This window comes from Chiloscyllium punctatum, chromosome 16 (genome assembly GCF_047496795.1).
Source record: "Chiloscyllium punctatum isolate Juve2018m chromosome 16, sChiPun1.3, whole genome shotgun sequence".
Lineage (NCBI taxonomy): Eukaryota > Metazoa > Chordata > Chondrichthyes > Orectolobiformes > Hemiscylliidae > Chiloscyllium > Chiloscyllium punctatum.
The window spans coordinates 26,315,235-26,603,592 of NC_092754.1; the positions used below are offsets into that span (position 1 = coordinate 26,315,235).

Sequence of the window (288,358 nt, forward strand, 5' to 3'; positions counted from 1 at the left end):
AACAGAACTGTCAAGGTAGATCCATTGTATGCTCATGCCTCTCAGAATTGATCTTTTCCCCCTAATCTTCTGGTTTCCCTCCTTTGTCCAGCTTTTTCTCATTTACATCTGCAATTTCTGATGCTTGGTTAATTCGACAGTTTGCTGTTTTCTATCCCTAACCATTTTTTTTACACCGTTGATGGTCCCTCCTTTGTCCACCAGACCAATGAGATTTTTCTGTTTCTTCATTGAATTTCTTCGTTCACCACCTTTCTCCATCTGGCTGAGTTACTACTTACATTAAACAACTTTTCCTTGATTCCGGTCATTTCCTCTAAGTAGAATGTGGTGTTATTGCTTTCAGTATCTGTCTGGGATCTAACTGTGACTGTTTTTGTGGGAAACATACAATATTTGCTCCAGTTTTATTTGGACCTGAACTCTCTCCTTTCTGGGTCACTGATGAATACAGCCTTTCCACCGACATGCTCTTATCAGTACAATCGGAGGACCTTCTGTCAGACTGATCAAAAACCGCACGGTGGCACAGTGGTTAGCACTGTTGCCTCACAGCGCCAGAGATCCGGGTTCAATTCCCGCCTCGGGCGACTAACTGTGTGGAGTTTGCACGTTCTCCCCGTGTCTGCGTGGGTTTCCTCTGGGTGCTCCGGTTTCCTCCCACAGTCCAAAGATGTGCAGGTCAGGTGAATTGGCCATGCTAAGTTGCCCGTAGTGTTAGCTAAGGGGTAAATGTAGGGGTATGGGTGGGTTGCGCTTCGGCGGGGTGGTGTGGACTTGTTGGGCCGAAGGGCTTGTTTCCACACTGTAAGTAATCTAATCTAATCTAATCTAATCACAAAATTGTTACAGTGCAGGATAATGCCATCCAACCTGTTTTTCTGAGCATTTTAACTCTGTGCCATCTCCTGCCATTTCCCTGTAACCCCACAGATTGTTTCTGTTCAAATAATCATCCAATGCTCTCTCAAGCTACACTTCCATGTAGTTCATTCCCGATGCTAACTACTTGCTGTGCATTTTCTCTTGCATTTTTTTTTGTAAAACATTTTAAAACTGTACACTGTTGCTTTAGGTCTATTTACAAATGTAAACAGTTTCTCCCTTTCTATTCTGTCCAAGCCCCTCATGATTTTGAAAATGTCCTCGCCAGGAAAACAGCCCCAACGTCTTGACACCTTATTCATAGCTGAAGTGCCTCACCTCTGAGCCATTCTCATATAAACCTCTTTTGCAACCTCTCCAATGAATTTATAATGTTTCTATGATGTGACATGCAGTACTGTACACAATACTCTAGCTGAGGTCTAATCAATGTCTTATAAGTTCTTCATAACTTGTACACTGGAATATTAATGAAACCTAGAATACTGTATCAAAAACAGAAGTTGCTGGAAAAGCTCAGCAGGTCTGGCAGCATCTGTGAAGAGAAATCTGACTTAACATTTTGGGTGCAGTGACCCTTCCTCAGAATGTTAACTCTGATTTCTCTTCACAGATGCTGCCAGACCTCCTGTGTTTTTCCAGCAACTTCAGTTTTGATGCAATATTCTGGGTTTCATTAATACATCAGTGTACAAGACAAGGGAAGTTGCTTTTCCTGCAATTTCTGTTTTTGTTTCTGATTTACAGCATCTGCAGTTCTTTTGGTTTTTATGCAGAATACTGCATGTTTTATTAACATCTCTTACCTATTTAATTATATACATATACATCAAAGTCTCTTTGTTCTTGCACACCCTTTACAATAGTACTCTGTTGTATATTGTCTTTTTAACTTACTTGTACCAAAATGTACCACCTCTCACCTCTCCACATCAAACTTCATCTGCCACCTATCCGCCCACTCCACCATTTGTCAATGTCCTTTTAAAGTTCTACACAATCTTCACAGTTTACAGGTCTCCCAAGTTTAGTGTTGTCTACTGATTTTGAAATTTTCCCCTGCACACAAAGGTCTAGATCATATATATAAGAAAAAGCAAAGGTCCTAATACTGTCCCCTGGGCAGCTCCACTACGAACCTTCCAACCTGAAAAATACCCATTAGCCACAATTCTGTTTTTTATCCCTCAGCCAATTTTGTACTAATATTCTAAATTAGTTGTCAGTGTAATTTTATACACACTGGATTATCCAGAAAATGTTGTCCAGCTGCAGAATCACAGCTATTATTGGACACTATGTTGCAAGTTTTGCAAGCACAGGCTAGTTGAGTAATGTATTTGTTGCAACCAGTCAAAGGGATATGCTGTTCAATACAATCTTTCCATCTTTGGAATGTACAACATAACATCAACACTGAAACATTACACATTTGTGAGATGGACAGAATGTCTTTTGGCTTGAATGGTAGCATCCTGTTGTTGGGAGGCATCACTCATGGCTACTGCACAGAAGCAGTATGCAACAACTAATTTTACCTGTTGTTCAAACGCTTTCAGGGTAATTTGAGATGGACTGGGCACTTTTCAGGATCAAGAGTGACCGTATTAAGGCCTTTCCTGAGTTTGCATGATATTGAGTGAGAAATTATCTAATCAGTGTATTCATTATTTAAAAGGATGACTTTGCACCCTGTTTCAGCATCAAATGTGAACAAATGGTTGGGGGCCTATTTCCAAGGATGCTGGTGGTGCAAGTGACTATAGGAAATCTAGCATATATACTGACCAGGGAAGGCGGGTTTGTGGTGGTTAGCAGTAAAGAACCCTATTGCCAATTTCACAACTAGGACATCAAGGAAAGGAAACTCATTTAATTATTCCATTTCAAATATGAATTTGAGCAGAGGATGGAGCCTATTAAGACATGTAAGGGCATTGTTATGTATAGCTATAGATCAAATATAGCAAATGTATCTTCTACATCACAGTCCAAAAGCCAACCAATCAGTACTCCTGTTTCTTGCAGTATAACTGTTGGTTTTCCCCTTGAATTGGTATTCTTGTAAATTGTCCTGATGACTACAAGATGAAAAGCTTTGTCAAAATGTGTTTTTTTTAAGCAATATCACAAACTTTATTTCTGGCAGTTACATCGCAAATGTTAGCTATTCTATTTGGTGTAGTTCTTCCATCTCGATAAGATACTTACATTTTAACTTTTCGTTAATGTTGGATCTCAAAACTATAAACCAACTTGATTTGTGTTTCTATCATTTGCACTGTCTGATTTAAGATTTTCAATGTCATGCGATAGACCCTGTCGATGTGTTACAGCCTTTTGCATCTTGTCTCTTGAGATCAATCTGTAATGGTTAAATAGTACTCCAGCAGGGATCTGTGCTCCCACTCTATGTAACAGGGAACAATTCAATAACACTGGACAGTTCCAGATAGTAAAAGGTTGATGAAAATCATCCATTTGTTCTTAATTTACATTTAGCATCATATCCCTATTTTCTTTTGTACCAGGTACCTTTGTCTAAAAGATGAATGTCTTCTGAATGAGGATAATCAATATTTTGAGAGTTGTTCAGTTTATCTCTGATCGTGTTCAATACAATTGGGTCTGGGTTGCCACTGATCAGTGAAGCACACTCCTTTGTATGAAAGGTAGAATGTAATATGCCTATACCCTTTAGTTCTATTTATGCTGACAGAAGACAGACAAGTGATGCACAGTGACTACAAAGCAGCAGGCTAAAGGAAGACGGCAACTGCATATTTTTGTGAAAGTATTAGTCACTCAAGGCTCATCAGTGAACAAAGTCTTATTAAGTAGCTGCAGTGGGTGTTAAGACTTTGCTGTTCTCCTGTTCCGTATGTAAGATATTGGGAGCAAATGATGAAAGATTTCTGAAAGGCTGCTTGTAATGGAGATGTATGAACACCGTGCTCAAACTATGCTTTGCATTCCTCTTAACAAATGAGCCTTTTACCTGCACCCTCACTGACTCAACCACGCAGACACACACCATATCAGTAGCACCCATTCAGATAGTGTGCACTCCAGTCTTGTTAAGTGCCTCTGAGCATTTGCTACAAGATTGAATTCAATTATCAGAAAATGTCTCTTCGTGTCTCAGTATTAATGTTTTATAATCAACTGAAATCCATGCTGTTGGAGCAAGATTCATATCTCTTTAACATTAGGTACAAAACTGATAGCTACAGTATGGTTTCTAGCCAGGTACGAAGTTGTTTACACTGTGCTGCTCTAACTTGTAATTCTGGCCAGAAAAAAAAGCTTTACATAGTTGTATCTATATTCTTGCAAGTCAGCCTTGTTTTCTATATGATTCAAAGTGCACTTTTCACTGCTGAACATCCGCTTACATGATTGTAACTGAAAAGAATGACTGCTGTAATATCCAGGCTACAATCTACATGCTCTTTATGATAAAGGTTTTTATTTGGAACAGCACAGTTTTAAATAGATGGGTGGCACAGTGGCTAGAATGCCAGTGCCTGGGACCCAGGATTGATTCCACTCTCAGGCAGCTGTTTGTGTGGAGTTTGCACATTCTGCCCGTGTCTGTGTGAGTTTCCTTGGGGTGCTCGAGTTTCCTCCCACAGTCCAAAGATGTGCAGGTAAGGTGGATTGCTCGTGCTAAATTGCCCATAGTGTCCAGGGATGTGCAGGTTAGGTGGGTTAGCCATGGGAAATGTGACATTTACAGGGGTGAATGGGATGCTCTTCGGAGCGTCGCTGGGAACTCAATGGGCCGAAAGGCCTGCTTTCACAATATAGGGATTCTATGAGACCACCAGTTTACAGAAAATAATGTGAAATCCCCCCTGACACATCTTAGCCCACTCTTTGGTTCAATCATTCTGCTTGCAACCCTGCAGGGGTGGCAATGGCCTAATGGTATTATTGCTCGACTATTAATCCAGAAACTCAGCCAATTTTCTGGGGACTCAGATTCAATTCCCACCATGTCAGTTGGTGGAATTTGAATTCAGTAAAGAATCTTGAATTATGAATGTAATGATGACCATGAAACCATGTTGGTTGTTGGGGAAAAACCCATCTGGTTCACTAATGTCTGTTAGCAAAGGAAATCTGTCATTCTTACCTGGTCTGGCCTATATGTGATTCTAGACCCACAGCAATGTGGTTGGCTCTAAGCTCCTACCCTCTGGACAATTCAGGATTGGCAATAAGTACTGGCCTAGCCAGAAATGCCCACATCCTGTGAGTGAATTAAAAGAAATGTTATTTAAGCAGTGTCACATCATATATTCTCTCCATCATAATATCACCCATCACCACTCTTGCATTGGCCTATCTGCTGCAAAAACTCTCATCTTTGTTTTTGTACCTCTTGACAATGCTCGAACATAAGTAAAATACAGCATGTACTAAAATTTGAAATAAGTATGAAAATGCTGACCAAAATCTCAGGTCAAGCAGTATCTTCACTAAAAAAGTTCAACATTATTCCAAAATAAAACCTTCAAAAAAGTTGAACTTATCGAATATCTCCTGCCCATTTGAAGCACTGTTCACTCTTCACCAGTGGGCTCATTGACCAACATTAGCTCACAATTCACAAACAGCTCCATTTTAGAACTTTCTGTAACATGACCAAATTGAATTTTGAAGATTGAGAGATGATCTCATTGAAACATCTGGATTCTTAAGGAGCTTGACAGGGTAAATGCTGAGAGGATAGTTCCCCTCCTGAGATAGTCTAGGACCAGAGGGTACAGTCCCAGAATAAAGGGGCACCAAATTAAGACTGAGATGAGGAGGAATTGCCTGTCTCTGAAGGTCATGAGTCTTTGGAACTCCTTGCCACTGACAGCTGTGGAGACAGAGTCCTTGTGTATATTTAAGACTGAGACAGATAGATTCTTGATCAGTCAGGGAGTTAAAGTGGACATGAGGAATGTCAGATCAACTATGAATGGAGGAGTGCACTCAAGAGGCTGAATGGTGTACACCTCTTTCTATTCCATGTGGTCTTTGCTGGGTCCATTGCTTGTCATCATTTATATAAATGATTTGGATGTGAAAGTTGGAGATGACACCAAAATTGGAGGTGCTTTGGAAAGCGAAGGTTACCTCAGACTACAATGGGATCTTGAGCAGATGGGCCAATTGGCCAAGGAATGCCAGATGGAGTTTAATTTAGATAAATATGAGGTGCTGCATTTTGGAAAAGCAAATCAGGGCAGGACTTATGCACTTAATGGTAAGACCCTGGGGAATGTTGCTGAACAAAGAGACCTTGGGGTGCAGGTTCATAGCTCCTTGAAAGTGGAGTCATGAATAGACAGTATAGTGAAGGCAGCATTTGGTATGTTTGCCTTTATTGGTCAGTGCATTGAGTATAGGAGTTGGGAGGTCATGTTGCCATTGTACAGGACATTGGTTAGGCCACATTTGGAATACTGCATGCACTTCTGGTCTGCCTGCTATAGGAAGGATGTTGTGAAACTTGAAAGAGTTCAGAACAGATTTACAAGCATGTTACCAGGGTTGAAGGGTTTGAGCTATAGGCAGAGGCTGAATAGGCTGGGGCTGTTTTCCCTGACGCATTGGAGGCTAAGGTATATAAAATTATGAGGGGCATGGTTAGGGTGAATAGACAAGGTCTTTTCCCTCGTGTGGGGGAGTCCAAAGCCAGAGGGCATAGGTTTAAGGTGAGAGGGGAGATTTAATTATTTCATGCATGGAATGAGCTGCCAGAGGAAGTAATGAAGGCCGGTACAATTAAAACATTTAAAATTACAACATTTACAGCATCAGAATGGGTATATAAATAAGAAAGGTTTAGGGAGATATGGGCCAAATGCTGACAAATGGGAATTAGGATAACTGGTTGTTCTGAGTGAGTTGGACCGAAGGGTCTGTTTCCATGCTGTACAGCTCTAAGACCCTTATGATCCATGGCTTCACCGCTCTCTTCTATCTCATATTCCTCTCAGAATTCTATGTTCTCCAAACTCTGTGCATCCCCTACTTCCCTCGCCCCAGCATTTGTGGTTATGCCTTCAGCCAGTTAGCTCTAAGTTTTGGAATTCTCTTCCTAATCCTCTTTGTCACTGTTCCAATGTCTTTAAAAAAGCTTCTAAAAACCTATCTCCCTGACCAAGTTCCTAATCTCCTGCTTAATGTCTGTCTCGTGTAAATGTGTGTCTGATTGTACTCCTATGCTATGCCTTGGGACATTTTCCTATAATAAGGATACAATATAAAAGCAAGTTGTTGGCAAATGCAATAATAGATGTAACTACATAAATATATGCTTCCCTCAAGCTAAACAAGCTGATTCAGGCCATTTTTAAAAAACTATCGAAGCAACTCAATTTTTTTGCCAGTTAGAAAACACATTTTGTCTCTGGAGAGGGGAAAGAGAGACATCTCTGGGGTGTGTGTGTGTGTGTGTGTGTGTGTGTGTGAGAATGACACTTCCAGCACACTGTGAGAATCGGGTGGGTGTGGGCAGGCTGTTGTGCGACAGTTACCAGACATTTATGGCTGACCAGGAAACTCTCCCTGTTTTACCACCATCATAGGCATAATGGAAGGATTTACAGATTGACAATCGACCTGTTTAGCTATGTTATGACAGCATTCTGCAGCCATGAGGTCAGCCTTGAACACAGAGCTTCTGGCCCCCAGAGATGGAGATGCTACACTCTGTGGCTTAAAACTTCCTTTTACCATTCATCTTGCTGCCGTAAGATGGGACAGGTGTACAGCTCAGTGAGCAGTCACTGAAACTCACCAACCTGACTGATCACAATTCCTTTGATGTGTGAATGTGAGGCATCCAAACACAGACAGGCCCCCACCAACTCCGTTACGTCAATGGAATAAAATTACACCTGCCTTGATCAAGTTTCATTTCTAAAAAAGCTATTCACAATAGCCTGTGACTTTAGGGATTGTGCACAATGGTCTCCTCATTGAGTAGCTAATCAACACCTTAAATCCCCATGAACCAGTTTGGGTTTCAGGCTATTAGCTTATTGTTGAAAAAGTGTTGAATTTAACAATAGAGAAATATTCCACCCTCTGTCAGACCAGCACAGGTCTAATCCCCAAATTGCTGAAGTTTTCTTTTTTATTCCTTTTATATCCTTTTCTAGTTTTTGACTTTATGAAGTTGTTTCATTTTGAATCTTATTTTTGCACTAACCCTTCTAATCATCTCAAAAAACCTGACCTATGACATCCCCTTCACTTCTACACATTTAACCTGCACCTTATCCAACCCAAATTTAATTACTTCCCACTGCTGCAGCTGAAATCAGTATAATTCCAGTCACACAGTTGCATTTTTAACATTACATTAATTTGTCTATTTCAAGATGTTGTGAAACTTGAAAGGGTTCAGAAAAGATTTACAAGGATGTTGCCAGGGTTGGAGGATTTGAGCTACAGAGAGAGGCTGAACAGGCTGGGGCTGTTTTCCTTGGAGCGTCAGAGGCTGAGGGGTGACCTTGTGGAGGTTTACAAAATTATGAGGGGCATGGATAGGATAAATAGACAAAGTCTTTTCCCTGGGGTTGGGGAGTCCAGAACTAGAGGGCATAGGTTTAGGGTGAGAGGGGAAAGATATAAAAGAGACCTAAGGGGCAACTTTTTCACGCAGAGGGTGGTATGTATATGGAATGAGTAGCCAGAGGAAGTGATGGAGGCTGGTGCAATTGCAACATTTAAGAGGCATTTGGATGGGTATATGAATAGGAAGGGTTTGGAGGGATATGGGCCGGGTGCTGGCAGGTGGGACTAGATTGGGTTGGGATATCTGGTCGCCATGGACGGGTTGGACCGAAGGGTCTGTTTCCATGCTGTACATCTCTATGATTGTATGACTCCAAATGGAACTCTTGTCTATAGGTACAAATTGGTTCCTGTGTTTACAGACTTAAAAGGAAACACTGGCACAATGATATTATCAGTGCACAAGTATCCAGAGGTCCAGGGTAATGCTCTGAGGGCACAGATTCAAATCCCAAATTGGTACCTTGATTTAAGTTCAATTAATAAAAAAGTTGGAATCTAAAAAGCTAGTCTCAGGAATGGTGGACCCACCTGGATCCTTTAAGGAAGGCCATATAGGTTAGGCTGTGTGTTGTGACCCCCAACAAGGTGGTTTACGCTTAACTACCTTAAGAAATGGCCTCACATGCCAAGTCAGGACGGACAACAAATGCTGACCTTGGCGGTGACACCCATAAAAGCATAAAGGAATACGAAAGGTTCCACAAACAATGTGAACAAATGAGCAAGTTGGTTGGGTGAAGGAAGAATGTCAAACTCCTGTGAACGTGGAGGATGGGGTGAGAGTTCTGTCAGGCAGATGATGGTGAGGAGATGATGGCCTAGTATTATTGCTAGACGATTAATCCAGAGATCCAGGTAATGCTCTGGGAACCCAGGTTTAAATCCTACCATGGCAGATGGTGGAATTTGAATTGGTGAGTGGTTCCAGTTTAAATGTCAACTTGCTTTTTGTGGTTCATTTTCTTCTCTAACGATGAGTATGAATCAATTTTGGAAAAACGCGTCTGGTTCAGCAATGCCCTTCAAGGAAGAGATTTATCCGAGAATTCTCTGGTAAGTTAGGAAGGAGGTGTTGGAGCCTTTGGCTTTGATCTTTGAGTCGTTATTATCTACAGGTTTAGTACCAGAGGACTGAAAATGTTGTGCCCTTGTTCAAGAAGGACAATAGAGATGACCCAGGTAATGATAGACCAGTGAGCCTTACATCTATTGTAGGAAAAGTTTTGGAAAAGATTATAAGAGATAAGATTTATAATCATCTAGCAAACAACAATTTGATTGCAGAAAGTCAACATGGTTTCGTCAAGGGCAGGTCATGTCTCACAAACCTCATTGAGTTTTTTGAGAAGGTGACCAAGCATGTGGATGAGGGTAGGGCAATTGACATGGTATACATGGATTCAATAAAGCCTTTGATAAGGTTCCACATGGTAGGCTGTTGGAGAAAATACAGAGGCATGGGATTGAGGGTGCTTTTGCAGTTTGGATTAGAAACTGGCTTTCTGTAAGAAGGCAGCAACTGGTGGTTGATGGAAAATATTCAGCCTGGAGTCTGGTTACTACTGGTGTGTCACAAGGATCTGTTTTGGGACCACTGCTGTTTGTCATTTTTATAAATGACTTAGTGCAGCCATAGGTGGATGGGTTAGTAAATTTGCAGATGACACTAAAGCCCGTGGAGTAGTGGACAGTGTGGAAGTGTGTTACTTGCAGGGGGACTTGGACAAACTGAGGAATTGAGATGAGAGGTAGCAAATGGAATTCAATGCAGATAAATGTGAGGTGATTCACTTTGGGAAGAATAACAGGAAGGCAGAATACTGAGTCAATGGAAAGATTCTTGGTAGTTGGATGTGCAAAGGGATCTTGCAGTCCATCTATATAGATCCCTGAAGGTTGCCACCCAGGTTCAGAGTGCTGTTAAGAAGGCATATATGGTGTGTTAAGTTTTATTGGTGGAGGGATTGAGTTCCTGAGCCATAATGTCATGCTGCAACTATACAAAATGCTAGTGTGGCCGTACTTGGAATGTTGTGTACAGTTCTGGTCAACCCATTACAGGAAGGATGTGGAAGCATTAGAAAAGGTGCAGAGGAGATTTACCAGAATGTTGCCTGATCTGGAGGGAAGGTCTTATGAGGAAAGGCTGAGAGACTTGGATCTATTCTCATTGTCAAATCCCCTCTTAGCCTTTTTCTTTCCATAGACATACAAAGATGATCAGAGGATTAGCTAGGGTAGACAGTGAAAGTCTTTTCCTAGGATCATGACATCAGTTTGTACAAGGGGGCATAGCTACAACTTGAGAGGTGATAGATTTAAGACAGATGTCAGAGGCAGGTTCTTTACTCAGAGAGTGGTAAGGGCGTGAAATACCATGCCTGCCAATTCAGCCACATTAGGGACATTTAAACAATCCTTGGATAAGCTTATGGATGATGATGGGATAGTGTAGGGGGATGGGCTTAGATTAGTTCACAGGTTGGTGCAACATCAAGGGCAGAAGGGCTTGTTCTGTGCTGTATTGTTCTATGAAGGAAACAGCTATTCTTACCTGGTCTGGCCTATGTATGACTCCAGACCCACAGCAATGTGGTTGACCTTTAACAATTGGGGGTGGGTATGAAATGTTGGCCCAGCCAGTGACACCCAAAATCCACAAATGATTTTTTAAAAAAAGATTAAAAAAACTTAAACACACAAACCAACAGATTCAAGAACAGATTCTTCCCCATTGTTATTAGACTTCTAAATGGACCTATCAAATCTTAAATTTAATGCTGAGCTCGCTCTTTGTGCATCCTCTCTGCAGTTGTAATATTGTATTCCTCATTCTGTTGTACTGTGCACTTTGTATGGTATGATCTGCCTGGAGTGCACACAAAACAAGACTTTTAGAACAGAGAATGTTACAGCGCAGTACAGGCCCTTCGGCCATCGATGTTGCGCTGACCTGTGAAATTAATCTGATGCCCATCTAACCTACACCATTCCATTATTATCCATTTGTATGTCCAATGCCCATTTAAATGCCCTTAACATTATCAAGTCTACTACTGTTGCAGGCCATTCCACTACTCTCTGAGTAAAGATACTACCCAGATATCCGTCCTAAATCTATCACCCCTCAATTTAAAGCCATGTCCCCTTGTGTTAGCCTTCACCATCTGAGGAAAAGGCTTTCATTGTCCACCCGATCTAACCCTCTGATTATGTTACTTGTCTCAATTAAAGTCACCTCTCAATCTTCTTCTCTCCAATGAAAACAGCCTCAGTTCCCTCAGCCTTTCCTCATAAGACCTTTCTTCCATACCAGGCAACATCTTAGTAAATCTCCCCTGAACCCTTTCCAAAGCTTCCACATCCTTCCTATAATGCCATGACCAGAACTGTACACAATACTCCAGTTCCGGCCTTACCAGTGTTTTGTACAGCTGCAGCATGACCTTGTGGCTCTGAAACTCAATCCCCCTACCAATAAACGCCAACATACTGTATGTCTTCTTAACAACCCTATCAACCTAAGTGGCAACTTTCAGGGATTTATGTACCTGGATGCAGATCTTTCTGTTCATCTAAACTGCCAAGAGTTTTACCATTAGCCTAGCAGTCTGCATTTCTCTTACTTCTTCCTAAGTGAACAACCTCACACTCTCCGCATTAAACTCCATTTGCCACTTCTCAACCCAGCTCTGCATCTTATCTATGTCCCACTAATCGACATCATCTTTTGGCACTATCCACAACTCTGCCTATCTTCGTGTCATCCACAAATTTACTAACCCATCCTTCTACGCCCACATCCAGATCATTTATAAAAATGACAAACAGCAGCGGCCCCAAAATAGATCCTTGTGGCATACCAGTGGTAACTGAGCTCCAGGATGAACATTTCCCATCAACCACCACCCTGTCCTCTTTCAGCTCGCCAATTTCTGATCCAAACCGCCAATTCACCTTCAATCCCGAAACTCCATATTTTGTGTAATAGCCTACCGTGTGAAACCTTATCAAATGCCTTACTGAAGTCTATATACACCACATCAACCGCTTTACCCTCATCCACCTGTTTTGTCACCTTCTTGAAGAACTCATTAAGGTTAGTGAGGCACCCTTCACAAAACCACATTCTGTACCCCTAATCAAATTATTCCTTTCCAGATGATAATCCTATTTCTTATAACCTTACCCACAATCAAAATAAGGCTCACTGACTATAATTACCAGGGCTGTCCCAACTCCCCTTCTTAAACAAGGTACATGTAACAATAATAAAATCAAATCAAAAGTTAGTAATACTATACTGAGCTGTTGGAGCTGCCATTCTCATTTTGGGTCTAACAAGGAAGGGTGGGGGAGGGGAAAGAACAGGATGCTGATGTGGAGTAATGATTGTGTTTAATTTCTTTCATTTTGCAGATAGAATCATTGTGGGTGAGGTTTCAAGGGTAGTGGCTAAAAATAAACCTTGCACTCTCATAAGTACCGTCTTATCTCTCAATCCTGTCTATCTTTCTCTGATTACCTTTGAACCCCATTCGACTGCCTGTTGCGATGACCTGGTTGGTGAATTTAAATGTCAACTTGCTTTTTGTGGTTTATTCTCTTCTCAAGACTGTAATCAGTTAACAGGGTGTAACCAAGTATAGTCCACAGACAAATCCCCAAGAATGAAAGCTGCTCAACAATAACATGCCTTTGAAATAATATCGGGATGGACAGAAATTTATTCAGCTACAAACTAACTATGACGGCAAAGTCGGAGACACATGGGGCCAGGTGACCGAGTGTTGGTGATGTTCGAGTTTAAAGGAACCACTTAAAAAAAAAGGGATGGGTTATGGGCAGTGCTTTAGGTTCCATGGTTGAATGTATAATGTTTTACAACTCACAATACCAGAGAAAATATCAGAGAAACTCTCATGGAAACAATGACCTTGATAACCATCCATTAGAACTGTCCTAAGAAAACAGCTGAATTCCCCTTCACAGAAAGTCTGTCACAAAGAGGGATATTGTAACGTAAGTGAAATATTCAACCTATTTTCTTATCCTGGTTCCTCTACTTGAACCGGGGGAGGTTCTTTCACTAACAGAGATCCTGTTTTGTCCCATTGAACGAGACGCATTGTATCAACGTTCCAATTTGCAAACCCAACCAGTGGAACCATTGCTGTAAGAACTTTCTTTATTGTTTAAAACCTATTACATTCCTTGATCGCTCTCCTAGAAAATTAAATTCAGCCTGGGCATGTCCCAGCCGCTCTTTAAACAAATGTTCTTAGTTTCCTTAAATTTCACAAACGAGAAACTCAAGCCTCTTTGCAGCAGCCGTGAGCAGAAAGTGCTTCAAATGGCCTATGTTCATACCCGCATTAAGTAACCTGGCTCCCAGAGAGAAACTTCTCATGTCGATAAAATGGATTGGTATGTTTTCAGATGGTTAGAGATTAAAAACTAACAACCTCCAAGAACAGACCGCACAAGAGTTGATCTCAGTTTACATTTAGAATGAATCTGGCAACTTTCCAGACTACTTTTGGAAACCTCAGCAGACTCTCTCTAACACTGTAGACCAGCCCTTTGTGGGAGTGTTGTTCTGACCTGACCAGCCATAATCTCTGAAGCAATCCTGGAGCTCATTTTCACCTTCATTTCATACAGATTGTCTGCACTTACACAGCAACATTCAGGTGTTCCATAAGGGATTACAGCTAAACAAGCCCCAGCAATTCATATCCACTTCTTGTTTTTAAATCTCAATGGATTGATGGGGTCAAATAAACAGATGAATTTAACAAACACTAGATCTCTTGTTCAGGGTGGACCCCCTCTGTTTTCCCCTCAGTCTCCTGAAATTTTGATAGTTAATCTGACTATCACACAGAATCAGTCTCTGAACCAATTACTAACATACAAAATAAAAAGGAAAAATAGACCATTCAGCCCCTTTTATTCCACCATTCAATAAGAATACGGCTGATTTGTTTAGAATTCCACATTGTCATCTCTTTCTAATAGCCCTTCACCACCACCCTGTTGTCTTTAAAGCATTCAATGGTCCCACCTCTTTCGCTTTCTGGCGTAGACAGTTCCAAAGTTGTACAATTCTCAGAGGAAAAAAAATCTTCTCTCTCCCCCACCTGTCCTAAAAAGCCAGCTCCTAATTTTGAAACAGTGCCCCTATACTTTGGCCTCATCTACCTTATCCTTTCACTGTGGAGTTTGGGATTTGCACCAAGTGTCCCCAATCCAACATAGCCATATATTCTATCACCATTCCCCCCAAAATACATTCATAGCCCATACCAAAACTCTGTATGTATGGCTCAGTACTTCATATAGTTAATTTCCTTAACTATAAGTGGTTAACTAACAGTTAATCCTTTCAGAAATAATTCCTGATTAACCAACTGCTCAGTCTTCATCAAGATACATAGGACTTACAGCCATTGCACTAAAAGTAATGCACAATGGGGGGAACAGGTCGCTGTTGTAATGACAGAAGGTAGCATAAGGAGCTCTTGTAGAGGTAGTGTCCCTACCTCTGGAGTCAGGGCACCTGGGTTCAAGCACTTTCTTCAGAACCGTTCTGAATAATCACTCGACTCAAAAACATTAACTCTGTTTCTCTCTTTCTGCACAGATGCAGTCAGAAGTATTGAGCTTCTCCAGCACCCACAGTTCTTTGTTTTGTATTATCTGGGTGAGCTCAGAGCAGCTCCATAATGGGATTTTGGTGATTTCCATTAGGCTCTGGGATTGTGGGAAGGTTTCCAGTTCTAGCAGCAGAACAGTTCATGTGGAGTACAAAAGAAAGTGGTTCCCAGGATGGAATGCAAATTGGAAGAAGGCCCAAAATTTTCAGCTAGTTTCCTATAAAATTATTATAGGCTATAAGTGTAATATATACAGGACAGTGAGAATGACAAAACAAACTTAATTCAGGAATGAAAGATATCCTGCTTATTACTGGGTTACAAGGATTAGTCTTTATAAATTTTTTTGCCTCTTCTACTCAAATAAATCATTTTGTGTTTGATTCTTTAACTATGTCTTTTTTCCTCACTGACAATTTGTTGCTGGATTGGGGTGAGATTGAACCCACATCGTGTCTTCATCGAATGAACCACAGCCACAGGCAGTAAAGCCAATTAAACTGGTTGCGGAGCTTCTGAATTAGTTTCATTGCCTTTAACTCTGCACTTCAGGAAGATAAAGAGATTTGTGAATACTTACTAAAGTGGTCATGTGGGAGCTGTCTGCTGCATCAATTGGAGCTTTATGCTAATTCTTTCCGTGACTAACATCCCAGTTTTGAGAGTAGCCTACTCTGAAAGATGATCTGAAATTGCCAGAAGGCATGTGTTCTGTCATCCTCATTAGTCCACCACAACTTTTATCACACATCTTAATCCTGGGAGACCAGTGTTTTCATAACTTTGAGATGATCAAATTTTGAGCCAGGCTATCTTCTACCTCCTGGATTATAAAACCAAGTTGAAGGTTTTGAATCATCAGATAAAAGAACTAAAACTTCTTTTTAAAAAGTGTGTGTCAGGTGTTAATGAACTCAAACTCCAGCAATTTATTGATACTAACATCCCCAGGTCCTTCCACCATCCTGTCTTCCAATCTCACCGCTCACCTGATCAGTGACAATGAACAATTTCTGCTCAGCAAAGAATTCAGATTTATCCTTGTAACCCCACCTCAATGGATTTCAGGCGCAACGCAGTACTCCTGAATTTGAGTACACGTGATATTAAAACCTAATTCTAAACATAAGAATTATAAAAATAGTAGAAAAATAAGAATTCTAAACATCAAAATTCTCTTTTGTCACCTTCACCTCAACACCCACCTTTTTGAACTGCAATCCCTCTCCCCACTCAATGAACCCTTTCTCGTGTCTCCTATATTGTCCCCCCACATAGATGCCTCTGACATCTTACCTACTTATAAATCTTTACACCAAGAACTGTCCCCATAGTATCAGCCACCTCAATTTCCCTCAGCCACTCTAACCCATCTTCCTTGGAAGATGCCACACTGTTCTCTCAGGTTTCATTCTGTCCTTGTTATCAAGCCCATCAGTGGTGATGCTGACATCTGGCATGCTAACCTCTACCAAAGAAATTAAACACCAACTCACAAAATCTTCTTTCTGGGCATATCCCCATTACTGAACATTAAGTCATTCTGTCTAGGACTGTCTCCTCGTCCCTCAACCTCACACGGGTTCCATCTAATTTCTGCCAAAAATCCACAAACAGAACTGTCCTAGCAGACTCATTATTTCAGCCTGTTCCTACAAGAGATTTCTTTTCCTTCCTATCTGGATTTCTTTTGCTATTTAGCTTTTACCCAGTCTCTTCCCACTTACACCTGTGATCCTTCAGAGGTCCTATGTCATTTCAACAATTTTTAATTTCCTAGCCACCTCCACATAATGGAGTCTAATCCCTCTCTACACCTCAGTTCCAGATGGATATCGTCCAAGGGCTCTCCACTACTTTGAACAGATACCCAAACAGTTTCCATGTCTGATCATCCTCCCCTGTCCCTGCTGGGGATCTTTCATCCCTCCCCACCCACTCATTGAACAATTTCTCCTTTATACTTGTCTCACTTTCCCAAATACAAGGCATTACGAAGAGTTCCCAATTTTGCCTGCCTGTTCAAAGAGGTTGTGGAACATTGACTAAAACAATCAATCAGAGCTACTCCTGCCTCAACTTTTCCTCCAATACATTGCTGAGTGGATAACTGCATCAATTTTACATCCAATTTCTACCCTTCTCTCACTTATGTTGTCCATTTCAAATTCTTTTCTTCCTTTTCTTGACACCTGTCTCCATTTCCAGGGATAAGCCACCCACTGAGCGATAAGCAGTTCACGATCACACACCCTACTTCCTAGATAGACAAAAACTGGGAGAGTGGAATGGAGTCCATCACATCTGGTCTGATGATGTCACCTTCTACAGGTCTTCTTCCAATGCTTTCCTTTTGCCTGAGGATTTCCACCCTCCATCTGGGACCAAACCCATTCCGGTCACTTCTGCCCTCCCCCTTTCCCCAAACCACAAGAGGTATCCCACATCCTCACTTACCACTCAGCAGCCGCCACATTCAAAGAATAATTTCCTGTCATTTCTAGCTGGATGTCACCACAAAAGTCAGTGCCTCAAACAAAAAATCCTTTCCGTGATAGGGAGACTTCACAAGTATTTATCTCACTGTAAAAGTGTAGTCTCACCAAGGTTCAATACACTGCTAACAAACTTCTCCACTTTTCAATTCTATTCTTTCAAAGATAACCTCATTGCTTTGTTTACATCTTTAAAAATGATCTTGTTATCATCATCTTAATGATGTGAATCTGTACAGAGGATAAATTTAGTTGTGAGGAATTAATTTTCCAAAAATGCAATTTCATCATTCCTTTCATTATAGATAAGTGATTCTAATCAAATGTTTTATTTATATGACCCTTCTGCCAGGTTTTTGACAGTAGTTGCTCAATGAAATAATTCACTCGCACTCCACCCTGACCACATCCTTCAATCATCAACTCTAATTGACTAGAGATCAATTCTGGGTTTGTTTCCAGAACCAGGGGTCATAAGCCAAGGATACAGGGAAGGCCATTTCAGACTAAGAGGAGGAAAAATGTCTTCACCCAAAGAGTGGTGAGCCTATGGAATTCTCTGCCACAGAAAGCAGTTGAGGCCAAAACACGGAATGCTTTTGAGGAGTTAGATATAGTTCTAAAGCAAAAAGGACAACGGATGTGGGGGCAAAAGCAGCAACAGGGATGATCAGCCATGATCATGGAGACTGGCAGAGCAGGTGTGAATGGCCTAAATCTTGCTCCTATTTTCAATGTTTGTCCTTTCCTGTTCAGTTCAGCTCAGCACAGTATTACACTGCCAGGTGGAGAACCACCAGGAGTTCAAAATGTGAGATCAAGAGAAAAAAGGAATACAACAGCTTCCATTTTTACAATGCCCTTGACACAAGGCCACAGCACAAGTCATTCAGTCCCATTTAATGCATCACTGCACAAAAATTACTTCACTTGAACAGCTAAAGCAAAACAAAATTTGAAAATGAAAACAATCCAGTACACAAATGTCAACATAATTTGTTTAATAAATTTAAAATTTGTATAGATTACACCAGTAATAAGAAATTAAATTTCATTTTAAAAATTGGAAACACTGATTTCTGCTAAGAATGGCTAAACCGCCTGAATGCAGGCTAATCCTGACGAGCACTGCAGGGGTCAGTGCAGTCAAATCACCCATAATATGTAGAAAATAGTCCCTTCTCTGTACTGAGGGGCAACAATAGATTTAGTCTACATCATTCTCAAAGCAATGTATGGAATCACTGATTTTGAAAGAAAAAGTGTACATAAACAGCAAGAAAGTTAGCATATACTGGAATAACCTGTTAAGTTTATAATTAAACATCTAAAAAGCTAGAGTAGTCACCGTACTTAATCCTCCGACTGAAATTGTTATTTTATAACTAACTGGTGTAAGAAACAAACTTGCAATTTGGACACAACCCATCAATGTGACCACAGTGGCACCTACTGGGCAACAGCAGAAATTTAGCCTCATATCAGAAATAAAGTTTCCTGATTAGGTAGGTCTTTGCTGGAATCGTACATCCAGTTGAGTACACCAGACTTTAAAAGGAGGTCAAGGTCTTCGTCAAGTTGCTGAAGTAGTGGGCAGGGTGATTTGGACAGACTGGAGAAGCATGGACTGTTCTTAGAGCAGAAAGGTTAAGGGGGAAGATTGGATAATGCTCAAAAATCACCCCATCCACATAGGAGGGGCAATCTCCACAAGCACACGGGTTTGAAAGAATTTGCAAATGAAGCAGACAGAAATTCCCTTCTTGTACTAATACCTGGGAAGAAATTATCTAGAATGCCTTGAAAGTTAGCAAAGACAGATTAAGTTGGAATTTTCAAAACAGAATTAGAAATTGGAAACATGGCAGTTATTGAGTGGGGGGGCAAAAATCTGGATGACATCCTCAAAGCACCGGCACTTCATGATGGGCTGAAAAACCTCCTGCTTTTGCTGCACGATTCTATGAAGAGCTCCCTCTATCACTGACATGGCCAGCTGCTTTTCCTTTCCCTTTTAAAAAAGCATTTCACAATTGGAAGTATAAATGTTATTTGCTTTATCAAAAATGGTTTCCAGTTTGCAAACAATGTGTTTTATCTTGAGTCGCTCAATAACATTCACTCCTATTTAAAACAAAAACATATTCAGGAAGAAACAAAACCCAAATATAAAAAGGCTGAACAAAAAAATGTATACCCAGAAACTGTTTTAGTATACATCAGATAAAACAGCATTCATATTATAGTAATCTTGAATTCTGAAGAAAAACAGTTCAATATGCAAAGACTCAAAACATTGTGAAACTGAAAATCTAACTAAATCATAAATTAGCAGTTTTTAGTCAGATTTTAAAATGTAATAAATTAATAATTCATGAAACAGTTATCCTAAAATTTGGTGATTTACAATAGCAAATTTACAATAGCACCATTTATTTGAAAAATGAAGTTCCCTCCAAATCAGATGTCCAAGACATATCAGTTAATTTGAACAAGCAAAGACTAGCTGCTAAAGTGAGAAGGGCTCATTCCTACAACTGATGTATCCCAGATATCTCTCAACATTGTTCTGGCAACAAAGTCATGATCAAAACGAGGTTAATACCTAAAGTAGGAACTCCCAGTGGGTCTCCTGGGTAACATTAAGCTGCCTTCCCCATTTCAGACACTGAAAGATCTGCTGTACATTGCCACAAAATTCTGTTCTTCCTTTGAATTGTGTAAATGTCAATAATCCTTCTGGCCAGAATCTACACATTACTCAACCATTTATAGTCCTAGTGACTCCCATGCTTTAAAGGCCAGCAATTGAGACACAGATTTCAGCTTAAATCCCTAACTACAAGATAATGCTTTTTGGCTGTAATACTTCATAGAATTTACGATGTTGTTTATAATAGTCCATTTTAGGCCTAACTTCTAGTCTCTAGCAACCTTCTCAAGTGGTTGGATTGTTTCCCTTCATGGTTTGCAAAACACTTAGAGTTCTTACCTCGTAGCCATTAGTGTAAACCTGGAACTTACTTTCCATTATCAACGACCAACATTTCTACCCCCACCCCAAAAAAAGCTGGTAAGCTGCTTTGAATAAATGATATCTACTTCCAAATCAAATCCAAAATTGACAAGGTTTTGTTATGCAAGGAATTAAAGAATATGGAACCAACTCAGGACTGATATTCAGTCGTTAACTATGAAGCAAAACATTTAAAACTGCTGTTCAGGTGGGTCAATCAGATCCCAATTTCAAATTATTTAACAACTGGTGGTCATAAATTTCTCTCAATTTGTGCAGAGTCAGGAGAGAGGTAGTGAGTGCAGCTGGCTACACAACTCAACCAGGTAGAAAACTGGATATGCTTTGTTATACAGCATATACAAGTCATTCTCAAAACAGCAAACAGTTATAAAGAGAGGATAAAAACCAGAGGCCCTTCTTTTAAAAAAAAGCAACAAAAATAAAAATGTTTAGTTGTACGTTTGGATAGAATGAGAAACTTAGTAAACTTTGACACAATTTGTTTATATAAAGTGCAAAGTGATCAACTGTGATACCATGTAAAATCGTTTTTAATTTTGTAAACAATGACAAGGTGGAAGAGAATATTGTAAAAGGGTAAGAGAGAAAAGTTCAAGAAACCATATTGGATTTCTGTTTCTCTGTTCAAGTTTGCCCAAATGTAGGAGGAAAGGAAAACTAAAGGAAGTCACAGATCTGACTGAAAACTAGGTTAAAAATAGATAATTATTTGAATCTTGATTTCAATATAGGGAGGATACAGCAAGCATGCTTAAGACAGGGAATTCAGAACCGTTGGATTCTATCAATGGAATACTGTTCAAATCAGTAACACATTAAAATTCAACCTTTTGGCATAACTAAGCCTTGCTGCTCCCTAAACCTTCAGGAGACAAAAATCTTTCACATTCTGAAATGGACCCTGATGGTTGAAAATCAAAATTTCAGAATCCTGGTAATTTAAAAAAAAATTACAACCACATCCCTCAAACCTAAGAATAAAATCTCAATGACTCAGTTACGAATGCCCTACATACACAGTCGTGTATTTTGGTTCCAATTCACGCCATCAATTTCAAACTGCAGCTGTACTTACAAGCAGCCCACAGCAGAGATGGTGAAAGCTTCTGAATCCTACCGTTTGATTCAACAGCAGATTTGAAGTTGGCGCCATGAGGAAATACACGGATTTTCTCCAGCGTGACAGTGATGAGTGGATGAGATTGGAGCTAATGTTTAGTTTAGAAATAGCTTTTGCGCCAGGCCACCTCTATAGGGTGATCTGTGGCCATTCCCACCTATGCATGTTGAAACTGTAAAACCTGTCTGGAGTGTTGCTCACCCAGTCTGTGACCAGCAACTATAATAGCACCTGACACCTGAAGGTAGGCTGAAAAACTCTGGTTGGCCTCCTTTAATTGGGCAAATATGAACAAGCTAGATCAGTCCCCATGCTGCTTAGGTGTGAGACAGAGCCTGAAGAACAGCATATAAGCTACACCCTAGCATTTAGTGCCTGATTTCCTCTGATCTGGACTCCACTGAGGTTGGGGGGAAAAAAAACCCAAGCCGCAAAAACATGGGATCCCATTTCTCCCTCCCCCTCCTGGACATCAAATCCCTGCTGGGATACAGATCTGCACTTGTTGCTGCCTTGCTCAACTGGTCTTTTCCATTTGGGATCCTGGGCAGCAAGCACCAGCAGATTTTTCACCAACCATCGTACTCATGCTCAAGGTCTACAGACACTCAGCCGTTGGAGTCATTGGATAGCAATCAGAGACATGGTCCATTTCCTCCCCATCCTGGGAATGAGGTAGTGAAATCCATACAGGATGGGAATCAAAATCAAAGGTTGAATATAATATCAGAGAGCAATACACTTTCAGATTGAAACCACTTCTTGTATGTTGTGGCCCTTTATATTTAGTGTTCTGGATTTGATAAAATTCTAAAATGTAAACTGTATCAAGCAGTGATGTCCATTGTTAAGACAGCTCTTTTTGCTATCCAGAGTTGCTATGGCTTTTCTGGATTGCAACAGATAATAATTAGAGCCATTTTGGATGCAACATTGTTCAAAGTGGGATGTGAGATTTCCAGTTACTCCTAAGAGACACACACATATTCACATCACTGATTGGATTAGTTTAGAAGCAGCTTGTTCCGAGTGGACCAATAATGGCCTTCCTCACACATGGAAGGAATGAGGAATGACCTGATCCAGTTGCACAAAGCCAATTCAAAACCACTGATCCCGAGTAAGGATTGAAATGGTTTGATCAGATGCATTTGGCACCTGCTTCACCCTCACATTTCTGGCAATGGCTTTTGTGTGTTGATTGATTTCCAAGGTCAAAGTATCTGGCACTAAACATTTATCTTCAGTCACAGTTGCAAACGTAATGATGCACAAAAAGGATTGTTCTTACAGTTGAGTTCTCTCTGGTGATTTTTAGTTGGAGAATTTTTCTAATAGTTTCTTTACAATAACAGCTTGAAATTCGGCAAAGGCTTGGGTAGGTCTAGCTTCAAAAATGCTTTTAAAAAATAAACCAGGTTTTCCTGTAGAGCGGTTACAGTTACTGGAAAGTACTGCCTCACTGCTAAAGAGCTCGATGTCCACTTGAATTAATCAATGGTCTACTTTCATCAGATTTTTGCTCTTGATAGATGAAGAACTGAAACAAAATCTGCAGATTTTTTTAAAAATTAAGGACAAACAAATGGTTTATCTTAAACGTATGCTCAAATTGAGTCACATTCTTGGATAAAAGAACACAAATCAGGCAGCCCCAGTTAGGTATAACCAGACCACAATTCACAGCAAACTTCCCTCTAGCCTGATTCAATATATCTCAAAACAAACTCCACCTCCTGCTCCTCCATTTTGCCCAGAAGATGATTCCTTCCAGACTAGCCATGCAGATAACTCATTAATTAGCTAGTTTATGGTCAACCATTCCTCTCTCAAACAGCACCTCTCTCTCTCCTTGTTGTTCCCTCGACACAGTTACCCACTAATACAAAATGACTCATGATGGTTTTTTTAAAGTCAGGGCTCACTGTTTGTTGAGTCTCCTTCACAAAATGTCTGCTGTGGTTTCCAACTAAATTCTCCTCTGCATTTCAAGGTATTTCACTGTATGTGATACACACTTGAGAGATTCCCCAGAAGTATGGCAGTAATAAAATATCAGAATGGACAAGTTAGACCAAAGGATGTTTCCTTGCTGTGTGACTCTATAAAACATTACTCTTTAACAATTTTGATGGCACAGTAGTAACCACTCACACATATTTGGATCTTTGAAACATTGTGACAGTGATGTACACTTCAAGCATACTTCTGTGGGTGAAAGGCTTTACAAAGACAAGTTTCTCTGTTTGAACCTAGCTAGCAAGGCAGCATTCAAGTACATATCCAGTTCTCACTGCTCCTGAACAGTCCAACAGCTTGTGCAGTAGGTACCAAAGGAAATGTCAGAATGGACGACTTGGACCAAAGGATCTGTTTCCTTACTGTGTGACTCTAAAATATTACTCTTTAACAATTAACCTCAAAATAAATAGCCCCGTCCCTTCACCATCACACTACATTGCAGCTCACTAGTGCACAAGACTGCTCCACCGATCCTTGTGGCACTCCACTGGTCACAGGCCTCCAGTCTGAAAAACAACCCTCCACCACCACCCTCGGTCTTCTCCCTTTGAGCCAATTCTGTATCTAAATGGCTAGTTCTCCCTGTATTCCATGAAGTCTAACCTTGCTAACCAGTCTCCCATGGGGAACCTTGTCTGTGGACTTCAGTAAGGCATATAGTTCACATCCATCATTCTGCCCTCATCAATCCTCTTTGTTACTTCTTCAAAAAGCTCAATCAAGTTTATGAGACATGATTTCCCATGCACAAAGCCATGTTGACTATCTCCAATCAGTCCTTGCCTTTCCAAATACATGTACATCCTGTCCCTCAGGATTCCCGCCAACAATATGCCCACCACTGACGTCAGGCTCACTGGTTTATAGTTCCCTGGCTTGTCCTTACCACCCTTCTTAAACAGTGGTACCACATTAGCCAGTCTTCCAGCACCTCACCTGTTTGTATCAAGTATACAAATTTACTACGATACACCTCTGGAACTGGAGGGACTTGAACCTGACCTGGTCCAGAGGTAGAGACATGATAGTTGTGTGTCAAGCTTCCTGTTCTGGGCATTATATTTGTGTAAACGAAAGAAGGATGGGATTTTTTTTCTCTTTGCAATAGGGGTGTCACTGACAAGGCCAGCATTTGTTGCCTGTCCCAAATTGCCATTTTACTGAATGGCTTGTTGGACTATTCACGGATAGTTCAGAGTCCATCACGTTGCTGTGAATAGGTCAGGAGTCAAAATGAGCTAAGGGTGGCAGCTTTCTGTCCCTTAAAGATATTAATAAACCCGATGGGTTTTTATACCAGTCAAAAATGTCATTATTAGCATTACTGAGATGAGCTTCTGGTCTGGGTTAACTAACAGAATTTGATCGCCCCACCAGCTGCAATGTAGGGTTTGAACCCATGTCTCCGAGGCACTAACCTAGGATCTGGATTACTTGCTCAGTGACATGACCTCTACATCATCATGTAGCTTATAAAAGTTAAATCACCTGACACAATCTTTAATTCAGATGTGAAGAATGGGCATGAGTGTGGAACATTTAGCTGAGGGGAGCACAAGACAGTGAAATGTTCTACACTGATATCATTGGACTTTTACTGTATTTGCTTTACAAAAAAAAACTCCATCTGATCAATTTTACTGTCAAGAGCAGGGATTATCGCTTCTGCAGCTCATTGTATTCTATTCCTTTCCTGGTGCTGAGTTCTCTATTGATTGTCATGAAGAGGGAGGATTGGCGTTTCATCTTCCATTAAAGGATGTCTCTGGGCAACATGGAGGCAGCATTAAGAGCCTCGCAGTTAATATCAGTTGAGTGGGTCAGAGTCTGACCCAAATAGTGTTCATCCCCTCTGCATCTGTCCATTTGAGTTCATGTAACTGAGTTATCACACTTAGAACAGTAATCCCTTGGAAGGGAGAGACAGCATCTTCCTCTAATAGATATTTTAATTAAGTTTTAAATGTACCTAACTGATCTTTGGGGGCTTCTATTCCCTATCGGTTGGTGAATGCCCTGATATTACCAGAACAACCAGTCTCTTGCTATTATTCTGTTGGATTTGTTGCAGTTGGTGTGCTTTTCCTCAAGGGAAAAATCTCTAACTGAACACCTCTGGATAAAGGGGATATTTTCCTTGTGAGAATTTACTACTTTAGTCAACAGTAACGCAATTCAAGGAAAAGAGGCAGTGATGGATATTTTGGAGCAGTCTTGTGCACTAGTGAGCTGCAATGTAGTGTGGTGGTGAAGGGCCGGGGCTATTTATTTACAATTTCACCATTTATATAAATGATTTGGATGTGAGCATAAGAGGTACAGTTAGTAAGTTTGCAGATTATACTAAAATTGGAGGTGTAGTGGACAGCAAAGGTTACTTCAGATTACAACAGGATCTTGATCAGATAGGCCAGTGGGCTGAGAAATGGCAGATGGAGTTTAATTTAGATAAATGTGAGGTGCTGCATTTTGGGAAAGCAAACCTTAACAGGACTTGTACACTTAATGGTAAGGTCCTAGGGAGTGTTGCTGAACAAAGAGACCTTGGAGTGCAGGTTCATAGCTCCTTGAAATTGGAGTCACAGGTACTTAGAATTATGAAGTTGGCATTTGGTATGATTTCCTTTATTGGTCAGAATATTGAGTACAGGACATTGGTTAGGCCACTGTTGGAATATTGTATGCAATTCTGATCTCCTTCCTATCAGAAAGATGTTGTGAAACTTGAAAGGGTTCAGAAAAAGATTCACAAGAATGTTTACAGGGTTGGATGATTTCAGCTATAGGGAGAGATTGAACAGGCTGGGGCTGTTTTTCCTGGAGCATCAGAGGCTGAGGGGTGACCTTATAGAGGTTTACAAAATCATGAGGGGCATGGCTAGGATATATAGACAAAGTCTTTTCCCTGGGGGTTGGGGGGGGGGCAGGGGGCGGGGGCGGGGGGCGGGTAATTCCAGAACTAGAGGGCATAGGTTTAGGGTGAGAGGGCAGAGATATAAAAGGCACCTAAGGGGCAACTTTTTTTCCCACACATAGGGTGGCACGTTTATGGAATGAGCTGCCAGAGGAAGTGGTGGAGGCTTGTACAATTGCAACATTTAAAAGGCATCTGGATGGGTATATGAATAGGAAAGGTTTGGAGGGATATGGGCCGGGTGCTGGCAGGTGGGACGAGATTGGGTTGGAATATCTGGTCAGCATGGACGGGTTGGACTGAAGAGTCTGTGTTTCTGTGATGTACATCTCTATGATTCTATGTCGGGACTGTGATGTCTGCAGCGTCCAGAGGACTAACTGGATTGTCATGAATATGATTACCAGTCTAGCACGCACTCAGGACAACTACAGCAAAGTTTGCAATCTGACCGATGCCAGCAACTCAAACTATACATCAAGCGAGAGCCTTTCTGAACCATACAACACTATTCTGAGCTGGGTAGCACACTTATCTGCTGTCAATGGAACTGCCTGAAATTACCTTCATAACCCGCCATTCCAATGGGAACAGCCAGAAGTGTTGTAAAGGATACTGCCACGTCAAGTCCCATGGTTCCCAAACTACCGATCAACCAAGGAAGATGGTGCACAACGTAGTTGCCCTCGCTTTGCCCTTGCCTTGGCTCTTTCAGCAGTACACTCAGACCATATGTTAGATTCCCCACAATCATCAGGGTGAAGAGGAAAGGGGAGATGCCTTCTGTAGATTTCCTTTTCCACTGGGAAGAAAAAAAGTACAAGAGAGAAAATACAACACATCAAGTATCCGCTACCCTCTTTCATGTGTGGCATGGTGACTCAGTGGTCAGCACTGCTGCCTCCCAGCACCAGGAACGCAGGTTTGATCTCAGCCTCAGGTGACTGCTTGTGTGGAGTTTACACATTCTCCCCATGTCTGCATCCTCCAGATGCTCCACAGTCCAAAGATGCGCAGGTTAGATGGATTGGCCTTGGGAAATGCAAAGTTACAGGGATATGGTGGGTCTGGGTAGGATGTTGTTCGGAGGGTTGTTGGGGATTTGAATGGCCAAAAGGCCTGCTCCCATACTGATGGGATCTAAGTCTCATTGGGTTTTGGGTGCATCACACGATTTCAGTACTGCATTATGGAACCGTCTGCTTGAAAGCCACAAACACTCACATTTCTGCATAGCTGTGGTAACCTAGATGTCAAGTAAAACACAGATGAGAAGGAGCCAATTGTAAATCCGATGATTTCTTGAGTAGTAAATTCCTGCATTTGGAAACATTACAGATGAAATATTAAGAGTTTAATACAAATAAAAAAAGGGAATCAACATTACAAATGCTTGCTGAATGGCATCAGAACTTTTTTGCTTTCTGTAACTGGAAGCTTGTGAATTTGATTGAACTGTATTAATTCTGCTGAAATGGGAGGAAATGTTATGATCGAGCCTCCAAACCTATTATTCAAAGGGCTACTTTTGTACTAAAAAATAAAAGAGAGGTGGAAAGATAAAACAGCAGTTACTTGAATGAGTTTACGATAAAATCATGAACAGCGGAAGATACACAATATATTTAAGAATTAACAAAAGGAACTGAGAATAGGAGTTTTTCCAGATAAAAATTTAGAACAAGACTGAAAAGGTCAACTTTATATAGCTGGCCTGGACCAACACACACACAGTCACTACAGATGATAAAATTATTGGCATTTCTGTCTTAAAAGATGGGAGTTGACATCAAAAAAGCTGCAGGGATTCAGTTTCTTTTGCACAGAAGATGACAGTGAAGTAAGAACTGACCTGGTTAGCAAAGAAGTGTGGAAAAGCCAAAAGAGAACGCCTGGTAAACTTTGGTGCGTCCTGAACTGGAGACCCCAAGTGGTTTCCTGGGAACAAGGAGACCGTCGCTCCAAACATCACAAATACAACAATGGCATTGATTACAGTTCCATCTGAAAGAAACCACAGCTTTGAATTCTCTCACATCTGAAAGATTTATTTTTAAGACATTTGAAGCCTTTGTTCTGTGACAGTGGTTGATTAATAAAAAACTGAATTTTATGGAGAAAGAAAAGCAGTTTCAAGTTGATCATTTGTTTTTCCAGAACTGAAAGAATGTTAAGAGACTTAGTATTAAACAATAAGCAGGGAAAAAGTGAGGAAGAAAGAACCAGAGGGAATAGGGTCAGTCGGTGAAAGGTAGGAGAAATTAACTGAAAAGGGATGATGATGCATGGAGACAGAAACAAAGCGGTTATTACCAGCACTAGATGTCATTTCAAACAATATAAATTTAGTGGGTGAGATCTGATATCGTCGACCTTAAGATTGATTGTAAGGTTACAAAATACCCAAAAGTGAAATGAAGTCCTTTTCCTTGAGTTTCATTAAAACAGTGTAGGATTAGAGGGGGAGAGGGGAGCAGATTTAAGTGGAAAGCAACTGTTAGCACAGCAAAGGGCTCACCCATTCTACTTTTGGTCACCCAGTCTCAAAAAAAAAGCCTCCCTTATTGCATTGTCGAAGCTCAACAGGAGCACAATGAACCACTCTTTTCGATCACTGGACAGATTGTCATTTGGAGGTGGTGGGGAGTGGGAATGCAGGCAATTGGAAACCAACTTGGATCCAGCATTCTAGCTTCCCTTTAGTTGGTGAAGCTTCCCCAAGTCCCAGACCAGCCAGGGTGAAATTGAGAATGGAGATTAAGCCAGAGGCATGCAGCCACATTGTGAGCCTGCCTCCTGGCAGTTGGCTGAAGAGACGTGGGACAGGCAATCTAAAACCATAAGTGGAATTGGACAAAAGGTTATTATATCCCACCAGACAAAATTTGGGGGAAATGTTCTGATCCTCCTCACTTCAACAGAGCCAAATTTGGCCAACAAATTTAACATTTTAGATACGTCTCCCAATCAACACTGAACCCTTGGATAGTGAGAGACAGCACATAGACATTTTAATCCTTCAAAAGTTGATAAGGAAAACTCAAAAATAAAAATTACATTTGGATTCATCCATTTTCAGGCGATTAGGGTATCACTTACCTCAAATTATTCTTCTCTCCCCTCTTTACAAAATCAAACTACTCACTTTCCATCCAGGCATCACACCGCCTCTCCAACCATATTTAGATAGGAATTTTCACGTTTGCCTACAGCCATACTAGTCTGAAAACAGCCAATCCCGTCTGATCTCGGAAGCTAAGCAGACTCATGCCTGGTTAGTACTTGGATGAGAGACGGCCTAGGAATAAACAGTTGCAGTAGGCTTGGGACGGCATGGTGGCTCAGTGGTTAACACTGCTACCTCACAACACCAGGGACCCGGGTTCAATCGCCACCTCGGGCGACTGTCCGTGTGGAATTTGCACATTCTCCCCAGGTCTACATAGGTTTCCTGTGGGTGTTCTGGTTTCCTCCCACAATCCAAAGATGTGCAGGTTAGGCGAACTGGCCATGCTAAACTGCCCATCGTGTCAAGTACATTAGTCAGGGTTAAATGTAGAGAAATAGGTCTGGGTGGGTTGCTCTCAGAGGGTCGGTGTGAACTTGTTGGGCCGAAGGGCCTGTTTCCATACTGTAGGAAATCTAATCTAATCTAAAAGCACAACCTTGAGAAAGCTTCACTGACTAAAGAGAGATTAGGTTGCTGGATCCAGCAGGTGAAGAGAATATCTGACTGCCTACATTCCCAACACACCACTTCCAAAGAGATAGTCTCATGTCATTGAGAGGTATGATCACTCAATCTCCTGAGCTTCAGAGCAATATGTGAGGCCAAAATTAGAGTGGGAGCACAGATCACAGTGAAGTCTCCTGTACTCAGAGACCAAAGCTGGTTTTGGTGAGTTTTTTTTAAAAATAAAAAACTGTGCTGCCAGTTGTTCTCCATTTACATGCCACTCCCCCTTTCTTCTCTGCATTTTAGATTTTAATGGAACTCAAGGAGCAGCACTGCATCTTTTCAACTGAATAGTTTGCAGCAAAAATAAAAACAACAACAAAGCTGGTTAATTAAATTGTAATCTTGTCAACTGAAATAAAGATCCAAATTTACATCCAAAAAGGGTTGCAATAAACAAAGTGTCATATAACAATAACTATTTATTTTGTGAAAACCAAAATGATTTAGTACTATATCTAGTGAGAGGGTGACGAAATACAGCCACTGAGCTGAACAGCTGAGTGGTCTCCTTTGGTTTTGTATGATGCGCTAATTCCAAGTAATGCACACACCTGACTATGAAGACAAGCATGAGGTAAAAAAGGACAATCTGGCAGCGAACTACAAAACAGCAAGGTAGGTTATTAAACAGTAGCTAAACAAAGAGTCACTCACCTGGTCTGGACCTGTTCTTTACTGCATAATAAATATATAGTGAGACCATTATCACATCCACCACAACATAATACACAGCAGTGTAAATCTGGAAAAAGCAAACAACAGTAGAGATAGTTCAGATATTAATCATTAAGAATCCACTTCACATACAGGAACATCAGCAAACATTCTTTAAATCAAGTTTGTACATGACCAAAGGCAGTGCTGGTATCTGGTTAAAATGGAACAACTCCATGCATAAAATAATGGTAAAGAATTATTGAGCCACAGTGGCCAGGTTCCAGGGCTGGTTCTTGACGAGATAACTGATCTCAGTTTGCCATGCAGCATGGGTGGATGGGATTTGCAGTCAGGCTTCGACAGGGTTATGAAACAGGGAAGTAAGTTTTAATTTTTAAAATGATCTAGCTGGTTATCTTCCACGAGAGAGACTCAAAGACTCACCATTGGATCCCACAAATGGCACCCTTTGCAATTATATTCTATTTTGCCCCTCTCCATGATGGGAGATTTTAATTTTCCCAAAATTGACTGGGATACACTCAGCGTCAGAGGTCAGGATGGAGTAGAATTTGTAAGAAGCATCCAGGAGAGTTTTCTAGAGCAGTATGTCAACAGTCCGGCGAGGGAAGGGGCCATTTTGGACCTGGTATTGGGGAATGAGCCAGGCCAGGTGGTAGAAGTTGCGATGGGAGATTTATTTGACAACAGTGACCACAATTCCGTAAATTTTAGAATACTCGTAAACAAAGAGGAGAGTGGTCATAAGGGAAGAGTATTAAACTGGGCCAAGGCCAATTATATTAAAATTAGGCAGGAGTTGGGAAATGTGGATTGGACATAGCTATTTAAAGGGAAGTCCACATTTGAGATGTAGGAGGCTTTCAAAGATAGGTTAAAAATAGTGCAGGATAGGCTTGTCCCACTGAAGGCAAAAGGATAGGAAGGGCAAGATCCGTGAACCGTGGATGACAGGAGAAATTGTACGACTAGCCAAGAGGAAAAGGGAAACGTACATAAAGTCTAAGCAGCTAAGAACAGAGTGGGCCCTGGAGGAATATCGGAAGAGTAAGACCAGTCTTAAACGAGGAATCAAGCGGGCTAAAAGGGGTCACGACATAGCTTTAGCGAGCAGAATTAAGGAGAACCCCAAAGCATTTTATTCTTATATAAGCAGCAAGCGGGTAACTAGAGAAAGGATTGGTCCACTAAAGGATAATGAAGGAAGGCTGTGTGTTGAACCAGAGAGAATGGATGAGATTCTGAATGATTACTTTACATCAGTGTTCACGGAGGAGAGGAACATGATGAATGTTGAGATTAGAGAGAGAGTTTTGATTCGGCTGGATCACATTGACGCAAGTAGGAAAGGTGTGTTGGGTATGCTAGAGGTTAAAGGTGGACAAATCCTCAGGACTGGATGGGATCTATCCCAGGTTGCTGAGGGAGGCGAGAGAGGAAATATCTGGGGCCCTGACAGATATCTTCCTTGCATCCTTAAACACAGGTGCTGTCGGAGGACTGGAAGGTTGCTGTACAAGGGTAGTAGGGATATTCCGGGTAACTATGGACCAGTGAGCCTGATGTTGGTGGTGGGAAAGTTGCTGGAGAAGGTACTGAGAGATAGGATCTATTTATATTTAGAAAAGAATGGGCTTATCAGTGATAGGTAACATGGTTTTGTGCGGGGGAAGATCGTGCCTTACCAATTAATAGAGTTCTTTGAGGAAGTGATCAAGTTGACAGATGAAGGAAGGACTGTTGATGTCATGTACATGGACTTTAGTAAGGCGTTTGATAAAGTTCCCCATGGTAGACTAATAGAGAAAGTGAAGTCACATGGTGTGCAGGGTGTTCGAGCTAGGTGTATAAGGAACTGGTTGAGCAATAGGAGACAGAGTAGTAGTTGAAAGGAGTTTCTCGAAATGGAGAAAGGTGACTAGTGGTGTTCCACAGGGATCAGTGCTGGGGCCACTGTTGTTTGTGATATACATAAATGATCTGGAAGAGGGCACTGTTGGTATGATCAGCAAGTTTGCAGTGGCATGAAGATTGGAGTAGCAGAAAGCATAAGAAACTGTCAAAGAAAACAGGAGAGTATAGATAGACTGGAGAGATGGGTGGAGAAGTGGCAGATGGCTTTCAATTCAGACAAATGGGAGGTGATGCATTTTGGCACGTCTAATTCTAGAGTGAATTATCCAGTGAACGGAAGAGCCTTGGGAAAAGTTGATGAGCAGAGAGATCTGGGAGTGCAGGTCCACTGTACCCTGAAGGTTGCTGCACAGGTGGACAGAGTGGTCAAGAAGGCATATGATATGTTTGCCTTCATTGGACGGGGTATTGAATATAAGAGCTGGCAGGTCATGTTAAAATTGTACAAGACATTGGTTTGGCTGCATTTAGAATACTGTGTACAGTTCTGGTCGCCACATTACCAAAAGGATGTGGATGCTTTGGAGACGGTGCAGAGAAGGTTTACGAGGATGTTGCCTGGTATGGAAGGTGCTAGTTATGAAGAGAGATTGAGTAGGTTAAGTTTGTTTTCATTAGAAAAAAAAGGAGATTGAGGGGGGACCTGATTGAGGTTTTCAAAATCATGAAGGGTATAGACAGGGTAGATAACGATAAGCATTTCCCCCAGGGCGAAGAATCCATAACGAGAGGTCACCCTTTCAAGGTGAGGGGTGAAACGTTTAAGGGGGAAACACAGGGCATGTACTTCACACAGAGGGTGGTGGGTGTCTGAAACACACTGCTAGCAGAGGCAGACACAGTAGATTCATTTAAGATGCATCCGGACAGATGCCTGAGTAGGTGGGAAGCAGAGGGATGCAGACACTGAGGAACTGGGCGACAGGTTTAGCCAGTAGATTTGGATCAGCTCAGGCTTGGAGGGCCGATATGCCTGTTCCTGGGCTGTAAATGTTTTGTTCTTTATACCCATATCAAGCAGGAATGCATTGTCTTATAAAATTGTAATCTTTCAGGATCTAGGGAAAATCCCAGGCCAATATGAGAGGGAGATTTAATTGCACAAGGTAATTGCATATGATACAGATTCACAATGCCTAATAACAACTTGAGTCAGGTAATTTAATGGAGTTCCACTCTAGGCACCCAGTACAAATTAATCCAGAATGTAAAATTAAAATGTGGCAGGTCTTGTAATTCAAAAGATTTGCAGTCATATTCAAAATTATTCTAATCTTCAACTGATTATTTAACTGGGCTATTAAAGTATTCATGCAGACATCATCTTATGATGTGAAAACTATTCACCTGTATTGGCAATTGCTGAGCTAGGAAAGCACCAAGAGCATTGCACGAGTCACCAGCGAGCCAACCCATCAGGAACCAGATTGACACAGCTTGGTCCATATTTCCTTTCAGATAAGAACTATAACATTGCCTAAAGTAAAATTGGTGAGTTATAAACCATTTTGCAAAATCTTAATAAAAAGACAGTTATAGAAATCTGTACACATCTTAACACTGGTGTACTCCTTTCTAGGAATAGAGGAGGATGCTTGTAAACATGCTCCCCAAATCATTTTAACACAGAGATAATCCATTCAGGTTCACTTTTAACATGCCACCCTCCACTCAGATACAACATTTCCTCTATGGCTACTTCAAAAGGCTCTTTGCTTCACACGTCACAGACAGACAATCATCTTTCCCAAACTTACTGATAAAGGACAGTCTACACCTTCGGAATCTGACAATGCCTGATCTCAGAAGCGAGGCAGGCTCAGGCTTGGTTAGTGCTTGGATTTTACATCAACTACAAAGATGATTAAAGATTGATTAAATATATTAACAAGGGCAACCTCTAATCTCCTTTGATACTACTTCTAGGTACAGCTAATTTAAAAATGCAGAAACTAAGTAGATCAGCATCTGTAAAACAATAGATGTAGGAGAAGGTGGGTTAATGGTTTCTTTCTTATTCGTAGAAAACATAAAATATTTTTATTTGTCAGGTTTTCGGATAATTTCTTCCCTTAGCTCTATTTCAAAAAGCAGCAGTGTCAGTAACAATGGAGCACAAGTTTGAGGTAAGTTGCCAAAAGGACCAGAGTGAAACGGGATACTTCCTAAGCAACGATTTTACAGTGTGAAGAGATGGGGGAAGCAGATTCAATGGTCAACTTTCAAAAGAGAATTGGTTGGATATGTTCTTGAAAAGAAAAAAAAAGAGCATGACAACACAAACAGGAGAGTGAGACCTCTTGCATTGATAAAGATCTTCAACCAGTCAACATTGCAGTGATACAGTGTGTCAATTATTTTTTTTTAGATTAGATTACTTACAGTGTGGAAACAGGCCCTTCGGCCCAACAAGTCCACACCGCCCCGCCGAAGCGCAACCCACCCATACCCCTACATCTACCCCTTACCTAACACTACGGGCAATTTTAGCATAGCCAATTCACCTGACCTGCACATCTTTGGACTGTGGGAGGAAACCGGAGCACCCGGAGGAAACCCATGCAGACACGGGGAGAATGTGCAAACTCCACACAGTCAGTCGCCTGAGGCGGGAAATGAACCCAGGTCTCTGGCGCTGTGAGGCAGCAGTGCTAACCACTGTGCCACCGTGCCACCCATGTTACAAATGGCAAGCTCAAAACTAGAGTTTGAGCAGAAATTGGGCACATTTTGCAAAGATATTCCAGCTTTAGTGGGTGACAATACTGGCTGCATTAAGAATTTGAAATGTTTTTGGTATCTGTGTCTGACACTGATCCCAGTATGTATTTTTAAAATAAATTCCTGGAATTTGTTCATCACTAACAAGGATGGCATTTATTAACCATCTTTGATTGTTCTGAGAACATGGGTCACTTTTGTGAACCACTGCACCATTCAGATACAAAGTGTTTTTTTTTTAAATCACTGCTGGGCAGGTAAAGGTCTGGTGCCATACAGGTTAGACCACATAGCAAGGGCAAATTGTAATGGCAAATGTCAAACCTCCATCAAGGAGGCTCAGAGAACCAGAGTCCTTAACAATTTAACCAGTTTCACGGCCACTGTTAGAGACAGAAACTGTTCATTTTGCAGTCCTTTAAAATGGTGTACATAACTTCATGGCTGTTCAGAGTCCTGTAAATTTGAAGAAAGAGCAAGGATTCATGCTTGTTTACTATGCAGTCCATCCAAGCGATGGAGAGTGAATATCGAGCACAATGGTAATGAGGTTGAGTACACGATCTGGGACATACATTTTTATTCTTATATCCTCAATTACCCTAGAGCTAATTGAAATTTTGCCTAGAGAGCTAGAGGAAAATAACAGAGACATTTACAAAATGAGGTTGCGTGCTAGAACTAAATGGTGAAAGTCAGCAATCTCCAAGTGAACTGAAACTTAACACTGCTGCAAGTTAAAATGCATTTTAGTTCCATATTTGGATTAGTCACTACCCTTTGTTAAACTAGACACCCAAAAATGCTGAGGCAATGATTTAGATTTCTCCATTTTAAGAAGGTTCAAAGTAATTCTTGAGAATTATGAGACTGATCTACAAAGAAAGATTCAATAGATCAGATATTATCCAAGTTTGGAAGATTGGGAGGTGATCTCATTCAAAACAAAGTCTTTACAGGGATTGGTTAGATAAATGTGAGGTGCTACATTTGGTAGAGGCAAATCAAGGCAGGGCTTATACACTTAATGGTAAGGTCCTGCTGAACGAAGAGACCATGGCAGGGTAGATGCAGGTTCCCGGATTGTCTCAGAATAAGGGGTGGTCATTTAGCACTGGGAGGAGGATGATTTTCTGGGGAGAAGGGTGATTGTTTAGAAGTATTTACAAGACAAATGGCAAGTGAAATAACTCCATATAAACAGGTATCCTGCCACTAAGTCATCCTTTATTTACACGTACATAGTACATGACATTGACCCAGCGAGTTCAGAGCAGACTGAGATTGAACAGAACTCGACACTCCTGTCTATCTTTTTTTTCAACACTCCTGTTTATATTGATCAGCCGGGACTCCCTGATTAGACCATGTTAACAGCCCCAATCAGGGGACTCATTCTGAGATCCAACTAACTGACCTCATTCTAAATCACTACATTAAAGGTTTCTTCTCAAGTAAAAGTTTTATGCAGTACAGGAAAAGTAAAATGGTGTTGAACCATGTGCCACGCTGTCATAGAATGGGACTCGAAGGGGTGACCAGTCCTGTTCAGAGTTATGCAGTACAAAATCAGCAGCTTTTGGTGGTGGTGGTGGAGGAAGCACGCATATGTGTAAGTCACTGAAAACGTTCACGCATATACACATTTTCAGACGCTCCTCGCCAATTGTGCGTTTCAGCTGACAGACTGAATTATGAACAGCAAATTGTACTTACGGGAAAGCAGCCATCATGAAACACAAGACGGAGAACAAGCCCAAAACAACACTCGCCAAATCTCTGCCATCTTCGGTGCACTCTTTCAGTACATTCCAGATAAAGAGAGATCCGTTCGGGCAATCGGTGGTGAAATTTCCCATTACTCACACCACACTGTTCGGAGGAGTTTTGCGTCAAAGACAACTTCCCTTAATAAGAGCCTAGGTGAAGCACAGAAACAAGAAACTGACCATGAAGCAGAGCAGAAACAGCCCAATACATTAACAACAAGACGGCAGCAGTTTCTGTAGGTGAGCGGTTGTGTAACGAGTCAGTTCTCAAATTCAGTGGGGAATCAATAATCCCCAGAGATAAGGCAATCTGCTCCCAATTTACCTTCAGAATCTTGAAAAAGCAAGAACTTCATTGCACAGCAGAGATACCAAGCGGATAGATCACATGATGAGTCATGTGATAAATTGGTCACATGATACTGACATCAGATGTTACAGTGGACTTCCAGCGGCGTTCATTCAGGTGCTCTTTCCTCTGTGTGTTTCAATGAGCTTGTACATTCCCTTTCCAAAGTACAGCCCCACTCAATTTCCTCACCTTCCCCCGTAAAATGTACCGCTTCAACAAAGTCTGGTTGCAAATCATTTACTAAACAGTCGTGGTCACCATTTATGCGAACGTTGTGCTGCTGTTTCTCAATCATGATGAAACTTGTGTCCTATTGCTTTCAGTACAGAAATCACATCAAAAGTACTCTCCGCGATTTTTATTACTCGTAGTGCATTTGGTCCTTTTGCAAATCACTTTAAATCTATGCCCTCTGATTTAAAACAAAACTTGATTCTTACGAGAATCTTACAGATTCTCCTTATCGACTCACGAGTCATCGAGATGTGTAGCACGGAAACAGACGTCCATGCCGACCAGATATCCCAATCCAATCTGATCCCATCTGCCAGCACCCGACCCATATCCCTCCAAACCCTTCCTATCATTATACCCATCCAACTGCCTTTTAAATGTTGCAACTGTACCAACCTCCACCACCTCCTCTGGCAGCTCACTCAATTACACGTACCACCCTCTGTGTGAAAAAGTTGCCCCTTAGGTCTCTTTTATATCTTTCCCCTCTCATCCTAAACCGATGACCTCTAGTTCTGGACTCCCCCACCCCAGGGAAAAGACTTTATCTATTTATCCTATCCATGTCCCTCATAAATTTGTAAAACCTCTATAAGGTCACCCTCAGCTTCCGACACTTCAGGGAAAACAACCACAGTCTGTTCAGCCTCTCCCTATAGCTCAAATCCTCCAACGCTGGCAACATCCTTGGAAATCTTTTTTGAACCTTTCAAGTTTCACAACATCTTTCTGATAGGAAGGAGACCAGAATTACACGCAATATTCCAACATTGACCTAACCAATGTCCTGTATGTCCGCAACATGACCTCCCAACTCCTGTATTCAATACTCTGACCAATAAAGGAAAGCATACCAAACGCCTTCTTCACTATCCTATCTACCTGCGACTCAACTTTCAAAGAGCTATGAACCTGCACTCCAAGGTCTCTTTGTTCAGCAACACTCCCTAGGACCTTACCATTAAGTGTATACGTCCTGCTAAGATTTGTTTTCCCAAAATGCAGCACCTCACATTGATCTAAATTAAACTCCATCTGCCACTTCTCAGCTCATTGGCCCATCTGGTCAAGATCCTGTTGTAATTTGAGGTAATCTACTTCGCTGTCCACTACACCTCCAATTTTGGTGTCATCTGCAAACTTCCTAACTATACCTCTAATGGTCACATCCAAATCATTTATATTAATAATGAAAAGTAGTTTGCAAAATCAAGGACAATTCACCAAGTGAGTAGTTACAGTGTGGAAATGCATTGCCTGGAAGCAAAATTATTGAGTCATCGAAGAGGGCATTCAATAGAAATGATATGAAAGGGCATGAGGGAAAAAGCAGGAAACTGGCAGTAGATAATGATGTCCATTTGAATTGCCGGTGCAGACGCAATGGGTTGAATGGTCTCCTTTTGGACAGTAACACGTCTGTGGTTTCTGTGCTTTCCCTGCTGGCACACCAGCCCCCTCACCTCCATCCACAGCCCCAAACAGTCCTTCCAGGTGAGAGAGAGGTTCACGTGCCTCTCCTCCAACCTAGTTTACTGTATCTGGTGCTCCCAATGTGGTCTTTTCTCCATTGGGAGACCAAAAGTAAACTTAGGGAATGTTTTGCCAAGCATTTCAGCCAGGCCCAACCAGATCTCCCAGTCACCATCCATTTCAATTCCCCTTGCCACTTCCTTTCCGACATGACCATCCTTGGTGTCGTCCATTGCCACAACAAATCAGACCGCAAATTGGAAGAACACCTCATCTTCCATCTGGGCAGTCTACAGACTGGAGAACTCAACATTGAGTTCTCCAATTTCAAATAACCTTCCTTCCCAGCCCCTCCTCCTCCCTTCCATTCCTCTCATCACCCCTTCCTTCAAGCGACCAACCAGATTCATTCCTCCCATCAACCAACCAGATCTATCTGTCTTCATCTACCTCCACCTCACCATTCTACTCCCCCCAAACCCCTTTATCTGCAGCTCCTGTTACACCTATCCCCAGTCCTGAAGAAGGATTATACCCAAAATGTTGACTTCTCCACCTCCTGATGCTGCCTGGCTTGCTATGTTCTTCTAGTCTCCTGCTTGTCTACCTTGGATGCCAGCATCTACAGTTTTTTTGGCTCTAACCAAGGCAAGTCTTGAGCATGAGTTATCTTATAGAGTCATAGAGATATACAGTACAGAAACAGACCCTTCAGTCCAACTCGTCCATGCCAACCAGATATTCTAAATTAATCTAGTCCCATTTGCCACCACTTGCCCCAAGTCCTCTAAACCCTTCCTTTTCATGTATGCATCCCTATACCTTTTAAATGTTGTAATTGTCTCAGCCTCCACCATTTCCTCTGGCAGCTCATTCCATACATGTAAAACCCCCTGCATGAAAAAGTTGCCCCTTAGGTACCTTTTAAATCTTTCCCCTCTCACTCTAAACCTATGCCCCCCTAGTTCTGGACTCCCCCATCCCAGGGAAAACACCTTGTCTATTTACTCTATTCATGTCCCTCATGATTTTAAAAACCTCCATAAGGTCACCCATCAGCATCTGTTGCTCAAGGGAAAACACTCCCAGCCTATTCAGCCTTTCCCTATAGCTCATGATTGAGAAAAAGAAGCATACTGTACACGTATATGTTTACTCATGCTTTTACATTTTAGAAGACTCGAAATCAGGTTTTGCTGTAGACCATAAGACATAGGAGCAGAAATTAAGTCATTCGGCCATTTGAGTCTGCTCTGCTATCCAATCGTGGCTGATAAGTTTCTCAACCCATTCTCCCTGTAATCCTTGATCCCCTTGAAAATCATGAACCTATCTATCCCAGTATTAAATTCACCACCCTTTGGCAGAAGAGGTTTCTCCTTGTTTACTTTCTAAAAGGTCGTCCCTTTACTCTAAGGCTATGCCCTTGGGTCCTAGTCTCTCCTATCAATGGAAATGTCTACTCAGTTCAGGCCATTCAGTATTCTGTATGTTTCAATTTGTTCCCCCCCCCCCAACTAATGCCTCTACTATCTCTTCAGCTATCTCCCTTATATCTCTGCGGTGTAGTCCATCTGGTCCAGGTCATTTATCCACCTTCAGGCCATTCAGTATTTCCAGCATTTTTTCCTTGGTGATGGTCACCATACTCAGCTCTGCTCCCTCACTCTCTTGAATTTTTGGGATATTACTCATGTCTTCCACCATGAAAAGTGACATGAAGTAATTATTCAGTTTCTCAGCCATTTCCTTGTTTCCTACTATTATCTCTCCAGCATCATTTTCCAGCAGCCCAATGTCCACTTTTGCCTCTCCTCTGCCCTTATATATCTAAATAAACTCTTACAGTCTTCCTTTATATTACTGGCTAGCTTACACTCATATTTAATCTTCTCCCTCCTTATTTCTCTTTTTTTGTTGCCCTCTGTTGGTCTTTGTAATTTTCCCAATTCTCTGGTTTCCCACTGCCCTTCACCACATTATATGCTTTCTCTTTTGCTTTTATGTTATCCCTGACTTGCCATAGTTGCCTCATCCTCCTAGCATGCTTCAGTTTCCTCAGGATGAATCTTTGCTGTGTCTCCTTAATTACTCCCAGAAACTCCTGCCATTGCTGTTCCACTGTCTTTCCTGTTAAGTTCCTCTCCCAGAAAATTATGTGCAGGTCCTCCTTCATGCCTCTGTATTGCCTTCATTCAGCTGTAATACTGTCACCTCTGATTCTATCTTCTCCCTCTCAAATTGCTGTCTTTTACATGGGATGCTAAACTAATGGAATCATTTACCTGCTCTTATTTAGACTTAGTTCCAGTTCAGGGCAATATGGAGTGAGACTCTGCCAACTTCCCTGTTCTATATGCAGTTTCTTCAACCCAGCCAGGGTCTCCCTCTTATTTAAATCCCTCTTTAAATCCATTTTGTCAGGTTTGGCCACTCTTTTTTTTCCCCTTCCATCTGCTGGTGTCCATTTTCCACCTCCTGCCCATTGAGCATGTAAAAGATCCTCTGATATTATTTTGAGGAAAACAGGAGAGATATCCATGTTGTCCCAGCCAATATTATCCTTCAATCAACATCACAAAAAGTGTGGTAATTATCATGTGTCTGTTTGTGGGAATTTGCTATGCATAGGTTGGCTGCCATGTTTCCTACATCACAACAGTGACAATATTTCAAAGGTTTAGAAATTAGACTTAATGCAAGGTCAACAACTATGAATTAATCTTTTGACTCAATATTTAATTCAACTATTTTAAATCATTCTGTCTCCATTGTGTTTATTGTTTTCTCTAGAACTAAGAGGGGTCACTGTTTAGAAATCAGGATTCACCCATTTAAACCATCTCTTCGAGGGTCACAAGTCTTTAGAATTCTTTTTCTAAAAAAGTCATAGAAGCAAAATCCTTGAATATTTTTTAGGCAGAGGTAAAAAGATTCTAGTTAAGCAAGAGGGTTGAAAGGTTGTCAGGGATTAGGTTGGAATATAGATTTAAGGTTACAGATCAACCATATTGATCGGCAGATAGATTTGAGGTGCTGCATGACCTACTTCTGCCCCTTTTTTGACTTCGCAGTTGTATGGCTGCTGTTCAGTCAATTACACTTCATCTGGGCACATCTTTATTTTCTTGATCTCCATCTTTTTGACATATATTTGTTTATGAGATATGGGTGTCACTAGCAGGGGAGCATTTATTACTCATCTCTAATTGCCCTAGCAAAAGTAGTAGTAGACTGCCTTACAGATATTGAGATGTACAACATGGAAACAGTCCCTTTGATCCAACTTGTCCATGCTGATCAGATATCCTAAATTAATTTTGTCTGATTTGCTGGCATTTGGCCTATACCCCTCTAAACCCTTCCTATTCATATACCCGTTTAAATGTTGTAACTGTTCCTGCTTCCAACACTTATTCTGGCAACTCAATCGATACACACACCACCTTCTGTGTGAAAAATTTGCCCCTTAGGTCCCTTTTAAATCTCTCCCTTCTCACTTTAAACCTGTACCCTCTAATTTGGTCTCTTCTACACTGGGGAAAACACCTTGACTACTTACCCTATCCATGCCCCTCATGATTTTATAAACTTCTACAAGGTCACCCCCCAGCCTCCAACACTCCAGGGAAAATAGTCCCTGCCTATTCAGCCTCTGCCTATAGCTCAAACCCTCTAACCCTTGCAACATCCTTGTAAATCCTTTTGAGCCCTTTCAAGTTTTGCAACATCAGTCCTAGAACAAGAGGATAGAACTGAACACTATATTCCAAACGTGACCTAACCAATGTTCTGTACAGCAGCAAAATGATTTCCCAACTCCTATATTCAATGCGCTGACCAATAAAGGCAAGTGTACCAAACACCTTCACTACCTTGTCTACCCGCAACTCCACTTTCAATGAACTATGAACCTGCACTCCAAGGTGTCTTTGTTCAGCAACATTCCCCAGCACCTTACCAGTAAGGATATAAGTTCTACCCTGATTTGTCCTATCAAAATGTAGCACATTATATTTATCTAGATTAAACTCTGTCTGATACTCCTTGGCCTATCTGGTCAAAGTCCCATTGTACTCTGAACTAATCTTCTTTGCTGTTCATTACACCACCAATTTTGGTGTCATCTGCAAACTTACTAACCTATATTCACATCCAAATCATTTATATAAATGACAAAAAACAGTAGTCCCTGCAGTGATCCTCGTGGCACACTGCTGGTCACAGGCCTCCAGTTCAAAAAGCAACTCATTCACCACCACCCTCTGTCTCCTACCTTCAAGCCAATACTATGTCCAATTTTGTAGCCTTCTTGAGAACTACTGTAGTCCTTGGGTGTACTTGCCATCATTTTCTCCAGGACACCTTTAGCCATTTAATTTCTCTTGCCCTCCTCAAGACCATTTCCTTGCTCAAAATTTATTATTTTTTCTCTCTTTCATCAGGGTTTGATTAAAGGACACACATCTGAACAATAAACCTTTCTCTCTCCATGGATGCTTGCCTGACCTGCTGAATATTTTCAGCATTTTCTGTTTGTATTTCAAAAGTCATCTTTTGTTTGTAACTTTAAGATAGCTTTAAGCATACATTCAATATTCACTTGTTTTGCAGGTGATTTTTGCAGCATAAATTTATGAAAGCCTACAGGACAGAGTTCATATAACTAAATGATAATCTCAGTGCATACACCCACAGTTTTCAACCGGACATTCAAATTTTGGATTGGGTTGTCCATTATTCTGAAAACAATGAATAATATTGGTTTTTCAAAGCTATGAGGTGGGGTTTAAGAGAACAAAAACTCAAATACACACTCAGTACCCAAAAGACAAAATAAATGTTCAATTCTCTCATGCTACTGCAAATAGATTGAAATTACTTTGCATTCAATTTTTGACAATTATAAAACAGAAAATGTTGAAAGCACAGAGCAAGTTACACAGCATCGATGTACAGATAAGTACAGTTAACCTATCAGATCAATGATCACTTATTAGAATGAGAACAAGAGATCTAACAATTTATAAGCAAGTACAAGGCTGGATAAAAAGGAGAGAGGCCCATGAGACAGATAAGAAGAAAGTGAACAGTGAAACTGGGCTAAACAAAATATGGCATCAAAACAAATGATGGAGAGTGTTAACAGGATTATTAAGAATTAAATATGGATCTAGAGGAAGTGTTCAGCAATATTGGGTAGAGACACCAACTTTGTATGACCACATTATTATCACTAATATAACGGATATTACTGAATTGTGTGCTTCTATAGAAATTATGTCACTGTTTTTCACGTTGTTGATCATCTATTCTCACAATTTCCATTCTGTCCAACTTTTTTTGTCACTGCTATTTCGTTGAATGCGCTCTGGTACACTATTTTTGTCAAATCGTGGGTCGCTTTTCCCCAAATTTCAAGATTGGCTCTTTTCTTCAATTTTACGTCAGGGCTAATTTCATTTCCTGCGGACTTGAAATGGTCTTGAAGATAATATTCTCTCGTTTTCTAGGCTGGGCCTTCAAGTGAAAACAATAAAAATCTGAAATACCTTGGAACAGGACGACGCTGTTCTCATGTTTTTGTGTTTATTGATCTTTGAGGGGCGGATCGTCAGCTGAGAATGAAGCTGGTGTTTGTTTGGTTTGACACTGTCAGGTTCTCAGGCGGTTTATGATGACCGTTGCTATGGTTACAGCGCTTGCTTTGAGGTGACATTCCCCGATCGGCAGCTTTGAACACGACCTCTCGGTTCAAATCACAACCGTTCCCCCCCCTCCCAAACGATGTTGAAAGACAAATCGGAGATTTAAACCTTTAAAATGTCGGTGCGACGATTCCTGGCCCACGGCCTGGAGCTCAGCCGCAAGGCTCTGCGCCTCGTCAGCCCCGCGGCCCGGGCCCGGACTCAGGCAGGCGCGGCCTTCGTGCGACCTTGGGCCCAGCAACCGCTCCAAGCCGGCCTACCCGCCCGTTACCGCTATTTCCGCCTGTCTTTGGGCGGCCTAGCGACTCAGCTTCAGCGCCGGGCGTCTCGGCAGCTCCACGGGCCAGGCGGAGCTTTGCTGGCCTTCGGCCTGGGCCTGGGCTTCATCGAGCAGCAGGTGGAGGAGGTGAGGACGAGCATCGCTGCCTGCGAGGAGATCCAGGTACAGCCAGAAAATAAAGACATTGTCTGAAAAGATAGATTAACGCCCCTGCGATATGCTGCTTTCCCGTTTTGCTCTTCCAACTTAAATTGTTGTCTCATGGCCACCTGATTTTCACCTACTTCATTACAGAAGATGGTATTGAAAACCAATCCGGGGGAGAAAGTGAGGACTGCAGATGCTGGAGATCAGTCAAAAAGAGTGGTGCTTGAACCACACCTGCATCCACTCTTCCCTCCTCCCCCACCCCCCATTCAAGGCCCCAAAGGATCCTTCCACATCTGGCAGAGATTTTCCTGCACCTCCACACATGTCACCTATTGTATCCGTTGCTCTCGATGTGTTCTCCTCTACATTGGGAAGACAGGATGCCAACCTGCGCGATGTTTCAGAGAACATTTCTGGGAGAGTTACTAAACAACCACCTGTGGCCAAACACTTCAACTCCCCCTCCCACTCCACCAAGGACATGCAAGTTTTGGGACTCCTCCACGGCCAGATTCCAGCCACCCAACGTCTGGTGAAAGAATGCCCCATCTTCCGCCTTGGCACCATCCAACCATACAGGATCAATGTTAATTTTACCAGTTTCCTCATCTCCCATCTCCCCTCTCCCCTCTTCCCCCACCCCCCCCCCCGCCCCATTATCCCAAATCTAATCCTCCAACTTGGCACCGGCCTCTTGAACTGTCCTACCTGTCCATCATCTTTCCCGCCCATCCACTCTACCCTCCACTCTGACCTAACACCACTACCCCCACCTTCATCTACCTATTGCATTTCCGCTACCTTTCCCTCCGGCCCCACCACCCTCCCATTTATCTGTCAACCCCCTTGGGCTTCCCTCACATTCCTGATGAAGAGCTTATTGCTCGAAACGACGACTCTCCTGCTCCTCAGATACTGCCTGACCGGCTGTGCTTTTCCACCACCACACTATTTGACTTGAAAGCCTATCTCTCAATTTTAGACTCAAAGCACCAATGAGTCACAGAGATGTACAGCACTGAAACAGACCTTTCGGTCCATGCTGACCAGATATCCTACTCTAGTCTAGTTCCATTTGCCAGCACCTGGCCCATATCCCTTTAAACCCTACCAATTCATATACCCATCCAGATGCCTTTTAAATGCTGTAATTGTACCAGCCTCTGGCACTTCCTCTGGCAGCTCATTCCATACATGCACCACTCTGTGTGTGAAAAAGTTTCCCCTTGGGTCCCTTTTATATAGAATCATAGAGATATTCAGCATGGAAACAGACCTTTTGGTCCAACCCGTTCATGCCGACCAGATACCCCAACCCAATCTAGTCCCACCTGCCAGCACCCGGCCCATATGCCTCCAAACCCTTCCTTATTCATATACCCATCCAGATGCCTTTTAAATGTTGCAATTGTACCAGCCTCCACCACTTCCTCTGGCAGCTCATTCCATAAACGTACCACCCTCTGCGTGAAAAGGTGACCTTTAGGTCTCTTTTATATTTTTTCCCCTCTCACCCTAAAGCCATATCCTTTAGTTCTGGGCTCCCCAACCCCGGGAAAAAACTTTGTCTATATATCCTAGGCATGCCCCTCGTGATTTTGTAAACCTCTATAAGGTCACGCCTCAGCCTCCAATGCTCCAGAGAAAACAGCCCCAGCCTGTTCAGCCTCTCCCTCCAGCTCAAATTCTCCAACCCTGGTAACATCCTCGTAAATCTTTTTTGAACCCTTTCAAGTTTCCCAACGTCTTTCCAATAGGAAGGAGACCAGAATTGCACGCAATATTCCAACAGTAGCCTAACCAATGCCCTGTACAGCCGCAATATGACCTCCCAACTCCAGTACTCAATACTCTGACCAATAAAGGAAAGCATACCAAATTACTTCTTCACTATCCTATCTACCTGTGACTTCACTTTCAAGGAGCCATATCCCTTGCACTCCAAGGTCTCTTTGTTCAGCAACACTCCCTAGGACCTTACCATAAGTGTATAAGTCCTGCTAAGATTTGCTTTCCCAAAATGCAGCACCTCACATATATCTAAATTAAAGTCCATCTGCCACTTCTCAGCCCATTGGCCCATCTGATCAAGATCCCATTGTAATCTGAGGTAACCTTCTTCGTTGTCCACTACACCTCCAATTTTGGTGTCATCTGCAAACTTACTAACTCTACCTCTTATGCTCGCATCCAAATCATTTACATAAATGATGAAAGTAGGGGACCCAGCACCGATCCTTGTGGCACTGCACTGGTCACAGGCCTCCAGTCTGAAAAACAACCCTCCACCACCCTCTGTCTTCTACCTTTGAGCCCATTCTGTATCCAAATGGTAGTTCTCCCTGTATTCCATGAGATCTAACCTTGCTAACCAGTCTCCCATGGGGAACCTTGTCAAATGCCTTACTGAATTTGACAATTCACATCTACCGCTCTGCCCTCATCAGTCCTCTTTGTTATTTCTTCAAAAAACTCAGTCAAGTTTGTGAGACATGATTTCCCATGCACAAAGCCATGTTGACTATCCCTAATCAGTCCTTGCCTTTCCAAATACATGTACATCCTGTCCCTCAGGATTCCCTCCAACAATATGTCCACCACTGACGTCAGGCTCACTGGTCGATAGTTCCCTGGCTTGTCCTTACCACCCTTCTTAAACAGTGGCACCACGTTAGCCAACCTCCAGTCTTCCGGCACCTCACCTGTGACTATTGATGATACAAATATCTCAGTAAGAAGCCCAGCTATCACTTCTCTAGCTTCCCACACAGTTCTAGGGTACACCTGATCAGGTCCTGGGGATTTATCCACTTTTATGCGTTTCAAGATATCCAGCATTTCCTCCTCTGTAATCTGGACATTTTGCAAGATGTCACCATCTATTTCCCTACAGTCGATATATTCCATATCCTTTTCCACATTAAATATTGATGCAAAATACTCATTTAGTATCTCTCCCATTTTCTGTGGCTCCACACATAGGCCACCTTGCTGATCTTTGAGGGGCCCTATTCTCTCCCTAGTTACCCTTTTGTCCTTAATGTATTTGTAAAAACCCTTTGGATTCTCCTTAATTCTATTTGCCAAAGCTATCTCATGTCCCCTTTTTGCCCTACTGATTTCTGTCTTAAGTATATTCCTACTCTCTTTATACTGTTGAAAGGATTCACTCAATCTATCCTGGCTATACTTGACATATGCTTCCTTCCTCTTCTTAACTAAACCCTCAATTTCTTTAGTTATCCAGCATTCCCTATACCTACCAGCCTTTCCTTTCACCCTAACAGGAATATACTCTCTCTGGACCTTTGTTATCTCATTTCTGAAGGCTCCCCATTTTCCAACCGTCTCTTTACCTGCGAACATCTGTGCCTCTCTCACCCTAAAGCGATGCCCTCTAGTTCTGGACTCACCCATTGCAGGGAAAAGACCTTGTCTATTTATCCTATCCATGGCCTTCATGATTTTATAAACCTCTGTAAGGTCACCCCTCAGCCTCTGATGGTCCAAGGAAAACAGTCCCAGCCTATTCAGCCTTTCCCTATAGCTCAAATCCTCCAACCCTAGCAACTTCGTTGTAAATCTTTTCTGAACCCTTACCAGTTTCACAACATCCTTCCGATAGGAAGGAGATCAGAATTGCATGCAATATTCCAAAAGTCACCTAACTGCAACATGACCTCCCCTACCCTTTTTTGACAAAACTTATTATGAACTCTAACAAACACCTGATGTAGTTTACCTGATTAAACTCCCTGTCAGTCTGGAAGTCACTAAATCTTGACATTGTCAGTTTTCATTTAAATTTTGATGGTCTAAGCTCTTTAGTCCATTATTAAATAGATGCTTGTACAACCATATCCCAATAATGACCCAGAAAAAATAAAGTGTTAGAAGATAAGGACATAGGAATACATAGGAGCAGGGATAGGTAATTCAATCCTTGAGCCTGTTCCACCATTTGATATGTTCATGGCTGATCTAATTTTGGCCTCAACTCTACTTTCCTGTCCCCTCTCCACAACCATATAAATGATTACTATTTCCTACTTAAATTTACTCGATGTCCCAGCATCCGTTGGACACTGGGATAGTGACTTCCACAGATTCACAATCCTTTGAAAGAAGTAATTTCCCCAAATCTTTGTTTAAATCTGCTACCTCTTATGCAACAGCTGTGATCCCTTGTTCTCGCCATACATTAGACATAAAATAGCTTACAGACCTTCTGTGAGCTTTAGTAATGAAAGTTTTGTGATGAGAAATGGACAACACAATCTCCTACAGAGAATTTGAGAACTGAAAGAACAGGAGAAGCACACAAAAGTTGACTTTTGTCAGGTTGAAGAATGAAACTTGCAAAGTTTGAATCAGGAAGTATAAGTTTTAATATTGAATTCACTGATTAGTTATATACAGAAAGTGAAAGATGACATTAAGATGCAGAGAGATAGCAAATACATGCGTTTTTTTAAAAATTCAGCAAAACGTTTCCTTATTTTAATATCAGATCTGATCTGTCATTATTTCTGATAGCCAATTGTAAATATGAACCGGTAGCTCAGCAGTGGACACACCTTTTGTAGAATTAAAGAACTGGGACGAAGTAAGATGCAATTGAGCAACAAAATCCACAAATAGCAAAGGTTCTGCTACATCAGTGAACATTGATTTGATTTGCTTGCTATAATTAACTTTCTACCCTGGGGGAAGTCATACTAATAACATTACAGGATATGGGGATATGGTATTTGTAGTAGATGATCAGCCATAATCTAGAATGGGCGCACAGATTTGAGGGACCTTATGTTTCCAAACATTGTACATTGTTATGAAATATAGGAATTTACTGCAATGTCAGTGTTTCTTCCTTCATTAGCTGACAACGAAGCCATGGTATCATAGTTTCCTACGCAAGTCCTGGTGAATAGCATTGTTCACTAGTGGTCAAGAATTTGGTGGATTTGTGCTAATGGCAGAGCTTTGTTTTTTGAACTAGTTCTACTCATTAAACTTAATGGAGGTTTGGTTCATTCATTATAAATACATTTTTAAAAAGTTCCAATTTTCATAAATGTGCACCTATTGGCATATATTTGGTTAGTTAATAAGAATTATTGTTGTATTATTTCCCTTTGCCAGACATTGTTTAAAAGGAAGAAAATTAAGTATGAAAATGCCATACCTTCATGCACCAGCGGCTATCGATTTGAAGATTACATGGTTGGATACAATATTGGAAAGGGGTGTAATGCAGCTGTGTACAAGGCCTTTATTCCTGAAGTGTCCACACCAAAAGCAAGTGATACAATCACAACAGAGGAGAAAACTGAAGAAGTTAACAGGCAGGAGAAGAGTGCAGCCATAGTTCAGTATGATTCTGGTGAGGATCCCGAATTAAGAAAGAACATGCTGATTGCACAGGAAAACCCAAGTTTGAGTTTTGTGATTTTGAAGAAAGAAACATTATTTGACTCACTGAGTGCTTGTGAAGGAGACACCAGCAACCCCCTGACAGCTTCTGTGGAAGACAGCAGCTACCCGCTGCCGGCTTTCGAGAAAGACACCAACTACCACCTGAGGGCACCTGCAGGAGATACCAGCTATCCACTTGCTTTAAAAATGCTTTGGAACATAAATGTAAGTCAGACATTAAAATGCACAGTGAAACTTTGTTGTGTGAGCCAGATGAAAGCTAACTAGGGTATGTGGCACAGGACTTACAGTTTGAATTTCTTCTGCTTTCATTAAGTTATGTGCAGGACTCTCAATTTAAAATACTTCTTGCTTCTCCTTACTGTAAAAAGAACATGCATTCTTTAACAATAAGTGTGTAACATCAGGATGAAACCAAAGCAAAACTATGTATCAAAATATTTACAGTAGATGAATGGAATCCCTATATAGACCCTAAATAATAATACATAAAACAAGTGACCATCAGAACTAACTATGTCTGATGTGCAGTAAGTGGAGGACTTAAAGTTTGCCAGTGCTATAGTGGTAACACTTCCCAAAATCATAGTCACATGGGTCATCGAGGGGTAATGGACTGTAGATGGTTGTGAAGATGTGTGTAATTGTATTTCTCTATCGTGTTTAAGCCTCTCCATGCCTTAAACTGGTGAAGACCTTTGCAATTTCCTTTTACATCAAAGTGTTGCTCAGCAGGAGAGGAGTACTAGAGATTAGTTTAGGAATTAGCATCTTGAATTTATTTGAATTTTGATCCAAAGGTTTTCTCGCCTAGAAAAGTTAGTACTGGCCGTTTTCTGAACTACCACCAGGTAGCTATCAGTGCCAAATTTGAGACATTTCTATACTTCTTGTTGATAGGTTTGACTCAATCACATTAGTTAACATTCAACACAGTTGTGAATGTGCTTTTGTCAGGTAAAATTACATGAACCAATCTGATATTATAGGAATGAATTGAAGAGAATTTTAAGGCTAACGTTTTGAGGATCCCTGAGTCGGCCATCGCTTGTCTCCTCAAGTTTTAAGCTTAGCAGTTCTGCAATAAAGTGAAATATTAAAATACTTAAAATGGAAAACATTTGAAAGCTGGCACTAGTGTTTTGCATGTTAACTTTTGCTGAATTCATTGCTTTGGAGCTTGAACTTTCTGTTGCAGGCAGGATCCTCCAGTGATGCAATACTAGCATCGATGGTTAAAGAGCTGGTTCCAACCATCCCGAATGCATTAACCGGAGAGTTTGGTGGAATAAAAGGGTTAGTCATGTATTCTGCACTTATTTGCTTAAATAGTTTGAATATCATAGGATAAGTGATTTGCAGATATAGTACAATTGATTTCAATACATTTGCTTGTCAGTTTTGCTTAATTCTTGTCTATTGCGTCATCGTGTATTGTGCTGTGTTCTAAAGGGAAGATAGTTATTGTCCACATCAAGCTAAATGAAAAGGTTAATTCAATTGAAAGAAAAATAGAAACACTGCTGATAACAAAACCACACCAAGCAACAATAGGTTACTGAAAAACAGTTGGAGCTACGAAAGGAAGCTTGCAAGGGATCTTTATAACTAACAATATGTTTCTAATAAACATGCTGAAAAAGTATGGCTAAAGGGAATCTGAGTCTGTTAATTAAAGATGGCGAATACATTATATTGGATAACAAAGAAATACATGTTAAATTACTACTTTGTATTGTTTTACTGTGACGATAGTATGGCTTTATGAGATGTATTTTGATGAGTGGTCTACTTCAAGTTAATAAAGTAAATAGTTTGTGAGGCTTTGTTTTTTTTAAGTTAGAACAATAGAATAAGCCTGAATGGGTGGGGTCAGGCTCCCACAGAACCAGGATTTCTAGTTTTCAGCAGTTGCTCAGGTTTTGAAGCTGGGTGTTTTTCTTCTCCCTATTACAGCTAAAAGCTTGGCTTCTCTTCCTGCTGCTAGAATTGTATGTAAGACAATATAATTTATTGACTTTGCCTTTGCCAAAGGTGTGCTTATGGGATGTTACAATATTGGATCAGTTATGAGTAGTTTATTATTTTAAACATTTTGACAGAGTGCCAATTCTTTTATTTTATTTTTATTTTGTCTGTATTTTAACTATAAGATATAAATAAAGCCTGGTAATTTGACCAATCGAATTGCATCCGGAATGCAATGCCTGGCACTTGACTTTAAAAAAGGAAAAGTTCAGGTCTAGGCTATCTCCTTAAGATGTTTCGAGGAGGTTTAGTCTGGTCCATAACATTAAATGAAGGAAGCAAACAAAATATACAGAGTAGAAGGAAACATAGTATTAATAGATTTGGCATATTTTTTAAAATAGCAGTGGAGAAAATAATGGGATTCAAGTTAGGCAGGTCCCAGAATCTGGTTTCCACAGCAGCATTTTGGCAGGAATAGTGCAGAAAACTGTATGCTCATCAATTTAACACCAATAGTAGCAAGGTTACTGGTTATATTGTCAGAAACAGGAGTGAGTAAGCATTTTTAATTAAAATAATTTAAGGGAGTTATAGAATCGTAGAATATGGGAGGCCATTCAGACCATCGATTGTGACCCTGCTAGTTGAAGAGTAATCCAAATAGTTCAACTCTTCTGATCATTCCCCATTTAGATAACCACATTCTCACACCACTGAAAGCTAACATAGAGAACAAAATAGTAATCAATAACACCAATGGAATGTTGTTTGTTCCCTCCAGGGGCTTTAAATTTTAAAAATTGGAAATTGACTATAAAGATATTTGATCAAACCCAGTGAAGTGTACTGATTCGGTTTTGGGTACAGACCTTCAAAAATGATATGCTGAGATAATAGTACCAGGGCTTGACAGATTAGAGTGAGAACAAAGTTATATAAATATTGTTTGTATTCCCTTGAGTTTAGAAGGCTGATGGATGATTTAAGCAAGGCCTTTCAATTATCATTGAATTGCTGCAAACAATACAGCGCAGAATGAGGGCTTTGGGCCATTGCACCTGTGCTTTTAATGAGGTATTAACATAGTCCCAGTTTCATTCCCATCTCCAAAGCCCTACGAAACTTTCCCCTTCAAGTAATTGTTCAATTCTCCTTTGAAAATTACTACTGTATCTTCCTACATCACCGTAAGTGTCCAAAAAGTCGATGTGATGCATCTAGTGAGTGGGGGAAGAGAGTTAGCATGCTTTGAGCTTTGTGTTGGTTTGATTCTCATTTTCAGTCTCCAAGCAGATTAGCAGCAATATAAAATAACGAGCTAAATGAAGAAGCCTCTCCATCAGCAAGCTCTCAGCTATGTCACCTCATGGCGAGACATGGAAGCTGGCTCCCTTATGTGTCCAGGCTGGTGTCTGGGGCAAACCTACTCCAGGTTTGTCTGGCATGTATTGTGTGCAGACCCAGCAGCGTGTGGATGTGCCCAGGTCTTCATATACCAGACTCCCAACTAAAGTTAAATAGCTCAACTGCCTTGTGTATACCTCAAAATATGAAGTGGAGCCTAAGGTAGACCTGGTGTCTAAACATTTTAGCAATTCCTGTAAATAAGCTTGTGCTAAAAGTAATGGTTTGCATTGCTTTGAAGGCAAGTGGAGAGTTCAAGAGAGGGATCCTTAAAATTTGGGCAGCTCAGGATGATATTCCAGTTTCACTGCGTGGTTTTGACCCTTTTATGCGATGAATTCCACATCTCCATTACAAGGGGTGGTGGAAATTTAAACACCCTTCCCCAAAATGATATAGGGTAAATTGTCATTTTCAAGACAATTGATAGATTTGTGTTGATCAAGTATCCCACGGAATATGGAACAACATGGATAATTGGAGATGAGAAACAGATCGACCACGATTCAGTGAAATGATTAAACTGCTTAATGGGTTGAAATATCTGCACCAGTTCCTCTGTTTCCTATAATATGAAAGAGTGGCCTCTTATCTCATGTTTACAGCTCTGATAGAAATTCTGCACTGTCACAGTGAATCTGCTTCTTAATGCTGTAACATAGCATGCTGACATACCATGCTATACCAGTGTTGGAGCTGCACCACCGTATTGGAGTGTAGCAACAATTTCAATTGAAATCATGTGATGTTTTCTTATAAACTGCATATAGTGAGGAAGACTATCAAATTGCATGAATTTTCCACTGAAGTGTTCTTTGCTTCATAATTTTTCCCCCACTACTTTTGACTGGATCCTATATTCTTAACAGAAAAAAGATAAAACCACATCCAAACATCATTCAGATTGTCCGGGCTTTTGTAGACAATGTTCCACTCTTGCCTGGAGCTTGGTTGGAGTATCCTGATGTGCTACCAACTAGACTGAATCCTCATGGCTTGGGACACAGCTGCACTCTCTTTCTGGTAATGAAGAGGTAAGCAGTTCAGGCACTGAAAGGTATGAAGAGCCAGGGCCGAATGGCTTACTCCTGCACCTATTATCTATCTGTCGTGCTTGTGGGGGGGGGGGGGGGGGGGCTTGTGAGAGAAGTGTGAATTGAGAGGGGCACAGCCATGAGCTACAGATGGTACCGTATATGCTCATTTAGATACTTTTAAAGGTTCAATTTGTAGGGTCGACTGACACTAGTTTTGAGGGGCTGACATTCATGCTGCTGTTCCAAAAACTGCAAAATCACACCGTTCAACCTAGTCATGGCCATATAATGGCACACTTAAAATGAAACATTTATTACATTTTGAATGTATAAGTGTCTTGAACTTTCCCACCAAATTCTTCTGTTTCCCTCCCATTTAATCTTGTATGTAATGAACCTCGGCAATATTAACAAATCTGTCAAAGAATTAAAAATATATGTAGCTGATATATCTCATTTTTATTCAGATATAATGGCACAATTAAAATTATTAACTTTTTTAATGATATTAACTTTTAGATGTATAGTGAACAAATTGCGATAAGTACCGATCGACTTAGTAGCGGTCTGAATGAATGAATGTGCTGTAGTAAACCAATTGGGCCAAGTAGAGTTATGAATAAATGAATGAATAGAGACGCAATACGGTAAACAAAAAGCAATGAGTAGCCTTACTGGTATGAATGAAGGAATGCTATTTTGTTTAAGTGGCTTAATGGGAACATGTAGTTTACCTTGTACAAGGTTTACAATGCAATATAATAGGGTTGACCTTCACATGAGAAATGTGGAAAAATACAAGATTTTTTGGTCAAAAATAAGGGGTCGACTTTTAGTCATAGAGATGTACAGCATGGAAACAGACCCTTCAGTCCAACTTGTCCATGCCGACCAGATATCTCAACTCAATCTAGTTCCACCTGCCAGCACCTGATCCATATCCCTCAAAACCTTTCCTATTCATGTACCCATCCAGATACATTTTAAATGTTGCAATTGTACCCACCTCCACCACTTCCTCGGGCAGCTCATACACGTACCACCCTCTGTGTGAAAAAGTTGCCCCTTTTACATCTTTCCTCTCTCACCCAAACCTCTGCCCTCTAGTTCTGGACTCCCCCATCCCAGGGAAAATACTTTGTCTATTTATCCTATCCATGCCCCTCATGATTTTATAAACCTCTATAAGGTCACCCCTCAGCCTCCAACGCTCCAGGGAAGATAACCCCAGCCTGTTCAACCTCTCCCTATAGCTCAAATCCTCCAACCCTGGCAACATCCTACATGAGATTGACTTTTACACGAGTGTATACGGTAAATTAAAAGCATTACTGAATTATGAATATTTGATTTTTAAAAAATCTTGGGGCCAATTAATGCTACAAATTTTGTTATTGTGTGGAAATAAAGACCCCTCATGATCTTAAACATCTATGAAATCTCCTTTTAGCCACCTTCTGTCTAAGGAAGACAGTCCTAACCTCTCCAACTTTGCATCATAACTGATGTGTATTATCCCTGGAACCATTCTGCTAAACCTTTTCTGCGCTGTTTACAATGTTTCACATGCGTCCTACAGGCTACCCAGGACTGTACACTAGTGGAGCTGAGATCTAACCAGTCTCTTATTTAAGTTCATCGTTGTACCCTGTGCGCCTATTTGTGAAGCCTGTAACATTTTACACTTTATTAATAGCTGTGTCTACCTGCCTGCCATCTTTAATTACATACACACACACCCAGGTCTCTCTGTTTCTGCACATCTTTTAGTATAGCACCGTTTAGTTTATACTGTCTGTACATGTTGTTTGTACCAAAGGGTATTAACTCATGCTTCTCCATGTTAAACTTCATATGCTAATTATCTGCCCACTCAAAGAACAGTTCTAGACTACCCTCCCTTCAGGTTATAATTCTCCCAAGATTTGTGTTTGTAAACTTCAAATTATCCCCTAGATAATTTTTATATGGGGAACTCTACTACAAACCTTCTTCCACCCTAAAACATTACACATCAATCAATACTGTCTGTTCTGTATCCCTCAGGCAATTTTATATTCCTGTTACCACTGTTCCTTTTATTTCATAATCTATAAATTGCCTCACCGGCTTGGAGTGTGGTACTGTTTTGAATGCCTTTTAGAATCTAATGTGGAAAGGGTAGGGATGAGAAAAGACACCATTCCAGACAATGGCATTTGACCATGTGAGCCTTAGAATCACTTTTGCAAGTGTTGTTGCTTTTTTTTAAAAAAGTGATGCATTGCATTTGAATATCTTTTTTGTCAGCTATTTAACCTCCCCTTTTTGGCAGGACAAAATGCAGGGCTAACAGTTGTGTGTTTTCTGCCTTAGCTATCCATGCACCTTGCAGCAGTACCTACAGGTCTGTATCCCTAATAAACAATGTGCTACTGTGATGATTCTTCAGTTGCTGGAGGGAGTGGATCATTTGGTTCAACATGGGATTGCACACAGAGATCTGAAGTCTGATAATATTCTGGTGGAATTTGACTCAGGTGATTGTACAGATTGGGGGATGGGGTGGCAAGGAAGAGCTTGCAAGCTGTAATTAATATTTAGATTTTTAAAAGTGGATTGAACTGCATGCATAAATCACTTATTCAGATAGAAGTATTAGACATAATCCAGCAGAATTAAGTAAGTGAGGATTTGTGCAGAATTCCAGTTTTAAGCTCCAGGATTCTTTGCAGAACAAAGTCCCAGGTCAGCATTTACACAATATATCATGTCTTTGCTTTTTCTAAAAATGTGCAATGGAATGGCTTGCAGACATAATTTCATGTAGGTCATGTTTTGCAATACTCAGTACTATCTTTCTAATTTATTTGGTATTTATTTTTAACAAATTTAATTGTATGAAAAATACCTAATTTTCACTTTGTTGCATTGCTAGCCTCAATTGTAGAATTAAGACCTAATGATGAAACAAGTATAAATGTAATTTTATTTTTCTGCACTGTTTAGGTGGCTGCCCCCGTTTGGTGATCACTGATTTTGGTTGCTGTCTGGCCGAAGAATCTCTGGGGTTGAAGCTTCCCTTTACCAGTAATGAGGTCAACCGGGGAGGAAATATCTGCCTAATGGCTCCTGAGGTAAGTGAACTTCAAAGAAAGGAAAGGCATGTGAAGCGATTACTTGTACACAGTTATATAAAACAAAGAACTGCAGATGCTGGAGATCTGAAACAATAATAGAAATTGTGGACAAATCTCAGCAGATCTGGCAGCATCTGTGGAAAGAAAGCAGAGTCAACGTTTCAGGTCCAGTGTCTCTTCATTAGAACTTGTACACAGTTAATGTTTGCATGGGACATATTTGTTTGTAATTGCAATCAGAAGACTGGCTTGTTAGCGTACCATATCTTAAGCTTAATCGTTATTCCTGCACTTTCCAGATTTCTGCAGCAATCCCTGGACCCAGAGTCACAATTGATTACAGCAAATCAGATGCCTGGTCAGTGGGTACATTGGCCTATGAGATCCTGGGTCTTCGTAATCCATTTTATGGATGTGGAGTGGATTACCTGGAGAGCAGGAACTATCAAGAGGATAAGCTGCCACCTCTGCCAGGCTCCATTCACAGAGATGTGAGGCTGGTGGTGAAACTTCTGTTATGCAGAGATCCTAAGAGGGTGAGTGCAGCAGCAATAATTGAAACTGCTCATTGGCTTGAAATTAAAAGATTCTTTTGTAAACACCCTTGGAACATCACATGCGTCTTGTTTTTTGTATGTACAAAATTGTTAGGCAGGTGGTTCATCAAGCCCAACCCACGCTATTGTTGTGCAGAATTACTAATACCAGATATGTGCTCTCCATAACCCCCTTCCCCACAACCTTCCAGGTGTGTAATCTCCTGGGAGAAAAATAATCCAGAGTAAATGAGAAAACAAAATTCTGAGAAATAACTCCCACTAGATTCCAGATCTGTAGCATGTTTAACCTTATAGCACATTATTTGCATAGCTGCTAAAGAGAGCATAAGTATTTACTTGAATTTGCTAATTTAAAATGAAGCAAAGGATGTGCCTTTATTCCTGCACCAATGCTAGTCACACATTTGGTTAGTTAATATCCCTTTGCACCTTGTAGCAACCTGCAACTCTCCTATTTTGAAAGTTTTTCCATCTCCGTTGCTGAAAAATAAATGACTTCCTGAAGCACAGGTTTAGAAACAGGTTACCTGTCTATTCATCACTTGTGAGCCCTAAGCAGTGAATGATAACAAACCTATTTGAATAAACAATGTCATAGCCACCCCAAACCTGATCCTCTTGTTGCCTAATGTCTATACAGCAGGGGATACTGATCTTGAGGCCAATTGTGGTGCCCAAATTCCTACTCGGACTGAGGTAGCTGCTTTGGCATCAATAGGCAAGCTTTCTTCCAATATGGAAGATTGAATCTGGTGATTAGATCAAAATTAATATGTTTGGCACATGTATTATACTGAAAGATTCTCGGGGATTTGAGGGAGAGTGGGTGGAAAAGAGGAGTTGCAGCTCAGGATCAACTAATTATATTGACAGGTGGAGCAGGCTATATAGTGTTGACCTCTTATTTCTTGAGTTCTTGTTCTTGCCCATTGTTTCAAAACTTAATGTTGTGTAGGTGTCTTCCACCCAGCAGGGCCTCACTCAATTATCGCTGAAAATGAAGATGAGAATCTTGAAATAAAAACAGAAAATATTGGAAACATTTAGCAGGTCAGGCAGTAACTGTGGATAGAGGTACATAGCTAGCATTTCAAGTTGTGATGATATTTTAATTTCTGACTCTCTGCAGCAGACGGAATCGACACACCTTGTAGTAAAGATTTTCTTCTCCTATGCTACATCTTATAAGAACTGTTGAAGACTTTTTCCTGTTTTTAGCATCTGATACTAAGGCTGAATATACTGTCCCATTCCCAACACAGCTAATATCAGCTAAAAGTGCAGATTTTATCAACTGTGAATCTGTACAAGATAGAAATAAGCATTCTTTTTTCTTTCTACTCACAGCGTCTGTCAGCGAGAGTTGCTGCAGACATGCTTCATCTACACCTGTGGGGGCCAGAACTCCTTGCCTCATCGCAGATTACTGTGGAGAATGTTTTCAGTTGGCTTCGGTACCAGACTCTGCTAACCCTCCTGCAGGTTTCAATGAGTCAGAAATTACCTGTGGAGACCGAACTAAAGAGAAGCTTCTTGGCAAATCTTAACTTTGAAGAACTAAAGCTGGGACTGGATCTGCTGCTCCATGGGAAGACCTGAATGAGTTCACATCAATCAATAAAACACTCAGTTTGAAAACAGAATTTGGTGAAATCACTGCTACTAATTAGGGACTAGGAATAAAACTATGCACTTAGTTTGTAATTTAAGTAGATGAGTAAAATTCAAGGTGTTTGGGACATATCCTGACACAGCAGTTAATAAACTAATACGTGATACCATACTTCGCCACACAGTACTTCACTGATAGTGAGGAGAAAGAAACAATTAGCTTTTCTGGATCTGAAACAGCTGATAAATAAATACAAGAATATTGTGATTAATCTTGTATTTAACCTATAACTTTACTGACCATGCCAATTTGAAATGAAGGTCACTGGCCTATGACTTGTGTTTCTTGCATAATTCCGTACTTTGACATTTAACGCTGGAACTCAGCACTTATAGTGAACAGTAGAAACCTGGATGATAATCTGAGGTCCACAGTGCATGGCACCGAAGGTTGTAAAATGTATGAGGAGAATTAAAACAAATTATGTAGTGATAGGTTACACAAAGTGTAGGTTTTCAACACATGTAGATTGTCAGAGCAATGGGAGAAAGAGAGGGTGCAAAGACTTCTAGATTTGAGATTTTTTTGGGGGGAGAAATAAATTTGTGGATTTAGGAAGTATTAATCCTGTGGGCAGGTTTTGTTTGTCATTGCAGGTTCCATTTTGGGAAGAAGTCTTGGAAATAATTGGAACGTTTTTCTGTAGTTTGTGGTTACCTTGCAGTTATATTAGGTACTGAGCTAATTAACTAGCCATTCACATTGATGCACAGTTATGTTTTCAGTCTGCGTTTACAATATGGGCCTGTTTAAAGTTACTTAAATAAACAGTACCACTTGAAATTTGAACCTTTGATCTTTCTTCATTGACATCAACTCTTTCTTCTTGCTCTTCTATAAATCATTAATATCCAGCACTCTGATCTCTCATGAATCAACATCAGCAATTTAAAGTTTGAAAGAATCATATTGGATTCAAAATGTTAATTCTGTTTCTCTCTCCATAGATGTTAACAGACCTCCTGAGGTTCTCCAGCACTTTGGTTTTTTTCAGCAATTCAAATATGTTTTCGGATGTGAAGTAAACTTCAAAAATACTGTCAGGATTGATTCTTCACAACATTGGAAGTTTGATATCATCAGATGTTCCAACAATAAGCTGAAACACACAAGATTCTGAAGGGACATTGTAGATACTGAGAAGCTGTTATCTCTGGCTGGGGAATCTAGAACATGGGTACAATCTCAGGATGAGGAATTGATCACTTAGAACTGTGATGAGAAATTTCTTCATTCAATGGGTTGAGGATATCTGGAATTTTCAGCCTCCGAGAGTTGTGGATGCACCATCATTGTCTTTCTCAACTTTCATTAAGTTAAGATTTTTGGTCTCAGAATCAAGGGATTTAGGAAATAAGAGGGAAAGTAAGAGTTGCAGCTGGAAGTGAACTACAACCATATTGAATGATGAAATGGACTTAAGCGCTTTAACGGTCTTCTGCTCTTACTTTCTGATGAATCCACTATTTATTTAGCATTTATACTAACCACCCATCATTCAATTCCCTTTCAGACATTTCTCATTGTTTTAATGCTTAGGTGGGCTTCTTTGACAACTGTTATATTTTCACCTTTCAAACTTCATACCCTATAATCTTATAACCTTCTTGTGTTCCATAGGTCTGAGTTCAAAATTTTGAAGATTAGATTCCCTACAGTGTGGAAACAGGCCCTTCAACCCAATAAGTCCACACCAACCTTCTACAGAGTAACCCACCCAGACCCATTTCTCCTCCGACGAATGCACCTAAATCTATGGTGTGTGTTATACCAAATGGGCAGTTTAAGCATGGCCAGTTCACCTGGCCTGCATGAGGACCCATACAGGTACCAGGACAATGTGCAAACTCCACACAGACAATTGGCTGAGGCTAGAAGTGAACCTGGGACCCTGGTGCTGTGAGGCAGCAGTGCTAACCACTGAGCCACCATGAAATTTTAAAATGTTCCTGTGATTTTCATATCTCCACAATGTCACTTCCCACGTTGCATTCATTTTCAAGATCCATCTCTTTAACCAGGTTTTTGATTCATCCTTGTAAAGTGGTGTGAGATATCAATGCAAAACAACTGTTTTTTCCCCTGTCTGCATACAGATAGTGGTTAATAGGATGTGAGATTCCTAAGTCACTGATAGCCCTGATTCATCCATTTTCCCAATCAAATTCTCCATGGAGACCTCCAACTCAGCACCGCCCTCTTGAACTGTCCTACATGTCCATTTTCCTTCCTACCTACCCACTCCACCCTCCTCTCCGACCTATCACCATCACCCCCAACCTTCATCTACCTATTACATTCCTAGCTACCTTCCCCCAGCCCCATCCCCCTCCCCCTCCCATTTGTCTCTCTGCTCTCTTGCCGGCCCTTCCTCACATTCCTGATGAAGAGCTTATGCTCGAAACAACGACTCTCCTGCTCCTCGGAGGCAGCCTTGGAGGTTGTGCTTTTCCAGCGTCACATGTTTAGATCCATATGGAATGAGGTTTGGAAAATAATCATGGGGAAGCAGGATATGGTAAAGGAGATAAAATAAATACTTTGCACCAATCTTCAGAATAGAAAACATTACAGTCCGTTCTTGGGTTGCCGATGGGTTTCATCTGGAACCATTCACAAGTCGATCAATAAGCAGAACACAATGAAGGACGATGTAAAGTAGCTGTTCAAAAGTACGAGAAACAATGTTGGGTTGTTAAAATTATACCCCTGTATGGGATTGCGATCATAAGTATCAATATTCATTAAGTATTGGACACCCTGTAATTGCACTCCAAGAATATTAAATACTCAAGAAAAAATAAATACAATAAGTGTCACTAGAGAAAAGGTGCTAGATAAACTAATAGGCTTAAAGACTGATAAATCCTTTGAATTTGATAGGATGCATCCTGGGATATTAAAGTAAATAGCTACAGAGGTATTGGATGCATTGGTAATAATCTTCCAAGAATTCTTAGATTCTTGAAAAATTCCAGAGAATTTGAAAACTGCCAATATAGCAACTTTATATGTAAAGGGAAGGTGACAACAAAAGGTATTTATGGACCAGTTAGCTTAATGTCTGCTATTGAGCAAATGTTAACAGTTTCTTGTAAAGGATGTAATAGCAGAGCATTTAAAAGTATGTGACATGATCAAGTAAAGTCAGAGTCATACAGCACAAATACAAACCCTTTTGACCAAATCATCTGTGCTGACCCGACATCCCAATCTGACCCAATCACATTTGCCAACATTTGGACCATATCTCTTTAAACCCTTCTTACTTATATACCCATCCAGATGCCTTTTAAATGTTGTAAATGTTCTCACCTCCACCACTTCCTCCGGTGCTTATTCCATAGATGCACCACCCTCGTTGTGAAAAAGTTACCCCTCAGATCCTTTTGAAATATTTCCCCTCTCATGGTAAACCTATGCCCTCTAGTTTTAGACTCCCCTGACCTTGGCTATTCACCCTATCCATGCCCCTCATGATTTAATAAACCTCTATAAGGTCACCCCTCAGCCTCTGACTCCCTGGGGAAAAAAGCCCCAGTTTGTTCGGCCTGTCCCTGTAACATAATCTAGTACCAGCAATATCATTGTAAGTCTTTTCTGCACCCTCTTAACTTTAACAACATTCTTCCTATGGAGGGTCAGCATAGGGGAATAATGCCAAACAAATTTACTAGGATTCTTTGAGGAAATACTAGGTAGGATAAATAAAAGCGAAGCTGTTGCTGTTATATACTCGTGTAAAAGTTGAATTTTTTGACTTTCAAGGTTAATTTTATGGGGTCAACTATTACATGGATACTACTTTTGAGGGGTTGAAAGTCATACTACAGTTCAAAATACCGTATAATTTCACTGTTCGATTCTCCAGCATGTTGAGAATAATAGACACTGCATACATGTTTGCCATGCATGATAACTTGCAGCCTTCCTTCTGCCAATTTCTGATTACAAACTGGTGAAACTGTAATGTCTTATCTCCGAGTTCAGCAGTCTTTTGTGCAGTCTTAGTTGTCTGCCAAAGTGCTAAGTCATGCCTTCACATGAACCTTGTGTGCCTTAAAATCTGAAATTCCATCCTTCTTTGATTTGTTTTGTGCATGGATTCGGATGGCTTCATGACTAACACATTTTCATTTTGATGATTTTCAAGTACCCACTCAGCAACTTTTTCCCTCCAATTGCAGCCACTTGCTAGGTTTATCTCTGTTGGCACACTTGCATTTTGGCATTGTCTGAAGTTGGTTCCAGACCTTTCTCCAGTTTATCACCAGTTTCTCCGAAACACAAAATTCTCTTGCTGCTCCACAGTTATTTGTCTTCTCTGCAATTTCAATAACTCTCAGTTTAAATACTGCTGCGTATGTTTTTGTTTTTTCTGGAGGGAATTTTTACACAAAATGATGAAGAACTTTCAAAACCTGAACTGGGTACACACCTGTATTCCATGAGTGCAACAGGGGAACTTATCTCAGCTGAGCTGCACACAAAGGGAAGTCATCACCTGACTGTGACCTGATGCATCTTAAACTTTTGCACCAAGTTGGTGTCAACTGTACATAAAAACACATAATAGCATGCAAAAAAGTTCATTTCCTCATCATAACATTTATGTACAGAATAATAATAACAATAATAAGGGGCGGCACAGTGGTTAGCACTGCTGCCTCACAGCGCCAGGGACCCGGGTTCAATTCCCGCCTCAGGTGACTGACTGTGTAGAGTTTGCACATTCTTCCCGTGTCTGTGTGGGTTTCCTCCGGGTGCTCCGGTTTCCTCCCACAGTCCAAAAATGGGCAAGTTAGGTGAATTGGCTGAGCTAAATTGCCCGTAGTGTTAGGTGAAGGGGTAAATGTAGGAGAATAGGGTCTGGGTGGGTTGCTCTGCGGAGGGTTGGTGTGGAGTTGTTGGGCCGAAGGGCCTGTTTCCACACTGTATCTAATCTAAATACCTTGACTCACAAATGTTGATCTGGTTCACTTTTATATGAGATCGACTTTTACTTGAGTATATACAGTATTTGGAATTTCATCAAGGTGTTTGATATCTCATACTAGGCTACTTAATAAGGTAAGGGCCCGTGATGTTAGAGGTAGTTTATTATCATGGAAAGAGGATTGGCTAGCTAGTAAATGTCAGAGTTGGGATAAGGGGGGATTTTCGGGATAATACCATATCAAGGATCAGTGTTGCAGCCACAATTATTTGCAAAACACATTTTAATTACTTGGACGAAAAAGTGAATGTCCTCTAGGCAGCTTTGCGGATGACACAAAAATAAGTGGGAAGGCAAGTGGTGAAAATGACACAAGTAGTCTGCAGACAGATATAAACAAGTTAAGCTAGTGGGCAAAAATAAAAGAAAGAACTGTGGATGTTGAAGATCTGAAACAAGAACACAGGTTGCTTGGGAAGCTCAGCAGATCAGACAACAGCTGTAGGGGGAAAGCAGAATTAACTTTTCATATCTAGTGAGCCTTCTTCAGATTCTTAATCAGTAAGGAATCAAAGGTTATGGGGAAGAAAAGGCAGGAAAGTGGAGTTGAAGAGTATCAGATCAGCAATGATCTTATTGAACAGCAGAACAGATACAATGGGCTGACTGGCCAATTTCTGCTTCTTTGGCTTATGGTTTATAACTTGTGTATGCTGGATATTTGGCTGTGGTTTCTTTGGTCATCAAGTCCTGGAGAGAGATTTGAGGCTGGAACTTCTGGCTGAGAGGCAGGAATGCAATCGTTTGCATCGTCAGACCTTCTTTGAGAGATTAGATTAGATTACTTACAGTGTGGAAACGGGCCCTTCGGCCCAACAAGTCCACACCGCCCCGCTGAAGCGCAACCCACCCATACCCCTACATCTACTCCTTACCTAACACTACGGGCAATTTAGCATGGCCAATTCACCTGACCTGCACATCTTTGGATTGTGGGAGGAAACCGGAGCACCCGGAGGAAACCCACGCAAAACTAGCAGTAAACAACAAAATAATTAAATAACTAGATACATGCTCAAAATAGATTTACATCAAGACATAATAGAATCTGTATTTATACGGGATTCCTCCTCCACGGGGCCCCCGAACCGGCCAAAACCATTACCACAGATAAACAAAAGCCCTGGACAGTATGGCCGAAATATCTGTGTCAATATAGTTCAAAAAGGGTTGCCATGTTTTATAAAATAATTCTGTTTTTTGGTGCACCATATTTGTGAGGTAGTCAAGGGGGATATATTCCATGACTATCCTGTGCCAGTTCGAAAGCCCTGGGGGGGCCTTCAGCTACCCAATTTACTAAAATATTTTTCCTTGCACAAAAGGAGAGAATGGCAAACAATTTCCTCACATACACATCCAGGGAGGGAAAATCTGAACAGCCCAAAAGTAGGGACACTGGATCCAATCTAATCTCTGTACCCAAGATCTCTGTCAAGGTATTCGCTACTCTATCCCAATACCTGTGGATCTTATGGCATGTCCATAGACAATGCGTGAGAGTACCAACTTCTATTTTACATTTAGCACACATTGGGGATGCTCCTGCCTTGAATTTTGCAAGTCGTTCAGGCACCATATGAGCCCTCTGGAGTATCTTTAATTAAATAGCCTGAGTTCTATTGTAAATAGAGATCTTTCTGGCATTTTCCTAGGTGTGCTCCCACATTTCTAAAGAGATTTCCAACCCTAATTCTTGATTCCAGGTTTTAAATAATCATTCCACGTCCTTCGATATCTTATTTTTTATGAGTGATAAAGAGTTCTGACCGAGGGCGGACCCATCGGCCATAGCACTCTCCTTTCCCTATCCAATTTGTAGGGATTAACTATCAATATGGTCTTCTTTTGTATAAGGTCTCGTATTTGGAAATACCGAAAGAGGTCCGTGTTAGGCAATCCAAACTTCTGCTGCAACTGCTCAAAGGGCATCTTAACCTCCTTATCGAGCAGGTGTCCCAAGCAGGAGATACCTCTGGACTTCCAAGTTTTAAATGTAGCATCTGTCAGCCCTGACTGAAATCCCGATGCTCCCACTATATGGGTATAAGGGGAGGTTTTTTGCAAATTACCCTAATCCTGGTGCATTATCCTCCAGGCTTTATTTGTATTTAATACAATAGGGTTTTTACAATAGTTCATAATAGCTCTTATCTTGCCCATAAATAAAAGATTGATGACGGAACATTTTGCTTGGGATTGACTGTGGGTCACAAGAGACCCACTCAGCTACATAAGATAATAAGGAGCTCAATTGGTACCTCCTGAAATCTGGCAAGTCCAGTCCTCCCCTTGCTTGTGGAAACTGCAGCTTTTCTAATTTGATAAGGAGCCGTCTGTGATTCCAAATAAAAGAGCTGAGCCAGCCGTAGAGTCTCGGCAGCATCAGGGGGAGCATTCTCATAGGATATAGAAGACGAGGTAGAATATTCCTCTTAACTAAGGTCACTCTGCCTAACCAGGATATTCGAAGATCTCCCCAGCGTTGAAGGTCCTGCCTTATTTTCTCTAATAAGTGCCCGAAATTGGCTTTATATAGCTGACCAAATACTGGAATTATAAAAATACATAAATATAGAAAACCTCCTAGTGACCACCGAAAGGGAAAGCAAGATCCGACCGGTAAATTGGATATACTGGCAAGACCACCCAACAGCATAGCCTCCGATTTCATAAAATTGATTTTATATGTTGAGAACATACCAAATAGATTGACCACTTGAGTTAGGCGGGGCATAGATATCAAAGAATCACTTAAGAAGAGGAGGACATCATCTGCGTAGAGAGTAGTGATTTTGTGCGTGCCCGATCCAACCCTTGGAGCCGTTTTTTAGGGTCAGTTCGTATAGCTTCCGCCAGTAGTTCAATCACTAGCGTAAATAGTAATGGTGAAAGAGGACATCCCTGACGACAGCCCCTACCAACACTAAAACTATCTGAACCTAAACCATTGGTGATCACTGCTGCTTTGGGATCATTATATAATACTGAAACCCATTTAGTAAATACCTCTCTGATACCGAACCTTTCCAATGTATAAAAAGATATGGCAATTCTACCCGATCAAATGCCTTCTCTGAGTCTAAGCAGACAACTAAACCCAATATTGTTCCCTGTTGACAGGCTTGTGTCATATTTAAGACCCTTATAATATTATTAGTTGACCTGCGACCCTTTATAAACCCCATCTGGTCCTCTTTTATAATGTATGGTAAGACCCCCTCCAGTCTTAATGCTAACAGTTTGGAAAGAATTTTGAAATCCACATTTAACAAGGATATGGGTCTATATCATGAGCAATCATCTGGGGCCTTTCTCTTTTTAAGAATGAGAGAGATATTTGCTTCTCTCAACGAAGGCGGGAGGCAGCCCTGTCTATGTGAGTAATTATACACATTTATGAGTGGCCTGGCCAGTTCCCCTATAAATTCTTTATAGACCTCAACCTGGAATCCGTCTGGTCCAGGTGTTTTGCCACTCTGAGGCTGCCTAACAGTGTCCAGTACTTCCTGGGTTGTCGGGGGGCATTCAAGATCGACACCTGCTCTGAGATTAAGCCTGGGAGGGCCAAATTTTTAAAGAAGGATTCCATCTTCTTAGTTCTATCCTCACAGTCCTGCGATTTATACAGTTCAAAATAGAACTTTCTAAAGGCTGTATTGATCCTTTTACGATCACAAGGCAAGGTACCAGCACTTTCTCTAATGGACGTAATGGCTTGGGGAGGCCTTTTTCTTTCTAGCAAGGTATGCTAGATATCTGCCAGGCTTGTCGCTGTATTCAAATAATCTCTGCTTTGCGAATAATATTTCCCTCTTTGCTGTTTGTGTAAGTATAGTATTCAAGGCTGCCCTAAGGGCTGTGATGCTTTGTAGCTTAGTAATGGAGGGCCTGTCAACGTATGCTGTCTCAGCTGCCTTCAAGCGAGCCTCGAGCAGGCGCTGTTGCTCTCCCTTTTGGATTTTACGGGTCGCAGAATATGAGATGATCAAACCTCACGCATGTGCCTTAGTGGTCTCCCACATCATCGGTGGGTTACTGGCCGTACCTGAATTAATTTCACAGAAGGTTTTGAATTCCTGCAAAATATACTTTATAAATTTGCTATCCTTCAATAAGAAGGGATCCATACGCCAATGTTTGGGGCCTATCTCATCATCCCTAGTCTTGACTTCCATATTTACTGTGGCATGATCAGAAATAGCTATATTACCTATTTTACAAGACAGTATGGAATTCAAAAGGGTTGAGGGGGCAAAAATATATCAATTCTGGTATGGCACTTGTGTGGGTTAGAGTAGAAAGTAAAGTCTCTACCCTGAGGGTGATGACACTTCCACACATCTCCTAGCCCTAGCTCCTTATTCAGATCCGCCAGTTGTCTAGATCTCAGGTCTATACCCACAATGCTTCTAGGACAAAAAAAAGTTACAAATTGGGATTACTTTTTTAAAATTTCGTTTAAGGTATGGGGGTATGGTTAGCTAGGCTAGCAATTATTGCTCTGTAGAAGCAAGTGGGTTTGTGAGTGTACACGTGCTGTTGGGAGTGTGTACCTATGTGAGTGAGTGTGTGAGTGTACATATGCTGTTGGGTGTGTGTACCTATGTGAGTGAGTGTGTGTGTGCATGTGCTGGTGGGTGTGTCTTCCTGTAAGAGTGAGTGTGTGTCTGTGTGCACGTGTTGGTTGATTAGTGTACCTGTGCAGCCTTCTTGGACTGCTTCAAGAGATGTTGGTGCACCACAGTGCTTTTGGGGGGGGGGGGGGCTTGCAGAATTTATGACCCAATGACAGCAAAGGAAGGTTGACCTAGTTCCAAATCGAGATGGTGCGAGGACTGCAGTTCCAGAGGCAATTTTAGACAAAGTGTAATAAGGCACCTGTTGGAACATATTTGAACAGATTCCAGAAGTCATACTGTGAAAGCCTTTGGACTAGGGTGTTACACAGTGAGGGATATGATCAGTTAACATTGTTAATAATGATTGTTGTAGGTACAGAGAAAAAAATATTTTCAGTTAAGTTTTACACAAACAGATGTATTTATTTGAGAGAGTGGGACAAGTAGCAATTTTAGGGCGAGTTTGTAATTATTTCACCTATATGTAAGTCTGTTTTCCTGGGTCCTTTGGGCAGAGTGTAGCGGGGTCAAGAAGAACGGGAGGGAGATAATTCAGACAGAACTGGGCTGCAAAAAGCTTCAGAGTGATGTTGGCAGGTGCATTGGGGGGTTGGTCACTTGTTTCAGATTAGAAATGGGAAGTTTGTTGCTCCAAATTAAAAGAAACTCACTTTAAATAAACTCCGATGCCCAAGTGGAGTTGCTACAGAGACAAAACTGACCTATCTTAATGGTATCCGGTTGCTATAGTTTCTCTGCAGCTGTCCCTCTTCCAAGGCACTGAGGGAGGCGTCAGTGTGACTGGCTAATTCATCCGTGAAACTTTGCCCTGGGCAGAGTTCGCCTGTCCTTTTTTAAACCTCCCGAGGGATTTCCAACTTCATTGTCGAGAATGGAGCGGCTTCTCCTGCGCTGTTTGCCCTCTTTGCTGAGGCCAGCCTATCGCCACGTCCAGCTTTTGCAGACTGTGTCTCGCTGCAGCTCCTCCTCGTCTCGGTTTAACGTGCCGCCAAGCGCCGCCGAGATCGCTCGGCCGGTGGGAATTTGCTCCATGATGCGCCTCCCCGTGCAGGACTCCTCGGAGGGCCTGGATGCTGCTTTTGTTGGGGTTCCTCTAGACATCGGCACCTCGAACCGGCCCGGTGCCAGGTAGGTCACAAGCTATTAATAAACAGATAATCAGTCGTTGTCACTAATCGGGGGTATGCCAAACGAAATAAATATGCTCAGGTTTAACGAACAGGTTATAGTGACAATGTGCATTTGTTGTCTGAACAGCACAACCCAATTTGCGAGAGCAGTATTTATTTTTCTTCCACTGTCCTCACCTTTGACCTCCCTTGGAAGGTTGTGAAGTTGCTGTATCTATTGTGGGAGATATGAACTTAAAGCTTGGGAAAAGCAAGTTATATCACTTCATGAAAAATTACACAACTTATATTTGCAAGGGAGAGTTTTATCTAATGGCATAAAGAGACGTTTGACTGACCTATAAGGACAGAAATGACCATGTTAGGCTTCTTTTCGTTGGAGTTCAGACGAATGAGGGAGGGTCTCATAGAGAATAAGATAATTCTAACTGGACTAGATAGGGTAGATGCAGGACGTTCCCGACGGTGAGTGTGTGCAGAACCACGGTCACAGTCTGAGGATTTGGGCTGGACCATTTAGGATGAAGATGAGGTGATATTTCTTCACCCATAGAGTGGTGAGCCTGTGGAATTCATTACCACTGGAAATAGTTGATACCAAAACATTGAATGTATTCCAGAGGCGGCTAGATATAGCACTTGTGTGAATGGGATCAAAGGTTATGAGGAGAAAGCAGGATTAGGCTATTGAGTTGGACTATCAGCCATGATCGTGATGAATGGCAGAGCAGGCTTGAAGGGCCAAATGTCCTCCTCCTGCTCTTATCTTCCAGTTTTCTCTGTTAAATGTTTGTAGAATTCAACAGTTCTCTCAGCTGCCTTTAGATACTGTCCTACAGCAAATTAAAAAGAAAAACAGAATTGCCAATTGATAATATAGCTCATCTCCTGCCTACTTTTCAGATGAGGGATAGATGTAAATCAAATTCCAAGGCTTAAGCACTTAAGAATGACTCTTATCTGGAAGTCTTTGATGGTGATCAAGAGCTGCTGAGCAATATAATCTCAGGGTTTAAAGATCAAATCGGCAAAATCAAGTTCCAAGTTTTTACATTGTCTGAGGGATTCTGTTTTACTGCATCATTATATGACAATGAGGGAAGGAAATCTTTCATTTCAGCTTTTACATTTAGGTTTGGACCCCGACATATCCGAGCTGAGTCGGCCATGGTCAGAGCCTACAATGGTGGCACCAGGGCAGCTCCTTTTGAATCTCTGATGGTGGCTGATATCGGAGACGTCAACGTGAATCTTTATGACCTGAAGGACAGCTGCAAGATGATCAGGAAAGCTTTCAAGAAGATCGTGTCCACAGGCTGTATACCTTTGACATTGGGTATGATCTTACATATTGGCATTGGTCAACAGCTGTTGGGGAGGAATAGGAGACACAATGGAATAATATTCAGAAGAAAAGAGAATTTTAAATCTTTTTGTACTGCAGGTCAAATTGCTAATTATGTCTGTTTTGCCTAGGTGGTGATCACACGATAGCATACCCCATATTGCAGTCAGTGGCAGAAAAGTAAGTCTTATTTCATGTTGTTATTGAACATTTTGATAATAATTGCTGAATTCTATTCAAGGTGTGAGGCTCTTTATCCAAACTGTCTTGCTCCTGTTCTGGAGAGCATCATGGGACAGGGTGGACATCTGATTGCCTGAAACTCTACCACTTGATCACTTGAATGGGCTAGGCTGTAAACATGTCCCACAAGGTGCTGGTGTGCCAAATCAAAATTGATATCAAAACTGTTGCCAAATTTGATTACTAGCAAAGTGTACATTTTAAAACAAATTCTGACAGAAAATGGGAAGAATTAGTTGAATTTTCAATATTATTTTGCCCTTCAATTTTCTCCCCTCCTTTCCTGAATGTTGTAAGTTATAGAGGTCTACAGTGCAGAAAAAGACCCTTTGGCTCATCATATCCACGCTGGTCAAAAACAACCACCTACTTACTATCCTAATCCCATTTTCCAGCACTTAGCCCATAGCCATGTGTGCCTTGGCACCACAACTACACATCTAAATACTTATTGAATATTATGTGGCTTTTTGCTTCTGTCACCCTTGCATGCAGTGAGTTCCAGATGTCCATCACCCTATGGTTGAAAAACAAAAACCTCTCTCCCTCTCTCAGCCTTCTGCCTCTTATCTTAAATCTATGCCCCTGGTAATTGAACCCTGCACTAAAGGGACATGTTCCTTCCTATCTACCCTGCCTATGCCCCTCATAATTTTATACATCTCAATCATATTCACCCCCCTCAGTCTCCTGTGCTCCAAGGAAAACAACCCTAGCCTGTCCAATTTCTCTTCATAACTAAAACACTCCAGCCAGACAATGTCTTGGTAAATCTCCTGTGCACTCTCTCCAATGCAATCACATCCTTCCGATAATCTAGATTCTAGAACTGCACACAATGTTTCATACAGTTCCAGTAATAACCTCCCTCCCTTTAAACTCTATGTCTTGGCCAATAAAGACAAGTATCCCATATGCTTTCTTAAACCACTTTATCCACCTCTCCCACTACCTTAAGGGAACAACAGAGATGCACATCAAGGTCCCTCTTTTCCTCAGTGCTTCCCAGTGTCCTACCTTCCATCACATATTCTCTTGTCTTGTTTGTCCTGCCCAAACTTGCCTACCTCACACTTATCCAGATTGAATTCCATTTGCCACTGATCAACCCATCTAAGGCTTTCCTCCTCACTATTTACCACTAAATTTCATATAATCTGCAAACTACTGAACAATCCTCTTACATTCAAAATCATTTACATATACCACAGGCAGCATGTGCCCCCAATACTGATCCTTGTTGAACACCACTGGACACAGGCCTCCAGTTACAGAAACATCCCCTAACCGTCATACTCTGTTTTCTGCCAAGCAGCCAATTCTGGATCTAATTAGCTGTGTTAGGGCTCATTTTGATAGCTATTGGCTTTTTACTATTTGATTTGTAGCCATTATTATGAGCCTAGAATGGATGTTCTACCAGGAGGAGCATCACAGTTGACCTGATCCCCTGCGACATGTGCTTTCAACAATGGATAATAATGAAGATCATAAACCTTGCTAATTATGTGACCTTAGGGCACTGAAGCCAATTGCATCACTATCACTGCTTTCCAAGTTGAATTCAGTTAGCTCAACACAGAGCTGAGATTGAAATGGAGACATTCTTGGATTTAGCTACTCACTAGGGCAGGTCACTGAACTGTTTTAAGAACTGGCCTGAAGTTAATGTTACCTTTCCAGGCATTTTCTTTAAGAAACAGATCAAAGAATAGAAGATTTGTTTGGGAAAGTAAATACTAAGGAAACAACTGGCAGAGGAGGAGCTAGAATGAAGGCTTGTCAAAACATCAAAATCTCATTGCTTGCTCTTTGCTCCATTTGGTTGCAAGCTGTGTCTCATCACGATTTCTTGTTGTTCTGTTTTGATCAGATACGGTCCAGTAGGTTTGGTTCACGTTGATGCACACGCTGACACAAGTGATATTGTCCTAGGGGAGAAGATCTGTCATGGAACTCCCTTCAGGCGCTGTGTGGATGAGGGACTGCTCGATTGTAAGCGTGTGGTACAGATTGGGCTCCGCGGTTCTACTTACGAACCAGATGGTTACCTTTGGAGCAAAGAACAAGTAATCAGATTTTTTATTCCTAAACTGAGGAGACTCTGAATCTCCTGAATTTTTTTTTTCTTTTTTACTGAGGACACTCTGAGTCTCCTTATATATGTATATAAAATGCTTTTTTTCTTTTTTTATTACCCCCACACTACCGCCTAACTGCAGTAGTGCTTATTTAGTAATGAGATGTACTTGTTGTTATATTTTATGTTCTCCCCTCTAAATGTTCTTTCCGCAGCTGGAGGGTTGGACAGGGTGAACTGGTTACTGGATTTTGCCAATCATGATTTTCCTATGTCCCTTCTCTCTTTTCTTCATCTTCTGGGTTGTGTTTATGTAGATACCATGGTCCTTTTGTGTACCTATACAGTGCAAGCTGGGAGGCCGTTTGACTACAGCTGAACTTTATCCTGTGCTTACCCAACTCCATGAACAAGAGCCTCTTGAAAACCATTTGGGACGCAGGCTAACTATCCCTCCCACCCCAGAGCCAGAGGGTCTCAGCTAAGATCAACCAAACTCTGAATAAGTATTAAACCCAAGACTCCCCTTGTCTGTACAACATGCGGTTCACTGACATAGATAATTATATATTTCAAAAGATTAATATTGATCTGTAACTACTGACATGTGCACTTATCTAGTATCCTTAACATCGTAAACCAGTCTATGGCACTTCAGAGGAATGTATTCAAATGAGCTAGACTCCATGCTACATGAGAAACTACTAAGACAGGTAACTAAGAGCTTGATCAAAGTGATAGAGTCATAGAGATGTACAGCATTGAAACAGACCCTTCAGTCCAACCCGGACATGCCGACCAGATATCCCAACTCCATCTAGTCCCATCTGCCAGCACCCAGCCCACATCCCTCCAAACCCTTCCTATTCGTATACCCATCCAACTGCCTCTTAAATGTTGCAGCTGTCCCACCCTGCACCACTTCCTCAAGCTGGTCATTCCATACACGTACCACCTTCACTGCGAGAAAGTTGCCTGTTAGGTCTCTTTTATATCTTTCCCCTCTCACTCTAAACCTATGCCCTCTAGTTCTGGGCTCCCTAACCCCAAGGAAAAGACTTTACCTATTTACCCTATCTCGGCCCCTCATAATTTTGTAAACCTCTATAAGGTCACCCCTCAGCCTCCAAAACTCCAGGGAAAACATCCCCAGCCTGTTCAGCCTCTCCTTATAGCTCAAATCCTCCAACCCTGGCAACATCCTTGTAAATCTTTTTTGAACCCTTTCAAGTTTCACAACATCTTTCCGACAGGAAGGAGACCAGAATTGCACGCAACATTCCAACAGTGGCCTAACCAATGTCCTGTACAGCCGCAATATGACCTCCCAACTCCTGTACTCAGTACTCTGACCAAACGAAAGCATACCAAACACCTTCTTCACTATCCTATTTACCTGCGACTCTACTTTCAAGAAGCTATGAACCTACACTCCAAGGTCTCTTTGTTCAGCAACACTCCCTAGGACCTTTCCATTAAGTGTATACATCCTGCTAAGATTTGCTTTGCCAAAATGCAGCACCTCGCATTTATTTGAATTAAACTCCATCTGCCACTTCTCAGCCCATTGGCCCATCTGGTCCAGATCCTGTTGTAATCTGAGGTAACCGACTTCACTGTCCACTACACCTCCAATTTTGGTGTCATCTGCAAACTTCCTAACTGTACCTTTTATGCTCACATCCAATTCATTTATGTAAATGACAAAAAGTAGAGGACCCAGCACCGATCCTTGTGGCACTCCACTGGTCACAGGCCTCTAGTCTGAAAAACTACCCTCCACCACCACCCTCTGTCTTCTACCTTTGAGCCAGTTCTGTATCCAAATGGCTAGTTCTCCCAGTATTCCATGAGATCTAACCTTAGGTTTTAAAGAGCATCTTAAAAGAGAGAGATTAAGGGAAGAACTTTCTATTCACTCGTGGGATGTGGGCATTGCTGACTGGGTCATATTCCCTATCCCTCATTGTCACTGAGCGGCTGACTTGAACCTCCACAACTGATGTGGTGTACCTACAAGTGTGACGGAGATAAATATACAGTGCCATTCGGAAGGGAGTTCCAGGATTTTAACAGTGACCCTGAAGGACCGTCAACATATTTCCATGTCAGAATGCTGAGTGCTCATGAGCTCAGGATTTTAGGCATCTGAAAACCATTCCCAATGCAAATGGGAATAGCTGAGGGTGAACCTCCCTTTTAGTCAGAAAGCAAAAGAATTCAATTCACCTGACAACATTCCATCAAATTGTTTGAGAAGATTTGTAGCTCAGGCTGAGATTCTGGGTGTAGGTTTGCTCAGTGAGGTGGAAGGTTTGTTTTCAGACATTTCATCACCATACTAGGTAACATCATCAATGAGCCTCCAGATGAAGCACTGGTAGTATGGCCTGCTTTTTATTTATGTGTTTAGGTTTGATTGGTCATAAAGTGAGCATTCCATCAAATGGTTGTCCCCTCATTGACAGGGAATATAGACTATCGACAAAGTTTGAGCATGAACTCTCAACTAAGAACCATGTTATAGGGGTAACTCAGCTCCAGCTCAATACACAAGTAAAACTGAATGCCATTTGCTTGAAAAATAGTCAACCTCTGCTGTTAATTCGGGGTGTTTATTTCCACGGGAGGGCTTTCTCATTGCTGTGCACAAACACTAAACCCAAGAGACAGCTGACCAAATTGAGAAGGTGGAGAACTAAGAATCCTGATTTTCATCTTAGATCTTCATCTTGCATTGGAACAGTCAGTAGAGAAGTTATTTTGATTTTTTATTACTCAAGCAAAAACCTTCTTCATCAACACTTTTCATTTTAGTTTTTAATATTTCTAGGGTTTTCGGGTGGTTACTGGAGAGGATTGCTGGTTACGATCCCTTGCTCCCCTTATGAAGGAGGTGAGGCAGCAGATGGGGAATGGCCCTGTGTACATTAGTTTTGATATTGATGCCCTGGATCCCGCCTTTGCTCCTGGTACTGGAACTCCAGAGATTGCAGGTCTTCAACCTAGTCAGGTAAGTGAACAGAACAAGAGTATCCCACTATAGAGAAACACAACAACAGAGAGAAGCTGCGATACTATGCTTTATCACTTATTCAAGTGCATCTGTAAATTCTACAGTCACAGGGTGTTCGAAGTTTTTTTCCTCTGCTTACATGGAATGTAGGTTTAACTGGAAAAGCCAGCATTTGTTACCTATCCTGAATTGCTTTTGGGGCAGTCAAGTGTCACTCACTTTATTGTGGGTCTGGTGTCACATGTAGGCTAGGCTAAGTAAGAATGGCAGATTTCCTTCCCTAAAGGATATTAGTGAACCAGATGGGTTTTTGCAACAATCAATTGTGGTTTCATGATTCCATTACCGAGACTAACTTTTAGATCTAAGCTTTATTAATTTATTTTTAAATCTCACCGTGCCGCTGGTAGAATTTAACTGTTACACCAAAGCACTTGCCTTACTTTTGTATTACTACAAAAGTGGCATTACTACTATCTTATTGGCTGCTTATGTTCACATAACTGCTAAAATAAGATGAGCATATTAGCTGATTTTGAAATTCTATGTTTTAGAGGTGCAAGTAGAGCCTCAGTTTAGACAGCGCACGGTTTATCTGTTCAGGAACAAATTAATACAAAACAGATAATAACAAATAGACAGAAAGCGGGAAGCAGAGGCACCCCAAGAAAGGAGAGTAACAAGCCCAGGGACCATCAGTGCAAACAGAGAGGGAAGTATAATGGAGATATGCCCAGCAGGTAACCAAGGCATTGAGTAACAGAGTAAAATGAGAAAGTAATAGAGAAAAACAGTGAAAAGATAAGCAACAGTCAGAGAGAAAAATAGAGACACAGGCAAAAACAACAGAGAAACAAAAAAAAAGTTTGAGGTAAGGACCACAGGAAGAGACAATTTTGTTGACATCATACACAACATGATTGAAGTTATGTCTTACTTTGAGACTGTTAAAATATACAAATTTTATAAATTAATTTTGTTTAAATATAAATGGAATTCCTGAGTGGTACTTCCAACTGTAAATCTATAATTAGAATTGAGAATGCACAAACACACTTCAAGATATTCTGACAATTTTTCTGCAGAAAGAATTTAACGTGTTAAATCTCTCAATGAGCCTAATTTCTCACCTTGCATATGACTTACATGAAGATGTTCCCATCTGCTGATCTACCACAAAGCTAGTCATTCAATTATCTAAGGTTCACAGAATTGCAAAACTGTTGTGAGAACGGACTTTTAAAATTTAATAATGTGCGGTATTAAATAAAAGCAAGTTCTGCTTTTTCACAAAAAAAACACTTAACATAAGAAAGAATTGAAAAATGATTGTCTTAACAGGCTTTGGAAATCATCCGGGGTTGTCGGGGAATGAAAGTAGTCGGTTGTGACTTGGTTGAGGTTTCACCAATATACAATACTTCTGGTAAGAAAATAAAGCTAAAATGTTGTATTGTTGTTACTGTGGGTTACTATCAACTGCCACAAAAAAGTAGGTGTCGATGATAGCTTGATTAATTTGGTTGTATTGTCAGCACTAAATCAAAACATTGTAGTCTCAAACACCACTTTGGGATTTTAGTGAATGATCATGACTGGCATTCCATTGTGGAATGGAGGGAATGCAGCATTTTTTGGAGGAGCTGCCCTCTGAGTGAGGCACTGTCAGGCAGTTTTGGTGAATATGTAAATTTAGGTAACGTGGCATACAAGTGTTCTGTGAATTAAAAGTAATAATTGTGAGTGGCATCCCTGATGTTAGCATATTGGCAAGTTTGCCCAATAATACTAACCATGAAAACTATCTTGCATATATAACTTTGAGAAATAAGAAAGAACACTTTAGTGCAACCATTAACGGAGGTTATACTGATAAATATTAACATCGTATAAAAAGGGAAGTCTTAGGGAGAAGGGTATATAGTAATTTATTTCAACACGTTCACAAGTCTGTATCTTTCAGGTAACACGGCTTTGACAGCTGCCAATCTGCTCTTTGAGATGCTCTGTGTTCTACCCAACGTTAAGTATCACTAAGATTTGTATGGTGTTTAGGTTACATTGCTAATGTTAACTCACATTGATTATCACTTGTTCTAATAATTTGATAACTAACTGCTTTCTCACCCAGTGCAACTATTATTGAAAAAGTCTTAAATGTCTTCTATTAATTCAAACTTTGAAGGATTTGGAACGTGCAGTCTTTTACATGCAAAAACCTCAGTTACTACTGGATATGCTGTGTGAGATAATTTGCAGACATCTATACATTGCAAGACATTTCTTGATTACAATGATACTGTCTTACTTGTTTTTATTAAAATTTGAAAAACCCATCTTAAATCAGCCTATTAAGCTACAGCTGTTTCACAGCATTCATTGAGAAATATTTTGGGATCTACACTACCAATTCCCTTCTTATTGTAACTTTTGACTTTCATAATACGAATAAACAGTGATGATTTGTTACTGGGATAGCTTGTAATCAAGTGACTCTGAAAATAAATTAATCTTTTTGGTCTTCACAGATCTCAAATGATTTCACTTTATTTATTAAAAGCTGGGATTCACCCTATTAAGACCCCAGGTGTGATCATAGCTTACAGTTCATAGTAACAAAGGTTGCGATTTTGAACAATGCCTTTAGAGGGGGATAGAATGGACAAGGATTCTTGCTGCATCAAATCACATCAGTGTCTCAGAGGAAAAGGGAGTGGAAAGAAGTGAGAAACAAGTGAATTTCAACCTGAAATTATGGAATCAACAAAAGACTAGGGATATGTCTGAAAAGAGGGAATTGTGTAAAGATAGGTGGATCTTTCTGTGGTTTGGGTCGTCACTCATTGCAGCATGGGATAGGTAGATTTGATACTTGGCATTTAGATTTAGATTTTTTAGATTTAGATTACTTAGTGTAGAAACAGGCCCTTCGGCCCAATAAGTCCACACCGACCCTCCGAAGAGTAACCCACCCAGACCCATTCCCCTAACACTACTGGCAATTTAGCATGGCCAGTTCACCTAACCTGCACATTTTTGGACTCTTGGAGGAAACCGGAGCACCCGGAGAATGTGCAAACTCCACACAGACAGTTGCCTGAGGCGGGAATTGAACCCGGGTCTCTGGCGCTGTGAGGCAGCAGTGCTAACCACATTAGTAAACACATCGATCCTGGCTTCTTCACTGGGTATTGTTAGCTTAGCTGTAATTATTTGCAATTCAAATCTGTACCTAGCAGGAAGTTATGGACCACGAAGACACTAATATAGCTCATTTGCCCCCAGAAGATGCAATTACCCAGCACAAGTTATAAACAATTTCTAAACTTTTATCAAATTTCTCTCATGTTTGAATATTACAAACACAACCCTCAATGTGGCTGTGACAAATACAATTAGCTAAAGCACACATTAAATCCTCACAGGTGTATAATGTACAGCTGTAAGGCATCAGCTTTGCAACTTCTTGCTTTATGTTAATGCTGAATGCAACTAAACATGTCTATGAATATAAATTTTATTCTAATTTAAAAATGCCTACAGGTTGCATGTTTAAAGTGACATTTAGTATCAGAAACATTCAGCAGTGCATACAATAAACTGACAGAGGTGGAAATCCCAATTTAACAGCATGTTGCAAAATTAATCAGCTTTTTCAAACTCATTTTGTACAGATTCAATCATTGGGCGAACAAGTAAACATACCAGCCAGCTTTTTCTCACCGACACACCAGATGGTCCTAGGTTACTACCCCTGTTCGTTGCTGAGTAGGCAGATATTAGTAAGGGAAAAATGAGGGTCGTAACAACTGACTCAAGTCCTGAGGTATAACATAGTCAGAGTTCCTATTCTTGGTCACCTATGAGTGACCATTGTTTAAGATGTTGAACAAGGACAGGATCAAATTTGTTCTTGCACAGAATGGTGCCAAAGTATTGGAAGGCTTACAGAGCCTGGGGAAGCCTGACCCTAAGAAAAATGGAAGATAAGAAAATTGGAAATAACTTTTCCAAATGGCAAGTTCCGTGGCTTGACAAACACCATCTTGGTTAATGCCAATGCAATTAAATCTCCAATGAAAAGGTAATATTACACACAATCACACCCTAGTTTCACAGATGCATCTATCAGACATACATATAGCACACAATCCAGATCTGCACTGTACACAACTTCCTGTCATTAAAGGCAAAAAGAACCTTACAAACATGGTCTGTGACCTGATTAGCTGATGCTTAACTTCAGGATTTTGATTTCATAAAATTACTCCAATTGAGTAAAATAATGTTTCCAGCAGCATTTACTTTAAGAGATATCACAAATATTGAGGATCATTTTGAAGAAATCTGGTTAGTATGAGTAACTGCACAGAGAATGGGTTAAATTGGGGATTTTTAAAAAAACCTGCAAATCTTGGACATTTGAAGTAAATAAGATGCTCAAACTACACTTACAGCTGAACAAAAGAACATGTTGATTTAGAAATAGGGGGCACAATCATCTCTGTGCAGACAACAGCACTGTATATTTTCCCAGGCAATGTGGGACTGGAGTTACTTACTTTCTTGGTTGGGCCTAGACATCTATGCCCTTGGTTTGGGTTTCCCAAACAGAGTTGGTTGGTTATGAGCTGCCTCAGGCCAAACCATTCTTGGTTGGATGATCTTAAACAGGTTATAGATTTCTTATTGCACAAAGTAAAGTCCTATCTGAGTACAGGGCAGCTCTCTCATTAGAGAGACAACTGGTGGTGGCTTAACCTGAGGGTCACTGTGCAGCTGGTGAGCAGAGAGGTTGAGAAGGACAGCCCTTCGTGTAACCTCAGGCAGTGTGGGAATTGAACCAACACACTATAGACCAGCTGTCCAACCAATTGAGCTAACTGACACCCTGAACAGATAAAAATCTGTTGGGGGTGGGGATGGCTTAAACATATTTGCTGTTTGTGCCCAACATGGCTGGCAGTGCACTTATAGCCACAATTGTGTATGCCTTCCAAACAACATAATGAAATCTTAACAGTACACCAGCATCCAAAAAGGGGAGTTGAGCATACTGACTTGTGGTCACTCTTACTTTCCCTTCCTTATCAGATGTTTATCAATATGCCATGCAATTTCAGTATTTTCTTCCTTTATTTCAGATTCCACTCTCTTGCTGTGACAGATTATACAGACAGCAAGTGAAGCCAACTATGTACAAGTCTAAACTTCTAACATTTAATAAATACATTAAATAGTTTATATTAGTTGCATTAGGTACTTGTATAAGCAACCAAACACAGTTGTTTCAGAAAGGTGCAGAGTTCGTTATTTCGTCCACTGGTTAATATTTATGGTTCAAGTTTGCTGGCACCTCATCTGATCTAGGAGTCATTAACTGTGTCTGAACCCTGCTTTGTAGATACTCTTCAGCAATTTGTAACCCAGTGTCCTGCCATTCAGATTAGAAAAACAAAGATTTTTAAAAAAAATTGCTGGCAAAGTGCTTCTCAGTACCTCAAATTACGTCACCATAGTGTTGCACTAAGCCATGTGGATCAGAAAATTCAAACCCTGGTCTATCCTAATCTTATGTCAGACATTTCTGGTCGGGGGGGGGGGTTTCAAGACAGCCTCACAAATGGCATCATTGCAAATGCTGTGAAGCATGAGAAAAAAGTTAAAATCCTTCCAGGCTTCCACTTTTGATCACTATCTATTCACTGCTCCTGGAAAGTAAGTGCACGTGCCTCTGGACATCAGATAAGGATAGCAGCTGTGATATCCCAATAATAACATCTCAAATGTAAGTGATAACTCTGAGTACTGGAGCAAATGTCATCATTCTGAGGAATTGACAGAGTAAACCAGAGCCAGATTACAGCTGAGAAATGCAACAGTCAGCAAAGTAAAATTTAGAATAAACTGTTGCGCATAACTTTGCAAAGATCAATTCCCAGTACTCAATTTTAACACGGAGGTCAGGTTTTCATTGCTGAGAAGGCAGAATGCTTGTGGTAGGAGAAGTCCAAAATCTATGTTTCTTCCCTTCCCCAAGGTATTGTGATAAAATATACATGCACAAGCAAATGAAGGAGTTCTGTACTGGAGGAAGGCAGGGCAAGGAAGGCCAGAGAAACAAAATCTGGAGCTACAATAATTCAAGTAGTATGCAATTTTGTGTGAAGTCAGTGACTCAAGTTCCCTTGTTTCACTGCTAATATCCCATCTGAATTTAAATTTCACTTGTCTACCAACTCCTCACTTGTTAATGTGCAAATTAAGAGAGATTTAACTCTTTTTATCCAGGCAATTGAGATTTGTGTATACACAGTTTTCTAACTTGTTGATTCACCTGGTCCTTTTGTTTCATTTTACATCGGCTCTTTGAGATCTAATCAACAAAACTGAGAAAATATTCTGGAAAAATAACAGAGCTGTAAATTCCTGCTGTATCCACATTTGGCTCGGGTACATTTCAGCAGAAAATTCTACCAGTGAAACTATAGAACATCAGTGAAGCTCAGGCCAACAGGGTACATAGTATCGTTGCAGAATCCCTTCAAGCAGTCTGTCCATCCAGAGGTTAAGTCCATTGAGTAGTTGCTTGGTCCGTTTCACAGATAAATTGGAGCTGGGTTTCGACTGATGTGGGCTGTCTGTTTCCATTGCGTCATCTGGCCCTTTCCTGCCTGGTGTTGGTTCCAAGCCATTTAGGACGCTCCTATTCTCAGTTCCATTACAGAGTTCAGGTTTGAATAAGCAGAAGTACTTCCTGTGTCCATTTAATGCCAACACAAAGCCAATGTAGTTCTGGGTATGGTAACTTTCATCTTGTGGACTGGAAATCGGAGCAGGATCCTGGGCAAACTCTAACAAATCCACCAGCCACCCACGATGTTTTGATAAGTTTAAAAAGGAGAAGTGTAGTGATTTATTCCTACAGCAAAAATGTTTTTAAAATGTAGATTTTAATAAGTGCACAGAACTTATGTACAGTCTATTTCATTAATACAAACATTACTTTCAAAACAAAGATAAAATCCAAAGTAAAAATATTAGAAATTTAAATTAGAAGCTATTGCATTTTGAACAAGGGTGTGCTACCATCTGTGTTTCTTCTATCACTTACTAAAATAGATCTTCCATCTTGCTGCATATTTCCATTATTTTATTATAGATTTATATATGAATACACTTCACTTTTTCAATCAATAGTACTAAACAGAATCATTGCAGCTAAATAGTTAATTATTACTAAAATTATGATTTTGTTTGTTTAAACAGATAGAAAACTGACTTAGGATCCTTGATGAGGACCCAGAGATGCTTTCTGTGAAGTGTAAATGGGATACCTTCAGTATCACCTGCATCATGCTTAGTTTCCCTCTATCTGTAAATATCGAATGTAGCATAGAGTAAGAACTGCACTGGGATCTTCTAATTCACAATATACAACGTATGTCAGTTTTTCACAGCAGAGTCTCCATGTGATATCCTTCTACCCCATACGGTACTCACCAGGTAACAGGATATACTTCATGTGCAAACTTCTGAATTAAAGCATCCTTTGTAGTATCAGTGACCACAACCAGTACATTGATGTTTCCAGGCATTAACCGCACAAGATTACTGTTATAGTTGATATAGGTCAATTCAGTCACTTCCACAAAATTCTGCTCTGGGGACCTACTGCATAAAGAAAGGATTCATTATCTATCTATCCAGTGAAATCTTCATTTTTTACATCTGACACATCCTTCTCATTCAGCTTAAATAATCCCTGCCTGTCAGGTAGGTTTCTAGAATAAACGCCATGAATAATGGTGTCCCTTTATGACTTCTGATATTCAATGTTACTAGGTCAAAATGTTTGCTCTCTCTCCCTAACACCTGAAAGGGAATAACTTCACCAGACAGACTACAGTACTTCAATTTAGGAAGTAGCAATAAATGCTAGCCATCTATAAAGGAATAAACTTACTAAATTGCCTTCCATACCATATATAAATTCATCTAGCAATTTTTGAGAAGATATGTAGCTCAGGTTGATGATATGTAAGTTAGATCGCTAAGCTGGAAGGCTTGTTTTCAGACATTTCGTCACCATGACTAGGTAACATCATCAGTGAGAATCTGGACAAGGGATGTCAATACGTTAAACAGCTTGGGGAACGTTGAACACAAAAAACCTGGTTCTCTCCTTTTCCTGCATGAACCAATGAACTGCACTGCACATACATAGTATGTATATCACCTTTCTTGTGAATACATAGGTAAACTTCAGGGCTTTGAAACAGACAGTCAGAGCACCTAACAGTGTGTGACTATAGATTGTGACTTATATTAAATTAATGTTGGGTATAATGCAGGCCAATAGCCCCAGGGCTACATGTCAACAACAGACAGAAAAACATGCAAGTGAATTGTGGAGGTTGACAGCTGAAAGAGCCATACCTTAAGTTCCTGCTGGTGTTGATTTGTTGCTTTTTTGTTTCTTGAATCTTATCTGTTGCTGGTTCCTGTTCTTTCTCAGATTCAGACCTGCTCTCCAGGTCACTTGGTTCCCTGAAATTGTTGAAGGAAATTAAATTGATCTGCAGAAAACTTGCTCCTCCCTATCAGCAGGACACTTCATCACTTCCCAGGTTATACGATGTTCTGCTATTTATTCCCATCATCATTGGAGATCAATTACTTACTATATCCTGCATCAAGCACACTTGTCAAAACTCAATACGTCACATATTCATGTCACAATTTCAGCAGGTTGATTCAAAAATCATATTTAGCAATGAAATACACCTGAATAATCATAAAAAGATCAGCTTAATTTATATAGTACCTTTAAAATATGCAATGATTCATAAATGATTCTAATGGCAGAGGTGTGATCAGCCCTCAATAGGTGCTAAGCAAATTTTGGAGATAACTGAAGGGGAGACCAAAAGCTTCTTCAAAATAGGTGAGTTTAAAGAAATTTTACAGAAGGAGGAGAAACAGGTACAAAATTTCCAAAAGTAAAATGCTACAATATGGGGGGCTAGACAAGTCATGAACAGAAGACATGGTGCATAAGAGACTTTACTCCGAGAACAAGAACAGTAAAAGACAAACTGATCAATCAATGCTGCCCCACCAACAGAATTTAGTCAAGTAAGCAGGATTAAAAGGTTATAGAACTTGGGAGCTCACAGCCACAAAGGATGGAACTTTAAATTGACAGAGTTGGGTGTACAGGATCCAATACATTCAATGAAGACTGGGTTGATGGGTAAAAAAAACAGTGTGGGTTAAGAGGCCTACCAGGAGAGCAAATCTATAGTAGAAATAGTTAAGTCTGGTAAAGAGAGAATCCAGGATATAGATGGTCAAAAACACAAATGCAGACAGGTGATATTGGTAGCTTTTGTGATACAAAGGAATATTTGTCATGACAAAGATAGCTGAACCAAATAAACCTTTCCACCTCTGTATTTGCAAAACAGTAAGATTAAAACTGAAGACCCCCAATAATTACTCAAATAGTTCTGAACCAGACGTTTGAATAGTCAATCCCAGACTTTGCAAATAATTAATTCCATCCACCAGTTTTACACCTGAAACAAAAGACTTAACAATTTATTAAATATACATAGCTTTAGCAGCAAATATTAAACAAGGTAATCTGACTAACGTCTATATGCTTTCAACTCAAAAAGTTTGTTTTCAGCCCTCATTCACACAAAAATAGACAAACAAACAAACACAGTTAAGACATACATTAAACAAACAGAATTGGCCACATGATTTAAATGATTTTGACCAGGTGTTGTTTCACATGCATAGATGCTGGTTGCTTTTTTAGAAACATTGATCTGGATCACTGTTTCAGTTCACTCAGGTAAAGTTGTAATACTTCTAAGTCTACTCTACGGGCTTCTGGAAGCTGATGTGGGTGATAAGGCAGAGAGTTTTCAAATCTTCATGCTGTTTTGTCCTCCAGTAAACACAGTTCAAACACAACTCCAACTCAGGTTGTATTCTGATAAACTGAAGGTCTTTTCCAAACGCCTCAATTACCATTCAAAATCTGCCATCTGATTGAATATTAGATTAGATTAGTTTACTTACTTCAGCCCAAATAGTCCACACCAATCCTCCGAAGAGCAACCCACCCTGACCCATTTCCCTACATTTACCCCTTCACCTAACACTACGGACAATTTAGCATGGCCAATTCACTTAACCTGCACATTTTTTGGACTGTGGGAGGAAACCGGAGAACCCAGAGGAAACCACACAGACAGTCGCCTGAGGCAGGAATTGAACCCGGGTCTCTGGTGCTGTGAGGCAGCAGTGCTAACCACTGTGCCGCCATAAAGATATGGTCACATCCAGATGTGCTGGAACCAATTCTCAGGTATGACCTTGTTAATAGCAAACTTCTACTATTTGATTAAACACAATGCTCTTCCTAGAGTTGTTTTGTCTGTGGGAACCCTTTTGATCAAGGATCAAGCTGCAATTAGCCTCCAGGTCTGCCCTCAGAAACAGTTTGGTTTGTTCTTTTTCTTTTACCGTAAGCTGTTTCAAGAAGTCTAACTGACAGCAAATCCTATGCAGCAATCACTCCTGTGCTCACTCATTTACAAAGTAAGGACCAGAAACATCGGGACCCTTGGAATTAACCCTAACAGTAACAAACTGAGCGCTCCACTGCCATCAGAGGTCGGGAATTCAAGCATTTTGACTCTATAGCTCTGCCCTGCAATTAAACTCAACCTTTCTTCAAGTACCCCTCCCCTCACATGCGGCAGAGTCTGCAGAATGTGCACTGGATTTATTAGTCATCTCTCAGCCTATCAAAGCAAGTCATCCTCCCCAAAAGATCATCTTCTTTTGTTCTCTCACTTCCCTTCTTGCACTCTGCTTCCCCAATTCACTTAAAGGCCGAGGACAAAAATGAATAGAACAATGGGCATCTTTTGGATATTTACCCACCATATATTTAACATACAGCTTTGCATGAAGCTCCAATCCTATCTGAAAAAAGAACAGACAATAGCAGCAAGTCCATCAGCATCATAAACAGAAAAGACAGGTTTGTGTTACAGGCGAGTTTCCTCAAAACTCCCATTCTTCATTCAAAACATGAAACATTTATTTTCTTTCAAATACTAATAGACCAGCCCTGATCCTTTTTTTCTTAAATCTATAAATCTCCACATTTCTTACCCAAAAGCTTGAATGATGAATGCTCCAAACAGAATGAAAACCACAGAGAAAAGCAGAGAAATCAAAGGCATCATTTCCTTCCTGAGGCAGAAAATGGAAGTTAGTACAATGTAGTTATTTTCTGAGTCATAACAAATATTCTTAACAGTAATGATCAGCTGGTGCAGAGAAATTTTAAAACAAATGATCACTAAGCACTTTGGGAGAAATACAAAAATCCAAAACCACAACATTCAACTTGATATGGACCAAACAATTTACAAGGATGTTGCCAGGGTTGGAACGTTTGAGGTATAGGGAGAGGCTGAATAGGCTGGGGCTGTTTTCCCTGGAGCAGAGGCTGAGGGGTGACTGTATAGAGGTTTATAATATCATGAGGGGTATAGATAAGGTGAATAGTCAAGGTCTTTTCCCCAGGATAGGGGGAGTCCAAAACTAGAGGGCATAGGTTTAAGGTGAGAGGGGAAAGATTTAAAAGGGACCTAAGGGGCAACTTTTTCCATGCAGAGGGTGGTGTGTATATGGAATGGACTGCCACAGGAAGTGGTGGAGTCTGGTACAATTATAACAGTTAAAATGGGTGAAGGAATAGGAAGGGTTTAGGAGATGGGCAAAATGTTGGCAAAGGGACTAGATTAATTTAGGATATCTGGTTGGCATGGACAAATTGGATCGAAGGGTCTGTTTCCATGCTGTACATCTCTATGACTCTAAGTCCTTGGTGTGTGACAGCAGTGAATATTTTGAGCAAGGCCAAAGGCAAGTTTCAACTCAAAAGAAACAACAAATTCAAATCCACAACTTTGAATAATAGCAGCACCCAGCACTAAGGCAATGCAACAATGGACAACAGCACTGATCCCAGCATAAAATTCTCAGCGAAAGAATGTCAACTTTAACCTTAAATCCATTTTCTTCCTTTAAAATGAAGCCAATAACTTTTTTTCTATTACCAAGGTTAAAAGTGGATAGTGTATTTGAAAAGAATATAGAAAAAGAATAAAAGAAGTCGTGATCAATTCGGGAATAACAGTCATGTTGAACCAAGCTCGGAATTTTAAACTGAAGAGAGCAATCTGGATGATGAATTATGAAAGAGAGGAAGTTCAATTTGACTCCCAAGAACATCTACCAATCAATCATTCTGTCCATTTCAGACAAAGAAGTGATGGCGTGACGAGCGTATATACAGGGCCAATTCGACAGGTTGTATTTTTGGTCTCAGCCATGATCCCTTTGAAGACTTTGATCTTTGGCGTGGTACAATTCACACAGTCTGAATGCTGGGCCTAATTGTTTGCCTAATTCACGTGTGAACCTCCACAGTGAATATCATCAAATTGCTCTCAATGCTTTTTTCAGACTTCAAGTAGCAACAACAAATTGTAATTAAATAGCATTTTGAATGTATTAGAAGTTCCAAGGTGAGTCACTGGAGTATATAAAAGGTAAATGAGGCACACAAGGAATATTAAGACAGAAAACCAGAAGCTCTCTCAAAAAGCAGGGTGACCAATTCCTGAGAAATCAAGAGGCACTTTTGCTTCCCTTTGGTGATCTCTATTTGTGTGTGGGTATGCCGGCTGTCAACATTAAAGGTCATTATGGTTGTTGGGGTGATTTGAGAGAGTGGGCCATTGTGAAGACAACACAACGTGCACATATGCGAGTCTGTATTACAAAATATGAAGTCTGGACACAGACATCGTGGGACATGCATCTCCAATACAGGACAGTCCTAGTAAATAGAGGATGGTTGGTTCTCCTGACAAAGAAATAGGCTTTGAGAAACATATTAGAAGGAGAAGAGGTAGAGTAGTTGTAGGGTTTTTAGGTAGAAAAATCCTGAGATTAGGGATTGGCACCAACTGTGAAGCGATGGAATTAGAGGAACACAGGTTTCTCAGAGGTATTGGAGGCAGGAGGCTCTTGAGGGATATGAAAATATGGATGTAAATTTTAAAATAACAAAAAGGTACCAGACTGTGAATGTAGATCAGCAAGCACAGGCTGGAGACATACATAACTTGGTGTAAATTATTGTATGGGAGGAGGGGGAGGACAAATTTTCCATCATCTCAGGTTCATGGAGAGTAGAACGTAGGAGGCCAGCTAGGACTCTAATGGAATAGTGAATTCTAGACACAACAATACCTCTAACAAAGACCTGCTGTGAACTTCCAGCAATTTCTGTATTTCAGATAGCTAGAATGTGAGGATTTGCATCTTAGTTCTGCAATACTTTTATCACAGCTCAGTGGCATGTATTCAATTTCTGACAACTTGGGTTTTCTACATGTCAGGATACAAGATATATTACTGATGAATGATATTGTCACCAGCTACAAACCAGTTCTGAGTGAACCCAGATGCCCAGATTTGAGATGCATAATCTATTATGGCATTCATCCAACGAAGGAGGAACATCTGCAGAGAAAAAGCAATGAGTTCAAATTTTAGATGGCATCTCAAAATGAACTAACACTGCAACTTCTTGCTGCACAGGCATTGCAAAAGTCATCCTGAAACTGCAACAGCAAGTTATATTTAAAGATTTGTCAAACCTGAACATGCACACCAACTAAGTGAATTACAGGACAGTCAATTTATTGAGAAATCAGATTGAAAGAAGTCACAAACTGAACTTTGAGACACTATACAAGACACTAGACAAACCATGCATACAAAATTGTGAATAGTTTTCATCCCTCAGGAAAGATGTACTGGCACTGCAAGTGGTTGGAGTAGATATTCTGGCACTGCAAGTGGTTGGAGTAGATTCACTAGGTTGATTGGAGGGATTTTCTTGTCAGGAGAGATTGAGTAGATTGGGCCTGTACTCTGAGTTTAGAACAATGAGAGGAAAACTTAATGAAACATGCAAGATTCTCAGAGGGTTTGATAGGGTAGATACAGAAACATTGTTTCCTCTTGTGGGAAAGTCCAGGACTAGAGGGCATAATCTAAGAGTAAGAGGTCACCTATTTAAAACAGAGATGGAGGAATTTCTTCTCTGATTGTCATAAATCTGTGAAATTATTTACTGCAGAGAAATGTCAAGGCAGGATCATTAAGAATTTTTAAGGGCGAGATGGACAGATTTTTAATCAGCCAGGGAAATCAAAGAGTATTCAGAAAAGGTAGAACAGTAGATTTGAGGATCATCAAATCAGTCATGATCTTATTTAATGGCAGAGCAGTCTAAATTAGCTGAATGGCCTTCTTCTGTTCCTATGACCATGAGACATAGATATTCTTAGGCTTGTTTTCGAACATTTATACATGTTTACATATTATTTAAGAAAATATATTATTCCACAGAGGCAGTTCAGAGACGGTTCATTATGATGATTCCTAATATGGAGGGATTGTCCTAATTGGAATTTAGAAGAAGGAGATGTAATCTAATTGAAACATATAGGGCTTTACAAAGTAAATGCTAGAGAATGTTTCCTCCCACGGGAGTCTAGAACCAGAGAGTATAAGCTCAGAATTAAGGGGCAACAATTTAAGAGTCAAATGAGGAGGAATCTTTTCTCTCAGAGGGTTAAGTGTCTTTTTGGAAATCCTTGCAACAGACAGAATCTTTGTGCATATTTAAGGTTGAGAAAGATAGGTTCTTGATCAGTTGGGGAATCAAGGGTTATGGGAAAAAGGGCAGGAAAGTAGACAGATCAGTTATGTCCTATTGAATGGTGGAGCAGGCTTTGGGGCCGAATGACCTACTCCTGCTCCTATTTCTTATAAGTGCTATGTCAGGGCAACAGAAGTACAAATCCAAAAACTTGTATCATACAGAATGATGATTCTTCAAACAATATGATTCAAGATAAACCTAAACTTCTCAAACTATAGTTCAATAAACAAATGTTAATAAATTAAGTAAAACTATGTCATGATTAGGTTGTATAGTTTGAGGTTTCATGTCTGCCTCCTCCCCCTCTTTCGACTGGTTTCTGTTTACAAGTCATCAGACACTGACACTTCAAAATTTGCAGCATTATTTTCTGTGTACATTTAATATTCCTGTTGCACAATTTTAAACCCGACAGCTGCACATAACTAATTAGGATTACAATTGACAAAAAATAATAATGCACCTTTACAACTTAGCAGGAACCAAAGAGAAATAGAGTGAAGAACAGCTACTTATAAATTCTTTGAATTAACTGTAAACATCATCTGTTTTTATAAATTATGATTTAACCACTCAGATGACAAAAGTCATCCCATCACATTTTCCTGAGGGACTCTAAAAAACTGTCTGGGCTAGAAAACTGCAACAATGGAGGAAAGATTGGGTAGAACATAGAACATTACAGCGCAGGACAGGCCCTTCGGCCCTCAATGCTGAACCTACCTGTGAAACCAATCTGAAGCCCATCTAACCTACACTACTCCATTTTCATCCAGATGCCTATCTCAATGGCCATTTAAATGGCATTAAAGTTGGCGAGTCTACTACTGTTGCAGACAAGCTGTTCCATGCCCCTACTACTCTCTGAGTAAAGAAACTACCTCTGAAATGTCCTATATCTATCACCCCTCAATTTAAAGCTATGTCCCCTCATGTTAGCCATCACCATCCGAGGAAAAAGGCTCTCACTGTCCACCCGATCTAACCCTCTGATTATTTTATATGCCCCAATTAAGTCACCTCTCAACCTTCTTCTCTCTAACGAAAACAGACTCAAGTTCCTCAGCCTTTCCTTGTAAGACCTTCCCTCCATACCAGGCAACATCCTAGTAAATCTCCTCTGAACTATTTCCAAAGTTGGACTTGTTTACCTTAGATCAGAGAAGGCTGAGGGATGACTTAATTGACACATACAAAATAATGAGGGGCTTGGACAGTGTAGACAGGGAAGGTCTGTCTCTATTAATGTAGATTTTGCAGTTATTGTTAGAAAGATTAGAAGAGAAATAAGGAAACAACTTTTAAACCCAGAGGGTGCAGTAACTGGAATTCACTGTCCAGTTTGGTGGTTAGAAAAGAAGTCCTCAACCTGTTTAAAAGGAACCTGGATCTGTACCTGAAGTGCTGTAACCTGCAAGGTTACGGAACAGCTGCTGATAAAAGGAATGACAATGGATGGCTAGTTCACTGAAGAGATTGTGAGCTGAATGGCCTCTTCCTATGCCATAACTTTTCTGTGGATCTAACTGAACACCTCCTCAGAACTCCATTTAAAGGCTCCCTAGATTCAGTGCTATAGTTAGAATACTCCCAATTTGCCTGGATGTCACTTGGATTAATATTGGATTGTCTGGACACCATGGCTGACAAGCTTGGAGAAAAGCATTCCAGTTCATGACAGTGAATCCTCAACAACCCAAACTTGGAATATATGTAAAATGTATCGCATGGTTATGTGACCACACTTTCAACAGGTAAGACAAAGGAAATCAGGGCTTGATGGGATCTATCCCAGGATATTAAAAGGAGGCAAAGGGAGGAGATTGCTGAAGGCTTGACAGAGACCTTTGCATCCTGTTTAACCACAGACAAGGTCTCAGAAGGTTGGAAATAGCCAATGTTGTTCCTTTGTTTAAGGAGAGCAATACAGATAATGCAGAAAATTATACTTGGATACACGGTAGGGAAAATATTCTTAGGGATAGAATTTAATTGCATTTGGAAAAGAATAGAGACTTATTAGGAATGGTCTGCATGGCTTTATGTAAAGAAAGTCCTGTCTCTCAAACTTGATTGAGTTTTCTGAGGAAGTAACAGAGATGATTGATGAAGGTAAGGTGGTGGATGTTGGACTTTACTACAGCATTTAGGAAGGGTGTTGTTAAACTAGAAAGGGTGCAGAAAAAAACTTATAAGCCTTTTACCAGGACTGGAAGATTTGTGTTATAATTGTGAGAAAGGTTGTCAAAGGATACAGTGTGATATAGATAAGTTGGAAAGCGGGCAGAAAATGGTAGAGGGAGTTTAAATCAAGACAAGTGAGAGATGATGCATTTTGGGAAGTCAAATGCAAAAGAAATTTACATTAAATGGCAGGACCCTTAGGAGCATCGTTACACAGAGGACCCCCCAGGGGATCAAGTCCATAGCTCCCTGAAAGTGGCAATACATGGATGTGGTGGTAAAGAAGGCATATGGCAAGCTTGTCTTCATTGGTTGGGGCACTGGGTATAAAAGTTGGCAAGTCATGGTGCAGCTGTGGAAGAATACGTAATGCCACATTGCAGTATCATGTGCAGTGCTGGTCGCCACTCGAGATGAAAGGACGTGGAAGCTTTGGAGAGGGTACAAAAAACCAGGATGTTGATTGAATTGGAGTGTATTAGCTAAAAGGAGGTTGGACAAACTTGGACTGTCTTCACCAGAATATCAGAGGCTGAGGGGCAACCTGATAGAAATATATAAAATTACGACAAGCATGATTTCCAAAAAGATGGAAATGTCAAACATTAGGAAGCATAGATTAATGTGAGGGGCAAAAAATTTTAAAAGATGTGCGAGGAAAGATTTAGTTTTTTGCACAAAGGGTGGCAGGTGCTTGGGATGCACTGCCAGAGTAGGTGATAAAAGCAGATACGATAGCATACTTTAACAGGCTTTTAGACTGACAATGAACTGACAGAGAATAGAGGGATACAGACCACATGCAGGCAAATGGGATTAATTTAGAATGGCATCACGGTCAATACAGGCATGGTGGGCCGAAGATCCTGTTCCTATCCTGTTCTATTTGCAAACTGCACTGATTATCATGTGCCCAATTTGTCAACTGACAGAGCTTCAGGATTAGGTCCAACTACGTTGGCAATCCTAGCTATAGTAGTTACCCAACATTATGGAATATTTAGTCATCACCAATTTCACCTGGCAGTAGATTCTGGCTGATTACCTCGACATTAATTAAGCTTAAAAATTGATGACGCAAAGGTAATACATAAAACATAAGAACTAGGAACAGGATTAGGCCATCTGGCCCTTCAAGTCCATTCTGCCATTCAATATGATCATGACTGATCTTTTCGTGGCCTCAGTTCCACTTATCCATCCTCTCACCCTTAAATCCTTCATTGTTCATTATCTTAGTTTTAAAAACATTGACTGAACTAGTGTCAACTATTTCACTGGGCAGGGAATTCCACAGATTTATAACCCTCTGGGTGAAGAAGTTCCTTCTCAATTCAGATCTAAATCTTCTCCCCCTAATCTTGAGGCGATGCCCTCTTGTTCCAGTTTTACCTGCCAGTGGAAACTACCTATTCCCTTCATAATTTTACATGTTTCTATAAGATCTCCCATCATTCTTCTAAATTCCAATGAATATAATCCCAGTCTACTCAGTGTCTCCTCATAAGCAAACACCCTCAACTCCAGAATCAACCTAGTGAACCTCCTCTACACCCCCTCCAGTGCTGATACATCCTTTCTCAAGTAAGGAGACCAAAATCGCACACAGTACCCCAGGTGTGGCCTCACCAGTACCCTATGCAGCTGCAACATAATCTCCCCTCTTTTAAACTCAATCCCTTTAGCAATGAAGGATAAAATTCCATTTGATGTCCTAATTTCCTGTTGTACCTGCAGACCAACCTTTTGTGATTTATGCACAAGGACACCCAGAGCCCTCTGCATAGCAGCATGCTGCAACCTCTTAACCATTCAAGTAATAGTCCTTTTTACCGTTACTCTTACCAAAATGGATGACGTCACATTTATTAAGATTGTATTCCACCTGCCAAACCTTTGCCCACTCACTTAAAGTATCTCTGTTCCTCTGCAAAGTTTCACATTCCTCTGCACACTTTGCCCTGCCACTCATCATAATGTCCCCTGCAAATTTTGACACACTACATGTGGTCCCCAATTCCAAATCATCCATGTTAATTGTGAATAATTGCGGTCCCAATACTGCTCCCTGAGGCACACCACTAGTTACTGATTGCCAACCAGAACAGCACTCATTTATCCCCACTGTTGCTTCCTGTTAGTCAACCAATCCTCAATCATGTTAATACTTTACCCGTACTGCCATGCATCTTTATCTTATGCAGCATCCTCTTGTGCGGCACCTTGTCAAAAGCCTTTTGGAAATCTCGATATGCCACATCCACTGGGTCCCTGTTGTCCACCATGTTCATAATGTCCTCACAGAATTCCAAAAGATTAGTCAGCACGACCTGCCCTTCATGAACCAGGCTGTATCTGCCAATGAGATAATTTCTCTCTACATGCTTTGCTATTTCTTCCTTGATAATAGACTCAAGCATCTTCCTCACGACAGATACTGTTTCCTCATTTTGCTCAGATTATTATTCCAACAACTAATGATAAATACAAATAATGCAACAAAAATTAATCCAATCATTTGTGCAGGTAAAATACTTACTGGTGCAAATTCATCATTTAGCTGAGGTAACACAACATCATGAGGGAATATTGTGTGGCCTTCCATTCCAACTAATTGAGTCAGCTCATTAAATAATAGCATTTTGTCCTCTTCATTTCCATTCCACCCATTTTCAAGTAGTTTATAGAACACTTTACCATGAGTGCTACTTCGCTGTAGGATCACAACCTGTTAAACAGAGTTTTGTTAAAAAAATGTGAGCTCTTGGAAAAAACACATGATCTGTAAAACCGAGAAAGCGAAATGCACAGAGTTCAATTAAAATTAGAGGTCCTTGATCAATGCTATTTTTAGAGCAAGCAGTTCTGTGACTGATCCATGGTAAAGTGATAAAAGATGTTTTCCTGTCCCTGTAATGTCTTCTATAATTTAATTTGATTGTGATCAGTTTTACTTAGAAGATATAAACTAGCAAACTTCATATTTGGCAAAAGTTTTGACAGGAGCAATTACATAATACTACAGAACTTGTACTGGTAAAGAGGTCAAGCTTAGAAACTTCAGAAACCTCATTAGAAAATGGTGGCATAATTTCAGATACTTAAAAAGGGAAGTATTTTCTTGGAAACTAGAAAGACTTCTAGACTTGATTAGAAGATCATTTCAAACCCAAGAAACAGGTGGCCAAGTAGCTTCTCATATAGAAGCTGTGAACTGACGAGCAAAAATGCATAATACAAGTTATTTCAACAGTTTTCTTGCATGATTCCAAGATTGGAATAATTTACTTTGATACATTATAACAATGATAACATTTCAAAAGTGCTTCACAAACTGTGAAACACTTCAGTTGCGAACAAGATATAAGTTCACTCATTCCTCGTCTGGGATAAAAAGAGTTTTGATTTTGCATAACATTATCAGAGATGAAATGCCTGAAAAAAAATGCTTAAGAAATTAGCTTGGTGTAGATTAAGCTATATAGTTTGAATGCTCTCTAGTAATTCTTCGGAGATAATTTCTCCTGTTTGAATACTAATTTGTTTCATTCAATAAACAATCTTCATATGCACTCATGAAATAGTTCAACCTCTAGCAAACATGAACAAACATTTTAGCAATATGTGTCCAAACAAAAACCTGTCCAACTCGAAAAGAACCTTTATTTTCTGTAGTAAATATTCATCTTCAAATGCATGCTCAAGCAAAGTAATATCTTTCAATATGCCCACATCTCAATGCCCTTAGAGATGTGGGCATCTCTATGTAGGCCAGCATTTATCCCTGAATGCTCTCAAGAAATTAGTGGTAGCTGCCTTATTGAACCACTGTGGTCTATGTGGAGTAGGTATACCTACGGTGCTGTTTGCTAGAAAATTTCAGGACTGTGACACAACAAGAATGAATGAATGGAATATTGTTCCAATTTATGGACATACGTTTTGGATGTAAAGTTTGCTTGCTGAGCTAGAAGGTTCGTTTTCAGATGTTTCGTCACCATACTAGGTAACATCATCAGTGAGCCTCCAGTAAATGACATATGTGACTAAATATACTGATGGTGACAGTTTTGGACAAACATTTTAATATTTCTATGACAGTGTGTCATTCATTATTTTCATAACAGCTTATTTATTTTAAGCAAATCACATCTTTGTTCAAATAGCTAGCTGAGAAATCTCAGCCAAATGAATTATGTCCATTTATCATATCACAAATGATTGTTCAATTAATATCAAACATAGAAATGCGAATAGCTCTCCCAACACTGGATAGTTGGTTTTGTGACTGGAGTTGTGTATTCTGTTAAGGCTAGAGGCTCATGCAGAAGGAAATGACAAATAGAGGCATGCATCAAGATATCCAGTTTAAAATTGGACACAGTTGTTCTACTCACATTTGGTACTGGACTGTTTTGCAGTGCTGGTGGGAGCAAGGCATTAACAAATGCTTGCTGAAGTTCGGGATAAATGTAAACAAATTTCATAGACTCTTTCATATTTACAGATGCGAATGACACAAAGGAGTGATACGGAGCCTGCAATTCATCTTTCTTTTGAATGATTAGCATGACGCAATATCTGGAGAAAAAATTCAAGTCAAATCATGCATATATACCATACATTACAAGGCCAAAATAACATTGCCAAATAAAAATTTAACCAAAGTGGTAAATAAACTAAGTGCACAAAGAAGAATATATTTACTGAAACTTTCAAACAGATATGGCAAATCATACAGTTATTTGCATCAATAAATCGATTAAAGGAAAATACCGCTGATACTGAAAATCTGAAATAAAAACCAAAATCCTGGAGAAACTCAGCAAGTCTGGCAGCATCTGTGAAGACAGAAATGGAGTTAAGGTTTTTCATCCAGAGGTTGTTCAGAAGTCATTTATCAATTTGAGATCCAATAACACCAGAACAACAGAAAGATTCTCAAAATAGTCGCACTTAGACAAAAAATTGAAGATACCTGATACCAGATGCCTTTGCCAAAAACATTAATCAATGCCACCATTGAATGCACTTTTCCACTGCAAGTGGAGAGGATGATTTTTTTTGGTCAAAAAGTCAAACCTCGTATCCATGCTGCAGTGGCACAGTAAGTATATGATACTGATTTACATGCAGCGTTCTAATCTCTCAATAGCATCTGTGGGGTCCCTGGATTCCTGGTTGTTCTTAATTTACTTGTGGGAATAGAAAATCAGTGCCTTGAACACAAAATCTAGGCTGACACTCAGTTCATTAATGAAAGAGTGCTGCACTGAGATGTCATCTTTCAGAGGAAATGTTAAGTGCAGCTATACTTTCCCTTTCAACTTAACAAATCACATGGAACTATTTCAAAAGAAAAGCAGGTATTTTCTTCCAAAGTGCCCTGCTCAATACTTGTCTCTCAATCAATATCATAAAAGCAAACTATCCAAACACGATCACATTGTTGCTTGAGGGGTTTTGTTGTAGTTTCCACATTTTGAAGTGCTTAGTTGGCTGTATAGGATATCCTGAAGCCTGCAAAATTTTTTTGTACAAGTCTTTCCTTCTTCTTTATCAAGTAGCATCAGGCAAATTTATTCAACTTACTCAATGGCCAGCATTGAAAGAAAGTTGACCAATCATTGCTGCAAGACTGGTCACTTACCTTCTCTGACGACGGTACTGTTTCAGAGGACACAGCTCCTCAAAGAGTTTCTGGCTTGTAAGACGAGGAATCAGTAGGAATTTGTTACCAGAAATGAAATCATCTATTATTTGTTTCTTCATTCCTTTAGGCTGTAAGAAATCATTCAAAACCATGAGTTTTTAATCCAGGCACAGGAACACAAATCCATTTAGAGTTTATTTTGAATGATTTCTCTTTATATTTCATAGTCACTTTGTGTTATGAGCCATTATCCCTCTTTGAACTTGCACAATAACAGAGAGTGTCAAAAGCTTACTCAACCAGAGAAGAAATGGATAGGGATTTCTTATAGAAAAAGGATGGTCACATGGGTGTGATAGCAGTGGCAGCCAAGACTCATGGGGTTATATTTTGGTTTTTGTCAATATTTCAGGAAAGACAAATAATGAAACAAAATGAGGGATTTGATTTGTGGCTATAATGTATTTTATAGAAGTGAAAGGCAACTCTTTAAAGACTAATTTCAAGGTAACGTTTTGGATTATTCTTAACCTTTGCTCTGTAATCTCAGGAGGTTGCACCATTTCTCCGTCAACATCATTCCTCACCTTGAAAAGAAATTCAGAAATAAACAAAAAATACAGTACATACCTGGATGCTATCAACTGCCTTGTCGACATTCTCCTTAAAAATCATTATGGTAGAGGTGTAACCGCTTATGCTGTAATGAGTCAGGATTTCATCAGTCAGTTCTATCCCAGTCTGCACAGCGCCAAATTTTACATAATCTTTGAACTGGAAGGCAATCAGCTTTGGAAAGAAAAACATATGTCAAGAACAGCAACTTAATACTTTCCCATGTTTGTCTGCATTAACCAAAAACAATTAATTGCAGTAAAAACAAAAATACATTTTGCCAACAATGTATGATCTAAGTGTTGAACAAAGGCAATTAAAATCCAGAGCCTTCAACAGTAATTACAATAATTCTTCTTGAATATTGAATAACTACAACATAACTAATTTCAAAAAGCACTGCTCAGACAAATTTAGAGAAAAGAAGTGTATTTTAAAATTAAAATATGAAATGCTTTTTTATTTAAAAATGTGCTTTTAGGTTTACAGGGAGAATTTTCAAAGTCTAAAATCAGTTGTTAAAGTTGTAAATGGGTCATTAACAATTCTTGTGATTTGCATTTACTAAAGTGGCTTGGATAACATTAGCAGTGGCTCAGTGGTTAGCACTATTGCCTCACAGCACCAGGGACCCGTGAGGGCGACTGTCTATGTGGGTTTCCTCCGGGTGCTCCAGTTTCCACCCACAATCCAAAGATGTGCAGGTTAGGTGAATTGGCCATGCTAAATTGCCCATAGTGTTCAGAGATGTGTAGGTTACGTGCATTAGTCTGGGGTAAATGTAAAGTCGCAGGGGTAGGGTCCGTGTGGGTTGGTCTTCAGAGGGTCAGTGTGGACTTGTTGGGCCAAAGGACTGTTTCCACACTGTATGGATTCTATTATTGCAACTTAATGTCACCTCCATCAAAAGTGCAAAGGCAATTCAGTGTGGTTGTGGTCTGTAATTAAAAATGAACATAAAGGAAAGCTGATCCCATTAGGTTAGGTGACAGCGAAAAGAGTAGAGAGACAAACAGATTTTAGGTTTTAAGCCAAAGTTGCAAAGATGGAATAGGAGGAAGAACCTTTGTATGTAATGATCTAGAACTCACTGTTTATGAGGTGATGGAAACAAAGACGATCAATGATTTTGAAAAGGAAATTGGAGGGCACGCAAGGGAAATAAACTTACAGGCATTTGAAAACAGGACTGCTCTCTGGAGAGCCAACATGACCTCAAAGAATGAATGGTCTCCTTCTATGCCTTAATGAATATATTTTGAGATTTAATTTAAAAAATAACAACAGTAAGACCATAAGGAAAAAAAAAGGATTTATCAAAACATTTCAGCATAATGCAGATTCTGGTAGACTGTCAGTAGAAAATAAAGCTATATACAACTTCAATTTCACCATCAGACCCTGCAATTCACAATATAGGGCCCGAGATGCATTACCTTGTACAATAATGGCACCATAGACTTCTGGTGAAACATTAGTGCACGTGGCTTGTTGTCTTGCTCCCATGAAGACAGGAAATGTACATAATTATTGTTAGTTACCTTAAAAAAAAGTGACAATTATTTTGTTAAATGATTAAATTCCAAGATATTGGATCCCTATTCTCCATTTCCATTATTTCATTCTAGTTTGACAATTGTAAGCTAACATACCATCCATAACTAAAGTGCAAAAGGCGAAAATTCAAACCTTTAGGTTTGGGTGCAACACTCTTGCCTCAGAGTTGCAAAGTTGTGAGTTAAAGCCCCATTCAGACAGCCAAGTTGTAACACAGTCTCAGTTTCTGTGAGTACTATTCAAGGTGCTTTGTTACAGATGAGAGGCCAAACCAAAACCCTGTCTCTCAGAGATAGATGTAGAAGCTCCCATGGCACAATGCAAAGAAAAGTAATCCTGAAAGAACTATAACAGACAACAGGCCTCACCATGAATACCATGCTGTTAAAGGACATTGCTGTGCCATGTGTCCTATAACAGACACTATAACTTATTGTTTGCAAATAAAATCCTTGGGATATAAAAGATGTTATATAAATGCAAGTCAATCTTTTTTTCATTTTCAAACACTACAAAGCTGATCGGAATAACTTTGGCACCTGCACCAACTGAACAAATCCCCGCCGTATTTCAATTGGTTTTGTATCAGAGTAACTTTTTCAGTCGGGATTTTTTAAATCAGTTGGAGAGAATGTGCAAAGTCTTATATAGTTTGTGTAATTCTAACTATCTCTTAATGATTCGTCAGAATTTATTGACTGCTTCAGTACATTTTGTAACACGTAGGCAGATAGCCGATATTTCACTTTATTTGGTGGTATTTGTAATGAGATCAACCAGCTGGACCTCAGAGAATAGGAGTTTCTGATTGGACCAGGTTAATAGACCAATCAGGGAGCCATGGCTAACAGGTATAGGCAAGAGTGTCAGAAGTTCTGCTTGCTCGGAAAGCTGGCTCTGAGGGAGCCAGACCAGTATCAAGTACTACGCATGTGTAAATAAAGGGTGACTTGCTGACGGGTTACCAGCCTCTGTGGAGTTATTTCAATATTGCTTTTCTAGATCAGCTCTCCAATGACTCATTATACGTCCCTTATTTTTATAAATCAAAAGGTAGGTGATTGAGAGATGAGAAGATAAGAGAATTTTGTTTCTTAATGCCACACTAGTACAGGGTACTGCACAAAGATAAAATATTGCATATATAATTGGCCAAAGCATAATACCACACTGTCTTGAGTTAAAGCTACAACACATATCAAAACAATTATTGCATTAGCCATAAGAAAAAAAACTACACATGCTCCGAGTCACACGGTTGAGAAGCAATTTGACCATTTTGAACAGTACAATAAAAGCCGTACATTAATAGGCACAAGAAATCAGTGAGCCCTTGCTTTATCTAAACTTGCATGATTATTTGACCACATACCTGTTCCAAAAGCTTGCTTGGCAGAAGGTTGTCCACAAACCGCCTTAAGTTTTCTCGAACCACAGTGGTTTTAAAGAATGTTACTCGCCCATTGATGACTCCCACAATTGCTGGATGCTGATATACGCCAATGTGGTTTAACAAACGACGCTCGTACCCTGAGTCTATGACTCCAATCCCAAGCCCTGAAAATAAACAAACAATTAGTTATTCATTCTCCACCACCCAGTGAACACTGCCATGCTTCATTAGTTTGCATTTCGTTTCCATGCCATGCTCCTACCCTCCCACTGGCTCCAAATTCTGTTTTCCCTCCAGCAAACTTCATTCATTACTTGGGCACAGTTCCGCAAGCTCTGGTAACCCTCTAGCACTTTGTACAAGTACTTAGGCAAACTTAACTTGATCCTGGACAGTGATCATTATTTATGATGGGGTCATTAGAGCAGTCTGTTCTGCCCCATTCAATGTCAACACAAACACTGATTCAAGTCCTCTATAGCCAAGAATCATGGAGGCTAACTTCAGTATTTAGCTGACACAAGTTAATTCAATAGCGACTGCAAATTTGGATTGGCTACAATTGCTGATCACATGCCATTAAAGAAAAAGATGCATCAGAATTCTCTCTCATTTATACATGAGAACACATCAGTCAACACAATTGCATGCTGAACTCCTCTTTGGCTTTGAACAGATTTCCCCTCCAAACAGAAGCTTAGTAATAATTCATTATTCAGAGAGTAACGTACCCAGAGGTTCAAGCTCCTGTACCATTTCCTTCCAGATTGGTTCAATTTGAACACAGTTGAAACACCAGTCAGAGGTGACTTTGATGAGATACGGCTTGTTGTAACTGTCTGGCACAACCTCATTCACGTACTGTGAGAAATGTAGTAGATACTTATCATCGAAGGAGTCTCTGGCAGAATTAAACTGAAATTGAAAGAAAGAGTCATCGAAGAAGAAGCTGTCGTATTTATGGAAACTCCGGAAGTGCTGCTGTGGATGATGGAGATTCCCTGGTTGTCCATCAGGATTTCCGTACCTATCAAAATTTGACCTCTTTTCTTCATTTGAAAGAATCTAAAGCAAAAAGAAAGGTAATCAGTAAGTACAGTGAGCTGAGCTTTCACTGCAACTTCTTATGACAGATTGGTGTCATAGCCATAACCAAAACACAGATGACGGACTTTTTGTGCCATCATCTTCCCATTAAGTTGCTCAAAAAGCTTGTGGTTTCATCTAGCTGAACTCAAGTTCTAGAAAGTTACATAAAGATTGCAATGAAAATAAATTTTCTGTTAAAAATGTGTATTGATGAATTGGCTACCAGGCACGGGACATAATTTCAAAGTTTGTCAATGACTGGGAATGCAGAAATGTAGCTAACAATGACGAGGATAGCAGCAGTCTTCAGGAGGGCACAAATAAATTGCTGAAATTGGTAGAAACTTGATAAATTAAATTTGATGAAGAAGCCTGAAGGGGAGCAGGATTAAAGACAAAGCTAGGAGAAATTTCACAGAAATTGACATCGGATCGGCAGGCTAACATGTTCCTGCCTCCAGTGACTTTCCTGCATGAAGCGTCATCATCTGCAAATGTGGGTAGCCAATCGGTATAATTAATTCCCTATCTGTGGGCAGATTGTGTACATTGTCACAGGTCCCACTGAGTACACCAGCCAATGCCCTGAGGCAGCTTGCTGGCAGTTAGATGGAGACTCCCCCAAGACCTCCTACAATCACTGCCACACTGTCAGCTGATTTAACCTTTAAATTCTAACCTCTTCAGAGGCATCATAACGAAAGAACCATTTGGTTTTGACAATGGTAGCACCCACCTCCAACAGTGTGAGATGCTCTTTATAAAGTTGCAGTCCTTTGATACTACAGCCTCAAGGACCCATCCATTGTTCTTAGTTGGATGGCAGATTAGGGGAGATCTCTTAAATTGTTAACTCCAGAACAATCTTCCAGGCAGGTGCACTGACAAAGTGTGATAAGGGCCATGGGATTATCAATGCATGCTCACATTCTAAGAAAAGAAGTTTCCTTTTTATGATAGAAAATGTTGGTGTGAAGATAGAGGATGAAGGGGAAATCAATTAAGAACTTACACGAAACAAGTTACTGGCACATATACCTCCAAGCCAAAATGCAGTGGATTTAAATGTCACAGCAGACACACAAAAAGCAAGGCTTACATTCCAGCGCAGTACTGAAAGAGCACTGCACCATCAGAAATGCCATCTCTAGGGTGAGATGTTAAATCCTGGCCCTGCCTGCCTTGTTAGGTGGGTACGGAGATTATTTCAAACAGCAGGAAGTTATCCCCAGTGTCCTGGTCAATACCTTTCATTCAATCAACAATACAAAAACAGATTATCTGGTCGTTGTCATATTGCTGTCTAGGGAGGTGGCTGCTGTTGACAGCAGTGGTCATACTTCAAAAAAAGTACTTAGTTGGCTACAAAGTACTGTGGCATTTTTGATTATCCTAAAAGGCGCTATATAAATGCCAGTCTTTCTTGTTAACCTTCAAATACAGGGAAGTACCATATCCCTGTAGTACATATATGAATATTATCCTGAATTATTTACACAGGCAGAAATTAAATAAATATCCAATATCTTAGAACATATAGCGGCTCAACAGTTGTCAATAATGATTTTTGAGAAGTTTTGTAGCTCAGGTTGATGATAAGTATGTAAGTTAACTCGCTGAGCTGGAAGGTTCGTTTTCAGACATTTCGTCATCACGACTAGGTAACATCTTCAGAATATCTGGTGAAGTGCTGGTGGTATGTCCCGCATCTCTATTTATAGGTCTTGGTTTCTTAAGGTGGGTAATATCATTTCCATTTTTTTTTCCAAGGGAATGTGCAAATTGATGCGTTTATTGATGGAGTTCTGGTTAGAATGCCATGCCTCTAGGAATTCTTATGTGTGTCTTTGTTTCATATGTCCTAGGATGTGTCTGTTGTCCCAGTCAAAGTGGTAAATAGAAAGGCGGGACATACCACCAGTGCTTCACTGGAGACTCTCACTGATGATGTTACCTAGTCATGGTGATGAAACATCTGAAAACAAACCTTCCAGCTCAGCCAGCTAATTTACATACTTAGTTGTCAATAATGGTCAGTAATAACATGTTAATCAATTTAGTTGCCTTGTAGGCTATAAGAAAAAGGTATCTACTGCGTATAGATCCCTGAATGTGACCACAGTTGGAGCAAATCGAACTGCAACTTCTCCCAAGAGCAGCAAGGAAATATGATGAAAAATATAACATATAACCCACCTGATCAGACTTTTTTTTTGATTTTTGGTTACCAACTGTTCAATGAACTGCTATATTTGGAAAAATATTCTAGGTTCCATCTATATAAGCAATATATAGTGAATTACATTTTCTTAAAGGAAATATCAAAGCAACAATGAGGAAAAAATATCCAGGTTTCAGAAAGACTTCACAAAACTCCAAACTGCAATGGGCTTCAGTTGTTGTCCTTTGCAAGGGAAATCCATGAATAAATTATCACATAATTTCAACTCAACGTTTTGATTACCTCATATGCTTTGCTAATCTGAATGAACTGTTCTTCAGCCTTTGGGTCCTTATTCTTGTCAGGATGCCTGAAAAATAAACCAAACCCTAACATGACTTTTCCCATAAGAATGCAAAATTTAAATATAGTCTCAACATATTCTGTAGTAAGAAAGTCACTGGAGTCAGGGAAAGTCCCGGATGATTGGAAGATCGCTGTTGTAACCCCCTTTTTCAAGAAAGGATCAAGACAAAAGATGGAAAATTATAGGCCAATTAGCCTAACTTCAGTTGTTGGTAAAATTCTAGAATCCATCATTAAGGATGAGGTTTCTAAATTCTTGGAAGAGCAGGGTTGGATTAGAACAAATCAACATGGATTTAGTAAGGGGAGGTCTTAGATTAGATTAGATTACAGTGTGGAAACAGGCCCTTCAGCCCAACAAGTCCACACCGACCCGCCGAAGCGCAACCCACCCATACCCCTACATTTACCCCTTACCTAACACTACGGGAAATTTAGCAAGGCCAATTCACCTACCCGGCACATCTTTGGACTGTGGGAGGAAACCGGAGCACCCGGAGGAAACCCACGCAGACACGGGGAGAACGTGCAAACTCCACACAGTCAGTCGCCTGAGGCGGGAATTGAACCCAGGTCTCTGGCGCTGTGAGGCAGCAGTGCTAACCACTGTGCCACCGTGCCGCCCAGCAGGTCGTGCCTAACAAACCTGTTGGGAGTTCTTTGAAGAGGTGACAAGTAGGTTAGACCAGGGAAACCCAGTGGATGTGGTCTACCTAGACTTCCAAAAGGCCTTTGATAAGGTGCCACACGGGAGGCTGCTGAGCAAGGTGAGGGCCCATGGTGTTCGAGGTGAGCTACTGGTATGGATTGAGGATTGGCTGTCTGACAGAAAGCAGAGAGTTGGATAAAAGGTTCTTTTTCGGAATGGCAGCCAGTGACAAGCGGTGTCCCGCAGGGTTCAGTGTTGGGGCCGCAGGTGTTCACATTATATATCTGGATGAAGGGACTGGGGGCATTCTAGTGAAGTTTGCCAATGATACAAAGTTAGGTGGACAGGCAGGTAGTACTGAGGAAGTGGGGAGGCTGCAGAAGGATCTAGACAGTTTGGAAGAGTGGTCCAGGAAATGGCTGATGGAATTCAATGTGAGCAAATGCGAGGTCTTGCACTTTGGAAAAAAGAATACAAGCATGGACTCCTTTCAAAATGGTGAGAAAATTCGTAAAGCCAAAGTACAGAGGGATCTGGGAGCGCTAGTTGAGGATTCTCCAAAGGTAAACATGCAGGTTGAGTCTGTGATTAAGAAAGCGAATGCAATGTTGTCAATTATCTCAAGAAGGTTGGAATATAAAAGCATCGTTGTGCTACTGAGACTTTATAAAGCTCTGGTTAGGCCCCATTTGGAGTACTGTGTCCAGTTTTGGTCCCCACACCTCAGGAAGGACATACTGGCACTGGAGCGTGTCCAGCGGAGATTCACACGGATGATCCCTGGAATGGTAGTACCAACATATGAGGAACGGCTGAGGATCCTGGGATTGTATTCGTTGGAGTTTAGAAGATTAAGGGGAGATCTAATAGAAACTTACAGGATAATACATGGCTTGGAGAGGGTGGACGCTAGGAAATTGTTTCCGTTAGGTGAGGAGACTAGGACCCGTGGACACATCCTTAGAATTAGAGGGGGTAAATTCAGAACAGAAATGCGGAGATATTTCTTCAGCCAGAGAGTGGTGGGCCTGTGGAATTCATTGCCGCGGAGTGCAGTGGAGGCCGGGACGCTAAATGTCTTCAAGGCAGAAATTGATAAATTCTTGATGTCACAAGGAATTAAGGGCTACAGGGAGAATGCGGGTAAGTGGAGTTGAAATGCCCATCAGCCATGATTGAATGGCGGAGTGGACTCGATGGGCCGAATGGCCTTACTTCCGCTCCTATGTCTTATGGTCTTAAGATTAAAAATCTTGGCATAAAGGTCTTTAACCAGCTCACTGCACAAGATTTGAAGATTGTGAGGACTGCAGGTGCTGGAAATTCAGCGTCAATAAAGTATGGAGCTGGAAAAAGCAAAGTAGGTCAAGCAACAGAGGAGCAGAAGAGTCTACGTTTTATTTCGGGACCTTTCATCAGGACTGGGGAGGGGAAGAGGGCTGAGAAATAAATAGAGGGAAGGAGGATGGAGCTGGGCAAAATGTAAGTGGGATGGTGATAGGCAGATTCTGGTAAATGATTGATTGGTCAATGGGAAGGTGGAGTGGATAGGCGGGACTGACTTACATACCACAAAAGAAAACCTTGTACTTTATACTTTTCTTTGTACTAATTTCCCTTACTCTTGTAAGAACAGCGATCAGGATCAGGAACATTGATTGAATTTTTCTCTTCTGTAGCCGTAAGGTATAAAGATTAATTGCAGTGTCCCCATTGCAACTTGGATTGAAATTAGCATAGACTCCCTGGGAATTTCAAGGAATCACAGAAATTTATGGGACACAACAGAGAAGGTAGCCTTTTAGCTCATCAAGCCTGCACCAGTCAAAAACTAAGCTATCCTGCTTAAAACTGCTTTCCAGTTCTTGGTACATTATCTTATTAGGTAGCAACACATCAAGTATAGATCCAAGTATGTTTTAAATGCAGTGAGGGTTTCTATTCCCTGCTTCAAGCAGTCAGTTCTAAAAGCACACAAGCCCATGGGTAAAAATATTTCTCAACTCCCCTCTATTCCATCTACCAAATTTGTAGATCTTTTTCTTTTGGTTCGTGAACTTTCTGCTAAGGAAATAGACCCATGATCCACTCTGCTCAGACCCCTCAATTTTTTTTAACCTCAATTTAATCTTTCAGTCTTTTCTGTTCCAAGGATAACCATCCCAGTTTATTCAACCTTTCTTCATAGCTAAAGTTCTCCAAACCTGGCAATATTCTTGTAAATCCTTCCTCCACCTATTATGGCTTACTTACATGCTTAATAATGCATTTATTCTCTAAGCAATTAGAGACCTCCAATAATATACAACTTGCACTGACTACCATGCTGGGATTATTTACAACTTATTTTAATACCACGTCATACCTTAGTTTAGCAGCTAGTATTACAAAATCTATTACACAGTGAATAAAAAAAGTCTTGAAATGATTGTAAGAGTGTTTAGATTAAATCAAATTGTGATTGAAAATTTAACAAACATATTTTTTGTTTATAGCATTTATAGACCTTACTGTTTACAAACTTTCTAACAAGAGAGTTTCCTGGAGCTGATATTTCCAAGGGCAGGAAATTAGATTTTATGCCTTGGCTCCATGTCACTGCCCTATATTTTGTATGGTTTGTCTCAGATGTCAGACTAAAGTTATAAAGAGGAATGAGGAGAAATACAGTTGCTGGACATATAGTCTATATTCATGTCATTTAAATTAAAATACAGGCAGAAACTCACCACTCCCGGGCCAGTTGTTTATAAGCTTTCTTTATTTCTGCTTGGGTTGCAGTTTGACTGACTCCCAATGATCTGTAAGGATCAAATTCTATTCCATGGTGGAGAGCAGTGTTCAGCAGAAGGACAAAAAACACCAACAACCTTCCACAGGAAGCCAATTGTAAACCAGCCATTCTGAAAACGTGATTTAAATAATACTTATTATTAGTAATGATTCATAATACAATGAATGAGTGAAAAAAATCCTTCCTCAGTATCAATGCTGAGCCATGTTAAGAGAAGACTTCAGTATCTGTAGTAGTTCAAAATGACTTAGGGCCTCAAAATATTTTCATATGCTGGATTACAAAGCTGATTTGCCCACTTTCTACTGAAAACATCTATCAAAGTAACAATGGATGATAAATTAGGAAGAGCAGCTGACACATAGTATCGTCAGGATAACTAGTTGTATATGAAGAAACCTGGGAAAATACTTTAAAGAACAAAAATGTAAAAGCAGCAACCTGGTCAAAACAAACTATCAATTTGAAAATTGCACACACAGCTTTCCATTACAATTAGAATTCTAAAGATAAACTGTTGCTGCCAATTACAACCTTACACAAAAATTAATAAAAAATTTCCACCTTTAAAACTGACAATTGTTAAAGTAATTGGCCCTCAATGTAAATGCAGTGACATTAAAGGTTAGGAGGAACAGAAGGGTATAAAGCACAAATAAGGGATTCTCTTATTTCCTTCCCTCTTCTTTTGATTATAAACCTGAGGCACTATGGTAGCATCCCTGCAACCAAGCCAAATGCTGCTGGTTTGAGTTCATCTCCAGGACTTGATGGCCATGGGAACTGCATCCATAACTTGGTCAAACAGATTATCAGAGCTTAAAAATGTGTTGCTGGAAAAGCCCAGCAGGTCAGGCAGCATCCAAGGAGAAGGAGAATCGACGTTTCGGGCATAGCCCTTCTTCAGGAAAAGGGCTTATGCCCGAAACGTCGATTCTCCTGTTCCTTGGATGCTGCCTGACCTGCTGTGCTTTTCCAGCAACACAGTTTTAAGCTCTGATCTCCAGCATCTGCAGTCCTCATTTTCTCCAAACAGATTATCAACCTGTAAATTCTTCCAGTACACCTGTGGCAAACAGTCAAGACTGGGAGTGTATCCTGGTCAGCTATGATTGAAATGTAGTGGTTCTTAAGGTATAGCCTCTGGTTTCAGGCTAACAACCTGTTCCAGGAAAACTAGCTATGAAATCAGACAGAACATCATGCTTTTTGTGCCTTGTGTGCCACGAGAAGACCATAAGACACAGGAGCAGAAGTAGGCCATTCAGCCCATCAAGTCTTCTCTGTATTTCAAAGGGGTTGTGGCTGATCAGTTAATCCTCAGCTTCCTATCTTCAACCATAACCCTTGGTCTCCTTACAGATTAGAAATCTTAGCCTTGAATATACTTAATTTCCAAGCCTTAATAGCCCTCAGTAGTAAGAAATGCCACAGATTCACAACCGTCTAAGATGTGCAATTTCAATGTGCGACCCCTTATTTCAAGATTATGCTCTCTGGTCCTAAACTGTCCTGCACAGAGAAATAATCTTACTGCAACTACACTGTTAAGTCTCTAATGATCTTATATACTTTGGGGAAAACTCTTCCATTCCAGATTATGGTTTCACATGTCTCAGGAGGTTTCTTATACAGGTGCAGTACCTTAATTTTGCCAACCTTGGAACCTGAGACTGTGCCAGAATGCAGATGTTCCCAGATTTTGGATGTACCTCCAGTGACTGGATATAATAAAGACCCTCAAGAAAAATACTAAATTGGAATTCAGGTTAACCTTAAGGTAGGTAATTCTGTCAATGTTTGTTTGGGCCCAGAACTCTACTTCATCAGAAGCGAGCCGCAAAAGAAGAAGCAATGTGTCAAGTGCTGATCGTTAGCCCTGGACAGTGCTACAGATGTCAGTAGTGACCCCAAGGCTAGTGGAACAATATTTCATTCTCCAGCTGTCATGTATTTCTTTCGCACCATCAACATCCATTCACCCAAATTTGAACCAAGAACACAGAAAGCCCAAGGAAAGGATTCCCTGAGAAGACTGAGAATGATTCTATGATTCTGCACCGCACTGACAAAAAAGTTGAAGCTCCTCTTATTGCAGGAGAAAATTTGGACAAAGCCAAAATTAAGAAAGACAACTTTTTTGGGGGGGTGGGGGGGTGGACTGAAGTGAAGGATAATCAATAATACTAACCATGAATGTAAATGACACCTTGACAGTGTCATTTCAAAAATGTTTGGTTTTTTTGGACAACTCTGAGTTTTAAACTGCCAGATTACAGGTATTGTACCTGTAATTGACATCTGCATTTCGTCAGTCATCCAATGCATCACGTTATTCAACAACAGACCCATCAGTTAAACCTACTTACAATCACACACTGATGCTTTCCAGCAATTTAGACAACTTGGTTGATTTTTCTATTCCTAGCCTAGGTTTGCCAAGTTTGACTGTAGCACCAACTGCTAGGTTTAACCAAATCAAAGACCGAGTGAGTTTCAAACCAGAGATCTTCCTGGTACAACGGCTCAGCTACTCAAGGATAAACACAGAAGTTGCCAGGATAGCTGGACGCAGATTCAATCTGCTCAGTTCTTGATCTGAATATGAAAAAGAGGCACCGTGTGCAAGGTGGGATACATTGCTTGGTAGTGTGGTAAGGGTGTTTAATGCCCAATTGGCAAAACTTCTTTTCAAAATCATTCTAGGGCATGTGGGCATTGCTGCTAGGCCAACTTTATTGCCCATTCCTAATTACCCACAAGAAGGTGGTAGTGATCCTTGTTCTTGAACCACTACAGTCTTTGGGGTATGTACAGGAACACCTACAATACTCTTTGAATGGGAATTCCAGGATCATGGTGATCATCTTAAGTCATCCAATATATTGAATATACTTAAAATTACAGCTGTTCAAATGCCAACAGTCAAGTACGATGATTAGCTGAAATACATATGCTATAAGATCCCAAGTTTCATTCCAGGCTCTGCTGTTAGGTTCGTAAATTCAATACTAGTGGTACAAGTGTACTGGGCTAATGAGGGAGAATAACTGATTATCAGCAGCTCTTGCTAGAAAGTGCGTGGAGCTGAGAACAGCAATACAGGAGTCAGCTGTTGTGCAATGAAAGGCTCTGTGCATACTCACAGTTTGGACTCACACACGATGAAAGGCCACATGGACACAGTGCCAGAGGACAACCAGCTGCCATTGATCCATACACCAACGCAGCCAAGAAGGGAGCAAAATCTGCAGGGTAGTAAAGAAAAAGTGGGATTACTGAAGAGCCTAAGATTTTAAAACAGGGGCAAGTTATGTAACAGCTATCATTTTGCTGAATACAGAATCCCTGCTCCCCTTGATACTATCTTATTTTACTCGCTGCCTCCTGCTATACTCCTGGCCTGTCATCTGTCCTATTGTGTTCACATGAAGCAGCTTTGACTGAGACAAGCCGTCTCACCCCCGGCTCTTCCTCGTTAACAGTCACACGCACTAACCGCAGTCGACACACAAGGCGATCCTGAAATCGATCACATTTTACATAAACGATACCACCAAGCCGCTAAAATTAAGGAAAATAAACACTCATGCCCTCGTTGACGCGAACTTCCGCTTTTGCGCGGTCGCCTCTCTGGTCCTGCGCCCCACGGGGGGGTTGCTATGGTTTCGGGGCCTACGTCAAAATCGAACACAATCGAAGCCTCTGACTGTGAGGTTCATGTAACCCTAATCTGAACAAACAGGTGAAGTGTCACTTAAGTGTTATTATCTTAAGATGCAACTTTTTCTAATGTGACCAGTTCTGGTTGAAATGAATTTACAAACGGTGTGACTTTTTAAAATTGCCAATTTTGAACGAGCTTGCAAGATTATTTTGAGTGATGAAAGCCACATTCAAACAACTTTGATTAATCCCACCCAGAGAAAAACATTAGTGTTGAGTTTATTTTCGTCATAAATGATTCTTTCATTCTTGAGGCACAGCTTATTCAGATACTAATTCCGTGTTCTAATGCTTAGTAGGTCAACATTTGCAGACCATTTGACATTTTTATTTCCATGCTGTGATGAATTTCCTGATATATGTCCTCAAACTGACATCTCAAATTTGAACATTGATCATCATCTTGTTCTATAGTTTGATTTCAGGCAATTACATTTATAGAATATTGCACAGCCCAGAAACAGGTCATTTGACTCAATTGTATTGACAGATAACCTTAATTCCTTCCTGTCTGTTGTTATTCTGGGGTTCTTAACATAGAATTTTACAGTTCAGAAGATGGCCATTTGGCCCATTGTTCTGTACCTGCTCCTGAAAGAGCTAGCCAGCTAATCCCATTCTCCAGCCCAATTTCTGAAGCCCTCTAAATTTATCACTTTCATATATATCTGGTTCCCTTTTAAAACCTCCTATGAAATTCACTCCACCACTCTCCCAGAGAATGCCTTCCAAATCCAAGCGACTCTCTGAGTAAAGAAGTTACTACATTCTCTTTCCTAGCCCTCTTCCTGACAATTTTGAAACTGTTATCCCCAGTTACTGTACGAACATACTAACAATTTTAACAGAATATCCTTTTTTAAATTAACCTGTTCAGAGATGTTATTAGTCTCCTCTGAAGTTGGTGGGACTTGAACCTGTGCCCTCTGGTCTGGGATACGGACACTACCATTACCGCTGCACTACAAGACAGGTAAAAACCCAGGATTGAAACAGGGACCATTAGATATTCAGTCTAACCTTTTTACAACTAAACTAATTCAGCTGACAAAGCATTTGCCTGTCAAAATTGTCCTTAATTTTGAACATCTCAATAAGATCATGTCTTAATTTTTCCTGTTCCAAGGAGAATAAATCCAAGTTCTCTAACCTTCCCTTGAATGTAAGCCCCCTCAGTTATGCTATCATTACAATAAATCTCCTTTTCACTCCATCCAGGGCTTTCTGGTTAGAACATCCATCCTGAAATAACATGCTCAGAACGAAACACAATGACCAAACATTTGTAGAGATAGCACCACTTCCTTATGTCTACACTCTGTGCCTGTATTTATAAACCCAAACATCCTCTAAACATTCTTAATAACTGTTTCAGCATTTCCTCATCTGCTCCTTGCGATTGTGAATGAGGACCTTGGGTTTATGTCACACTACAGGTGACCCCACTGCACCATACACACATACAGAGAGATGCACACACACACAGACACTCCTACACACACATACTCCTACACACACACTCCTACAGACCCATACATTCATGCAGACCTTCTCTCAGACACAAGCTCTCTCTCTCATAAGCTCACACATACACTCACATGCACACACACACCCTCTCACAGACATAAACCCCTTTACACTCACACTTACATACATACACACAGTCTCTCACAGACACTCATAACAACCCTCCCTACACACCCACATGCACACTCAAATACACTATAAATTCGTGGGGTGAATTTGTACTTGCAGAATTACATTTTATTTTGCTCAAAAACTGCTTCTCAAAAGCTTCTAACTATTTCATAGCTTCATTAGTGGCTCTGCATCATTTTATAATATGAAGATTAGAACTTTGCGCAATATTTTAAGTACAGTATAGTCAACCAAGATTTGTTTCAGCTTTAAAACAATCAGTGGAAATTAATTACCTCCCCTGTGGTGAATTTGGTGGTGGAGAGCATTTAATCAACTGAGACCATGGAATGTTGGGACCCCAACTCATCTCTGCTTCATTGCTGATTAGGTTTGTGGTGAGAAGGCCTATGGACAGCCTGCCCATCCTGTCACCATCCCACTAATGTGGGCAGGAATGACTATATGTGGGGAACACAACCAGCAACTTGCGCAAGTTTGCTTGCAGCTTCCTGGGGGAGACCCTCATCAGAGATGAGGGACCCAGTATAAGATATGGCTGCCAACCCTCTTAGAATGGATAATAGACTACCAGATTCACCTTCATACTCCAGTAAAAGCAAGCCAAGAAATTTTTGGATGACCAAATTTTTTGAAGTGATTCCCGGTGGCGATAGAATCCATAAGACCATAAGACAAAGGCCCAGAAGTAGGCCATTAAGTCTGCTCCGCCATTCAATGAAAACATGGTTGATCTGACAATCCTCAATCCATTTTCCTGCCTTTCTTCATAATCCTTGATTTCCTTAGTGATTAAAAATGTCTATCTTAGCCTGAGTTTTCTTACCAAACTACTCTGTACAGCCCTTTGTGGTAAATAATTCCTGACATCTACCCTGTCAAGTCCTCTAGGAATTTTGTATGTTTCTCTAAAGTTGCCTCTTTTTTTTTAAACTCAGTAGGTACACGCCCAACCTACTCAATCTCTCCTCATGAGAAAGTTCCTCCTTACCCAGGATCATTCAAGTGAACCTTCTGTGGACTGCCTTCAATGCCAATATATCTTTCCTTGATAAAGAAACCAAAAATGTTCACAGTACTGTGGCTGTGGTCTGACTCGTTGGTTAGGCCACTTTTGGAATATTGCGTGCAATTCTGGCCTCCTTCCTATCAGAAGGATGTTGTGAAACTTGAAAGGGTTCAGAAAAGATTTACAAGGATGTTGCCAGGGTTGGAGGGTTTGAGCTATAGGCAGAGGCTGAATAGGCTTGGGCTGTTTTCCCTGGAGCATCAAAGGCCGAGGGGTGGCCTTGTAGAGGTTTATAAAATCATGAGGGGCATGGATAAGATAAAAAGATTTTTCCCTGGGTTGGGGGAGTCCAGAACTATAGGGCATAGGTGCAGGGTGAGAGGGGAAAGATAAGAGGGACCACTTTTTATCTTTTTATCTGGGGCAACGTTTTCACACAGAAGGTGGTAGCATTTAATAGATATCTGGATGGGTATATGAATAGGAAGAGTTTGGAGGGATAAAATAAGTTTGGCAAATGGGACTAGATTAGGTTAGGATATCTGGTCAGCATGGATGAGTTGGACTGAAAGGTCTATTTCCATGCTGTACATCTCTATGACTCTAGTGCCATATATAGTTTTAGCAAGACCTTCCTATACGAAAACTCCATTCGTTTTGAAATAAAGGTCAATATTCCATTTGCGGTCCCTATTACCTTCTGAACTTGTTTGCTAGCTTTTTGTGATTTATACATGAGGACTCCCAAATTCCTTTGTACTGTACATTTTTGCAGTTAGTAAAAACTGTCTGAGAACTATTCCTGCTCATGCCGATCACCCGACTCCCTCTACTTGTTGATGTATATTTTGATCCACAAATCCGGACAACACAAGTTTCTATACAATGGTAGATGCTTTATTATTGGACAGCTGGCAAGAGATTCTCAATGGCCCCCAAAAGTATTCGTGTGTTTACTTGTGGTGACACTTCTCCATGAATGTCTACCCTACATACAAAGACAGTATTTTTTATAGGGATTAAACAAAAGGTTTATCAGTCACATGTCGATTGTCATTACATTGTTTAAAGTAGGCAATTATGAATTTACAAAGCCCGATGAATGTCGATGTCCTGTGATACCGTGTGAATGGATTACAGGAACTGATAATCATATTAGATTATATTCGATTCCCTACAGTATGGAAACAGGCCCTTCAGCCCAACAAGTCCACACTGACCCTTGAAGGAGAAGTAAAACATGGAACTGATCCCTTGTGGCTTTCTAATTTCCTCATACTCACCTCCCTTCTGACTCCCACCCTGCATACCAATATCACTCACTAGTAGTCTGTGGTTTAGTGGTTATATAAGGCCTTAGGTATGGGTTGAGTCAGCAGCAAATAGCACCTATTTACTGCACTGTAGTAGATTTGCCAGCCCCTGATTAGCAGCTCATCCTGTGCTATATGACTCTGTGAACTAATCTGCTCCTGAGGTCCTCTATCTTGGGGTAAGCCCGCCAACTGTTCAGCTAATGGCACTTAATATTGCAGGCTTTCCCAAAAAGTGGTAGCATGCAGCTCTTGTCAGCTGTTTGGTCAGTGAGCAAGATTTGTGGGCGGCACGGTGGCACAGTGGCTAGCACTGCTGCCTCACAGCGCCAGAGACCCGGGTTCATTTCCCACCTCAGGCGACTGACTGTGTGGAGTTTGCACGTTCTCCCCGTGTCTGCGTGGGTTTCCTCCGGGTGCTCCGGTTTCCTCCCACAGTCCAAAGATGTGCAGGTCAGGTGAATTGACCATCCTAAATTGCCCGTAGTGTAGGTAAGGGGTAGATGTAGGGGTATGGGTGGGTTGCACTTCGGCGGGGCAGTGTGAACTTGTTGGGCCGAAGGGCCTGTTTCCACACTGTAAGTAATCTAGTCTTCTATTGCACTGTGTCTCTCAAAGTCTGTTTCATATTTTCATCCCTCCTCAAATTAACTGCTATGCTTTATTTGCTTTTCTATAAACTTATATAGTTGCATTAATACATTTCGAGATCTGTGTTCGATTGCTGTGCTCCTCCATATTATTTACCAAGAGCTTTGTTTTTATCTTTAATTATTTTATATACTTCTTTACCATCTCTTGCATGCCCAATTTCTAGAATGAGAAACCCAGAAAAATTGAACTTTCAACTCACTTTCTCCCCAATGCTATGTCCAAATTTATATCCTCCAATTCCCCACGTCACATTGAAGCCAGCACTTTTATCCTCCAACTCATCTCAAAGTGTTAAACCCAAATTTATTTTTAACTGGAATAATTTTTTCACCCTCCTCAACCTGCCCCACTACAGGATGTAGGTTTGCTCGCTGAGCTGTAGGTTTGATATCCAGATGTTTCATTACCTGGCTAGGTAACATCATCAGTGGCGACCTCCAAGTGAAGCGAAGCTGTTGTCTCCTGCTTTCTATTTATATGTTTGTCCTGGATGGGGTTCCTGGGGTTTGTGGTGATGTCATTTCCTGTTTACTTTTTGAGGGGTTGATAGAAGGCATCTAGATCTATGTATTTGTTTATGGCGTTGTGGTTGGAATGCCAGGCCTCTAGGAATTCTCTGGCATGTCTTTGCTTAGCCTGTCCCAGGATAGATGTGTTGTTCCCTAGTCTCTAGATTACTAGGAGAAAGTGAGGACTGCAGATGCTGGGGATCCGAGCTTAAAAATGTGTTGCTGGAAAAGCGCAGCAGGTCAGCATCAAAGGAGAAGCCGATTCTCCTTCTCTAGATTACTAGTCCAGTAATATTTTCACTCTTTCTGACCTGTTCCAGAGGCCAGTCTGATTGACAGATCAGGTGACCCCTCTACATGGAGAACACATCAAAGGAGGCTACAGCACAGGAACAGCAAGGGAACATAATGGGGTAAGATCCCTCCATGATTGCAGGCAGCATTTAAATTTAATTAATAACTCTAGAATTAAAAGCTAGTCTCAGTAACATTGATCATGAAACTATCATAAAAACCCATCTGGTTTCCTATCATCTTTGAAGGAAGGAAATCTGACATCTTTAAAATAAAACAAAAAAAATGTGGATGCTGGAAATCTGAAAGTAAAACAGAAATTGCTGGAGAAATTGAGCAAGTCTGGCAACATCTGTGAAGAGAAAGCAGAGTTAACACTTTGGTTAACTTCGGGGTTAGCCCCTGAAGAAGGGTCACTGGACCAGAAATGTTAATTCTGCTTTTTCTCCACAGATGCTGCCAAAACTGCTGAGCTTCTCCAGCAATTTCCACTTTCAAATCTGACAGCTTTACCAGGTCTTATGTGATTCCAGATCCATAGCAATTTGGTTGACTCTTAACTGCAGAAAGCCACTCATTTGTAATCCATTGCAAGAAAGTTAAATAAGAATATAATTGGATGGAACACCTGACATCAACCAGGCCCCAAAAGCAATGTTCACCATGTAGTGCATGCAGTTCAGATGGAGTGTAACTATTAAAAAAAGATGTTTAAAATGTGCACCAGCATCTTTTCGAGAGCAATCAGAGATGAGTAGCAAATACTGGCACTAACAGCGATGCTCACATCCCATGAAAGAATGGAAAAAAAATACCTGCTGAGAAAGAACAATGCATAACAGGGATAAAAATACCTTCTTACTTATTCAACCTTTGCCTCAGTCAAGGTCAAGGTAGACAAGCAGTAGGCTAGAAGAACACAGCAAGCTAGGCAGCATCAGGAGGTAGAGAAGACAACATTTCAGGTGTAACCTTTCTTCGGGACTGGTGGTGGTTAAGGGGACCTGGGGATGGCTGGGGAGGGGGTGAGGGAGGGATAGGTGAACACAGGTAGAGGATATGACCTGGTCAATCAATGGTAGGAATTAATCTGGTTGATAGCTGGAAGGGGAATAGAAGAGAGGGGCTGAGAAGGGAGTCAGGGGATGGAAAGGGAGGTTATTTGAAATTGGAGAACTCAGTGCTCAGTCCTTCAGGCTGTAGGCGGCCCAGGCGGAAGAGGAGGTGTTGTTCCTATAATTTGCGGTCTGATCACTGTGGCAATGGAGGTGGCAAAAAATGGTCATGTTGGAAAGTGAATAGGAAAGGGAATTAAAATGAGTGGTAACTGGGAGGTGGGCCAGTTGAGATGCCTGTGGGCCCAGCTGAGATGCTCGGCAAAACTTGAAGGTCATAACTACTCTCTCCAAAAAATCCCAACCACTCAATCACACAGATTGCTTAATTTCACTTTCAAAATATTTCCTGCTGTATCCCTACGCCCCTGAAGTCTTTATAGTCAACATCATCGACTGACAAGGTGTGACCTGAAGTCACAGATTTCTGGCTTAGAATGGGGATTGATTCTACGAAGACCAAAACTCAAGTTCTCCCTCTAAGCAGAATTTCTCTCAGCATTATTTAATGATAAGCTCATGGGGAGTGTTCCTGAACAAAGAGTGCAGGTTCATAATTTCTTGAAAGTGGAATTGCAGGTAGATAGAATAGTGAAGGCGGCATTTGGTATGCTTGCCTTTATTGGTTAGTGCATTAAGTATGGGGGGGAGGGGGGGGGTGTGGAGATTATGTTGTGGTTGTACAGGAAATTGGTTGGGCCACTTTTGGAATACTGCATTCAGTTCTGATCTTCCCACCATAGGAAGGATGTTGTGAAACTTGCAAGGGTTCAGAAAAGTTTTACAAGAATGTTGCCAAATTTGGATGGTTTGAGCTATAGGGAGAGATTGAAACTATTTTCCCTGGAGCATTGGAGGCTGAGGGGTGACCTTACAGAAGTTTATAAAATCATGAGGGGCATGGATAGGGTCTTTTCCCTGGGGTGGGGGAGTCCAAAACTAGAGGGCATAAGTTTAAGGTGAGAGGGGAAAGATTTGAAAGGGACTAAGGGGGCATCTTTTTCACACAGAGGGTGGTGCATATATGGAATGAGTTGACATAGGAAATGGTGGAGGCTGGTACAACATTTTAAAGGCATCTGGGTGGGTATATGAATAGGAAAGGTTTAGAGGAATATGAGCCAAATGCTGGTAGATTTATTTAGGATATCTGGTCAGCATGGATGAGTTGGACCAAAGTGTCTGTTTTCGTGCTATATAACTCATTAAATTCTGTTGTGTACTCCCACAACAGCTTCTCAATAATTAATAAAATTACAAACTTCACTGTCTCTGTTTCCAAAGAGCTCATGCTGCAATATTCTTGTAGCTAGGATAACCTTTAAGCAAATGAATCAGTGTCATTAAATTGTGTGCTGAATGCAATGATCGAATCTAGTGAGGTACAAGTGAAATTTATAAGTAAAATCTATTTTAAACAATAATATTTCCAGTTATGTGCTGTTGTACAACAGATACATCACGAGGCAAAAAGATGTTGCCATGAGGCCTTAGTTACAGGGTCAGTATTTACTATATAGGTGAAGGAACCATAAAAGATTTCAAACAAACATATAAACTGTGCTTGTGAGAGGTCAATGAATTGCAACATTATTGCATAAATCTTCAATATGGATTTTTATTTTGAAATAAAAATACACCATTCGTGATTGCATTTGCGATAATGTAATAACAAACTTTTCAGGCTATGAAATGCTAAATATTTTACAAGCCTGGGATTAAAATATCAGACAATTGTTACCAACAGTGATTTACTTTGGCATTGTGCCTTTCTCTCCCCCTCCTGAAGGCACTAACTCTATATTGACTACAGTTCCTTAGGAGCCAATCACATTCTGTTAACTTGTCCAGCTGACTTATTTAATGACTAATGTAGACAGCAAGCTATTCAAACATGAAAGGCATCACAAATAGCCCAATCATGTCGTCATTCAACTTCAGAGTAAGAACCATCATTAAAAATCAGAGATGGCAACATAAATACTGCAGAGTTCCTACGTTCACTCCTCAGGCTAATTCCAAAAGTAGTACCCCGCTACTCTAGCTAAGATCAGCTAACTCAGACACATCTAAATGGTTTCTGTACAATTCCCAAACCTTGAATGGGACATGGTAGACAAAAGGTGCTAATTAAATGCAATTCTCTTCATTCATTATCCAATAGGATTAGAATAGGGCAAAATTTATCAAAAACCATAATCTCATGCCACAGTCTTAAATTGTCCCAGATGTTTTGAAGCAGAAATATTTGTTTATGTGAATTCAACTGTTCTCTCATCGATACAAGTGCCCAGTTAAGACAGGTAACTTTTAGATGTTGAAACTTATCTTGCTTTCTGTCACTCCCCAAAATAACAATTCAGATGTCTCGAAGATAATTTAAATATTCTTCCCTAAAAGCGAAGTTTTACATTGTATGTACTTTTGCACAAAGAACAGATTTTGTCAATGCTGGTTAGTACCTCAATTGTGCAATGTCATCCATACGTTAATATCAAACATTCAATGATTGATTTATTTCTAATCCTTTTCTTGCATTACACAAATCTGATACAAATTCTATTAGCTGTAATACAAATCTACGACTGGAACGACAGCGATTGATCAGCACTCAGTGATAATTAATTCCTTTTCAAACCAGGGTACTGAGATAGTTGAGATTTTTCAAAGTGAATTAGGCCAAGATGAAAGTACATATTCACTTATTTATAATCCAAAAAAGTCACTGCTTCTCCTTGTTATAAAAGTAAAACTGTTTGCGAAGGAAGTTGAAGGAACCAGGAATCTGCTTGTACACACCTTTAGCTTCCTCATTTTCTGAAATGCTTCTTGTCACCTGAAAAATAGATACATGTGAAACGTTCCAAATTTGTCACAATTAAACCACATAATGATGCACAGGCCCAACTGCTTGCACCTATAAAATTTGGCAAGGTTATTCGCCATCATGCCATATGGAAAAGAAATTGTAAAAAAACTTTGTTAAAATCCAAAATATATTTCCACAGCTCAAGGCTGGCTGAATACATCAGAATTGATCTCTGGGTTCCCTGATTTCAACCCTGCTGGTGGCTACACCCTTACAATTCAGCTGGATTAATATAGGATGAACTGGTCCAAGTCCTCTCTTCTGAACTGCTTTTATTGACTTGTGCTTGGAATGCATTTATAAATACATAATTAGGCTTGACTCTGAGGGAAAAGACCTTGATAACATTCACTAACACAGCATCTTAAATGAGAAATGACCAATCAGGCAGGGTGCCCAGTGCCTCCAAACCAAATTTGGATCAGTATCTTCAGAAAAAGAATAAGAAAATGTTACAAAAACAAAATCATTCTATTCAACCTGTTCGGTTGATGTTCCAAATACAATGTATATTTCAAATGTTGCTGATAAAGTTTCAGAAAAACTTATCTAATGTCTATACTGTGCTCATTTCAGCCATGAAAATAACTGGCTCATTTGAAATGAGCCAAATTTAGCTCATTTTGAGAGGTCAAATTAGTTGACTATATCAACCAGCATTGTAGTCTATCATGTGTAGTGGTAGTGGTGGGAGCATTTAACAGGTATAAAGTATTTCTTTAGAGTAAGATGTACTAAGAACAACTGCTTCTGATAATATAAATGATAATAACAAACTAAGTACATCTGTGAGAACAACGTACACTCACTAATTCAGATACAGTTGCCCAGATTTCAATTGTTTACAGACTTCCAGCATTACACCCCTTTACAAATTGTTGTTTTGCTCAGAAGAAAAAAAAACTTTAAAAATCTCATTCCATTAGTAAAGGTCTGACATAGGACTGGGATGTTATAACTTGTGATAGATATATGTGAAACTTTTAGATGGATCAAAATACAATAAAAACATCTCAAGATACTTAAATAACAGCAGTATCAACAAAACCATTTTTGACATTGACCTAAGGAAGGAGATGCTGGGAGGGATTTGATCATTAGGATAGATTTTAAGAAGCATCACAAAAGAGGAAAAAGGGACAGAGAAACATAGGGATTTAGGAAGGGAATTCCCAGGCTTAGGGCCAAAGCAACTAGAAGCACAGCAGCTGAAGGAATATGGAATTTAGATAAAATATGGAATGTGCAAAATGCCACAACTGCAGTAATGCAAAGATACTCAAGTATTGGAAGCAGTTAATTGAATTGAATTTATTGTCATGTGTACTGAATCACAGTGAAAAGTTTTGTTTTGCGAGCAATCAGGCAGATCACATTGTTAAATAGCATAGATAAGTAAATAATAGGTAAACAGCGGCAAAAACAAAAATACAGGTACAGGCGAATGCTAAGAGTTTGAGAGTCCATTCAGTATTCTAACAACAGTAGGGTAGAAACTGTTTCAAATCCAGCTGGTGCATGTGTTCAGGCTTCTGTACCTTCTCCCAGATGGTAGACATTGTAGAAAAACATTGCCAGGATGGGATGGATCTTTGAGAATGCTGGCAGCCTTTCCTTGACAGCAGGCCTGGTAGATGGATTCTATAGATGGGAGATTGGCCTTTGTGATTGTCTGGGCCGAGTTCATCACTGTCCGTAACTGTCTCTGATCTTAAATGGTACAATTGGCATACCAGTTAGTGATACATGCAGACAGAATGTTCTTGATGGCGCACCTATAAAATTTGGCAAAGGCATGCCAAATTTTTTCAGCTGCCTGAGGAAGAAGAGACATTGTTGGGCCTTTGCTACCAGTGCGTCCAAGAAAGCTTGTTGTGGATGACTATTCCCAGGAGCTTGACACTCTCCACTCGTTCCACCTCTGTGCTGTTAATGTTTAGGGGGGGCATGAGTAACATCCCACCAAAAGTCAATAATGAGTTCCTTGGTTTTGCTGGCATTGAGAGCTAGGTTGTTCTCGGTGTACCATTTTTTCAGGTCTTCCACCTCCTATCTGTAGTCTGTTTTGTTGCCATCTGAGATTCCATCAACTATGGTGGTGTCATCAGCGAACTTGTAAATGGCATTAGTCTAGTATTTGGCGACAGAGTCATGGGTAAACAGTGAGTACAGTAGGGGGCTGAGTATGCAACCCTGGGGGGCTCCATTGTTGAGTGTTAATGAGTTACAGATAATTTAAAGGGCAAAGCTGAGGAATTTAAGATTAAGGCATTGTTGAACTGAGAGCAAGGTCAACATGCACAGGACTGATGGGTGAATGGGATTCAATGTGCGTTTAATAGTGTGTAGAATTCTGGTTGAGCATGTTTATGCAGAGTGGAGGATGTAGGATGGACAGAAAAATATTGGAATCATCAGAACCTGTGCCAAGGCTTAGTGTATTGAAATCAAATCCAGAGTCTCAACGAATGGTATTATACTTAGAATAAAATAAAACAACTCACCCTCGTTAGAAGTGTTTGTAGATCATCTGAATGAGCATATTTACTGAATATATTCACCAGTGTTTTCATGTACCAAGATCCATCCTTTTTATCTCGCCATGACACATACCCTAAAGGAAAAAAAAGTGTGTAAACATCTGAATAACCCTTTGTTGCTTGTCAGAATGAGAGAAATAAAACCTAGTCAGTAATTTGTTTATGCAGCCCAAATATTCTGTTAAACTAATTACAGGCCAGAATATTGTCACTGAGTAACTCAAAGCAGGACTGCATATCAAAAACGGATTCAGTACAGGCCAATGGCTGGATGCAGCCATTGCTAGGACATCCACTGCTGTTCCCCAGAGTCTCAACAATTTCAAGCTGTTCATTAAGGTTCAATAATATACATGTTATGAATACAATATACAGTATTACAACTAAAGAACATGCATAATAAGATAAGGAAAAATAATAGATTTAAATATATTTACAACCCTTGAGTTACATTATCTGCTAATGATCAGGAAAGAGCATTTTACTTTAAGAATCATCAGCAGGAATACAAGTTATTCAAATTGGCAGAAGGTGGGAACTGATGTTCTATAGGGATCATTGCTGGGACCAATGCTGTTCACTATTTTCATAAACAATTTGAAGAGCAGTTCCATAAATGTAAATAGTGAACAACAGTGGTCCCAGCACTGCCAGAAATGGAAATACTTCATTTTCAAGCAATAATATTCACAATTTTTATAGGCATGAAAATCACCAGATGGGAATTGAGATTAATCAAGAAAAATGTTCTAAACTGACTAATCCTATCTGCTTGAGCCGGGTGGCACGGTGGCTCAGTGGTTAGCATTGCTGCCTCACAGCACCAGGGACCTGGGTTCAATTCCCGCCTCAGGCAACTATCTGTGTGGAGTTTGCATGTTCTCCCAGTGTCTGCACGGGTTTCCTCCAGGTGCTCTGGTTTCCTCCCACAGTCCAAAGATATGCAGGTTAGGTGAAATGGCCATGCTAAATTGCCTGTGGTGTTAGGTGCATTAGTCAGAGGTAAATGTAGGGGAATGGCTCTGGCTGGGTTGCTCTTCAGAGGGTCAGTGTGGACTTGTTGGGCCGAAAGGCCTGTTTCCACACTGTAGGGAATCTAATCTAATCTAAATGCAACAGTGCTGACATTCACTTGGAACTTCACTTTGGATCAAATCACTCTGCTTGAAAGGCAGTAACTGGGACAGATGAAGGTACCTGGGAAAGTAGAATATGAAACCAAAATATCACTGGGAGTTGGTAAGCTGGATACTGCATCTGGTTCATCTTCTGCTGGACATGGAGTTGCATCAGTCTGCAAGCTAACAGAATCAAAGAGTATAGTAGGAATGCTAGCCACCTCCTCGGCTGTCTTGAATCCTTTATCCTTCAAACCTGGAAGAAACAAACGTTGCACTGTGATGCTACAAAAGTACAAACTCAACTTATTTGTCTTTCAGATGACCTGAGTGCTCTGTGATAGTGTGCAAAGGTGATCCCCTCTCTGCAGAATCATTCTGGTCATATTACTGGTCTATTCCACTTGTGCTTTCTTTTGTCCTTTCTTTCCAGCTATGGTCTCTTATGGTGCTGTATTGATCACACTTTTCAAGCAATACAGTGTCTTTTACAAGGCAAGTGAAACCAATAAAAAAAGTTTGAGGAAAAGCACGTAAGAAAAGAAACAATAAGACAGTAGACGCCTAAATTGGCTGGAAATAAAGAGCAATAAAGAATTCCAAAGACAATTGAATAAATATTTGAAGAATATTAAAAAAAATGTAGGAAAAGGCAAGAACAATGGAGTCAGAGTAGAGAGAACTCAGTTGAACAGCTACCACTAGCACAGGTGTGATAGGTTTCTCCTGTCTTGAATTTCTGTGTTCCTGTGGAAAAAAGTAAATGGTAAATCAAATGCTAAAAACAAAAACTTTTTTTTTCCTTGAATGCACACAACACAGAATAAATCAAATATGGAGATAAGACAGGGGTTTTAATTGTTCAGTTCTTGTGCTTTTTTTTCCTGCTCTCAGCATGCTTGCAGTGTGAAAGACTTATTGATAAGAATAAAAAGCAGGTGCTTAGATCCAAGAGGGGAACACTCATCCAATTAATCCACAAAGTAACTAATATTGGAACTGCATCAAGAGCTTTGTAAAGTCATAAATTGTCATGGGCCTTTGCAAAGATGAGCAACATGTCATCATACATTTTTAAAAATTCTACAGGAAGACTACAGCATTTATTTGCAATCTCTGATTTCCCCCGAGAAGATGTAGCCTTCTTGAATTGCTGAGTCCATGGGAGTTGTGTGCCCATGATGCTGTTAGGAAGGGAGTTCTAGGATTTTGACCCAGTGACAAAGAAGAAATTACAACAGTTCCAATTAAGATGGTGATGACTTGAGGGGAACTTGCAGGTGGTAATGTTCCATGCATCTGCTTTCCTTACCCTTCTAGTATTAAAGATCATGACTTTGGAGGGTGCTTACAAAGGTACTTTATTAAACCGCGGCAATGCATTGTAGATGGTCTACGTGGTGCCAATGTTCTTTGCTGGTGAAAGAAGTTCATTTTTAAACTGATGGATAGGATGCCATTTAAGTATGCTTGTTCTGAATAGTTTTGAGCTTAAGTGTTGGTGGAGCTGCATTCATCCAAGCAGATGGAGAATATTTCATCACAATGCTTGTGGACAGGTTTTTGGGGAGTCAAAAGGTGAGTTACTCCCCTCAGAATTTCCAACCTCTGACCAGATGTTAGTGAGGATGACTTTGATGAGTTAACTGGGCTGAGTGTACCTTTCTTGAATCCTGTCTTTTAAAAATGTTTTAGTTATTCATCCATGCGATGTGAGCATTGCTGGCTGAGCCAGCAGTTATTGTTTGTCTCTACTGCCCTCGAATTGTTTTGGTTGCAGCTGAGTTATTCTTTGCAGTGATTTGATAAATGGAGTACTTTTCTCCACCAGTTAACAATTGTGTTTCAAATACATATAGGCCAGACAGGAGAAAGATGGCAGACTTGCTTCTGAAAAGTAAGCAGTTGTTTTTTGGGACAATCTGAAAGCTTCATGGTCATATTTATTGATACCTTCATCCCCAAAGCCTGTTTTAAAACTGAATTTGAATTCTGAAATTTCCCTGTAGGTTTTAAACACAGATGGTGTTAATTATTATTCAAGGCCACTAGATTACTAACTGGATTAGCAACATAACCATTATCCTAGGAGTCTCTTGCTAGTAATTATTTTAACACTGATCACATCACTGTTCCTAGCGCGGAGTTAAAGTACTAATCCATTCAAACTGTGCAATAAATAGTGCCCGCCAGAGATCAGGCACAAGGTAGAAAGATTCTGGTAACAGTTATTTAGCCCGGTATTTAAATTAATTCTTGAATGTAGTCACTGGACCCCAATAGTAGCTACACTTACATTTTTTAATACTTTTAGCAGCTGATCTATTTATATATTTAGTAAAATCCCCACAGCTTGGAAATAGGCCATTTTACACAAAAGGTCCACATCAACTCTCCAAAAAGCATCCCACCTAGACCCATTCCCTCTACTCTATCCCTACAACCCTGCATTTCCCATGTCTAATGCACCTAACCTACACGTCCCTGAACACTATGGGTAATTTAGCACAGCCAATAGACCTAACTTACACATCTTTATTTACATAAGTTAGCAACAAATATAGCACCTACCACCACCACAGGCCTGAATGAAGAATAATTTGGGCTTTTCCCGCAAAGTTGGGCAGTGTGAACCATCAAAGTAACTAACAATATGTTGTACTGGCAGAGATTGGCCCCCATCCACTCCAAAAATTGCACCAGGAAATTGTCTATGCTGAGCCTGAGGAGAGAAACACATGTATAGAGTTCAACATAATACTGTAGAATGCATTTACATACAGGAAATGTTGTGAATGTAGTTGCACACAGTGTACACCTATCCCTAACTAATATTAATTACTGCAAAAAGTTTAGCTTACAAATACTTGGTTTATACTGACTTCTGTTTGGTAATATGATGGAATGAAAATCTTCTGTCTGATAACTACTGTAACTCACTCTTGCTTAGAGAGCAGATAAGGGAGTTTGATATGAGAAATGTAGAATATCAGTGTTGTAGTAGCATATGCATTCTGAGGATGGAACTGAGGTACATTATTGGAAGGTACAAGATGGAAAACAGTTTATTCTGTATCCAAACTATGCTGTGGCAAAGAGATTGTGTTTAGGTGTAGTCACTCTTCACACACCAATTGAAGGGATCTGTCATACACTATGAACGTTCACTTCCCCGTCTACATCTGTTACTGTGTGTGATTTTCCTGTTTGAAAGCATCCTATACCATATAATATTTATTGACTGCAGTGACAATGAAGCTTAAACCAGCTCCTTAACAAAAATACATAGGGATGTACTACCATGGAGAACTGACATCAGATTACATTGTATCAGATTAAGCTAAAATTTATGACTTGGTCAAAGGTCTTCTTCATTCTCTCATCAACTCAGCAGAAATTTACAAATAGGCAAAAAGCAGCATGTTGTTCCAAAATAATTACTTTACATTCATATGCTCAAAGCACAGAATGTTTTACAGTAAAAATGTTAGTGCATGGGATTGTAATAAACTCATTATACATTATAGAAGGAAAGAAGTTTAGTGATATTTTCATGTAAACTCATTGATTATAATTTAACAACTTAAGTTTGTCAAAAACATTTTGTGGTTGTCTCTTAAACACTCCCTATCACCCTGTGGACCATGACCCCATCAATGAACATCAAGCCTTTTTTCCTCACCAGGACTCTCAATGACATCATCTCCTCTAGAGATTTTCCTCTGTAGTGGAGTTATATTGAGGTTGCTTGGCAAGATTTTATGGTTGTAAACTCCAAGACAGCAAGGACTATCATGGAGCTTCAAACGAATGCCAACAGCTGAAAGCATCTTTTAAATCCTTGCAGCTTTTTTTCAAAGGCTTACTTGGCGAAGCCTTGATCACCATCATGTAAAACACAGCAGAAAAGCAGCATTATTTTGTTTAAAATCTCTGTAGATTAAACAGCTTCCTTCCAATCTGTTGCTCACACAGATTTCTCACCTATTCCCTATCACCCTGTGTATTTTCAGCATTTCTTGTATTTGCTTCAGTTTTTCAAAATGACTTTTCAAATGATTAAAGCCATTGAACAATTTTTGCAGCAATACTACAGGAACTGGGTCCGACATGTTTTTTGGGAAACTCAACACTTCATGAGTGTAGGTGCTCAAAGAATGTCTATAAACTTGGAAAATCCACCTAAGGGCAGCACACCACAGACAGTAGTAACATTTGTACATTTTTACAATGGTTATTTATATTATGGAAGAGTAATGATTCCAACTAAGATTCAGCAGGAACACAACTGGAAACATAGGGCAGATAATGTAGAAAAAAAAGTTGCTATGTGACAGAAGGAAAAAAAACAAAACAGACAGAAAGAACAAGAAAACTACACCTTTAATGTTAAATATTACTGGCCCACCAGGTTAAATTATGCATTGCAGCTGCTGCATTTATTGCTTAAGTTACTTGACTCACCTGACTACCATGTGAAAGAATAACAACAACGCAACTGTCAAAAGCTGTATGGTCCTTGAGAGCTAGATTTTGCAGCTCTTTTACCATCACCTGTCAGAGAAAATCACACAATAGAGTGAGGAAAACCGTTATCCAACATATATTATAACTAAGACATGAATAAAATGACTCCCCATAGGCTGATATCCTTTCAACAAGTTACCCTTTATTTACACATGGCGAGTTCTTGACATTGACCTACCTCCTGCAAAGCCAGCTCTGAGTATACAGGATGTCCGACATCTTGTTCTTATCTATCAGCCAGGGTTCTCTGATTGGATCAGACTAACAGTCCCAATCAGGGAACTCATGTTCTATGCTGTTCACCTGGCTGACCTTGTTACAATCACTACAATAGGGTGTTGTTCAATGTTACCAGAGCAAGTGAAAGGTGGCTGGGAGTTAGAGGAGAAAGAAAACATGGGCAGGAGGTCTCTCTAAATGTTTGTATAATATACAGTTTCTGATACGGATAAAATCATCAAATCTTCTGCTACATTCAACTCCAACTACTGATTGGGCAGATCAGGACTAGGGTGTTTAGTGTCTACATTTCAGGAATGAAATGAGGAAACACTTCAAAAGCCGGTGTTAGTATGGAACTCTTCTGCAAATGACAATTGATGCCAGTTATGTAACTATTAATCTTAAATCTGAGACTGATTTTTATCTTAAACAGATACTGAAGAATATGGCCAAAGGCAAGTATATGGTTGAAAATTAGCCATGATCTTATTGATTGGGTAGAACAGATTTGAGGGGCCAAATGACCTACTCCTGTTCTTGTGCTCCAATTATGCAGGAGATTCTCGCAAAGGTTTACCTTGCAAAATGAAGATGACTGCTAAATTCTTAGAGTAGACATTTTGATAATTCTTAAATTGGTGTGGTTGAAGTTAGTTCCAAGGAAAATTATGCTAAGCTCTTGATGAATTTGTATGGTTATCTAGAAAACTGTGTCATTAGATTGGAGAAAATCATACTTCGAGAAAATTCAATAGTTCCTTATTTCTGGCTCTTTGGAACACTCTTGCTTGTTTCTGAAGCTACAGGTTCCATGCAGTGGGTACCTTTGCGAAGTATTTGAGACAAGTCTGTGCTGCATTCTACAGAAACATTGTACACAACTTGTAATGATTTATCAGAGGTTATAATTAGTGTTCTTGGAAATACTTACGTGCTTGGTCAGATTTCTTTTAACAATAACCTCAAACCGTAACTTCTTAAAGAGATTTTCAACATTTTCACAATCGATGTCAGAACCTGAGCGACAGGTCAAACCACTACTTGGAAAGAAATCCACATTGTTGATGATCAAACATAAGCCACAAGGGTCAGCGTCCATTTTATAAATCTAGATATAGGTAAAGGAGACATGAAGATTCACAGAAACTGTAAATTATGATAATTAAAGAGCACAAATCGAGAAAAAATGAATGAGGTAAATGGGGTTCAGTAGGATGGTGATGACAAATATGTTTCCATTTATGCAGAGCATTTGTGGCATCTAAACTAGGGATCATAATTATGAGAGGTACAAATAAATTAAAAAGAAATTTCTTTCCTCAGAAAAAATGACTGATGAGATCATCATGGTTGAGGCAAACAGAACAGATATATTAACAGGAAATTAGATTAGTCTGTGCTGCAAGAAGGATGACAACAATGTGTCAATATGCAATTTTTAAGAAGATTTGTAGCTCAGGTTGATGATAAGTATGTAAGTTAGCTCTCTGAACTTGATGGTTTGTTTTCAGATGTTTCGTCTCCATACTAGGAACATCATCAGTGAGAGTCTCCGATGAAGCGCTGGTGGTATGTCCTGCCTCTCTATTGATTGGCCTTGGTTTCTTAAGGTGGGTGACTTTTACTGATGATGTTACCTAGTACGGTGCTGAAATGTCTGAAAGCAAACATTCAAGTTCAGCGAGCTAACTTATGTGTTGATATGGTCAGATGAAGTAAACTGAATGGATGGACGCTCATGTTAAATGTAAAAATTAAACAATGTACTTGTGATTTAAATTGCCTATAAATGTAAATGATGGACAAACTGGTATTTGGTGGTTAAAAATCACAACCAGTTAAACTGAACACTTTTTGAAATCAACACACAAATAAACACTGAATTTTACTATTTTAAATATGCTTTCTCAATGACAGAAGCCATATTGATGTATATCAGTGACAGGAGACATGATTTGGAGATGCTGGTGTTGGACTGGGGTGTACAAGGTTAAAACTTACACAACATCAGGTTATAGTCCAACAGGGAATTGGAAGCACTAGCTTTCGGAGCGCCGCTCCTTCATCAGGAGATGATGCAACAGATACAGGGCAATAACTCTGTACTCTGATGATGTGTTAGAACTATGGCAACAAACAATCAGCACTTACTATATCAGTAAGAATTTTTCAACTTCCCCTCACACTATATATCCATTTAATTATTCTTAAGAAGCAGCACTAATTCTTAACCAAATAACAAACTTGTGTGCTGTAAACGTATGTATACTATGAGTTGGATTGAAGTGAACCAATTTGTTCCATCCATGGTTCTTATAGACAGTAGCCAGACTTTTTCCACGAAATTAAAATCAATAAAATCATGTGTCCCTGAATAAAACAGTGTGATTATCAGCCAGTCCTCATTTTAAATCTAATTATCTTCTTGCCATGTTTGGTTGTCACATTGGGAATCAATATAAGATGTAGGAGCAGAATTAGGCCAGTCAACCCATTGAGGTCTGCTTCGCCCTCCAATGAGATCATGGCTGATCTGATAATCCTCAACTCCACTTTCCTGCCATTTCCCTAACATAAGAAATAAAAGTTGAAGTGGAGCCTATAAAACCTGACCTGCACTTGAATGCAATTACAACTGATCTTCTGCTTCAACTCCACTTTTCTGCCCAATCACCGTATCCCTTAAATATCAGAAACCAACAATGTACCTCAGCCTTAAACATTTTATTGATGAAGCTTCTACAATCCTCTAGAATTCAAAATATTCAGAATGCTTTGAGTTACAAAGCTTCACAACCTAGTTCTAAACTATCAATCCCCTACTCTGAGACTGCACCATGTGCAAAATTCCCCAGCCAATGTAAACAACCACTCAGTGTTTATCCTTGTAAAGCTTGTTCAGAATCTTGCATGTTTTAATTAGATCGCCTCTCATTCTTCTAACCTCCAGACAGTACAGGCCCATTTGAACACCCTCTTATCATTGAGGTAAAAACAATGACTGCAGATGCTGGGAAGCAAATACTGGATTAGTGGTGCTGGAAGAGCACAGCAGTTCAGGCAGCATCCAACGAGCAGTGAAATCGACGTTTCGGGCAAAAGCCCTTCATCTGGAATAAAGGCAGTGAGCCTGAAGCGTGGAGAGATAAGTTGGAGGAGGGTGGGGGTGGGGAGAGAGCCCTGGTGCTCACCTTCCACCCTACAAACCTTCAAAACCACCAGGGATATATTTCCCTCCCCACCCCTTTCCGCCTTCCGCAAAGACCGTTCCCTCCGTGACTACCTGGTCAGGTCCACACCCCCTACGACCCACCCTCCCATTCTGGCACTTTCCCCTGCCACCGCAGGAACTGTAAAACCTGTGCCCACACTTCCTCCCTCACCTCTATCCAAGGCCCTAAAGGAGCCTTCCACATCCATCAAAGTTTCACCTGCACATCCACTAATATCATTTATTGTATCCGTTGCTCCCGATGTGGTCTCCTCTAAATTGGGGAGACTGGGCGCCTCCTAGCAGAGCGCTTTAGGGAACATCTCCGAGACACCCGCACCAATCAACCAAACCACCCCGTGGCCCAACATTTCAACTCCCCCTCCCACTCTGCCGAGGACATGGAGGTCCTGGGCCTCCTTCACCGCCGCTCCCTCACCACCAGACGCCTGGAGGAAGAACGCCTCATCTTCCGCCTCGGAACACTTCAACCCCAGGGCATCAATGTGGACTTCAACAGCTTCCTCATTTCCCCTTCCCCCACCTCATCCTAGTTTCAAACTTCCAGCTCAGCACTGTCTCCTTGACTTGTCCGGACTTGTCGAACCTGTCTATCTCCTTTTCCACCTATCCACTTCACCCTCTCCTCCTTGACCTATCACCTTCATCTCCTCCCCCACTCACCCATTGTATTCTATGCTACTCTCTCCCCACCCCCACCCTCCTCTAGCTTATCTCTCCATGCTTCAGGCTCACTGCCTTTACTCTTGATGAAGGGCTTTTGCCCGAAACGTCGATTTCACTGCTCGTTGGATGCTGCCTGAACTGCTGTGCTCTTCCAGCACCACTAATCCAGTATATACCCTCTTATCATTGGCTAACCTTCATGCAGGCGCAGCAAATGGTGAAGACAGCAAATGATATATTGGCTTTGATAACAAAAAGATTCAAGTAGAAGAGCAGTGATATCTTTCTGCAATTGTACGAGTCCTTGGCGAGACCACACTTGGAGTAATGTGTGCAGTTTTAATCTCCTTATCTGAGGAAGGATGTTCTGGCTATGGAGGGAGTGCAGCAAAGGTTTACCAGACAGGATTGGTGCATGAAGAGTCTGGATCGATTAGGACTATGTTCACTGGAGTTTAGAAGAATGTGATGGGAATGAAACTCACAGAAACTTAATAAATTCTAACAGGACTAGACAGGAATGATGTTTTCAATAATCAGAGAATTTAGAACCTGGGGTTACAGTCTAAGGATATAAGGTAGGCCATTTAGGAGTGAGAAGAGGGGAGATTCCTTCACCCACACAGTGGTGAGCCTGTGGAGTTCTCTATCACTGAAGGAGAATAAGGCTGAAACATCAAATGTTAGCAGGAAAGAATTAGGTACAGTTTTTAAGGACTAAAAGGATTAAAGGGGGAATCTAAAGAAAACAGGAACACTGTATTGAATTGAATGATCAGCCATCATCATATTGAAAAGCTGCAGCAGGCTTTAAAGGCCAAATGGTCTATTCATGTTCCAATTTTCTATGTTTTTTCAATTCAGGGACCAATCTAGTGAATCTTTGCTACACTGTCTCCAATGCAAGAAGATCACTGCCCAATATGGAGATCAAACAGTATGATCTTCCCAAGGTTGTGATCTCAAAGCCCTGTACAATTGTAACAAGACTGTGTCATAGAGTCATAGAGATGTACAGCACAAAAACAGATCCTTCAGTCCAACCCGTCCATGCTGAGCAGATATCCTAACCCAATCTAGTCCCACCTGCCAGCACCCGGCCCATATTCCTTCAAACCCTTCCTACTCACTTTTACCCATCCAAATGCCTTTCAAATGTTGCAATTGTACCAGCCCCCACCACTTCCTCTGGCAGCTCATTCCATACACGTACCACCCTCTGCGTGAAAACGTTGCCTCTTAGGTCTCTTTTATATCTTTCCCCTCTCACCCTAAATCTTTGCCCTCTAGTTCTGGATTCCCCGACCCCAGGGAAAAGACTTTGTCTATTTACCCTATTCATGCACCTCATAATTTTGTAAACCTCGAAAAGGTCACCCCTCAGCCTCCGATGCTCTAGGGAAAACAGCCCCAGTCTGTTCAGCATCTCCCTATAGCTCAAATCCTTCAACCCTGGCAACATCCTTGTTAATCTTTTCTGAACACTTTCAAGTTTTACAACATCTTTTCAAAGGAAGGAGACAGAATTGCATGCAATATTCCAACAGTGGTCTAACCAATGTCCTGTACAGCCACAACATGACCTCCCAACTCCTGTATTCAATACTCTGACCGACAAAGGAAAGCATACCAAACGCCTTCTTCACTATCCTATCGACTTGCGACTCCACTTTCAAGGAGCTACAAACTTGCACTCCAAGGTCTCTTTGTTCAGCAACACTCCCTAGGACCATACCATTAAGTGTATACATCCTGCTAAGATTTGCTTTCCCAAAATGCAGCACCTCGCATTTATTTGAATTAAACTCTATCTGCCATTCCCCAGCCCATTGACCCATGATGAAGATCCTGTTGTAATCTGAGGTAACCTTCATTGCTGTCCACTACACCTCTACAAACTTACTAACTGTACCTCTTTTGCTCACATCCAAATCATTTATACAAATGATGAAAAGTAGAGGACCCAGCACCGATCCTTGTGGCACTCCACTGATCACAGGCCTCCGGTCTGAAAAACAACCCTCCACCACCACGCTCTGTCTTCTACCTTCGAGCCAGTTCTGTATCCAAATGGTTAGTTCTCCCTGTATTCCATGAGATTTAACCTTGCTAACCAGGCTCCCATGGGTAACCTCGTCAAATGACTTACTGAAGTCCATATAGATCACATCTACCGCTCTGCCCTCATCAATCCTCTTTTTTACTTCTTCAAAAAACTCGATCAAGTTTGTGAGACATGATTTCCCACGCACAAAGCCATGTTGACTATCCCTAATCAGTCCTTGCCTTTCCAAATACATGTACATCCTGTTCCTCAGGATTCCCTCCAACAACTTGCCAGCCACCAAAGTCAGGCTCACTGGTCTACAGTACCTTGGCTTGTCCTTATCACCCTTCTTAAAATCAGTGGCACCACGTTTGCCAACCTCCAGTCTTCCAGCACCTCACCTGTGACTATGGATGATACAAATATTTCAGCAAGAGGCCCAGCAATTACTTCCCTAGCTTCCCACAGAGTTCTAAGGTCCTGATCAGGTCCTGGGGATTTATCCACCTTCATGCGTATCAAGACATCCAGCACTTCCTCCTCTATAATGTGGACATTTTTTAAGACGTCACCATCTATTTCCCTACATTCTAGATCTTCCATGTCCTTTTCCACAGTAAATACTGATGCAATTAGCATCGCCCCCATTTTCTGCGGCTCCACACAAAGGCGCCTTGCCGATTTTTGATGGGCCCTATTCTCTCCCTAATTACCCTTTTGTCCTTAATGCATTTGTAAAAACCCTTTGGATTCTCCTTAATTCTATTTACCAAAGCTATCTCATTCCCCCTTTTTGCCCTCCTGATTTCCCTCTTAAGTATACTCCTACTGCCTTTGCACTCTAAGGATTCACTCGATCTATCCTGTCTAATCCAGAGATAAGCTTCCTTCTTTCTCTTAATCAAACCCCCAATTTCATTAGTCATACAGCATTCCAAATACCTACCAGCCTTTCCTTTCACCCTAACAGAAATATACTTTAGGGTGTAGGTTTGCTCGCTGAGCTGTAGGTTTGATATCCAGAAGTTTCATTACCTGGCTAGGTAACATCATCAGTGGCAACCTCCAAGTGAAGCGAAGCTGTTGTCTCCTGCTTTCTATTTATATCTTTCTCCTGGATGGGGTTCCTGGGGTTTGTGGTGATGTCATTTTCTGTTCGTTTTTTGAGGGGTTGATAGATGGTATCTAGATCTATGTGTTTGTTTATGGCGTTGTGGTTGGAGTGCCAGGCCTCTAGGAATGCTCTGGCATGTCTTTGCTTAGCCTATCCCAGGATAGATATGTTGTCCCAGTCAAGATCGTGGTTTTTTTCATCTGTGTATAGGGCTATGAGGGAGAGAGGGTCATGTCTTTTTGTGGCTAGCTGGTGTTCGTGTATCCTGGCAGCTAATTTTCTTCCTGTTTGTCCTACATAGTGCTTGTGGCAGTTCTTGCATGGAATTTTGTAGATGACGTTGGTTTTGTCCATGGGTTGTACTGGGTCTTTTTAGTTTGTTAGTTTTTGTTTGAGAGTGTTGGTGGGTTTGTGTGCTACTAGGATTCCGAGGGGTCTTAGTAGTCTGGCTGTCATTTCTGAAACTTCTTTGATGTATGGTAAGGTGGTTAGGGTTTCTGGCTGAATGTTTAAGAAACCAGGTACTGCCAAAATGTCTCCAATACAAACCGCCGATAAAAACACCTCAAGCCAGAAGTTTAACAGAACGAAACGGCCGCAGAATGCTCCAAGAACTAATCAATGATTCCCACCACAGACTCCGAAAATACAACGGGGAAATTGCGTGCCAAAAACCGTTATTCAAACAAGCAACTAATCAAGAATGGACAGACGCGGTAGAACAAACCATAAACACCAAACAACGATAAACACAGATAAAGAAAAATCGGGACCTGAAGAAAAAACTTGACAAACTCACAAAAAAAGACAAAACCGATAACACAGGGGCATGGATAAAAAAAACTAATCAGACCGGACCCTATCAGACACAGAAAAAGTGGTACTAGTAAAAGGATTAAATTTCAATTACCGAGACGCTGACAAGCAGGATTTCCTAGCGGCATTAGAAACCACATTGAAGGATAACAATCTCATGGAAGAAACACAACAAACGATCAGACAGACAGTTGCACCTACTCTGAGCCGAAAGAGGGAAGGAAACAAACTGAACAGACAAGAAAAGAAAGTCCTAGAAAACCTCAAAAAAGACAAAAACATCGTTATATTATCTGTAGACAAGGGTCGGCTCACAGTCATCCTGAACAGAAGGGACTACATAGAGAAAGCCAATGCACTACTCGCAGACACCAACACCTACCAACAGGTGGCACTAGACTCAACCCCACAACTAGGAAACAAAATTACATATCTCCTAAGAAAATTACACAATTCCAGACAATTAAACAAGACGGAATTCCAGAAAATGAAACCCGATGGGACCAACACCCCATGATTCTATGGACTACCAAAAATCCATAAACCAGGAGCCCCCCTCAGACTTACAGTCTCACTACCCAGAACACCAAATTACAGACTGGCCAAAGAACTACACGCAAGACTGAAATACCTAGTAGAAGAGTCACAGCATTCCATCCACTCCATCCAGGAATTCCTAAAAATCATCAAAAACACCAAAATGGAAGAAGAAGCAATGATCTCATTCGACGTAACAGAACTGTTCACGTCCATCAACATCGACCTGGCAAAGGAAACACTTACCACACTTTTAGAAGAGACCATCACACACACCCCAACCACCATCAATCACATTACCAACGAAAACACATGAAGCTAGTGGACCTGTGCCTCACCACCCATTTCATTTTCAACAACACAGTCTACAAACAAACCAACAGCACACCCATGGGATCTCCGCTATCAGGATTCATAGTAGAAGCGGTAATGCAAAGACTAGAACAAATAGCCCTACCAACCATCAAACCAAAAATCTGGGTCCGCTACGTAGATGACACCTTTGTCATCACAAAACAAAACAACATAGAAGAGACATTCAACATCATCAACAACACCCTCACAGGCATAAGGTTCACCAAGGAGAAAGAAACCGACAACAAACTCGCATTCCTGGACGTCACAGTCAAAAGAAAGGACAACAGAGAACTACAAACCTGCGTATACAGAAAACCAACAAACACTGACCAAATACTTAACTACACCAGCAACCATCCCAACACACACAAACAAAGCTGTATCAGAACACTATTCCAACGAGCCACCACACACTGCAGCACAGACGAACTTCGGAAAACAGAGGAGAACCACCTATACAACGTATTCAAGAAGAACGGATTCTCAAAAAATACAGTCCGCAGATTCCTCAAGAACAAACCACGACAAGCAGACCAAGCACAGCCAGAAACCCCAACCACTTTACCATACAAAGAAGTTTCAGAAATGACAGCCAGACTACTAAGACCCCTCGGAATCCTAGTAGCACACAAACCCACCAACACTCTCAAACAAAAACTAACAAACTAAAAAGACCCAGTACAACCCATGGACAAAACCAACGTCATCTACAAAATTCCATGCAAGAACTGCCACAAGCACTACGTAGGACAAACAGGAAGAAAATTAGCTGCCAGGATACACGAACACCAGCTAGCCACAAAAAGACATGACCCTCTTTCTCTCGTAGCCCTACACACGGATGAAAATAACCACCATCTTGACTGGCACAACACATCTTTCCTGAGACAGGTTAAGCAAAGACATGCCAGAGCATTCCTAGAGGCCTGGCACTCCAACCACAACGCCATAAACAAACACATAGATCTCGATGCCTTCTATCAACCCCTCAAAAAAACGAACAGGAAATGACATCACCACAAACCCCAGGAACCCCATCCAGGAGAAAGATATAAATAGAAAGCAGGAGACAACAGCTTCGCTTCACTTGGAGGTCGCCACTGATGATGTTACCTAGCCAGGTAATGAAACTTCTGGATATCAAACCTACAGCTCAGTGAGCAAACCTACACCCGAAACCTCAACCTGAGCTACAAACCTTCACAAACCTTGCAGAAATATACTTTCTTTGGATTCTCGTTATCTCATTTCTGAAGGCTTCCCATTTTCCAGCCATCCCTTCACCTGCAAACATTTGCCCCCAGCCAACTTTTAAAAGTTCTTGCCTAAACTCCTTACAATAAAGGCCAACATGCTATTTGCCTTCCTACTATTTCTTGCTGTATCTGTATGCTAACAATCTGTATTCATTATGCAAAGACACCCAAGTCATAGAGTCACTCAGCACTGAAACGAACCCTTCAGTCCAAGCAGACCATGCCAACCATAATCCCAAACTAAACTAGTCCCACTTGCCTGCGCTTAGCCTATATCCCTCAAAACATTTCTTATTCATATACTTTTATAAATGGTTTTTAAATGTTGTAATTGTACCTGCATCCACCACTTCCTCTGGAAGTTCATTCCATTCGTGAACCACTCTCTGTGTAAAAAATTGTCCCCCATGATTTTTAAAAATCTTTATCCTCTGACTTTAAAAATATGCCCATTCATCTTGAAATTCCACCCTTGGCAAAAGATACCTTATCTGCATCCCTCATGATGTTGTAAACCTCTATAAGATCACCCCTCAACCTCCTGTGCTCCGGTGAAGAAATTCCCAGCCTATCCAGCATCTCCTAATAACACAAACCCTCCTTCTGCATGTCATCATTTAGAAATTAATATCTGCTTATTTGTAAACACAGAACATCTGCATATAATTTCAATTTAGGACTGAATTATTCCCCACATAATACAACATCCTTTACAAGACTCAACAAATAAACAGTGTGTAAAGACATTGATATAAACACTCACCATGTCATCTTGTAGTCTTTTTATAGTTGGCTTAGCAAGACCTATATCAGTGTCTGAACCTGAAACACAAGGGCACAAAATCATGATCAGCACATATATAAGTTCTTTGAGACATTTACAGCTACATGTCCAAATTCCCTACTGCCCACACTTTGGTTTCTCATTGACCTGATTACTTCTCCACCTGACCAATTCAAAATTGACACTCTTTCCTCTCCACATTTCAATGTCCTTATCCCTAGTAATGTCTTATTCTCCCTCTTCTTAATTAGTCCCCTGGTTTAACCCCCCCATCCCCCACTGACTTAGCTCTCTCAGGTCCTAGAGATGCAGATTTAAAAGAAATATGATGCTCAACTGGTTTAGGCAATATCGCCATGTCTTACTGGACTACTCAACTAAGTTGGATTTCATTTTCCTTGACCAAATATTCCTACCTACTTCCCCTGGAGAACAATGTAAACCTCAAGCAGCTTTCTTTAACTAACAACCATATTTTAAATCTCCTTCCCTATTGCTCTCCAGAAATCATGGGACTTCATTGTTAATTCAGTTGATCTGTTCAGCTACTTTCCTTACCTTTGCCCATCAAGTCAAACCTCTCCTCTCTGCCTCCACCCCAATATTGATCCTGCTTTATTATCCACTTTGTGTCACATTTCCCCTAATGCTGTATCCAAGCTTACCTTGTCTATGAAGCCACCTCTGCTATTTCAACCATACTCCCACAAAATTGCTGACCATTTAACTGACTTTCTCTCCCCAGGTACCACTCCCTCCTCTTTCAAAACCAACTCAAAGAAAAACTCTCAATATTTGGGTTGTCATAAACTAGCATCCAAGCTCCAAATGCAATTTCCTTGAATATTTTGCTTCTGGTATTTGTGTCCATCTTTCTTGCAAATTTAAATCGTGCCTTCAGATTTCCACCTTGAAACCATTCAAGCCAGAATGACAAAATATGTTCTCTGTGTCTCTGACCATGAGGTAGTTTCTTCTCAACCACTGCAGTCTTACATGGTATTCACAAGGTCTCCCTCCTTTGTGCCACTCCTTGGAATTGTCCTCTTCACTATCCATCTCACCAGTACAATGGAAGCAGAGCATCTTGGACAATAGTAATTCTTTTCATTTGTTCCATCGCATTTGTCTTGAAGCTATCGTTGACTCATTTGTCCTCCGATTTACATTTAAATGTCACTCCTTAGCTATACGGAGTCAGCTTCTACATGCCCAAATCTACCCTTTGATCATCTCTCTTGACTTGCCCATTGCGTGTATTGTCAGACCACTTTACTGATATCTAATCCCAGTTGAGTAGTGTTTTCCGCATTAAATAATGGAAAACCATTTGCTCTCTGTGCTCACTACTTACATAAGCTCCTGGTTTAAAATTCTTTTCCTTGTTTTCACAGCTTTGTCTCTTCGTATCTCTGCAATATGTTCTCAGCCCCAGTGAACTAACTTACAACAAAAACAATACCCACATCTCATCAACTTTCCTTTACAAGATATTGAGAACAAAAACCATCCAATCCCAGACTTCCTATCTTCCTTTCCCAACACTTCTTCAACATATTCCAGCTTCACTGTCTGTGTGTCTTCCTAAAATTCTGAACCATTTGCCAAGAGATTACTTCAGTTATGCTGTACCATGTTTTGCCCCATTTAACCATCTTACCCATCAGTCTCCATTTAATTCTGATAAATGTCAGAGGGCTGAAATGAAGGGAGAAGCAACTGTCTGACAACTACCGAAACACAATGGCTGGAATTTTACAATCGCAAGTTCAGTAACTACAAATGATCATAAATTAGCCACTAAATAATCCAAACGGGATTCAAGTAAATCCATATTCCCAAACAATCAGTTTCTAAAAGCACAAGCAGATTCCGTACATACATTGAACTGGGTGAGAAATCTGGGTGTCCTGCTGAACAGGATTATACATTTTCATGGGTTGAACCGGTCTAACAAAGGTGGAGGGGTTATTTTGGATAGACAGCCCCTCTTGCAGTAGATCAAAGAGCTCATGTTGCTTGCTTTCTTTCAGACTTTCCAAAAAAGCATGAAATGCTCCTGTTCCACGTGTCTGCAGATCAGTTACTAACTGACGGGCTTGGTCCCTGCGTGTGCCTGATTTCTGGAGTCAAAAAAAAAATTCAGTCAACTCCACTTACTGAAAACACAAAGCAAATGTATAAACTACACCTTTGGAGGGGTCGCTTTCGGCTCAGTCCCACAACATTCATTGTATTTCCCCAATAGAACAGGTAAGCACTTAGGTTTTGCAAAAATATAAATATGATTTGGAACCTATTTAATCATGTCGAATTAGTTTCATTTAAACCATTGAACCCTCCACATGATCAAAGATTGTGTTTTTGCACTAAAGGATTATAAAATTGTCAACATTTAATAGCCTGTTTTGTATTATGGGTTTAATTGTAAGAGATGGTGGAAGAGAACGGACAGCAGTCCCACAGACAAAAGAAAATAGATTTGTTTAGGACTTAAGCAATAAGCTTAGATAAGAGATTGTGAAAGAAAAGGCAAGCAGACAGAAATTAGCAAAACATTTTATTCAAATTGACTTGATTTTGTTTTTTTGTTGCACATTACCATTTGCAATGCTTAATGTATGATGCACCACAGAAACACAGTCATTCTGAACATTTAACAGGAGGATAAACACAAGATCCAAATAAGAATGTCACCAACTGATTGAACTGGGCAGCTGAATATCAAAACATAAACACATCTTAAAGTAACTCGTGCTATGTAAGTTTACACAAGTGACTGGGATTTAATTTGTAACTGTATAAATTACATAATGTGTGCATCCTGCTGACATGCTCAGGTTCCACAGATGATTACAGATACCCCTCAACCTGAGTACAAGAGACATTCAAATATGTGCAGCTTCAATTCCTCCCTGAACCTATGTCATCCTGGCTTGCCATCGAGATTTGCCGCATTTGACCGCGAGAAGAGGCTTTTCTCAAAAGAAAAAGAGAAAGAGGGAGAGGGAGAATAAAAGAGGAAACCTATCTGTTTCTATCTTTCGTTCGGACCGTCGCTGACCCGCAATCCCTCTCACACCTTGACTTCCTCTATCATGTCGTCGGTGAAAACGCCTTTCTCCGTCAGAAAGTCGTAAATGAGCTCAGGCTGCAGTTTTTTCACCAGCTGTACGCGGTTTCTCTGCAGCAGGTTTCTATGATGCTGGTTCATCTTTCGTCAAGTCAGAAAGTCCCCGCAGGGGCGAGGAGGAACCGAACTAGCAACTCTCAGACTCTGACCTTCAACAAATGGTAGCCAGACAGTTCCGGGTACGCTGGAGGCAATCACCCAAATAGGCCAGACTATGGCAAAGGACAAATGGGAATGAGATGAATGATAAAGAACATTGATATACAAAAAGAAATTGCAAAGTATTTACCATTTACGAAATAACTCTGAATATAGACACTTGGCAGAATTCGTACTTACCATTTAGAATATAACTCTATATAAATACTTGACAGAGTTTAAATTATTTTTAATCATTTGTCTCTTTGGCCTGCAGCACCTGGTACTATGTGGTTTATGAATTCTGCTAACTTGAGGGGCACGTTGCTAGTTTCTTTCCCCAGCTGTGTGCCCAAAACCAGCAGAGTCCGGGATTCCTGACCTCTGGGAACAACCAGCCTAATTTTAGGAAATCTATCTCACTCCACATACTTTTCATTGAATCAGAGAATTATTATGTGACAGGAAGAGGCTAATTAGTCCATTCTGTCTGCAGTTTTGTGACTAGTGCCAACAATCTCTTGCCTTTTCCCTATATCCCTGAACACTATTTCTATCCAAACAATCATCCTTTGCCCTCTTGAATGTCTCAATTGAAAATCGCTTGTAAATTATAGGATTCCACATACAACTCTGCTCCTAACTGTTTGAAGTGTTAATTGTGATGTATTTCACTCTGCAAGACGAACTATCTTCTGATATCAGTCCTAAAAAATAGACTTGCATAACTCATAGCCAATTTAGTATTTTTGACAAGTAATCATTGTTACGATATAAAAAGTGTGGCAGTGTGTTTGCAGTCAGCAAGCTCCCAGAAACAGTAATGTGTTGATGCCAACTATTTTTTATGTGTGATGTAGGTTGAGAGATATTTTGATGAAGACAACACCCTGTACATCTTTGAGGTAGTGCTGTGGGCTATTTTATGCCCATCTAAGAGGACAGATGGTTTAATAATTTATTTTAAAAACAATTCCAATATTTCTCATTGCTGAGCCCAGTGTCTCTTACATTATTTCAGGGTTTCTGTCTCCAACAGGTGGACCACTGCAAGAGTTGATCTAATTTTGCCTGATACCTTCTAATAAAAGTATTAAACTTACCTTATATTGTTTGTAACCTATGTCTCCTTATCCTCTTATCCTATGATTTAAAGTTATGTATTAATCTTTCTGATACAATCTACTATCTTACATACATGGTGATTATAAAGTCTTTGTGAAATGTATGCTTTAATAACTTTGGATGTACAGTATGAGATAAAAACAACATTCAGAAATGTAATTTTGAGTTTTTTTGTTAATCATGTTGAAAATCCTTAAAATTTTGAAAGTGGGCAATAATTTAAATTTATTTGCAATAATTTACTGTGGTCTGCATTCATTTCATTTATGTTTTTGACTGGCTCACAGTTTTTAAAGTTTTTGAGCTTCCTGATTTTAATTTGCTGTTCCTTTTACCATTGTTGTGGTTCTGTTCGCCGAGCTGGGAATTTGTGTTGCAGACGTTTTGTCCCCTGTCTACGTGACACCCTCAGTGCTCGGGAGCCTCCTGTGAAGCGCTTCTGTGATCTTTCCTCCGGCATTTGTAGTGGTTTGAATCTGCTGCTTCCAGTTGTCAGTTCCAGCTGTCCATTGCAGTGGTCGGTATATTGGGTTCAGGTCGATGTGCTTATTGATTGAATCTGTGGATGAGTGCCATGCCTCTAGGAATTCCCTGTCTGTTTTCTGTTTGGCTTGTCCTATAATAGTAGTGTTATCCCAGTCGAACTCATGTTACTTGTCATCTGCGTGTGTGGCTACTAAGGATAGCTGGTCATGTCATTTTGTGGCTAGTTGGTGTTCATGGATGCAGATCGTTAGCTGTCTTCCTGTTTGTCCTATGTAGTGTTTTGTGCAGTCCTTGCATGGGATTTTGTACTCTACATTGGTTTACACTACATTGATACCCCTGCAATTTCATCAACAGATGCCTAAGGGAAAGACAGCGGAACGAGGACATGCCGCAATCCAAAGGACTAGCCATGTTACCATAGATCAAGAGCATTTCCGAACTGACAGCCAGACTACTGCAACCACTAGGACTCATAACAGCACACAGACCAACAGCCACTCTCAAACAACAACTCACCAGAATGAAGGACCCGATACCCAGCATGAGCAAAACCAATGTAGTGTACAAAATCCCATGCAAGGACTACACAAAACACTACATAGGACAAACAGGAAGACAGCTAACGATCTGCATCCATGAACACCAACTAGCCACGAAACGACACGACCAGCTATCCTTAGTAGCCACACACGCAGATGACAAGCAACATGAGTTTGACTGGGACAACACTACTATTATAGGACAAGCCAAACAGAGAACAGCCAGGGAATTCCTAGAGACATGGCACTCATCTACAGATTCAATCAATAAGCACATCGACCTGAACCCAACATACCGACCACTGCAGCGGACAGCTGGAACTGACAACCGGAAGCGGCAGATTCAAACCACTACAAATGCCGGAGGAAAGATCACAGAAGCGCTTCACAGGAGGCTCCCAAGCACTGAGGATGTCACCTAGACAGGGGACGAAACGTCTGCAACACAAATTCCCAGCTCGGCGAACAGAACCACAACAACGAGCACCTGAGCTACAAATCTTCTCACAAACTTTGAGTTCCTTTTACCAATTTGTACAGAGGTTCTGAATCTAAATCATTAATACAACTTAGAAAACACACTGATCCCAACATAGTATTTCAGGGCACATCACCAGAGCTTACCTCACCTAGATATTATGCTACAAACATTATGCCCTCAGCCATTTTTTTCTCCATATACAGGTTTTCTCTGACTTACTGAGGTTAGAACTTAATTAATATTAATTCATGTGGAGTTCTATCAAAAGTGTTTTGAAACTTGAAGTATACCCATAATAAAGTATGTCATAATTTCAGAAAAATAAATAATCTGGCAGGATTCTTCAACTGAATGCATTACAACTGATTACTGAGTTGTTGTTCGACTAATAATCCTCACTTTTATTCTTAATAATTAATTCATTTTAATGGAATTGTAGACTATGAGTGATACCAGCATTGCTGTTTGATTCTAGTTTCTTGTACGTCCATGCTCTGGAATTTCCTTCTGGAACTCCTATCTCTTCTTTAGCACCCTCCTTAAATCTGTGAACAAACTTTTGGTCACTCCGAGTATCGCCTTCTTTGCTTGACTGTACATCCCATGCTCCATCTCTTCAGCTGTACATTTTAAATATATATTATATATATCCTCGCTATAAGGTATTTTTGTCATTCTCCTTTCTATGTTTATGCAGTAAGTGTGCCTTTACGCCACCTAAAGACAGATCAATTATATATGATTTTGTAGAAACTTGTTGGTGAAATTTTGGCCTTAACACGTCTGATTTTGAACTTGACTAGCAATTGCTAAATGTAAATCTAATTCTAAGTACCAAATGTTTAACACATTTTTTACTACAGTGCACCTAATGATTTTTTTTTTCATTCGTGCAGAAAAGATGATGAATTAAATCATAGCAAATCCCCTCTTGCTGTATATTGGGCATGAAAAGGAAGGCGGAAACCCAAGGCCGTGCAAAGTTCTCGGGGGACCTCTTTCAGTGTTGCAGAAGCGTTAGTGACAAGTTGGCTGGTGTTGATTGGTTGGTTTGGAGAATTGGCGGCGATTGATATTAATATTTGGAAGATTTTTTTCATTTAAAACGTTTTGGGATTCGAGATCGAAAAATAAATAACAAATTCAATGATGCTGTAAATAATAAAGAAAGGGAGAGTAGGTGGGGACGCAAGTGACTGGACTACGGTGGTCGGAGGGGCGGTGCAGTTTCCGGTTCCGGTCTCTGTGTGGTGTTGGACATGGCGGTGGGTCAGAGGAAGAAGCGAGTGGGGATGCAGCAGGTTTTAGGAACATCAATTCTTTTGCTCGTCTCTCTCCTTTCTGTGACGGAAGGGACTGGGCGAACGCTCGTGCTTCTGGAGAACATCAACATGAAAGAGACACATTCTATGTTCTTCAAAAGCCTGGCAGGTGGGAGCTGGTTGCAGATAGAGCAGAGTGACTTTTTCTCTGTGAAGGTGGAGTGTAAAACCTTGAAGAGATTGTGAAAACAAGCAGAATAAATTGCGCTTAGAAATTCATGGGCAAGAAACGACTACTTGATCCAGCAACTTTGTTCCGCATCGTTATAAGACCAGAAGTAGCCCGTTGGGTCTATCGAGACTGACTGTCATTGAATGAGATCATGGCAGAATTTATAAATCTCAACTCCACTTCCATAACATAAGACCGTGACATCATAAATAGTGCAACCTTTGTCCTTTCAAGCCTGCCTGTGAGATCTTCCCGAGGCTGCAACTCCTCAGTTAAAAAAAAACTGCCTCCTCTTTTAATTCCTGCCTTATCCCCCAAGCCCTTGATTATTTATAAACATCTGTATATCTCAGCCTTGAATATGCTCAACAACCAAGCCTTGACAGCCTTCGCAGATTCACTATCTATGGAAGAAAACTTCATGTACATATCTTAAACAGATGATTCCACGCGATGGGATTATGCTGTCTGTTCCTCGACTCTCCCATAAGAGGAAACAACCCCTCTCCATTTATTCTTATCAAGCTCCCCTAAGCATATTGTATGTTTCAATAAATCTCTTATTCTTCTAAATGACAACCTGTGCAGGCCCAACCTACTTGACCTTTTCATCTAGGAAAATCCCTTCACGTCTGGAATCAAACGAGTGAATCTTCACCGACTGCCCTCAAAACCAAAATAACTTTCCTTATTCACTGTATTCTAAGTGTAGTTTGGCTAATGCCTTTTCCAGTTTTAGATTATTTTTATGCTCCATTGAAATGAAAGCCAGCATTCCATTTGCTTTTCAGTATTATATGCTGAACTTGGATACTAGCTTTTTGTGATTCATACTCTAGGATCACTAAATCCGTGTTTACTGTAGCTTTCTACAGACTTTGTTTAAGTAATATTCAACTTTTCTTGCCCTGCCAAAGTGCCAAACCTCCCATTTTCCCAAGCTTTATTTCATCAATGAGGTTTTTTCTGCTCAATTAACCTACCTATATCATTCAGTAGACTCTTCATGTCATTGTCATTACTTGCCTTCTGACCTATTTTTGTATTGTCTGTAAATCTGGTAATAGTGTGTTGATTTATGTCATCAGTACATTTTGTAAATAATAGTGGCTGGATCGTCATGGTTAAATACTTCTCTCCTGTGGCCTAAACTGTGTAACCATGTAATAATATCCTGGAAGAGATTAAAAAGGAATGGTAAAAAGACCCAAAGCCAATGAAGGGGAAATGACTGTGCAGAATTCCTTTCTGACAACTCCACTTTGCTCCCATCTCCTGTCTCTTCCCCTGTCCCATTATAAAAAAAATTGAGACCAATGGCGCATTGTTTGCCTTTCATTATACTTTTCTAAAAGATGCAATCTGTACTCTTGTCAGAAGTTAGCTTAGTTCTTCCTGAATGCATGCAAGAGAGTCACAACCACTACATCAGCTGGCAATATGGGTTACCACTGGTTACCTTCAGCACCAGAGGTCTTGGAATCCAGGGAGCAGGAATTGGAAGGATGGTGTGGTAGCTGATACAATCCCAAGTCAGTTTCAAAGATGGACTTGGATATAGAGAGTTTGTAATGATCATAATTGAGGCAACAAGTGACCCTAAAAGAACAACCTTCTACTGTACTATGAGGAGAATTAGTAACAATACCACTTAATGATGTGTCTTGTAGTGATAATTATTGTCTTTTTGAATGTTTCTTGTCAGCTACTATACCTAACTAACCTGTGCCTTTGGTTTGACCTTTCCAATTAGATCTTGGATTTAACTTGACATTCAAGATTTCAGATGATCCTGGTTTATCTCTGATTAAATATGGAGAATTTCTATATGATCATCTTGTCATTTTTTCTCCATCAGTGGAAGGTAAAGATATTGGTTTTATTACAAAAAGGTTTTTCACTTGGAAATTGTAATTTGTTTTTGAATGCTTCTTGAGTTTTCCTGATTAAAGAAAATCACTGGTTATTTTGGCAACCTGCTTGGAAACAAATAGCCTGTATAGTGTACCCTCTCAGTGAGGAAATTTGGAGAATTTGTAATATGGTGTGAAATCCTCAGAATTCAGTGATAGAATATGTTTTTGTTTTTTGTCAAATTTCTCCTCTCTTCTGACTCCCCAGTGCCTGAGCACTTGAATGGTGTCTTGTAGATGGTACAATAGAAGACTCTCCAAGTGCCAGGATGAGTGCAACTCTAACAACATTCACGTTATCCCAGACAAAGCTGCATGTTTGTTTGGCACATCTAATGCCTAGACCATTCACTTCCACCACCATTGATGTACAGTGGAGTGAGTACCATCAAAAGAATGCACTACAGTAACTCACCACGGTTCCTTTGACAGTACCTTTCAAACTTGTGACCTCTATCATCTGAAGGACAAGGGCTTGGATTTCCCCTCCAGGATGTACTTTCCCCTCCAAGCCAACATTATCATGGCTTGGAATTCTATTGCTGTTCATTCACTGTAACTGGGACAAACTCCTGGGCTTCCCCTTCTAACAGTAGTGGATTGCAGCCATTGAAGAATACAGATCACCACCACCTCGTGGGAAATTGGGTATGTACTAAATGCTGTCTTAGCCAGAAATGCTGACTTCCCACAAATGAATTAAAGAAGTAAGATTGCTTTCTGATGCCTGTAGTGCTGTTTGGCTAATGTAAAAGATTATGGAGCAGTCACTATACTTAGCACATGTGGTTATTGTGCTTTATTAAGCAGTGAAAGAGAACTTCCAAATCATGTGCTGTGATTGTGACCCTAATTTACCCCAACCTGACCCCAAAAAAGCATATTAGATTGATGGAGATTAAAGTATTGCCCTTCCTAGTGCCAGGATCTGCACTGCTTGAGGATGTGGAGGGGTGAGAACGAGACACAGCAGGCGTTAATGAAAATTTGTTTCCTATTTCAGATTTTGGAGGCAATATCAATGTTGACACTATTACCACATTCATTGATGGAGGCGGAAATGTACTGGTTGCTGCAAGCTCAGACATTGGTAACATTAAGGAATGATTATTACATTTCTTTCTTTACTATTTATATAGCATGTAAATTTTAATGTCCTAGAGTAGTTTACTGTAATTTAAGTAGTTGAAGACTTGTAATGTAGAGACTGTAGCAGCCATTTTCTTCCACAGCAGGGTCCCATTAACATTACAGAAGTAAGTGACCAGTACTTTATTTTTATGATGTTGGTTGTGGGATAAAAGTTGGCCAGGACACCAGCGAACTCTGCTGTTCTTCAGCAAGAAGGTGCAGATGGTGTAATCTTTCTGAAACCACTTAAAGGAGAAGACAGAGCTTCACTTGTAACATTTGAACAAAAATAAATATTTCCAGTACAGTACCTGCTCAATACTACAGGTAAATATCTTTTTATGTGTAGATAATATGCACAAGTCTCTGGAGTAGGGAGTGAACCCATATTTGTCTGATTCTGAGACATGACTGACACACTCAAAACCATTTATGGAGATGTCTGTAGACCCATTGATTATAATGTTTGAATTTTGATCAAAATTTTCTATTTGCAAATTAAGTTGTGATTTCTCAATTACTATGCTGTGAATTGCTGTTAAAACTTGTTCTCTCTTAACTGGGAACAAAACTATAGTTGCAAGCTATCTCTGTGCCATAAGCCATTCCCAGCAGAATTTTTTTCTCCTGACAGTATTGTTATACGATTATGGTAGAAAACAAAAATAGTCGTACATCATTCTTCTGTCCTTTTCAGGTTATGGATCTAGTGCCAGTCCTTTGCTTCCCTTTAGAACAGAAATGCAGACAACTGCCAGAGGGATGATATTTCCTTCCATATGAGCAGGCCTGTCTCACACCAAATTTTGCTGGCCTATTAAAAGTAGTACTCAGGAAGCGATGTTTGTGGGCCAGTTATAATTATTTGGAAAATATTACCACCTGCCAGATTTCCAGGTTCCCTTGTTTAAAAGGGACATGTAATGGATTCAGAGTTCAGTGGGAAACCTGGTTCTTTTGAGCTGATTGATATTATTTCTTCATCTGAACTGTATTTCATAGATGTGTTTTTCTTAAGTACATGTTGCTGTGTCACAAAGTACATATCTTAAGATCATGCTACTTTGGTACTATTAAGGAACTGAGCATTCAATTCCTTGTGTTGGTCTCAGGCTGAAGATTAATTTATCTATGCTGAAAACCACCATCCTTAGGTTATAAATTCAATTAGGGACATATCTGTAAATGCTTTCAATTTCTCTCCCACTTGTCATTTTCCCATACTGTTGCTGAGATTTCAACTTCAATCTTCATCATTACTGATAGTTATCTGTAATCTATATGCACCTAAGTTTATTGTAAACCTTGAGTAAACAGTTTGTCTGCTTCTGTAAAACCAATTGCTGCTCCCCAGAAATTGAAGTTTAGAGGTATTTTGTTTTCAAACAAGACCTTAATTGCTAATGTCTCAAAATTACAAAGCAAACCCCTCCCCATCCCCACCCATCAACAGCAGCGTTAATTGTGGGCCAAAGCTGCACCATTTAGGAGCCTTAGGTAGGGATGAGGATGTTCAAAGGTTAGAAGAGGATAATGTTTACAAAGGTGAGAGAAGTTGAATCTTCAGATCTATGGGGGAAAATGTTTGAATGCGGTAGGGATATGAGGTAAGGACTGGTGCAAGGTGAATGCATCTAAGAGTTTCTAGTATTCCTGAAGGTGAGTTTAATTTTGATATGTTTATTTACAGGCGACCCTTTACGTGAGTTGGGTAGTGAATGTGGGATTGAATTTGATGAAGAGAAAACTGCTGTTATTGACCATCATAACTACGATGTTTCTGATCCTGGCCTGGTAAGGATATTGAAGGGGATTAAAACAAAATCAGACAAAAAAATAATAGTGTATTCTTCTCAAGGCAATTTGATTAATATGAAAGGTCTTTTAAAAGTAAGAACAGTTGAATGTTTATTGATTTTTATTTTTCCTACAACAACCCTCATCAAAGTAAAACCAGATACCTTAGATCTTAGACATTAAGTTTTAAGTTTTATTAATTTTGCATGTTAAAGTGAAAAATGTTAGCCCTGAGAAATGGAACCCATGTCTGATTTTGCAATCTAATGTAAGCATCAGACTCCATGTCAGTTATATGATTTGTTAACATTATTTAAATATATTGGTAAATCAATGGAGAAATTTGCCAAAACTGATTTCAACAAAAACTTGAGCAAAGTTGATTAATATATGTCTCTTTGTTTTCAAAGCACACTCTGATCATTGCTGACAATGAACAACTGCTCAAGGCTCCCACTGTTGTTGGGAAGCAGCCAAAGAATCCTCTTTTATTTCAGGGAGTTGGGTAAGTGTTAAGGTTTTTCTTGCTTTGTATAGCAAACCTACAGCAGAACAAAATCAATGATTGACCACAAAATACATCACCATTTTGACATGTAGTTCTAGGGCTTTACCAGTCCTTTTCACAGATATCCAAATTTGACATTTTAAGTGAAATTGAATGAGAAATAAACTGGTTTCGTTGCTGATAACTGCAAACATGAGCAGTATAATGTTCTTGACGTCATGCACTGTGTTATACTTTCCATAAGCTTTGGAGAGCAAAGTGATTATTTTAGTTATTTTATTTTTCATTAAGTTTTGAAACTGCTGCATTCCTGAGAAATGGTCATTGCTTTGCAATGGCATATGTTACTTGTGATAAGATCTTGGTGTATATAGGATTAATACAAGAACAAGTGATAGATAAAGAGGTAGAAATGGCAGCAAATTTGTTTGAGAAAAACAAGGGGAAGGTCAGCAACATTCAGAAGCATTTATTCTTCTACACTGTTGTTAAATGGAATGATGAGATGTAACTGATGTAGGTAGTTTTAAGGTTAGACATATTGAAACTTGGAGTGAGAGAATAAGGACTATCAATGAGCAAAGATGGAGAAGGATGACCACCCCCCAAAGTATTTGTCCTGTGAACATTAGCTACAAGGCTCATCAAATAATAGTATGTTTCTGAAGGGCATTTAACTATAAACTGAAACAAGATGTTACACCCTTGTTGATTTTGGTGATGGAGCTATGCTAATGAAGGCAACTGATCAGGAATGGGATAGTTTCTATTTGATCTACGTAAGAAATTTTGTAATGAAATTAACTATTTTTAATACTTTATACAAGATGGTAGACATGTACTAACGGCATCCTTCTCTACTGTCAGGCCATTGAGAAACTATTCCCATTAAACCTACAGGGCAGCAAAAATTCTAAGGTGCTCCACCGTAGAAGCTCATACAGGAGTGGGAAAAGGATTGAGGACAGTGCCTTAAGGCAAAGAAATGGGAAAGTTTGAGGAAACTTTAAGGGGTGTGGTGGAGCAGTGATGAACTGTGGCAAAACTGATGGAGAATTTAGTGTGTTCCAGAGACTGCAGGAGTGAATACTAATGGTCTAGCAACATTAATAAAATTGTTTAGGTCAGAGGCATAATAGTGAAGGCTTGGAGCACGGGGTTGAAGGAAATATAGAAATAATAAAATAGTCAAGCCAATAGACATAGAGATGATTTCATGCTCGAGTTGTGAAATAAGTGTAAAATGTTGAGATTAATATATGTATTAATGTTATATTTCAGTATATTATGATAAATTTTCTGTGCAGACCAACCTTTTCATTTAAAAACTGCAATTTGGTTGATTTATCTTTGAATCTATCAGGCCAAACCTCAGTGTTTGTTTTTGGTTCTTCCCTAGTATGGTGGCAGATCCTGATAACCCTCTTGTACTGGATATTTTGACTGGAGCTTCTAGTTCTTACTCCTTCTTCCCAGACAAGCCTATAACACAGGTAAGTCTCATGTGTAATCTCCAGGTTATGAAATGATCCCCTTCCTCTCCTGGGATCCCCTTCCATATACTGGGATACAGTTAATTTAAACATTCACTTGATATGGGTATTGCTGACTAGTTCAGTATTTATTGCAGTTTTTATTCCTTAATTATCCTTGAGAAAGTGATGGTACCAATTCTTGGAACATTCATTGAGTAAAGTTCAAGAGCATAAGTTGTTGCATTCATCCTTTTCCCAGTTTAAGCACAATGAGGTGAACTGTGATTTCCCCCAGTTGCTCCCTTGTCTCAGATCAGATAACTCAGCTAGACTGCAGATTAAATGAGGTTCTGGTACGTCTACGTGTACATGTTTTCACTACTGGGTAATTTCACAGCTATATACTTGCCATTGAGCTTGAGTGAAAGTGATGAGTATGCTTTGTGCAACATGTAATGTGTGGATATTGGATATTTGAGGAAAGCGTCATTACAGAGTGTATATAAATACATATTGGGCACTCGTGTGTGTATATATACTATGAATTCTGTAGGGCATACGCTGGGCCATCTCTGCTTGTACAGCACCTGACTATTTTCCTTTGAGTCCCTTTTCAATTAAAACTAATATATTGTGTTTTGAAATTAAACATGCTTCAGATATTACTGCATGTAGAACACGCCAGCCAAACATTCATGACAAATAGGTAAACACGCATATGTAAAATAGGAATGAAATGGGTAATTAGATTTGTGACAAACTTCGGGATTTTCCTCAATCTACTAGTATCCACATGGTGTGGGGAAGAACACGTTATTGATTGCTGGACTCCAAGCCCGGAACAATGCTCGTGTGGTCTTCAGTGGTTCTGTTGATTTCTTCAGTGATGCTTTCTTTAACTCTCCTGTGCAAAAGGCTACTCCAGGATCTGAAAGGTAAGATGTCAAAGGCCAAAGTTTCTTGGAAAACTATAATAAGATTTTTCAGCAATAGCCTAGGTTGCTACCTGATGGTTGTCATTATGTTGCCAAAAAAGATTGATAATTTTTGATTGTTTAGACAATGTCGACAAAGTTGCCAGTATTGTCCCCAAGAACATGTTGGTAGCTCAGTTTCTTGAACCATTGCTGTTTCTGTGCTTTCTCAGTGGTCCTAGGTAGGGAAACCAGGATTGTAATACATTGGCAATGAAATAGTGATTTATGCCTGAGGTAAATAAACACTTGGAGCTGATAGCATTCCGAAAGTATAGCTGTATTAGAAGTATTTTCTTCTAATACTGGTTACAAATGAGGACAAATTCTTGACCACTTACTGCACTGGATCCTCCAGACAGTACATTCCACAACTTAGTGAAATTGTGGCTGTACCAAACAATGAGCAAGTATTCATTTCATCACGTTGCTAACCTGAGCATTATGAGTAATGAAGAGGCTTTGAGGAGTCAGAAGTTGATAGATACTATTTGCAGAGTAACCAGCCTCTGTCCTGTTCTTGGACTTACATTGTTGAAGTGCTAGTCCAGTCTAACTTTGGTGTTTACTGAATCCCAGGACACAACCACAGGTTTCTTTAAAGGTCATTGGGACCTGGATGAGATTTCTGATGATTGGCACTTGCCAGGCCAAGTCTGAATGACACGAGCTTTATTATTAGAAGTCAAGAATCGTCTTCAACTTAAAATTCTCATCCTTGTTTAAAAATCCTTACATTGTCTTTCCATTCCCTATCTCTGTAATCTACTGCACTCCTAAATTCCACCAACATTTTTATTGCTTCTCCTATTGTGATCTCTTATGTTTTTCTCATTTTAATCGCTGTGTTATTGGTGACCATCAGTTGTTTGGGCTCCTAACTCTGGAATACATTCCCTCCATCTCCCTACCCAACTGTCATTTTTCTACCTTAAGACATTCTTTAAAATCTATTAATTTGGCCAAGCTTTTGCTTATCTGATTTGTTATTTTCATATGTGGTTTGGTGTACTTTTGTTTTAGAAAGCTCTTGTGAAAGACACTGCAATGGTTCATTATGATAAAGGTGCTGTATTAAGTGTTAATTATTGCAGTATGTTTTTTTTAACAATATATTGTGGCAAGGCAAGCAAATTAATATTTTGCAACAGGAAATAACTTAATCAGTGGTAAATGAATACAGATCGTTCTGCTATAACTTGAGTTTCGTTAATGCAAATTCGCTGTAATGCAATTGATGAATTGGAGACAGATTCTAAAGCCCAAACTTTTAAAATTTGTGCTAGCTGTAATGTGATTACAGAACCAATACTTTAAGTGCTGTCTCTAAAGTGTAATTTTTTTCAATATTACAGGGTTGCACAAGAATGCAACCATTGCAGTATAGCAGTGCTGAGATTCTTGGAATTTTGTAGCTGGATTCTTGATTTGAGTGTGTAATTTTTAACTGCAGAGTGGTTTTTATTCTAATTTCACACAATAGCAAAATTTGCTTTGTAATGAACCTTCTACCTTCTACTGATTAGTCAATATCACAAAACTTTAATTCACCGCTCCTTTAAAACATGACTGCAGAAAAGTGAAATTTTGGAAGTTATCTCTACGAACCAAAGGTGTTATGCAGACAGAAGCAGTTGTGCCCTTGATGTGCTGAATGATCAGTCTGATGTATATTGTCATTCAACACCAATAAGCTGCTTCTCTGGGAGTAGTCACATTTTTGATAATCTCTGAAAATCTGGAGCTGAAATTGAGTATGCAGAGTTTTAGAAGCAAAGAAACTAGGGGCAAGAGTAAGCCATTCAGCCTTTCAAGCCTGTCCCACTATTCAGTATGATCATAGCTGATCTTCTATCTCAATGCCTATATTCTAATTTTCTATCATACCCCGTGATAACCTTCATTATCTAAAAATGTGTCAAATTCTTGAGTATACTGTAACCTGGCTTGTACAGCTTTTAGGAACAACCACCCTCTGAACAAATGTTTCCTCATTTTATTCCTAAATTGCATAGTCTGTGACCTGAGACTGATCTCTGGTTCTAGATTCCCAGATCAGCGATACATCCAAAAATGTGCAGGTTAGGTGAATTGGCTATGCTAAATTGTCCGTAGTGTTAGGTGGGTCTGGGTGGGTTGTGCTTCGGTGGGTCGGTGTGGACTTGTTGGTCTGAAGGGCATGTTTCCACACTGTAAGTAATCTAATCCTCCTGGCATCTGATCTGTCCAGCTCAATCAGAATTTAATACAGTTCAATCAGATCCTTCTTGTTCTTTTAAACAGTAGTGAATACAGGTCTAGAGTTTATAATTATCACATTGAGTAGCCCCCTTTTAGATCTAGCATTCACAATTATAACGTGTAGCATTTGGACCAAGGTGTGTCGGTCACTGCATTAAACATTCTATGACACCACCCTTCTGAATCTCAAGTCGAAGCCTTGTTTTACATAGTGCCTTTTTGTGAATTTGGCATGGGGTAAAGATTGTGCTCAAGAGTTTAACGTAATATGGTAATCTTGAATTTAGATTCTCAAAAACTGGGAATTATGAACTGGCTGTGGCCCTGTCCCGCTGGGTATTCAAAGAAGAAGGAGTTCTCAGAGTTGGAAAGGTGTCCCACCATCGTGTTGGAGAAACCCAGCCACCAAATGCCTATACCATAACAGACCTAGTGGTAAGTATGAATGAAAGTAAAATTAATTGCTACAGGATTATTTTTCAGTGGCTATTTCAAGTGGGATTATGGATTAAAATCATATGGTACGGACTTAACAACAGAGGACTCCAAGATGCTAAACGGGGTGCAAGTGGGAACTTGACTATGAAGTGGAACAAGTTGGAGGAGATTATGATTAGAAGTGTGATTGAAGAGCTAAGCCTTGTGAAGACAAAGTAAGGAGAGATGAAGCAAAGCACAGAAGGTTAGGGAAAGAATTCTGAAGAGTAGGGTATTTTGACTGCCTGTGGTAGGCAACCTGCATGCTAGAGCTCACTCATCAGTGGAGAAGATGACATTGTTGAAGGAGGTGCAGAAATAGGGTAGAATGAAGTCGTGAAATGGTTTGTCGACCAGGAGTTTCAAGTCACTCTGCTGGGTGATAGATCCTTGCTTCCTCGTTCTTCTATGTGGAGATAAGGCCACCCCCTCATTTTAAAATTCTCTTGTTGTTTGAAGGAAACGTGATTACAGCTACATCCTGGTTGTAATCACGGTGCAGGGGCAGAGATCATCTTAACCTTTTATCTCTAACTAGCTTAGATTTTGATTTTGTTTAATTATTTATGACTTATTTTGCTTGATAAACTGTTGTCCAATTGTAAGCTATTAGAATCAGTCTGTTTTCTTTCCGTCAAGTCTTGTCCAATGTAAATATGAAGTGTTTAATATAATTAAAAAACTATGATTTCTCTAACCTTGTCAGTTGGGACAGGACAATTGATACTTTTACTTAAGTTTACAGTGTTAGAGTGCTTAAAACTGTTCCTTTGTGTAGATGTTACGATATGGGGTAAACCCTCCTGCAAAACTTAAAGCCAGCAACACAGAAAAGATTTATCCCATGCAACAATGTGTAAAATTTCAAGTGGCCAAGAACTATCGAAACCAAAAATTAACAACTTTTATTTCTTAAAGTATAACAGAGAATAATTAACTAACCACTATTTACAATTTCTTCCTCTAACCTATCTTTTACCTTCCTTTTTATAATACTAGTCTGATAAAACTCCCAATTAAGATTTACAAAACCACACCAGGCAGCTCTCGTTCTTCTATTTGGATCTTCCTGTGTCGTCTTTTCTTCTTAGGAATTTCTGCGTCATAGGTTACAGATCGAAAAAGTACTTTTAAGAGAGCTAATTTCAGGTAGTCTGTTTACATGCTGGGCTTGTCAGTTCTCCTCTCAACTGTTGAATTTTTCCTGGTCTTCTACCCCCAAAACATCAGACTTTTAAGAGCGTCAATATACTAAATTCAAACTGGATTGGAATCTGATATTTTTTGAGGTATAATTTAAACTGATTGGCCGAATTCAAATTTGTTTTTGTCTCCAGGCAATGAGCTAATCGAGTTGTTCGGCCGTGTGTTACATTGATGCCTTTTTGAGTCCGGTAGTTCTGCTGCTTTTAACTCTCAAGATACACCCACATCTCAGTAACAGTAAAGCAATTTAAGAAAAGCCTTTAATAGTCTGATTTTCCTTTTTATTCATTTATAACATACTGTGCTGTTACACCTTTTATTTTATGAGCTGATGTGTTAGCTGCCCACTATTTTCCTGTAAGATCTCTGTTGGCTACTTGGCAATCAGGTTACACTGGGTTTGTTTTCAGTTTTGCTGCAAATTTATTATCTATGAATAATGTGTCTGATATTCTTCTCTGTTGTACAAGACTTAACATTCCCTTAGTGGGATGTTGGGTCTGGTTGGGTATAATGTGGCTGTTCTTACTTTTTGCTCATTTTGCCAACCTCTTACCCCTTTCTCAGCTGAAACAGAGTTAGTTCCATGCTGATCGACTTTGATTTTGTTGAATCTTTTGGCAGTGAGACTACTTTTAACTTTGAGTGACCAAAAAGTGCAATCATTGACTTAATAGTTTGGATAAATTTCAATGGTTGAAAATCAATTTGTATGTATAGTTAAGCCTTTTCAGCTGGGGAGTGAATGGCTTTTTACTAAGAAGCAATATTATGTGATGAAATGCAATAGTTTATTTTTCAACAATATGCTGACTTTTTAACTTGCTGTCTGTGACATTCTTTATTCTTTGTTTATTCAAATGTAGATACTCAGGTTTGATGCTTTCAGGTCTGCTCATACTTCTGGCTATCTAACATCAAGCTATGATGCAGAAATAACTTTTTGGGGTTGTTTTGTGATATTTGTAATATTCTGTCTTGGTGCAGGAGTACAGTGTTGTTATTGAGAAGCTCTCCAATGGGAAGTGGGTCCCATTCGATGGAGATGACATTCAACTGGAGTTTGTTAGAATTGACCCCTTTGTTAGAACTTACCTGAAGAGAAAAGGTGAGTAGAATCTGTACTACTCATGACATGTTTAGCTGCTTTTGGTCTAAAGAACAGTACTACCTGTATGGATATTTATACTCCGTATTTAACGCTATACTGTAATACTGACAGTCAGGTAATAATATTTTAATGGTATTCTCATAGGGAATATATAATTATTAAGTGGGAATGGGTAAAGGTTTGGAGCTTGGGTCTTGGAGAAATTAAGCTGTAAGTGTAAACTTTTGAACGAGTTTCCATGAGTATAGATTACATTGTTCTCAAAAAAGAACATCCTGGCATCTAAGGCCTTTACCACACTTTTAGAACCCCAAGACACAAATAGCAACCGACTGTGGGTTACCTCTCTGTCTTTTGCGAAAATACACATTCGTGGTTAAACATGTTTACAATGCTTTTGGAATTTGGTTATGTAGATCTGATGTGGGAAAGGATGTCATAAATTACCTGGATGATGCTGAAGACAAAAGTGAAGAATCATAATCTGGGGAAAAAGTGAAAGAAATTGAAAATTAAGTGATTATAAGAAATGTTTATCCAAACAAGACAAAAGAAAATTTGTAAGAGCAATAACAGGCTTTAATCTTCATGTACCCTTCAAGTCGGGACACCAGTTCTCGGAACTGTTCCCATTTTCGGTGTCAACATCATGCAGCATCTTATTGCCACTCAATTTGTAGGGATCTCTGTCAGGCAGAAATTTTTTATTACATTAATCTAGATTAGGTGAAGGAATGCAAGAACAAAGAGATGAGAAATATACTGCTGGAAGTCAGAACCCGCCACATAAAGTACTTTGTTTCTCTTGCATTTATTTATTAGCTTATGTTCTTATTTTTGTATCCCTTACCATTACATTTTAGAATGATTTTGTAGTATTGTTTGTAGAGTTTAATGAATAGTTCATCATGAGTGAAAATGTTCTCTAATCTATATATCTTTTGTTTTCTTAGATGGTAAATACAGCGTGCAATTCAAACTACCTGATGTTTATGGCGTGTTCCAGTTTAAAGTAGATTACAACAGGCTTGGATACACTCATCTTTACTCTTCCACCCAGGTATACAACAGGCTGGCACTTGAGCAGCAATATTGCTTGACATTGATTTAACTTTGTGTATTAGATGTCTTAAGAGGCTTGCAAGGTTCAAAAATATTCATCTGCCATCAATTCTCTGGTCTGTGCTGTTTAATTTAGAGAAGCTTTCCATCATTATTTTGAGAAAGTATGATATCTGTTGCTTATCTAACCGTTAATCACTCCTATGAGAGGCAGCCTTTACCCACAACAAGAGAAATAAATAAGGAGAATGATACTGAATTAAGAGGGGTAGGTGAGATTTGGAAGTTACAAAGTGACGTAAACAGAATGAGTGAGTGGGAAAATCAAATGGAGTTCAAAGCCAGCAAGCATGAAGTCATAAACTTTGGATTTCAGTCCCTTCAAATTATTTTAATCAACTTGCTCAGACATATTATGGCATGCCTCCAGTGAAGGTGGAACATGAACCCAGACCTTCTGGCCAAAAATAGGGACATTACCATGCATCACAAGAGCACTTATTTAAAGATGTCATCAGATCAGCAGATTGAGTGGTGTTACATTTCACTCGGAGTGCGAGTTGCTTTCACAAAATGCATTTTATAACTTACAACTATGGATATTGAAGGTAGATAATCAACTTCCAGGAATCTCCCTCTCTAACTGCCTGGCATTTGCTGTGTGTTGAAAAGATCTACAAGTTGATATTCACTCTGTTTGGCCACATTACAAAGGCATCTTCCTTATTATCAAGTCCTAGGCTGACACTTGAACTTAGAGCTTCTGGTTCAGATTACAGGGAGGCTACCCACTATGTTCTGCACAATATTCTGGTGCAGATCTGGTGACAGTATCTTCGGTAGTCTTCTGTAGTGGAGGCATGGATTATTGGAACATGTTGGGATGTGCTATGTGTGATGTTTGGCTGAGTTTGCAGATTTTTTTTCACAGGACAATTTAGAAACAAAAACAAAAATGATTGATTGCTTTATTAAAAATCTACATCTAATCAGATTTGTTTCTTTCTGTTCAAGGTGTCTGTTCGACCCCTCCAGCACACTCAGTATGAACGTTTTATCCCATCTGCCTACCCGTATTATGCCAGCACCTTCTCCATGATGGTTGGACTCTTCTTATTTTCAGTTGTCTTCTTGCACATGAGAGAAAAAGAGAAGGCAGAATGAGCTCTGATTGCAGTGTGTTGTGTTCTTGGCCTCAGTAATGCTGAAAGTTTAAGTTGATGTGAATTGGTGATAGTTGGGTGCAAATTCTAGTATTTGCTCTACTGACCACAGTAATTTCCTGAGCACATACATTCTAAGATGCAACAAGACTGAAAATGGCGTTTATCATTGATCCCTCCATTGATCAGAGGTTATCTGTGTCCTGTGGGTTACTGAAAATGGGTGTAACCTTGTATTGATTCTTCTTCTTGGAGATGAATAAACTTTGTGGAAAAAGAAAATCTATTAAAGTTTTTTAGAACCACATCTTCTTCACTCAAGATCAAGTCCACTGTTTCCTTGGCTGTGTCAGATGAAGGAAACTATTAGACCTCTATAGTGCTTCACTAAGTGACAGCTCCATACACTCAAGAAAAACTGGAAGACTTTGCATTCATCTATCACTGGTTCAAATCAAAAGAGTCTGAGTATTAACAATTTGGTCACTCTTGAGAAAGATCTTGGCCAATAAGATGTTACTTTGAGCTGGGAGAAATTTATTTTCATCTATTGTTTAATTTAAAATGTTTCATTCCGGTTTTCCAATTACGGCATCCACATTGATATAACTTCTCCTTAAAATTATTTTTCCACACCATTGGAAATAAAGTGTAACATTCCTTTTTTTATTGTGGTTTCAATTTTTTGTAGCTCCCAATACATTGTGTGGTCAAGTTCAGTTGTATAAATTTCGTCTCACTTATCATCCTCAGTGTGGACTCATGGTATCTGGCAAAATGTGTTCCATTATTGGTAAATATGGAGTCTATCATGCCAAAATTAGCTTTTGGGTAGAAAAAGGGGTATGGTAACTATTATGTACACACTTTTGCTTGAGTGCAAACCTCATGCTTCACCTAAATAAAAATCAAAAGAACTGTGGATATTGTAAATCAGAAATGAAATCAAATTGCAGGAAAAGCTCAGCAGGTTTGGCAGCAGCTGTGAAGAGAAATCAGTTAACATTTCAGGTCAGGTGACCCTTCCCCTAACCTGAAACATTAATTCTGATTTTTTTTAGATTACTTAGTGTGGAAACAGGCCCTTTGGCCCTGCTGATCACAGGTGCGGCCAGACCTGCTGAGCTTTTCCAACCACTTCTGTTTTGTTTCATACTTTATTTGTATGACCATTTGTCAAATGTCTGCCGGATGATGTGTCATCTGGCTGTTTTATCAGTGCTGAAGAAAACATCATCCTAGCTAGGCTTCTTCATGCCTGTCTTCTCCCTTGAGATGCTGAGACCAATCAAATAGCTTCTTGTCATCTTGGCTGAGGACTCTGATGAGAATCGAGCATGAAACTCTGCTTTTAATGTTTTGCTGCACAACATGATTTTCATTTTGATGTAACTTTCAAAAATATCAAATGCTGATGTGTGAAAATTGTAATTACTAAAACTTATCCCAAACAAACTAATAAGTCAGGATGTAGGCATGTTACAAGGATGAACATTGATGATAATTTCCTTTAAAACTAACAGTTGATGCTGTGGTCTCTTACTGCTGTTTCATTTTGCTTTCTGACGAACATGTCCTTCAGCAAAAACAACATTATCATGAAATAGATATGTGATAGTCTTCTATTAGTGATTTTAAAAGATGTCAAGAAAACAGAATTCAGTCCACCCAAAAATTCTAAACTAATTTATGTTTTGGAATGTGGGCTAATTTCTAAAAGAGAAGATGCATTTTCCTAAAGCCATCATCAGTGGGGACCTGGACTAATGCAGTGTGGTAGTTATTACACAGTGAATACCTTATAAGGATTGGGGGGGGTAGTAGGTAAAAGGTAATGAATTCATTTCCTCATCAAGATGGCAGAGAGACAGCGACATGTACACTTGCTGTGCGGCTCGTTTTGCGACTGTGGCAGGGCTGGTTTGCGGCAGTGCGGTTAGGTGGATTGTACAGCGCGGAGTTGGCGTGCGTGTGTGGAGTGTTTGGTGGAATTTCTGCTTTGGGCGATTGGGCCTCGGTCTCGTCGGCGATCGAGCGCCTGGCCTTTGGTGCTGGTTCCCCGGGCCAGTTGTGTCCCTGTGTCCGTGTTTCGGTGCTCGGCAGCCGGTTGTCGCCATGTTGCTCACCGTTTACTGCGTCCGGCGCGATTTGAGCGAGATCACCTTCACCCTGCAGGTGAACGGCGGCATGCAGTTGGAGACTTTTCGGGCTCTCTGTGAAATGGAGAGCAGTATCCCTGCGGCTGAGAGCCAGGTGAGAACATGAGGGACATGTACAGGCTTAAGTACACCACCACACCCGGATATTACATCTACTCCAGAATATACATAGTAGCACCTAACATTTTTTACGATTGTTATCCATTCTATGAGTGTATACGTGTAATTCTGTATATAACCACACCCATATATACTATCATATGAAGCTCCGCATCTGACTATCACTAGGGATACTTCTATTTGGTTGCATCTCTGATTCTGGGTGCATTCACAAACAAATCAGTACACATCTGCATGCTACATAACAATCTCCCCCCCCCCCCCCCTCCCATGACCTCCCCAAGATTTAATATTATTCAATAATCCAGCTATCTACAATAGAATAGATTGAACTCTGGGCTGTATATGGCTTTGAACAGAATTCAAAGTATGTAAACACATGGTAATGGTGTGTTACACTTCACTCTGGGAGGTTGAAGTTTCTGTGGCAGCTTGCATCATGCATGTTGTAGTACGGAGCTAGGAATGGTGCTGTTAGAGGCTACAGCTGTCTTTCCATCACATGATTGACCAGAAGCCTCTCTTGCTCTTAGGATCTGCCATTGGCATGTGATGGAACGATTTGCAGGTTGATAGACTGTGTTATGACAGCACTTGATCCTCGAGTATTGGGGTGAGGCTTGACCCAAAGTTTCTGGCTGAGGTAGGGACATTGCACCACAAGACCTCCTTAAACATAAGAAATGTGGTAAGTTCTCAGTTAAAATTATGTTCTTGAAAAGTGCAACATTAAGTGAAATGATTTTAAACAAACCAGTTTTTCTCATGAAAACCAGTGGAAAAGTCTAGTCAGATCTTTAGCAGTTTCATCAACTGGAGGATCATACCTTGGAAGTTGATATACTTTACATTGCTAACTTCCCATATTGGTAAATAGAATATCAAGAAGTGTTGAAATGATTGGGAAGTACACTAACTTAACTCCTTATTGTTTCTGCTGCTCGCTGTTTATAGAGTCATAGATATCTAGAGCGCAGAAACAGACCCTTTGGTCCAACTCGTCCTTGTGAACAGATATCCTAAATTAATCTGATTTAGATTCCCTACAGTGTTTAAACAGGCCTTTTGGTCCAACCAGTCCACACCGACCCTCCGAAGAGTAACCCACCCAGACCCATTTCCCTCTAATTAATGCACCTGACACTATGGGCAATTTAGCATGGTCAATTCACCTGACCTGCACATCTTTGGACTGTGGAAGGAGACCAGAGCAACCGGAGGAAACCCGCGCAGACACGGGGAGAATGTGCAAACTCCACACAGATAGTCGCCTGAGGCTAGAATCGAACCTGGGTCTCTGGTCCTGTGAGGCAGCAGTGCTAACCACTGAGCCACCGTGCCACCCTAATCTAGTCCCTTTTACCAGAAATTGGCTCATATCCGTCTAAACCTTCCTATTCGCATACCTATCCAGATGCCTTTTAAATGTTGTAATTGAAGCAGTCTTCACCACTTGCACTGTCATCTCATTCGATACACACACCACCCTCTGCATGAAAAAGTTGCCCCTTCGGTCCCTTTTAAATCTTTTCACTCTCACTGTAAACCTATGCCCTCGAGCTTTGGACTCCCCTCTACCCTGGGAAAAAGACTTTGACTATTCACCCTGTCCATGCCCTTCATGAGTTTATAAACTTATAAACCTCTATATAGTTACCCCTCAGATTCCAACACTCCAGGGAAAACACTTCTTCCCTGTCCACTACACCACTATTGGTGTCATCTTCAACCTTGCCAATGAACTTAGTACTGACTTACCAACAAAAAGCAGTAGACCCAACACCAACCCTTGTGGCATACCGCTGATCACAGCCGTGCAGTCTGAAAAACTACTCTCCACCACCATCCTCTGTCTCCTAACTTCAAACGAAATTTGTATCCAAATGACTAGTCCTCCCTGGATTCCATGTGATATAACTATGCTAACCAGTCTGCCATGCAGAACTTTGTCGAATGCCTTACTGAAGTCCATACAGACGTATCCACTCCTCTGCCTTCATTAGTCTTCTTTGACACTTCTTCAAAAAGCTCAATCTAGTTAGTGAGTTAATATTTCCCACACACAAAGCCATGCTGACTATCCCTAATCTGTCCTTGCCTTTCCAAATACATATAAATCCTGTCCCTCCGAATCGCCTTTGACAATTTACCCACCACTGATGTCAGGCTAACCGGTCTATAATTCCCTGGCTTTTCCTTGCCACATTTTTAAAATAATGGCACCACATTAACCACTCTCCAGTCTTCCGGCACTTCACCTGTGGCTATTGATGATACAGATACCTCAGCAAAGGGCCCAGCAAACACTTCCCTAGCTTCCCACAAAGTTCTGGGATACACCTGATCAGGTCCTGGGATTTATCCACTATTATGAGTTTTAAAATGTCTAGCACATCCTCCTCTGTAATATGTTTTTCAAGATATCTATTTATTTCTCCAAGTTCTCCAGTTTCCAAATCCTTCTCCACAGTAAATTCTGATGCAAAATACTTGTTTAGCATCTTGCCCATCCCTTGCAGTTCCACACAAAGATGGCCCTTACTGATTGATTGTAAAGGGACCCTGTTCTCTCCCGAGTTATTCTTTTGCCTTTCATGTATTTATAGAATTAAGGAGAATCCAAAGAGATTCTATCTATCAAAGCTATCTCTTGTGCTCTTTTAATCCTCCTGATTTCCCGCTTGAGTATACTCTACTACCATAGAGTTATACAGCATGGAAACAGACCTTTCCGTCCAACTTGTCCATGCCAACCAGATATCCTAGGCCCATTTGCCAGCAATGTGGCCCAACTTCCTGTAAACTCTATTTATATACCCATCCAGATGCTTTTCAAACATTGTAATTGTACCATCTTGCAAAACTTCCTCTGGCAGTTCATTCCATACACATACCACCTTCTGCATGAAAAAATTGACACTTCAGCCCCTTTTTAAATCGATATTTTTATTGAAAGAGAATTTTTTAAATAAAATTACAAAATTATAACAACAATGAACCAACAAAAATATTATATAAATAATAAAAAAATGCAATCAAAACACAACTATACTCTTGTGCAAGATGAACAGATCAGTAAAGGCAACAAATAAATAAAATAGCTTAGCACAACGAAACATTAGCTCCCAACCTCCGAGAGCATTGATATTACACATGAATTTATTCAAAATTCTTCCTTCAAGGGCATCAAGTTCAATAAATCAGATCGTCATGGCTACACAAAAGTCCAAATAAGATAGTGCAAAAACGGTCACCATATCTTACAAAGATTTTCAGTTTTTTGGTGTAACATATTTGTAAGAACGTCCAAAGGAATATGTTCCGTGATTAGCCTACGCCAATCAAACAAACCCGGGGGTCTTTCAGAGACTGAATACATCAAAATATTTTTCCTTGCACAAAAAGTGAGAATATTAAAAAGTTCTTCTCCATGAGCGACTAAGTAAAATAAATTGGGTAGGCCCAGGAGAAGAAAGTTAGGGTCCGTCTCAGCTTTGATTTCAAAATGCTCCTTATTACTCCTGCCACAGCACTCCAATATGTACGGAGCCTGCGGCAAGACCATAGACAATGAGTGAGAGTACCAGTACTTAATTTACACTTGGGACCTAATGAAGGTCCTCCCACCTTAAATTTTGAGAGGTGGTCTGGGGCCAAATACACCCTATGCAAAATCTTTAGCTGCATGGCATGGGTCCTACTACAAATTGAAATCTTTCTTACATTTTCACAAATGTCCTTCATGTCTCCATAGAAATCTCAACCCCTAGCTCTCTCTCCCAGGCCCCACTCAATGTCTTCTGAAAGATCACCCTCCAACATATGATTAAAAAGTACTAACAGAGAGAGTACTTTTAGCATGAAGCATCCTCTTCTCTGTGACGGATCCATAGGAGTCAGTCAAAAGAATGGTCACTTTTTGAATAAAATCCCTGACCTGAAAAAAATGAAAAAGGTCTCTGCTCGCGAGACCATACTTGAAGGTTATTTGGTCAAAGGACATCATTATTTCACCTTCAAATAAATCACCCAAGCAGGAGATTCTCTTAGCTGCCACAGCACTGATAATTATAGGATTACGACAATATTAAGAGTTACTTGGCCTATCGCTGAAGATCTTGCTTAATCCTGTCAAGCAAATGGCTAAAATTGGCCTTAAACAATTGATCAAAGACAGGAGTAACAAAGATGCTAAATAAAGAACTCCCCACCCCCCCCAGAAAAAACTGTGATACACCTTCCACGTCAGATATTCACCTATAGGCATGGCCTCCAGTTTTGAGAAATTAATCTTATAACCTGAAAAGGAACCAATTGAATTGATAAGTTGTGTTAAACAGTTGGCTTGGTTGTCTGTTTGCAAAGCAGTGTGATGCCAACAGCATGGGTTACCTTTCTTGGTGGCCCTCAACTTAAATCACCACCAGTCGCTTCTCTCTAATAAGGGAGCAGCACTATAGTCTGGTAAGACTATGATGACACAATACAAGTGGAGCACCGAACTCACTGAATTCGACAAAAAGACAAGAATACCATCTGCATATAACGTGATCTTATGCGATTTTTATCCTACCTCCTGGGCTGCTGTATTAGGTTCCCTGCAGATAGCCTCTGCCAGTGGCTCAATAGCCAATATAAAAAGTAGTGGTGAGAGGGGACAGCCTTGCCAACTTGCCCCTACAGATATTAAAATTACTAGTTCTCTCACCATTGGTGAGGACCACCACCGGAGGATCTCTACAGAGGACCCTTACTCACCTAATAAAAACCTCCCCTAAACCAAATTGTTCAAGGGTATAAAAAAGATATGGCCACTTGACCCAATCAAATGCCTTTTCTGCATCCAAGGAGATCACTAGTCCTTGAACCGACTGCTGTGAATACGCTTGAATCTTATTCAGTAACCTCCTGACATTATTGGAGAATCTATAGCCTTTTATAAAACTAGTCTAGCAGTTCAGGCAGCATCCGAGGAGCAGGAAAATCGACGTTTTGGGCAAACGCCCTTCATCAGGAAAAACCCTTCATTCCAGATGAAGGGCTTTTGCCCAAAATGTTGATTTTCCTGCTCCTTGAATGCTGCCCGAACTGCTGTGCTTTTCCAGCACCACTCTAATCTAGAATCTGGTTTCCAGCATCTGCAGTCCTTGTTTTTACCTAAAACTAGTCTAATCATCTTTAACAATGGAAGGCAGCACAGTTCTTAAGCTCCTTTTATTTCTTTCCCTCTCACCTTAAACCTATGCCCCCTAGTTTTGGACTTCCCTATCCTGAGAAAAAGACCTTGTCTATTTACGCTATTCATGCCTCTGGCGATTTTACAAACCCATTTAAGGTCGCCTCAACCTCCTACGCTCCAGGGAAAATAGCCCCAGCCTACTTCAGCCTCTCTCTATAGCACAAATCCTCCAATGCTGACTACATCCTTGTAAATCTTCTCTGCACCCTTTCAAAACTCTTCACATTCACGGAAGGATTGAGAAACAGAGGCTATAACAGAACCTCAGAATTATTCCAGTGCAATTAAGGGGCGAAAGACAGCTCATCATGTCTGCAACAGCTCATCGAATGAGTACTTAGTGCTACTCTGAACCCTACACATTAATCCTTGCAAATAACAGTCTAATTCCCTGATGTATCCACTGATTAATACTGACTCCACCAAGCTCACAGACAGTACACTTTGGAGACCACAGGCTATGAAATGTTGTTTCTTTTATTACTCAGCTAATCATATATCCATGTTGCTACTGTCTCTTTTATTCTATGAGCTCACTATAACATTACTTACAAATCTAATGTGATAGCTTATCATGTAAGAAATGCCTTGGAAGTCCACTTACGCTACATGAACAGTGTTACTCTCATTGAAGAAATCTCCAGTGAATTGTTTAAAACTTTATACTCCTTAAAGGATTCACTTGATCTCAGCTGTCTCTCTACCTGCTATAGGCCTCCTTTTGTCATGCTCCATGTAGCTTCACTTGCTATCAATCCTCCAGACCCTTCTGCCCACTTCCATGAACCTCCCAGAATCTTTCACTGAACCTTCTGCTGTTGAACTCTGTGCATGCCACTTTCTCCAGAGCACTTGCTGTGAGTGATGGCTGTGGAAATGTGGCAGGAGGTAAGATGCAAGATAGACAATAGGTGCAGGAGTAGGCCACTCTGCCCTTCGAGCCTGCACCACCATTCAGTATGATCATCCTTAATCAGTATCTTGTTCCTGCCTTATCTCCATAACCCTTGATTCCACTATCCTTGAGAGCTCTATCCAACTCTTTCTTAAGTGAATCCAGAGACTGGGCCTCCACTGCCCTCTGGGGCAGAGCATTCCACACAGCCACCACTCTCTGGGTGAAGAAGTTTCTCCTCATCTCTGTCCAAAATGGCCTACCCTGTATTTTTAAGCTGTGTCCTCTGGTTCGGCACTCACCCAGCAGCAGAAACATGTTTCCTGCCTCCAGTGTGTCCAATCCTTTAATAATCTTATATGTCTCAATCAGATCCCCTTTCAGTCTTTTAAACTCAAGGGTATACAAGCCCAGTCGCTCCAGTCTTTCAGCATAAGGTAGTCCTGCCATTCCAGGGATTGACCTCGTGAGCCTACGCTGCACTCCCTCAATAGCCAGAATGTCTTTCCTCAAATGTGGAGACCAGAACTGCACACAATACTCCAGGTGTGGTCTCACCAGGGCCTTGTACAACTGCAGAAGAACCTCTTTGCTTCTATACTCAATCCCTCTTGTTATGAAGCCAGCATGCTATTAGCCTTCTTCATTACCTGCTGTACCTGCATGCTTACTTTCATTGACTGGTGTATAAGAACACCCAGAGCTCTTTGTACTGCCTCTTTACCTAAATTGATTCCATTTTGGTAGTAATTTGCCTTCCTGTTCTTGCCACCAAAGTGGATAACCATACATCTATCCATATTAAATTGCATCTGCCATGCTTCTGACCACTCATCTAACCTGTCCAGGTCACCCTGTAATCTCCTAACATCCTCCTCACATTTCACCCTGCCACCCAGCTTAGTATCATCAGCAAATTTGCTAATGTTATTACTAATGCCATCTTCTATATTATTAATATATATTGTAAAAAGCTGCGGTCCCAGCACTGATCCCTGTGGTACCCCACTGGTCACTGCCTGCCATTCCTAAATGGAGCCGTTTATCACTACACTTTGTTTCCTGTCAGCCAACCAACTTTCAATCCAAGTTAGTACTTTGCCCCCAATACCATGCACCCTAATTTTGCTCACTAACCTCCTATGTGGGACTTTATCAAAAGCTTTCTGAAAGTCCAGGTACACTACATCTACTGGATATCTCTCGTCCATCTTCAGAGTTACATCCTCAAAAAATTCCAGAAGATTAGTCAAGCATGATTTCCCCTTCATAAATCCATGCTGACTCTAACCTATCCTGTTACTACTATCCAGATGTGTCGTAATTTCATCCTTTATAATAGACTCCAGCATATTTCCCACTACTGAGGTCAGACTAACTGGTCTATAATTTCCTGCTTTCTCTCTCCCACCTTTCTTAAAAAGTGGTACAACATTAGCCACCCTCCAATCCGCAGGAACTGATCCCAAATCTATCGAACTCTGGAAAATAATCACCAATGCATCCACGATTTCTCGAGCCACCTCCTTCAGTACCCTGGGATGTACACCATCAGGCCCTGGGGACTTATCAACCTTCAGACCTAACAGTGTCTCCAACACCAATTCCTGGCAAATATAAATTCCCTTTAGTTCAGGTCCTTCAGCCACTGTTACCTCAGGGAGATTGCTTTGTCTTCCCCAGTGAACACAGATCTGAAGTACCAATTCAATTCTTCTGCCATTTCTTTGTTCCCCATAATATATTCCCTTGTTTCTGTCTTCAAGGGCCCAATTTTAGTTTTAACCATTTTTTTGCCTTTCACATACCTAAAAAAGCTTTTACTATCCTCCTTTATATTTTTGGCCAGTTTACCTTCGTACCTAATTTTTTCTCTGCGTATTTCCTTCTTAGTAATCCTCTGTTCTTTAAAAGCTTCCCAGTCCTCCGTTTTCCCACTGCCTTTGCTATGTTATACTTTTTCTAATTTTATATGTTTCTTAACTTCTCTCGTCAGCCACGGCCACCCATGCCTCCTCCTAGTATCTTTCTTCCTTTTTGGAATGAACTGATCCTGCATCTTCTGCATTATACACAGAAATATCAGCCATTGTTCCTCCACTGTCATCCCTGCTAAGGTATTCCACCATTGAACTTTGGCCAGCTCCTCCCTCATAGCTCCATAGTTCCCTTTATTCAACAGAAATATTGTTTGGAAAGGAGCAGTAGAAGCTTCGAAGTAGAGGGTTAGAGGTGGGAGAGAGGGTCAGGGATTGGAAGAGGCTGCAAATTGTCGGGCCACAGTGAGCAGGAAGGTTAGCGAGTGGCAGAGGCTGAGTGTTATTGGGGTGCAACAAGGGAGAGAAGCTACTCCAAATTGGTGCTGAATAGGTGATACAGCTGTTCCTCAGATCTAGCACAAACCTTCTTAAGAACTATAATGCAAAATGAGAGTATGTTAACTGACCACGGTTAAAACAAAACAACTTTTAAAATTGAGCAACATAAAATGGGTACTTATATTATAGACATTCAAATACACTGCATCCTCCATCTGCCTACATCCATTTTGGTCTCTGAGTAAATACCAGCCAACCCAAATGTACACAGTTGGAACTACTTATAGACATCCTTATCCTCAGCTACAGAGGAGTGATTTGCAGTGGTTGTACCTATTTTTAGCAATGAATTTATATTCACACATTCATCCGTACATCCCCGGATATATGTAACAAGAATTACACTGTCTCAAATATAACTGCACCTGTCTGTATGTACATCCTCAGATATGTTTTTCACATTTTGAAAAGAGATACTCAAAGAAAACCATTTGACTCCTAATTGGCTTGAGAATTTGCTGAGTAATCAACATGTGATTGATTTCAAGAATGCTTATCAATTACTTTGTGGCTGTAAAATGAACTGCACTTCCATTTTTTAATCCTTGTTGAGATTGATGACATTACTGAAAAGAGCAGAATTTTCTGCCATTTCAGAGGGCAGTTGAAAGATGACCACATTGCCGTGGTTCTGCATTATGAAGGCTGGGTTAGATAAAAATGGCAGATTTCTTTTCTAGAAGAAATTTTTCCTAGAAGAAGTGAATTTTTTTTAGCAATAGTCGATGAAAGTTCGATAGCCATTTGAATTTAAATTCCACCAGCTGCCATTGTAGGATTTGAACATCTGACCCAAATCTTTAATGCAGGTATCTGGATTGGTAGTCCAATGACATTGCCACTATGTCAGTCTTTGTGGGTTCTTCCCCACCTCTTCCTCCGCGACATTAATGACTGCATTGGCGCCACCTCGTGCTCCTGCGAGGAGGTTGAGCAATTCATCAACTTCACCAACACATTCCACCCTGACCTTAAATTTACCTGGACATCTCTGACACCTCCCTCCCCTTCCTGGACTTCTCCATCTCCATTAATGACGACCGACTTTGACACTGACATTTTTTACAAACTCACCGACTCCCACAGCTGCCTGGATTACACCTCTTCCCACCCTACCTCTTGCAATAATGCCATCCCGTATTCCCAATTCCTCCGCCTCTGCCAGATCTGCTCCCAGGAGGACCAGTTCCATCACAGAACAGACCAGATGGCCTCCTTCTTTAGAGACCGCAATTTCCCTTCCCACGTGGTTAAAGATGCCCTCCAACACATCTTGTCTACGTCCTGCACCTCCGCCCTCAGACCCCACCCCTCCAACCGTAACAAGGACAGAACGCCCCTGGTGCTAACCTTCCACCCTACCAACCTTCGCATAAACCAAATCATCCACCGACATTTCCGCCACCTCCAAACAGACCCCACCACCAGGGATATATTTCCCTCCCCACCCCTTTCCGCCTTCCGCAAAGACCGTTCCCTCCGTGACTACCTGGTCAGGTCCACGCCCCCAAACAACCCACCCTCCAATCCTGGCACTTTCCCCTGCCACTGCAGGAACTGTAAAACCTGCGCCCACACCTCCTTCCTCACCTCTATCCAAGGCCCTAAAGGAGCCTTCCACATCCATCAAAGTTTTACTTGCACATCCACCAATATCATTTATTGTAGCCGTTGCTCCCGATGCGGTCTTCTCTACATTGGGGAGACTGGGCACCTCCTAGCAAAGCGCTTTAGGGAACATCTCCGGGACACCCGCACCAATCAACCACACAGCCCCGTGGCCCAACATTTCAACTCCCCCTCCCACTCTACCGAGGACATGGAGGTCCTGGGCCTCCTTCACCGCCGCTCCCTCACCACCAGACACCTGGAGGAAGAATGCCTCATCTTCCACCTCGGAACTCTTCAACCCCAGGGCATCAATGTGGACTTCAACAGTTTCCTCATTTCCCCTTCCCCCACCTCACCCTAGTTCCAAACTTCCAGCTCAGTAACTGTCCCCATGACTTGTCCGGACTTGTCCTACCTGCCTATCTCCTTTTCCACCTATCCACTCCACCCTCTCCTCCCTGACCTATCACCTTCATCCCCTCCCCCACTCACCCATTGTACTCTATGCTACTTTCTCCCCACCCCCACCCTCCTCTAGCTTATCTCTCCATGCTTCAGGCTCACTGCCTTTATTCCTGATGAAGGGCTTTTGCCCGAAACGTCGATTTTGAAGCTACTTGAATGCTGCCTGAACTGCTGTGCTCTTCCAGCACCACTAATCCAGAATCTGGTTTCCAGCATCTGCAGTCATTGTTTTTACCTTTGTGGGTCCTTTGTCTAATAACAGAATGTAAGCTTCCTCCAACATACTGACATACTCCAGAAATAAGTTAAATTAACGGAAATGTTTGGAACTTGTTATATTTACAAATGCTAGTAACAGTTACCTCAGATGGTGTTTGAATTACAACAAATTTCAACTAACGAAGGCCTTTCATCAGATGACAATGAGGCAATGAGTTAGAGACATTGTCAACTTTAAAATGAGATTTAGTGATTTTAAAGGCAAAAATAATAACCTCAAGTATTGCAAAGTTTACTATATTATTCCATCCAATTATTATAATTTTTAAAATTTATTTACCTCAGTGAAAAAATAAAGAATACTTGTTCAGTTGAATGATCACATGAAATATTGACAGTTGATTCAATTTTGAGTTAATTTCTCCTCAAATACCACAATCACCGCAATGTCCAAGTAGTCAGTTGAGGATGTGAGTCAGAAGGCTCTTTGCTTTAAGGCAAAGTTGTGTTATTATCAAGGTGATTTATGCTGTAAATAGAATATAACAGTGTTGTGACTTCACATTCCAAACGTTTTTGTTACTTAGTGTGTGTTTTTAACATTAATTGTGTGGACCTCTTGATTAACTGGGATATTTGATCAACTGGCACTCTCCTTGTGCCAATTAATAAAAAATTTGTTGTAATATCTGTATATTGTATAGTATAAAACGCCTGCATATCTGAAACAATGTATCATCCAGCCCACCGTAAGCAATTTGTTGAATTGCTGCAAATAATCAAAAATATATTAACAGGACTCTTGTTTTTCTTAATTTGATTTAATGGAATTAAATTTTTAGTGTCACTGTTTAGCAGTGACTGAATTAGTCAAATATTGTGTGTCAAATCACCATTAGGTTAATGTAGATAGGAAAGTGCATTGACATGCACAAGATTTTTACTATGAGTTATTTCCATCGAATTGATTACAATGTCAAATTTATCAACCAGCAAAAATAACCATTGAATGTACTGTCTGATATCAATGATCAAGCAAGGATAAAAATCATTAATCATGTATTTTTAAAACAAACCACAAATCAAAAATGGGCGATTAGTACTTTAGAAATTAAGACAAATCACATTGAAGTTCTGTACAGTAATTCCATTTTTATATTTTTTCAACTCACAACTGCATGCCTTAAAAATAATTATTGAACAATGAGAAGCTGAATCAAATTGCTCCATGTACATTATGAAATTGAAACAGAAATTGCTGGAGAAATTCACCAGGTATGGCAGCATATGTGGAGCGAAAACAGAGTTAACCTTTGAAGAGATTCTATGATGAAGTCCAGTGACCCTTCAGTTCGAACCGTTAGCCTTGCTTTCCCTTCGCAGATGATGCCACACCTGAGTTTCTTAAGCAATTTTTGTTTTTATTTCAGATTTCCAACATCCTCAGTTTTTTTGTTTTATATTATAAAATTGGCTTGATTCACTAACTGAAAATTTATCATAAAAAGAAGTCTGGAAGAACTGTGAATCTTTTTTGGCTGGTTTCTGGTAACAATATATAGATCTGTTTACATGTACAACTGTTTGTTTCAAAGCTTTTAGTAATAAATAAAACTGAAGTACGTGAGAAAAAAACTGTATGTCAGACTAATAAAATATTGTAAGCAGTTCTTGAATACAGTAAACTATATTTGTTTATGAGCAAATGATGTAAGAAAGTTGTTATTCTTTGCCTTGCAAATACATAAGTGGGGGAATAGTGAATAAATTCCTGGTTGCTTTAATAAACATACAAATCTTTTACATAATTAATATCAAGGAAAAGTCCAAAATGTTCATGTTTTCCTCATATCTTTATACAGAGAAAAGTTATCTTGTAGGTTTCTAGTGAAATAAGAGTGGGTTTGTTTCAAATGACAAATAGTGACATGCTTTGTGAATATTACTGAGACTCATGAAGATGCTAATGTGGTTTGTGAAGAGAGGCTTGCTGTAGTTGACCTGGACTTTGGCTACTGGGCAAAATAAGGAAATTTATCAGTAAGCTAGCAAAACTCAACCCAAGAGTTGAAGTTCTAAGCAAGCAGGCTTATATTACAGAACTTTAGGCTTACATTACAGAACAAGACAACGTAAGACTTTCCTTATTCCTTAGGCAAAAGTGAGGACTGCAGATGCTGGAAATCAGTCTCTAGATTAAAGTGGTGCTGGAAAAGCACAGCAGGTCAGACAGCATCCGAGGAGCAGGAAAGTCGATGTTTTGGGCAAAGGCCCTTCATCAGGACAGGTGCTTTTTCAGTACCACTCTAATCTTTCCTTATTCATTGCCTATCCATTGCCATAAATGTTTAGCAAACAGTTTCTTGTAGATATGTCATCTGTATTTTTTACCAGAAACCAGTCAAAAAATATTTGTTTCACAGACATTTTGCTCTCCGATTGTCAGTGGCTCTTCCACGGCTGCAGTGATTGCTAATTTTTGGTTGCCCTGAACATAGTGGGCTAGTGCCCCAAGTGGTCACTTGTGCAACTGACAAGTTTTCCCAATCTTCGCAACAACATTAAAACATGAGCATGTAAAGTGGGATTAAAATTGCATAAAGAGCACATCCAGTAGAAGGGCAGGTTGTGTACCCTGAAGGAATATTAAATATTATACTACTTGTCTTGTGGCTGATGAATAATTCCCACCATAGTCTTTGAGACTGACAAAGATGTGCCAATGGCAGAATCACTGAATGTTAGTCAAATCTGAGTGCTGTTTCTGTGTTAGATAATCTTTGCAGAGAGGCCATTGACTGATGATCGGCTGACTCTGACAGCATATGGATTGAAGGATGGTGATGTACTGGTATTGCGACAGTTGGAAAGACCTCCGGTGCAATCTAGTCTACCACTCCCAGGTGTATCAGGTGAGAAATCTTGTAAGAAAGGTTTGCCATTTGTTTCCATGAACTGATGGTGCCTAAAAATCACATGTGTACACAATTTTAAAAATTCAGCTTTGTAACCTCCTAAACACTGTTGTGACAACAGATGGAATATATATGATTATTCTTTTAAGATGGTTTTTGTACAAGTGCTGCAAGGTGTTATTAGTCATTCATTTCCTGTACGTGAAAATGAGTACTGCAGATGCTGGAAACCAGAGTCTAGATTAGAGTGGTGCTGGAAAAACACAGTGGTTAGGCAGCTTCTGTGGAGCAGGAAAATCCATGTTTCGAGCAAAATCCCTTAATCAGGAATGAGGCAGGGAGCCTCTGGGGTGGAGAGATAAATGGGAGGGGGGTGGGGCTGGGGAGAAAGTAGCTAAGAGTACAATAGGTGGATCGAGATGGGGGTGAAGGTGATAGGTCGGAGAGGAGGGTGAAGTGGATAGGTGGGAAGGAAGATTGGCAGGTAGGACAGGTGATGAGGACAGTGCTGAGCTGGCAGGTTGGAACTGGGGTAAGGTGGGGAGAGGGGAAATGAGGAAACTGGTGAAGTCCACATTGACACCCTGGGGTTGAAGTGTTCTGAGGCGGAAGATGAGGCGTTCTTCCTCCAGGTGTCGGGTGGTAAGGGAGTGGCGGTGGAGGAGGCCCAGGACCTGCATGTCCTCGGCAGAGTGGGAGGGGGAGTTGAAATGTTCGGCCACGGGATGGTGGAGTTGATTGGTGTGGGTGTCCCAGAGATGTTCCCTAAAGCAAGACTGGTGAGTTAGCATTAAAGGCATCACTCCTGGCTTTAGTAATCCTGGATTAGGGAGGTGAAAATCAGGTCAAATTTCCTGCTCCTGATTGATATCATGTTGAAAACTATATAGGCAAGTGTGTGAATTTTGGACAGAACTGGGCTCGGATGATGTGTTCTCTTGTGCAATATTTTGTGGGATCGTTATCCATAGTCGTGCATATTTAACAGTCATATGGATGGAGTAAAGGAGTGTTCAGTACTTATGGAACTGTGCTGTGCATGGAATCAAATGCCTTCATTAGAGGAGAGATTGTTTGCAAGAATTTGTAAAGGACAAAGGTCTGTTGGGATGTTTCCTTAATTCTTTAAATGAGACTATGCTAAACATAATACCTGACCTGGAATGGTCTATACCCATGCAACAGTTGTTAGAGTTCATGCACTGTGTGCAACTTAATCCTGTCTCAAATACAACAGAAAATACTGAAGAAACTTAGCAGATCTATCAGCATGTATGGAGAGAAATGGAGTTCATATTTCAAGTCCACTGACCCTTCTTTGTATCTCAGTTGGAAATATTTTTGAAAGCTTTTGTACAGGTCTAATGGAGCATCCAGTAGGTGGAATCGTGCTATTAAATGCCATTGATGATGGCTCTATTACCATATAATAGCACAGAAAGGGTCAATTCAACCCAGTGCCTTTGCTGATTCTTTGAAAGAGCTGATCAATTAATCCTACTCCTGCTTTTTTTTTCCCATGATGATACAATTTTTAAAATTCATTCATGGGATGTGGATATCATTGATTGAATTGGCATTGATTGCCCTCCTCTAATGGATTGCTCAGCCATTTCAGAGGGCAGTTAAAAGACCACCATAATGTGGTTCTGGAGTAACGTACCCAGATTGCTTAATGACAGCAGATTTTCCTTCCTAACAGTCATTAGTGAACTATATAGATTTTTACAACAATTGACAATAGTTTCCTGGCTACTACTAACAGGCTTTTATAAATTCAAGATTTATTAATTGAATTCAAATATAACCATCTGCAAATGGGATTATTTAAACTCATGTAACCAGAGGATATGTGTTGCTCTCTGGAGTATTAGTTCAGTGATATTACTGCTATGGCACTGCCTTCCCTTCCCTCTTTTTCGAGAATATAATTCTCTCTTGAAAGTTACTGCTGAATTCCTTCCACAGTGTCTTTGGATAGTTCACTCCTGATCACAACAAGCAAAATCATTATCTTGCCTTTCTCGGAATACTTTCCAAAATTATCTGAGATCTGTCCCCTCTGGTTTTGAGCCAATGAAATCAGTTTCTCTCTATCTATGAAAGCCCTCTGTTGAATCTTCTCTAACCTTCTCTGCTTTAAGGATAACAGTGTCACCTTTCCAATCTCTCATCTAGCTGAATATCTTCATCTCTGGTATCATTCTAATAAATCTTCTGCGTGCTCTTAGTGATCATGACATCATCTTAAGGTATTCCAGCTGATGCTTAACCAATGAAATCTAACACATAACTTGCTTGCTTTTACACTCTTAATCATAAAGCCAACAATCCAGTATTGATTCTATGAAGGACATTTAACTTTAATTGTTGCTCATGACTGTGATATAGTTTTCACTTTTTGTTTAGCTTGCTAATAACCATGCTGTTTTAAAATATTATTCCAGCGGTTTGAGTAGTTTGTAAGTGTTCACATGTCTGTCTCACTGTGATATGGGCACTGGCAATAATATGAGGTTTACCTGTTGCCTTTCTATATTTTAGTTTGATATATCTTTCATCTTGTCCTTTAGGACTTCCCAGGATTGATTTCAGTGGTATCTCAGTGCCTGGGTCAGTGGGACACAGAATGCCTGCGTCTGGAGTAGCTAATCAGCAGCCACCAAAGCCACCTTCCAGTAGCTCTACTTCTCCACCCCCTGTTCCAGCTCCACACAGTTTGGAAAATAATCCCACTTTGTTGCGGGACATGCTTTTGGCCAATCCACACGAGCTATCGCTATTGAAGGAACGGAATCCTCCTTTAGCTGAGGCGCTTCTTAGCGGAGATCTTGGTAAATATAGAAATTTGTCATTTATGTTGGTCTCTCTTATGGTTATGCTGCTGTCCTTTACAATTGTCTCATGAGAATTTGTCACAAGATAGAATTTGTTACAAGACAGCTGTATGAAATTCTTATTCAGCAGGCTGATAAAGGTTTCTCACTATGTAACTATGGACTTTTAATTGCTAAATATTAAATAATTAGAATGTTGGGAAATTGAATCTGGTAACTTTCTTCAATATAACGAGCTAACAAATATTCACTACCCAGTTAGAAAAAGACTTTCAGGCATAACTTTGCGATTGTAATCTGTATTAATTTCAGATCTTTTCTGTATTATAGTTGAGTCTTCTCAATATTGTAGTCCTATGGCTGCTAAAGGACACATTCTGTACAGGTTTTTCCTGGTTGCAGAATGGTGAGGGATGTTTAATAATCAGTAGAAGTGCTGTGCTACGTTTGGAAATATGAACAGGAAGGAGGTAAAGAGGATGAGCTTCAGATGAGTTTGTGACTTCTTATATTCTGTCTGAGAAGTTATGTTTTTGTGCGAATGGAGTGAAGAAGTGAGGCAGGTGTGGAACAATTTCTTTTTCTTGTAAAATGCAATGGAAAACTGGAAAGGGAGAAGTTTTCATGATTTGATTTATTTCTTCATTTTATTATTCACCGGTTAAAATAAAATGCAGACCCTGAAAAGAAAATTGACAATTTTAAGAAGTTTGTCTTGGCTCCACTTTTGCCTCTGAATCAGAAAAAATATAGATTTGTGCCCAGCTCCTGAAATTTGAGCACATAATCTGAGCTGAAATTTCAGTACAGGACTGAATGATGTCTTGGAAGTGCTGTCCTTCAGAAAAGGTGTCAAATCAAGACCTCTCCTTCCCTCTCAAATGGACTTACAAGCTCCCAGGATACTGATCCAAGAGCAGACCGGTCTCAATGTTATTATCGATACTTATCACTGAAGGCACAAAGCAAGAACAGATGATCTGCTCAATAGAGAATAGGTACAGGAGTAGGCCATTCTGCCCTTCGAGCCTGCACTACCATTCATTATGATCATGGCTGATCATCCTCAATCAGTATCCTGTTCCTGCCTTATCTCCATAACCCTTGAATCCACTATCCTTGAGAGCTCTATCCAACTCTTTCTTAAACAAATCCAGAGACTGGGCCTCCACTGCCCTCTGGGGCAGAGCATTCCACACAGCCACCACTCTCTGGGTGAAGAAGTTTCTCCTCATCTCTGTCCTAAATGGCCTACCCTGTATTTTTAAGCTGTGTCCTCTGGTTCGGGACTCACCCATCAGCGGAAACATGTTTCCTGCCTCCAGTGTGTCCAATCCTTTAATAATCTTATACGTCTCAATCAGATCCCCTCTCAGTCTTCTAAACTCAAGGGTATACAAGCCCAGTCGCTCCAATCTTTCAACATAAGATGGTCACTTATCTCATTGCTGATTGTAGGGTTTAACTGTGCTCTAATAAATGGCTATTATTTCCCTTACAGCATCCATTATAGCAGCATCTAGATTTCAAGAAGTACTTGAGTGCCTGTAAAATATTTGCAATATTCCAAGGATGTAAAAGACATGATATAAACTCTTTCTTCCATGATCATGACGCACTCAAGAAGTTACATTATGACTCACAAATGACCACTTGGATGAATAGCCAAAAGATAGAACTGTACCCTGATGACAGTTCAATTGCTTCAAATGTGGAGGGGATGATATTTGCATCTTAAGATTTTAGGCTAATTCGAACAATATAGCATAGTGAAAAGTTACATTAACAGCTTTCCTCACATCTAATTAAATCGGGGCAGAAAAGCTTCATGTTATTGATTAATATTGAGCTAAAGCAATCAGTTATTTGGCTATGATCATTACTGCCCATTCATTGTTGTATGCTGTGTACTGTCTCAATAGTTAAGCAGCTCTTTCCACTTTGTGCTATCTCTATATAGATAAGTTTACAAGAGTGCTACGAGAACAGCAATTGGAACGAGCGCGGCGAGAACAGGAGAGGATCCGACTTCTGAATGCTGATCCCTTTGACCTGGAGGCACAAGCCAAAATTGAAGAAGACATCAGGTAAAGAACTGTTGCTGAATTTTTCTATTTGACATTTTGTTATTAACATTTTATGTTCAGTTCTTGTACGAAACATTTAAGATATTTTGGTGCTGATAAAGTGCTCTGTGTTACAGGGATTTATTTTTCTTTACTCTTTCCTATTTTTCTTACACTTTGAGCGTCTACAGTTATCTGAATTAAGTTGTTCCTGGCTGCGTATTTGAAAATTTTAGTCCCTACATTAGGATTGAGAAAATTGACTAGTATTCCGAGGAAGAATGAAATGTAGGAGGGGTGATAGTACTGATTAAAGAGAAATTGTGGCTCTGGAGAAAGAAGATATCCCAGAATAGTCAAGTACATTGTCAGTTTAGTGAGAGCTAAGGAACAAAAAAAGGTGCATTACGTTGCTCTGTTTATAGGACAACAGCTAGTGGGAAGTTATAGAGAAGTGCAAAATTATAGGGTAGTTTAAATGGGGGATTTTAATTATCCAAACATAGTAGTAGCGTAAAGGGCACGGGAGGGAGCATGAATTCCTGGAGTGTATTCGGCAGAATTTTCTGCACCAGACTATCAATGAGAAAGGAAGCACTGCTAGAGCTGTTTCTAGGGAATGCGGTGAGCCAAAAAGATCAAAAGTCAGTGGGAAGAATATTTGTGGGTGGGTGGGGTTAGTAATTTCTGTATCGCAATGTTTAGCGTGACTACAGATATGAAGAATCCAGGGAAAGAATGACTTTTGTGGAGACTCAACTTTGTTGGGGTAAAATGGATCTGGGCCAAATAAACTGGAGTCAAAGGCTAGCAGGAAGGATGGTAGATGACCAATGGGCTACCTTCAAAGAATGGTTCAAACATGGTCAAGTTTTATTTTTTCAAAAAGGAAAGATGGCAAACAAATCTCAAGTTCCCTGAATGACAAAAAGAAGCATAAATTTTGACTAGTAAGAAACGGTGTTCTTGTGACAGATGTCAAGCAGAAAACTCAATTAAGAACTAGGTTTGTATAGAAATTCATATTGATGTTGAAAGGCAAATGACAAAATCAAAGAGGGACCGTGAAATAAGCTATTATAAAAAGGGAATTGAAAAATCTTCTATAAGCATACAAACAGTAAATGAGTAGTAAGAGGAGAAGTAGGGCTCATCAGCGGCCAAAAAGATGATTTATAGTCTATAAAATAGAGGCAGAGAAAATGGCAGGGTAATAGATGAATATTCTGTGTTTGTTTTTAACCGAACAGGCCATGGTGAAGGAGGGGAGCAATCAGTCACTAAAGAGTTTAAAATTGATACTGAGGAGTTAATGGATAGGCTTTTTGTAGTTAAGTTTGACAAGGCACTGAAACTGAATGAGATGCATACTGGTGGAAGTATGAATGGAAATTGCAGAGGCACTGGTAATCATTTTTCAATCTTCAGACTCACATGGTGCCCGAAGACTAGACAATTGCAAACATTATACCCTTCTTTAGTAGAAGATGCAAGGATAACTTAGCAACATAGATTTGTCAGTTTAACTTTGGTGATTAGAAAAAGAGGAGAAAGTGAGGACTGCAGATGCTGGAGTTTCAGAGCTGAAAATGTGTTGCTGGAAAAGCGCAGCAGGTCAGGCTGATACCCGAAACATCGATTCTCCTGTTCCTTGGAGGCTGCCTGACCTGCTGCGCTTTTCCAGCAACACATTTTCAACTCTGATTAGAAAGAGAAACAATAATCTGCAACAAAATTAACAATCACATAAGCGAATGCAGGTTAATTAAGAACTAGTGTGGATTTGTAAAGTGAAAAATATGTTTAATTAACTTACTAGAGTTTTTTGATGAGTTAACAGAAAGTGTTGGTCAGGGCAGTGCTATTGATGTGAATTTCCAGAAGGCATTTGATACAGTGCCATGCAATAGGCATGTGACTAAGCCCATATCTCATGGAATAAAAGGGAAGTGCCAACATGAATATAAAATTGGTTGTGATAGGAAACAGTGTTGTGGATACTGGATGTTTTTATGCTTACAGTAAGATTTGTTGTAGCATTCATCAATGGTCAGTATTGGGAATCTTGTTTTTCCTAATATTTATTATCTGAACCTTGCTGTACAGGACACAATTTCAAAGTTTGTGGATGATGTGAAAGTTGAAAGCTGTGAGGAGAATAGTGGAGAACTTCATAAGGGCATAGATAAATTGATGGAGTATCCTCGGCTTCTGTACTCGTAAGTGATTTGGACAGAGTTGAGTATCCTATATGGCATTCAGTACAAAATACAATGAAAAGTTGCTTGTATATAAGCACCATTCACAGAAGAAAATAAGGAAAGATAATTTAGAGAGTCCCAACCTTTCCTTCTCTGCTGCGATAGCATACTGCTGCAAGAGTCCCGCTCTGGGCTACACCAGCCCATGCCATGCAGCTGAGAGAGTATCCCGCACCAGGCTTTTCACCCCATGCCATGCTGCGTAGAGTGTCCTGCTGTGGGCTACACCAGCCCATGCCATGCTGCTGAAAGAGTGTCCCGCTCCTGGCTTTTCAGCCCACGCTATGTGGCCGAGAGAGTGTCGCACTCCAGGCTACACCAGGCCATGCCATGCCGCCGAGAGAGTGTCCCACACTGAGCTTCCCAGCCTGTGATACGCTGCCATCGGGGGCCTAACCCACACAGAAACCAGAGTCCCTGTCCAGGCTTCACAGGTCGACTGTCTGACTCTGTAGCCATGCTGCCTCTGAAAACGCCACTGCCACTCCAGAGCTTGTCGAAGCCACCTCCTGCCAAAGGCTCTCTCTTTAAGGTAAATTTGAGGAAAAAAGGATTGGATAGAAGGAAGAAAATGCAGAAAAGGAGGACATGTCCAGGCACAGGAGCCAGAATGCTGCCTGCTGTGCTGCCACCACCTTGAGAGTAAATGGGGGTTAAGATGTTCCCACTTGAGAAAGGATCAAGAACAAGAGGAGACAGATTTTAAGTAATTAGTAGAAAAAACAAAAGTGATGTGGAGAAAAAGTATTCACACATTCAATGGTTAAGGTCTGGGGTGTCTAGCCTGAGAGTATGGTGAAGGCAGGTTCAATCAAGGCGTTAAGAAGGAATTTAAATGGTTGTTTGAAAAGGGCAAATGTGCAAGTTTATGGAGGGATGACAGGAGAATAACACTACGTAAGATACTTATTCGGAGAGTTGATGCAAACATAATGGGTCAAATTGCCCCTTCCTGCATTCCTACTCCTGAATGCCCCCGCTGGCACATATGTTGACCTGTAGAAAATTAAACTTGGTTGTGATGCACTATACAGTTGAATGGCCTGTCAACAGACTCTTGAGTTTGATAAGAATCATGGCTATTTGTGCAAGGTACCATTTTTTTGATGAGAGCCTGTGGAATCATATGTTTTCAGAATAGATGAAGAGAAGGTTACAAAGAAAAATATTTTTGAAGTCGTCTTGTGTTTGCAAATTGTTAGAGAAATATTATGTTGGTTCTGGAATTTAAGGAGTATTTTTATTACTTCTGCCACTATACCTTTAGCAAGTTTTGCCACTGCAGTTGAGAAACAGCTGGAGAGTTTTGTCCATGCACTGCTCAATTGTCCACACCAACTAGCCACAAAAAGACATGACCCTCTCTCACTAGTATCCTCACATATGAATGAGGAAGGACCCACTTCAACTGGGACAATACAGCCATCCTAGGACAAGCCAAACAAAGACACGCACGAGAATTCCTAGAAGCATGGCATTCCAATCGCAACTCTATCAACAAACAGACCAAGTTAGACCCCATCTACCACCCTCTGAGAAAAGGAACTGGAAGTGACTTCACTACAGGAAATAACATCACCACAGGAAATGGCATCACCAACCCAAACATATAAATAGAAAGCAGGAATTTTCAGCATTGCTTTGCCTGAGGTCCACTAAAGATGTTACCTAGTAAGGTAATGAAACGTCTGGAAATGAACCTTTCAGCTCAGCATGCAAACCTACATCCAAAACTGTTCAATTTTCCTAATGCGTCTGCAAATAGTCGTCCGTTGTTTATAGATGTTAGTTTACCTGGGCAATGAAAATTGGAAACTGGGTCAGCTTTTCTTTCCTGTCCTATCTTTTCACATGTACTGATGTAATTGTTGCTTCTCAGTAGTACTCACCATATTCCCTGAGCTGTTGGAAATAAAAGTAGACACAGAAAAGGAGTGAAAAAGGGCAGCTTTGACAGTGCAGTACTAACTGTAGACATCTTTACCTCATGTGATGTATGGCAGTGAATTTTGCCTGCTGACTGCATAGCTCTGACGTCTTGTGGTGCCTTATTCTGTTGTTCTATTAATGGAAACTTTTGTATTTCAGACAACAGAACATTGAGGAGAACATGACAATTGCAATGGAAGAATCGCCAGAGAGCTTTGGTCAGGTGGTAATGCTCTACATTAATTGCAAGGTTAATGGCATGCCAGTCAAAGCATTTGTAGATTCAGGTAGGTTCATATCTGCACACAGAGATAAATTACACATAGTTGCTGAGTTAGTTTGAAGCAGTCATTATAAAGTCCTAGCAGCAGTCGATCAGGCTGAGTTGAAAAGTAGAATGGGTAAATGTTTAGAGGAAAATATGTACTGGAACAATATCAGATGTACAAGATTCCTATGTCTGCTGTGATGGTACAGAGGAACGAAACTTTGAAATACTATTTGTTGAATGATGTGAGGAGCCGGTGTTTGACTGCGGTGGATAAAGTTTAAAAAGTGTGTGATTTTTAACTTATGTTTGTTGTACACGTACGATGACTATTTGCAGTTATCCTCCATTCAGGGCATTAAATACACAATTGTTGCTTTGCTCATGCATTCTCCACATACACATTAGTACACAATTGTTAATCCTCATTACTTAATCACATGACTGCTCCTTTCATTTGTTCTCTAGATAATTAGATCAGTTAGATCAGTTGGCTGGATGGCTGATTTGCAACAAGGAGTGCCACCAACACTTGGGGTTCAGTTTCCATACCAGCTGATGTCGCTATGAAGGTCCCACCTTCTCACTTAAGGCATGGTGACCATCAGCTTAAACTTTCAAACAGTTGTGCCTCTCTACTGAGAGAGCAGTCTTTTAGTCCTTTTGCCACTCGAGATAAACACTCCAATTGTTGAAGGAAATCTTTAAATTGGACTGAACAAATTATCTTTAGGCATTTCAGCAAATGGGGCTGATCCTCTTTTAATTGGAGTTGTGAGCTAACAGCAAAGTTGTGCATCTGAATATATTGATAAGTCTATACTGTTGCTGATACAGGAGCACAGATGACAATTATGAGCCAAGCATGTGCTGAGAGGTGCAACATCATGCGCTTGGTTGACAGGCGGTGGGCAGGAATTGCTAAAGGTGTTGGAACACAAAAAATCATTGGCAGAGTTCACTTGGGTAAGTCATTTTGACATAATACCTGGCAGCCTTTTTTGTTTCTCTCCTGACAGCATAGCTGACTTTCATTACTACTGTTTTGGAATGTAAAGCAGAATATCTGTTGTGCTATGAATTTTAAATGGTTGGAAGGATTTGTCTGCACATATAAATTACCATTATTGTACAGCTAACAGTGATGAATACGAAGTGGTGTTATGATTTTAAGTTTTTTTTCCCTCGTTATCCTAAGATAGCTTATTGGCGAAGGTTTTATGTGGTACCTCGCTATTTCTGATCTGTAGTTATCTGATGTCGCATTCAACCATTTATAGTGAATTGGTCTCCATTTATGCTGCCAAATATTGAAGGAAGGATCATAACGCTATTGAAAACATTACAGTGAAAACTAACCAAAAATAGTGTTCTTGCCCAAGATAAAAATATTGCCAGCATACAAGGACTAGGCACATAAGTAGGGCATTTGACCCTTTGAACCTGCTGTTCCATTCAAGACTAAATATGTCTAAACCTCTATCTCACTTTACCTTCTGACACTATCTTGCTATCCTGTAATTCCCTTGGAACTCAAAAACCTAACAATCTGCATCTAGACTATGCTTAACAACTGTGCATCCATGCCTTTCTTGGATAGCTAATCCCAAATATACACAAACCTTTGAGTGAAAATAAAATTCCGAATTTCAGCTCTAAATAGCAGATTCCTTATTCTGAGGTGGTGAGTCCAAGTTCTAGGTTTCCAAGCCAGGAAAAACATTCTTCCAGCTTTATTCATGACTCATGGTGCTGGATGTGTGCCACTTAGAAGTTTCTCTTTGTTCTGGTTGTAGAGTTGGAGTACCTTCCAGTAGTTTCAGAATAGTGTTATCAGCAACTGCAGAAAGAAAGGGCTCTGTGTCATTAGATGCAGAAAGGGAACTATGAGCTAAGTTACATAATTGTGCTCATAAGTGTGTAAAAGCCATAGGGTATTGAGTAGTCACTTGGTGTTGGTGTTCAGTTCAGTTCAGCTGGTTTTAATTGATATATTGTTGTTACAGCCCAGGTACAGATTGAAGGTGATTTCCTCCCGTGCTCTTTCTCCCTCCTGGAAGACCAGCCAATGGATATGTTGCTTGGACTCGATATGCTCAAAAGGCACCAGGTAAGAGGCAAACAGCAATTCCAGATAGTGTAGCTAAACTCATTGAGGTGAGGGTAGCACAGTTCACAATTGGGAGCTGATATTCCATGAACTATCGGTATTGTTTCTGATCTTGCCAGGCCATTAACCCATGTATAGAACTTGCACTCTAGTATTGTAAATTGTTTCAAGACTTCTTCAAACAAATTTTATTTGTAACTCAAACTGAAAGAATTGTGGATGCTGGAAATCAGAAACAAAAACAGAAATTGCTGGAAAAGCTCAACAGAGCTTTTTGGGTGCATTGAGGAAGGGTTACTGAACCTGAAATGTTAACTCTGATTTCTCTCTACAGATGCTGCCAGATCTGCTGAGCCCTTCCAGCAATTTCAGTTCTTATTTGTAATTCACTTGCTCTAGATTTCAAAGGCACAACAGGTTCCTGCTTGTGCTTGCTATCAGAAACTTGCTGGGCAGTTTGGATGTACTCACCGAATTGTCTCATTCTTATCCTGCTGTTCTTTCTGAAAACTGGTGGGATCTAAAGAGAGCAACTGTGGATTTCTCACTTGACCAACCTAGCAGACCAAAAGAATCTGGGGCCAGTTTACTGTACTCCTATGGGTCCCACAAAGAAAGGTTAGGCATTTCCTGTCAAATCTTTCTTCTAGACCTCCTTATTCCAACTCCAATTCTGTGGTCCTCCAGCATCCCTACCCTGTAAATGACATGAGTCATGTTTTTTGGTTCTGGACTATGGTGACCTGCTGCTTCTCCTTGACATTGTGTTCCTACCCTCTGACCGCCAGTTTCAGGCAGGAGCCTGATTCGCCCATGAGGCAAGCCCCCATTGCTGAGGTTATGTTGATGATTGCGGAACGTTTCAGAGAACACCTCTGGGACACCCGGACCAACCAGCCCAACCACCCCGTGGCTCAACACTTCAACTCCCCCTCCCACTCCACCAAGGTCCTTGGACTCCTTCATCGCCAGACCATGGCAACACGATGGTTGGAGGACGAACGCCTCATCTTCCGCCTAGGAACTCTCCAACCACAAGGGATGAACTCAGATTTCTCCAGTTTCCTCATTTCCCCTCCTCCCACCTTGTCTCAGTCAAATCCCTCGAACTCAGCACCGCCTTCCTAACCTGCAATCTTCTTCCTGACGTCTCCACTCCCACCCCCACTCCGGCCTATCACCCTCACCTTGACCTCCTTCCACCTATCGCATTTCCAACGCCCCTCCCCCAAGTCCCTCCTCCCTACCTTTTATCTTAGCCTGCTGGACACACTTTCCTCATTCCTGAAGAAGGGCTCATGCCCAAAACGTCGATTCTCCTGCTCCTTGGATGCTGCCTGACTTGCTGCACTTTTCCAGCAACACATTTTCAGACCAAATCAATGGAGACTATTGGAGTATAGAAAGTGCAGGGGGTAACTTAAGACAGCAAAGAGGGGGGGCATGAGAAAACACTGGTGGGTAAAATCTGGGAGAATGTATACAATATGTTGAGGGAACGAGGATAACCAGGGAAAGAATAGGAACCAAAGGAGCAATCTGTGGTGGAGCTGGAGGGTGTTGTTCGGTTGTTAAATGAGTCCTACATCAGTAGATCCAGTTTGGGTGGAGGGTTGCAGAGATTCTGGAGCAGATTGACATCAGTATTGACAGGCTTAAAAGTGGAGATATCCCCAAGGATGAGATGTATCCCAGGCTTCTGTGAGAGACGAAGGAGGAAGTTACAAGGGCCCAGACCCCAATTTTTACTTCTTCTCTGACCACAGCAGAGGTGTCGGAGGAGTAGATGACAGCTAATGTGGTTCCACTTTTCTAGAAAGCTGGTAGTGATAAATCAGGAACTTACAGAGTGTCGAGTCCACATCAGTGGTTGAGAAACTATTGGAGAAAGTTCTGAAGGAGAGAATTAATTTCCAATTGGAGAAGCAGGATTTGACCAGGGATAGCATGATTTTGTCAGAGGGAGGTCATGCCTAACAAATTTGATCAGGTGTGTAGATAAAGATAACGTGCTTGATGGATTTTAGCAAAGCCCTTGACACAGGTGAGAAAGAAGATAAAAGTGCACGGGGCTCAGGCTAACCCAGCCAGATGGGTCCAACATTGCCAAAGTGTTAAGAAACCCTTGGTGATTGTAGAAGGCTGTGTGACAGCAGGCGGGTGTTCAGGATCAGTGCTGGGTCCCTTATTGTTTGTAGTGTGTATAAATGATATAGAGGAGAATGTGAGGGAGCTGATAAGTATGTTTGTGGTGGAAACCAAGATTGGCTGAGTGGTTAATAGTGAGGAATAAGGTCTTGGTTACAAGAAGATAGAGGTGGGTCATGTGGGTCATGTGGGCATGTCAGCGCCAGAAGGAAGTTGATCTGAAATGTGCACTCAGAAGAAGTGACAAGCCAGTTGAATATTCAGTGAATGGCAGGACACTCGGAAGTTCAGAAGAACAAAGGGATCTTGGGGTGCTTGTCCACAAATCCCTCAAGGTGGCAGGACAGGTTAATAGGATGGTTAAGTAGACTTCATCAGTTATGGCATAGATTATAAGCAGGGAGGTTATGTTGGAACCATACAAAACATTGGTTCGGCCACGCTCAATGTGGCCACAGTTCGGCCCCACAACTGTGTGCAGTTCTGGTCACTTCACTGTCGGAAGGATGTGACTGCACAGTTGGGGTGTAGAGGAGATTCACCAGAATGCTTCTTGGGTTGGAACATTTTAGCTATGAAAAGAGGCTGGATAAGCTGAGTTTTTTTTTAGAGCAGAGAAGGCTGATGACGGTTATAATAATTGAGGTTATAAGATTGAGGGGTGTGGACAGGGTGGATAGGAAACAGCTTGTTCCCCTTAGTTGAAGGGTCAAAAGGAGGGGACGTAAATTTAAGGTGAAGGGCAGGAGATTTAGAGGGGACTTGAGGAAAAGTGTTTCTACTAGAGGGTAGTGGGTATCTGGAATACACTACCTGGGAGGTTTGTGAAGGTAGGAAACCTCACTACCTCCTGAAAGGTGCATGGATGAGCATTCAAAATGTTATAACGCTCAAGGCTAAGGGCCAAGTGCTGGAAACTGGGATTAGTGTAGATAGATTGGTGCAGCCATAGTGGGCCCAATGCTCTCTTCTGTATTATAAAACTTTGTGAAACTATGGCACTTTAGTGAAAAACTGGGGGTGCTTGTGCAGGAGTCAGTGCCTTCAGGGAAGGAGAAAAATTTAGATAGGAAAACCCTTCAAGCTGTTATCTTAATTAGTGTACGTGATCTGCAGCAAATGCTACCTGATCAAAAGCTCTCCATATTAAGACTACTTTTTGTCTCATTTATTAAAAATTAAACTAATTATTAATGGTATTAGTTGTTCATTAGTTCATATATTATTTTAGTTTACAGGTTTTAAGTGTCTTCGCTCTTCTTATTCTGTTTGAAGTGTTCAATTGACCTGAAACGCAATGTGCTAGTTATTGGCACGACAGGAACAGAGACACGCTTTTTATCTGAAGCAGAGCTGCCAGAGTGTGCCAGGTTGGCATATGGTGTTCCACGAGATGATCTTCGCCCTGAGGAGCTGGCAGACGCAGAGCTGGCTGAGGCACTACACCGATCGGCAGAGGAATCTGGTAATTTTGCAAAAGGATTTTGCCTTTAACAGAATTATGTAAACATTGATTTTAAAATTGATGCCCATTGGACTACATGGTTATTTTAAGGCAGAATGTTCCCTGACCCAGCCATCTAAATTCATGAATAGTTAGTCTATAATAAATATCTCACTTGATGGATACTGAGTTCACAATCATTTAGTAGCAAGAAGGTAAGTAGAAACACTTTCTTTTAGTCTTTTACACAGCTTACTCAAAATTTTGTGTTTCTCATTTTATTTTTGGCTTTATAATGGTTCTGCTGGGGTTTAATACCGTGGACACCAGCAGACTCTGTTACCTCTCAAAATGACAAACTTGTTTCTGAGATTAGACAACATTAGCAGGCCCTTCAATTATGAAGGTGTTCTGAGCTGTGTCCACCCCTGCACTCATTCAAATGCTACATGCATGACATGACAAGATTCTCCTCAGAGACAACTTTAATTGACCCTTCTTTGGCAGCAGATAAGAGCAAATTAACTCAGCGTGTCCTGGAGATTGGACTTGGCGCATTTTGCTCTGTGTGGCTCTGTGTTGTCAGACAGTTAAAACCATATGGATCCATACGACTAAGGGAAGTAAGGGCCTGTTATCTTCGCTATTCCATTTTGTTATATTTCAGTATGTCTGTAACGTCATGTGTGTACTTCTGAATATCAATGTCTTGTTATTTTTTCCTGGTCAGTCCAATCCCCAGGCCAGCTTCAGAAGCTGGGAGTGCTAATGGAATGAATACTGTCTAATAATATCACTCATACATGTGTTGTGGTGTATGTGTGGAATGGTAGTCTGTTTGATGTCCATGGTGATTTGTAATACTACATGCATGCTGCATGCTTCAATTGGCTAATCAAGTTTGCTGTTTGGTTTGTTTTGGTTTTCTTTTATTCTAACAGGACGCCGGCATCACTGATGCATGTTGCACTTTTGCTGTCCATGAAGATGATCATAGCCCAGGTATTTAATGTGCTTTTACTTTTAGATGACTAAGTGTTTGTTACGACAGCAAACCATCTTGTATGGAACTACGTGGCTTATTTCAAAGTTTATCTTCTTATTTTCCTCATTTTGTACTGAAGCTGAATCAGATCATTTCATTGGTTTGATGTCATCCCAAACAGTAAAATTCAAATTTGATTGGATTTTGGTATCTTGGGGCATAATTTAAACTGATTGGCTGAATTTGCATTTGTTTTTGTACCATGGCAAAACCATCCAGCTATTTGTTTTGACCAAGTGTTACATTTGTACCTTGTTCAGGACATTCTGTGCTTTCAGTCAGTCCTTGCTAGCTTCCTGTCTCTCTCCCTCAAAGGTCAGTACATCTCTACACCTTCATAACACCCAATAATGGATAAAGTTCCAGCCATCTCTACAACCATACAGTGGAATTTTGTAATGCTGAGTACAAATGGAAAGGTTCTGCCTTTCCACTGGGCACTTCCAGAATTGCACACTCATTACTGTCAGTGAAAATAAAATGCTGAGGTGAACTATCCCTGTATCTGAATCATCCATGTTACGACATGGGGTAAACCCCTCTGCTAATTTAAACCAGCCATGTAGAAAAAGTTCACCTCAGGCCGTAATCTGTTAAAATTGGAGAGGTGAAGTACTATCCCAGAGGTCACTATTTAAAGTAAAAATTAACAATATTATTCTTTAAGTCCAACAGAGAGTATTAAAACCAACAACTATTTGCAACTCCTTTCTCTTAAACCTACCCTTTTATCTCCCACTCTACAATACTGGCCCGATTAAAATAAAATCCCGATTAAGATTTACAAAAAAAAAATCACAGTTTTCAAAAACCCAGTCGATTATCTGCTGTAGATTTTCTCTAGGTCGGTTTCAATGTTCTGCTGTGCACCTTCTTATAGACAGGTACCTTTCAGAGAGCTCTTCAACTCGCAGTCTATATTTGTGGATGTCATTGACAGATCTCCCTCCAACTATTCAAAATGTCTGATTTTATACTCCAAAACATTAGATCATTTCATTGGTTTGATTTCATCCCAAACAGTAAAATTCAAATTCGATTGGATTTTGGTACCTTGGGGCATAATTTAAACTGGTTGAATTTGTATTTGTTTTAGTACCATGGCAACGCAGTCCAGCTATTTGTTTCGAACAAGTGTTACATTTTTACTTTGTTCAGGACACTCTGTGCTTTCAATCAGTCCTTGCTAGCTTCCTGTCTCTCTCCCTCAAAGGTACAGTACATCTCTACACCTTCATGACACCCAATAATGGATAAGGTTCCAGCCATCTCTACTACAATACAGTAGGATTTTGTAATGCTGAGTATGAATGGAAAGGTTCTGCCTGAAATCACTAAGCACTCCTTGAACGTCCGTATCATACAAGTATACGTTCAAGATATAACATCTAGATTCTATTACAATTCTTGTTACTAGATGATCTTTCACTATAAAATGCATGAATAAGGGCCAGAGTTCCTCAGTTAAAGGACTTGATGAGGTATTTAACACAAAATGATAGGGATATAATTCTGAGCCTACTTTTATGTGCTCATCACTGTTAATCAATGACAAACTGTCAAAACAAATCTCCTTTTGAATAAATTGGTGCAGAATTTGGTGGTAAAATAATGACACATTCTGAGTGCAAGCTGTTATCAGTGCTTTTTTAAAAGAAATAACTATTTATGTCTGCAGCAGTAATTGTGAATTTGACACAATGTCCATCACCTTTGTTCAAAAACATGCCCTTAGGGAAACACATTCTTTATCTATCATACCATAATTTTTTCCCTTTTATGCCCCATGTTTGCATAACCTGCCATTGTATCCTTTTTTGAGATTGAAGAGTCTAACTTGTCAGATGGGTGGCTCTATTGACCAGCTATTCAGTAAGGGACCTGAAAAAAACCCAACTCAATTCTTGACTTCCTAACTGTTCACTGTCTAGTCTTCCTGATCAACCAATTGGATCCGAATGATTGTTTCATTTTTTCAGCCTTGCTAACTCAATTCAGGCATTCTGTATTCACAAGTTAACTGGCTATTCCCTACCAATCTGAATTTTCATTGAATTGTAAAGAATTATGGTGGCCATAATTGTTTATCTTTGGAAGAGCAATCCAATTAGTCTCACTCCCCTGTCCTTTCTCCATATCCTATTTTGTTTCCTTTTTGAGTTTACATGCAGATTCTTTTTGGAAATTATTATTGAATGTCCTTTTAAGGGATTGTACTCTAGGTGGAAAAGTAAATTGTGCTCAGCTGTCCTCTGATTCTTTTGCTGATTATCTCAAATCTGTGTCTTCCATCAAAGCTTTTCAAAATTTTGAGCCTCTATTAAATCTTCCTTTTGCATTTTCTGCTTCAGGGAGAATAATCCTGCTCACCGTTCTTGATTATTGTTAGCACAGATGCATAAAGTTAGCACACAGTGTGGAAGCTTCACATTTAATGTGTGATATGTGGCTCCTTTGCAAGTAACAAAATTGTGTAAATAACTTGTCAGATTTTAGACTCTAGTAGTTGTTTGCAGTTGTGTGACACCATACTGACAAGCTGTTTACCTCTGACAGTAATATTCCATAATGGAGTAAGATGTATTTCAAACTGCATTTAAGGTCCATTGCAGCTTGCAGTCACCACATGACAATCAGCCTTCAGGGAATTTTGGTCTACAGCAAGTTGAAGCATTGTTGCTGGCTAATAACAAGTACCTACGATTCAAATAAGCACTTGAATTACAGCAGATTTCTGAACTCTGACATCTGATTTGGGTGTGAGTCTGAAGCCTAAATTTTGGGATAACGCTCACTCACTGTGATTATCCCTGGAGCAGCCAGTTAATGGCCAAAGGCCAGGCTCTTCATCCAATTAAGGACTGCAGTTGGGTTCTTAAAGCTGGAGGACTGGAAAGAGTTTATAAAGCTTATGAGAACAGATAAGTGAAGGAGAGAGTCAACTCCCCAGCTTTTCACAATTTGAACTAAGAAATGGCTTTTGTGGGTAGGCTGGAAGTGTTAAAATAGGAATATGGGGAGTGTACAATTTCTGTACATTATGACCTTTGGTTGCTGCTGCACACAGGAAGGGAGGGTTCAGGTCTACCTGGAACCCTGACCTCTGCTATCCAGAAGCCATCTCCAGACAATAATTTTAACCCCCAGAGCCTGTAGAAAACTAGACCTCCTTTAAGTGGCTGGATAAGCAGCCACCCCTTGCAAGCAGGTAGGCCTGCTGCACACCATCGCCACCTTTGTGGAAGTAGCCCAGGATGATTTGGAATTGGGGAAACCAGTAGGCCATATGGCCATTTTTTTCCCAATTCTGGCCTTGCCTTGGGCCAAAAACCAAGCTTTGTCAGTTAAGTAGGGTAACTGTTTTTTGAGTTCTGAGCTCTGCAGTAACAACAGCTGGTGTTGTTTGGTGAAATGCTATACTGACGTTGAGCCAAAGAAATTAAAGAGCCATCTATATAAAAGTGGTCATTAACATGTATGTGTGGTGCTAGTTTGGTAACAAATAGAGCAAGATTTAACATTAGAACTGCTGGATTATTTAGCCGTATTGTGGTTTGGAATAAGATGTCTACATTGCTGTAATCTGAGACTCAATTTTTTTTTCTGTTTTTAGGAAAAGAAAATGGCAAAACTACCTCATTGGAAAGCCCTTCATTACCAGCATCTCACCATCTTCCTCTCCCACTTCCCATTACAAGAAGTGACCTATCTCAGGCCCCCAAACCCCAAAGTCATTTGGACCATTCAATTTCCGTCCCTGCTAGCCTTCCTTCACAAAACCACAACAAATTGGAACGTACAGATATAAAAAGCCTTCAGCTCACTCCTGAGTGCATGGAACCCCAGGTAGAAAAGCAGGCACTGTCAGGATCATTGGACAATACGTTGACCCCTCTGTTTCCTTATAAACTGTCTGCTCCTTCTCAGGCGTCAGTAGGGAAAAACCACATACCACAGGGTGAAAGCGTTGCTTGCAGCTCACAAAACCTTTTGAATTATCCAACTTCAGATACCAATGATGAGCCTCTGCCAAAACGTGTCTTGCCAAACATGAGTCTGTATGAGGTTGGCATGAAAAAGGGTGACACCACACATTTTACAACCAAAGCCTGGCAAGAAATCACAAACAAAGAAGGTTTAGAGGAACCTCCAACAAAAAAAATTGGAGAGATTTCTTCAGCTGTACAATCAAATAGTGATCTTGTGTCTGACCTGGGTTTAGTTAACAGACCAAGCCAACAAGCCTCACTTGAATTGGCTTTTGCTGCTGGTTCCAAAATAAATGAAGTGCAGCAGGGCACTGAGACTGGAAAGAGGATTGATGATCCTGACAATCTCGTTGAGCCATTAGATATGGACTTGGAAATAGCTGAAAAAGATCCATGTAGCTGTCCAAAGAGATTTGAGACTGATGAAAGACCATTTGATTCTTTAACTGGAAACATTGAAATCGATGATGGTGAAATTGTAAACTCTACTCAGCAGCAGGTTGAGGAAATTAGTTATTCAGCATCAAAAAAGACAGGAAAAAGTGGACAAAAGGAGAGAAACATCCCTGTTTCAGCTCAGCAACTGGAGGATAGACATTTAAGTTCAAACTCCTCCATGGCTCAGGTGAACATGTCTGTTGAGTTACCCAGTGGCTATGTAAGAGAAAAATCTGAACTTGCTCTTGTCACTGATAAAAAGCATGAAGAGGTACATCTGCCGACTGAAATTAAACAGTCTTCCTCTGAGGAGGATCAGAAAACTGACTCTGATTCACACTTTTCTCCAGTGGCTGCTTTGTTTGAACTGCATCAGAAGTTAGTCGCCTCCTGTCAGGACGTTTCTTTGAAGATGTCTGTCAGCTCAGAGGACAACCATCAGTTAGACACAACAAATCAGGAAGAAGATTTTCATCTAATGGAGGTGTCTGAAGAATGTTCAGGTAATAATGCCTTGAGTAGGGTGTGTGTCAGTGCAGAGGTGGATACTGTTGCTGTGGAAGAGGAAAAGAACCCTTTGTTCATGGCTAATTCCAAAATTTCTCTGAAAAGAGACAGAAGTGTGGAAAGCACCAGTGTATTTCCAGACAAATCCACTTCAGGTGTGACACGAGTTAAATCTGATGAGACTTTTGTGCAAGAATCAGTGGATAAGGCTGCAGCTTTTATTATTGTGTCTAAAGATCTAGGAAAGGAAATGGAAGTTTCCCGTACTGAAGAATCTTTACAGACTCAAGAATTACCTGTAAACCCACCTGATTCTGCAGCTGCTGAAAGCGGCCAGAGCTCTCAAAGTAGTGGGGCACATTTGCAAGAAATGACAAATAATGTGGTCTGCTCTTTGGAGAACCCAGAGGTTTTAGCTACTTCCATGACATGGGAAGGGACCATGGAAGCCAACATGAATCATCCTAATAGACATTCTTTGGTTAGTCCTCTGGAAATGCGCCCCCTAGCTTTCCCAGCTGCTAACGTTGCACGAATAAGACAATCAGGATTCACTCAGCAAGAAGCAGTGGAAGCCCTTGAACGTTTTCATGGCAATACAGACCTGGCACTTCTGGTTCTCCTTGCAAGAAAAATTGTAGTTCCTATTTGAAGCTGTCAAATAAGAGTTTGTGAAACAATAACATTTGGCCTACAATGGATACTTCGTTTGGTAAAAAAGGAAACATGTTTCAATCGGAATCATTAGTTTTGAATAGTATTGGGAAAGACCTGTTTTAGCCGTTGGTGTCATCGGTATCATTTGTCACTGGCAAACTGGTTATTGTGGTCAAGTTGCAGCAACGTTAGTATTTGATTTCAGTGCCATCCTTGATACCACTTTGCTGAAATATTCACTGGTAGCCTATAAGCCATCAAACCTAGTCTATTCAATACTGGCCTTTATGCAGTTTAAACTGCCTATAATTTTAACTGAATGTTCTCCAAGCACAGGAGGATATAGCAAGAAGTTTGGCATGACAAGGAGAAGAAGAGACACCCAGTTTGAATCCTTGGAAGATGATCTACGTGTACATGGGTATCCATGGTGGAATCATGTTAGATTTTAAATTTTGGCAAGGTCAGTTGTCGACATTGGATTTGGGGTTTGCTTGAATGTTTGACTTAACCATTGGGAGAAGTGGAAAGTCTCTATCATGTTTCCTCCATAAAGATAAAAGTTCATGTTCTCACCTTCTGAGTACACAAATTTTTAGAATTCTTTTACTCTTTTATAGCCTTTGTTAAATCTGACACAGCAACACCACCTCTGCTGGACGTATGTCACATTTGAGGCACATTCAGTATTCACAGTTGGTTTTTAAAAATGTTTTATGAAGGTGTTTGTGCTGTTTTTTTTCTTAAATGACAGTAGTGCTGTTGCTGTAATCTTCAGTGGCTGCTTAGTGCAACCTATGGTCTTTGTTTTTCCTTTCTTAAAACCAAATAATTAAAAAAAAAGTTACTGCCAAACAAAACATTGGTCATGTGTCAGCTGGTGCTAGTGGTTAAAATAGTATTTACATGAAGAACTATGAACTGTTTCTGTTTCTTGCTTTTCAAAGTTGATATCAGATAAAGGTGCAATGATGAAGTAGCAGGTTAAAGGTGTGAAGGACGGCGGATGGGAGCAAACAGGAAGAAAATCTTGATTCTGTACTGAAATAAAAACCTATAAACTATTCAAGGCTGTAATCTGAACTTTCAAGGCTGAATCTTTAATTTCAGGAACTCATGGGTTGGGGTCATGACAGAAATTAAAATGTATAAATGTGGTAACAGTAACCAGGTCCATTGACTTCCAGTTTTAACAGAGGCAGGATGTGTGGTAGCAGAGAAAGGGTTTGCTTGTTGAGGCCATGTGCCTTTGTTTTCATACTATCTATTTTTAACCTTAGACAACTAGGTATCCCAGATTTTGGGAGATTCAGCATCTTAAATAATATGAAAAAAAAGCGTCTTTACAACACAGCTTGTGGGTTAGGAGTGCCTCCTCCAGAGCCAAAAAAAAGAGTAAATTGCAAACCTGCCCCCACCCCCAACTCCCACATGAGTTGTCTGCATCACTGAACAGTGTCAAACTCACCTGTGATTCCTTCTGCCATCTTGGAACTCTTCATGCTGCGGCAGCCTGAGTCCCCTTGTGTTCTCTCATTGCTCTAAGTCTCAAAGTAATACACAGCTCTGGACATTTTCTCTTCAAAGTATTTGCATTGCAGGGACATTAAACAAATACTTCTCATAAGCTTAAACCAAAATATCACTCCAAACATCGAGAGTCTCTAGAAATTGAGCTTCTAATCAAATAATAACAGATTTGTCAAACTAGACAGTAAATAGATAAACTAAATAGATAGTATGAAAACAGATTCATAGGTTTTGGCTCTTTGAGTTCTTCCCAGCCAGATGACCTGTGTGTGGGAAGGAGCCTCACTGATCACAGTTTGAATTCTACACTCTGTCTTTACCAAACCCTGAACAAAATATACCCTGTCTCGTGGTCCCAGAATGGCATTTTAAACACTCAATAATGTTTCTTTGGTTGGATTATTTACATACAGTTCAGGATAAGCTGAGCTTCCTGACTGGGTGTCATGCATCACTATAAAGAAATTTCTTGACACTGATTTTGTCAGGCATTCATGATAGCTAGTAGCTACCAAATGACACAGACAAGAGTGTTAGGGTTCAGTCACAGCTTGTGTTGAGTTTTGTTGATACTAACTAGGAGGGTAGGTGGGGTACTTCACCTGGCTTTAATAAACCTGATAGAATGAAGAAGAAATAAAACCGAAGTACTAGAGAAACTCAGCAGATCTTTGGAGAGGAAAAACAAAGTTAACTTGTCAAGTCTAATATGACTATTCTTTGGAACTGAACTCCCATTTCAAAGAAGTCATACTAGACTTTGAAAATTAACTTTTTGTCTCTACTTTAGATCACCAGCATCTAAAGAATTTTACTTTCAACTAGGAAGGAGAAGCAGGGCTGCTGCTGTTTATCACTATCCACTGACCCTTGTTAGAATCTTTTGTCTAGGTGGACAGCAAAGCAGGATCATATCTATCTTTGACTGTCTTTACATATTCAGTAATTTGCCAAAATTCACTCTTCAAATCATCATTGGGCTAATGGGTATCTAAGTATGATATGAGTGAGCATCATTCTATCCCTTGGATGTACATCCTATCAACAGCTGACACTTAATGTTATATTTCTTCATTTGCTTCCTTCATATTCATTTGGACAAGCTGTTACAGATTATGCATTTAGAACATCACCAAAGATGATACAAGAATATAAAATATAATACAGGAAATAATAAGAACTTGGTTAAGGTTAAAATAGTGCTGCTGCTTAGTGGAAGAAAAAGGCACAAATATAACAATAGAAAATGGTTGTAAGTCCACAAAAGGAACTACTTCACACAAAGGTGAAAATTTAGTAATGGTCCAGGAAAGAAATCTCTAAGGGGTTCAAATGTACCCAGATGCCAGGCTAGGGCAGATAATTACTGGATAGGTTAAGTTTTAGCTAGATGGTCATTTCCCATTCTTGGTAATTTCTTTTTTGACTCTTGTATGTTTGTACATAAAGGTGGATTCTTCATTGACAAACTATGGTATTTAGCTATTCTTGGAGTTTCCTGAAAACTACTTTGGAAACGTTGGGTAGAACCCAGATGTCAACAACTCCTGAAATGAAAGTCAGAATAGTAGCACTGTGACTCCAGTTAGCTTCTCTGACTCTCCATCAGTTACCAACATCTCAGGGCATGCTGCATGGGTAGCAACTGCACACAACCCATCAACAGCCAGAATTTCTGGATCCCTCGCAACAAATTAGAGTGTGAATTTGCTTCTGTCTGATATGTTTGAGGCAATTGACAGGAACCGTACAGGTTAGGGGTTACCAGTGGACAGTGGACTACCAGTGCTTGAACAAGTACAGGGCTGTGCTTTAAAAATGCTGCTAGTGCCAGGAATCCCAGGTGGCAGGTACTTCTGCCTGTGGCGAGTGGGAGAATATACCAGGTGGGATACCATAAGTCATTCTGTACTGCAAATGACGTGCATTTGGGGTGGTAACATGAGAAAACTCATTAGGGTGCATGGAGAGAAACCCTTCATGAAATATCCCAAAATTGACACAGCCAATTTCTGGTAAAATTCAGACCATTATCAATTCTTTAGGTTTCTAAAGTGAACAGAAGAAAACCATAATGGTTCCAAAAAGGAATGGTAAGAATACTCAATTGCTATGCTTTAATCTAAGTCTGAGGGATGGAAAGATGATCTGTGTCATGTGTTGGAGTCCCCCTGAAAGATTGTCGCATAAGGTGGGATTAGCCTGCAGGAATTCAGTGAACAAGACTGAAACATTTTGGTTTACCATCTTAAAATTAAACAAAGCATTCTCCATACAGGAGTACTTTTTTTGCATCGTGGTATCAGTCACTGCCAAGGTCAGCTTTCTGTCTCAAGTTGTTGGACATATGTTAGTTTCTACATAAAAGAACAATGAATGTTTCAGACTTCCTCAATTTCAATTGCAATTGTGAATTTAAGGTTCCATGAATGTCAAATGCAAATTGCAGTTGGTTCAATATCGCCAAATTATTAGTACACTTGGCAATGCCTTTACTTAACCAAGACTCTTGGTTAACTCTTTGTTAATGCACATTCTTGATATTATGATTATGGTACAGTATAATAGTTATTGTGTTTGATCTGACGGGTTTGCTGTTGCAATTGACCTTGAATTCAGGATCTCTTGTTGATGTCTACAATTGTATTCAAACAAATCTATTCATTGGGCACCGTCTATACACTTCCCAAGTCAGTTTCTGTGAGAACATAGCCAATGTGAGTCTGACTTCAGTTACAAGACAATTAGGGAAACAGGAAATGATTAATAGGCTGATTGGCATCTGAAAGAAAGATGGGTTACTATTTCAGATCCTACCTTATATCAGACATTGTGACCTGTCCCTCACCTTGCCCGACAAAAGTGGGATAGGAACAATAGTCACAGCTGAGTCTGATTGGGTCTTAGTCTGATAACAGATAATCATCATACATCCAGGCTCTTTATAAAGTTTCTTATTTGTGGCTACAGTTGTTCATAGAGAAAGCTGCATGTTTATACCCATTAATTAGTAAGGCCAATCATGGAGTGCATAATACCTTTCGACCACTGAAGAGGAATTTCCTTAAACTGGTTACAGATTTTAGATTTTTTTGGCTTGATGTGAATGGTTTCTTAACCATATCACCCAATTCTTATTAATCAAACCTTGACTACCGCTTTAAGTATTCACACTGTCCATGTCCAGTACAACATGGTTGCAATGTGTACCAGCTATAGGAACTCATGATTTTTCAACAGTACTTGAAGGACAAATCGCCATTGCTTACAAGCTTCCCTTAAAGTCACAGAACATTCTAACTTGGAGATATACCACCATTGCTTAATAGTCAGAGGGAAATTGAGAAACAAACTTGTAAGGAGATCTCAGCTATCTGTAAGAATAATAGGGTGGTTATGGTAGGGGATTTTAACTTTCCATAGTGTTATAGGGACTGCCATAGTGTTAAGGGTTTAGATGGAGAGGACTTTGTTAAGTGTGTACAAGACAATTTTCTGATTCAATATGTGGATGTACCTCCTAGAGAAGGTGCAAAACTTGACCTACTCTTGGGAAATAAGGCAGGGCAGGTGACTGAGGAGTCAGTAGGGGAGTACTTTGGGGCCAACATACATAATTCTATTAGATTTAAAATAGTGATGGAAAAAGATAGACCAGATCTAAAAGTTGAAGTTCTAAATTGGAGGAAGGCCAATTTTGATGGTATTAGGCAAGAACTTTCAAAAGCTGATTTGGAGCAGATGTTCGCAGATAAAGGGACGGCTGGAAAATGGGAAGTCTTCAGAAATGAGATAATGAGAATCCAGAGAAAGTATATTCCTGTTAGGGTGAAAGGAAAAGCTGGTATAGGGAATAGGGAATGCTGGATGACTAAAGAAATTGAGGGTTTGGTTAAGAAAAAGAAGGAAGCATATATCAGGTATAGACAGGATAGATCGAGTGAATCCTTAGAAGAGTATAAGGAAAGTAGGAGTATACTTAAGAGGGAAATCAGGAGGGCAAAAGGGGACATGAGATAGCTTTGGCAAATAGAATTCAGGAGAATCCAAAGGGTTTTTACAAATATATTAAGGACAAAAGGGTAACTAGGGAAAGAATAGGGCCCCTCCAAGATCAGCAAGGCGGCCTTTGTGTGGAGCCACAGAAAATGGGGGAAATACTAAATGAGTATTTTGCATCCGTATTTACTGTGGAAAAGGATATGGAATATATAGACTGTAGGGAAATAGATGGTGACATCTTGCAAAATGACCAGATTACAGAGGAGGAAGTGCTGGATGTCTTGAAACGGGTAAAGGTGGATAAATCCCCAGGACCTGATCAGGTGTACCCGAGAACTCTGTGGGAAGCTAGAGAAGTGATTGCTGGGCCTCTTGCTGAGATATTTGTATAATTGATAGTCACAGATGAGGTGCCGGAATACTGGAGGTTGGCAAACGTGGTGCCACTGTTTAAGAAAGGTGGTAAGGACAGGCCATGGAACTATAGACCAGTGAGCCTGATGCTGGTGGTGGGCAAGTTGTTGGAGGGAATCCTGAGGGACAGGATGTACATGTATTTGGAAAGGCAAGGACTGATTAGGGATAGTCAACATGGCTTTGTGTGTGGGAAATCATGTCTCACAAACTTGATTGAGTGTTTTGAAGAAGTAAAAAAGAAGATTGATGAGGGCAGAGCGGTAGATGTGATGTATATGGACTTCAGTAAGGTGTTTGACAAGGTTCCCCATGAGAGCCTGGTTAGCAAGGTTAGATCTCACGGAATACAGGGAGAACTAGCCATTTGGATACAGAACTGGCTCAAAGGTAGAAAACAGAGGGTGGTGGTGGAGGGTTGTTTTTCAGACTGGAGGCCTGTTACCAGTAGATTGCCACAACAATCGGTGCTGGGTCCTCTACTTTTTGTCATTTACACAAATGATTTGGATGCGAGCATAAGAGGTACAGTTAGCAAGTTTGCAGATGACACCAAAATTGGAGGTGTAGTGGACAGCGAAGAGGGTTACCTAAGATTAGAACTGTCTCTTGACCAGATGGGCCAATGGGCTGAGAAGTGGCAGATGGAGTTTAATTCAGATAAATTGAAGGTGCTGCATTTTGGGAAGTCAAATCTTAGCAGGACTTATACACTTAATAGTAAGGTCCTAGGGAGTGTTGCTGAACAAAGAGACCTTGGAGTGCAAGTTCATAGCTCCTTGAAAGTGGAGTCACAGGTAGATAGGATAGTGAAGAAAGCATTTGGTATGCTTTCCTTTATTGGTCAGAGTATTGATTACAGGAGTTGGGAGGTCATGTTGTGGCTGTACAGGACATTGGTTAGGCCACTGTTGGAATATTGTGTGCAATTCTGATCACCTTCCTATTGGAAAGATGTTGTGAAACTTGAAAGAGTTCAGAAAATATTTACAAGGATGTTGCCAAGGTTGGAGGATTTGAGCTAAAGGGAGAGACTGAACAGGCTGGGACTGTTTTCCCTGGAGTGACGGAGGCTGAGGGGTGACCTTTATAGAGGTTTACAAAATAATGAGGGACATGGACAGGGTAAATAGGCAAAGTCTTTTCCTTGGGGTCAGGGAGTCCAGAACTAGAGGGCATAGGTTTAGGGTGGAAGGGGAAAGATATCAAAGAGACCTATGGGGCAACCTTTTCACACGGAGGGTGGTATGTGTATGGAATGAGCTGCTGGAGGATGTGGTGGAGGCTGGTACAATTGCAACATTTAAAAGGCATTTGGATGGGTATTTGAATAGGAAGGGTTTGGAGGGATATGGGCCGGTTGCTGGCAGGCGGGACTAGATTGTGTTGGGATATCTGGTTGGCATGGATGGGTTAGACCGAAGGATCTGTTTCCATGCTGTACATCTCTATGACTCTATGCTGCACCCGAATCCTGAACTTCCTAACCATAGTGCTGCAGAAGAGTCTTCACTATATGGACTGCAATAATTGAAGAGCAAGTTTCACCATTTTCTTGTGGCAAACTAGGAATAAGCAAGAAATGCTGATGCTCATATCCCGACTGAAATGTTGGAAATGAACCCATTGTGCAGAATGTTCTCCAATACCTGATAAATTATTGCTTTCATCTTGTTTGTTAGAACCCTCACTAACTTTTCATTTCTCTTGGTTTTTATTCTTTTATCAATTTTGGTTTGGAGCTGGAAACTGTGTGAGCTAAACAGAACTTTTAAACTATGGATAATAGTTGTGTTAAAAGGAAATCAGACCAAACACTTTGTTTATTCATAAGCTAATTACAGTTTGGTTCATGATCGAACGGTTCTGCAGACACTTTTGTCACCAGAGAAGAGCAATATGTTTAAACAGAGCACAGAGGTTGGCTAATAACGAGGTTAGTACCTGGGAATTGGTTCCAGAAAGTCTGAAAAAAATGCCATTCACAAGCAAAAAGATGTTGAATGGTAACTGTGACCTTGTGGAAGAGACAGTCTGTCAGAGAGTGTTCAGAGTTTGAATTGGGGTTTGGACTATGTTTTCTGTGAAAAGGAACATAGCAGTTGGTGCTTCAGTGTGAAGATTTGAAAGCTCCCTATCTGACTCTGCAAGAGCAGCTCTCAGGCAATAGAAAAATAAGTTATAAATATTACTGTCTTTCTCTGAGTGAACTGGGATGGAGGTCCTGATGAAGATCTTCAGAAAGTCAACCACAAAACAGTCATTGTGTCAGTAAAACCCACTTGAGTAATCTGCCCAATTTTGTTATTTTCTTTCGTTTAACCCTTAACTGTTTGTCTGTCTTTTGTGTGAATGGAGGCTGAGAATACATTATGTTGGTTTTAAAACATAGACACTAACTAGGTTACTTTGTTTAATTTTACTCTGCTGAAGTTACTACATTGTTAATAAACTGCTAAGTCTTTTATTTAAGATACAAACTGATGTCTGGAATTTATTATTCAAAGAGTCTGAGATTGGTTATTCAAAAATGTGCTTAGGAAGTATGGGGTCAGTTCCGAGGGCCTTAATTTTACTGTGTTGTATGTACAGAGGGTGAAAGGCTGATTCAATTCAGCTATCTGTCTCCATGTTGCAACATGTTGCACCCATTTGTTTCATCCATGCTAACAGCAAAAGACAATTTCTTTAAGTCCTAAATCTCCAGTAGTGTTAAAGTTGTAATTTTATGCAAGACAGGAATGGAATCATAGCAGGACTAAGTTTATTTTTGGTCCCAATTTTTCACACTTGACAATACGGGTTGCACAACATGCCTCTTGCCCACTCTGAAATATGGAAAACATCACATTATCAAGTCATTCAGGAGAACAATAATATTGAAGCATTCATGAATTTAAATTGTCCAAATAATAGAGTTAAACTAATATGGAAAATAATCAGCAATACTTGACTTACACTCAGTCATGAAAATGGAACAGGAATAGATCATTTTGTCCATCAAGTGTACTTCACCATCCAATGGGATCGCAGTTGATCCAATTGTGGCTTTTACTTTTCTATATCCTCCACAATGTTTCACCCCTGTGTAGTTCAAAAATCTGTTCAATAACCCAGCCTCTAGTACACTGTGAAACAGATTCCAAAGAATAATGAGAGGAAAATCCTCCTCATCCCAATCTTAAATGGAGACCTCTTATTATTACTTGTGCCCACTGGTGCTAGATTTTCCCAGAAAGGAAATATTCTATCAGCATCTATCTTGTCAAGTCCCCTTCGAATCTTTTGTTTTAAAAATTCAGATTATCTCTCATCATTCTCAACTCTAATGAGGTTGGGCTCAACCTTTCCTAATAAGACAACCCTTTCAATGCAGAATTAGCCTTGGGAGCCTCTTCTGAAGTGTTTCCAATGCAAGCATGTGCCTTATAAGCATGTAGAGTAAAACAGTATTACATTGGATTGTACAGGCTTTACAACATAGAATCAAGCTATTCAGCCCAACCAGCCCATAATGGCATGCTGCACTCAAGTCAACTTGTGTGCTGCACTCCAGTCAATTACTATCTTTCCTCTGCTAAAATGGTTCTTTGTAACTGTTGTTTTCTCCCTCATAAACTCTTCTAGCCTAACTAATTTGTTTGATCCACATTCTGTCACACTTTGGGAAAGAGGTTACTGAATTTCCCCCATTGGATTTCTTGGTGACCATCTTATATTAATGGCCTACTCTACCACACAAGAGGAAACATTTTCTCTCTATCCAAACTAACAGAATCTTTCATAATTTTAAAGATCTCTATGAGGTTATCCTTCAGTCATTCCTTAAGAAACCTGACCATAATACAAATTGAATTCTATCCATTTGTCAGTTCATCAGTTGAAACATTGAATCATCCAGTGAGGAGGCCAAACAAAATTACAGTTTGCAATCACAAATCAAACCCTCTCTCAAAGGTCTATTTATGGTTCTCAAGAAACAGGGCTGCCTGGAAATGGGCTTCTTGAGCGATGGTCTTTAAAACAATGGTTTTAAGGTTCTACTCTAAGTTTGTGCAGTGCTCCTGGGTGGCTGACCCAATAATCAATTAATAAAGTAATCCACCCTAGAGAAATGCCCATAAAAGTTTATAATATCACATGTCAAGTTTTACCACACTTTGTCTTTGCTGCATAAACAACTTGTGTTTTTAAGTGTCTTTAACAAAGAAAATATTGCATGAGAAGTTACATAGGCCGGTCAAAGGTCAACAGAAACAGATGACCAAATAAATGCTGAGCCATTTCATGTAAATTAGAAGGGTTGCCAAATTGCTTGGCCAACATTATTGTTTTTGAGAAAGCTTTGAGAAGTCAAATGTGTTTAGGTAGAAGTGTTCAGTGTATGGCAAAGACAGCTAAAGATAATGCCCCTGAAGGTGAGACAATGAAATGGAATACACAGAAGACTAGAACTGGAGGACAGAGGGGAAGTGAGACTGGACAATATTGCAAAGACAAAGTGTAGAGAGGCCATGGAATATTTTGTAATGTAATGCATTGGAATACAGTGTGAGTTAGCAATGATGATCATGACGTAGTCTGGGACAGCTTACAGACAACTGAATGTTGGGTAAATTGGAATTAGTGAAAGCATGCAGGATGACGCTGAAGAAGTGACAGAAACATGAATAAGTATTGCAGTGGCAGAGCAGCAGTGGTACAGAAGTACTGGCAGGCTGCAGACTTGTGTTGAATAAGATTTGAAACTTAGCTCTGGTTTCGCATGGTCCAATTTTGCTTAAACATGTGGCTGAGGAAGTGATTGAATCAGTGGCAGAAGAGCTGAATATATGGCAAAGGTTACAAACAGTAGCTTTATTCCTCTAAAGGAAGTTGTAATTATTCATGACAATGTCAAGGAAATAGAGAACTAAGGGTAGGTCCTGGAAGGAGTCAGATAGTGATAGTGAAGAGAATGGGAAGAGAAGCATTGCTGAAGCAACTATTTTAATCTCCAATAGGTAAGAATAAAGCAAACATGGTTAAGATAATGATAGACAAGTAAACTTGCAATTCATAGATCCCAATTTCATCTAAATGGAATTTACGGAACAGAGATGAGAATAAAATAATTGAATCTTGACAAATTCTAATTGCCTTATTCATCTATTGGAGACTTGCCACCATGTCCAAAGAAATAACAGTCTCACTGAGCCAGCTGAATTTTCAATGTGACAGTGGAATAAACATTAAAGCTACTCAAATGACAGGAGTAGTAATATTACAATATTATGTCCGAAGTGAAAGATAAAAAGCTACTCCCACTTTTGTTTTATAACACGCTCTGAATTCTCTTTCATTGATGACCCCACAGTAAAGTCATTCCCCAGGCTAGAAGGGCTACCCAATTTATTCATAAAAGGATTGCAACACTTAAGTTTTTGCTCAATTTCCCATTTCAATGATACTTATAAATCCACATGGGAAGTGTGCCAAACAATTAATCATTATGCTAAAGTTTGATACACTAATTTTATATTGCAAATTCTGCCATAAATTTACATGTGAAATCCAGAACGGCGTACATCATCTGGCATTTTGCAGACGCTGAGTACTCAAAAGTTTTTTTCTTTGACTTACTTTTGTTTCTTTCCTTGCCTTCATCAGCAACTTTGTGGTCAATGTAATCAGCACACGCTCCTCTGAATTTTACTGCCTAGGAATTTATTCTGCGTCACAGACATCTGAATAAATAAAGTGTAAAAATGTATTTAATTTACACTATTAGCCACAATCCCGTCTTCACCCACATTTTTGTTCATGCTCAAGATGTTGGAGCCATATTTGGACATTATAGATGCATTTCATAAAATCCACACTAAATCTATAACACCTGAAGTGATAATATAAAATATATAAATGATATTGTACAAATATGCTCACAGTACATCATAAATCATGTAATCTATTCAAGTAACACAGTGAAGGATTGGTGCCATATGCCAAATGTAAACCAGCTGAACAAAATGGGATTTTAGCTCTTTTTCCCAGTTTCCTTTGCTGCTAAGGAAAATTAGATTAGATTACAGTGTGGAAACAGGCTCTTTGGCCCAATAAGTCCACACCGACCCGCTGAAGCATAACCCACCCATACCCCTATATTTACCCTTTACCTAATACTACGGGCAATTTAGCATAGCCAATTCACCTGACCTGCACATCTTTGGACTGTGGCAGACATTTGACAAATGGTCATACAGATGAAGTATGAAACAAAACAGAAGTGGTTGGAAAAGCTCAGCAGGTCTGGCTGCATCTTGGATTAGATTACTTACAGTGTGGAAACAGGCCCAACAAGTCCACACCGCCCCACCGAAGCGCAACCCACCCATACCCCTATATTTACCCCTTACCTAACACTACGGGCAATTTAGCATGACCAATTCACCTGACCTGCACATCTTTGGACTGTGGGAGGAAACCCACGCAGACACGGGGAGAACGTGCAAACTCCACACAGTCAGTCACCTGAGGCGGGAATTGAACCTGGGTCTCTGGCGCTGTGAGGCAGCAGTGCTAACCACTGTGCCACCGTGCCGCCTACAAAAATTAAAGAATGTAAAGTCAGGAGGCACAGAAAGGATACCGGCAGATCAGTTGTCTGTTAAACGTACTATCCAATTTGCTTTCTTAGAGTCTTGGAGACGTACAGCACGGAAACAGACCCTTCAGTCCAACCTGTCCATGCTGACCAGATATCCCAACCCAATCTAGTCACACCTGCCAGCACCTATCCTATTTCCCTCCAAACCCTTCCTATTCATAATCCCATCCAGATGCCTTTTAAATGTTGCAATTGTACCAGCCTCCATCGCTTCCTCTGACAACTTTCACGTTGTTTTCAAAGATAGAACAATGTTTGAGTATGTAGTGGGTAGCTGTTTTGCTACGGCCCATTTCATACCCCTGCTGCAGTTGAATTTTGTATCAAATTTCCACCTTGGGAATTTCATTTAATGGTAAGATCCTAGGGAGTGTTGCTTTACAAATAGACCTTGGAGTGCAGATTCATATTTCCTTGAAAGTAGAGTCACAGGTAGATAGGATAGTGAAGAAGGCGTTTGGTATGCTTTCTTTTATTTGTCAGAGCATTGAGTACAGGAGTTGTGAGGACATATTGCAGCTATACAGGACATTGGTTAAGCCACTTTAGGAATATTGCGGACAATTCTAGTCTTCTTTCTATTGGAAGGATGTTGTGAAACTTGAAACGATTCAGAAAAGATTTACAAGGATGTTGCCAGGTTTGGTGGATTTGAGCTATCGGCAGAGGCTGAAGAGGCTGGGGCTGTTTTCCCTGGAGCTTCTGAGGCTGAGAGGTGACCTTATAGAAGTTTACAAAATCATGAGGGGCATGGATAGGATAAACAGACAAACTCTTCCCTGGGATGGGGGAAGTCCAGAACTAGAGGGCATAGGTTCAGGGTGAGAGGGGAAAGTTATAAAAGGGACCTAAGGGACAACTCTTTCACACAGTGGATGGTGCGTGTATGGAATGAGCTGCCAAAGGATGTGGTGGAGGCGGGTACAATTACAGCAATGAAAAGACATCTGGATGGATATATGAATAGGAAGGGTTTGGAGGGATATGGGCCAAGTGCTGGCAAATGGGACTAGGTTGGGTTAGAATATCTGGGTGGCATTGCACGAGTAGGAATGGAAGATCTGTTTCTGTTCTGTGCTAAGTCTCTATTTAGTCCAAAACAGGATAGGTTGCAATCCTTTCTAATTAAAGTAGTTGTTGGTGCAATTTCCAAGTGCTGTCCCAAATAAACAGCAAAAGTGTCAGTATCAGGAACAGTTGAACACTTGTTATTAAAAGTTGATAGTTGTTGAATTTGAATCAGTTTTAAGAAGCTAAGTCTTCTTGATAGAAACGATTACTTTCAGTGGGAGAAGACACTAAACAAGATCTAAAGCAGGTCAGTTTAATTCCTAGATTACATGGCTAACAAAGAAAGACTGCAGCTAAATTATCTCTATGTGTGGCATAGCTGATAATTTGAAACATAAACTAGGTAGGTTCAAACTATTTCAAGGTACTGTTTATTTACCAATCGCAGATTCATTAATGGAGTCTGGAGAGGTAGATCTGTCTCTACGAAATGGTCTACTTCACACTAACTGCTCCAGTTAACCATATTGGCCAGGGCTTTAAAGGATCCTATAGTTTTCTATAAATCTGCACTCGCCTGCTCACTGATCTATAATGTTTCCAATGCAATGTACTGATGTTAAAATTCTCATCATTTTGTTTAAATTCCTCCATATCTCCATAACATTCACCATGCCCACAATCCTCCGAACACTTGAATTCTCATCTCTGAGGCATTATGCAATTCTTTTGTCTCAGCGTTCTAGTAGCATCATTTCGAACTAAGCTCTGGAACTAAGTCAACAGTGATCCCCAATAACAAATAGGAAATTGTTGGTGAATTAGCAGGTCTGGCAGCATCTGTGGGGAGAAAGCAAGGTTAAAGTTTTGAACCTGGTGACTTCTTCAGAACTGGTGATTCCCCCCAATGTGCAGATAATTTGACAATGGCAATGACATTGATTACTAAGTGAAGGTGGTTAAACTCTCTCCTGTTAAAGGTAGTAATTGCAAGGTACTTGTTTAGCATGAATGCTAATTACCACTTATCAGTCCAAGTACGTAACTTGTACTTGGCCCCTCTGCAGGAGTAGTTGCAAATGGAACTGGAAACTAGGCAAACATCCGGGAAACATCTTCACTTCTGATATGATGGCAGGAAGGTCATTGGATGAAACAATTGATTGGGTTGAGTACAGTGTCCTGAGGAAATTCTGCAACATTGTTTTAGGGATGGGATGATGAGCCTCTAACAACTACAACCACCTTCCTTCATGCTAAATATAACTCCAACCAATGGAGAGTAGGATTCCATTTCTCTTGAGTTTTTCTAGAACATCTTGATGCCTCACTTGGTCAAATGCTGCTTGATGCCAAGGGGAATCACTTTCTCCTCACTTCTGAAATGCAGCTCTTTTGTCCAAGTTCAGACCCATGCCATAATAAGGTCTGGAGGCGGTTAGTTCTGGTAAAACTTAAATTAAGAATTCGTGGATGGGTTATGGTGAGTACTTGACAGCTGTGTCAATGATCCCTTTATCATTTTAATCATTAGATGAGGCTGCTGGATGAGTACTTAGAGTCATAGAGTTGTACAGCATAAAAACAGACCCAATGGTCCAACCTGCCCATGCCAATCAGATATCCTAAATTAATCTAGACCCATTTGCCAGCATTTGGTCTATATCCCTCTAAACCCTTCCTATTCATATACCCATCCAGATGCCTTTTAAATGTTGTAATTACACCAATCTCTTCCACTTCCTCTGGCAGCACATTCCATACACGCATCACTATCTGTGAGAAACATTTGCCCCTTAAGTCCCTTTTAAATTTTTCCCCTTTCATGTTAAACATATGCCCTCTAGTTTTGGACTCCAGGGAAAAGATCTTGACTATTCACCCTAGCCATGCCTCTTATCATTTTAGAAACCCCTATAAGGTCACCCTTCAGCTTCTGACACTCCAGGGAAAATAGCTCCAACCTGTTCAGCTTCTCCCCATAACTCAGACGCCCTCCAACCTTAGCAAAATCATTGTAAATTTTTTCTAGATCCTTTCAAGTTTCACAACATTCTTTTGAAACCAGGGAGACCAGAATTTGTTGCTTTGTAACTTTGTTTAAGTTTTGAAATTTTTTATTGAGGCTATTTTTTCTAATCAACCTATTCAGAGATGTTATTACACACACAGAATCATAGAATCACCACAGTGTAGAAACAGGCCATTCAGCCCAACAAGTCTATACCAACTATCCGAAGAGCAACCCACTCAGACCCATTCCCCAAACCTATTACTCTACATTTACCACAGATCCCTGAACATTATGGGCAATTTGGCATAGCCAATTCACCTAACCTACATATTGTGGGAGGAAACCCAAGCACCTTTTATATCCAGTGCACTCAATAGATGTGGTTTTTGGAGAGTAATTGTCTCACCAATAGAACAACTCTACATGAACTCCCCAGGACACTGCACTATTCTTTCTTATCACATGGAGTGCATTGAGCTATTTGAAGACTGATTTCTTCAACAATCAGGCCCTCAGAAAGAGGCCAGATAAATCAGCATTTCTTGTTGAAGATGGTTGCAAATTCTTCAGCCTTATCTTCTGTGCTGACATAATGCACAATGTTGATGACATCTTCCTCCATGTTATTTAGCACCACCACTGTACTAAGTGGGATAAATTCAGAAACTATCTGGCACTATGGTCCATCAGCTGCAGGAGAATTACATTCCATCCCAATATGAAACCTCATTGAAGATGGGGGAGTTGGTTGTGACAGCCCTGCAGTTCTTAGATCGAATCTGTAGGGGCTCTGGGATAGTTTAGTTCTGAGCAGAACATGCTGTTTCTGTATAATATTCCTACATGATCAGTGTTTTATTTTTGATATGTCTGTGCTGCTATGGCATGCTCTTCCACACTCTTCATTGAACCAAGGTCTTTTACCTTGATGATAATGATGGAATGAGAAGTATGCCAGGCCATGAGGTTTCATATTGTGATAGAATGCAATTCTCCTGCCACTGGTGGACCACAGTGCCAGATCTGTTCAGAATCTATCCCACTTAGTACAGTAGAGATGCCACACAACAGAGAGGAAGATGTTTGTTAACATTGTGATGAAACTTCATCTTCACAAAGATATTCAAATGAGTAATGTTACGTGCATCAGGCACAATTGGTCAGGATGAGGTCAGGTTTGGAGGAAATAGGATCAAGAGGAGACCATTCAACCTGTTGAACCTGTCCCACCATTTGATGAGATTGTGGTTGAACTATGACCTAACTCCAAACACCTACCTTTGGCCTTGCCTATATTCACTTACTTGGCCTTCGCAGCTGTCTGGGGCATAGAATTCCAAAAAAAACTAAAGACTGAGAGAAGAAATTCCTTCTCAATTCTGCCTTAAGTAGGTGTGATCTTTGTTTTGAAACCCTGCTCTATTGTAATAGATTCTCCCATGAGAGAAAAAAAGCCCTCAGTTTTAGGGCCAGTTGGGTTTTTTTTCTACACTGGCTCTTTAATTCCAGATTTATTTAATGAACTGAGTTTAAATGCTCCAGTGAAATTTGAACTTGTGTCTCTTGATCATAATTCGAGGAATGTGGCTCTTGTTTCTATTTCATGGATATTTTTCAAACAACCTGCTCAGAGATGTTATCGCACACAACCTCCTGGAGCAGATAGGACTTGCACCCAGGCCTCCTGGCTCAGAGGTAGGGACATCAGCCACAAAGAGCCGCTTGTTTCCATTTTAATGTAGTGTGATATCCAGTCCAGACATTGACTGGGATGTGAGTGGACCCACTGGCAGCTCTAGGTCAGGTGGGTAGTGGAAGAGGGACACACCAGCTCCTCTGTCCCAGGGCTCAGCAAGTGCTGGGGCTGCCGCAGCGTGACGCTGCCGCCAGGGGGGAGACGTGAGCAGCTGTGACGCCGCGAGTGCGTGCGCGCCGCCGCGGCGCTGTCGCTCCTGGCGGAAGATGGCGGATCGGAGCGGCTGAGAGCGGGAGGTGGTCAGAGCCACGGGCTTCGCTCAAGACAAGCGGCGGCGTTGAGTGCACAGCGAGCCGGCACGAGGCTGGGCGAGGGGGAAGCGGGGGGGCCCGTCCGGTGAGTGTCTGAGGGGGTCCGCGGCGTGGCACGGCACAGCTGGCGGAGGGCGGGGGGTGGGGGGAGAGCTGGGCCCCGGCAGTGGGCTGCCAGCACCCTCCTGTACAACCCCCTCCCCGCCAGGGGCTGTGGGCCAGGGTGGTGCCCGACCTCAGGCTCAGCCCCATTCCTGAGGCAGGAATGGCGGAGCGCAGGCACACGGTGGGGGCTCCGCAGGTTGCTCACCATGAGCCCCTGGCGCTTTGGGGCCAGCATCCGGCCCTTTGTATCGGGAAACCTTCCTGGAGTCCAGCTGAATGGGAACTGGCCACACGCCAGTGGCAGCCTTGGAAGACCTGGGTGCAGGGTCAGGTGTAAAGTCGGAATACACCTTCTATTAAGAGCCCCCCCTGCTCCCAATAGCTGTGAGGTGGAGCTGGATGGTGAATTAAAGAGGGGAGTGTTATCCCAGCCTGTGTTACGGTTAAAGAGAGGTGGCAAAGTCCTTTGAACCCCATAATTTGGGTGTAGTAACTGTGTGGCCTTTATATCCTATCAAATGCAAGAGCACCAGTATGATCCTTGCATGGCATACTTTCAGTAAGGAAGAGGAACAATATTGTACCTCAGTGCTCTGCTATGAATAAAGAATGCTAACATGAGTTAAATGTGATGATGTTTATAATAAGAGTAAGGACGACAAATTTAAACCATTGTCCCCATACCTGCAATTTTGTTAAAGAAGGATGGAAAGATCCCTGAGCTCATCGGGTTTGTATGCAAAGCTGTTAATGGGGGATCTTGACTGTAATTTGGTTCTTTTTAGTCTTTAATTTGTTGAAGGAATGGGAGGAGTGATCCTTTCTGTTTCATCATAATTTGACTGCTTCGGATGAGTGATCAGATTTTGCAAGATTTAACAATGAAACTGAATCTGTACTGTTCAACAGAAGCTTATTTTTATCTAGGAAAGGGATTTTTCAAATAAATGAGGACTGGAACTTTGTAAAAACTGCAGTTTGAAACACTTCAATTTACCTTGAGAACATATTTCAAAATATTGTTTCAACTAAAAAAGAGAACATGGTTGCCTGGTTGACTGGAATTGGCGATCAAGGAGCTGGTTTTCAATTAGCCTGCTCAGCGTCTGTGCAGTGTATCTTTGGAACATATAGTTATGATCACTGTTCATGTGTGGTTCTTGGAGCCAGGTCTTTACAGTAAGGTTACATCTTGAACTGTGTAATTGTTGTTGACAGTACAAGGGCTTCAGTAATCCTTGGTAGTGGGCATGTGAAATTTTCATTATGCCCATTTGAACTATAAAAAAATGCCCAACCCCACAATTCTAGTTTAAGACTTTCCAATTGTGGATTGAGTTTGTAATGTGCTTTTCAAGCTGTCTGACACTAGGCCGATATTCTAGTTGTTAAAGGTCTCCCCCTGGTGCTGGAAATAGTTTAATGTGATGAATTGAGCATTGAACAAGAAGCAATATGCGCTGTCCAATATAGATCTTGTCTCTTGCCTTTTTGTTGTATACCATGTCAACTATTTGACAACCTCCATTACTAAAAGGTACATAGACAAAATAATCAAAAAGGCTAATGGAAAATTGGCTTTTATTTCAAGGAAATTAGATTTTGGGAAATGAGTAAGTGATGCTTTTGTTACACAGTTTTAACCAGATTCTGTCTACATTGCTGCATTCAATATTAAATGGGAACCTTCAGGAAATGACCATTAATCTGTAATATACATTAGAAAGAACAAAGTGCAAATTCACCAGAATTACACTCTACCTCAAATTTAGAAGACACATTGCATGTAAACACAGCTCCTTTTTTTTAAATTTTAGAGGATGATTATTTTGGAGTAGTATATTTCTGTTCCTGTGTTCCAAATGCAGTTTGCTATTTTTTTTTCAGGCACATCAGTCTCCAAACACAAGCAGAATGAAGTTGTTGAAAAATTAGAATACTATGAAAATTTCATTAAATAATGCTTTTTAAACTGTTGCTCATTTGAAGGAAAAAGGGCCTTAGACCAAAGAACCTCAAGAAATATTTTCCATATGGGAGAGACCAGAACTAGAGGGCACAGTTTAAAAATTACAAGTCTACACTTTAGGGAGGAGACGAGAAGAGTGTTTTCTCCAAGGATTGATGGTCTCTGGAATTGTTCCCCTTTATTTGAGGGCTGAGGTTGATAGTCTTGATTGACATGGGAGTCATAGGGTGTAGGGGTTAGATAGGAAAGTGAAATTTAGGCTACAAACAGATAAATTGTCATATCAAATGACAACACACATAAGGGGCCATAAGGCCAACTCCTCGCAATTTATATGTTCGTATGTGATAAAACAAGGGAGGAACGTTTAATTTTTATCAATAAAACTTATAATAAAATTTATAGCTAGTTGACATTGCATAAGTTAGAACTCTTGCCACAAGGTATTTGGGTCTCTCAGAGAGATGTGGAAAGTATAATCTAATAATAGTCGAAGTAATGGTTCCTTTGTTTTCTAGAAGGGAGAATGTCATCTGTGGAGCCGGCTTGGCCAGAACAGTGGGGATATTAAATGCTAACTCTAGAGTTTGATTTGATAATATATCCTGAGTAAAGGGTTTTACTTGCAGAAATAAAGAAAACTAAGTGCAGATTTTTGTTTTTAAACATGATTCTTTTCAAAATTCAAAACTGTTAACTGCGAAATGCAGAACAAAATGTGTTTCTTTCCTATGTTCCTAGGAGAACTGTTTTGCTGAGACTGGGCAAATAATTCAGTTCTTAAAAACAATATATGAACTCACATAGATTAGAAGCAGAAGCAGGACATTTGGACCTTCAAGCATGCCCTATCACTCATTAACGTCATGGCCGAACCTGTTTGCATTCTGAATTCCATATTTCCATCTGCTTCTGATAACCTTTGATTCCATTGTCTAACAAGAATCTATCTACCTTTGCCTCAAAAATATTCAGTGATTCCACCTCCTCCACCACCTTCTGAGGCAAAGGGTTCCAAAGTTTTACAACCACCTGTCAGAACAGCAGAAATACCAATTCTGCCGCAGGGATTAGAATGGTTCAGTTCTTTTAAAGATGTTTAGGAATTCAACTAGTTTTTATGCAGTTTCCTATTGACACCATTTCATTCTTAAAGCAGATTACAAATATGCTTTTATGTAGGAATAGAGAAATTTCACACACAACCTCTTGACCTTGCTAAATTTGTGGCAGTATTGACTAAGCGTGGGAAGTGTTGCTGTTGCTTGTATGTAAATCTTCTAATGCAGCACTTGTTATGAAAACAGACACCAAGCATTCTGTGTTGAACAATATTGAAATGTGAAAAGCATCCAGAGTGTATTGTAGATCTTGTCCTTCTAAACCAGAGCTGCATGGTAACAGCATTTTGAGCTGAATGACACACAGAAATGTTATGATTCCAGCTGATGTTATTACTGGACAAGTCACATCCCAGACTGGCTTGATAAATCATATTTTGTTTTTAGAGTCATAGAGTTGTGCAGCATGGAGACAAACCCTTCGGTCCAGCCCGTCCATGTTTGAATTTATCAAAGTTCTCTTTCACTGAAACACAAACACAACATTATAGATTAGATTTTAACTGAAAGATAAACACATAGTATTATTTATTTGATTTTAACAGATCAAACTTATTATGCAAAGGAAATGAAGAAAAATATTGAATAAACCAAAATACTGACATATAAGACAAGCTTAAAGATTTTGACAGTAAAATACAATCCCATTAATCCCAGCAACACTTCTTTACAGTATTTGCACCTGAGAGAATTCCCATTTCCATCACAGCATTAAGTAAGGTTGCTGTAGTGCCAGAGGAATATAGGACTGCTCTCATGACAGAAATTGGAGCAGGCCTTATACACACAATGGTAAGGTGCTGGGAAATGTTGCTGAACAAAGAGATCTTGTCGTTATGTTCATGGTTGCTTGAAAGTAGAATCACAGGTAGGTGGTTTAGTGAAGGTGATGTATGGAATGCTTGCCTTTATTGGTCAGAGCATTGAATATAGGAGTTGTGAGGTCATGTTGCGGCTGTACAGGGCATTGGTTAGGTCACTTTTGGAATATTGTGTGCAATTCTGGTCTCTTTCCTATCGGAAGGATGTTGTGAAACTTGAAAGTGTTCAGAAAAGATTTACAAGGATATTGCTAGGTTTGGAGGATTTGAGCTAAAGGCAGAGACTGAATAGGTTAGGGCTGTTTTCCCTGGTGTGTCGGAGGTTGAGGGGTGACCTTAAAGAGGATTATAAAATCATGAAGGTCATGGATAGGATAAGCAGACAAAGTCTTTTCCCTTGGGTGGGGACGTTGAGAACGAGAGGGCATAGGTTTAGGATGAGAGGGGAAAGATATAAAAAAGACCTAAGGGGCAACCTTTTACACAGAGGGTGATATGTGTATGGAATGTGCTGCCAGAGGAAGTGGTGGAGGCTGGTACAATTACAGCAATGAAAAGACGGTATATGAATAGGAAGGGTTTGGAGGGATATGGGCCAAGTGCTGGCATATGGGACTAGATTAAGTTAGGATATCTGGTCAGCATGGACAAGTTGGACTGAAGGGCCTGTTTCCGTGCTGTACATCTCTATGACTCTGACTGATGGTGAATTAAACTGACAGTCATCACATCTCTGGCAAATAGAGAAATTGAAAACGTAGAGCCATCATGGTAGCCTCAGTGAGTCCAAGAATTGAACCTGCACTGTTGGCATCACTCTGCATTGCAAATCAGTCATCCATCCTACTGGGCAAACCAACCCCATCATATTTGTAGGGCTAAATTGATGTTTTAATTCTCAGTCTTGAGAATTTGATAACCTCTTCCTTGAGTCTTCATACAACTGAGCTTAGACATTCTCAGCTTCAAAAATCCCTTCAGGATTTTAATCAAACATTACTGGTCTGGAACTTTCTTGTAATTCCTTGCCCTGAGGTAACCTATTTATTAGCAGTTCTAAATGATTTTCTTTTGAAGGAGAAACTGTTTTACACATCCATGCTTCCTGCACACTGAAACCAAAAGGCTTTTTTAAGTTATGGGTGTTTCCACAATCTCCAGAAAAGTTCTGGATCCTTCTAACTGAAGTCTATTAGATTACACTTTATTTTATTTTCTTGTGAAAACAATTCTTCCATTGTAAGCAGATTCCCTTTAGCCTCCAAGAAGCCTGTTAACTTTTTTTTAACTTGATCTATGGCTTCAGAAAACTTTACAGGTTAATCTTCAGACCCCTTCATAGACGCAGACCAAAAACCACATGATAGTAGTTCAAAACGCCAACTCTAAAATAAATTATGTTAAAATATTTATAAGTTACATACCTTAGATCAGGTGTAAAACTGGTGAGTTTAGTAATCGATATTAAGGATGGAAGCAATTTGACTTAAGAACCTTGAGAGAAGCTTTTTGTAAATTTGCTATGTGATTTTAAGTGTAGATTTTATTCTACCTACATTGTTGTCGGTACTTAAAATGTCTCATGACGTCATGAGTGAGATCTGTTTCTTACTGAATTGATTGAACTAATTAAGTTCTGGAATCTAAGAGAGTCCAAATCTAAATGCAGGACCATTTTCAAAGCTTTTGTAATGGGTCAAGAGTTTGCAGTTCAGAACAGATAACCTTATGATGCTTTATTTGATTGAAAATCTGGATGAGTATGATTTGTAAACATTGACTTTTTGCTTTGTTTATCGGAAAGATATTGTGAAACTTGAAAGGGTTCAGAAAAGATTTACAAGGATGTTGCCAGGGTTGGAGGATTTGAGCTATAGGGATAGGCTGAACAGGCTGGGGCTGTTTTCCCTGGAGCGTCAAAGGCTGAGGAGTGACCTTATAGAGGTTTATAATATTATGAGGGGCACGGATAGGATAGGTAAAGTGTTTTCCCTGGGGTGGGGGAGTCCAAAACTAGAGGGCATGGGTTTAGGGTGAGAGGGGAATGTTATGTGAGACCTAAGGGTCAGTTTTTTCACGCAGAGGGTGGTACATGTATGGAATATGAGATGCCAGAGGGAGTGGTGGAGGCTGATACAATTGCAACATTTAAAAGGCATTTGGATGGATATATGAATAAGAACTTTTTGGAGGGATATAGGCCGGGTGCTTGCGGGTGGGACTAGATTGGGTTTGGCTTATCTGGTTGGCATGGATGGGTTGGACCGAAGGGTCTGTTTCCATGCTGTACATCTCTATGACTCTATATGCTGTTTTTTCAAAATAATATTTCCCTGCGTAGCTGTGATTGCTATTATACCTGATTTCAATCATAGGAAAAACATGGATACTTCAAGTATCTGTGGTACATTAGAGATGCTCCTAAATCATGGGGTGCTGTTAATAAACCCACAAAGTCCCATCAGATTTCTAAGGGATGTGTTTTTGTAATAAAACCAAGAATATCAGATCGAGAACCTTGTCAAGGTGTCTTCTGCATTTGTGCAATTATTGATCTCTGTGCAAGGGATAGATGATGTTTTTATTCTCTCGTATGCATGTGCAGTGAAATCCACAGCTGTATGAAGGAGGAAAAGAAAACAAGGCAACTGTCCCCCAGCATTCTAGTGTTTGCCAACATCTGATTCATGGTATTTTTATGAACATTGAGTTAATTTTTAATTTTTAAAATCTTTTGTTTCACACCTAATACAGCTGAGAATTGACATAGTTTCAACACAACTTTGAACAATTCTTTCTTATTTTTGATATATAGAGTGGCATGCAATGGCCAGCTCGTCAGACAGCGAGGATGACAGTTTCATTGCCATGGACACAGAGGAAGTGTTGGATGGGACCATGGAACAAGATGAAGAGCCTCATGTTGAATTGGAAGTTGAAGAAATGAGACATAACCGCTCAATGTTAGAGTTGCCTGAGGAAGTGCTGGAATACATCTTGTCTTTCTTGTCTCCATATCAAGAACACAAAACAGCTGCTCTTGTTTGTAAACAATGGTATCGACTCATTAAAGGTATGAATTGTGGTTCAAGGTAAAGTGTTTGGAGTTGAATAGAGGTCTGGAGCTATGAACAAAATTTTAATATTAATCATAGATTGATCACAGCACAGAAGGAGTTGAGATGTCCTTTATGTCTGCGCTGGATCTTTACAAGAACAACCCAGCTGATCCCACTCTCCTGCACTTTCCCTGTTACCCTACAGTTTTCTTCTCTTCAGTGCTCATTATTTGTTTTAAAAGGCACAACTGAATGTATCTGTCAAAACCTCAAGTAGTGCATTTGTGATCCTAATCAGTTACTTGGGAAAAATAATTTTTCTTCTGTCGCTGTTGGTTCTTCTGCTGCCATTCAACTTAAATCAGTGTTCTTCCATTCTTGACCATTCTGCCAATGAGAACTGTTTGTTTCCTATGTCCGAAGCCCTCATGATGCGGAACACTTCAACCAAATTTCCTCTTAACTTTCTCTTCCCTCATGAAAGAACCTAGGATTTCTCAATCTCAATCTCATTATGAAATTGAAGTCCTCCATCCTTCAGCCATTCTCATAAATCTTTTCCGTATCCTCTCCAAACCTTTCAGGTCCTTCCTAAAGCTGTTTGCCCAAAATTGAATGCTGTACTTTATTTGAATTGATGTAGTGTAAAGGTTCATCACAACGTCTTTCTCTGCCTCTATTTGTGAAGCCCAAGATCTCATTTGCCTTTTAATTGCTTTCTCAATCTGTCCTACCACCATCAATAATTTGAACGCACATATAGAGTCATAGAGATGTACAGCACGGAAACTGACCCTTCGGTCCAACTCGTCCATGCCGACCAGATTCCCAATCCAATCAAGTCCCACCTGTCAACACCCAGCCCATATCCCTCCTATCCAGATGCCTTTTAACTGTTGCATTTGTACTAGCCTCCACCACTTGCTGTGGCAACTCATTTCATACACGTATTACCCTCTGCGTGAAAACATTGCCCTTTAGGTCTCTTTTATATCTTTCCCCTCTCACCCAAAACCTCTGCTCTCTAGTTCTGAACCCCTCCACACCAGGGAAGAGACTTTGTCTATTTATCCTATCCATGTCTCCCATGATTTTTAAGGTCATCCCTCAGCCTCCAATGTTCCAGGGAAAACACCCCCAGCATATTCAACCTCTCCCAATAGCTCAAATCCTCCAACCCTGGCAACATCCTTGTAAATCTTTTATCTGCAGGTCTTTCTGTTCATGCACCCCCTTTAACACTAACCTCTTGTATTGCTCTTCCTACCAAAATGTCTCATTCCACACTTTTGTGTGTTAATTGTTCTGTCATGTGATAGAAGTGGGAGCGATACTCTTGAAGAAAGCTAGCATGGCAATAACATGCTGTAGGACATTCTGTGCTGTAGCTATTCTGTACCCTCTTGAAGTCTATCTCTATACTTCTCTCAGTTCACAATACTTTCAATTTTTGTGGTATTTCCAAATCTTGAAATTGTATTTTGTACATCCAGAGTCTATGACATTAACATTTGCAGTGAAAAGCAACTATCCAAGTACTGACCCCTGGGGAACTCCATTGTATATCATGCTCATCCTCACTATTACTGTTTCCTGTCTCACTTCCGAATTTGTAACCATGCTAAACCTTTTATTGCACAGACCTCTGCTTGGCCGATAAGCCTATTAGGTGACACTTAGCAAATACCTTTTTGAAGTCCTTATCACCAATGTCAACTGCATTACTGTCATCTACCTTCAACATAAGAACTAGGCCCCTCGACCCTGTACCAACATTTAATACGATAATGACTGATTCGTCTAAGCATCAACTGCATTTTTCTCCCTATTCCCCATAATCCTTTAACTAATTAAAAATCTGTCTATCTGGTCGAAATTATTCAGTGTCTTGGCGTCCACCTCACTCTGAATTGTGAATTCCACTGATTCATTGAATTGAATTGAATTTATTGCCATGTGAACAGAGACACAGTGAAAAGCGTTGTCTTCCGAGCAATACAGGCAGATCACAGTTAAGTAGCATAGATAGTAAATAATAGGTGAACAGCGGTAAAAACAAAAACACAGCTACAGGCGAATGTTAAGAGTTTATGAAGCCATTTAGTATTTTAACAACAGTAGGGTAGAAACTGTTTCGCAACCAGCTGGTGTGTGTGTTCAGGCTTCTGTACCTTCTTCCCGATGGTGGAGATTGTAGAAAAGCATTGCCAGGGTGGGATGGATCTTTGAGAATGCTGGCAGCCTTTCCCTGACAGCGGGCCTGGGAGATGGATTCTATAGATGGGAGATTGGCCTTTGAGATTGTCCAGCCGAGTTGACCACTCTCTGTAACTCTCTCCGATCCTGAATGGTACAGTTGCTATACCAGGTAGTGATACATCCAGAATGCTCTCGATGGTGCACCTATAAAAGTTGGCAAGGGTATTCACTGTCATACCAAAATTCCTCAGCTGCCTGAGGAAGAAGAGACTTTGTTGGGCCTTTGTAACCAGTGCATCCACGTGAAGAAAGCTTATTATTGATGATGACTCCCAGGAGCTTAACACCCTCCACTTGTTCCACCTCTGTGCTGTTAATGTGTAGGGGTGCATGGGTAACATCCCTTCGAAAAGTCAATAATGAGTTCCTTGGTTTTGCCGGCATTGAGAGCTAGGTTGTTCTCAGTGCACCATTTTTCAGGAATTCCACCTCCCGTCTCTAGTCTGTTTCATCACCATCTGAGATTCGACCGACTATAGTGATGTCATCAGCGAACTTGTAAATGGCATTAGTCTGGTATTTGGCGATGCAGTCATTAGTATACAGTGAGTACAGTAGGGTGCTGAGTACAAGATGTTCTAGGGAGTAATGAAGGGCTAGTGATATGGCACCTGACATGGATCTTTTGGTCCAAAAGGAAAATTGGAGTGGGTCAAGAGTAGTGGGGAGGCTGGAGTTGATTAATGCCATGACCAGCCTTTCAAAGCACTTGATGACCACCGAAGTTAGGGCCACTGGGCGGTAGTCATTGCGACATGCTGCATGAGCCGCCTTAGACACAGGGATGATGTTGGCCCTCTTGAAACAGGCAGGGACAGTGGCCTGCTGCAGGGAGAGGTTGAAGATGTTCGAGAAGACCTCTGCCAGTTGATCTGCGCATGCTCTGAGTGCATGGCCTGATACTGCGTCTGGTTCCATTGCTTTCCTTGGATTCACACGAAGGAAACCTGATCTGACCTCTGATGCAGTGACTGTTAGGATAGGTTTGTCAGAACTTGTCAGAATAGGTGTTACCTCTCCGCCGAAATTCTGCTCAAAGCGAGCATAGAAAGCGTTGAGACGATCTGGGAGGGGTATGCCATCTTGTGCTGTCTCTTTTTAGAACCTGCGATGTCATTCAGTCCTTGCCACAGTTACAGAGTGTCTGTCTGGGTCTCTAGTTTGGATCGGTGTTGGTCCTTGGCTGTCTTCATGGCTCTGCGAAGGTCAGGCTTGGCTTCCTTATATTTGAGTGGGTATCCTGATCTGAAGGCCTCACGTCTGGTTTTTTAGCAGGTTCTGTATGTCCTGATTCATCCAGGGTTTCCTGTTGGGGAACATCCGAATTGACTTCCTCGGTGTGCAGTCCTCCATACACTTGCTGATGAAGTCTGTGATGGTGGTGACGTACTCATCCACGGTACCTGCAGACTGTTTGAACATGGCCCAATCAGCCGATTCCAGACAGCACCAGGTTGATCCTCTGCCTCCTCCGACCAGCACTGGACCTGTATCTGCGAGGGGCTCTTCTGCTTGAGCTATTGCCTGTCAGCTGGGAGAAGAAGCACAGCATTACAGCATTGTGGTCGGAGTTCCTGAAATGAGGGTGGGGGGTGGAGCGGTAGGCATCTTTCACAGTGGTGTAGCAGTGGTCTAAAATGTCTGAGCCCCTGGTGGGGCAGGTAATGTTCTGGTGGTACTTTGGCAATACCTTCCTGAGATTGGCTTGATTGAAGTCACCAGTTACAATAAACAGGGCTTTGGGCTGTTCCGTCTCCAAGGGTGTTAGTGGTGGAGTACAGCACATCCAGAGCTTCCGCAACCTTTGCTTGTGGTGGTATGTACACAGCAGTTAGTACAGCAGCGGTAAATTCCCATGGTAGACTCTTTGAGAGCAGTCATTCCTTTTCAACTCTGTTTTAAATGTGCCAGCCCTTAGCCTAAAACTGACTACTTGTTCTAGATTGCCCCTCAAAAGGAAAAGTCAGTTTAGTATTTACTTTGTCAATCTCCTTTAGCATCTTCTCTGTTAAAAAGTTAAAATAAATTTATTAAACATAATTTTCCTTCTACAAATCTCTGCTGGTTTACCATAATTATTTTGCATCTGTCCATATGACTGTTAATTATTATAATTTCTAAAATAATTAAACTGACTGTTCTATAGTTGCTTGTTGTACACTTGCTGCCATTTTTGTAGTAAGGATATAACATTTACAATTCTTCAGTTCTCTGGCATCACCTGCATACCCAAGGAAAGTTGAAAGATTATGACCATAACCTTAATAATATCCTCCCTTACGTCCTTCAGCATTATTGGATGCATTTCATCTGGATCTGCTGAATTATCAACTGTAAATTCAATGGCTTTCCCAGCGTGTTCTTTTGATAAGTTTTAGCTCATTCATAATTTCAACGAACTCCTCTTTCGCTGTGACTTTGGCAGCCTCAGCTTCTCTAGTAAAGACAGCGACAAAGCACTCATTTCAAACTTCAGCTGTAACCTCTGCTTCTACATGCTCCTTTTTGGTTCAGTTTGGAATTATGTCTCCTCTTCATATCCTTTTGCTACTTATATGCCTGTAGAAGACTCTTGGATTGTTTAAGGTAGCCAAATTCTTCTGAGATGCTGTCCTTCCCCTTCTCATTTTCTTTTTCAGTCTCTGCTGTACTTTCAAATCTCACCTAGTTTTCATTTGTATTATCACCCCTCATAGACACACTTGTTCTGCTTCAAATTACTTTCTTTCCTCATCCAGGCAGCTTTGGCTTTCATTTCCCTATCTTTGCTCCTTGCAGAAATTACTTCAACTGTACTTGAATCAGCTTATCCTCAAAGGCAGCCCATTGTCTGTTTCTGTGTTTTTTCTGGCAGTGTTTGATTTCAATACACCTGGGACCAGATCTGTTCTCACCACAGTGAAATTCGTCCTCCTCTACTTCGGCATTGCTATTCAAGATTACCCTTTTCATTACCACCCTAAACTTTTTGATACTATCAGCCATAATCTAATTGAATGGTGAAGCATGCTTTATAGGCTGATCAGCATTCTCCTACTTGGTGAGTTTTGAGAAGATTTGTAGTTTAGGTTGAGGTTCTGGATTTAGGTTTGCTCGCTGAGCTGGAAGGTTCGTTTTCAGACATTTTGTCACCATACTATGTAACATCATCAGCCCACTCAAGTTTCCACCCAAGGAAACCTACACCTACAAATGGAAAGCAGGCCAAGACACCAGTGCTTCACTGATGATGTTACCTAGTATGGTGATGAAACATCTGAAAATGAACCTTCCAGCTCAGCGAGCAAACTTATATCCATTCTCCTGTTTATTTGTTCACTGTAACCTACGTGTTTCTCTATTGACACTTAATCCACCTAACCTCCCAGAAGCAGGTTCAGCGATAGAATTGTAGAATCTCTACAGTTTGGAAACAGGCCATTTCGCCCATTGAGTCCACACTGACTCTCCAAAAACATTCCACCCACACCTGTAATATAACTAGCAATGCACGGTCGTTCTATTGTTTCTTAATTATAACCAAATAGATTCTGTTGTTGACACCTTTAAGGTGCAGTTTCCCTTGAGCACTATAATATGCTCCTTAATCAATACTGTCACCTCACCACTTTTCTTCAGCCACCCTGATGAAGAGTCATCCAGACTCAAAACTTAGCTAGCTCTCTCTCTCCACAGATGTTGCTTGACCTGCTGTGATTTCCAGCATTTTTTGTTTTCTCCACTTTTCTTCCATGAACATTTTATATCCAGGAATATTTGGCATTAAGATCTACATTTTTTGATCCAGGTCTCATTATATGATATATTATTCCCTATATGTGCTTGCAGCTCACCAGCCTTATTTACCACATGTGGTGCATTTATATATGTACATTGTATCCTGACTTGGTCTGGCTCCCCTTAGTATTTTGTTATTTCTTGCATTAGTGCCCTCTGTCTCTCCCGATTCTTTTATGCATCTTGTTTTTCTTTTCCTTTCCTATCCTGTTGTTAACTTTGATGCACATTATAATGTGAGTCACACAGCAAGGAAATTCTGATCATCGTAAGTTGACTATAAGAAATAGAACATTTATGTGAATAGGAAAAAGCCTAGTACCACTCAATAGTTTTGAATAAAAACTTTTATCCATCCTTCCGTCCTATTCATAACTTACCTTTAACTTATGTCCTGGTGTTTGAACCATTCGGCGTACGGAATAGTGTACCCAAATCTGCTGTGTATCAAGTTGCTTCACTAGCTTGAAAACTTTAATGAAGTGAAGATCAAAAGGCCATAGGTGATTTTATATCATCTTAGCTGGCACGCATATTTGCCTTCAGTGAGGCAAGGTTCATGATATCCTCTAGTGTCACCACTGCATTTAACCACTAATGCTAACTTGCTGCAGAGTGACTGTGTCATCCTCATCCTAAAGAAGCACTCGTAATTGATTCTTGATTTTGTAAAATTTTGTTGAACTCTTGGACAAAAGGTGTATGATGGCTCAGTTTCCTGGAATAGTAGTGATGGAAGGACCCCTCTTGAACTCATTTATGCTGACGTGTTCATAGTTTTTGCTGTAATTTCTGCTGCAACCTTACTGCCATTTTGGGTTTTCCTACATCCACTGAGTTTCTGATTTCAGTTGTCATATAAATATCAGGCAATGACCATCTCCAATAAGAGACAATCTACCCATTGCCTCTTGACAGTCAGTGGTGTTACCGTCACTGAATCCTCCACTATCAACATCCCGAGGTTTACCACTGGACTTGTAATATAAATACAATAGCTATAAGAGCAGGCCAGAGGCTGGGAATACTGCACCAAACAACTCAGAAACCTGACTCCCCAAAGCCTGGCCATCATCTACAAGCCACACGCTAAGAGAATGATGGAATACTCCCCACTTGCTTGAATGAATGCATCTGAAACAACATTGAAATTTGACACCACTTAGGACAAAGCAGTCTTCCTGATTGGCACAACATCCATAAGGATCCATTCCCTCAACTTCTTTCATTCGGTAGCAGCAGTATGTACTATCTGCAAGGTGCAGTGCAGAATTTGCCAAAGATCCTGTGTCAGCTGCTTCTGAACCCTCGACTATTTACATCTAGAAGGGCAAGGGCTGCAGATACATGGGAACGCCACCGCCTTCAAGTTCCCCAACAAGCTACTCTTAATCTTGACTTGGAAGTATGTTGCTGTTCTTTTACTGTTGCTGGATCAACATCTTGGAAATCTCTCCTTGACAGCACTGTGGGTCTACCGACAGCAGCTCCAGACTGCAGCAATTCAAGAAGGCAGATCTCCTCAAGGACAACTAGGATTGGCCAATAAATGGTAGCTCAACCAGTGAATTCCATGTCCCAGGATGAAATCTTTTTAAAAATTGTGTATGAAGGGAATGTACAGTGAAATTTAAAATTGCTGTATCAGTGCAATGTGTAACCTTGTAACTGGATGAAAGTGTAACTGCCAGAGTTTTGCGAGTTAGTTGTCTGCCTGAGGTAAATGTCATTTTGAGCCTATACTTGGAGCATTGGAGGCTGAGAAGTGACAAGGGAAGTGACATAGGGTAATTAGCCAAGGTCTTTTCTTCCCCCAGGGAAAGGGAATCCAAAACTAGAGGACATTATTTAAGATGAGGGGGGGAAAGATTTAAAAGGGACCCTGTGGGGGCAACTTGTTTACACAGGAAGGTGTGTGTATGGAATGAACTGCGAGAGGAACTGGTGGAGGTTGGTACAATTACAACACTTAAAAGACATCTAATGGGTACATGTATAGGAAGAGTTTTGAGGGATATGGGCCAAAAGCTGGCAAATGGGACTAGATCAATTTAGGATATCTGGTTAGCGGGAACAAGTTGGACCAAAGGGTCTGTTTCTGTGCTGTATAACTCTGACTGTATGGGCTGAAAGTGGAGGGAAGTTGGTGGTGGGGGGGGAGCATGGTAATGGGAATGCAGGAAATTCTTTCCTTTATTGAAAATGCCAATAAACCCTTGTATCTCTTTGACTCCAGGCGTGGCTCATCAGTGTTACCATGGTTTTATAAAAGCTGTTCAAGGAGGATACATTCAGTGGGAGAGCCGAACCTACCCCTATCCAGGGACTCCGATTACCCAACGCTTTTCACACAGTAAGTAGAATTTCCTGATGGTATTGTTTGGGCTAGTTAGTATGTTTATTAGCACAGTTACTGTACTGTATTGGTACAGCAGCCCTGTATGGGCTGTAACTGTAGTTTGCTAAAGCAGAAAACCCACAGGGACTGTGCTAATTTGCATGACTTGTTAAGTCATATTCTATTTTTAATATTGTGTTTTGGGGATTTATCATGAGCAGAGTGAAATATAGAGCACTGCTTACTGTGTTCTTCTACTTGTCAGTCTTTCTGTCCTCAAGCATTGGACTAGAAAAGTAAAGAAACCTTATTGCAATAGGATATTCGAGCTAGAGTGTTATTTGCAGTTTTGGTCACCTAACCCAAGGGAGGAGAATATATGTTTCTTGGAAGGACTGCAACAAAGTTCACTTAAGCTCAGTGAAGGTTGGGCTTAGCTAATTGTGATGTACAGGGCTTTGTTTTTACCCTCCTCTTCAATGTTCACATTCAGTAGAACAAGAGCACGGCTGATAAATAAAAACCCACTTTGTTCAGTCATCATTACTACTGATTGTTGAGCCAGTTTTTAATTAACAAGCCTTAACTTTTTCTTAGTGATCCTTATGCAGGAATATTTTCAAATCTGACCAGGATAACAGGACAATTCCTGTCCTCTATTTAGACCTCCACTGAACCACGTTTAAGGGATAGTACTATGGGCCCTGATATCTCAGTTTTGGTTCTTCTAATTAGTCTGTTCAGATAGGTTCTGACACATCTGGAGCAGGTGGGACTTGAACCTAGGTCTTCTAGCTCAGAGGTAGGGATGCTAGCCTTATGATGAAAGAGCTCCAGAATCTCACCTACAGCTTGAATTTGGTAGCAGTATCATTAACATTAGGCAAATTTACATCTCTGATTACAAAAATGGCCTCACTGCAGTTCTCACCTTGAAACTTTCAAGTCATATTTAATGAGTTTTGCTACCTTGAGAAGACAAAATATCCAACAGTAGTGTATTAAACCAGAATAGTGTTGCAATTCAGTTTTATTGTAGTGTAGCTCTTGGCCTCTGTACTCACATTCTCAAGTAAGGCTTTCTACTGTTCATCCCTTTAATTCCAGGTGCTTGTTACTATGATGCCAATCAGTCCATGTACGTCTTTGGGGGTTGTACTCAAAGCAGTTGTAATGCAGCATTTAATGACCTTTGGCGGCTTGACCTCAACAGCAAAGAATGGATCCGACCTCTGGCATCAGGTATGTCATAGAACAAAGATATGAAGTGTCAAAATACAACATTAATCAAAATAATAGAATCTGCCATCCTGCCAAAGGTATCAGATTGAAAGAGGAGAAAATGCTTGGAGTAGGTACGTTTCTTGATATTTGTTGCTCAATGATTGGTTCTAGTTCTAAGTTAATGCCCTGCAAGGCTGTGTTAATTCTTAACAGTGAACCATTACGCAAACAAAAGGTGTTAGTTAATAGTGCAATTGCAAAATAGATTCCACGATATTGCACCAATCTTCCTCAAAGGCCCAATGGAGAATGGAACAGACTGGATCCTTTTCAGCCACGCACAATGGAGCTGAACTCAGCCAGCAGTTCAAGTGCAACTATTTGTCTCAGCATCTCTTATGCTAGGGCTGTGAAAATTAACTAGAAGTCTTGATGCTAATCACTATTGATTGGAAATTGTGTGGTCACAGGTGAGAACAAATGGGATCATCTGTACTGCTTTCTACAGTTGAGTAGCATGCCATTAAAGCTCAAATGCAAAGATTGGGCACTGCTGAAAGACAGCTAGACCATGGAACCCATTCAGTAATATGTGTTGAGATGTTCAAGGGAATAAATAATAAAATTGACAAAAGAAGTATTACATATGAAACATTCACGTTATTGTGAATGCTTTTGTTTCACTGGGACTTAAACTGCATCAAAGCTCAGAGTGGCTGTTAGCCTATAATGAGGAATTCCAGATGGAATTCATCTCCTTATGAATTTTTCCAGCTGTGCCCTGAATTTCAAAATCAAAGCTATACTTATTGAGTATTTCCCACGTGTAGAAGGAGTGAACTATAAATCCTTAACACTGAAGACATCGAGAGCAGAATCAAGCTTTCTTCTTTGCATGCAGGAATAAGACTCTTTATAAAATTAAACAAGAATTAAAAAAAAAAGTTTGGAACATTTCTCCTGGTAATGTTAGTGTGCTCACCCTTTACAAAAATACAAAACTAATCATAATGGAAAGAACATTGCAGCATGTTGTTAGTTATATTGCTGTGCACATGAATTTTAAAAACCATTCTTGCACGTTTTCTTCCTCAGCAATTGTTCATGCTACAGTTCTGTGAATGTTGTGTGCCTTCTGGTAGCTTGCAAGTGACCATTCTGTATGTTTTGGCCTTGCTCATTGTTGGCAAGTTACTAAGCCATGTGGGTCAATCCTGTTCGTATCTGATGCTTGTGCACATGTTCTTTGATCGGAATTCACTGAAGGAAATTTAGAATGAGTGTAATGGTCACTTTTTCTTATCTTGTCCCAGCTATAGTGGATTGTTTGTAGCGCCATGGCTCAGCTGAAGAATGGAGGGCTAAAGCATTTTAGTGTGACTTGAGTTCCCAAACCAGTAGTTAAGAGTGCCCACTTGAGGGCTATGGGCATTGCTTGCTGGGAGACATTTATTACTTGTCCCTAGTTTCCCTTGAGAAGCTGGTTGTGAACTGCCTTCTTAAACCACTGCAGTTGATGAGCTGCAGGTAGACTGAGAGTACAGAAGAGGATGAATTCTAGGATTTTAACACAGCGACAGCGAAGGAATGATGATATACTTCCAAGTCAGGATGGTGGGTGGATTTGAGAGGAACTTGTAGGAATTGGCTTTCATGTATCTCATGCCCTTGTAATGAGTGTCTAAGAGGCCTTGGGAGAAAGCAATTACTAAAGTGTACAGTATCCTTGGCTTTATTAATTGTAGTATAGTGTGCAAGAGCAAGGAAATGATATTGAACTTGTATAAAAAGCGGGTTAGACCTGTATTGTGTACAGTTTTGGGCATTACATTATAGGAAGGATGTGAATCCATTGGAGTGAGTGCAGAAATAATTGAAAAATGGTTCCAGGAAAGAGAAATTTAAGTTATGAGGATAGATTGAATAAAGCGGAACTATTCTTGAGGAAAAAAGGCGAAGAGGAATTCTAATTGAGGTTTTTAAAATCATGAGAGAGCTCGATAAAGAAGATAAGGAGAAAATGTTCCCCTTGTTAACGGCTCAAGACCCAGAAAGCACAAGTTTAAATGATTTGCAAAAGAAGCAAGTGGAAGGTGACTTTTGTTCCCCACACAGAGAGTAGTTATGGTATGGACTGTTCTGTTTAGAAGTATGATGGAAGGAGGTTCAATTGAGGCATTCAAGAGGACGTAGAGTCATAGAGCTGTACAGCACGGAAACAGACCATTCGGTCCAACTCGTCCATGCCAAAGAGATATCCCAACCTAATCTAGTCCCACTTGCCAGCACCCAGCCCATATCCCTTCAAACACTTCCTATTCATATACCCATCCGGAAGCCTTTTAAATGTTGAAATTATACTAGCCTCCACCAATTCCTCTGGCAGCTCATTCCATAAATGCGCCACCCTCTGCGTGAAAACATTGCCCCTTAGGTCTCTCTTATATCTTTCCCCTCTCACCCTAAACCTCAGCCTTCTCCCCACCCCAGGGAAAAGGCTTTGTTTTCCTATCCATGTCCTTCATGGTTTTATAAACCTTTATAAGGCACCCCTCAGCCTTCGACACTCCAGGGAAAACAGTCCCAGCATACTCAACCTCTCCCTATCGCTCAAATCTTCCAACCTCGACAGCATCCTTGTAAATCTTTTCTGAACCCGAGGACATGAAATGAATAATTTAAATAGAAATAACATGCAAAGATTTGGCAGGAAAAGAGGGAGACTGGCAGTAGGTAATCATCTTCATTTGAAGAATTTGCAGGCACAAAAGGCCAAATGGTTTATTTTGTGGCATTATACTTTTTGACCCCAGAAGCAATGGATGAATGGGACTTGGTGCAAGTTAAGGTACAGGCAAAGGTGCTCTGTATGAGATTAATTTTATTAAGGAAGAGAAGGTGAGTTACTAGCTGGGAAGAAATTTGGTACAATTGACTAACTTGGAATAGGGAGAAAGTGAACCTAGAACTACCCTTGTCTTAATGATTTAACCTTCACTGAACTCTGTAACTTTCAAGAATGTCGTCTTTAGATAAATTGTGAATGGATTTAGGTGAACGTTGGATGACTTGAAAATTCATAAAATCTCTGATCATCAATTGAAATCTGTTATGCAGGAGAAAATCAGTCCCAGAATTATTCTTCAAACTGTTCGCTTGTGATTTTAAACTGTATATTTTGGTCCAGTATGAGTTGGTGATGCAACGTTCATGCAATGTTTGGGAGTCTGTCTTCAAAGGAAACTGAAGTGTTTGATATTTTTGAGAGATGACTGGAAGCATGAATCCAGAATTAAAGTGTTACAAGGGAGAGTTATAACATTAATATCTTTTTGTAAATTTTTCCTAAAATATCTCTTTCCTTAATGTGAACAAATGCTTTTTTACATGCTGAAACACATAAAAATGTAATCAGGTTAATTTAAATTGTGATTATAGAATGAGGATCAGAAATACAATATTTTGACATTACACTGACTTTTTCCCACTACAGTGCAATATCTAATGTGGAGCAGACTCTGACCAAAATCAGCACTTGCTAAGTCCTAAAAAGGATCTGAATGAATATCTAGTTAAGGATGGAATTAATGGTTCTGAGAGTAAATGTAGGCTTAAATGTCAAATACTGCAGGGAGTCAATGATTACAATCCTTTTGAAAGCGTGAAGATTTTACCAGGAATGTTGTTGCTGATAGTTTGAGAAATATAGATGCATGATTTATTTACTGAGGACAATGGGAGGCTAACAAAACATAGTATTTCGAGCCAATGTGACAAATATGTGGATCTGTGGGTAGTGGGTCAGGAGATGACGAGGACTGAATGTACTCCAGTTGATGTTTATCTAAGGCCCTTTAAAATTGAAGTGAGGTTTCTTTTACTCTTATACTGCCATCTTTTTAAGAGACTAAATATAATTTTTTTTACTTGCTGCTGTACCTATAGGCTATGTTTCTGTGATTTGTAAACTAGGACCCAGTCCCTCTCCTTTTAAATAAAAATATATTTTTCCTGCTTTGCTACCAAACTGGATAACTTTGCATTTCTCCATCTTGTTCATGCTCACACTTAACATATCTATTATATCCCTTTGCAGCCACTTTGTATCTTGCTATCAGCTTTCTTTCCTACCTAGCTTTGTATCCAAGATTACATACTTGGGAAATTTACAATTATCATGTTGTTGACAAACGTTATAAATCAATGTGGCTCATGCACTGATCCTTTCACAAGTTATGGCAGCCCAAGATGAAAATTAACCATTTATTCCTCCTGTTTGTAAACACATCTTCAATCCATGCTTAAATCTTACTCCAGTTGCATGAGTCCTTTTTTTTATAACAGCTTCTGGTGTAGCACCTTATTAAATACTTTTTGAAAATAAAGTCCACTGCTATCAATGGTGGACCCTTATTTATTCTTCAACTTAGACTCTGATAAAGCTGATCAAATTTTTTTTTTATTCTTGGGATTTGAGTGTCATAGCATTTGTGCCCATCTTTCATCCATTTTTAGAAGGTAATGAATGATCTTGAAGCACAGCAGTTCTGTAACCACACATCTTTTTCAACTTTTCTGCAATTTGATATGGCTGACTGACTGACTTGTTTGAATGTTTTTGAGAGCAGTTTGAAGTTGACCGTTGATAGGTATGGACCTGGAGTCATATGTATACCAGACAGAATGGCAGATTTTCTCCCTTGATGGGCATAATTGAACTAGATAGAATTTTAATAATAGCCTGCTAATTGTGTGACAGTCATTACTCAGACTAGTCTTTGATTTCAGATTAATTGAATTTAGATTCCCACAACTGTCATAATGGGATTTGAATAGATGTCTCTGGAGGATTTGTCCCACTGTCTTGGTTGGGAGTATGTTGCTATCCTTTCATAATTCTGTTATATGGACTATGTCTTGTTGTATTAGATTTTCCATTTGCCTTTGCCATATCCCTATTATTAGATTCTAGCATTTTCCTTTTATCAAACTGTGACCTAAGTTCCTTGGATTTCTCTCGCCCTCTTTAGGGATCAGTAATAGCCTGCAGTGGTGTTACATTTATTCTATGTTGTAATAGTTTTTTTTACCGCATTAATTTGGTTCTGTGGTGTACTTTCTCATATTTCATTCTGGATGTGAATTTGTACTGCATGGTTTGGATTCTATTTTGCATTGTAAACAAAATTACCTTAAATGATTTTAGACTTTGTTTTACCTTGAAATAATGCATTCATTTTAAAATTATGTTGCATTTCATGCTTTGAGTTTATTATTTTGTACTAATTTGAGTTATATTTTCTGAACGTTTTTAGTTTGATTTTGCTTTTGGATCGAACTCTTGAGTTGTAGTCTTTTGCATTCAGTATTCATCAGAAATATATTGGGTTTTATATACAACAGAATGATGGGTTTTGCATTATAAGGTTTTTAGTTTTTAGGGCTTAAAATGTGTTGCTGGAAAAGTGCAGCAGGTCAGGCAGCATAAAAGGAGAAGGCGAATCGACATTTTGGGCATAAGCCCTTCTTCAGGAATGAGGAGGGTGTGCCAAGCTGGTTAAGATAAAAGGTAGGGAGGAGGGACTTGGGGGAGGGGCACTGGGAATGCGATAGGTGGAAGGAGGTTAAGGTGAGGGTGATAGGCTGGAGAGGGGTGGGGGCGGAGAGGTCGGGAAGAAGATTGCAGCTCAAGAAGGCGGTGCTGAATCTGAGCGTTGGGACTGAGAAAAGGTGGGGGGAGGGGAAATGAGGAAGCTGGAGAAATCTGCATTCATCCCTTGTGGTTGGAGGGTTCCTAGGCAGAAGATGAGGTGCTCTTCCTCCAGGCGTTGTGTTGCCATGGTCTGGCAATGGAGGCGGCCAAGGACCTGCATGTCCTTGGCGGAGTTGGAGGGGGAATTAAAGTGTTCAGCCACGGGGCGGTTGGGTTGGTAGGTGTGGATCCCCAGCATCTGCAGTCCTCACTTTCTCCTTTTAGTTTTTAGGTTATGCTTTTTATGCCAACTTGTGTTCTACTATTTTGGGATTTACTTTGGATTTTTGGATATTTGTGCCATGCTGTGTTGGATTTAATGTTCCTTTTCTTATCCAAGTGCATTACACTTTTTATGGTGCATTGTATTGTTAGAATACTGTATGATATATTCATTTTTATTGACTTCCAGTTATACATTCTCACTACAAGTTTGAAATTTGATAAATGGAGCTTAAATAATTTGGGTGTTCCAATTTTTTTCTGTTAACTGTTTTGCACTTTTTAAGCTTATGAAAAGTCTTCACTTGACACTTTAATTTGGGAGTCAGTAAATAATGTTACTTGTTGCTGTACTCTCCTCATGTTCAGCAGGTTGCATGTTTTAACATCCATGGGATGTGAGTGTCACTGACAAGCGTAAGTATTGATACCCATTCCCATTCACCGTTGAGAAAGTTATGGTGAGGCACCATCTTAAATTGCTGCAGTCTATATGGTGTAGGTGAACCTTTGATGCTGAAAGGAAAGGAGTTCCACGCTTTTGACCCAGTGACAGTGAGGGAATGGCAGTTGTGGTCCAAGTCAGGGTGAGGTGTGACTTGGAAGCAAATTTTGCTGCTGGTGGTGTTCATGTGCCCTTGTTTTTTCTAGATATGTTTTTATGTTTGGAAGATACTGTGAAGGCATGTTCAGGGCTGTTTGATACAGAATTTTCTCAGGTAATGTATATCTTGTTTGTAAGGAAATTGTTGGTTCTACATGTTGCGATGGTAAATTGTCAGTTCAGATGTTAATGCAGATTTGCTTGAAATAGTCATGAGGTGACTTCTTGACCTGTGATTTAGGTCACTGTCCAAGGACCACTAGTTTTAACCATCATTGTGGCTAAAGTACATGGACAAATATGTTTCAAAATTCAGTTGCTGCTGCATGCATAACACAGGAAGGAGAGTTAACTGCTGCAATTGGAGGGTGTTCTTACATTTACTTTAAGGGGATTGAAATTCAAAAGAGATGTAATGCTTTCTGACATCATCCTTGAATGGCCTAACTTTATCCTAACAGTTTTCCCTGTGTTCTGGACTGTACGCCAAGAGGAAATAATTTCTTTCCTATCTACCCTATCAAATCCTTTAATCGTCTTAAACACTTTAATTAGATCACCCTTAATTGTCTATACTCAAGTGAATAGAAGCCCAGTCTACGAAACATAGTCTTGCTATTTGAGCCTTGTAGTCCTGGTACCATTCTATAAGTGTATGCTGAAACCCTTCCAAGGCCAGCATATTCTTTGTGAAGTGGGCAGAGCTCAATGTGGTACTGCAGATGGGGTCTAACCAGTGCTGTGTATAATCTGATTATTTTCATCCCTTTGTAATACAACCCTGTTCAGATGAAGGCCAACGTTGCATTAACCTTCTAAATTATTTTATTTGCACCTGTACACTGCCTTTTTACTTTTGTACTTGGACCTTCTTAGGTCTTAGTTACCCAACATTTAGAAAATTGTCTGATATTCTTTTAAATTTAAAGCGGTTGATTTCGGATCTATTCACATTGAACACTAGTTGCCATAGTTTTGTCCATTGTTCAAAAAGCTGCTCTTTTTAATCAGGAGTCATTCAATAGTGAAAAGAAGGAACAACTTAGCTGATATCCCCCATGGTCTGACGACAGCTGTAGTGTCAATAATTGTTATTCCTGTTAACATCATATTTGACAAAGAATAAAAATTGATTCAATAATTTTCTCTTTATTTTATTATTGAGGGAGCTGACTGTTATAAAGCTGAATGTGGTTTAATTTGTTTTTTCTTTATCTGCTTCCTTGACCTCTCCTGGACTCTTCAGAGCACGGATCTTTAATTCCTGTGAGGGAACAATAACACCAGGCCTTTGTTTTCCCTGATAAACTCGTGTTTTATTATGGCAGTGTGGGTTTGATCCATTTGCAAAGACCAGAAAGCCACTGTTTTGCATCTGTTGCCACCCCAAGCAGAGGTTTTTTTTGCATTTACAAGTGTGAACTTGGTTCTGTTCGGTTCCCCCATCCCTAACATCGCCCAGAAAAGAAAATGGTTTGACAATGAATCAGTCTATAAATCTGAGCTGAAATCAGAGTAGAACTTTCGTTAATCACAGTTTGCGTTTCTGAAAAAAAGTTTTAAAATTTAGCTTGTCTGGGAATGTCAGACGGAAGGGGCTATGTCATTTTTAAAATTACTTAAATCTTCTGGGAGTTGCTTACCTGTTTAAGAAATATTGTAAGAAAAACCTCTTCACTCGAAGTGCTTTAGCCCAAGACAAGTTTCTTGCTTCAAGAGAATGCAGATCAGGGCACTCTGCTGTCAGTCACTGAGCATTGATTTATTCACCAAACAACAACTGAGATCCAGTCTGTTGTCATGGCTGCCCATGTTTATTTAAAAGAATCCAACACTCCATTAAATATCCTTCTGTCTGTGTTTTAATGCTAGCTCTAGGATATAATTTAGATTCGTGTTTCAGTATTTGCAGAACAGCATCTTTATTGTGACATTGAGTCTTGAAAACTAGTGAAATTTTACATTAGTACGTCCTGATTTTCATTTTTTAGGTGTTGTTTACCTATGTGATCTTGCTAGTTTTGCTCCAAGATTTTCCCTGTGGTTTTGGTATGCTTTGTCTGCTTCTCAATGCTGTATATTAATGGGAGACAGTGGCACAGTGGGAATTTCAGTGGACAAAAATTTAAAGGCCCAGGTTCATCCTCTGGGGCCACAGGTTCAGATCCCGTTGAGCTACCTGCTGGAATTGAAATTCAATTCATAAATTTGGAGTAAACAGCTCGTCTCAGTAAAGGTGGCCGTGAAACTGACATTGATTTTCTAAAAATATGGTTCACTAATGTCTTTTAGGGAAGAAAAGCTATCATCCTTACCTGGGCTGGTCCACATTGACTTCAAATTGTCAGCAATGTGGTTGACTCATGACTGTGTTGGGAAATGGCCTGACCAAATCACTCAGTTAAAGAGACAATTAGCAATGGGTAAAGCTGGCCTTTGCCCACATGCCTTGTGAAATAAAAAAGAAATGGACTTCTTGTTGCAGACATGAGCCTGGAAGTGACAATGTTAGTAATTTGATTGAAACTATTCTAATTTTTTTTACTTCATCTATTGTCTTAAGGAGCTAATCTTATTCATTTGTATCTGGAAAAAAATTAAATATTTGCACAAAACCAAAGTACTGCAGGTCTGGAAATCTGAACTAAACACAGAAAATGCTGGAGAAACCAGTAGGTCTGGCAATATTTTTCATGAGAGAAACAATTAAAATCATCTTTGACCATATTGAACATGAAATGTCAACTTTGTTTCTCTCTTCACGTATACTGTCAGACTGGCTGAATTTTTCCAGCACTTTTTATTACCAAAAATATTTGTGTTGACACAAATATTGTATAATTTTACAGCAGAAGATAGGAATGAGATCATAGAACAATCCATAAGAGCGTTCAAATACATGTTCACTAAAAATTGTCATGGATGATTATTGGCAACCATGAGTATTCTTAATGAGAAAGTGCTGCATTACATCATTTTCCAACTTCATTAGCATCAACCTCATTTGAAATTCTGTACTCAATATTTGTCTGTAACAATGTAAGATTTATTTACATGCAGTCGTTGTGACTTACCACAGAAAGTTTTCAAACCATCCTATGTGTATTCTCAAGATATCAATGCAAATCTGTTGGTAAACCTCTGGTGCCTGAAACCATTCATTATTTGTGTGCAATGGGGAGGAAATTTGGACTGTGCTGCCACTCCCTTAAAATAGAATATCCATTTTAGAAATTCTTTGTTAAAATCGCTTGTAGTTTGTAAAACTGTCGTGATGCAATATACCTTAACTAGACTGTAATTTATAGTCAAGAAACTAATGGTTGTATCAAGTGCACGAGTAGGTCATGCTGATTGTAATTTGCATGTTAAGTGTGGACATTTTTTGGAAATCATATATGTGAGATATGATGGAAATATGAGGGGCTGTGTCATGTTTACAGGGTGCAAAATAGAAAGTAGCTTTTCAATCCAATTTTGAGTTGGTTTATCCAAAGATCATCCAGTTTATCACCTGGTCAACTTTTTGATTTACTCATAACTTTAACAAGTTATTTGTATGTGATCAATATACTTTAAGTTTTTTATAATTTGGGCTGGCAAATTGCTGGCAATGTTTATGTCAGTTGTGTGCTAGGCTTTATCAAGCAAGAGAGGACCCAACTACTTACCCCTCCTCTTCAAATGCCTATAATACCTTGTGGCAGGGGTTCCCATTAATCAGCAGCTTAACTTAACTGTGCATATCTTTGCCTCTTAAAGCACAAAGTATAGATGGGTACATCTGCAGCAACCCACATGAATCTCAGCACCAAGTAAAACAGTGCTACTATCCAGATTTGAGCTATCAGCTCGATTGATGCTTGGGTGCTGTACTTATTTTCTGCAGGATGCACTTCAGTAGCTCATCAAAATTACTTTGACAGCACATCTCATGCCTGCACCATCGAGCATCAAGAAGAGCAAGAGTTTTATTATAATGGGAGCACCATTATTTGCAAGTCCCAAAGCATTCTGACCTGAACATATGCCATTTGATCACTGTTGGTAGATCATAAACCTTGTATCCACAAGTACCATCATGGATTGCTAAAAAGACTGCAGAGTTCAATCCCACTATCTGTCTCGGGGTTGAACTGGGCATATCAGCAATGGTCCATTTAATTTCTGTACACTATATGCAGCCAGATTGTTGCACTGTACTGCCCTTAAAATTACACACTGATGTAGCTTAATGGGATTATTCTCTGCCAATGTCATCTACATCCAGGGAATGCATAAAAAGTATATTCAATTTAATCCATCTCAGTAATACAGACAGTGCTTCAGTAATCATGTAGAATAGAAAGTATTTTTGAAAGTTGCACAAGTCGTGTCAAACCTCACACAGATGGTGACTCTTTTTTTTAAATCAGCCTACATAGTGAGTATAAGCATGTTTTGCTATGGAGAATAAAGTAGCATAGATGATCTTGTTCTTAATCAATATTAGTGCACACTAGACTTCCAGATAGACTCATTGAGTAGGATCTTGCTGATATTTTTGCATTATTTCTGTACTCGCCTCGTCACAAGTGTTATTTGCTACTCAAGCTAGTTGTAATAAGTGCCACTTGGTCCTGGAATTAACTAGCTTAGGCCAGACATTGAACTTGAATTTCTCTTCATTAGCTATAAAGAGAGATTGGATAAACTTGGATTCCTGAAATAAATGTTTATGTAGGTTTGTTCAGATGTTTTACGTAGAAACATGATTTATTTTTCCCTCCCTACTATTGGCAGGTTCCTATCCTTCTCCAAAGGCTGGAGCTACATTAGTTGTGTACAAAGACCTTCTGGTGTTGTTTGGTGGCTGGACCAGGCCAAGCCCGTATCCTCTACATCAACCCGAGAGGTTTTTTGATGAAATACATACTTACTCACCCTCAAAAAACTGGTAAAGATTTCATTATTGTTTAAGATGCTAATCTATTAGTGAGGCACCTTAGAGCTGGAGCTTAATTAAACTACTTGTGTTACATATTGTTTTGAGTGACAACTTGTTTTACTGCTTTAGATGACTCTAGTAATCAGGTAACTACAGAAAAACCCTCTATCCTGTCTAATTTCAAGTTAGATCTACTTGTGTTATGGCACTGCTCCTTTCGACTTAGTTGACAATTTTTCTTCCTGCTTGCTTTTTAAAATCTATGTTGAAGCACACTTCTAAGCTGAGGAAACATTAAAGCTAAACACAAGTTTATGGTGTTTCCCTGAAGTAGAAATAAATTGATACACATCAGTGCAGCCGGTGAGTCTTTCTGGATGAACATAAATCAATATTGGCAAAAATGGAGCATCTCACGAGTGGAAAATTGAACAGGAGGTTTATTTTTGCCTTTGGTTCCAGGGTTACTTGATTGAAGTATAATTGGAAACTACATTATCCAGTGAGAGAAATTAGTAAGTTGAAATGGAGAAAGGCTTTTTGTTAGGGAGTCCATGACTTTATTTCAGTTTGGTTCCTTTTTCAGAAGCACCACTTCCAGTAACTACAAATTGATCTTGGGGACCAAATTATTAGTGTCGCTTCCCAAGAAGGAGATATTATATTTTAATCTGGCAGCTGGTCATTGTGAGTAAAAGAAGGATAATATACCTCAGTAGCTAAGTGTTGCATCTTCCGTCTTCCAACGATGGGACAGCTTTGGGTCATTTATCAAGAAGGTCAGCCACCTTCCAGTTGTTTTAATAAGTGGCTATTCTTCATGTGTCAGGCTGAATGGTAAATATTACCACACTGGGTTCTGGAGTTCACAAGAAACCAGAAGTTAATCAACAATTAACACCAGGGTTCGCTTAATGTATGGAACTAAACAGATTTTCTTACTAGCCTGGGTGTACTTAATGTTCTGGTATCCCTGGTTGAAATCAACTGGAGAAAATTGCTTTTAATATCCCCTTCCTGGCGTTTTGGATAATGCCTGAACATGTGGTTGGTTTATGAACATTTTCTGTTCAGTAAATGTCTTCTCTCTGTCTCTAGGTGGAACTGTATTGTAACAACTCATGGACCTCCTCCAATGGCTGGCCATTCATCCTCTGTAATTGGAGATAAAATGATTGTGTTTGGAGGATCATTAGGATCTCGACAAATGTATGTATATTTAGAGAATTTGAGTAGAATTAGAAACTATTCAGTGCTGAGGTTTTGCAATGAGATCAGTATTTAAATTGGCCCACCCTTTAAATGTGTCTCTTCTCGTTCTTGGGGGTATTTTGGGGTCAATTTTGAGGACACCTACAATGGGTTATCTAGTTTGCGTTCTGTGCATGTTGTTCCTTGATTTACAACAAAATGACTGCCAGAATTTTCCAAGAGCTGAGTGACGTGATGCACCTGATTTTTGATCGCCACACACTTCTCTGTGGAGTTGCTGGGCTTCAGTCCCAATGGCATCACTCGGCTTGGATTGCCATTGTGTGAGGAACCTCAAGTATAATTGGTATCCAAGAGCTGCGTATGAAGCATAAAATCATCAAAACATCAGCTGTTGAGAAGCCTTTTGCACGGCTAGGATTTCTGGTGAGCTTTCACAAGTTAATTTGTGCTGAGAGATCTGTTATCAACTTAAATTAATATAACTCAAGTGACCAGCTATCTCATTAATTAGAAATTGTGGCTGTAGGTGAAATCCGGGTTAAGGTTAAAGGCACTTGCCGCCTCTCAGTACATTTTCTTGTTGATTAGGTTCAGTTCAAATGCATTCTGTGATCACTTTTGTGTTATCTTGAAATTGTGCAGTAAACTGTGGATCATCAAAGCATTATACATTGTGCACATTCTTTACAGTTTAAACTTCAATGAACTTGTTCATTGTTCTATTAATCTTTTTCTGTTTCATTATTATTTCAATTCTTCTTTGCTTCTATTAACTTAGTCATTTGATTCAATTATTTTTTGTTCTTCCTCTCTTCATCTTTGTATTATCTGCTAACCTTTTTGTATTTCTGCCCTGCCCTGTGCTGTTATAATAATTCAGGAGTAACGAGGTCTGGATCCTGGACATGGAACAATGGGCCTGGTCCAAGCCAGTGACGTCAGGTAGCATGCCCCATCCAAGAGGTGGGCAGTCCCAGGTAAGAGGAAGAGAGGGGCCCATTGGTGATATGCGTCTTTGAGTCATACACATCTACAGCACGGAAACAGACCCTTCGGTCCAACTCATCCATGCCGATCAGATATCCCAGTCTAATCTAGTCCTATTTGCCAGCCCATATCCCTCTAAGCGCAAAGTGGGTACTGCAGATGCTGGAGATTAGAATCAAGATTAGAGTAGTGCTGGAAAAACACAGCAGGTCAGGCAGCATTCAAGGAGCAGGAAAATCAATGTTTTGGGCAAAAGCCCTTCCTGCTGCTGACCTACTGTGCTTTTCCAGCACTACCTTAATTTTGACTATATCCCTCTAAACTCTTCCTATTCATATACCCATCCAGATGCCCTTTAAATGTTGCAATTGTACTAGCCACCACACTTCTACTGGCAGCTCATTCCATACATGCACCACCCTCTGTGTGAAAAAGTTGCCCAATAGGTCTCTTTTTATTTCTTTCCCCTCCCACCCTAAACCCATACCCTCCAGTTCTGGACCCCCTTACCCCCTACCCCTCACCCCACACCTCAGGGAAAATACTTTGTCTATTTATCCTATATTTATCCTATCCATGCCCCACATGATTTTATAAACCTCTGGCAACATCCTTGTAAATCTTTTCTGAACCTTTTCAAGTTTCACAACATCCTTCTGATAGGAAGGAGACCAGAACTGCATGCAATATTTCAAAGGTGGCCTAACCAACATCCTGTACAGCTGCAACATGATCTCCCAACTCCTATACTCAATAAAGGAATGCATATGAAACACCGCCTTCACTATCCTAGCTACCTGCGACTCGACTTTCAAGGAGCTACGAACCTGCACTCCAAGGTCTCTTCGTTCAACAACACTCTCTAGGACCTTACCATTAAGAAGAGAAAACAAAGCCATGTTGACTATCCCTAATCGGTCCTTACCTTTCCAAATACATGTAAATCCTGTTCGTCAGGATTCCCTCCAGCAACATGTCCACCACTTACGTCAGGCTCTCTGGTCTATAGTTCCCTGGCTTGTCCTTACCACTTTTCTTAAACAGTGGCACCACGTGAGCCAACCTCCAGTCTTCTGGCACCTCACCTGTGACGAGCGATGATACAAATATCCCAGCAAGGGGCCCAGCAATCACTTCTCTAGCTTCTAACAGAGTTCTAGGATACACCTGATCAGGTCGTGGGATTTATCGACCTTTATGCGTTTCAAGACATTCAGTACTTCCTTCTCTGTAATCTGAACATTTTTCAAGATGTGACCATGTATTTCCCTTAATTCCATATCTTCCATGTCCTTCTCCACAGTAAACACTGATGTAAAATACTTGTTTAGTATCCCTCCTATCTCCTGCGGCTCCATGCATAGGTTGCCTTGCTGATCTTTGAGGGTCTCTATTCTCTCCCTAGTTACCTTTTTGTCCTTGATATATTTGTAAAAACCCTTGGATTCTCCTTAACCCTATTTGCTAAAGCTATCTCATGTCCCCTTTTTGCCCTCCTGATTTCCCTCTTAAGTATGCTCCTACTGCATTTATACTCTTCTTAGGATTCTCTCGATCTGTCCTGTCTATACCTGACATATGCTTCCTTCTTTTTCTTAACCAAACCCTCAATTTCTCTAGTTATCCAGCATTTCCTACACCTGGCAGCCTTTCCTTTCACCCTAGCAGGAATATACTGTCTCTGGGCTCTCATTATCTAATTTCTGAAGACTTCCCATTTTCCAGCCATCCCTTTACCAACGAACATCTGAGCCCAATCAGCTTTTGAAAGTTCTTGCCTAATACCATCAAAATTAGCCTTCCTCCAATTTAGACCTTCAACTTTTATATCTGCTGTATCCTTTTCCATCACTAAGTTAAAACTCATAGAATTATGGTCACTGGTCCCAAAGTGTACCCCACTGACACCTCATTCACCTGCCTTGCCTTATTTCCCAAGAGTAGGTCAAGTTTTGCACCTTCTCTAGTAGGTACATCCACATACTGAATAAGAACATTTTCTTCTACACACTTAACAAATTTGTCTCCATCTAAATCTTTAACACTATGGTTGTTTAGTGTGTGCTGCTTCTTTTTGTTAATGCTCTGACAAGTGTGCATTTGAGATGTGATCTTTATTGGTGTCATTCTACATCAAATTTCTGTAATTGATAGGATATCCAGTTTTCTGAGGTTAAACATTTATCCAGCCAAAGGAGCTGTTTTATCTGGGTGCTGTATATCTAGGTTTATCTTTTATCCCAAGATATGGAGTACCGTCCTGTTTAGTTGTAAGATATTACTTTATCATCAGTCATGCAAGCTATAAGTTTTTACCCATGATGGCATGGCAAAAAATTTAAAGTATAGATGTATATATAAGACATGAGATGGCATTGTGAATCTACATGATATAATAGGGTGATTAAATGCTTATTCAGTCATATGGTATCAATTTAACAAGTTCTAAAATGACATGACCCACAGCCTACTTTCACTTCGTTCCATTTCAGTAAGAACATCAGAAACATATTTGTTCTTTGTGGCACTTCATTGCTTAATTTTGTTTCATTTATAGTTTTGTTTTAACTTTATTCCCTTATATTTACTTTTCTTCTACGCATTACCCTATCTCCTTTTTGCAACCTTACTTTTGATTCTCTTGTTCTTCCATGCCTCTTATTTTCTCACCCATATCGAATTATAGTCATTTTAAGGAACAGAATTATGTGTGCTAGTAATGTGCAGGTGATGGCATGCATGTTTGGTATGTCACATCTTGTCTCCTCTTAAAAAAAAATTGAGTACCAATTATCATTATTTTGAGATGTTATTGATAAATGGATTGATGATTGTTATCTCTCCTCACCTTGGCCATCCCAGTAAAGCAGACACCGTTTAATATTAGGGAGTGTCAGTTTTGGCTCAGTGGCAACATTCTCATCTCTGAGCCAGAATGTTATGGATTCAAGTCAAGTGTGTGATGCTGGAAAAGCACAGCTGGTCAGGCAGCATCTGAGGAGCGGGAGAATCAATGTTTCATGTTTCAAGCTTAAGCTCTCAAAACGTCAATTCTCTTGCTCCTCGAATGCTGCCTGAGCAGCTGTGCTTTTCCAGCATCACACTCTTGACTCTGATCTCCAGCATCTGCAGTCCTCACTTACTCCTGTTATGGATGTAAGTCTCATCTTGAGACTTGAATACAAAGTTTATGCTGTTACTTTGCTGCCATAATGAAGGAGGGCTGCATTCTAAAACATTCTGCTTTTTTGGGTGAGGTGCTATCCTGGCCAATATTTTCCTTCATCAGAAGTTGCTGAAGCAAAATATCAAGTCATTGCGTTGTGTGATCTTGTTGTGCACCATAATTTGCTTCTTTCCCTACATTACAAAGTGACACATTTTGTAGAGATTTAAAATGGCTGCAGAGCACTTTGAAATATTCTGTGATTTTGAAAGACAACGTGAATTACAAATTGTTTCCCATGATTTTAAATGTATATGACAAATATTCTGTGCTTAGATCTCGGCAACGTAAGAGAACTTTAATGCAAGATGTACAATAGGAATATACAAACTTGGAGTGGGAGTAGGTCGCACTGCAGCTTGAGCCTCCTCTGCCATTCAGTAAGGTTTCCTTCTCCATATTGTCATCTACCCCCAAATAATCTTTCGTCCAACTTGCCTATCAAGAACCTATCACCTCTATCTTATAAATATAAAAAGATTCTACTTCTAACACCTTTTGAAGAGAAAACCTGTCTTCCCAACTTTGTTTTAAATGGTGACCTCTTATTTTTAAACAGTGATCCCTAGTTCTACGTTCTGTCTCAAGAATAAACCCTTTCCACATATACCCATTAAGATGCCTCAGAATCGTGTACATTTAAATTAAGTTTCCTCTTACTCTTCTAAACTCCAGCAGATCTACGTGTGTCCTTTGCAACCTTTCCTCGTAAAACAATTTGCCCATTCCAGGTATTAGTCAATGTAGTCTTCTCCAAACTGCTTCTGATCTATTTGCATCCTACCTTAAATGTGCAGATTGATACTGTGTACAGTCCTCCAGATGTGGTCTCACCAATGTCCTGTATGACTGAAGCACAACCTCCTTACATTTATATTCAACACCCCTCACAATAAAATACAACATTGTTACCTTTCCTAATTACTTGCTGTGCCTGCTTTTACTATTCATGTGTTAGGATACCTAGGTCCCAGTGTATCTCAAGAGTTCTACAATCTCCTACAGTTTAGATATGCTTTTTTAAAACATTCTCCTTGGCAAAATGGGCACATTTTCCCTTATGTTCCATTTGCCACCTACATGACCTATTTATGACTCTTTGTAGTCTTCTTTGTCTTTATAACTCATTTTCTTACCTATCTTTGTGTAATTACCAAATTTAGCAAGCATATATTTAGTCCTTTCATCTTAGCTATTTATAAAAATTGTAAAATATTGAAGCTCTAGCACTGATCCCTGCAGCATACCATTTGTCACATCTTGCCAGTCAGAATTTGATGTATTTATACCTATATTTGCTGTTAGCTAGCCAGTCATCTATCCATGCCAATGTGGTACCCTTTTTAAGGAGTGATCTTTGATGTGGTACTTTATTAAATGCCTGCTGGAATTACAAGTGCAGGACTTGCATAGGTTCATTTTGATCCACAGCAGGTGTTACTTAAAAGAGGACCAAAAAAGGTCAAACGTGATTTTCCTTTGCCTGATTACCTTGAATTTTTCAAAATGCGCTTCTATAACGTCTTTAATATTTTCCCTTTGACAGATATTAAGTGGCTTGGAGTTTGCTGCTTTCTCTCTCTATTGTGAATGAAGTTACATTCACTATATTTCAATCTAGTGGAACCGTCCCCAAGTTTAGGGAATTTGAATAAGTTAGAACCGATGCATCAATTATCTCACTCGCCTCTCTTACTACTCGAGGAGGAAGTCCATCAGAATCTAGGGGCTTGTCAAACTGCTCAACAGTTTGCTCAGTACCACTTCCCTGATGTTTGGAGTTTTCTTGAGTTCCTTCTTCTCTTCCATTACTGCTTAACAGCTAATTTTGGAATGTTACTTGTATCCTATATAGTGAAGATAAATACAAAACACCTGTTCAATTCATCTGACATCTTCTATTCTCCACATTTTCTGTCAGACTGATGCTCACTAAGTTAAAAAAGAGGTGACAGGCTATAGAAGTTCTTACTGTCCTTGTTTTATATTTCTAGCTAGCTAGCTAGCTTTCTCAATTTACTTTTCCTCCCTTATTAATCTTTTGATCAGTCTTTGCTGTTTTCTATTTTCTGCCCAATCTTCTGACCAAAATGTAACGGTACAATTTTATGCCGTTACATTTTGAAACTTAATGAAAACTATATGATGTATAACCATTTTTATAATATTTTAGTTAACCATAGGTTATGGGTCCACTCCTTATAACTTTTGTTTCTCAATGGCATGTATCTAATATGTGTATTTGAAATATCCCTTAAATGTTTGCCACTGCACCTCCGTTGACTCCTGTTACTTGGATAACAATCCAGAATTCATTACCTTTTGAGTTTCTGCTTTGTTTGCTGCCTAGCTCCTTATAGTGACAATGCAGAAGTTCCTTCATTCCCCCGTTTACGTTGTTGGTACATACGTGGACCACAACGACTGGGTCCTCCCCTTCCCACCATAATTTCCTGTCAAGCCCTGAGTAGACGTTCTGAACCTTGGCAATGGGCAGACAATGAAGCCTTCCAGACACTTGCTCTTTTTCAGTAGAGATCAGTGTCAATTCTCCTTATCGAACTTTTCCCTGATATCACAGTGTCGATTTTTGCCCTCCGAATTAGGATACTTTCCTTTACAATAGTGCCATGGTCAGTTTGCTCATTTACTCTGCAACTCCTACATCTGGACAAGTTGATAAAAATACTCAAAGCTGTTGGTCAATTGCAAAGCCTGTGGTTCCTATGCTCCTCTCCTGGTCTCCTTACCTGCCTTCACTGCAGCCAAACTCCTTTGTTCCTGATAATTGAGCAAAACAAAAGATCCTATGCCTCCTGGTGCAAAACATCCAGATAATGATCCCCCTCCCTGTTGTGTTGCACCATCTGCAACATGGCCTCAAGCTTATTGAATCTGAGCTGAAGTTCCTTGAGCTGCAAACATTTATTGCAGATGTGCCTACCTGAACCTTATTGACATCCAAGAGATTCCAACTGCTGTAGCCATGGCACATCACTGCTTCTGCCATCCTTACTGGATTATAATTTTTTAAAAAATTATTTATTAATAATTATGTCCTTCAAATATATGAAAAATGGTACTAACCTTTGTGACAGTGCCTTTGCTACTTTGCACTTTAGAAATTTAGCTGATACTCGCCAAACAACTAACTCCTTTTCCTTCTAGTAGAGGAACAAGTAATTCTTAGAGTGAAAAAAATGGAAGCAGCAAAGAAGCACTTTCTTACCCTAATTCCCTTGCTCATCAGCTCCTAGACTGAGATGCAAGTATTTATGTGTTCTGAGCTAGCTTAGCACCAGGTACAAGAAACCAGTATAAGGTAATTTCTTAAATGAGCTAACTTCAGCTGCACACCTTTTGAGACTGAGATATTTCTGCTTAAGCCTGGATGAAATTTAGAATTTAAACATTAAATTTCAGTAGGAAATAATTAAGTGTACGAGTCCAACTCCTAATGTTCTGTTCAGTCATACTGTACCTTATTAATTTGCAATATTAATGTATGGTCGTACAGTGAACACAATTTTACCTTTGATTTAATGGGTCAGTTTGAGCACACTATGAAATGTGTCGTATATTTTAACAGTAGTCTCAGAGAGGAGCTCTCAAGACCAAATAATTAATGTAACTTCTCTGTAGTTTAAAACGGGCAATGGTGTTAATTTACCAAAGAAACATTTTCACTTTTATTCAGATTATTATCGATCATGAAACTATCCTGATCCTGGGAGGCTGTGGAGGACCCAATGCAGTGAGTACCTAATATCCCTTTGCTGTATTGAGGCATTTTCTCTCTGCTTACCACCCTGAGAGCTTGGGTGAGGAATGTGATGAAGTTTACAAAGATTGCTATGTAAAAATTTGGAAAATAGCCTTTAAGAAAAATGACTTAATGCTTTCAAGCATTTTCTGCTTTTAATAAGCAGATAAGCAAATTCTGAATGGGTCAATACTACTTGAGTAATTGAGACATTGAGACTATTGCCACATAATTTAAAGTCATACTACTAATGCTGATTTTAAGTTTAGTTTTAAGAGCAGCAATATTTAAACCATATTTTAAAAATCGCATGGTAATATAAATTTTGCCAAAAATAAGCACCAGCGGAATGGAGTCAGTGATCCTAATAGTACTGTACATTTTGGAAGGCCGTCAACTAAATTACAAATCTAGTGGTCCCAGCATTACACTTAATCACTTCCAGTTCTACATTTTCTGCATTTAATGCATGGCAGTGTAAGAGCTTATTGATGGCTTAATTCAGGTTCTATTGGGCTTTGTAGGAAATTAGAAAATCAACATGTTTTGAATAAACTACTGTATTGTCCCCTATGTAAGATTCATATATATAACTGTACGCGTTCAACTTTTGTATATGTAAGAGACACATCTCAGTTACATGAAAGAACGGTAGCCTATTTAAAATGTTACACTTCAGCACTTCATGGAAATAAATCTCAATTTGGTAGACTTCTCCCAGCTATAGTAAATTGGGCTGAGGATTGTTTGTGCTGTGTGTTAATTAGTAGCTGATTGGGACCAGCCTATTAAATAATCATGTCAGCATGCTTTCTCTGTATATATTAAAACTTGTTGAATTACTGTTTTGAAACAGCTGTTTAAGGATGCCTGGTTGCTACACATGAACAGCACACCTTGGACATGGCAACAGCTAAAAGTGGAGAATGAGGAGCATGGGGCACCAGAGCTATGGTGTCATCCAGCCTGTAGGGTAAGTCTTCACAAGTTTTGAAGTTAAACATGGAAATGTCGTGACTTAACTTGTTAATCTCATGACTAACTGAGAATAGACTAAAAACTTTCTGGGTTTGCTGTATGTTGATTTAGCTGAATTTCGCTGGGCTGATTGATTGGTACAGTTGACTGCCCTTCTGAGTTAAAAATAACACACTGCCCTTCTGAGTTAAAATAACACACAAACAGGCTCTTGGGTAATGTACTGAAGAATAACTGACATCTGCTGCTGTGCTACAGCCAGATATTAGCATCATAAGCAGAGGATGGAAATGTTGTGTATTAAAAAATGAAACAGAATAAAAAGGTTAGTATTTGAATTTCTGTTGGCTTGATTAGGGCCTTGTGGCTTAGTCCATGAAACCCACTTTTGATTCCCGCCTTGGGCGACTATCAGTGTGGAGTTTGCACATTCTCCCTGTATCTGTTTGGGTTTCCTCTGGGTGCTCCAGTTTCCTCCCACATTCCAAAGATGCATAGATCAGGTGAATTGGCCATGCCAAATTGCCCATAGTGTTAGATGCATTAGTCAAGGATAAATATAGGGTAGGGGAATGAGTCTGGGTGCGTTCTCTTCGGAGTGTCAGTGTGAACTTGTTGGGGCGAAGGACCTGTTTCCATACTGTAAGGAATCTAACCTAATCTAAAAAAAAGCATAGAGTTTCTCTGGCTCTTATTTTTTATTTCAGATCTCATGCATCTGCAGTATTTTGCTTTTACTTTACCCATCTATCATTGTTCCTTTTAAGAGATTAGAGATTGACTTATCCCTTAATGAAAATCTCATCACATCTGACTGAGGTCAATCTCTATACTCAAATTAATGCACCCAACAATTAAAATCATATTTTCTTTCCATAAATAAAGTTATTCTGATAGTTCTGGATTGAGGAGAGTCAGTACGTTTTACAGGTTGGTCAATTGGTAGTACTTCGCTATCCATTAAACCAGGGTACTAGTAAAACCACAGCTTAGATTGTTTCTTTATTTCCTCGGAGTAATTTGTTTTCTCTTGCATTGTTTCTTTTTATAATTCACAATTTGGTCCATGAGTTTGATATTAGAGAACTAGCTCTTTGCTGTTTGCTGTGCTAGTGATGCATTGGACACAGCTTTTATTGAATGAAATTCTTAAATTGTCAAGTGCTGAAGTACCAGTTGCAGTGTTGGAAGCTGGAGACATGATTCTAAGCTGAGGGAAATTGAACTAAAATAAAGTTCACAATTAGTGTTAAATTATATCCATTATAATGAATATGGATTCCTTTGAGAAGATTGCACTGATTAAAATAACATAAGGAATCAATTAAATACTTTCACCCAGCACAGTGAAAATTGATTTAATTGAATACACTACCACCCAGCACCAAGCCGGCAGAGGACAGCAAGGTGCTTATACAAGAAAGGGATTCAGATAATTTTCAGAAAATTAAACTGATTCTCAGAAGAAATGGCCTTCCTCCAGCTTATTTGTTTTGTATAATCCTTCATTTCAGTAAGGCAGAGCAGATTGTTATATTCATGTGAAAAAAAAAGTTGTTTGATAGGTAGTCTTAAAGTACTACTAATGATTGTGGTTAACTAAGCTTTCTGATTTAATTTCTAGGTTGGACAGTGTGTGGTAGTGTTCAGCCAAGCACCCAGTGGTCGAGCCCCTCTCAGTCCCAGCTTACATTCTCGCCCATCTCCTATCAGTGCCACACCACCAGCTCTTGGTGCAGAAATGAGAGAACATCGATCACAGTCCCCAGTACGAAGTACCGATGAAGTTCCATGCGTAAATGGACGCTGGGGTACATTGCGGCCAAGGACGCATAGGCCACCAACATCTGGTTCTCGGGAAGGCAGTCTATCTCCAGCCAAAGGAGAAAGGTCACCAGTTTTAAATGGTGGAACATTATCCCCAGGATCCTTAGCTGGCTCTTTGGACAGTCCAGTGCAGCCAGGATCCCCTGTCACATCAGCCGTGGTGGAGGGTTATGATCTTCGAGGACTTCCACATGTCACTAGGCAAAGCACACCAGTAGAACAGAAAGTAGATTCAGGATTGGATCCATATAGGTCTCAGGACTCTGTAAATTGGGACTTAAAAGCCTCTTCCAGCAGCAACCTTGGAGAAGATGGGAATAGGACAAGTCCAGGAACTGAGATTAATGTTGAGAATGCTCCAGAGCAGACAAATGGAATTCACACACCACCTCACGTGGCGAGTGCTCCTCCAGGCCCAGTATCACCAGGAGCACTCCGAAGAGGGCTGGAGGCTGTGAAGGAATTCTTGCCACAAAGTTCAGCATCTGTTGTTTCAGCGAGCGGAAGTACAGCTCCTTTATCTGTAATGCCAGGAAACCCTGGTCAAAGTTCCAACAGTACTGATGTACCACTTCGCTCTGCACCTGCCCAGGCAGATGGACATACACTGCCACCAATTGCACGCCGGTTAGGCCACCACCCACCTCAGTCTCTCAATGTAGGAAAACCCTTGTACCAGAGCATGAACTGCAAACCAATGCAAATGTATGTGTTGGATATAAAGGATGCAAAAGAAAAGGGAAAAGTCAGTTGGAAAGTATTCAACAGTGGCTCAGTTGTAGGCCCACCAGAAACCAGCCTCCACACAGTGGTGCAAGGTCGGGGAGAGTTGATCATTTTTGGGGGGCTGATGGACAAGAAACAGAATGTGAAGTACTATCCAAAAACCAATGCATTGTATTTTGTGCGAGCTAAGAGATAATGCAACACCTCAAGGTATTTCACATTACCTGATGCACACCCATAAGCTGTGAATTCAAAAAAACATTTATCTGTAAAACTACTCTGGCAATGGCTTAAAGTTTGCTTGTCAAAAACACAAATTTTACTCCATTCCAGTGAGTTTGTTACATTCGGACTGATCGGTCTTAATTTGATTCTCGCTATGTTCTCAAAAGCTTCTGCTGCCTTCAATACTGACAGGAAAGGAAATAGCGTCTGAATATTTCCACCATTGCAGTAACTCGTATGTGGTATGCTACAGGTTAGCAAATGTGCTTTAGCTAGGTGAGATCTTACTATAAACAAAAGCAAGTGCATTGATAATGGCACAATGGGTTTGCAGGAGTCTGCGATGCCTTGTTTGAAGTTGCAGCTTATCTTTAGGAGCTAATGCCCACTTTGTTGAAATGGGGTATTTTGCGATTCAATATTTTGGTCGCAACCTTCACTCTGCTCAGTGATAAATTCTTTATCAGATCAGCTAACTGACATAAACCAAACACTCCAAAAATTGCACATGCTGACTCCAAAGCCAGTTGAGTTAAAGCATATGTTCTGGTCAATGAAAGGTACCATATAGAGTTTAACCTCTTTCTTTCCTGCAGTTTATTAACTAATTTATTTTTAAAGAGAAACATAGCAGCTAATGTATTGAGAAAGAGAAATATAGGTGTGGAAAGAATTGGTACTTTTCTCAGAACCTGTCCCATTGTGGATTTGGACTCGCTGCTGGGGCATGTCTGAGTGGTTGTGGAATGGGCACTCCTCCCTCAGTCTACTGCCCATCTGTAATGGGGAGTGCTCAGTACATGTATCTCACTGCAGAAGGAGAATTTAAGAAATCAATGAACTTGTCATATTCTTGGTGGGGGGCAAGTAACCAAGGAATGTTGATGTTTCTAGAGTTGGTCTAATGGCTTAGTGTAGAGATGCTCGAGATACAAGCCCATAACTGCCTCAAGTCTTTGTTGCCCAGGTGGTAAAGTCAAATTGAATCAATCCAAATGAAGAGAACCTATTTGTTGATGCGTACAGGCTAACTCTGGTAGTGATCAGTTGGATTGTATTTCAGCAACCTTGTGCTATATTAAATTCTGTCCTATGTCTGAATTGGAAATCTGACTCGCATTTTAGGCCAGGCACAGTTGGCAGCTGGTCTTAATTTATACTTTATTGGATATATCAAGGAGCTAGTTGATACAGCTGTCTCGATTTAATTAAGAATAGCACACATCCCACTGACTTCAGTTATCTATTTTTTATGGCAAAGGGAATTTGTTAGGAGACATTTGAAGGTTTTATCTTTATTTTCTGGTATTTTTGCTTTATGACATTGATATTTTTCTGCCTGTTCCTGCCAATTAAACTCATTTAATTGATGCCTTTTGTTTGTCGATTACGTAGAGGTGTCCAGCGAACCATAAACATTTTAAATTAAATACATTTTCTTCGCATTTCTTGTAATGATAAATTTATCGTTTGACTTGGAGTTTACCCATGGACGTTGTCTCACCTTGATTTCAAGGCTAAGATCAGAATGAAGTTGCTGAGAAAAATGGCTACCAAGCTGCAGTCTTGCAATTGAAAAATTTTCCTGAACAATTTATCTTGATAATCCGTTATTTTTGTGCTCAGTTTTTCAGTCTTGCAGAAGACAGTATAATTTGCTGATATTTTGTTGTGAGCACCAGCTCGCTCCAGTGATGCCTTTGTGTTTACTCATCTCTGTTGTGCCAAGGGGAGGTGATGAGCTCTGCAGTTTCCTGCACCCTCAGATCCCAGTATCATATATGGTTCCCTGGGTAACTGCCACGGAGAGACTAATAAAGGGAAACAAAACCACAGGACAGAAAGTTAATCGACATCTAAATTAATCTTTTCAGTTATTTTGTAGCTGCCAAGATAGTCTTAGCTCAGAATATTTCTTTGTCCTGTTTCTCACTCAGCAGTAAGAAGAGAACTAATAGCATTGAACTCCAGCTTTGGCTATATTCAGCATTAAGCAGGCTGTGATTTAAGCCCATAGGCACAATGAGCAGGAGCTGTGGTTAATGCTGAAAGTTTAAGGGAGGCAGGTGTGAACAGATTCCACAAATTGAGTGTCAGTGTCCTGGAAAATGGGGCAGCTTTGTGGTGTAATATGCTGCTTTGTACCATAAGTTACTTAATTGTTCACATCTAACAAATTGATGATTACAAAGAATGGAGAATTTGCAGAAATATAGCCCAAGTGCAGTAGAAAGGAAAATTTGCACCTTTCAAAACACATGGCAGTAGATACTGGCCCCAGACAATAGTTTTCCTTGCATTTCACCAACTTGTAACTATCACATTGGAACTTAGGAAGTCATCCTGAATTTTGTTGGATGGTTGAATTTTTTTTAATCTACTAATATGTATCCATGTGGCCAATTAAAATTTACCTAAACACTGGAAAATAGAGGACCTACTTCTCTGGCAGTAATGGATATACATGGCAGTGAATGGGTGCAACAAATGTATTTAAACTGACTCCATCAGCTGTCTTTGTAAATGCAGTGGTTTGGACTTCTGCAATAAAGTATATCTTTAATAGGTGTAACATTTTATATGATGTGATCACAGTCTGGCTGATTTTTATGCTATTTTGGTTTCCCTACAGATGCTAGATCCTTAACAATGCAGCTTGGTGGGTTAAATTGTTGACCGTTGCCCCTCGAACCAGAGAAGAATGCATTCCTTGAGCACATATGGAAGTCACGCTGGAGCAAAATGAGTTTGTCATGGGGCTCTGAATGAATACTGTGATTTTGGACTCTTAGATTCAGTTGAGTGTATGCAGTGGTGTACTGCTACCTAGGGCTTACAAATGTGTTGAAGGCAGTAACGGGGCTTTAAGCTGCACACATATGGTCCCTTTGCCAGACCTGCTGCTTTGATCTATTTTCTACAGGTTTCAGTTAACATAAGGATGAACTAAAATGCTGCTCAAATTTCGAATCAAGTAAATGTAACTGGTGAAAAACTTTTTGATGTGCTCCAGGCATATAACGAGATTGTTGGGCATGTAGGTAATTATCTGGTGTATCCTTTTCCCACCACCGTTCATTGAATTCATGCCCTGATTTGATGAGGTTTGTGGTGCAGATGTATTTTGTATTTGTGATTTTTCTCCAAGTAAAACCACAGCTGTGGTGCTATTTATGTCAGCCTCTTTCCTAATCACTTAAGCGTACTATTGATTCACAATATCACAGTGACATTAAATTCTATGCAATATTTTCATCCCCAAAACTTAGCTATTCAGATCTGGTTCCAGTTTATCCTTCCACTGTTCTTAAAGTTTTGTTTCTATCCTACCTGGATTATTGCAGTCACTGTGTCAGTTTTCTGTCTAGTTTCCTGAGGGAAAAGGTAAGCATAGTCTCTTTGCATTTGACATTGCTCAAAAGATAACAAGTCTGGTGGTGGGTGTTTAGAAACAGTCAACCTTCTGTACCTGACTTGGTAATTTAATATCTAAAGCATCTCGATCCATCCTACTCAAGGATTTTGTTGATTGACCAGCTAATCTCACTAAGTGACTTAATGGGGTGAATCTTTATGGAACTTTGGATTATTGCCACTGATGCTCAGCAAACTTAAATGGACAGAGTAAGTCTGAACAAAATAGTGGGAAGCTCACCAGTAATCCACATTTGAGAGTTGTGAGCTTTTAGCTCATTATGTACCAACAGGTATCCCTGTATATACTTGAAAGTCCTTAAAGCTTTTGCTCTGCCAATGTGTGCCTAAGTTCTTAATCAGTAGATGAAGTGTGTTTCTATGGGAAAAGTGTTTTGGTTAAATACAGTCATTCTACAAGTGTAACCTACTTCAAAGTCTAAAATATAATATGTTTCTCTGTGGCAGATATCTGATTGTCCAGTACTTTTATTGGCATTCTTGTTACAGAAACATGGCCATTTGTCTTTGTCCTAAAATGTCTGGATGGCCTGATTTCAAAATGGTAAAAATGCATGACTGTTGAACCAATTATATTTAATAGAATACCCACATTTTGGCTGTGTCTTCTCCTTAGCTGCTAGCATCAGATCTGATGATTTCACATATTCAGCTGTTGCAGAACTTGTACAGAGAGTTTCAAACACAAAAGTGTGACACATGAAGTCTGTAAACTCTTTGTTCATTGCTTATTTATAGTCTCAGCAAATATTCTGTCTATTGATTTATTTAAGAGAAATTAAGGGCAAGTTTGTTCCCTTCTGCCAGTTTCTGTCAGAGTATATTTTCACATGGTGTGGATTTATTTTACTGCAGTTTTTACTTTTCTGTCCCTTAGTCTTGTACTTAAAAGATGAAAAAGTGAATCAATTTCCATACTGACCATCTAGCTAACAGGTCATGTCAGTTCAGATCCTATTTTCCTAGGATCAAAAGAATGTTAAATTTTCATTACTACATTCAGGATCTGGATTCTCTGGTGTTGTCAACTTCATTCATTTTTGTGTTGAGAGGTGCTTGCTTGGAATAGCTAAACCTATTTCATAAAAGGCTTTCACAGTCATCAGATTTTGGGAAGACTAACTTCATATTAAGTTTTAAGGTTGAAGTGATTGAGAGATACACAGGCTCAATCTTCCTCCACATTTATTGCAAAACGTACAGTTTAGTATTCAAAAAAAAGTAACAAATTGCACTTAAATTGCTCAGAAATTACTGTAAGACTTCATATCAGGAAGAAAAATGCTTTTGAAATTCAGTTGTAATGTAAGGAAAGATAATTTGCACAGAACAAAGTCCCATAATTTTGTAATTGAGCCAAGTCACCAGTTACTTTTTGTGGTTATTCAGGGATGAATGTTGGTCTGAACACTGAGAAATGTCGCCTTGGAATAGTGCTGTGGAATCTTTACAATGCACTTAAAAAGGCAGACCTGGTCTTGTAGCCCTGCTAGAGTATGCATTACTGCATACTGCAGCACAGTGGTTAGCACTGTTGCCTCAGCGCCAGAGACCCGGGTTCAATTCTGCCTCAGGCGACTCTCTGTGTGGAGTTTGCACATTCTCCCCATGACTGCATGGGTTTCCTCCGGGTGTTCCGGTTTCCTCCAACAATCTAAAAATGTGCAGGTTAGGTGAATTGGCCATGCTAAATTGCCCGTAGTGTTAGGTGAAGACGTAAATGTAGTGGAATGGGTCTGGGTGGATTGCGCGTTGGTGGGTCGGTGTGGACTTGTTGGGCCGAAGGGCCTGTTTCCACACTGTAAGTAATCTAATCTAATCTCCCAAGTAAAAACAAAACCTATTTTATTCTGCTTAAGTGACAGGCTTAGAATGTTCAGTGTGCTGGGATCTGAGACCGTGCATTTTGTTTATTGTTGTTATGTACTTTGTGCTTCAGAGGGGTTTATGCAGTGTTAGCAATGATAAAATTCTGGGGAATGGAAATATAATTTCAAACGTTCCTTCCTGTTTGTATTTATTTCTGGATTGCCAAACAGTTGGGTGGTTCCTGGTAGCAACAAGTTGTTAACTCTTCAGTATGAACGAAGGAAATTTGTTTTGCGTTCAATTTTCTCACATCCTTGGAGGCTTTTGTCTTGTCTATACTAAATGACTTTTTTTCTTGCTCAGAGCTGCAGCTGGCTATTTGAGTAGAAAGTCTGCACTTCCTATGGGCAAACTACTGCTTCATTTTCCTTGTAGAACGTATGTGTATGTGAATTGTAAAATTAATCTGAAGGAGGGAATCTGGGATTGCAGCAAACTGAGCCAGAGCAGGTTTCTGACTAAGCGAGGTCATGAGGCTTGATTCACAAACAGTCTGCTGCTACCACCTACAGAAATATAAAGATACAAACTTTTTTTTCCTGCAGCAGTGGGAAATCTTATACAATACTAGATTTTTTAACTGTACTACTGCTGCAATCTCTGACTCTTTTTGTTTTCCTAGCTGCTTCATTTACATCTAGCAATATCTTAAATGCTGAAACAAGAGCAAGGCGCTCCAGATTCTGAAAATCTGAAATACAGTAATTGATGGAAATGCTTGGCAAATCTGCAGCATCTGTAGAGAGAAGCAGAATTAACTATTCAGGTTCATGACTTTTCATCATAATGCTGTCTACTTTTTTTTCCCAGTAGTTTAATTAGTTTGCCGAGCTTGAGATTCCCTCCTCTTTGCCCCTTCCCCTCCCTCCACAACTCCACACATTGGCGGACACTAGAGCAAAGCCTAGGTAGAAGCCTGACACATGGATTATTTTTTACAAAATGGCATACATTTTAAAACAACAACTGATGTTGTATACTCTTGTATTAAGATTCCAAATTTGAAATCTGAGTTTTTTCAGTGGAAGGAGAAAATTGAAAAATTATCTGAACAATTTATAACAACAATTTCATGAGATCACTGGAGTTTTGTAGACCATGCTTTTATTCTGAAAATTACTGTTGTCGTGAATGCAGATAATTGAACCAGTTTTGGGAAGTTGTACTTAAACCAGGTTTCTCCCCATAAGAATAACTTCTGTTTATATCAGAACCTTCTGCTCTAATACAGTGGTCTTGTGTGAACTCTGCACAGCATTCCTACACAGATGCAACAATAGTTTGTTAATGGGCTGAGCAGGTGTGTTGCCTGAGTCCATGATTTAGAGTGCAATGGAGGTGTTTTGTAAAACTGAACCAACCTTTAATAAAAAAATACATTGTTTAAAGAAAGAATGGAATTCTTATTGCTGCTGAGTAGAGTCCTGATGTGATTGTGTAGTCTTAATGTTAATTGCATCTGAACTGCAGGGATTCCAAGTTAAATTCTTCATCTATGCTGTATGGAGTAATTCCTGACAGATTAGTAAATGACAATATCAGCAGTGATGTGAAAAGGGACATCCACCACAATTTTTACTGCTGTTGCTGTGCCATATTCTCTGTTGAAAAATGCAGAAGTCTGAATACCTTCAAATGACCTGCTAACACATAAAATCTTTGGCGATCTTTAACAGAAATGAAATTACTAATTACTGCCTCCATTATTTCTTTGCCCACTTCTCCTGGGGTTCTTTGGTGTGTCCATCAGCTCTCAGCACCTTGATCAGATTAACCAAATTCTCTAATATGTGCCTTATATTTTTGATAATATCATCTTTTAACCAGTTCACTCTGTATTTCTATCTGAATATTCTCTTTTCATGGAAGGAAATTAGGTATAGCTACCAATCTCAATATTAACTTTACTAACAATTTGCCCCCTTAGGAATAGGAGAATAAGGCTGGGATAGGTAGGTTTTTGAACTTGGGAGATAAAGGGATTTGTGACAGAACATCATCTATAATGGAGCAGGCATGAAAGGTCATTTTGTCTATTCCAGTTCCTATTTCTAATGTTCTGTTCTTACATTTAAACGTTGTCTTCACTGATAAATTTGTAGAATACTTTTTTTGAGATTCTCTTCTCATATTACTCTTGTTTTCTGAGTCCCTTTACCAAGAAAATAGACAGTGGCAGAAGTGTGAAGGTAAACAGGAAAAGATGGCTGAATGCAATGATGTTGAACTGGAGGTCAGATATGAACATTTATCTTGATGTTCAGTTTTGTAGTCCAGCTTCCCGGGCTCATTTTTGAAATTAACAGACAGAGTTGCAATAGTATATCCTGAATAATGCTTATTGCAACAACAGTGGACCAGTAGTGAATGTCGAATTCAGTGGCTGGGACATTCCTCAAGGTAAGAGTTTTATCCTGGATGGTGTTGAGCTTCTTGAGTATTACCCATCCAGGTAAAGGTGTATTCCATTATACTCCTGATTTTAAAACTGCATGGTGAAGACACTTTGAAAGGGTCAGGAAGCGTTAACGAATTATCAAATATCCAGTATCTGACCTTTTAGCCATGGCCAATGCACTGGTCTATTTAATTTTCAAATGAGATATCTAAGTCCTGACATTCAAATAACATAACTTGCTTCTAATTTGTTTGTTCTTTGGTGGTTAATCTTAAAGTCATGCCTTGAAGTTACTGACTCACCAACCGCTGAATAAGTCCAACTTAGATTAGAGGTATTCAAAACTGGTGATTTAATATTAAATGATCTCCTGTCAATATTTTATAGAAAAAATCCAAAACTTGTCCAGCCTCTAATCCTTTGTATCATAAATGTTTTCTGTATTCTTTTCATGATATTATATAAGATATTCTAACTTTATTATTCAATCATGGGTTGTGGACGTCGCCACATTGGGTGGCATTTATTGCCCAAAACTAGTTGCTCTTGAGAAGATGGTGGGTCAGCTGCCTTCTTGAATCTCTACAATCCATGTGCTGTATGTAGATCCACAACGTTGTTCAGGAGGGAATTCCAGGATTTTGTCAATATATTTCCAAATCAGGATGGTGAATTGTTTGGAGGTGAATTTGCAGGTAATAGTGTTCCCATATAATTGCTATTTTGTCCTTCGCGATGGAAGTAATCATTGGCTTGCAAGGTGCTGTCTCAGGATGTTTGAACTCTGCAGTGTACTTTGTAGATAGTACACTGCTACTGAACATTGGAGATGGAGTGAGTGGATGTTCCTAATCAAATGTGCTTTGTCAAGCTTCTTGAGTATTATTGGAGCTGCACCCAGGCAAGTGGGGAATATTCCATCACATTGCTGACTTGTGCCTTGTAGATGGTGCCTTGCAGATGGTGGACAAACGTTTGGGAGTCTGGAGTTGAGCTACTCTACAGTATTCCTAGCTACTGTACTTATATAACGAGTGCATTTGGGTTTCTGCTCAACGGCAAAATCCATCCGCTTTCTCCTCTCTCCACCACCCCTGATGTTGATACTGGGGCGATTTAGTGATGGGAATGACAGTGAATGTGAAGGGATGGTGGCTTGTCTCTTACCGGAAATGGTCATTACTTGGCATTTGTGTAGCAACTGAAAAGCCAAATGGTATGGAGAGTCATAGCCAAAGTTACTACAAAGGCTACTAACACACCAGCATAAATGAGTTTGAGGGCTATTTTCATTTCTGCTATTCCAGGACGTAAAGCTGTCTTTGCAAGAGATCAATGAAGATCTACAAAATCAAGAATCAATTCCAAGTACATGTTTAGGAATTAGAAGGGCACAGTCACTCTGCAGCAGGTTGACAGTGGTGGTTAAACACAGTGGCAATACTGGATGATACTATGAAACTTGCCTCACCAAAGGAAGGCAAATTCTTTGAGACAGCTAAGAGAATGTAGAACTGTGTTTTAATCATCAGTATATTTGTTTATGAAAGCTTTTGAGCACTTCCTGATACTGACGGTTTTTACAAAATATTATAGAATAAGAAGGAACAAAGGTATACATGTGGAAACCAAAAACAAAAAATGGCAGTATGTCTTAGCATTTGCTTAAAGACAAAAAGGATTTGAGCTTACATTAAGCTGTGTGCTGCATTTTTTAAAAAAATGGTACTTCATTTCACATACATTTCTGCACAGGAAATATTGTCAAGTAGAAGTTTTACCTATGATTTGTTGATTAAATATATAACCTATGGATTGTCCAATTAATGCCACATAGATCCAAAATTTGCAGTTTTTCAATGCCTGGTCTCTCAGTTGTCAATTTAGCATAGATGATGTTGCAATGATAAGAAGGAAGCAATGCCTGTAGCCAGACTATTTCACTGCCATCTACTGGAAAATGCTATTCATAACCTCAGTAATTTGTCACTACTCTCGACCCTTGTTATGTGAGATATCAAAGGGGCAGGTCCCAACTGATCAACAATGATCATAATGAATGGTGGATCACGCCAAATGTCCTACTCTTGCTTCCATTTTCTATGAAACTGGAGAAAACATAAAAACAGCAATAAATTGTGATGGGGTAAGTAATGGCATCTCATAACCAAGATTTCATTGGTAATGAGACATTAACAAGAAACACAAGTTTTAAATAATTACAAAAAAGGGAGATGAGAAAAATGTCCTTTATGTAACTCTAGTCTTTTGCCATAAATAGCAAAGTCTGTAAACCTGTTTCAGTGAGAATTATAGATACTTGGAAAAATAATATCAAAGTTATGAGAATCGGGCAAGTTACCGATAGACTTAGATCATGCAGGAAAAGTTCAATGGAGACTTCTATTTGTTCAGAGGATGTGGATATCACTGGATTGGCAGCATTTATTGCCTATTTGTAATTGTCATTGAGGTGGTGATAATGAGCCAACTGTTTGATCAACATTTCATGTGTTGGAGATGCAACAATAGTACTGTCATTCTGGGTTTTTGACCTAGCAACTGTGAAGGAATAACAGTGTAGTTCCATGTCAGGATGGTATGTTGCTTGGAGGGAAACTTGCAGGTGGTAGTGTACCCAGGTAGCAGTTGGTTTTGTCCTTCTATGTGGTACAGGTTCAGATTTGAAGATTGCATTGAAAGTACCCTGGTGAGTTGCTGCAATGAATCTAGTAGATGGTGCACATTGATTCTACTGTGCATCAGTGAAGGTTGAAGGTAGGGAATGGGGAGCCATCAAGTGGGTTGCTTTGTCCTGGAAGATTGAGCTTTGACTATTTGAGCTGAGCTCATCAAAGCAAGGGAGGAGCATTTTCTTATATTCCTGATTTGTGCTTTGTGAGCAGGCTTGGGGAATTAGGAGATAAGTTACTCATTATAGAATTTCTACCCTCTGACTTGCTCTTGTAATCACGTTGTACTCTGAGGTAACCTTCTTTGCTGTCCACTACACCACCAATTTTGGTGTCATCTGCAAACTTACTAACTATACCTCCTCTGTTCACATCCAAATAATTTTTATTAATGACGAAAAGTAGTGGACCCAGTACTAATCCTTGTGGCACTCCACTGGTCACAGGCCTCCAGTCTGAAAAGCAAACCTCCACCCCCTTTCTTCTACCTTTGAGTTAGTTCTGTATCCAAATAGGTAGTTCTCCCTGTATTTCATGAGATCTAACTTTGCTAACCAGTCTCCCATGAAGAACCTTTCAAATGCCTTACCTTCCTGATGAAGGGCATTTGCCCGAAACTTCGATTTTGAAGCTCCTTGGATGCTGCCTGAACTGCTGTGCTCTTCCAGCACCACTAATCCAGAATGAAGTCCATATAGATCACGTCCACCGCTCTGCCCTCGTCAATCTTCTTTGTTACTTCTTCTAAAAGCTCAATCAAGTTTGTGAGACATGATTTCCCATGCACAAAGCCATGTTGACTATCCCTAATCAGTCCTTGCCTTTCCAAATACATGTACATCCTGTCCCTCAGGATTCCCTTCAATAACTTGCCCCCACTATCACTGGTCTGTAATTTCCTGGCTTTTCCTTACCACCTTTCTGAAATAGTGGTACCACATTAGCCAACCTCCTGTCTACCGATACTTCACCTGTGACTACTGATGGTCCAAATATCTGAGCACGGGGCCCAGCAATCACTGCCCGCAGAGTTCTAGATCCTGGGGATTTATCCACTTTTATGCATTTCAAGGCATCCAGCACCTCTTCATCTATAATATTGGCAATTTCCAAGCTGTCACCATCTATCTCCCCACATTCTCTATCTTCCACCATGCAAGACACAACAGCTTGCTTAATTGGCATCACATTCACAAACGTTCACACTCTGCCACTAATGCATATAAGCAGAAGTATGTACCATCTAGTGCAGAAATTCACCAGAGCTGCTCAGGCAGCACTTCCCATTATGTTCCCCTTCAAATCACTCATCATCCTGACTTGGAAATATATTGTCATTCCTTCAATGTCGTAGCATCAAAATCGTGGAACGCTCTCCCTAACAACATCGTGGATGATCCTACACCAAATGGATTGTTGTTGAAGAAGCAGTTCAGAACCACTTTCTCAAGGGCGTTGGAATAGGCAATAACTGCTGGCTCAGCCAGTGAGCCTGACATCACTGAATGAATTTTAAGAGGTATTTGGTGTCATCACTTGTTTCTTGATGTCATGTGAAGTGAATCAACTTGGTTGAAGACTGATGTGTGATGTTGGGAGACCTCCGTGGAGATTATGTGGCCTGTTGTGCAAAACCATTTTAATTGGTGATTGAAGAATGTAGTCTCTTCAGATATATAAACATAAAATGATTTTGAAATTTAATTGCAAGATTCAAAAAGAGTAAGAGAACAAAGCCATGGAAGGTGGAGACCTGTTTGTTCTAGGCCAGCTGCAATGTTCCAATGAAACGTGATGCAAGCTGGAGCAATAGCACATAACTTCCCTCATAGGCACTTCAGAATTTTCTGGACTTAACGTTAAACTCAACAACTTCAGACTATTACCTGTGATCTCCAGCTTTATTTCACCCCGTTCCCTCACCCCATTCTTGTATGCATGCATTTCAGCTGAGCTAACTTACTTGCTGACAGTAACACCTATCATTACACTGCATTGACATCTCTACTCCCATTAGAGAACTCCTTTTGCTTTGGGCTTTCTAACCATCTGTTCCGCCCATTCCTCATCAACAGCATAAAAGAGAGTTAGATAGTAGTTTTATTTGTCATTTCTACCATGTACGATTGATAGACAACGTTCCTCCAGGACCACGATGCCACATGCACAACAATAACAAACTAGTGTAGTAATGAATGAACATTAATTTTTTAAAAAATTGTTTGAGCAGTAACTCGAAAAGTCTTGCAACAATGGATTAATGAAAACAACATTTTCCAATCTCCTTCAGTTGTGATGAAGGGTCAGTGGACTCGAAACGTTATCTCTGTTTCTCTCGCCACAGACCTGCTGAGTTTCTCCAGCACTTTTGTATTTCTCCCCCTCATCCTTGTGCTACATCTTAAGGATTTGTGAGCCACTACCTAAATGCAAGTATCTTTCTTTTTTTTGCTGCTTGCATTCTCTAAATTTTTTTAACTTGTTGGTATGCAGTGACCTCAGGGTCACAATTAGCTACAAACACCATTTTCAGGGAGAGAGCCGAAAGCGATCGGGGTCAGACGGTCTCCATGGAAACCGCGCATGTTCGGCGCAGCCGCTTGTGACACCAGGGATGGCGCGCTGACGTCAGACGCAAGGTCTCCGGGGCGGTTACCATGGAGATGGCCAGCAGGCCGCGGATTCAGGGCAGGTTGTGGGCCGCAGGGATCATCGACCAACCGTCAATCGGAAAACCTTCGTGAGTCCAACACAGACTAACCTGGTGATTGTCACTGGGGCTTTATTAGAACTGGTTCAGGGGACGGGGGGGGTTGATGGGACTGGTTCAGGGGACGGGGGGATTGATGGGACTGGTTCAGGGGACGGGGGGGGTTGATGGGACTGGTTCAGGGGACGGGGGGATTGATGGGACTGGTTCAGGGGACGGGGGGGTTGATGGGACTGGTTCAGGGGACGGGGGGGGTTGATGGGACTGGTTCAGGGGACGGGGGGGTTGATGGGACTGGTTCAGGGGACGGGGGGGGTTGATGGGACTGGTTCAGGGGACGGGGGGGGTTGATGGGAATAGTTCATGGGATGGGGGGGGTTGATGTGACTGGTTCAGGGGACGGGGGGGGTTGATGGGACTGGTTCAGGGGACGGGGGGGTTGATGGGACTGGTTCAGGGAATGCGGGGGGTTGATGGGACTGGTTCAGGGAATGCGGGGGGTTGATGGGACTGGTTCAGGGGACGGGGGGGGTTGATGGGACTGGTTCAGGGGACGGGGGGGGTTGATGGGACTGGTTCAGGGGACGGGGGGGTTGATGGGACTGGTTCAGGGGACGGGGGGGTTGATGGGACTGGTTCAGGGGACGGGGGGGGTTGATGGGACTGGTTCAGGGGACGGGGGGGGTTGATGGGAATAGTTCATGGGATGGGGGGGGTTGATGTGACTGGTTCAGGGGACGGGGGGGGTTGATGGGACTGGTTCAGGGGACGGGGGGGTTGATGGGACTGGTTCAGGGAATGCGGGGGGTTGATGGGACTGGTTCAGGGGACGGGGGGGTTGATGGGACTGGTTCAGGGGACGGGGGGGGTTGATGGGACTGGTTCAGGGGACGGGGGGGTTGATGGGACTGGTTCAGGGGACGGGGGGGGTTGATGGGACTGGTTCAGGGGACGGGGGGGTTGATGGGACTGGTTCAGGGGACGGGGGGGGTTGATGGGACTGGTTCAGGGGACGGGGGGGTTGATGGGACTGGTTCAGGGGACGGGGGGGGTTGATGGGACTGGTTCAGGGGACGGGGGGGTTGATGGGACTGGTTCAGGGGACGGGGGGGGGTTGATGGGACTGGTTCAGGGGACGGGGGGGGGTTGATGGGAATAGTTCATGGGATGGGGGGGGTTGATGTGACTGGCTCAGGGAATGCGGGGGGTTGATGGGACTGGCTCAGGGAATGCGGGGGGTTGATGGGACTGGCTCAGGGAATGCGGGGGGTTGATGGGACTGGCTCAGGGAATGCGGGGGGTTGATGGGACTGGCTCAGGGAATGCGGGGGGTTGATGGGACTGGTTCAGGGAATGCGGTTCAGGCAATGAACACAGTCCACAGATTTCTCAGCAACAAACCCAAACAAGCAGACAAAACACGTCCAGAAACCCGAGCCACTCTCCCCACCATCAAAGGCATCTTGGAAATGACTGCCAGACTATTCAGACCCCTTGGCATCATGGTAGCCCACAAACCCACCAATACATTAAAACAGCAGCTAATGAACTTGAAAGACCCTATACAGACAACAAGCAAAACTAATATCATTTACAAAATACCATGCAAGAACTGTAACCAACACTACATTGGACAAACAGGCAGAAAGCTAGCCACCTGGATCCATGAACATTTACTAGCCGCAAAACAACATGACCCCCTCTCACTAGTATCCTTACACACAGATAAGTAAGGACACCGCTTCGACTGTGACAACACATCCACCCTAGGACAAGCCAAACAGAGACATGCACGAGAATTCCTAGAAGCGCGGCATTCCAACCGGAACTCTTATCAACAAACACATCGAGTTAGACCCCATCTACCACCCCTGAGAAAAAGTACAGGAAACGGCATCACCACCAGAAATGACATCACCAACCCAAAGAAACCCAAACATATAAATAGAAAGCAGGAATCATCAGCAGTGCTTCGCCTGGAGGCCCACTAAAGATGTTACCTAGTAGGGTGATGAAATGTCTGGAACTGAACCTTGCAGCTCAGTGAGCAAGCCTACATCCAGGTGTGTTCTCACCAAGGCAGTGTAAAATTGTAGCAAAACATCCAGTAGGAAGGAAATTGAAGAACAGGTCCTTGAGGGTCATAATCTCTGGATTACTGCCCAGGCCACATGCTAATTGGTGGAGGGATAAGAAAATTAGGGAAGGAAGCATGCAGCTAAGAGATTGTTGTGGGAAAGAGGGATTCCGTTTCATGGGACATTGGCATCAGTTTTGGAACTGGGGGGATCTGTGCCAATAGGGCGGATTCCACCTGAACCGATCTGGAATCAGTGTTCTAGCCAAAAGGATAAATAGGGTGGTCACTAGGACTTTAAACTTATGAGTTTGAGGGGGAAGGAAAAGGGAAAGCGACAGGGAGTATTGAGTTAAGTAGAAAGATAAGCAGCAGGTTAGCATATGTGCAGGGTTTAAGTTCAAGGCAGACTAGGAATGAAGCAAAAAGGAAGGATAACTTAGGACATATCACTAGATATGTTGAAAATCACGAGGATAAGAAAATTAGCATTAAGGTGCTTTACATGAATGCTCATATTCATAACAAAGTAGATGAATTAACAGCACAAATCATCATGAATGACTATGATAGGCATCACAGAGAGTGGTTGCAGGGGGTTCAGGATTTGTAGTTAAACATCCAAGGATTTACAACTTATCAAAAAAAGACAGGGAAATGGGTAGAGGGGCAGGGTTGCCTTGTTAGTTAAGAATGAAATTAAATCTATGGCACTGAATGACATGGGGTCCGAGGATGTGGAGTCTGTGTGGGTGGAGTTGAGGAACTACAAAGGCAAAAAAACCATAATGGGAGTGATGTACTGACCTCCTAACAGTGGTCAGGTCCAGGGGCACAAGACGTACTGGGAACTAGATAGGGCATGTCAGAAAGGCAAGGTCATGGTAATCATAGGATCTTCAATATGCAGGTGGACTGGATCCAAAGAAAGGGAATTCACGGAATGCTTACAGGATGGTGTTTTGGAACAGCTTCTGATGGAGCCCACAAGGGAGCAGGCTATTCTGGACTTAGTGCTATGTAATGAGCCAGACTTTATAAAAGATCTTTAAAGTAAGGAAACACTTAGGAGGCTGCAAGCATAATATGGTAGAGTTCAGACTGCAGTTTGAAAGAGAGAAGGCAAAATCAGATGTAATGGTGTTACAGTTAAATAAAGGTAATTATAGGGGCCTGAGAGAGGAACTGATGAAAATCAAGTGGAAGCAGAGCTTAGCGGGGAAGAGAGTAGAGCAACAATGGCAGGAGTCTCTGGGTGTAATTGAGGACACAGTACAGAGGTTCATCCCAAAGAAAAGAAAGATTATCCTGGGGGGGGGGGGCGCTGGAATTGGACAGCCATGGCTGACAAAGGAAGTCAGGAAATGTATCAAAGAAAAAGAGAGAGCCTATAATGTGGCCAAGAGCACTGTGAAATCAGAAGATTGGTAAGACTATAAAAACAGAGGACAACAAAGAGAGGAATAAGGAAGGAGAAGAAATGATAGTAATAGTTTCTTTCAATACGTAAGGAACAAACAAGAGGTAAAAGTAGACATTGGGCTACTCCAAATTGATGCAGGAAGGCTAGTGCTGGGAAATAAGGAAATAGTTGAAGAACGTAATAAGTACTTTGCATCAGTCTTCACTGTGGGAGACATGAGTAATATACCAAAATTAAGGAGAGTCGGGGGCAGAGTTGAATATGGTAGCCATTACAAAAGAGAGAGTGCTAGAAAAGTTAAAAGGTCTAAAAATTGAGAAATGTCCTGGCCCCAATGGGTTACATCCTAGTGTTCTGAGGGAGGTGGCTGAGGAATAGCAGAGGCATTGGTTGTGATCTTTCAAAAGTCACTGGAATCAGGGAAAGTCCCAGATGATTGGAAAATTGCTCTTGTAACCCTCTTGTTCAAGAAAGGATCAAGACAAAAAATGGAAAATTCAAGGCCAATTAGCCTAACCTGGGTTGTTGGTAAAATTCTAGAATCCATAGTTAAGGATGAAATTTCTAAATTCTTGGAATTGCAGGGTCAAATTAGAACAAGTCAGCATGGATTTAGTAAGGGGGGTGGGGGGGGGGTCATGCCTGACAAACCTGTTAGAATTCTTTGAAGAGGTGACAAGTAGGTTAGACCAGGGAAACCCAGTGGATGTTATTTATCTAGACTTCCAAAAGGCCTTTGATAAGGTGCCTCACGGGAGGCTGCTGAGTAAGGTGAGGGCCCATGGTGTTCGAGGTGAGCTCCTTGCATGGATTGAGGATTGGCTGTCTGACAGAAGGCAGACAGTTGGAATAAAAAGATTCTTTTTTGGAACAGCAGCTGGTGACAAGCGGTGTCCCGAAGGGTTTAGTATTGGGGCCGCAGCTGTTCACTTTATATATTAATGATCTGGATAAAGGGGGCATTCTGGCAAAGTTTGCCGATGATACACAATTAGGTGGATAGGCAGTTAGTACTGAGGAGGCTGCAGAAAGATTTAGACAGTTTAATAGAGTGGCTGATGAAATTCAACGTGAGCAAATTCGAGGTCTTGCATTTTGGAAAAAAGAACATAGACATGGACTATTTTCTAAACGTTGAGAAAATTCATAAAGGCAAAATACAAAGGGATCTTGGAGCGCTAGTTCCGGATTCTCTATATGTTAACTTGCAGGTTGTGTCTGTGATTAAGAAAGCAAATGTAATGTTGTCATTTACCTCGAGGGTTAGAATATAAAAGCAGCGATATGCTTCTGAGAATTTATAAAGCTCTACTTAGGCCCCTTTTAGAATAGTGTCCAATTTTGGGCCCCACACCTCAGGAAGGACATATTGGCACTGGACTGTGTCCAGGGAGATTCACACAGATGATCCTTGGAATGGTAGGCCTAACATACAATGAACGGCTGAGAATCCTGGGATTATATTCATTAGAGTTTGGAAGGTTGAGGGGAGATCTCATAGTAACTCACAAGATAATGCATGGCTTAGAAAGGGTGGACGCTAGGAAGTTGTTTCTGTAAGTTGGGGAGACTTGGACCCGTGGGCACAAACTTAGAGTTAGAGGCGGTCAATTTAGAACAAAAATGAGGAGACATTTCTTCAGCCAGAGTGGTGGACATGTGGAATTTATTGCCACAGAGCGCAGTGGAGGCTGGGACATTAAATTTCTTCAAGGCAGAGATTGATAAATTCTTGATCACGCAAGGAATTAAGGGCTGCGGGGAGAGTGGGGGTAAGTGCAGTTGAAATGCCCATTATTCAAATCATTCATTTCTGCTGTGAATGGCTGGGATCATAGTGCTGATCCCTGCAGTAACCGACTAGTCACTGCCTATCGTTAAGGAAAAGGCCCATTTAATCCTGCTTTTTATTTCCTGTCTGCCAGCCAGTTTTCTATCCATCTCAATGCACTATTTCCAAACCTTTGCGCTTTATTTTTGCACTCTAATTCTTGCGTGAACCCTTTGTCAAAAGCCTTCTGGAGTTCCAAATAAAACACATCTCTGGCTCCCCTTCATTGACTCTACTAGTTAGGTCCTCAAAGAATTCCTGACTCTGTCTGAATCTGACATTATTTCCAAATGCTTAGCTAGTAAATTCTTTATAATGGACTCGAGCATTTTCCGCACTACCAGTGTTCGGCTGGCTGGTCTATAATTCCTGGTTTTCTTTCTGCCCCCTTCTTAAATAGAGGGGTTACATCACAAAAAGAGATGTTGTTCTTTTGTTGTTGTTTGGAAATGCTTGCAGCAGCAGGTTGACTACTGCATTTCTGTCATTAGACCATGACTTATTTTTCTTCATTTCCATGCCCAAAGGCAGCTCCAACCCGAGCACTGCAGCCTCCATCACTAAGAGGAAGCATATTGCCGTCCACCTCAACCAGAACTAGGAATGGACCTCGTGCCATTGGCACTAATCTGATTTATGTTGGTTGGCCAACTGATCCTGTCCCATTAACCCTGCTCATCCTCTCTCCTTTGCATGCATTTCCTCCTCTTTGTATCCACTGCTGACTTTCAGTTTTATATTTCAAGCTCCTCCTCAGCTAGTCTCTCAGGCTTAGCCAGAACTTTCACAGCCTCAGCATCCTAGTTGACCCCAGCTAATCTTCCAACTGTGTCAGCTCCATTAAAAAGGGTGACTGCTTCACTCTTTATAAAATGTTTGCTCTGGCTGATCATATTTTTGGCTTCTCCAGACTGCATGATTGTAATGTTCTCCAGGCTGGTAATTCTATAATGGGCAACACCTTTGATTTTGTCCTCATCTCCTGTTTGTACATGTTCCTCTTTCAACGTAGGTCACTGAAGATTGATTTCCCTTCTTCCCTTTCGTCACTCCAGTGATGTGTGTCAAATGTTATCATTGCAGTTGCTGCACATTGAATGGTTGTTATATGTCAGGGGTACAATCTGGGCCCTTCTGGTTTACTGTTATCAAGTTGTACATTTACTTAATAAGCTGCCATAAAAGCCCCAGCTTTTTGTTAGAGCTGACAGGAAATTCCAGTAGAAAGTAACAGAGTTTATTGTGGTAGATGTCTGAGGTCTCGGTGAAGTGTCTTAATTGCAATTTGCCAGTATACCTAAAGGGAGCGTTTTTGGGTAGAAAGGGTAAAAATGTAACTTGCAAATTGAACAATAAATTGGCTATCTTGAACAAATGGTAATATTCAATGAGAAGTCCTAGTGACCAGTAGAGGAAATCGCTATTGGCATTGGAACCTTTGTTCATTCTTTTAATATTTGCAAGAATGTTTATAAATATTAGTTGTTAAGGTGCTTGAGACAGAGATATAATTCAAAGAAATCTCCAATCCCTAGGATCACTCTGGGATTGCTAATTGGTGCTGGGCAATGGGTAACTTTGTACGAATTACATTTGTTTTGCTTTGGCATGAATTCTGGTCAAAGAAATGACCAATCACCATCCTAGCCATTGCACCATTTATTTACATACATCAAGAAATGCAATTTTAACAGTAATAGTTGTTTGATTTTTCAGGGTGTTTTCTGATGGAAATGCGATGTCCTTGAGTTCCACACCCAAGAAATGGCAGTTCTTGTGAAGTCAGGGTCTCTAGTTACAGCTGATTGGCTCAACTCTGTGGATGGCCGGGAATATCTGGCCAGCATCTTGCGCAGAAACAAGAGGAAAGTATTTGGTAAGTATAAAAAGATTTGCCATGAAGTCAACTGAAAGAAAGGCCATGAAAAGACAAGCTGGTCTTTTTAAACTACATTATTAAGAATTTAACTTGTTTAATTCCTTTCCACAGCTTCCTTGATCCAGGGAGTGTGGTGATTTCACACTTCGAGTCATAGAGATGTACAGCACAGAAACAGACCCTTCGGTCCAACTTGTCCGTGTTGACCAGATATCCGAACCTAATCTAGTCACATTTGCCAGTACTTGGCCCAAATCCCTCTCAACCCTTCCTATTTATATACCCATCCAGATCCCTTTTAAATGTTGCAATTGTACCAGCCTCCACCACTTCCTCTGGCAGCTCATTCCATACACGCATCACCCTCTGCGTGAAAAAGTTGCACCTTAAGCCCCTCTCACCCTAAACCTATGCCCCCTAGTTCTGGACTGTCCCACCCCAGAGAAAATACTTTGTCTGTTTACCCTATACATGCCCCTCATGATTTTATAAACCTCTGTAAAGTCACCACTCAGCCTTCGACACTCCAGAGAAAACATGCCCAGCCTATTCAGCCTCTCCCTGTAGCTCAAATCCTCCAACCCTGGCAACATCCTTGTAAGGACCTTTCTGAACCCTTTCAAGTTTCACAACGTCCTTCCGATAGGAAGGACACCAGAATTGCATGCAATATTCCAAAAGTGGCCTAACCAACATCCTGTACAGCTGCAACTGCTGTACCCCTCAACTCCTATACTCAATGCTCTGACCAATAAAGCAAAGCATACCAAACGCCTCCTTCACTATCCTATCTACCTGCGATTCTACTTTCAAGGAGCTATGAACCTGCACTCCAAGGTCTTTTTGTTCAGCAAAACTCAATAGGACCTGACCATTAAGTGTGTAAGTCCTGCTAAGATTTACTTTCTCAAACTGCAACACCTTGCATTTATCTAAATTAAACTCCATCTGCCACTTCTCATTGGCCCATCTGATCAAGATCCTGTTGTAATCTGAGGTAACCTTCTTTGTTGTCCAATACACCTCCAATTTTGGTGTCATCTTCAAACTTACTAACGATACCTCCTTTGATCACATCCAGATAATTTATAAAAATGACGAAAAGTAGTGGACTCAGCACTGATACTTGTGGCACTCCATTGGCCACAGCCTCCAGTATGAAAAACAACCCTCCACCACCACCCTCTGTCTTCTACCTTCGAGCCAGTTCTGTGTCCAAATGGCTAGTTCTCCCTGTATTCCATGTGACCTAACCTTGCCAACCAGTCTCCCATGGGAAACCTTGTCGAATGCCTTACTGAAGTCCATATAGATCACATCCACCACTCTGCCATCCATCAATCCTCTTTGTTACTTTATCAAAAAACTCAATCAAGTTTGTGAGACATGATTTCCCACGCATAAAGCCATATTGGCTATCCCTAATCAGTCCTTCCTTTTCCAAATATGTGTAAATCCTGTCCCTCAGAATTCCCTCCAACAACTTGCCCTGCACCAACGTCAGGCTCACTGGTCTATAGTTCCCTGGCTTGTCCTTACCACCTTTCTTAAATAATGGTACCACGTTAGCCAACCTCTAATCTTCTGACACCTTACCCGTAACTATTGATACAAATACCTTAGCAAGAGGCCCAGCAATCACTTCTCTAGCTTCCCACAGAGTTCTAGGGTACACCTGATCAGGTCCTGGGGATTTATCCGCCTTTGTGTTTCAAGACATCCAGCACTTCCTCCTCTCTAATGTGGACATTTTTCAAGATGTCACCATCTATTTCCCCACATTCTCTATCTTCCACGTCCTTCTCCACTGAAAACACTGATGAAAATTACTCCTTTAGTATCTCCCCCACCACCTGCGGCACCACACAAAGGTTGCCTTGCTGATCTTTGAGGGACCCTATTTGCTCCCTAGTTACCTTTTTGTCCTTAATATATTTGTAAAAACCCTTTGGATTCTCCTTAATTCTATTTGCCAAAGCTATCTCATGTCCCCTGTTTGCCCTCCTGATTTCCCTCTTAAGTATACTCCTACTTTCTTTATATTCTTCTAAGGATTCAGTCAATCTCTCCTGTCTATACCTGATATATGCTTCCTTCACTTTGTTAACCAAACCCTCAATTTCTGTAGTTATCCAGCATTCCCTATACCTACCAGCTTTTCCTTTCACCCTAACAGGAATATACTGTCTCTGGACTTATGTTATCTAATTTCTGGAGGCTTCCCATTTTCTAGCCGTACGTCCTTGGTGTGTGGTGTTATCACATTTTATCCTTCCAATATCTTCTCACTGCAGATTTTAGAGGCAAGAGGAGAAGGTGCCATACTTACAAATGCAGGGGGCATGAGCACAGCACAATACACAAACAGCTAGTTTAGTCTAGTTTAGCTATGTTTTAGACAGGTTGCAGTCATCCAATCAGATTGTTTTTGGTGCATTTATCCTGAAGTTCGAACCAACCTTTTAGTTCGTTATTTGCATCATTGCTGTCTGTCGTGGTTAGAAACATTTTTACCAGAGCAACTGACCTCCTTACAATGGTTTGAGCTTGGGAGCATTTTGAATAACTGATGAAAGTTGTAATTTTTGGAAATGTGGATTGATCGAATCCAGACTAGCACTATCTATTGCCAGGTCAACATGTTAGTGTCTGTTCCTCTTAATATTTGTGCTGGTAGCATTGATATGAGTGTGTTTACCTCTAGGATTACTTGAACGGCCGATGCTCCCTCCACAGATTGCACCTGACATTGCTAGTTACAAGATCTTTCTGTCTGGGAAGAGTGGAGTAGGAAAAACAGCAGCAATTGCAAAGTTTGCTGGTTTAGAAATTTCCAATGTTCATCATGAGACCACAGGTGATGCTCCAGCCTATTTCCATATATGTGTGTATGTATACTCCAGTGTGCATATGTTTCAATGCATATATGGATCACTATTTCCGTGCTAGCCACATGTAAATATGGATTCAATATTATTTTGTTCATACATGTGTACACAGTGTATTGGACTCAGTATATCTTGTGGGTTTTTAAACAGAGGTGTATTAACTTTGTGCATGTGCAGAGTACTGTGCTATACAGCAGATCTCCTTGAAATGGAGGTTAGGATCCTAAGCATGGTCATCAGCCAGAACCTCTGGGGTCCTGAGCTCTCAGACTGCAATGGCCGGCTGCCTTCCCTGCTGTTAAGAGTCTTTTCCCCCATTCATAGCCCATTGAGAGGTTATGATGATTTTCAAGCCTCGAAATGTGGTCACAGTGGGCAAAGATTCTGGAAGCACTGTTGTACAGCGGTGTTTGTTGAAGTATCTTCAAGATGCTGTGCTCTGATTTTATTTTTCAGTAAAATCCTAAAATTAGAAAAAAAATCCCAAAATATTTGGGGTTCCATTGGAATATCTATTTTTGTTTTAATGATAAAATCTCATGATTGTCTTAAATTCAGGAATTCAGACAAGGACAGTTTATTGGCCAGCAAAGCTGGTGGAGAGCGGTCGAGTGATCATGTTTCGCTTTCAGTTCTGGGACTGCGGTGAGGCCTCCCTGAAGAAATTTGACCACATTCTTGCAGTAAGAAAGCATCAAAACTATTAGATAAAGAAATATATAGATTGATTGTTGGAGGTGCATTCTTCATTTTACGCACAAATATGATAAGCAGTTGGCAAACTCTAAACCAAAAGTATAATTTAGCATCTAAAAATGTAGTTTTGGAGGTCTGCTTTTTTCACCGAGTAAGACCCTGTTTCTTTTCTTTCAATGGTTGACTGTGCTAATGAAGCTTGGCCATTGGCCAAGATTAGCTGTGTCTTGGAGGTGGCTCGTGCCCATGGAACCCATATTCTTATTAGAGTGAGCAGCTTTGAAAGGAGAAAGGTTATTTTAGAAAGGAATAGCATTTTGTAATCCTTACTCAATGTTTCAGGAGATGTGCCTACTATTCCCTACATAGTACTCCTCTTCACACTGCTGGAATCAGCATGTTAGATACCAGCAGAACACAGCTGCTTTTACTTAATGGGGAGGAGAAAAAAAATTACAAGGAGAGTCATCCCCAATCACTACTTCAGCTCTCCGATTTACTTGAAACTCATACACCACAGAAGGAGATCATTAAGTAGCTTCTATACCAGCTTTTAAAAGAGCCATGCGATTAGTTAAAATCATACAACACCAGGTTATAGTCCAACAGGTCTAATTGGAACCACTAGCTTTCGGAGCACTGCTCCTTCAGGTGGTTGTGGAGTACACAATTGTAAGACACAGAATTTATAGCAAAAGTTTAGAGTGTGATGTAACTGAAATTATACATTGAAAAATACCTTGATTATTTGTTGAGTGTCTTATCTGTTAGAATGACCATGTTAGTTTCACTTCTTTCATATGTAAATCACAAAACGTTTTTTTAAAAATTGGGACATTCTCAAGTGAACTTTAACAATTGGTGTCAGCCCAGATAATATATTGAGTATTAGCACCTCTGTGTGCTGCTGTCTATGCCATAATGTTTAGACTGATTCTAATCTAAAAAATGAATTAACAGAATCTTACATGGATTCATGCAGTTTTTGAGCAAAGTATAATGTAACTTTGCAAGTACAAATTACCCCAAAACCTTAAATATGTATGTGTGCATGTGGGTGTGTGTGTAAAGGGGTATAAGTCCGTGAGAGGGTGCATGTGTGTGTGTAGGAGTGTCTGTGTATAGTGCAATGGCGTCACCTGTAGTGTGACATGAACCCAAGGTCCAGGTTGAGGTCATCCCTATGGGTACCAAACTTGGCTATCGGCCTCTCCTTTTTAAAAAAAGTTTTGCGATTTACATATGAAAGAAGTGAAACTAACATGGTCATTCTAACATATGAGAGACTTAATAAACAATCAAGGTATTATTCAATGTATAATTTCAGTTACATCACATTGTAAACTTTTGATTTAAATTCTGTGTCTTGCAATCATCTACTCCACAACCACCTGATGAAGGAGCAGCGCTCCAAAAGCTAGTGCTTCCGATTAAACCTGTTAGACTATAACCTTGTTTTGTGATTTTTAACTTTGTACACCTCAGTCCAATACCGGCATCTCC

At 40.4% G+C, this 288,358-nt stretch overlaps 9 protein-coding genes, 1 long non-coding RNA gene and 1 pseudogene across 20 annotated transcripts in view; 8 read left to right on the forward strand and 3 right to left on the reverse strand.

Annotated features, from left to right (window-relative positions):
• Positions 1-18,609: 18,609 nt before the first annotated feature.
• On the reverse strand, positions 18,610-45,255 carry slc66a1 (solute carrier family 66 member 1). Of its 2 annotated transcripts, none has more exons than XM_072586529.1 (8): positions 45,152-45,255; positions 37,488-37,690; positions 34,398-34,527; positions 31,113-31,200; positions 28,572-28,723; positions 27,944-28,036; positions 27,336-27,521; positions 18,610-23,335 (listed from the first exon to the last, which is right to left on the reverse strand). In XM_072586529.1, the coding sequence occupies exons 2-8, from the start codon at positions 37,628-37,630 to the stop codon at positions 23,249-23,251; spliced, it is 879 nt and encodes a 292-aa protein (XP_072442630.1). In that variant the 5' UTR covers positions 37,631-37,690; positions 45,152-45,255; the 3' UTR covers positions 18,610-23,248. The 2 variants fall into 2 exon arrangements, with proteins under 2 accessions (XP_072442630.1, XP_072442629.1); XM_072586528.1 differs by lacking the exon at positions 45,152-45,255 and adding an exon at positions 37,866-37,953.
• LOC140487262 (5S ribosomal RNA) lies at positions 29,924-30,043 on the forward strand (annotated as a pseudogene).
• A 13-nt stretch (positions 45,256-45,268) lies between the features above and the next one.
• On the forward strand, positions 45,269-61,725 carry pink1 (PTEN induced kinase 1). Its single transcript, XM_072586527.1, has 8 exons — positions 45,269-45,749; positions 50,880-51,377; positions 52,372-52,469; positions 55,418-55,582; positions 57,941-58,104; positions 58,574-58,701; positions 59,004-59,240; positions 60,612-61,725. The coding sequence occupies exons 1-8, from the start codon at positions 45,423-45,425 to the stop codon at positions 60,861-60,863; spliced, it is 1,869 nt and encodes a 622-aa protein (XP_072442628.1). The 5' UTR covers positions 45,269-45,422; the 3' UTR covers positions 60,864-61,725.
• A 9,169-nt stretch (positions 61,726-70,894) lies between these two features.
• Positions 70,895-80,918, forward strand: agmat (agmatinase (putative)). Its single transcript, XM_072586538.1, has 7 exons — positions 70,895-71,703; positions 72,839-73,041; positions 73,182-73,230; positions 75,167-75,362; positions 78,207-78,386; positions 79,731-79,815; positions 80,353-80,918. Exons 1-7 carry the CDS (start codon positions 71,447-71,449, stop codon positions 80,424-80,426), a joined length of 1,044 nt encoding a protein of 347 aa, XP_072442639.1. The 5' UTR covers positions 70,895-71,446; the 3' UTR covers positions 80,427-80,918.
• Positions 80,919-81,697: 779 nt separating this feature from the next.
• On the reverse strand, positions 81,698-115,311 carry dnajc16 (DnaJ (Hsp40) homolog, subfamily C, member 16). 3 transcript variants are annotated; one of them, XM_072586532.1, is made up of 16 exons: positions 115,186-115,311; positions 114,833-114,934; positions 111,622-111,795; positions 108,181-108,247; positions 105,359-105,692; positions 104,607-104,791; positions 103,114-103,218; positions 101,693-101,851; positions 101,060-101,190; positions 99,807-99,990; positions 97,949-98,137; positions 91,939-92,015; positions 89,589-89,669; positions 86,829-86,939; positions 85,893-86,060; positions 81,698-85,311 (listed from the first exon to the last, which is right to left on the reverse strand). In XM_072586532.1, the coding sequence occupies exons 2-16, from the start codon at positions 114,862-114,864 to the stop codon at positions 84,885-84,887; spliced, it is 2,424 nt and encodes an 807-aa protein (XP_072442633.1). In that variant the 5' UTR covers positions 114,865-114,934; positions 115,186-115,311; the 3' UTR covers positions 81,698-84,884. The 3 variants fall into 3 exon arrangements, with proteins under 3 accessions (XP_072442633.1, XP_072442631.1, XP_072442632.1); XM_072586530.1 differs by having other exon boundaries at positions 85,893-86,063; XM_072586531.1 differs by having other exon boundaries at positions 85,893-86,063; positions 115,149-115,295.
• Positions 115,299-148,605, forward strand: LOC140487085 (uncharacterized). Its single transcript, XR_011962705.1, has 4 exons — positions 115,299-115,431; positions 120,877-120,969; positions 134,753-134,851; positions 146,084-148,605. It is a non-coding gene; the product is annotated as an uncharacterized lncRNA (long non-coding RNA).
• Positions 123,556-147,289, reverse strand: casp9 (caspase 9, apoptosis-related cysteine peptidase). 3 transcript variants are annotated; one of them, XM_072586535.1, is made up of 9 exons: positions 147,133-147,289; positions 145,933-146,173; positions 144,030-144,088; positions 134,173-134,349; positions 132,957-133,046; positions 131,064-131,214; positions 128,572-128,748; positions 127,339-127,448; positions 123,556-124,801 (listed from the first exon to the last, which is right to left on the reverse strand). In XM_072586535.1, exons 1-9 carry the CDS (start codon positions 147,262-147,264, stop codon positions 124,688-124,690), a joined length of 1,251 nt encoding a protein of 416 aa, XP_072442636.1. In that variant the 5' UTR covers positions 147,265-147,289; the 3' UTR covers positions 123,556-124,687. The 3 variants fall into 3 exon arrangements, with proteins under 3 accessions (XP_072442636.1, XP_072442638.1, XP_072442637.1); XM_072586537.1 differs by lacking the exon at positions 147,133-147,289 and adding an exon at positions 146,861-146,969; XM_072586536.1 differs by lacking the exon at positions 123,556-124,801 and adding an exon at positions 124,808-126,964.
• A 2,574-nt stretch (positions 148,606-151,179) lies between the features above and the next one.
• Positions 151,180-167,172, forward strand: ddost (dolichyl-diphosphooligosaccharide--protein glycosyltransferase subunit (non-catalytic)). Its single transcript, XM_072586534.1, has 11 exons — positions 151,180-151,386; positions 153,203-153,313; positions 154,366-154,452; positions 156,184-156,287; positions 156,701-156,795; positions 158,198-158,291; positions 159,060-159,208; positions 161,776-161,923; positions 164,159-164,279; positions 165,236-165,342; positions 166,359-167,172. The coding sequence occupies exons 1-11, from the start codon at positions 151,215-151,217 to the stop codon at positions 166,506-166,508; spliced, it is 1,338 nt and encodes a 445-aa protein (XP_072442635.1). The 5' UTR covers positions 151,180-151,214; the 3' UTR covers positions 166,509-167,172.
• Positions 167,173-168,443: 1,271 nt separating this feature from the next.
• ddi2 (DNA-damage inducible protein 2) lies at positions 168,444-205,067 on the forward strand. Of its 4 annotated transcripts, XM_072586541.1 has the most exons (10): positions 168,447-168,760; positions 182,367-182,505; positions 185,082-185,342; positions 187,306-187,432; positions 191,761-191,888; positions 192,707-192,835; positions 193,876-193,979; positions 197,403-197,592; positions 198,513-198,573; positions 202,230-202,386. In XM_072586541.1, exons 1-9 carry the CDS (start codon positions 168,623-168,625, stop codon positions 198,527-198,529), a joined length of 1,233 nt encoding a protein of 410 aa, XP_072442642.1. In that variant the 5' UTR covers positions 168,447-168,622; the 3' UTR covers positions 198,530-198,573; positions 202,230-202,386. The 4 variants fall into 4 exon arrangements, with proteins under 4 accessions (XP_072442640.1, XP_072442642.1, XP_072442644.1 ...); XM_072586539.1 differs by lacking the exon at positions 198,513-198,573 and having other exon boundaries at positions 168,444-168,760; positions 202,230-205,067; XM_072586543.1 differs by lacking the exon at positions 202,230-202,386 and having other exon boundaries at positions 198,513-198,574.
• Positions 205,068-221,746: 16,679 nt separating this feature from the next.
• Positions 221,747-269,640, forward strand: fbxo42 (F-box protein 42). Of its 2 annotated transcripts, XM_072586545.1 has the most exons (11): positions 221,747-221,916; positions 228,663-228,920; positions 237,179-237,295; positions 238,388-238,522; positions 249,865-250,018; positions 251,108-251,218; positions 252,105-252,201; positions 259,135-259,191; positions 260,057-260,173; positions 261,803-262,941; positions 265,589-269,640. In XM_072586545.1, the coding sequence occupies exons 2-10, from the start codon at positions 228,674-228,676 to the stop codon at positions 262,925-262,927; spliced, it is 2,160 nt and encodes a 719-aa protein (XP_072442646.1). In that variant the 5' UTR covers positions 221,747-221,916; positions 228,663-228,673; the 3' UTR covers positions 262,928-262,941; positions 265,589-269,640. The 2 variants fall into 2 exon arrangements, with proteins under 2 accessions (XP_072442646.1, XP_072442645.1); XM_072586544.1 differs by lacking the exon at positions 265,589-269,640 and having other exon boundaries at positions 261,803-265,535.
• Positions 269,641-275,967: 6,327 nt separating this feature from the next.
• The window catches only part of cplane2 (ciliogenesis and planar polarity effector 2), a 20,550-nt gene continuing 8,159 nt past the window's right edge, over positions 275,968-288,358 (forward strand). Inside the window, exons 1-4 of one of the 2 annotated variants that reach the window (XM_072586546.1) lie at positions 275,968-276,091; positions 283,109-283,268; positions 285,976-286,128; positions 286,718-286,842. In XM_072586546.1, the coding sequence (XP_072442647.1) occupies positions 283,157-283,268; positions 285,976-286,128; positions 286,718-286,842 (390 nt within the window). In that variant the 5' untranslated portion in view covers positions 275,968-276,091; positions 283,109-283,156. Of the gene's footprint in view, positions 276,116-283,108; positions 283,269-285,975; positions 286,129-286,717; positions 286,843-288,358 lie in introns of both variants that reach the window. The other variant, XM_072586547.1, reaches the window with a different exon arrangement.

Bases quoted from the DNA above. Each gene is read 5' to 3' on its own strand.
- slc66a1 (XM_072586529.1), bottom strand. From the start codon at position 37,630: ATGGGAAATTTCACCACCGATTGCCCGAACGGATCTCTCTTTATCTGG. The intron at 31,201-34,397 runs GTGAATAGTTTT...TGCTTTTTCCAG, and splicing joins CTCAGCAATTGCCAATACAG to ATTTACACTGCTGTGTATTA. The intron at 28,037-28,571 runs GTCAGTTCTTAC...TTCCAAATGCAG, and splicing joins CACACTTCTTTGCTAACCAG to GAATTTACTACTCAAGAAAT.
- ddi2 (XM_072586539.1), top strand. From the start codon at position 168,623: ATGTTGCTCACCGTTTACTGCGTCCGGCGCGATTTGAGCGAGATCACC. The intron at 192,836-193,875 runs GTAAGTCATTTT...TTGTTGTTACAG, and splicing joins CATTGGCAGAGTTCACTTGG to CCCAGGTACAGATTGAAGGT. The intron at 193,980-197,402 runs GTAAGAGGCAAA...TTCTGTTTGAAG, and splicing joins ATATGCTCAAAAGGCACCAG to TGTTCAATTGACCTGAAACG.
- pink1 (XM_072586527.1), top strand. From the start codon at position 45,423: ATGTCGGTGCGACGATTCCTGGCCCACGGCCTGGAGCTCAGCCGCAAG. The intron at 52,470-55,417 runs GTTAGTCATGTA...TATTCTTAACAG, and splicing joins GAGTTTGGTGGAATAAAAGG to AAAAAAGATAAAACCACATC. The intron at 58,105-58,573 runs GTGATTGTACAG...TGCACTGTTTAG, and splicing joins TCTGGTGGAATTTGACTCAG to GTGGCTGCCCCCGTTTGGTG.
- casp9 (XM_072586535.1), bottom strand. From the start codon at position 147,264: ATGAACCAGCATCATAGAAACCTGCTGCAGAGAAACCGCGTACAGCTG. The intron at 134,350-144,029 runs GTGAGTGTTTAT...ACCTATATCTAG, and splicing joins AAAGACTACAAGATGACATG to ATTTATAAAATGGACGCTGA. The intron at 124,802-127,338 runs GTGAGTTGTTTT...TCTATTTTTCAG, and splicing joins TACAAACACTTCTAACGAGG to GTGACAAGAAGCATTTCAGA.
- fbxo42 (XM_072586545.1), top strand. From the start codon at position 228,674: ATGGCCAGCTCGTCAGACAGCGAGGATGACAGTTTCATTGCCATGGAC. The intron at 238,523-249,864 runs GTATGTCATAGA...TACTATTGGCAG, and splicing joins GATCCGACCTCTGGCATCAG to GTTCCTATCCTTCTCCAAAG. The intron at 251,219-252,104 runs GTATGTATATTT...ATAATAATTCAG, and splicing joins TCATTAGGATCTCGACAAAT to GAGTAACGAGGTCTGGATCC.
- agmat (XM_072586538.1), top strand. From the start codon at position 71,447: ATGGAGCGGCTTCTCCTGCGCTGTTTGCCCTCTTTGCTGAGGCCAGCC. The intron at 71,704-72,838 runs GTAGGTCACAAG...TTTTACATTTAG, and splicing joins TCGAACCGGCCCGGTGCCAG to GTTTGGACCCCGACATATCC. The intron at 78,387-79,730 runs GTAAGTGAACAG...TTGTCTTAACAG, and splicing joins CAGGTCTTCAACCTAGTCAG to GCTTTGGAAATCATCCGGGG.
- ddost (XM_072586534.1), top strand. From the start codon at position 151,215: ATGGCGGTGGGTCAGAGGAAGAAGCGAGTGGGGATGCAGCAGGTTTTA. The intron at 153,314-154,365 runs GTAAAGATATTG...TTCCTATTTCAG, and splicing joins TTTTTCTCCATCAGTGGAAG to ATTTTGGAGGCAATATCAAT. The intron at 164,280-165,235 runs GTGAGTAGAATC...TTGTTTTCTTAG, and splicing joins AACTTACCTGAAGAGAAAAG to ATGGTAAATACAGCGTGCAA.
- dnajc16 (XM_072586530.1), bottom strand. From the start codon at position 114,864: ATGTGGCCTTTCATCGTGTGTGAGTCCAAACT. The intron at 111,796-114,832 runs GTGAGTATGCAC...TCACGTTTTCAG, and splicing joins ATCGTGTGTGAGTCCAAACT to AATGGCTGGTTTACAATTGG. The intron at 104,792-105,358 runs GTACGTTACTCT...GTTTATTTTCAG, and splicing joins ACAGGAGCTTGAACCTCTGG to GGCTTGGGATTGGAGTCATA.